The sequence below is a fragment of the Osmerus eperlanus genome, chromosome 1 (genome assembly GCF_963692335.1).
Source record: "Osmerus eperlanus chromosome 1, fOsmEpe2.1, whole genome shotgun sequence".
Lineage (NCBI taxonomy): Eukaryota > Metazoa > Chordata > Actinopteri > Osmeriformes > Osmeridae > Osmerus > Osmerus eperlanus.
In genome coordinates, this window is record NC_085018.1 from 2,795,158 (window position 1) to 3,060,528 (window position 265,371).

Here is a 265,371-nt window from a genome sequence, read left to right on the forward strand (position 1 = left end):
TCTAAGTATACTTCTTACAAAAGTGAACTATTTTCAAAGCATACTTAAAAGTATATCAAAAGTGAACTATTTTCTAAGTATACTTCTTAAAATTATATCAAAAGTGAACTAAAAGTGTACTATCCATATTTTAGGATACTTATAGTATACTTTAATATACTTATTTTTTGTAAGGGAAACCATCACAAACTCATCACAACATTAGCCTACTGTTTTTTGCGGTGGATGGATCACTGCCTTCTCCATAATGTTGCTACTGAACACAGTCACGGGGCGAATACTACTGCGTCATGGCAACAAAAGTCTTTTAATGTTCCCATCACCATTACCTCCAGGTTTAAACAGATCCGTAGCAAGCCTGAGAACTTCGGGGTAATTTGGAATCTTCTGCAGGGAGGGGCACTTCACTTCCCGTATTTTTCGAATGGATACCAGACCTCACCAGACCAGAGGGAGAAATGACACAGACTTGACGGGCAGTTTTTGCCTTAACTGAAGAGAGGGAGCTCTGATTAAATTACCAGCTGGTAAGAAACGAAACTTGTTGGAGAAGATAATAAAGATGCATTCATCCTCTATAAGAATGATACATTTATCGGAATTGTGGGGTAGGATGAATTGCCTACGACGTTGACGCCTGGCAGATGTTTACTTTTTATTCTAAACAAAGTAAACTATTCTCTGACTCGTCGTAAACTCATTTCGCCGACATATCTTTAAGGTTAAGTTTCACGAACAACTTTCCCTCGTCTAGATTTTTGTTTGTTTTAGAGAGATTTAGAGTCATCCTTACTCTTTAAAGTTCGAATACCTCCGTAGTAACAAAGACTGTTCCCTGCCAGGCTATTTTCGAGTGGTCCCTGGAATTGTTGGACGACGTATCCCTTCAAAAGCATACTCTCTTTGAACGAAAGTAGGATCTAATCTCGCGTGTAAACATTTAATACACGTGTATGAAACGAATCGTTACCTATAGGCTATATGTACTTCCTGTTTGGTATATCTGATGGATTTGTAATATAATGCTTACTCTGTAGCCCATTCAAATATGACTCAACAACTCCACTGGTCGACAATTACCTGTGTTTATTTGTTGTTTCTCCTGTGTTTTTTTGTTTTCTCTCATAATAGCCATTGTAAACAAGTTTTGTTTTGAAAACACACCTTTTTAAAGAATGAATGGGTTAACTTTGGGGTGGACAGTCAGCCAGTGTCAGCTCAGTTAAACAACTGTTTCTTTTACATATTTTTGCCTTTATCATACACTACAGATACACTCTGAATGATCCTACTGTGGCACTGGCTCTCTTCATTTCACTGAATTCAGCTCATTCCCTCCAGCCTCTGATGTGTTCTAAACTTAGGCATAATTGAAGGGACACGAGCTAACATTACTCACCACAAATCATGAGTTCAGTTCTCCAGGAGAAAGTCCCAGAAAATGTGGGTACATTCTCTCTATCTCTGTGTTACCACTAAATAATGGTGGGAACATTTGTGACTCATGCTTAGGTCTTTTCATTGCTTTGTTTGTAGCGGAAAGCTACAACATTCTTCACAGTCTGCTGTCGTATGTCTGTATCACACACACACACGGCGTCTTTCGCCAAGGTAATTCATTAGCTACTTAGAAGAATTTCCACAATTTTGCTCAGTTGTTTTCATCTTGTTTAATCAAGTATTCACAAATAACAGAGGGATTGGGCTAGCAGTTATAGCCAGATAAAGAGTGACTAATACGTAGCTCACATAGCTTGCCCAGGTTACTATAGGTAAAAGCCATGCATAGTCTTCTCAGAGATAACACACACAGACTGTAGACTTAAACACTCGCAATCGGGTGCTACAAGACTCCCAAAATAGATGAGGAAGGTGTGTGAAGGGGGGGGGGGGGGGTAGAAAGATGGGAAAGAGGCTTTATTGGGTGTGCCTGTGTGTGTTTAGGTCAGGTAACCATGGCGACGAGGGGCCATTCCTCCTGCTCCTCCATGAGTAACCACACCAAGGAGAGGGTGACCATGGCTAAGGTGACCCTGGAGAACTTCTACAGCAACCTGATCGCCCAGCACCAAGAGAGGGAGATGAGGTGGGCGTTCATGCATGCACCCCTCACCCCATACCCCCCTCACACACACACACGCATACTGTTCATACCCTCATGTACCCCCCTCAAACATGCACACACTCACACACACATACTGGTCCGTTCTGTGTAGTCTGTGGACTTTAGTTCATGTGGTTAACTCCTTCCAGGCTGGAGTGAGGCCTGCTGATGTTTTGTTTTCATATGAGAAGAAGCTGGTGCATGAGGTCTGTAAAGGAAGTTAGTGCCTTGATAGGAAACAGCCATTCAATGCTTCAACTGACTCCATAAAAGGAAGTCCACACAAATAACTGTGTTTATGCTCTCTCTGCTTGTGTAGAAAGGACAGATATGCACCAGATGGGAATCACTGTTAAAAGATGTATGTGATAGCAAGACCCACACAAGGCTTAAAGAATGTGTCTCATTAAAAAATATATATCTTATGGTTGTGACCATCAAAAATCCCAAACTAAAGTTGGATTCAAATGTTATTTAACATACAATTTGTATGTTAAATACAAATTGTAAACTAAACACAACTTCAAGCATGCCCAACACTCCATCCACACGCTACCAAAGGCACTACATCACTGTTCCCCTGATCTGTGAACAGTAGTTCCTGATCTGTTCCCCTGATCTGTGAATGTAATTTTGTTTCCCATTTGGGGGAGCATGACTTTGTATTCGGGGGGAGGTGAGAAAGTCATCCTATTTGGGGGGAGTTTACTCATATTTGGCGGGAGTGTTTTCATTTGGGCGATGCACTCGTATTAGTGGAGGTCAGATGGCTGAGCACTTAGGGAATCGGGCTATTAATCAGAAGGTTTGCCGGTTCGATTCCCGGCCATGCAAAATGACGTTGTGTCGTTGGGCAAGGCGCTTCACCCTACTTGCCTCGGGGGGAATGTCCCTGTACTTTACTGTAAGTTGCTCTGGATAAGAGTGTCTACTTAATGTAAATGTAGTGGGTGTGTTTTGCACTTCAGGGCCACCGTACCCAACAGTTTACAATGCATGTCAGATCGAAAAGCAAGACATGAAGTCTTAAGGAATTCTCTTCAGAACTCCAAGCTAGTTGGAGAGGATTTGCGTTGAGGCCTAGATATAAGGGAGGGTTAGAACAACAAATGGCCATGAGCTGGATCAAACCCGAACCAGGGAGTTCACCTCCAAGCCAACAGCACGCTAAAGCAGGGGGGGTAGCAGGCTTCAGGAATTAGGAGGCTGGTCAAGACTGAGACCTTGATGACAGTGGTGATCCACCCAAAGTAAAGGGCTCTCTGGACTTTCCAGAGGGGCTGTAGATAACTGACTAAATGACTGTATTCTTTAACCTTGACCTTTGACCCCTTGTTGCCAGGCAGCAGAAGCTGGAGAGGGTGATGGATGAAGAAGGACTGCCAGATGAAGAGGTATGTTTATGGGTCACACACGTACACACACGTACACGCACACCTACGCGCACGCGCACACACGTACACACACACGTACACACACACGTACACACACACACACACACGTACACACACACGTACACACTGGCTCTCTGCTCAGGCACACACACATACTTCCTCCCTGTCTGTGTTGCAGAAGCGTATGAGGAGGTCTCAGCACGCTCGTAAAGAAACAGAGTTCCTCCGACTGAAGAGAACCAGGCTGGGCCTGGACGACTTTGAGTCCCTCAAGGTGATTGGTCGAGGAGCATTCGGAGAGGTAAGATGGATGCACCTGCTACACTCCCATTGGTCATGACCTGGCGGGGCCCAGCTGCACATAGTTTAGCTAAAGTTGACCCCTGCCCTTTGACCTGCAGGTGCGTCTCGTCCAGAAGAAAGACACCGGTCACGTTTACGCCATGAAGATCCTGCGCAAGGCTGACATGCTGGAGAAAGAGCAGGTGTGACGTTTTGTCTTCCTTCATTCCTCTAGCGTTGCTCACACATTGTACATTCCAGCCAGGCCTTTCACATAAGGAACAGTTTCAGCCATGCTGAAACAGAACATGTTTCTCTGTGTTTGCAGTCCAATACATCCTGTCTCTATCTGGCAACTCCTCAAGGGATATTTCGGAATTGTTTGTCTTTCTTAAACTACACCCCTTACCCCATGTTCCTCTAAAGTAAACAATGTAGTTACAACTAATACTAATACCGAAAACAAATAATCTTCCACTTCAATGTTAACTAGTCTAGCACAATCAGCTTGACCTTTTGACAGCACTTCACCCTGAGATCCCCCAGAGAAAGTATTTGTGACTCTGATACAGTGTATGTTGTTTGTGTGTCCAGGTGATACAGAGTGTGTTGTTTGTGTGTCCAGGTGATACAGTGTGTGTTGTCTGTGTCCAGGTGATACAGTGTGTGTTGTCTGTGTGTCTAGGTGATACAGTGTGTGTTGTCTGTGTGTCTAGGTGATACAGTGTGTGTTGTCTGTGTGTCTAGGTGATACAGTGTGTGTTGTCTGTGTCCAGGTGATACAGTGTGTGTTGTCTGTGTGTCTAGGTGATACAGTGTGTGTTGTCTGTGTGTCTAGGTGATACAGTGTGTGTTGTCTGTGTCCAGGTGATACAGTGTGTGTTGTCTGTGTGTCCAGGTGGGCCACATCAAGGCCGAGAGAGACATCCTGGTTCAGGCAGATACCCTGTGGGTGGTGAAGATGTTTTACAGCTTCCAAGACAAGCTCAACCTGTATTTACTCATGGAGTTCCTCCCTGGAGGTGTGTCTTTGTGTGCGTGCGTGTGAGGGAGTGTGTGTATACATGTACCTGTGTGTGTATACGTGTACATGTGTGTGTGTGTACATGTGTCTATGTGTTAGTATGTGTGTGTGTATGTGTGTGTGTGTGTATGTGTGTGTGTGTACGTGTGTGTGTGGTGCTGATACTGTGTGGCGCCCCCTGCAGGTGACATGATGACGTTGCTGATGAAGAAGGACACCCTGACCGAAGAGGAGACTCAGTTCTACATAGCAGAGACTGTCCTGGCCATCGATTCCATCCACCAAATGGGCTTCATCCACAGGGACGTCAAACCTGACAACGTTCTGCTGGACTCCAAGGTCTGCACACACAAAAGTAGAAACACACACACACATGTAGACACACACACTCTCACTGTTATTTCTCTACACAAATGTCAGACGCCCAAATCTCACAAACTATCACAAACAGCGAATGAGTGAAGACCTTATAGTGTTGAGGGACACGTGATACCTGTCACACTTGGAACGTCCTGAGTTTATTATGTACATTTTTCTCTCCTCTACTTTGTATTTGTATTTTTAACAATGACTGTATTCACTTCATAATCCAGTTTGAATTGGTGCCCGTTTTATAACCTGTTTTTAAAGAAAAACGTTTCAAAATTGACGTCCAACCGTCTTTGTGTGGGCGTGTTAGGGCCACGTGAAGCTGTCAGACTTCGGCTTGTGCACAGGACTGAAGAAGGCCCATCGAACAGAGTTCTACAGGAACCTCAACCACAGCCTGTCCAACGACCTCAGTGAGTTCATCATTGATGCAACAGTACTTGTTGATGAAACACACAAACCCTCGAATGGCTGTGTGTCATAACAGTGCCTGTGCTTCCTGCTCAGACTCTCAGAACATGAACTCCAAGAGGAAAGCAGAGACCTGGAAGAGGAACAGGCGGCAGCTGGTGGGTCCTGGATGTCTGGTTGTAGTCCTTGGTCAATATTTACATTTAGCAGACACTCTTATCCAGAGCGACTTACAGTAAGTACAGGGACATTCCCCCCGAGGCAAGTAGGGTGAAGTGCCTTGCCTAAGGCACCTTGCCCAAGGCCCAAGACTCAACGTCATTTGTCACGGCCTGGAATCGAACCGCAAATCTTCTGATTAATAGCCCTATTCCCTAACCGCTCAGCTATCTGACCCCCTATTTCCTAATTTACATTAGGAACTTGATGATGACCTGTAAATTAATCATTATAATTCTTGATTCAGCGTTAATTCTTAAAAAATAAAAAAATCCTCATATCCAGATGTCCCTGGACTGAACCAATCTTAATATTATTTTCAGAAAAAGTACACAAAAAGTCTTATTCTACTCCAACATTTGGACGACGCTCTGGCCTCTCTCCTCAGGCTTTCTCCACAGTGGGAACACCAGACTACATTGCACCTGAAGTATTCATGCAGACAGGATACAACAAGCTCTGTGACTGGTGGAGCCTAGGGGTTATCATGTATGAGATGCTGATTGGTGCGTATGTTGGTGCCATAGGTTGCTTGGGGCATTTGTTTCTTTTTTTTTCATACAAATTCATAAATTGGCAATATAAGCTAGAGGCTGTGTTTACAATGTTCTCTCCTCAGGCTATCCTCCATTTTGTTCGGAGACACCTCAGGAGACGTATAAGAAGGTGATGAACTGGAAGGAGACTCTTGTCTTTCCACCCGAGGTGCCCATTTCAGAGAGAGCTAAAGACCTCATCCTCAGGTCTGAATATACAGTATTATAACTAACCACAGTGTCAGAAAGACTCATTTAGTTACATATTCTAAAGTAGAGGATGTTCAATGCATATGTGGTGAGTTGCTCTTAATGGCATTTAATGAACATAACTTCCCATATGTAGTTTCCATGTAGAAGGTTTGTGGTTCAGATTTCTCCTGTATTCTCCTGTGTTCTCAGCAGATGTCCAACAAGAGGCTGTGTGTTTCTCAAGAGACTGTGTGTTTCTCCTGCCAGGTTCTGCTGTGAGGGTGACCATCGGATAGGTGCGTCAGGAGTGGAGGAGATCAAGAGGAACCACTTCTTCGAGGGAGTGGATTATGACCACATCAGGTAAGACCTACAGTCAAAGGTCATGACTTACATTTACAATTAGTCATTTAGCAGACGCTCTTATCCAGAGCGACTTACAGTAAGTACAGGGACATTCTCCCCGAGGCAAGTAGGGTGAAGTGCCTTGCCCAAGGACACAACGTCAGTTGGCACGGCCGGGAATCGAACTGGCAACCTTCGGATTACTAGCCCGCTTCCCTCACCGCTCGGCCACCTGACTCCCTGACTTGAACCTAAAACATTTTGTGAGATAATGTTCTTGCACACTAGCAAGTGTAACAGGAACAGTTGTAGTCGCTCTGCTCGTCAGTATTGCTTCCTTCAGATCTTCCCCTTACTGGGATTCAAACTCAGAATAAAATACCATTTTGATAAAAAATGGCAAAAAAATAGTGAATCGATTTTTAATCGAATCGTCACCCCAAGAATCGATTTTAATCGTGAGGTACCAAAAGATTCCCACCCCTAGTAGTTATACTGAGGAGTGAGTTTAACCAATTCAATTTGGTTACACAAGGGACAGCAAAATATGAGGGTTATTACTATTTTTTGCTTGCCCTATAGGAGATCTGTAAAAACCAAAGGTATTGATGAAACATTCTTTTCTTTGTTGTTGTCCAAACAGGGAGAGACCTGCAGCGATCCCCATAGAGATTAAAAGCATCGACGACACGTCAAACTTCGACGAGTTTCCAGAGTCAGACATTCTCCAACCCTCCGGTGAGAAAACAAAGATGTATTGAGAACCATCCAGAGGAGGCTGCTGAACACTGCTGGCAGTCCAGCAGAAATAACTGTTTACATGCTTGTTGGCAGCATTCTAAAGCAAAACAAGTGTAATGACATTCAAGGCAGTAGAGATAATAACGTTGTTTTACCCCAGATTAACATTACATTTTCTGTATTGTTCTTACTGCAAGAATCTAGTCCGACCTGAATCTGTTGGTCTGTCTTCTCTGTTCCCCAGTGCCAGCAGCAGCCAGCAGCCATGTGGAGGTAGACTACAAGAACAAGGACTGGGTCTTCATCAACTACACCTACAAGCGCTTTGAGGGCCTCACAGCCAGAGGAGCCATTCCTTCCTACATGAAAGGAGGCAAGAGATGAGCTCTGAATTCCCAGACCCACAGCTCTGCACCAGTACAGGTCCTAGTACAGACCCACAGCTCTGCACCAGTACAGGTCCTAGTACAGACCCACAGCTCTGCACCAGTACAGGTCCTAGTACAGACCCACAGCTCTGCACCAGTACAGGTCCTAGTACAGGCCCACAGCTCTTCCCTAGTACAGACTCTAGTACAGACCCACAGCTCTTCTCTAGTACAGACCCTAGTACAGACCCACAGCTCTGCTCTAGTACAGACCCTAGTACAGACCCACAGCTCTTCTCTAGTACAGACCCTAGTACAGACCCACAGCTCTGCTCTAGTACAGACCCTAGTACCGATCCTAATACAGACCATAGTACAGATCCTAGTACAGACCCTAGTACAGACCCACAGCTCTGCTCTAATACAGACCCTAGTACCGATCCTAATACAGACCCTAGTACAGATCCTAGTACAGACCCTAGTACAGATCCTAATACAGACCCTAGTACAGACCCTAGTACCGATCCTAGTACAGACCCTAGTACAGATCCTAATACAGACCCTAGTACAGACCCTAGTACCGATCCTAGTACAGACCCTAGTACAGACCCCAGTACAGTTCCATAGCTCTGCTCTAGTAGACCCTGGGACAGACGTACTACAGCTCTGCCCTAGTACAGACCCACAGCCCTTCCCTAGAACAGATCCTAGTACAAATCCTAGTACAGACCGTAGTACATACCCACAGCTCTGCCCTAGTACAGATCCTAGTACAGACCCCTAGAACTGTGGGAGATGAAGCTCAGAAGGCCTTTCTAGAAAAACTGGATGCGTAGTTCTGGGCTCCTGATTCAGTATCGATGGAGCTTCTGAAAAAAGTTTTATTTTTTGAAAGCTCTAAAGAGTCAGTTCCAACCTATTTTTATTCAAAACTGTATACCACTGTGTATTAAAATACTATAGATGTTAAATACATTTAAAGATTTGTTGTTCAATGCTAAGCATATGTCACCTATATTTCCATATGAAAACACTTCCTGCATTGGGATGTTATCTGAACCTAAAAAGTGTCCTTACTTCATCATGATATACTTAGCCAAGAATATTGCCTGTGTCTGACAGTGCTTTTTTTTCCAATTCAAGTTGTTTTGTTTTTGTTGTTTTTAAGCAAAGATGGTCAGCTCAATATCTTTCTTGTGTGTCAACTTTATTATGAGTTAACTGTCTAAGAGTGGCCAAACCTTCATTATGAACATAGAGTTGGGTCTACCCCTTTGACAATCAATATGGAGCTTCTTGATTTTAGACTGTATTTATTATTCCATCTTTGTATTGCTATTACATCTATTGACAATCTGCAGCAAACTATCCAATAGTTCTGTGTGATAATTGACTGAATGACGTTGGATTCCTTTGAACTGGAAACACCTGTTGATTTCTTTTCATTGTTGTATTCACTTGAGTGCTTTCAAGGTTCAAGTTAAGAGTTTGGGGGAGGATGGCTGTGTCTTCCGAGGCTGCGACCAAACGAAGCTTTCTGTCCGTTTTCTGCCTTTGTCCCTTGTTTGTTGAATGTTATGACCACAGAGAATCAAAAAGACTTACAGACTGCCCCTTTAGGGCCTCCCTGTTGCTGTAGTGCCTTCTGTGTGCACATATTTTATATTCTGTGCTGAGGTTAGAATAGTGTTCTTCTAAAAGGTACAAATGTCACAAATAAGAAAAGGCGGTACATTTGTTGTATTTATGCTGACATAATATGCTGTTCATTTAAGAAGGAAAAATATGAATTTGTATAAATGCCTACAGATAACTGGACATATTATATCTAAGTTGTAAGAAAAACATTTTCAGTGCTGAAAATACTACTCCCATATACAAAATACAAAGCACAGACACATTTACTCAGCCATTCTGTATAAAAGCTCAGAGTTGTAAATGAACGGGAGGTCAAATAAATATTTGATAGCCTATTGTGTAGACCCCTCACCTCACTGTCGCGAACACAAGGGGAAGCTGGTGGGTAGATCCAGCGCTCAGCGGATTGAGACTGTCATCTAAATTACAGTGTGAAAGCCTAAGTCTTTAGTTCCTTCAAGAGGTTTGATGCAACTCTCAGTGTAACAATAAGAAGAAGAAGAAAAATGAAAATAATAAAGAAGTCATTCCCCTCAGCAGTGGTCAGGGGGAGGGACCAGAGGTTGTGGGCGGGGCTCTGGGCTCAGGAGCCTATCCAGTTCATCCACCTGTGGGGTGGGTGGGGCCGGAGGTCGGGACAGCCCCTCCCCCACAGAGGCCATCAGGTTGGGGACACTCTTGCTGCGGACACACTGGAAGTCAACATGGCGGCTCTTGCCCTCCTCCTTCTCCCAGGAGAGCTGGATGAAGGGCCGCTGGACGTAGTTGTAGATGACCTCAGACTTCCCCCCCGGACGCCTCTTCACCTTCTCCTTACAGGTGGGGTACCCTGGTTACAGGACACAGCATAAAGGTGGAGTACCCTGGGTACAGGACACAGCATAAAGGTGGGGTACCCTGGGTACAGGACACTGCATACAGGTGGGGTACACCTTCGATCCCTATCCTGATGTTCTTTAGAGGAAGCAGAGGTTAGGCAGGGTAGGGGAGGTTGAGGATTGGGTTTGGCTGCTCACCTTCGATCCCTATCCTGATGTTCTTCAGGCCCCGCTCCTTCAGCAAGGCTTTGGCCACGTCACGGTTCTCAATGTACTTGAAGAAGCGGTACAGCTTGGTGCTGTACACAACTGGAGGACAGGCAACAGACCCAAACTTCAGGACAGTGACACACAAGTCATTTTGTTCTTCCAGTACTTGGGATTTGACAAAGATTGAGGTGCAGACATTTTGCTTTAATTCATGCGATTTTTCCTATATGTTTTTTTAGCGCATGCAGTAGAGCTATCGAGCTCTAATGTTGGTTCTCGGATTTGCATTTGCCATTGGAGGGTTGTTGCAACAACATGAGTCGTGTTCCCTCTCCCTCACTTTGAGAACACTCCTCTCCCAGGGGAGGGGGGTGGTCGTGGTCCCAGTCCACCAGGTCGTCGTCCGTCAGGACCACCATGTGACACTCCCTCTCCCCTTCCTGTGCACTGGCCACCATCACCGGGACAACCAGCTCCTCCAGGAAGTCCTCGAACTGGCGTCGTGCCCCATCATTGGACAGCTCGTGCAACAACGCACCTGGAAACCCACATGAGGACGCTCAGGGTTAGAACCAGCAGCTTCTAGAACAATGGTTCTCAACCCTGGTCCTCAGGGACCCACTCTGCCTTGCATACTCTAGATGTTTCCCTCCTTCAACACACCTGATTTAAATGAATGGGTTGTAATCTAGCTCAGCTGAAGCATGACCATTCATTTGATTCATGTGTGTTGGAAGAGGGAAACATCTAAAACATGCAGGACAGCAAGTCCCTGAGGACCAGGGTTGAGAACCACTGTTCAAGCTCATCTACGGGTGGGTGAGAATAATTAACTTCCCTCTGAATGAAGTGTGCTGTATATTTTGGTCTGCAACCTCACAAAATGATACTTCATGCTCCTAAGATCCTAGATCCTGCTCCTGGAGGCAACATTTATTGTTTTACTGATTTACTATGAATTGCAGTTCTTGTGAAGTTTGTATAACTGAACAAGAACTGTAACTTAGTGGAAGTGTTGAATGGGCCCTGACACATAGGGATGGGACTCACTGAGGTCTCCGCACCTCACGGTGCTGTAGTCAAAGTTGATGCAGAGGTAATCACACGCCTCTCTCAGCTCCGACACCGACACCCCATCTGGACACTGCAGGGTGCCCCCTCGGTAGTAGTCCTGATGTACAGAGGATAAACAGTAGAGGGAGGAAGAGACATATCGAGGAAAAGAAAGTGACTAGAGACAAGCAATTGGTTGACTGATAAAATTATAGAAAAAAAATATACATTTAATCTTAGTAATTAAAATGAATCAAGATTTTCAGGAGCTAAACATTTTGATGAACTCCTTGATGACAGAAAATCCTTTACCAGGACAACTCTGAAGATGTTAGCCCCAATTCCCTCCACAATCTCGTACTCTCCTTTGGGACGTGTAAAGTTGTGATGCCAAGCTGGACCAAACATCCTGAAATTGATCAGTGAATAAATATACGAGTGTAAGGGAATATCCATCTGAAAATCTGCTTAAAAAAAATCTTTGACTCATCTTCAAAGAGTTCAACTGCGTTGGTGAGAAATGGTTGTGCAGGTGTTGGGGCTACATGCTGTAGCATCTTATAACTTTTCATCATGTTAGCCCAGAGCAACACAAATGGACCAGGGCTAAGCTGGCTAAACTGAATTGTTTGACAATTCAATCAAAACGATTTGCTGATCCCTAGATAAGATGACAAATCTAAAGTGCAGCAGGCCATCAACACCGGTTGAGCGAGAACAGTGGATTAAAATGCTACAAACATAGATCCGCAGTGTGGATGATTCAGGACAGCTACTAAACACAGCTGGAAGGGGAAAGCTGAGTGGTTTCAACATATATGGAGGCAGGCCTGGCATCTTCTGTTTTATTATTCTCTATTATTCTTTTATTATTCTTATTGATAACTTTTGGATATGCCAAAGTAACTGTGAGCCTGTGCACCTCTCTACCTGGTGTCAGGTGATGTTTGACAGGAACCAGACTCTTACCTCCCCAGCATGGTGTCAGGGTACGCCGTAAAGAGGGTGGGGTCCACCACGAAGTGTGTTCCGTCCACCACTAGGGTGACCCTCCCAGAGGCAGGCTGAGAGGCAGGGCGAGGCAGGTCAGAGGGCTGAGGGGCAGGGCGAGGCAGGTCAGAGGGCTGAGGGGCAAGGCGAGGCAGGTCAGAGTGTTGAGGGGCAGGGCGAGGCAGGTCAGAGGGTTGAGGGGCAGGGCGAGGCAGGTCAGAGGGTTGAGGGGCAGGGCGAGGCAGGTCAGAGGGTTGAGGGGCAGGGCGAGGCAGGTCACCCCTGCCCTCCATCCTGGAGCTCGGCTCAAGGACCACACTCACGGATCACCATGGGGACCAGAAGAATAACTTTAAAGAAACCCTGTTAGAGTGGATCTCTTCCCCGGACATAGGCCTAAACAACAAAGAAAACAAGCAACTGTGAGTCAATATAAGAATCGTGAGCAATTCCACTCATTTGGAAACTATCATTAACAATAAACTTACCTTTCAGATCAATGCCGACTACATGTTATAACAAGGCAAGGCAGCGGTTCTCTCTCCTCAAGAAACTGAGGAGCTTTAATGGCAGCAAACATACCCTGATCATGATTAAGCCATTCTAAAATACCCCCTTCCCAGCACAGGCCCCGTGGTGGCCTGTGCTGGGAGAGGGGGAAACATCACAGATGGGGAAAGTGTGTGGGGAGAGTTCAGAGTTCATAACCTACACACACTTCCTTTAGTAATGTGTCTCCTCACTTTCGGTGGTGATAAGAAGCGGCATGATTAAATTCAATTGTTGTAATGAACTGATACATGAAAATAGCAGAAAACAAGGAAAATTATAATCCACTAGTCATTTTTACATTTTAACTATGGAAGCATTTATTGGATATGTGTGTTAACTCCTCTGTTTTACACCTAAAAAAAGTATTGGGCTAGTTTTCAGGCATTTTGGGCTGGTTTTGAGCACTCATTGAGCTGGAAATTGTTTCTGTACCTGGCAACCCTGGTGAGACTCACGCATTTCAACCATTTCTTACGCTGAGAATAAAGGGATAACTTGTTCCACTATACAATTAATGGAGAAGGTGCAGGCATACTGTGGGAAGATGTCTTCCGAGATGATAGTTGTCTCGAGTTGTACAGAGTTGCCAATCAAAAAACATCACAAGCACTGCGTTCATGTTAGCTGCCCTGCGCTGCTACACAGTAAAAAGCACTTCTCTGCTGGGAGAGTTTGTGTCTGCTGACCAGGGGCCAAATGAATCAAACTCTGTCTAAATTCATCCAGGGTGAGGTCAATGTAACCATATTTGCCTTACACTGTTGTTGAAACGCCCATATTTTGTCAGGTTTCTAAATAAACTTCTCAATTAACCCTATTGTGCAACAATTAACAATTAATGGCTTAATTAGAAATGGCTAAGGCAACTAAAAAAGCTGTGAAAAAGGTCACAAAAAGATCACATTTGGCACAACTCATTAGTGGCCCAAATTCCCACGTTTTCTTTCTGGCTAAATAGGCTAAAGCGAGATCATTGGCATAATTTGTAGATATCCTATACAATTTACTCCCATTGTAGATCAAGTAAAACTGTCATTTGTTATGCATGCACTTTCTCTTTGCCTTTTGGTCACTCTGTGTTGCCGTATCACATCTTAAAACATGGCGTAGGCGTACGCATCGTATCACATCTCAAACCATGGCGTAGGCCTATGCACAGTTTCTAAAGTGCACAGGAGGTTTGCAGATTCTCCCGCCACATGTTTTTTCATAGATTTGAAACTCTGTAGAAACACCCGTACACATGTTTACACGCCTTCGTATTTTTCGCCCCAGGAGACTGAACTGTCTGCCCAGTAGCTAGTCTGCTCATTTCCCTGAGTGAGCTTATTAGACTGGTCCCGTCTGCTCCAGGGCACCATAAGCCCTGCAGGAGGATTACCACAGGGAGTTCTCCATCTCACCATCTGCTCTCCCTGACCAGGTAGCCCCACAACTCCACTGGGTGACTAGCTACCACCGGGGGAAGCTATAGTTAGCTACTCTGGGCTGTGGTTGGTGTAGTAAACAACATGGACTGTACAGTTAAGTGTCACATTTGTTGACTAATTGTTGTCATGTTGTTTCTTGTATATTTTTGTTATGTAATATTTAGTCTAAAACAAATATTTTTCCCAAGAGCAAGTGATTGTGTAGTGAAGTAATGACCAACCCAGTTTGTTTTGGGTGGGAGGTGAGGGAAGCTGTAATCGGGGTGGTGAGCTTCAGTCTCACTCCAGAGGAGCTCCGCAGGCTCGTCTCCTGAACACAGCACAACCAAACCTTTAAACTGCATCTACGCTCTTTTTAACACATGTACTGTATTTATCCAGACCAAAATGCTGGACATGTAGATAATAGTACATTTGATTGATAAAAGTTGATGAATACATGGATTAAGGTTTCAGGTGCCTCGGGGCTGTCTTGTGTACTCAATTCAGTGCACAACATTGTAAAAGAATAATATAAATATCAAAATGATTTACCAGAGCCTCAGGATGATGGTGGCGTTTCGTTGGTAATGTGCCGTTGAGGGAGTCGCTTTGTCAGGAAAGTAAAAAACTGGCAATCTTGAAGCAACATTCAGTGCGTAGCCTAACTGGGATTAGCACCTATCACATACGGTGACACTGGATCAGTGAATGTCAATCCAATTAGGCGTAGAAATGGAGAGACTCGCATGAGAGAAAACTATGAAACGTCTACACCAGTTACCTGGACAATAGGCTACATCCTGGACCTGCTAAATTCACTAACATGAAGCAGGACTTCTTGGTATCTCTCTTTATTTTGGGGGTGATTTGCATATCTGTTGGACAAGTGCAAATAATCTCAATATGGTGACAATGATTATTTTGCGTGCATAATCAATTACACTCGGTCATTTATTCATACTAATACAATTTATCACCTTTGAGCGTTACATGCTACTGGTGTTTTATAATTAATTTTAAAATGTAATTAATTTGACAGAACAGTCATATTTCAACTGAATATTTTTACGACAAAAATAGCATTGTTGCCACAGACAAGTGACAATGATGCCTATGGTGGATCTATAAAAGGTTTCTTTACATTAGAATTCTCATAAAGTACTACATTTGTAATTCCAAGCCTCTTCTTGACATTTACATTACCAACAAAGAAACAGTGTCTCAACCACTACCTTTTCAGAAGACAATCTAGTTTCTTAAAAGTGCACTTCACCAGCACTTCTACATTCTGTTGCCCTTGTGGCTTGATCTCTACAACAAAGCTGTGAATGGCACATTCAATAAATGGTCTTAAACTTGAACAAAAACCCAAATTAAATAAATTTTCATTTCAAGAAAAACAGACCAGAGATTGTTGGGTCTGCAAAATAATGAAAAAGCATAAATAGTTTTAGAGGAAAAGGGCCTTGACCATGCTGTCCCTGATTGTGTAAAAAATTATTAAGAATTATTCCGATCAACCACAACCAGAGTACTGATCCTGGGATACTTAAAGTCAACATTAGCTTCTGTTATCTGCTATGATGTCATAATCCTAAGAGTATCCAAACATGGCGCTCTGGCACAATAATGGACATGGGTCATTTGTGTAACTTTGGATTACTATTACTAAAATGCACCTGGGTCCTTAAAGACAAAGGTCTTGTCCAATTAGACATTACTCACAATACAAAAATATGGTTTTCAAGGATGTCAATCATGGCCAACATGTCATGCCAGCAAAACATCAACATGTCAAAAGTCAACATCATGTTCAACTGGAACAATAAGACGTTTACCTGAACATTACACATCATTTATACAGTTATCTGTACTGTGAATAAAATGTTTTTAATAAAAAAATGTAATCTCTCTGTTTACTTTCTCCCTCTCTCTCTCTACCACTGTCTCTATTCCTCTCTAGACGATGAGTCACTGTAATAAAGCAGGAAAGGTTCTTTCTAATAAAATCATTCAACAAACATCCAGTAGTACAGTAACATAGGTGTCTCAGCATCGGCTCAACCAATCGGACATCCTCCCATGTCTCAGGACACCCAATCAGGACTGTCCAATTTGTAAAAGATTCAGCAGCTGTCAGTAGCTGTGGCCTATTAGTCTACACTAGGTTGTTGGGTGTAGCTGATTGGTTGAGTTGGCTCGGTGCTGATGTGGGGAGAGGAGGGATAGGTCGTCTCTTCCGTTTGGCCTTTCCTCTGGGACCACTCAGAAGCTGTGAGGCCGAGGTCTCCATGTCCTTGGGGTCAAAGTTCATGGCTTCGGCCATTTCCTGCTTTGTGAGGGACAGGAAGCTAGGGTCGTCAGCCAAGACGGCCAGACCTCTGTGTATCAGTGCCTAAAACACAGAGGAGGACGCATTACTCTACCAGCACACTCCTCTCAACTAAAATGTTTTGACCGTGCTGTTGTGTTAAGTCATATAAGTTTTATTTAACAAAGATCAAAATATGTCACAGTGTAGCATTTAGTCAGTGGCGTTTCTGGCCATTCTGGATCACGTGTCGAAATCTTCAATAAATAAAAAAGTGTTTTTGAAGGGCAGGTGGGGGTCCACCTAGCTTGTCTATAACTACAAACACCCCTGGTAGTGCCCGGATGGCTCTACAGATGAGCACACCAAATGATAGATTCCCCCTGTGCTCTCACCTCCTGGATCACCTGGTCTACGGCACTGTGTGGGCCCGGCCCCTGGGCCAGCGGGGCCCCAGGGCCCACCGGCTGCTGCGAGGGGCTGCTCTGGAGCTGGAGCTCAGACAGAGAGGAACACCTGCTGGCTCCTGAGATCACATACACCTGGACGGGACCTTCTCCCTCGTAGAGCAGGCTGCAGAGCACAGGAGACTTTCACATCCTCATCCACCGGCTTGAGCATTCAGGAAGAGCTGGCACACGATATACTGGTGCGCACACACACCTGCACACGCAAACCCCCGTACCTTTGCCTGGCGTTGTTGTTGTTGATGTTGTTGGGCACCGGCTCTCCATCGGAAAACTGCAGAGGGCGCTGGCTGGTCACTTGGGCATTCTGGTTTCCGTGCTCTGAGAAGGGGTCGACATGGTTCCCAAATAGACCGCCTGCCCTCTGAATGGTCAACACAGACAGCGTGAGAGAGAGTGAGCGAGAGAGGAAGGGATAGAAAGAGACAGAGAAGATGTGAGACAATTTCCTTATCAGAATGTCCTGCCTTCTGCACCATCTCCCTGATGCACTCAAGTACATTTCCCCCCTGGCTTTCCATCTAGTTCTGTTGCTCTCTCTGTGTCTCTAGGGCTCTGTTTCTCCTTTCCTCTCCTCTCGTCCTCCTCCTCTCCTCTCACCCTGAAGATGCCTTCCTCTGCCGCCTCATCCATGGCTCTGTCCATCTCCTCATCGTTCATCAGGTCTCCTGAGATGGCCCTCTGTAGCTCCGGGGCCACCTCCTCTTCTATGCTCCGCAGACCGGCCTGGGGGGGAGGGGGGGAGATGGCCTTGTCAGAAATTCATGATAATGTGTCTTCTTCCCCTGTGTCCCTTAAGCCTCAAAATCTTAATAATAGCTCTAAACAATAATCTCTGAATAACATATTCACCCGAATATCCATTGTATCTTCATATTACTGTTTTGTTATCCCTAAATATATAATTTAAATTATTATAATAATCTAAATTATAATTTACATATTACTTTATCAATGATCTTGTATTGCAGTCTTGTACGTCTGTCTATGTTTTACCCAGTGTGTGTTCCCTGTCAGGACTCAAAGTGGAAGGCAAGTGTAAATCAAACTTGTATTCATACTTTGTGCATGAGATCTCATTGGTTACACAACTCTGGGTCTTTCTCTGTATGGGTGGTGTCTGTTGTTGAGAGGACAGCCCACCTGGATTTCTGTGGTGTTTTTCTTATTGGGCCGGTAGCCATAGTACTCCTCTTGTCTCTTCTTGAACTTCCTGAAGTAATCTTGAATAAGGAACGTGGCATAGAACTTTCCCACGGTCACCTCGTCATCTGTCACATCAATGCCCACAGTTTCACAATCAGACAACACCAAATGTCTTTGGGGATTTTTTTGGGGGGAGAGTCAGACTGTTCCAGATTCTGATTGTGTGGTGCATATACGTTCTCCTCACCCCCTATTGGTGGGATGACCTGGTCCAGCAGCTTCATACTGGTTCTCTTCCAGATCTTCTTGATGATGGCTCTCAGCTCCTCATTGGCTTGTTCAAAATTACCTGACCAATAGTAGCACAGTTATCAGTTTTCAAATCCTAAATTACTGTCTTCTTTACGCCCTCTCCCCTTTGTCATACACACACGCATGCAAATGAGACACCAAGACCGTGCGTTCACTAGACACCTTCAGTCTTGATCTTCAGTGCAGTCCTGACCAAAGAAAACAGGGTTGCGTTGAAGGTGACGGTACCATCGCTGTTGAGGGGCATGTTCATGGACACAAGCCTCTACAGACACAGAAACACAAACTAAAAGTTAGCATTTGGCCCCAAAACACAAATGAGAAACAATTTCCTTTGCTATGCTAGCACTGCTAACATAGTTGGTGTGGTTGTCACCTTGCAGGCCACTCTGTGAGGGCAGAACTTGCCGAAGCCCAGTGGAGGAGGTATCCTACGGAGCAGAGTCACCACGTCCAGATGCTTGATCCGCCCCCTGCATGTCAGGATGCGCACTATCATTACTGTCACTACTGTCACTGTCACACTGTCATTACTGTCACATTGTCACACTGTCATTACTGTCACTACTGTTACTGTCACTGTCACACTGTCATTACTGTCGTTACTGTCACTACTGTCACTATCACACTGACATTCCTATCCTTACTGTCACTGTCACACTGTCACACTCATTACTGTCACTGTCACACTCATTACTGTCACACTTTCACACTGTCACACTCATTACTGTCACACTGTCAAACTCATTACTGTCACTGTCACGCTGTCACACTCATTACTGTCACTCTTTCACACTGTCACACTCATTACTGTCACTGTCACACTGTCATGATCGATTGTAGTTGTGACCGTGTAGCCTGTTTCATTTCACTGCTCTCCCGGCCACAACAACATCAGCCTGTACTCTGTTCCAAAATAAACTCCAGCATCTCTTCTCCTCCCTCCACCTTCTCCTCTCTCCTCCCGCCTCCCTCCTCCACTTCATCTCTGACTGCTGGTGACCGCAGGGTCCTTTTCAGACACCAGGTGAGCTCAGCGACCAGCTACCTTCTGGATACTGGAGGACTCTGAAGAGGACCATCTCCTCACAGCCCACTCCCTGCCCCCTGGATCCCCTCCAGCCCTCTGCTCTCCTCTGGTCCTCATCCAGTGACATCCTCCTGGATCCCCTCCAGCCCTCTGCTCTCCTCTGGTCCTCATCCAGTGACATCCCCCTGGATCCCCTCCAGCCCTCTGCTCTCCTCTGGTCCTCATCCAGTGACATCCTCCTGGGTCTGTCCCCAGGCATCAACACCTCTTCACCTCTGGCAGTGTCCACTAAGACTGGCTCAAGTCACCACCTCACCAACTTCTGGTATCTCTCCAATCATCTGTCCAAAAGTCTGGAACAGTAACAACCTACTGGACGTGCACCAATCTGAACTGAAGGTAAGACACTCAACATAAAGAGATGGCTCTTCTGTTTCTGTTTTGTTAAATTACATGTTTATGTGAATAAACACACACACACACACACACACGTACGTGGCCTCAGGATCGTACTCGGCCCAGATCTTCTTAAACTCGTCCAGGTGATGGGGGCCAAGGATTGACCAATCACGGGTTAGGTAGTCAAAATTGTCCATAATGACAGCCACAAAAAGGTTGATGATCTGTGGAGGACAGAAATCAATAATGTCTGTATGTGTTTGTTCTGAATAATGGTAAAATCCTGTGCAAATTACAAATACAAACTGATACAATGAGCCTGTAAAATTACCTGCATTTCCATATACCTTATCTTATATATCTATTGTTTTTACTCTAACTCTATCTACTATCTAGCTATCTTCACCTTTATGTTGTGATGCATTGTGGGAAATGTAACTTTTCTTAAATTTAATTAATTTAATGAAAACATTATGTAACTGATTATCTATTTATTTACTTGTGTAGTGTTTTTTTTTACATTGTGGGTTTGTTCTTATATATATATATAGATGATATATATTTGCATGTGTGGGTAGATGTTTACCAGGAAGGCACATAGCATATAGAAGCTCATAAAGTAGACTATGGAGAAGCCAGCTCCACAGGTGTACTCCTCCCCGGGCAGGAAGTCAGACTTGGGGTCACACTTCTTCCCGTACAAGCAGGCCAGCATCACTTCCTGCCACGCCTCCCCCGTAGCACACCTGCACAGGAAATGGAAACCCTAGTCCTCATTCAAAACAAAAACATTCAATGTTTCTCTGAAAAGTGTAAAAAAAGGTGATTTAGTGAAACACCACCCAGAAACAGCACACCCACCTAAAGAGTACCAGCACAGCTTGAGGGAATGTCTGAAAGTTGTTATTCCTGTTGATGTACGTTCCGTCCACCAAGGCTATTTTACCAAAGATCTACAATGAGAAGACAAAGGCTAAGTGGTTAGAGGAAGGTGTATTTTCAGGTTGAATGTGTCATGTAGACAACTACACTTTCAAAAAATAGAAGTTTGGACTTCATGGAACCAGCGATCACTCATCACCTATAGCAACAGTACCCTAAAGTAGCCAAAAGCTAATGGTAGCTAACTTTTGCTCTGTAGAACACACAAAATTGTCATACAATCTTAAAACTGGATTATCACATAGTCAAACTCGAGCTGGAGGAAAGAATGGACATTCAGACAAGAATTGGGGGCTCTGTTTCAAATGTATTTGAATTTATTTGATAATGATACCTATTGCAGGTTTAATCTAGTTAATGTATACATGACAAGAACCATCTATGTGGATGTCATTTCAGTCAGAGGCAACATTTGGTTAGTCTTCCATTGTGATGTATTCAGTTAGCTAAAGCTAGTCCCATGTCGGGTGTATGAGTAATTTACTTCTGCAAAATAGGTAAAGGGTCATGGGTAATCAATAAATCTTTTATATACTGATCCTAGGTTTGTGTGTGTGTTTGATAACAAACCTGCATCCCAACAACAGCATAGATGAAGAACAGCATGAGGATGAGAAGGGCGACATAGGGTAGAGCCTGCAAAACAACCAATCACAACATCAGACAGACACACGGTAAGAAATCTATTCTAACAAACTCAGATTGACACCTGGCTGCCAATCACAACTTTCATCTAACAAGGACGTAGATGATAGACCTGAAAAGACTTGATGAAGGTCCAGAGGAGGTTCCGTATTCCCTCAGATCGATTCAGCAATTTCACCAGACGCATGACGCGGAAAAGTCGGAAGAATGTGATCGACACACTCATATTTTCAGATGCCTTTACAGAAAAAAAACATTGAAGTGAGTATACTTTATGTAAATTACCAATTGCTATAGTTTGATCATTTCCTTATGAGGGGTGGATGCGACAAAAATGGAGGTAATGAAAAGGCTTGTGAATTTTTTGAATTAATTTAAAATTTTTGATAAATTGTCAATTGATTTGGGAAACTTGATTGTTTACAGCAAGCAATCTTTCATACTTCCACCAATGTATTGTTTACATCTGCTGCAAACGATTAATGGGTGGAAGTGACCTGATAATTCATCATTCTATTTTTTTCCGCAAAGCATTTTGACAAGCACCTCCATCTTTGTCAAAACATTTCTGTGACTTCCATCCCTCATATTTCCTTGAGGTATCACTCATCTGAAATCTTTGTACAATATGAAGACATGGAAACATGGATAACTGCACATACCGCAATGGCCTGCATGGGGTTCACCTCCTGAAAGAGCAAAGGCACCAATGTTATAGAGAGATTACTTCATGTTTTGCCACTGGCCAGCCTAGTTCTCAGTCTTGGTAACAGAGTTGGCCACTGGCAGTCTCCTACACAGTTACGCAGGCAAAACACACCATCAAAATGACACTTACTCAAAAGGCACACTCAAAAGGATCCAGGTATTTAAAGATCATCACCGTGTTATGGTGTTAACCCTTGCATGAATAATAATAGTTAGCGCACAGAAAATGCTAAATGTTACATCAACAGATGGTGGTGTGATAGACATCAAAACAATGATTAGTAATGGCTATTGAGAAGTTCCATTGAACAGCTTGTGCAATGTTAGGAAAATCTCGTGCAGCACTCATTTGAACAACGTTTCGGCAAGCTTCAAGTGAGGTCAAAGCAACACTGAAAAAGTTGAAGCATGTGAATAATTACAGCGCAGCCGTGGAGACAGTACAGCCCTCCAGAAGAGGTCAAAGCTGCCTGAGAGAGGAAAGACAAGGGAGATCACAGGAGGCAGAACAAGGAGAGGGAAGCCAGCCATGGAGATGGACGTGGAGGGTCGAGAGGGCAGAATGTGAGGAAAAAAGAGGTAAGAACCAAAAGAGAAAAAGAGAGAAAACCAGTAGAACCCAGACGACAGGACAACAAACACAAGAGGATAGACACACTGCCCCAAGGGTGCTTTGGAACATGGATTGAAGGATCTTCTGAAGGTTTACTGCAATGGCAATTTGAAGTATATTGTGTTATTGTTACGAACATAACTTAATTTCCTGAAACAAATACTGTACAGTAGATGTTAATTGCTACAGTAATATAGAGCATGGCAGGGAAAAAAACATTTGAGCAGTAAAGGATGACTTTAATAATTACAGTTTGTTTTTTCTTTCCTGTATTCGGTAGGTCAATTTGATTAGATGGTTTGACTGTTTTTACGAACATATTTCCATGGGCGGTGGGACTCCGGGTAACATTTTCAAACTCACTTTGAGTGAAAATTGTTTTGATATCCAACACCTTTCAACGTTCAAAATCAAACCATCTGATTCCCTTTATCCTGGGGTGGACCATCCCTTGAACTGACTTCTACCATCCATCTACCATTTACGTGGAAATTACAGTAAAATCACAGAAGGATATCACTCACAGTTCCTCGACAAATGATTGACAGAGAGACACATGATGGTGAAGCAAAGTGCCACAAGTTATTTTCTGCCCCAAACAACTACATTGATCTAGAATTACATCTCCAATCTCCAGTTCCATATGGGAGCTACATGACGCGGCAGGTCTGGGACCAGCTGTAAAGGGCAGAAAGTAAGGAGCATCAAGACTGTGGTGTTCAAGGCATGGCAGATGTAGCTTCAGGGTGGCATGACACACGGCCCTGTTCAAACACCAGATGCCTTTCCTCCTCCCTTCATCATCTACGTACTCAAACTGAGTCAAAATGGCACTGAGCAGCAACTCTGTTTAGTCCAAGATTTATCAACATCAAATTTCAAATAAAGTTTGGTTGATACTTTGTCTTTTGGAAATTCTATGTATTTTATTCCCTCATGAGCTGATGGGGTGTTTCTGTATGTCGGTTAGTTGAACATCAGATCATCAAACTAAACGCTGTTGCAACGACCTTGTTTAGAAGGAGAGGAAGGGAGGCTTTAGTTCAGGTATTGGAAGAGGGCCTGGAGCTGGAGAGGATCGGAAGGTGTGGCTCAGGGCAGGTGTGCAGCAGGGGAACAGGTGGCAGTGGAGGTGAGGGAGTGAGGGGCATCCAGAGGGTGAGGAGGTGGAATACTAACCGCATCCTCAGAGCTAATGCTGCTGTCGAAGACTGGTAGGGGGGTCTGGACAGTATGTCTCTGAGTAAGTGAGTGGGTGGAGCATCAGGATAGACACACAGTCAACAGACAATACCAGGTGTTTTGTGAGTACTACCAGTACTAGTACTAGTACTACTAATACTGTACTGTAGAGTGAGCATGTCGTTTAAGTTATCTCGAACAGTAAAGAGGAATTCTTACCGCTGACCAGGAAAAACAATCAGAAGTTATACAAAGTTATACAATGTCAAACAGATAAATGTGCCAACCTCATTTTGTGTTCTACATCAGTAAATACAAGCCATGGAATGTAAAATACAAAGCATATATATATTTTATCATGTATTATTTAAAAGTGAGTAAACTGTATTCCAAAAAGTGTCGTTACTAACACTCTATTTAAAAACATAAATAATTGTTTCACTATTCTATTGGTCATCGTGAACAATGTGTGTTTGTGTGTGTCCATTGGGCGTTGTTTGTGTGCGTGGTACTTACATCTATCTCACTCAAGATGACATCAACCACACTGCCGATGACGATGACGAAGTCAAACACGTTCCACGGATCTCCAAAATAACCCTGTGGGTGAGAAGACTTTCATCGTCAAAGTGTGTGTTTATGAGTTTGTGTTTTTATAACAAAGGAAGGACAGTTTAATACACAGATTATTGTGATTATACAGTATGTATGTGAAATGAGGAAAAAAAGACTATATACAGTATATATAGGTAATAACTACTTCACTTTATGTTTTATAATTAAATTAGTGTCAGTCTTGTGACCTGTTTGAGGAAGATCGTATCTTCAGAGTGACTGACCTTAGCTTTGAAAGCCATGAGCTTGAGGAGCATCTCCACGGTGAAGAGAACCGTGAAGATTACGTTCAACATGTCTGACAGGTGGGTCACATGCTCTGACTGGTTACAGTGCTAGAATACAGGGCAGCAGAACAAACCACAGCACCATGTCAATCCTAACACCTTTTTTTTAACCAAAGCATTTGACTAATTTTATCTCAGAAGGGTTTTATTACTTGTACTATATAAATAAAGTCTTATTATTATTATTATAACACGCTTTTCAGCATATGTACGAAAAAAAAATACTAGACCAGAAAAAGGAAAATAGGCAAATGTTCAAAAACAGATTAAACTAGAGAGGGTACAATTTCTGGGGAAATTGTAGGGTGTGCTTGCTTGCGTCAGTTGCACAGGGGTCCGTTTTTTAATTACATTTTTACAACTGATATTTCTGTATATTTTATATAAAAATGCATAGGGCCTACTTATTATTTATAAAGATGACATAGATTTAAAAGCATCTTTTTTTTGCTGCTCATTTAGCCTACAACTCAAAATACGAGTGAAGTGTAGAATGAAATATGATATCTTCTCATTTCCCCTGCAAGAGGCAGCCTCATAGCTGAATCAAAACTAATACATTTGGCAGACCGGTGTAAAAATGGACCTAATCTCTATGACTTAAACGTCCTTTTAAGTTTTCCCTTCTCGTGATATTTTCAGGGATTTAGCCTACTCATATTGCATTCATTCATTAATAAAGAACCCCCTTTGAAGATTATTCTACGACGTTACCGGCAGTAGAAGATGGAATCGTGATTCAAACAGTACCATCTGCTAACTGAAAATATGCCCCCCAAAACGTAAATAAGCTTGACATTTATTTAGTGGAAAATCGCTCATTCATAAAAAGCTCACTGGTAGCGATCATTGTCAGTAACAACGCAAAATGCGATATAGCCCTGTGTGGAGAAGCTGCCCCGGTAAATTGTACTACTACGGTACAGTACTAGACTACTGCTGTGTTCGTCTTGGTAGCGATTGCGTTGGTTGAATTGTATTTAACGTTCCGTTGTATGGTTTAAGCTGAAATTAATTATTTTCATGAACAGATTGACAACGTTTAGGCTGTGGCAATGAAGTTCAGGTTAGTAGTTAGATAGACTTTTGATTTAAGTAAGGGGAGTGCCGAACATGTTCTGTCGCCGTTTGACTTCCTAAACAGCTGTGTACTGTAGATGTTTTTGTAGTGTGTCTCGCGTAAGCTACAGCGTTGCAGTGAGCTACACTGGTTTGAAACCACAGGTAATGGTAATTTCACCAACAAATCGTTTACTAATGTCAGAATAAATCCTACAACGAAAATGTATATGTGAGGAATGTTTATTTTAACGATTGAAAACAGATAACGCTACATCATAGACCACTGTAGTATGTGTTGCCCGGGCAACACAGGCTAATGTCATGATGCTAATACTTCAGTGAAATAGTAGACTACTGTTTCCGAAAGTAGATGTACTTCCTTAATAATATCAGCTTATACTGTACATTACACATCACAATTGTGTGTCATATCACAAAGTAAAATGAGTAAATAGTTATCACCCTGGCCTCTTTGCTTGTGGCGTTTCTGCAGCTGCCTTGCAGTAAAGCTATAGTTAGCCTAGCTATCCCCCAAGTTAACAGATGCGAAACGAATGTTCTGCCAAAGGTAGTCACGCGTGTTTTCGTGACGTTAGTGACGTAGTGACGTTAGTAACGTCAGTGACTGTGGCTAGCAAATTAGCCACCGTTAGCTTCACTTTTCGCCACAAAAACTTAACTTCAGCCTAAACCATGCAACGGAACGTAAATTCCAATAGAAGCAACTCAATCGCTACCAAGACGAAACTTTTGACACCTAGGTTGTCTATGTAGGCCAAATATTGACAAAGATTTAGGGGGGCAAAAATAAATAATAATAAATATATATGTGAGAGAACAAAGGTTGTGCTCTCGCCGAAGGCTTGAGCACACCCAATAATAATATATATGTGAGAGAACAAAGGTTGTGCCCTTGCCGAAGGCAAAGCACACCCAATTAATTTCACTACACCCAATGTTTGGAGCATTTCACCAACAGTTCAGTACATGTATTTTTACTATGGTAATATATTTACAGTCAATCTCTACAGTGTACAGAGAGAATTGCCACTCAATCTATACCTAATATTTATCTATTTTGGGTGATTCCTAAAGTGTAATTTGCCCAAAACAGACAAATACTTAGTTTTGTTCTCAACACTTAACGTGTTCAACACCTGCAACTGTTAGCAGCGTACCTGCATCCCCAGACACATGGTATTGAGCATGATGAGCAGGAACATGAGGTACTCGAAGTAGCAGGAGGTGACGATGTACCACACCTGGTACTGGTACGGGTTCTTGGGGATGTAGCAGCGGAGGGGCCGTGCTTTCAGGGCGTACTGGACACACTGGCGCTGGGATGGTTCAAGGCGCAACAACAGGCTTCAGATTCTCTGCATGTCCACACACACACACACACACACTGACCCCCCACACACACACTAACCCCCCACACACTGACCCCACACACACACACACACTAACACCCCCACACACATACTTACGCCACACGTACTAACCACCCCCCACAAACACTGACCCCCCACACACACTCACCCCCCCACACACATACTTACTCCACACACACTAACCCCCCCCACACACTAACTCCACACACACTGACCCCAGACACACTACCCCCCCCCCACACACACACACACATTACCCCCCCACACACACACATTGACTCCACACACACTGACCCCACATACATACTAACCCACCACAAACACTCCCCCACACACACACACTAACCCCACACACAGACTGACCACACACACCAACTCCGAACACACACATGGTTCTTATCCAGCTCACAGTCCTTGTACTCCTGCTCTCTCCCCCCACACACACACACCTGGTTCTTGTCCAGCTCACAGTCCTTGTACTCCTGCTCTCCCTGCTCCTGGAAGGTGACGATGACGAAGCCCACGAAGATGTTCATCATGAAGAAAGCGATGAGGATGAGGTAGATGATGAAGAACACGGAGATGGCGATGCGGTTGTTGAACACTGGGCCCACGTCCTCCATGTTGGAATCAATGGCTCTGTACAGCAGCCTATACACACAGAAACACACAGTAGCACATTCACGAAACAGTTCTAGTTCCACAGGTAAAGGGATGTTGTGAATGTGCGAGGGTTCTATTAGAGCCCAGAAGAGCGTCGGTATCAAATGCCATCTCACTTGGGCCAGCCCTCGAAGGTGGAGACGGTGAACAGAGCCAGCATGCCGCTGAAGATGTTGTCAAAGTTGAGCTCTGAGTTGATCCACTCTCTTTTATGGACCTGCATCTCATGGAGAGCCCCCTCCTGGTGCTTTATATAGAACCCCCTGGTGGAGGGAGGGCGGGGGGGGAAGGAGGATATACAGTGATGCAAATAAAGAAGGAGGCAGAGGATTCAATGGGAGATGAGCTTGTATGAAATCATACGCATGTGTTCCTACTTGCACTCTGCCTCAGTCATCTTATCAGGGTCTGTGCAGGCGTAGAACGTGCCCTGGAGAGAGAACACGCAAACACCACGGTTCAGTTAGGGTTCTTGGTTGCCATGTTTCTCTTGTGGTAAAGAGAGACTTGTGTTTGAGAGTGCAGGTCACCTTGAAGAGCTGGACTCCGATGCAGGCGAACATAAAGTCCAGCAGCATGGTGACCAGCACAATGTTTCCGATGGTCTTGATGGCCACAAACACACACTGGACCACGTGCTAAACCAACGCAGACGAAACACACACTTTACCAAAGGCAATGTCAGACTTACAAAACACATCAAGTATGAAGAAGGAACATATAATCCCATTCACAGTATAAATATACAGTAACAAAAACCATTAATAAATGTACAGGGTGGCTAAAAGCAGATATAAAAGGTAAAAAGCAGGTAAATGGGATGGATGATGCTCACACCAGCTCACCTTAAGACCCTTGGCCCTGTTGATGGCCCTGAGAGGCCTCAGCACCCTCAACACCCTGAGGATCTTCACCACGGAGATGGCACTGGACCTGGACACAACACACACACAACCCATCACTAAACGCCCCCGAGAGAGAGACAACATGTCTGAGGGCACAATCCATTTTTATGTGACACCCTCTAGCCAAATCCCATGTCCCAGGGACTACTTACTCCATGCCCATGGAGAGGAGGGATACGCTGACAACCACCAGGTCCAGGATGTTAAAGGAGTTCCGGCAGAAGGAGCCAGTGTGTAAGATAGCTCCATACACAGTCATCTGGTTGGGTGGACATCAATGTGGTAAATACAGATGTAAAACTACAGCCAAGTTTATACGATTGAATAGACCAGACATTTTATACTTTCTATACTGCCAAACATATACCCAGACAAAACCATTACATACTGTATTTTATATATTATATAATATATTTTTGACTCACGTTTACTAGACTTATGATGGAACACTCAAAATGAGTGTTCCATCATAAGTGATCACTGCAGTGATTGAATTCATCACACCAGTAGGTGTCAGTACTGTTGTTTCTGTCAGATTTAAATGACTCAACTGAATCACTACTTCTACTAAACAACAGCCTCCCTCAATACAAAAGAAACACAACAATGCATTGACAAACCGATTGATCCCAATTACCTTGAGCACAATTTCAGCCGTGAACACGGAAGTGAAGACGATGTCTGCATATGCCAGCACCTTCAACGAAACAGGAAAAAGGCGTTAGACTTCCATATGAGCAGTCCAACACAATGTCTCATACTGTAGAGATCAGAACACTTGAATATACAAAGAAGGGTTTTAATCTTGACAGTAGCTTGTCCTTTCTTACATGTTTCATTTCATGTCGTAAAATATTAAATAAAACAGCTAGTGACTCTTTCAAATAAAAGAAAATAAAGAATAATATAGTACATGGACAGTTCCTGAAAGGTTAACTGACACAGGCAGATATCTGGGCACCTTGTTCCTGAAGGACACAGGGTCGATAGGGTCCTCAGCGGCAAGAGAGATGCTGGACAAGAGGATGAAGAGGAGGATGATGTTGGTGAAGGTGGTGGCGTTGATGATGCGGTGGCACAGCTTACGGATCCTGGGAGGGGGAACAAACGACAAAAACATTTGTCGTTGGAAACTTTTACCAATTAGAAACTGTCAGAAAGATGTTATTACCATTAAACAAATGAGAAAGGTATATTGTTGAGTGACTCATTTAAAATCATAATGAATCTACACCATAACGTGGTCAACGGTCATCATCATCATCATCAGCCTCATCACCTTCATCATCATCATCCTTATTATCATCATCATCATCCTCATAATCAACATGATCAACATCCTCTTCATCCTCATCATCCTTATCATCATCCTCATCATCTTCATCATAATCCTCATCATCCTCTTCATCGTTACTTGTTCTGAGGACCAAATATGAAGAAGGAGCTGGCCTCTGGCATAGGCACCGCCTCCTCCTTCAGCTGCAGGTCTGCCATTGGCCGAGGCCTCGGGCTCTCAGGGATGTCAGGGTCCTCCTCCTCATCGTCACCTGGGCAACAGAGATGTTCGGTTGTAAACAGAGAAGTAATCTGTAAAGGCCTCTGACATGGAAAAACTGATGACATCAGATATCTTTGAAGAGATATCTGATGTCATAATCCCATGCTCCTCAACACAGATGTTTCTAGTCCAGGTGAGAGATGAGAGAGAATCTATTCACCTGGGAAGTCTGCTGGTGGGAAAGGGTCCTTTATCTCGTTGACGTTGGACTCAAACTCGTCCACTCTAAGCTGTAGGGGAGAACAAACAAACAAATTGTTTATAGATGTTCTATATGTATGTATAGAAGGGGTTTGCAACAACAACAACAAAAATGCTGAAACTTCCCAAAAAGTCGAGTTGGTCATGTGAGTTATACCTATATCCAGTTATCTGTGTGAGTTATACCTATATAAAGTTGGCTGTGTGAGCTATTCCTATTTCCAGTTGGCTGTGTGAGCTGTATCTATTTCCAGTTATACCTTAGCTGTAGTGGGGATGCCGTCAATCTTGGCTCTCTGTTCTGCCAGCTTCTTGGCCAGGAGAGCTTTCTCCTCAGCTGCCTTGTCGGGCATGTTGGCCCTGACGACAGGGAGAGAGAGCAGCTGGTAATAGCATACCCAGGTCTCTCCTGCAGACATACAGCTCCCAAGCTTGACCTGGGACCTTTATTATTAGTCTTCCCTCACCTGAGCAGCTTCTTGCGTTTCTTCTCCTCCGCCTTGTCCTTCTGAGCCGATGTCAGACTCTCGGCCTCCGCCAGGTTGTCCACGGCGATGGCCAGGAAGACGTTCAGCAGGATGTCTGAGGGAGGTCAAAGTTTCCTTCCGAGGACAAATAAACCCTACAACTCTAACCCTACACACCTACACCTCTTCCACCCAAATACACAAGGTCAGAAACGGTGTGGGTACAAACATTCTTATTTTAAAGATGAAAATCCTCAGGCATCAGGACCATGTACGCACAGGTTCAGGGATTCCCTTGTAAGGATACAGTTTCCACAGACGAAGAGGATGATGAAGTAGATGCTAACCAGGATCCCAGGCATGATGGGACCTCCATATGCCATGATGCCGTCATACATGACGGTATTCCAGTCCTCACCTGTTAGGATCTGGCAAAAAGAAGAGCAAAAAAATGTTCAAATACCACCTCATATTACTTGAGTTGGTTTGAGTGAACGTGTGTCAGGGTGTGTTTTGGAGGAACCAAAGAGGAACATCAAACAATACATCCACATTCAGATCTAGTGTGTTTGAAACCCATCTACATGTTGGACATGTTAGGTCTCTACCGGTGACAGTGTTGCTTCCTGAATTGCTACACTTTATCATTTCACTTCATCAATACCATTTCTTATGTTACGACCCGTCACCAGTTATGGAAGTGTTAACTCTTTTTAATTCACGTTGATTCTGCTGTGGACCGACCTGGAACACACTGATGAGGGCTTGAGGGAAGCTGTCAAAGGTGCTTCGAGGTTTGGGCCGGTTGGGGAAGTTAAACTTGCCCCCGAACACCTGCATGCCAAGCAGGGAGAAAATGACGATGAAGAGGAAGAGGAGAAGCAGGAGGCAAGCGATGGAGCGCACCGAGTTGAGGAGGGAGGCCACCAGGTTACTGAGGGACGTCCAGTACCTGACACACACAAACACACACAAACACACACAAACACACACAAACACACACAAACACACACGCCAGGGATTAGTGATTACTCTCTACCTGAGCATATCTCTAACATACTCTCTACCTGAACATATCTCTAACGTACTCTCTACCTGAGCATATCTCTAACGTACTCTCTACCTGAGCATATCTCTAACGTACTCTCTACCTGAGCATATCTCTAACGTACTCTCTACCTGAGCATATCTCTAACGTACTCTCTACCTGAGCATATCTCTAACGTACTCTCTACCTGAGCATATCTCTAACGTACTCTCTACCTGAGCATATCTCTAACGTACTCTCTACCTGAGCATATCTCTAACGTACTCTCTACCTGAACATATCTCTAACGTACTCTCTACCTGAGCATATCTCTAACGTACTCTCTACCTGAGCATATCTCTAACGTACTCTCTACCTGAGCACATCTCTCCCTCTCTACCTGAGAGAGTCTTACTTGGTGACCTTGAGCAGGCGCAGAAGGCGGATGCATCGAAGCACGGAGATCCCCATGACGGACATGATGTCCATGTGCACCAGGATGATCTCCAGCACGCCGGTGGTGACCACGAAGCAGTCGAAGCGGTTGAACAGGGACATGAAGTAGGAGGGAAGCCCCAGCGCGTACATCTTCATCACCATCTCGATGGCAAACATAGACAGCAGGACCTTGTTGGCGACGTCTGGTGATTATGGAAGGGTGGGGGGGGGGGTCAGTTAAGCTGTTTGTTGTGGTCCAGTAATGTTTTCAAATGGTATACAATTTTATATGCGTTCCTTTTTTCTTTTTTTTACCATTATTCTACTTAGACAGTGTCTATGCCAGTGGTTATCAACCCTAGTCCTCATGGACCCCCTGTCCTGCATGTTTGAGCTATTTCTCTCTTACAACACACCTTTTTCAAATGAATGGTTATTACCAGGTTGGATGACCCCGTTCGTTAGAATGGTGGTCAGTGTTGGAGCGGGAAACATGTAAAACATACAGGACAGCAGACCCTGAGGACAGGGAGTGTTCAGGTCCAAAAACTAAGTTTGCTAGGGGGGTTGGAATTAACAGCCACTGTATAGTATCCAACGAAGAGCGACCGTGCACTGGAGCTACTGGTTCTGGATGAATCATGGCGATGAACTACAAGCAGACGACTAGTAAAATTGGTCCCTGCTCTGCCCAGACCTAGTCTAGATTTCATTTGCACCTAGATATGGACTTCCACAATTAATTCTTGCATGCAGAGCGTATTTTTTTTGCATTCATTTGAGTACAAAATACAGTTTTTTAAATCTTTGGCAATGAGTGCAGCACAGTGGAGCGTAAAGCCCGCCCCCCAGCCAACTTCATTGGTCAACTCAATCAAGCAGTCACTTGAGAAGGTTGGTTTTCTGTGTGGCACCAAAGAGTTATTATCAGCCAATTATTTTATGAATTTTAATATACACCTCGGAAAAAAAATACAGAGGTCCGGACCTCGGTGTCTTCAATGGTGGATACGGCCATGGGAGTGTTGCGAGTGCTGACCTTGCCAGTTGGTGAGTCTGTCAGACTGCTGGTGGTGCTCCGTAGCGATGGCCAGCGTGTTCAGGAACACCAGTAGAATGACCCACCAGTAGAAGACACCAGACTTCACCCAGGTCAGACACTTACGCCGGCAGAAACGGTTCAATTTCCGGGCTTTTTTACTGGATGGAAGAACAAATGAGAAGAAGAGACGAGATGAAGAGATGAGAGCAACAGATGAGAAAAAAAATACTGACAAGGAGTTTAGGTGTAGTGTACAGTTCTCACTAGCTGTATGGGCAGGTATACAGTAGTGTACAGTACACTACTGTATACCTGCATACCAAGACCAGTGTACTAATTAGTGGTCTTGATATAGTGTACTAACTAGTGGTCTTGCTGTAGTGTACTCACTAGTAATACAGGATGCGTTGCATGGTGTCCATGTCCCGTAGACTTCCTGTTTCTGATCCTCCATCCTCCAGAGGTAACAGACCTGATCCACAGGGACAACAGACGACAGTCACAAGCTGTTGCATTCTAGTGCATTCTATTCTGTTGTTACAAACATTGGGCAGGAATAAGACAGGTGCCCTCCATGTTCAGCAGCTCTACTCTGCTGCGCCTGGGAGAGTGAGGTCATCACCTTGTCCCTCCTGGTCATTGTCCATGACCTCCGCCTGGGTGATCCACTCCATATAGCCCTTCAGGTCCTCGTCCAGCTGCTGGGTCTCTCGCAGCTTTGTGAACTCTCCGCGGGACTTGGCCTTCTCCCTCTCCTTTGTGAACTCACTGGGGGAGGGAGGCAGTAGAGAGACAGGAAGACGGAGAGAGATCGAGATTAGGAGGATAACGAGGGGAGGAAGATAAAGAGGAATAATAATAATAAAGACAGCAGGATGAATAAGAAATGGTAGAGGAGTGGAGTGGACAAAGAGAAAAGCTGAACTTCAGGAAGGATCCAAGGACAGACTGACAAACAGGACATGAGAACAAGACTCCTACCCACTGAGCACGCCCAGAACCAGGTTGAGAACAAAGAAGGAGCCGACCAGGATGAGAGTAGTGAAGAAGATCCACGGCCACTCCATACCTATAGCATCATTCACCTGGGAAGAGGAGGGAGGGAGCAGGGAGAGGAGAAACAAGGGATGAGGTTCGGAGGGAGGGAAGGTGAAAGGAGGGAGGGCAGTGAGGAGAGAGAGGAGGAGGGAACGGGGGAGGAGGGCAAAGAGGGGGGAGAGGAGGGAGAGAGGGAGATTAGGTGGGAGGAGACAGAGGGAGACAGAGAGAAATAAATTGCATTGTTGCATTGACCGTCTTCATGTTACAAAAAAACAATAAACCTAAGTAAATGTCATCCATAAGGGATCTCTGAAAAAGTAAAAATGGTAAAGTGCAGTGATGCAGTAATAGTAGTATAAAAACCCAGTACCCAGTAAAGGACATCGGTCCAGCCTTGCGTGGTGATGCACTGGTAGACCGTGAGCATGGAGAAGCCCAGGTTGTCAAAGTGTGTGATGCCGTTGTTGGGCCCAGGCCAGCCCGCCCGACAGTCCGTCCCGTTGATGGTGCAGCGACGCCCGTTCCCTGCCTGGGCGCAGGGAGAAGGCTTCTCGTTCTCCACCGTGGCAATGATGTCTGGAGCACAGACAGGGGAGTTAGGGGAAGTGTGTGGGACTGTGTGTGTGCGTTGTTGGTACAGTATGTGTGTCTACCTATTCTTGTGTGAGTAAATATTTACAGCATTCCCTGATCAATCATGAAGAGATCAATAATATTTTTTGTGGCCTTTGAGAGCTATTAAGGATCTGTATGTTTGATTTGACTCAAAGTGTGTGTAGATGTCCAGCAGCCCTACTTGTGCCTGTGTAGTAACAGGTCTTGTGCATCTTGCACTTGAAGAGCTCCAGCCCCATGATGGAGTAGATGGTGACCATGAAGAAGACCAGCAGGGCGATGTGGAACAGAGGCAGCAGGGACTTCAGGATGGAGTTCATCACCACCTGTAGGCCTGGAAGGGAACAGCAGGAAAACAATCAGCCTTTCTCAATACTGGTCCCCAGGATCCGCTGCCTAGCATGCTTTAGATGTTTCCCTGCTCCAACACACCTGGTTCAAATGAATGGGTCGTTATCTTGCTCTGCAAAAGCCTGGTAACGACCCATTCATTTGAATTAGGTGTGTTGAAATAAGGAAATATCTAAAATATGCAGGGTAAGGCGGCACGAGGACCAGGATTGAGAGAGGCTGATCTACAGTTCTAGACAACCCCATTTGGATTCTCCTTAAATGTTCAGTCCCATATGGTTTACCTCAATTTAATCATAGAGTCCTAAAGAATCAAGCCAAAATAAAAAGACAAGCATCAAAGTCAAGTTTGAACAAACTTAGTTGCCCGGAAACCAAATCCACCCCCAACCCCCGAGGTCCGGTTCCTTACTCGGGACTCCTGAGACGAGACGCAGGGGCCGCAGCACCCTGAACGCACGGAGAGCCTTCATGTCGAAGCCTCCGCCCTTCTCCCCCACCTGGGCCTCCACCCCACTGAGGTGGTTGATGGTGTCCAGGGCCACTGTGAATAACCTGCCCCGCGAAGAAGGACAGACTGTCAACAACTAGACCTAAAACTAAACTTGAACTACTGTTTATGCAAAGTTGTGTAGATTGCTTGACCACTACAGTTCAATGTTTCATAGTTTACAATTGTAAATTGGTAATAAATGTGTTTCTTACCCTACAGACACACAGACGAAGTCTAATATGTTCCAACAATTTCGTAAGTATGCGTCTGCGTGAAACAGGAAGCCATAAGACACGATCTTCAGAAAGCACTCTATGGAGAAGATGAGGAGGAAGATGTACTCGAGGCTTTCCTGCAGACCAACCACAACAGGGGGAAGAAAAGAGGGGTTAGTTACCATGGTGATGCTCCAGCGGTGGCTCACCCAGTTCAAACCAAGCTCTCAGCAAAACTGTTTTGACATCTTAACTTGATGTACTCTTATGGTGGATACCAGACTGCAAAAAGACTTTGATGCAATGTATGAGGCGAAGTAACTGATATACAGATATATTCAAGATCAATAAAAGCAATGAAGTATAAAGTTCCGGGAAGATGAACAAACGCAGATATATGAGTCCACTGAGATCAGGTTTTTATACGATGTGAAAACTGAACCCCTGTGACCTGTGACCTCTGGTATGTGGCTCCTCTACCATTTCAGTTCAGAGAAGAGGTTTGCTGACCACCAACAGGCCTTCAGAGGCCCAGGTACCCGAGACACCCTGCTGTACCCAGGTACCATCCCTGCTGTACCCAGGTACCCTCCCTGCTGTACCCTGGTATCATCCCTGCTGTACCCAGGTACCCTCCCTGCTGTACCCAGGTACCCTCCCTGCTGTACCCTGGTATCATCCCTGCTGTACCCAGGTACCCTCCCTGCTGTACCCAGGTACCCTCCCTGCTGTACCCAGGTACCATCCCTGCTGTACCCAGGTACCCTCCCTGCTGTACCCAGGTACCCTCCCTGCTGTACCCAGGTACCATCCCTGCTGTACCCAGGTACCATCCCTGCTGTACCCAGGTACCCTCTCTGCTGTACCCAGGTACCATCCCTGCTGTACCCAGGTACCCTCCCTGCTGTACCCAGGTACCCTCCCTGCTGTACCCAGGTACCCTCCCTGCTGTACCCAGGTATCATCCCTGCTGTACCCAGGTATCATCCCTGCTGTACCCAGGTACCATCCCTGCTGTACCCAGGTACCCTCCCTGCTGTACCCAGGTACCCTCCCTGCTGTACCCAGGTACCCTCCCTGCTGTACCCAGGTATCATCCCTGCTGTACCCAGGTACCCTCCCTGCTCCAGGTACCCTCCCTGCTGTACCCAGGTACCATCCCTGCTGTACCCAGGTACCATCCCTGCCGTACCCAGGTACCATCCCTGCTGTCCCAGTGTTCATTAAAGCCATAACACTACCTTCAAAATACACTCAGGTTCAGCTACACATTTTGACTTTACCTCAAAGGAAACACTGAAGACTACTTGGATGGAAGCGATCAAACAAACTAGGCAAGAACCAATCAATATAGGCGCATTCTTTTACAGGCCCTCATAATGACATTTTCAGTTAGTTCAGTGCAAGATTTTGGCCCTAGAACAGTTAGCTTACTCTTTAAACTTGATCTTGAAATATAACTTAAAGCTGTGTTCTATTTGAGGACTTGTTACTTTATAGGGTCTTAGTATTCAGCATGGGGATAAGTCCATGTGCAAACAGCTTTGGTGTGTAAATAAAGCTCTAATCAATTAGGTTTATGCATCATTATACATATACTCTATATTTATACAGTGCTGCTGTATAAAGAGCTGGCACAGCAGCCCAACATGGACACAGGGTAACATTCACCAGAGGCATTTATAGCACAGCACTGTGTGTATCTTTATCTATATACTTCTTCTGACACAGAGAGGAAGAACATCCCACCACAAACAATTGTCTTTGTCCACACACACACTGACACACTGCACAGTGACCGCCTGAATGTACTTGAAGAAATTTGAGACACAAACATGCATTCACACACACACACACACACACACACACACACACACTCCCACTGCCTGTTCTGTGTACTAGTACCCTGACGAGGGAAGATCTAAATTTAAGTAGTTTACACACTCAGCGTCCATGAGACATGAAGGAAGAGTGTGCATGAGTGTGCGTGTGAGCAACACCTGGCCCTTTCAATCACCCAAGGACACCACGCAGGGACGCCACGAGCCAGCCACTGTCTGTGCGTCTGTGTGTGTCAGTGGGATTGTTTGTCCCCACAAGAACAACAAGAAAATAATTGACATTTTATTGGCCCCACGGAAGTTCAAGTGTTATTTCAGGTTTTTTTAGGAGGTTTATGGTTAGGTTGAATTAGTGTTAGAATTAAATCAGAGTTGGGGTTAGAATTTAGGGGTCGTTCTAGGGGTTAGGGATAGATGCTAGGGTTAGGTTTAGGGTTCAGGTTAGATAAGGTTAGGGAAAAATGAATGCGATTGAATTGTGAATCCCCACAGGAATATGAATCTAAACTTGTGTGTGTGTGTGTAAGGGGACAAGCCCCAGCCTAGTGTTCTGGTGTGACCAGAGCCTTTGTGTATCTGACATCAGTGTATGGGTCAGCTGTCATGGCTGGACTGAACACAGATTCCAGGGTAGAGCACGTACCATATACTTCCTGCATTTAATTCCGAGTTTAATTCAGATTCAGCACAACACATAATCTAACAATGTAGAAAAGACTCTATTATGCTATCAGTACCTAAGATGGGGTTGCTTGTTTTGTACAAAATATTCAAGCACTTTGACAACTCTGTAGTGGTCCTTCAATATACTGACAAATGTAGCTATCCTTTTTTTATAAGGTTCACTTATTATGTATGCGTATGGCAGACACATGGGGATGCTAAGCTACACCAAACCATGTCCTCACAGCCCTTCTTTCAAGACCCCAAATGACACAGGTCAATTATGGGCACAGGACATGGACACCTCTTTGAACCTCTGGCTGAGTGAAATTCTCCCTAGATCAGTGTCTCTCGAAACGTAAGTGTGGACATGTTTGAAGTTCTTGTGGCAGCGATCAGTGGTCCAGCTACAGCCTCTGTGTCTCATATGACCACAGTCCATCAACTGCTTTTATCTGTTACGCTTCTCAGACAATGAGGGCGGAGGGGTTATAGGGGGGAGGGGGAAGGGGAGGGAAGGGGTAGAGAGGGCAGGGGGAGACAGGGAGGGAAGGGGTAGAGGGGGCAGGGGGAGACAGGGAGGGAAGGGGTAGAGGGGGCAGGGGGAGACAGGGAGGGAAGGGGTAGAGGGGGCAGGGGGAGACAGGGAGGGAAGGGGTAGAGGGGGCAGGGGGAGACAGGGAGGGAAGGGGTAGAGGGGGCAGGGGGAGACAGGGAGGGAAGGGGTAGAGGGGGAGACACAGAGCCAAAATGTGTATCCCTGTTTGTTCCTGTCCTCACCCTGTCATAACGCATGCAGGATTTACTAATACAGCCAGCGAGCCGTTCTCTTCATCTGAGCTGGCATCAGTGTCTGTCCCACACAAATACCCACACACACCACAAAACAGCTACATTACAGCACATTTTATTAATTTAGCAGGTGCTTTTAGGTCAATCGTGCATGTAGAAAAAATAGTCCCTAGTAGTAGTGGAACCTAAAGAAGTGTTGTTGTGTGATGAGCCAGTAAAACGTACACTAACTAATAACTTAATTTAGCTTTCCAGCAAGCAGAGCCCCAGAGTATCTTCTCCCATTTTGAAGCATTCAAAAATGAACTGTCCCTCAATATTTTATGTATAAAAAGATGCAAACACCTAAATAACCGGACACTGTAACATCAAGTAGTGCCAGTTGGCTGGCAGCCAAAAACAACGAATGACTGGATCGGATAACTGCTGATGATGTCAAACTGACATACAGCCTAGCGAGCAGACCAGCATGCCCAGCTGAAACATACACCGGTGTCTTCTACATTCTGGCCGCCTGTCTTGCAGAAAACAGGATCTTGGAGCCCTGACCAATCAGAGGGAAGGGAGGGACTGAAGGGGAATATATTTGATTTAGCAAATGCTTTCATCCCAAGCGGAGTACAGGAGGATTTGAACCTGTGATCTCCAGTCAGAAGCTTCACCACTAAGCTAAGGCCACCCACATCTTAGTCCTCTCTACGACCACACTCATATACTCAAATAGGTTGACTTATACACCCTACATGCACACACAGACAAACACACGCTTACCAGGTTGCTGTTGGTGTTGTTGCTGTCCTCCTCAGGCATGGGCAGGTACACGGCCAGTGCCACACAGTTAGCAAAGATGGCCAGAAGGATGATGATCTCAAACGGTCTGGAAGGGAAAACTCAGGAAATACACCGGCAATGGGTCCATAGAGACACCCATAGAGAACCTTCTAGGTGTTAATCAAGCTCAGTTACCAACGCTTTAAAAAAATATATTATTCCCTGAGGACAATGTTTGGACTTTTGGAGTAACAAGCAGCTATATTGTTAACATCCAGAGAAGCTATGAATTTGCACCAGGGTAGATATGCCAACCATGACATCATTATTTCAACGCCTCCACCTAAAATGGGTTTGCTTGTTTTGTATAAAACTACAAGAATCTGCAGAGCTCACTACAGGCCATCTCAGAAATCTAAAGATATCAGCCACACCAATAAAGTAATTCCGGTCTATTTTGGAGTCATTTGCATGTTGAAGCAATCTGCAGCTACATGCAGGACATCCACATATAGCCAACAGGATCTAGAACACTGAGGTAGAACCGGACTCCAACAATGGTTCCGTTACAAGGCAATGACGCTGTTGTGCCAAGTTGAAACTACTATATTAAGCTTGTAACGACTGTTAGGGGATAATATGACACATTTAAACAATCAGTGCTGCCTCAAGTATTGTTGGATAGACTTGTTAGGGATGAAGCTACTTTTTATCATAGACTTAATTCAGATTGCAAGTTCCACATGGTACCAGCAGGGGAGCTGTGACATTGCATTCTCTAGGCTTAGCATGTCTGCTTTTAGCCTGTGACACACTGAGACAGCTGTCTGTCCTCTGGAAATATCATCTCACTGCCTCAACTTAACCCATATTTTAAATGTTATGTCCATCAACGGCATTCATGGATTAGTGCACATTGAAGAATTCCATTACTGTGGATATACTCATTCATATTAGCCTTGCTTAGGGTGCAGGCCTAGGTCTATGCAAGGCTATGTGCAAAAGGACTAAAGTAGTTCTCTTTGAAAGTAAAGCCTTAAAAGTTAGTGCTTTTACTAAGTGTTCTAAATATTTTCTGATTCAAAGTGGAGGATTGCATTTTGTTACTATAAAATACGTTGAGGAACCAACAATCATGTAGTAAACCTTGTTGACTCCATAACTGAATTAACTTAGATCCAGCCACACATCCAGTCATGATCCCACAACCCCTAACCCCGTCAGGATACTTCCACTCCACGATGTTGATGCAGGCCTTCCGGAAGGGGTTCTTCAGGGTGAGGAAGAAGAGCGAGCGGGCTGGCCGAGGGTTGCCCCCCGTGGCCAGCAGCTTCTTCAGCTTCTCCTTCTGCTTCCTCTTTAGAGTTTCCTCGTCCATAATGTAAGACGTCATCGGCGGATCGCTGCCACCCTCCATCTTGGCTCCTAGGTGGTTCTCCGGCTCAAACAGGAGGTTGGAGCTGGGTAAGGCTGTTCTAACGGGCTAGCTTCCGGGCTAAAGCTTCTCTTAGTCCTGTTCTCCAAAATGTGTCTCTTCTTTTATCATTTAGTCCTGTGTATTCCTTTAGTCCTGTTTACCCCTTTAGTCCTGTTTACTCCTTTAGTCCTGTTTACCCCTTTAGTCCTGTTTACTCCTTTAGTCCTGGCCTCTGCCTCTCTCTGCTTTTCTCCATCGGTCGCTCCCTGGTGTCTCTCTTGCTTAGAGTGACTGACACTGTTCTGACTCTTCTCTCCTTTCCCCCCCAGTCTGACATACCTCTCTCTCTCTCCCCCCCCCTCTCTCTCTCCATGATCGTGAGTATTGGTTGGCTGAACAGTTGGTCAGAACAGAGAATATAAATATAGACAATGAGTGTCATTTGTCTAGGGGAGGGGGTGACATGAGGGGACAGGGGCGTGGGTCACACGCAGCAGGGCTGAAAGTTGGTATGGAATGTCAGAGACATAACACTGTTCTACCTCATGAGCACACCAGGCTAACTTCTCTGCAAACATACTGACCTGCACTGAATGCTGTGAACCCTTATCTGTCTTTGTGGGTATAGTGGTATTCTATCGTGGTAACAGTTTTTCCCAAAAATTGGGAAAACCACCCATTTTTCTCAAAACTTTAAACCCAAAACCAAGTCTTCAATGTACATTCACCAAGCCATGAGTCGTCTGGCAAAATCAAACGATTGCCTCAAAAACCTTTTAATCTGTGCTCAAAATCTACCAATGCTTTCAGATCAAACACACAGCCAGTCAATACATCTACACTGAAGAGCATTCATTAAACATTATATAAAAAACTGAGAACACAGTGTCCAGGTTATGTAATTGCAAAAAAATACTTTATTGTATATAGTAAATGCATTTTGCAGAAAAATATATAGTAATCACTTAAGGCCGATTTAGGGTACTCCGTTTTCCAAAAAACGGACACATAGGAACGCCTTTGTCTACGTGGAACGCCCTCTCCGAGCTCTCCGAGAGCCCTCGGACAGCCCCGGAGAGCTCGACGTGCACCTCCTGAATTTCCTAACTATCCGTCCTAATTTCGGATAGTTACGGATACCCCCTTGGCTGTGATTGGTCCGTTAACGACATCATTACCGTTGCCCCACGTACTCTTCTGGCGGTGAATTGTTTTCAGCACCCACAGCCTACGGAGAAACATAAACTAAAAAGAGTCTATCGTATCCGTCCACCCGCCCATCCGTAAACAGAGTCGGAGTAGCATATAAAGGCCTTTAGTATGGTGAAGTATGGTGTAAGTACTGCAAGTCATACAGTATTGCATGTCTGTATATTCAGCACTTGCATACAGTAAGCCCAAAGAACAAAGAAAGCTCTAAATGCACATTACAATACACTAAATAATATTACTACTGCAAAACCAGAGTCATTGAGAGATTCATACTGCCTCAGCATCACGTGTTTGTCTGGGTCAAGAGGACTTGGTCTACGAACCATGATTCATCTCATGTATTCAAGGGGCCTTTCCATGGAAACAAAATCAAACATTCTCTAGTACAAAGATATAAATAAGTAGTAAGTGATACAGAAATAAATCTTCTATAAATCTTGTATATTTACATACCCTACAATATGGTGCAGTTTACAGCAACAGCATAGAACTGTACTATAAGCAAGCGTCTGAGTGTACACATACTTCCACATACTGAAATCAAAGATGTTTGACCCTTTCTGAGTTGCGCTTAAAGGGTAGTCTATACACTTGCAATGCCAATGGTAAAAAGTCTGACACTGAATTACTTCAACGTTTTCATTGGGTTCAACAGCTCTTTGCTGTATTTCATGTAGTCAGATGACATTATTTTGAAGGACCATATCAACATCATTACGAACAAGTGTGAACTATTTTGAGTTTTGAGTGACCATGACTACTGAACTGTAGTCATCGTGTGTAGCCAACTGTTTACCATTTTGTTTGTGCAGCACAGTGCAAAATGTCTTTTAGTGAGAATGAGTTTTGTAAAAACAGTGATCTGTCCTCAGCCACTGGTCAAGCTTTGTGAGTTCTGATTGGCCGTGACAGACATGGTATATTATGCTGTGACTTCATTGGCCACTCGCCAAGTTCCCCTCGCAAATGTCTGGGAGTAGAATTACTGTCATGTAACGGAATGTGTGGTGGTTAAAGTGTGCGTCTGTGACTGAACTATGGCTAAACGTGTATCAACAGTTGTCGCCTCTCACACAAGATGCAAAGCCTATTTACGGGTATCACTTTTTGGTCCTTTAATGTCTTGTGTTTTGTGTTGATACTAGATTCGAGAGGAGAAGACCACCTCACAATGGCTAGTTGCTATTTCAGGTAGCTAATCACATTGTGCCTCATTCATTAATTATGAAATGTTCATGACAAGTGAATACCGGCCAATTTGGTTCTTTCCTCCATGCAGATGTTAATAAATCAGAATAATTCCAAATGAACAGACGGGTACCCGCTCTTTACTATCAGCAGTCAGTTTCCTGTCGCAAATGGCTGATAAGCCGTTCGTCACTCCCGTTAGGTCGGTCTCTGAAGATACACTCTCTCCTGAAGACACGTGTCTAACCCTGTACAGGCTTCCAGCAAAGATATCTTAACACTTATGGGTTTTTTTTAGAATGTTTTAGATACCCTGCATTCCTTTTGATAGGCTACCAACTAACCAATTGGCTACCAATTCACACGTGCAATTTCATTACAAGCCAAGTAAATAGAAACAATGAAAACCAATATGGGCATTCTCACATACTCTAATGTACGCTAGGAGTCAGGGCTTGAGCAAGAAACCGAAAAAGCCTTGTGGTACCAGCTAAGACACTAGTGTAACGCATGCAGAATTACCAGAATTTTATATCTTGCTCACGCAATTAATCTGGGAGTTGGTGACTCCATGGTGTGAGTGGAATAATGGCATGATTGAGGAAGTGAGGTGGCTAATGCTTAAGACCAGTCAGTCGTCTTCCAACACTTCTACATGCGGGGTTGTGTGGGGAAAAATGTAGTTAAAAGTAGTTAAAGGTCCCATGACATGAAAATGACACTTTAGGAGGTTTTTAATCATTCATATGAGTTCCCCTAGCCTGCATTTGGTCCCCCAGTGGCTAGAAATGTTGATAGGTGTAAACCAAGCCCTGGGTATTCTTCTCCACCTTTGAGAAAATGAAAGCTCAAACGCTCCGATTTGAATATGTTCCTCTTATGTCGTCATAAAAGGAAAGGTTACCTCCCCTTTCTCTGCTTGCCCCCCAGAGAATTTGGCCTGCCAATGAGAAAATGAGCTACGACCTGCGAACGCGATATAGTTTTTTCCTCGAGAGACAACATGGCTTGCAAACGACTGAAGCATGGCAGTTAGCCCCGCCTCTCTCCTCCTCATAGCATTTAAAGCTACAGACACAGAAATGGCAAGTCATAAGGAATGCTCATTGTGGGACAGCTCGCAGTGGCTGTAATTCTGCACCAAGGCTGAATTTCGGGAAAGAGACTTCAGATACAGTATTAGTAGTTAGTATTAGGGGACCACTATGGCCTATATAAAAGCATCCAAAAACAGCATGTCATGGGACCTTTAATTACAGACAACCTAAATTCACGAGGCCGACATTCTCGGATTCTCCGACGTAGAGCTACCCGATCGGAAAGGCATTTTCATGCAGCCACCTCTTCTTTCTAATACAACTTGGGACGTTGCCTGCAATGATTGAATACGTATTGTCTCAGAGAGGGACTACATAGTAGATTCCCATACTATCTGTTAACGTTTGGGTAAAAATTCCTGCCGACCGGGGGGTGGGGTGCTGGTGAATTTCTATGAATTGACTCTGTGTAACTTGAGACAACTATCATCTCAGTATTCCTGCGCCTCGTCCATGCATATAGCAGGACAAGTTATCCCTTATTTCTCAGCGTGAGAAATGGTTGATACTTGAGAGCCCTAGGACTATGTAGGCCAACGGTGTGGTGTGTTGGTATTTAAGTAACAATCACAGTTTCCTATCAGTGACCCGTCCAAAGCTTTGCTCTGGTTGTTTACGAATTTTGTAATATCAAAAAGTCCTGTACAGAGCCAAGGTAATATAGGTAGTAGACATGAGTGAATGAACCTGAACCTGTGTTTCAAACAACCTGAACATTCATGCAATTTAAGCCCTTGCGATTTACATGGCACAGGCCTATAGCTCTATAAATATATATAGCCTAAGTGTGCTTGGTTGACTGACTGTTGGCCTTTATTCGAATTGTGGTTTTAGAAATAAATGACAGTCTCTGATAAGAGGCATGTTAGGCTCGAATGCGTTGCTCTTCCTCCCGACACACCCTTTCGACGCCTACTTTGTGGCACTTTTTTGCGGAATCTAAGCAAACGCACTTTAGGTGGCATGAAAAATGTCAAACGCTCTGAGTTGAGTTTTTAATTATGATAACAATTGATGCGGTTGAAAGCCAAGATCAACAATAACATGGTTATTTAATATATTTGGATGGATTAGTAATGGATTAGTAAATTAACGGTTTGAAATGTTGTTGTCCATTAAACCCTTTTTTTTATTAATGCGGTTTTCATAAGCTATACGTTTAGTTGAAAGGTGTCTGTGCACATTTTCTAAGACAGCCAGGCCTTCATAATTTCTGGGTAAGTATGATCTGAGGCAGTTATTAATTTGTGATAATATGACCATTAGATGATCATATAGCCTATAGCATTCCCTCATATATTATTTTCCAATTTTTTTTCATACAACTTTGTTGTTCCTTCATGTAAAACTGATAAACGTACTTTGTTGGTGTGTGTCTTTCCATGCCATTGTATATTTTTTCAGTAAAAAAAATGCTGAGAAAGATGTACTCGTATTTTAATTACAGGTTTTCTCTCCTTGAAAACAATGAGCTACTTGTCAAAATATCATATGAGGAAGTTCAATGTATAAACATCCTTAAATGTAAAGTTATATAGTATGGACATGATTATTGAGTGTATAATTTCTGGTTTTGTTTAAGCTTTATCCTCAAATATATATCCCAACGTATTCATTCATATTAATTCACAACACAACTCTAATGTTCAAATTCATTCACAACACAACTCTAATGTTCAAATGCATTCACAACACAACTCTAATGTTGGGTAGTTACAATGTAGTCAATACAGTGGATGTTAGTGCATACTTCTTTTCATTTTTTTCAGCATTCAAATGCCCATCCACGCAAGCCGTTTCAATGCTTCAACTCCCAGACTGCCGCTCTAACTCCCAGAGCTCTCCGACTCCCCAGAGTCCAGCCCAGAGCAGGATCCTGAGTGGGAGTGGGCTGGTGACTCTCCGTCACTGTGCCTGGAGTCCTGCATCTTTACACTACTGGCACCATGACCCACCTGCCCTTTCCCCTCAACCAGACCTTGTAGATAATGAATGTAACGAATGGCCGCCCTCAAGGTCTCCACTTTGCTCAGACGTTTCTCACTGTTGCCCCCCGGCAGGTGCTCTCGCAACTTGGCGTAGCCCTGGTTCACGCACTTCACCCTCTGCCGCTCTCGTTCGTTCCTTTTTTGGATGAACGCTGGCTCGAAGGGACACTCGTACACCCCCAGGCGCCCATGGGGGAAGGAGGGCAGGTATGGGAGGAGGCCGGGACCGGGGCCCCTTAAGGAGCCCTCGTAGAGGCTGAGGCTGGCCGGGTCCATGCTGGAGGGATAGAGAAGGAAGGGGATGTTGTGGGTGAGTGTGTCTGTCCCTGGGTAGCGGTGGTGGAGGTGGGGAGCCAGTGGACGGTGCTGTGTGCCATCAGGAGGTGACAAGCTGTACGTCAGCCCACTGCTCCTGTTCAGGTAGGGGGGGTGCTGGTCCACGAAGGGGAAGGAGAAGGCAGCACTCATAGTCTCTCTCTGGTCAGGCCTTAACCAAGTCTCTCCGTTGAGAAAGATGTCAGTGGCACTTACTGACTGAATACTGAAAAAGATAAAGTTACAGAGTTCCTTACAGATCCCTGTACAGAAATCTTGATAGCAGATGGACTTGAAATAAAAAAGTACTTGTAACTTGTACTTGTAAAAGTCTTTGCAGTAGAAGAAAGAATCATGGTCCTCGGAAGTTCTCAGTCATGATGAATGAGTTTTGAGAGTTTGTCTGTAGACACCACCATCGCCAGTTGCTACCGACACAGAAAGACTTGTTACATTTCTAAATTTCTTTCAATGTGTTGGACCCAGTTTGATTATCTCATAGCTATTTGGGAACCTCACCGTGAATGCTCATACACATGCATCATTAAAAGCCATGAAAATATACATTAAATCTGCCTATTACACAAAGGGTTAAAATTGCGGGCAGAACTGTTATTTCCCTCAATAATCTTTAAGAACTTCTAATCCCTCTTTTTTCCTTTCTTATTTTACTCCTTCATGAAGATGACATAGCTGGCTTATGCTCAGAGAAAGAGGAGAGGAATTCCCCTTGCATTAAAACAGTCTCAGATTTCCTTAAGAAAGATAAACGGTTGCCAAAACCACTTAAAATGATAAAAGAGTGTGGTTTTATTTTACCAGGCACATTTGACACTGTGTCTCTGAATTAAACAACTGAAGTTTAGCAGCAATAGTCAAAACAGCTGCCTGCAGCATCTAAAACCACTGTAATGTTATTTGCTAAGCCTTAAACACCTCCAAAAAGCATTCAAGAACCAATATCAGAAATATTAAGACTCTCTCCCTCTTACCCTGTCGCATGTGAGACAAGAGAGACTTCACATGGAGCTCCACTCGGTCCACAGGGAGCGGCGGTGGATCTTTGCCCAGCTCAGGATGCTCGTCACCTGGGGTGATTAGCTCTGACAGGTCCCTGTGTGGGGCTTTGTGCTGGTGGAGGTTCTGTAGTGAGGGTGTGTAGAAGAGTGGGACAGGTGGGAGGAGATCCCAGGAGTTACCTGTCCCTTGATGCCCCGCCCCCCAGAAGACAAGCTTGAGGTGATTACTAAAAGTATGACTGGGAAGTTGTACCCTGTCGGTACAAAATGATCATCTCAGAGTTTGACGTTCATACTAGAAAGTCTGTTCTTGGAAATCAAATGTGTTTTTGTAGCCATAAACAGTATTGTGTAAAGGGGCTGAAATCCTGACCCATGTTATCATAAAATATGAACATACATACTGTATACACATATTGTTCATTTTGGTAACAGTTTCTCTGCATAGTCCCCTGTATGTCACCTGTAAACTTATTGAGGAACATTAAGAATGTCAATTCTTATCTATCTATCGGTCTCACTTTCTCTGTGTATATACTGTACATGTACTGTATACATATAATATACTGTATATGTATATATACACAGAAAGACTATAGCCATATATAGTATGGCTATATAAGGATTTCTGTTTAGTAGGAAATATGTTTTTTTTAAATAACTTGCTTTTACATGTCTTCTTTTGAATCCAACTGAAATTACCAACTGAAGGTTAGTTGCAAGGTTTAATAGCAAGGTTTGAGGCATCAAAGACATGCATCACGCAATGACTGTTTGCTGTTTCCTACACATAATCCTCCATTTCCCATTCCAGATTAACTAGTCCTCCTTTTTACTCCCATCGGTATATCCTTCTTCTACAGGAAGCTTGGCCTTTCTCCCTGCCCTTCTAAGCAGTTTCATTAACTTCCAAATAAATACATATGCGTTTGTATTTCCAGTATTATTTACTGTAATATTTTATGTCATATTTAATATGTATTTGTATATTGAGAGCGACATGAAGATGTATTTGTGATCATTTTGATTGTGCTAAATCCAGTTTTCAAGTCTGGACACAATTTTTTGCACCAGCCTACTGTGTTTGAGTATGGGTAAAGATAAGTAAAAAGCCTTCACGTCAAACCAAATAGGATTTCTAGGGTCGCTAAGGGCTTGTCTGGACCTGTGGTCCTGGGGTTTAAACTGGAGATTGATCTGTAGACAGTACAGCAGAAGGATCGAGTTGCAGTAGCGTCTGCCTTCTATACACTCATACACACACGCACACACTCATACATACGCATAAGTGTTCAAACACTTATGCACACCCATGCAAGTGTGCACTTGCGCACGCACATCAAACACACACGAAAGATGTGCATGTTTGTTTTCACGCACACACCTTCTCGCACACTCTAAACACAGATGACAGCCTTAAAAAGAACCCAAACATCAATCATCGCCACGAGGGCTGGTATGGGCTGGAGAGCTTTGCCCCTCAAAACAACACCGATATCCTCAGGCAGCCCCCCCCCCCCCCCCCCCCCCCCTTGGAGGGAAGGATCCCTAACCATGCAGAGTCACTGAAATACTACCACTGCTATTACAAGGACTCATGAAACTCCTGTACTGCCAAATACTTTAGTACCAAAATAACTGCTACAACTTTGAATCTTTGAGCTGTAATGCAACCAGAGCACATTCAGATCATAATGGAAAAAGAAAACAGACTGGAAAAGGATTATATCCCTACAATATGTATATTATTGTAATAATAAAATAACAGATGTATTCATGTATGTTTAAAGTAAGAATTCAAGAATAATTCAAACATAAGGCCAACTGCAAAGTTAATTCAAAAGTCATTTTATCATGATGACCTGTAATTATAAAATACATCAATTTAAAAGCATCCATCTTATTCAATGTTTTGATGCTATAACCAGCTACAGTGTTACATCCTGTCAGTAGGCTAGCCAGTGCTGTGTACAAGTCACATCGACCTCCATCACTGAAGTCCATTACAGTAAACTGCAGATCAAGTACAGGAAATACTGTATTCTGAACCTGACATGAGATCTCTTTCAAATAGACAGAACTATTTCACACTCCCCTAAGAGTGTGTCAGACAGTTCTAACAGCAACCTTCAACCATAACACGGTGGACCTCATGTGTTTTGGATAAATACTCTGAAGGAAGATGGCACTGCAAGCTGAACTGTCTCTCAGCACTAGCGGATGTGAAAACAACGATTCGCTCATCAGAGGAACAAGACTAAACATAATACCATACCTCACAGGGCTCACACACACACTCACACACCACACACACACACACCACACACACACACACACCACACACACACACACACACACACACACACACACACACCACACACACACCACACACACACACACACTCACACACCACACACACTCCACACACACACCACACACACACACTCACCACACACACTCCAATCACACACACACGCATACACACACACACACACATGCACACACACACATGCACACACATGCAAACACACACACCTCTTTGAATTTCTCACTGTCTACCATTACTGTCTTCTCTACTACTTGTGATTACTTATATGAGAGTTTGTATACTTCACAAATTCTAGCTGTACATTCTTTGTCTCTCTGTCTCTCCCCCCCCCTCTCTCTCTCTCTCTCTCTCTCTCTCTCTCTCTCTCTCTCTCTCTCTCTCTCTATCTTCTTTCCTTCCTGTAAAGGAGTTCAGCTCATTGAAATGAGAGAAGATGTAGTGTGGGTGAGAGCAGCCAGAGGGTGAAGTCATCACCTCCATCCCACACACACATCAGGCTGACAGGGTGTCTGTGTGAGAATGACACCGTCTCTCTCTCTCTCTCTCTCTCTCTCTCTCTCTCTCTCTCTCTCTCTCTCTCTCTCTCTCTCTCTCTCTCTCTCTCTCTCTCTGTCTCTCTCCCTCACTCCCTCTCTCTCTCTCTCTCTCTCTCTGTCTCCAGCTCTCTCACTCTCTCTCTCATATACACACACACACACACTCACTGACTCACTCACTGGTGTGAACAAGAGGAGCATTCCCAATGGAAAAGCAAGTATACATCACATCAGATAGTTGATTGAACGCCCATGTTTATGTTTGTTGTTGGCCAACCAAAAACACACAGATTCCTGTTTGGGTATTGACATCTAGCTGTCTGTCAAATACATGATGGAGGATATGAACTGTTTGATCCAACCTACTTTGTGTGTGTGTGTGTGTTGTGGGTGTGTGTGTGTATGAGTGATCCTTCCTGTGCAGGTGTGTGAAACTGGCTGGAAGCAGGGACCAGGTGTGTGTTTTAGAGGAAGTGATGAGTTGCTCCTTGAGTCTCTCTCTCTCCCTCTCTCTCTCTCTCTCTCTCTCTCTCTCTCTCTCTCTCTCTCTCTCTCTCTCTCTCTCTCTCTCTCTCTCTCTCTCTCTCTCCCTCTCTCTCTCTCTCTCTCTCTCTCTCTGTCTCTCTCTCTCTCTCACACACACACACACACACACACACACACACACACTGGACCACAACACTGGGCTGCTGTGACAAGGTGCAGACAGGCAAGGCTACAGAAACTGGCCTCCCAAACAGCAGCCCACCTCCCCACCTCAGGGGAATCTGTCCTCACCCCCACTCCACACCAGACTCACAGGACTGGTCCACACCAGACTCACAGGACTGGTCCACACCAGACTCACAGGACTGGTCCACACCAGACTCACAGGACTGGTCCACACCAGGTCTATACACTCACAGGACTGGTCCACACCAGGTCTATACACTCACAGGACTGGTCCACACCAGACTCACAGGACTGGTCCACACCAGACTCACAGGACTGGTCCACACCAGGTCTATACACTCACAGGACTGGTCCACACCAGGTCTATACACTCACAGGACTGGTCCACACCAGACTCACAGGACTGGTCCACACCAGACTCACAGGACTGGTCCACACCAGGTCTATACACTCACAGGACTGGTCCACACCAGGTCTATACACTCACAGGACTGGTCCACACCAGACTCACAGGACTGGTCCACACCAGACTCACAGGACTGGTCCACACCAGACTCAAAGGACTGGTCCACACCAGGTCTATACACTCACAGGACTGGTCCACACCAGGTCTACACACTCACAGGACTGGTCCACACCAGGTGTACACACTCACAGGACTGGTCCACACCAGGTGTATAGACTCAGAAGACTGGTCCACACCAGGTCTACACACTCACAGGACTGGGTCAAACCAGGTCTACACACTCACAGGACTGGTCCACACCAGGTCTACACACTCACAGGACTGGGTCACACCAGGTCTACACACTCACAGGACTGGTCCACACCAGGTCTACACACTCAGAGGACTGGGTCACACCAGGTCTACACACTCACAGGACTGGGTCAAACCAGGTCTACACACTCACAGGACTGGGTCACACCAGGTCTACACACTCACAGGACTGGGTCACAGAAGAACCTCTCACTCCAGGCTGGATCATAATCATCTGCAGAAAAATCTGGACACTGTTCCTTACTCTGAATAAGTTATTTGGACATCTGACTCCTAAAGTATATTGTGTATGATTATATTTGACTAATGAATGAGAACTTTTATGATAATAAATATGATAAATGATAACAAAATAATGTGGTTTTTATGGTGGTTGACAGCGTACATTGATTAGGAGCACAAAAATCCAGTATGTCGATCTTTTGTCTGGAAATCTGTGCATGTGTGTCTGAGAGAGTGTGTGTGTTTGTGTGTGTGTGTGAGTGCGTATGAGAGTGTGTGTGCATGTTTGTGTGTGAGCTCTTTCATCTAAGGGCGTACTCCCTCGGCCGTGTGCCATGCTTACATGGATCAATCAAGTGTCTCTGCGTGTGTTTAGTGTGTGTTTCTGAGTTTATGTATGTGCTTGTTTACAGTGTGTGTGTGTATGGAGGCCCACAGTAAGTGTTCTTCCGCATGTGTCTGTGTTTATGCATGAACACTTTGTGTTCGTGTGCGTCTTGCTGTGTGAGTGTACGTGCGTGTGTGTGTCTGTACTACAAAAGACACTCAGAACCCTAAGAGGACAAACAAATACATCAAAAGACAAATCCCCTCCATAAATCTCTGTGTAATCCATCTAATAGACAGCCACACAGCAGCCTCTCCACCAATCCCCATCAGTCAGGATCCTGTCTGAATAGCAACCCTGCAGTCACAGCATGCGTGTGTATGCTGACATTAAAGGAAACCACAAAAGAAATGTCTCCTCTACCCCAGTCTACAACAGGTAGAGATTATTTACCACCATTATTTTATTATGGTTTGGTTTACTGGGAGTGTACTGAGAATTGCCTCCATTCTCATTTCAAAGAAATTTAAGCCAAAAATTGCATTATTTTACACCAAACTGGACAATAGAGTTAAAAAAAATCTTTGATAAAGAATGTAATGTGGTAGTGTAATTATTGAGACCCATGGCTGCTGCTTCTGCAACATGCATGAAATGCAACCTGTTTATATAACTATCATAATTGAATGTGTCTAACTTTTTAGGCCTTCCCCACACTCGAAACACAACGCCTTTCTTCTAGAGACACATCAGCTCCTTCCCCCACGCCTCTTTTCAGTGACGACACACTGGAACTTAAAGCTGTGACGTGTCACTACTCTCCGTGTAAAAGCACCGTCAGGCTAGAATATTCATGCTGTGGAAGCTTCTGTTGACATGAAACTATGCACAGTAGCACACAGCCCTCTGGTGGGCGAATCACACAGTCTTGTTAACCCTTGTGTTATCTTCGGGTCATTCTGACCCATCAGTCATTGTGACCCACCGTCGTATTGCGACAAATTTACCTCATACAAAAACAAAGTGAAGCATTTTCTTTTAACTGTCGGGCTGTCTCAGACCCCCCACATTGGAATGGTTAAAAGAAAATTATTTGTATTTGTTTTTGTATTGGGTAAAATTGGGTAAACACAACGATGGTTCGTTATGAACCTTTGGGTCATGTGACCCGAAGGCAGCACGAGGGTTAAGACAGAGGGCGCCACTATACAGCCCAATACAGCCAGAAGCAGGATGTGGAGAGGGTTAACCAAGAAGTCAGAGCGCAGTCGTGAAGCACACACACACACTGACGGCTCAGTAAAATGAGCAGAGCAGAGTGGAGTTGACAGTTCAGACATGGAGTTGCGTGCTGAGCTGTTGAAGTCTATCTGGTACGCCTTCACCTCCCTGGATGTGGAGAAGAGCGGGAAGGTGTCCAAGTCCCAGCTGAAGGTGGGTCAGGGGTCAGGGGGTCAGGGGGTCAGGGCAGGGCTCAAGTTATAGGGAAGAAGATGAGAACTGGCTCCTTATGCCAAAGATTTTGTCTGCCTCTCTGTTTCCATCATTTTCAGATTGTAATCACCTGTGCTTTCTTTCATTGTGATTCATTTTGTTTCTTAAATTGTTGCTTTATTACTTTTGCAGACATTAAGGTTTGTTTTCCCTTGTCCACAAATTGTCAAATTAATTGTCACATTCATAATTTATCAAGAAACAAGGTCAATACATTTTCATTTGGTTCTCATCACTGATCTTTCCTGTCATTTCTTCACACTGCTGTGTGTATGTATGAAAGTGTGGGTGTGCTTCCTGTTTACACAAGAAAGACATCACGGTATATCTAATGTGAAAATGGTTCACCTCAGTCTTTTCAAATCAATTTCAACACATTTATCTGTTGTGCTGTGCCTTATGTGTGTGAAAGAAGTTCCTACAACTTGATATAATGTGTTATTGCTACAGGGTCTTAATCTGGATTGATCTCTTAACTGTTGTGCATTCAGGATCCTCTGGATTAAAACCCACCTCTGGACTATTAAACTGTTTAGCATTGTGGTGGTGATCTGACCTGCTTTTAGAACTGTCCAACACTGTGGTGGTGATCTGACCTGCTTTTAGAACTGTCCAACACTATGTACATACCTTGACTTGGGGAACATTGTCAACACAGTTCAAAATGACAATTTTCAAAATGATTTTCTTCGTGTATGATTCATCTACTCCGGTTAGTAGAGGGTCAGTGTAAAGATTATAATTCATTATTCTCTAAATCATCATACAGTATGCTGTCTATAATATGTCATGATCATCATCATCCATGATCATTGTTGTCATCCAATCTGTGTCTGGTGTGTGGACTGTTGTTGATGTGAGGGCTCCTAAAGGCTTAGCGAGCATTTGGTAGAATCAGGAATAGTCTGGTGAGCTCCAGCACTGTGTTGAGGGAGCAGCCATGGGGGATCTGTGACGTGTCTAATCCCAGTCACACTCCCCGGCTGAGAGGCTGAACCAGGCTCAGCCTGGCTGGGGACTCAGAGACCCAGAAAGCCACAGCTCACACTTAATAAGCTCTGTGTTTGACTTGGGCATCATACCTCATGGCATGTGTTGACATTTTTTTTAAATCTGTGCTGTCTCATAACCTGTGTTACTGTGTTCTGTGTTACTGTGTTAGGTGGTGTCTCATAACCTTTGTTACTGTGTTAGTTGTTGTCTCATAACCTGTGTTCTGTTTTACTGTGTTAGGTGCTGTCTCATAACCTGTGTTACTGTGTTACTGTGTTAGGTGGTGTCTCATAACCTGTGTTACTGTGTTAGTTGTTGTCTCATAACCTGTGTTCTGTTTTACTGTGTTAGGTGCTGTCTCATAACCTGTGTTACTGTGTTACTGTGTTAGTTGTTGTCTCATAACCTGTGTTCTGTTTTACTGTGTTAGGTGCTGTCTCATAACCTGTGTTACTGTGTTACTGTGTTAGGTGGTGTCTCATAACCTGTGTTACTGTGTTCTCTGTTACTGTGTTAGGTGCTGTCTCATAACCTGTGTTACTGTGTTCTGTGTTACTGTGTTACTGTGTTAGTTGTTGTCTCATAACCTGTGTTCTGTTTTACTTTGTTAGGTGCTGTCTCATAACCTGTGTTACTGTGTTCTGTGTTACTGTGTTACTGTGTTAGGTGGTGTCTCATAACCTGTTACTGTGTTACTGTGTTAGGTGGTGTCTCATAACCTGTGTTACTGTGTTAGGTGGTGTCTCATAACCTGTTACTGTGTTACTGTGTTAGGTGCTGTCTCATAAGCTGTGTTCTGTGTTACTGTGTTACTGTGTTACTTGTTGTCTCATAACCAGTCGCGCCCCCAGAAATTTGTCATAGGGGTGGCCAGATGGGGCAAGGGAAAATCTTGGGGTGGCACACCAAAATCAAAACACATAACAGAATTTCAGAATACACTCTCGGTATGATCGGCCCGAATTGCCTAAGTTAGTAATAGGCTTCTCTCTTTCATTTGTCTAAACTAGCTAGCAAGGTAAGACAGTCAGCCCTCCCAAAATACCGAATTTAACTAGCACTAGCTAATTAGACTAACTACTGTAGCTAACCAACGTAAGCTAGGTTGCCAACTGTAAAAAAGGTAATTTAAAATTCAAAACAGTGTATTGAATATTTGTAGGCCTACTTACTTTTTTTCTTGGTATCTGCACTTAGCAGCGTCCAACTGGGCTAGCCTTCATCGACGATAAGCTCCCTCAACTTTTATGTACCGTTAGGCTATAGACTGCACTCTCACCTGGCCCAGTGCAACCTCTTGTGGGGGGAGGGGTGACAGGATCTGAGTGTGGAGATACATGGATTTCTCTGACGAAATGTTTCAATCGTAGACTGTGGTTTGTATAGGATAAAATGTGTTTTAAAATATTTTATTTAGGTTGATTTGTCCGACAGTGAAGTTAAAATCCCGTTTTCCATTAATGAAAAAAAAATATATATCTGGATGATGGACAATATGCGACTCGCGATGGAGGGGCCAGTGGGGGGCCGGCAATTTTCTCAGGGTGGCCATGGCCCCCCTGGTCCCCCCCCTGACGGCGCTACTGCTCATAACCTGTGTTACTGTGTTCTGTGTTACTGTGTTAGGTGGTGTCTCATAACCTGTGTTACTGTGTTACTGTGTTAGGTGCTGTCTCTTAACCTGTGTTCTGTGTTACTGTGTTAGGTGGTGTCTCATAACCTGTGTTACTGTGTTACTGTGTTAGGTGCTGTCTCTTAACCTGTGTTACTGTGTTACTGTGTTAGGTGGTGTCTCATAACCTGTGTTACTGTGTTACTGTGTTAGGTGCTGTCTCATAACCTGTGTTACTGTGTTACTGTGTTAGGTGCTGTCTCTTAACATAACCTGTGTTACTGTGTTACTGTGTTAGGTGCTGTCTCATAACCTGTGTTACTGTGTTACTGTGTTAGGTGCTGTCTCATAACCTGTGTTACTGTGTTACTGTGTTAGGTGCTGTCTCATAACCTGTACACAGTGCTGAATATCCCACACGAGCCAGAGGCATTGGAGGACCACTTCAGAGACGATGATGATGGACCAGTCTCCAACCAGGGCTACATGCCATACCTAAACAAATACATACTGGATAAAGTAATGCACACTCACACTCTCACAAACACACGCACACAGGGATTGGCCAATAGTGTCCCTGCATGAAGTCCTTTGGTGGATTTCTCAAAACATTTGACTGTATGAATGTGTTTTGGTATCATGGATGCAGTGGCACCATTGTATTGCTACACCACTACAAGTACGAGTCAATCTGGCTTCATCACACGCAAGACAACACACTTACAGTCTCAAACACTTACGCAGCTGTACATAATAAATGTGTAGCACACCAGAGCATAACTATACACAGCTAAACTGCTGTTCCTCTGACCCCAGGTGGTTGAGGGAACGTTCGATAAGGAGAAGGTGGATGAGCTGTGTTGGACACTGTGCTCCAATAAAAACTATCATCCCAAAGATGGAGGTATTCTGTCCCATGACGATGCCCTGAGACTCTGGTGCCTCTTCAACTTCCTGTCTGAGGACAAGTACCCACTGGTGCTGGTTCCAGACGAGGTGAGCTCCGTCTTCCTGTCACTTCCTTCCTGTCACTTCCTTTCTGTCTCTCCCTCTCTTCTCTTTCGCCCTGTCAGAATGTGTAGTAACCATGGCTTCCACCTCTGACAAGTACCAACATGAGGAGTGTAAGATAGACTAATAGGAAACACAGATGTAAGGAGAGGAGGAAGGAGAGGAGGAAGGAGAGGAGGTAGGATAGGAGATAGGAGAGGAGGTAAGGTTGGAGGAAGGGTTGGAGGAAGAAAGGGAGGTAGGAGAAGAGGTAGGAGAGGAGCTAAGGTTGGAGGAAGGAGAGGAAGAAGGAGAGGAGGTAGGATAGGAGGTAGGATAGGAGGAAGGAGGTAGGAGAGGAGGTAGGAGAGGAGGAAATAGGAAGGATAGGAGGTAGAATAGAAGGTAGGATAGGAGGTAAGAGAGGAGGAAGGAGGTAGGATAGGAGGTAGGAGAGGAGGTAGGAGGAAAGAAAGGAGGTAGGAGGTAGGATAGGAGGAAGGAGGTAGGATAGGAGGTAGGATAGAAGGTAGGGTAGGAGGTGGGATAGGAGGTAGGAGAGGAGGTAGGAGGAAAGAGAGGATGTAGGATAGGAGGTAAGAGAAGAGAAAAGTGGTAGGATATGGAAGGGAGCACACAGCATCTGGCCAGGTCATACAGTTTGGGGGCCGTTTGTAAAGGAAGGTAATGTAATACAATGTACAAACACTATAGCAAAATAAATACTGGTCAAAAGTTTTAGAACACCCCCATTTTTTCCAGTTTTCATTGAAATTTAAGCCAAGTCCAGTGAATAACCTGAAATGGTACAAAGGAAAGCGGTAAACTGCCAGAGGTTAAAAAAAATAGTTTAGGTTTTTCAATTAACAAAGGAAGATAGACAGACCATTATAACCCTTAAAAGTGTAGGTCTTTCCTTTAGAGAAATTGCAAAGAAAGTCAAGGTGTCAGTGAGTACAGTTTCCTACACCATCAAAAGTCACTTGGAAACTGGAGGAAACTCTGACAGGAAGAGGTCTGGCAGACCCAAAGCCACAACTGAATCAGAAGACAAGACTCAGAGTCAACAGCTTTCGTGATAGGCGGCTCACAGGACAACAGCTTCAAGCACAGCTGAACACTGGTCGAAGTAAGCAAGTCTCAGTTTCAACTGTGAAGAGACTTTGAGCTGCGGGTTTGACAGGTCAAGTGACAGTAAGAAAGCCATTGCTAAAGATGGCCAAATAAGAAAAAGAGGCTTGCCTGGGCCATGAAGCACCGCATGTGGACTACTGAAGACAGGAAGAAGGTCTTATGGACCGATGAATCCAAATCTTGAAATCTTTGGTTCATCACGCAGGGTTTTTGTATGCCGTTGAGTAAGCGAAAGGATGGTTCCTCGGTGTGTGACACCAACTGCCAAACATGGAGGAGGAAGCGTGATGGTCTGGGGCTATTTTTCTGTATCCAGAGTCGGCAGTTTCCACAGAGTGAGTGGCACCCTGAACCAAAACTGCTACCACAGCGTTTTGCAGCGCCATGCAATACCCTTTGGTATACGTCTAGTTGGTCAGGGGTTCATCCTACAGCAAGATAATGACCCAAAACATACCTCCAGGCTATGTCAGAACTACCTTAGAAGAAAAGAACAAGACGGTAGGCTTCAAATCATGGAATGGCCAGCACAGTCTCCAGACTTAAACCCCATCGAGCTGGTTTGGGATGAACTGGACAGAAGGGTGAAAGCAAAGCAACCTACAAGTGCAACACATTTGTGGGAACTTCTGCAACAGTGTTGGGAAGAACTTTCTGAACAATATTTGATTTCCATTGTAAAAAGAATGCCACGAGTGTGTTCGGCTGTTATATCTGCAAAAGGTGGCTACTTTGATGAGTCAAAAATGTAGATTAACTTTTGTTGAACAAAGCGATTCCATGATTTATTTTTTATCTCCAATTGTTTATTTGTTCTATGCTTTAATTTCAGAGTAGATTGAGACATTAAACTGTGTAAATTTCAATAAAAACTGGAAAGATTTAGGTGTTCTAAAACTTTTGACCGGTAGTGTATACGTATTGTTGGTTCTCTACTGGCTCCTGCTGTAGGTGGAATATTTACTCAAGAAGCTGTGCTCAGCCATGAGTGTGGAGCTGAGCTGTGTGGACATGGAGGACTTCTTCTCCCAGGAGGCCGTGCAGCATAACGGCGTCAATGTGTGGCTCTTCCTGGACTTTGTGAACTCTGGAAAGCTGACCAGGGGTGTGGAGCGGGAATCTGTTACCATGGCAATAGAGGAGGTCTACCAGGAAATAGTGGGCAATGTAATCAAAGAGGTCAGCTGGATGTGCTTGTGTGTGTTGTGCATACAACATCTTTGTTTGTGACTGTGTGTCTAGATAGATAGAAATTGTAGTGTTACAGTCAATCTTACAGCACTAAATCATGTGTAAATCGAGCAAAAAATCACTATTAGTGAGTGTGTGTTTGCATAGGAATGAGAGGGTGAGTGAGTGAATGTTTGTGTAGGAGTGAATGAGGGAGAGACTGAATGCCAAACCCTCCATACCCAAAATCAAGGTCCTCAGATTAACCTCCCAGCTGAAATAACCGTGAACTCTGTTTCAACGTGAGCATGTCGTTGTTGTGTGTGTGTGTGTGTGTGCGTGCCCATTCCCAGGGCTACCTGTGGAAGAAGGGCCACCTGAGGAGGAACTGGACGGAGCGCTGGTTCTCCCTGCGTCCCAGCAGCCTGCTGTACTTTGTGAGCGAGGACAGCCATGACTGCAAGGGTCTCATCGAACTGGACCTCAACTGCTGTGTGGAGGTGGCCGCCGCGACAAACATCTCTGAAACCAAAATCTACGTTTTGGTTCTGTCAATTAGACAGACTCCAAAAATGCCTATAGGAGCTAAAGAGCCAAACAGGGGTCCGCTGTATATACAGTAGACGGGCGTTTCCCCAATCAAATGTAGATTTGTTTACATGAGGATCGCTTCATCGACATCCCTGTCATCATCATCACAATCCTGGTCATCCTCCGTGTGTTGCGTTGCCGTTGGCAGGTACTTCCGGAGAGGGAGGGGAAGAGGTGCATGTTCTGTGTGAAGACCCTCACCAAGACCTACGAAATGAGCGCCCCCGACACCAAGCAAAGACAGGAGTGGACCAACGGTTCGTTCGAGAGGAATGTTTAGGAGAACATAAGTTTGATACACAGCTTGAAATGTTGTTTCCTGGGTCTCTGGGCCTGGCTGCCTGCTGTAGATCAGAACAGTGGTGTGGTCATGATGTGATATTTCAGAGCACCATTTTCTAACATGTCCCCCCCTCTTGCTGTGTCTGTCAGCCATCCAGACGGCCATCCGCCTGTGTGCGGAGGGGAAGAGCTCTCTGCATGAGGACCTGAGGCAGCGACGCCGGCAGCAGAGGGAGGAGCGCGAGAGGAGGCGAGTCGGCAAGGAGGAGGAGCTGCAGCGACTGCACCTCCTGCAGGGGGAGAGGGAGAGCAGGCTGGTGGAGCTGGAGCTACTGCAGGTCAGGTAGAGGGTGTCTGGGCAGAGCTGCAGGTCAGGTAGAGGGTGTCTGGGCAGAGCTGCAGGTCAGGTAGAGAGTGTCTGGGCAGAGCTGCAGGTCAGGTAGAGGGTGTCTGGGCCGAGCTGCAGGTCAGGTAGAGGGTGTCTGGGCAGAGCTGCAGGTCAGGTAGAGGGTGTCTGGGCCGAGCTGCAGGTCAGGTAGAGGGTGTCTGGGCAGAGCTGCAGGTCAGGTAGAGGGTGTCTGGGCAGAGCTGCAGGTCAGGTAGAGGGTGTCTGGGCAGAGCTGCAGGTCAGGTAGAGGGTGTCTGGGCAGAGCTGCAGGTCAGGTAGAGGGTGTCTGGGCCGAGCTGCAGGTCAGGTAGAGGGTGTCTGGGCAGAGCTGCAGGTCAGGTAGAGGGTGTCTGGGCAGAGCTGCAGGTCAGGTAGAGGGTGTCTGGGCAGAGCTGCAGGTCAGGTAGAGGGTGTCTGGGCCGAGCTGGCCGTGGTTACATTTACATTTATTCATTTAGCAGACTGGCCTACAGTGTGTGTGTGTCCTCCAAAAATTGAATACTTTATTAATCATCTTTGCCATGGAAACCATCTTCTTTTGGACTGCAATGACCGATCATTTCATGTTTTATGCTAAAGACAGTATTACAGTATGTCTTGAAGAACTACTACAATGTACTGTGGTAACCCACGAATCCAAACAATCAGCAAGTTAACAAAAAAAGGAATCACCCCAATAGCATGTCCGCCTCCCACCTGTAGGAGGCGCAGAGACAGGCACAGACAGCGCTGCACCAGGAGGAGCAGAGGAGGAAACAGCAGCAGGAGGAGCTGCAGAGAGCCCTGCAGGAGCAGGTCCAGGAGGCTGAACAGGTGAGGAGAGAGGGAGGGAGGGAGGTGGAGGAGAGGGAGGGAGGTAGGGAGGGAGGGAGGGAAGAGGGGGGAGGAGAGGGAGGAGAGAGAGGGAGGGAGGAGGAGGGGGAGGAGGAGAGAGCAAGGGAGGAGAAAGAGGGGTGGAGGAGGGGAGAGAGAGAGGGAGGTGCTCACACCCCTCCTCCCCTATAAACACACACACAGAGAAAACAGAAGAGCCCTTCTTCTACACGCTGGGTGTATGTGGGGGGTGTGGAGGTGATGTAGTGCAGTGTAAGAGTGAGGGCTTGTCCTGGGTCAGGCGCGGGCCAGCATGCAGGCAGAGATGGCCCTGAAGGAGGCGGAGGCGGAGCGACAGAGGAGGAGGATCAGAGAGCTGGAGGAGACACAGCTACGCCTGGAGGAGGCGCTGCACCTGGAGATCAGAGCCAGACAGGACGAGGAGGAGCACCGCCACGCACAGGCCACGTATGACACACTCACACACCATGACATACACACACACACATACACACTCACACATGCATACTCACACACACACACACACCTTAAAGACAGACAGACAAGCAGGCAAATGCATGCAGACCAACAGATACTCACTCATTCCCTCTGTCTCACTGTCTTGCGAACACACTGTCTTTGTATTGCCCTGGATGTCTGACACCAGTCAAATCACTCAAGAGCTTCTCAACCTGTTCCTGGGACCACAGTGTGCTGTTGGCCTCAGACCCCCACCCCCCAACCCCCCCACGCCAACTTTTACGGCAACTTTTTGTGCCAACTTTTACGCCAACTTTTACGCCAACTTTTACGCCGACTTTTACGCCAACTTTTACACCAACTTTTACGCTGCACAAGAAATATGTTGTTCCTGGGCCCTACATTTTACTGTCACTGGCAAGTAAATGAAGCAAACCACAACCCTCACACCAAACCTGTTATAAGCTCATCTTAAACTTAGAATAATGATGTGCAAGTACACAGCCACCTCACAAACACACATTCCCCCTTTGTGAGCCTATTTCAATTTCCTGTCACCTCTTTGCAATTTGCTTGTGGTTAAAAAGCCTGTGATCTTGAAGTTCAGCAACACCAGACCACATATGTGAGCTGTGTGTATAAACCTCTTCCCTCCAATCAGAAACCCTCCCTTTGTCAGTGTTCAGTGCAACAATATGTACAACAATTTGTGTCACTTGAGTGGGCCCACTCAAGCTTGTCTAAGTACGATTGATTTTATAGAATGTTCAAGCTAAGCTGGTACATTGTTTTAATATAGAGATTTGCAGGTACAAATATAAGTCAAATTGTAATTACTCTCATGGAATTCAAAATTCAGTGGATTAGTACCGATCTCTCCCATGTCCCCATCCTAGGTTGCTGGCTGAGGAGGAGGAGAAGATGAAGGCGCTACTGGCTCTCCAAGAAGAGCAGGAGGAGTACATCCTGAAGACTCAGAGAGAGAAGCAGGAGCTCAGACAGGAGATGGAAAACAAGTCCCAGGCTCTGGACGAGGCCCAGCTTCAGCTGGAGAGGGTCCGGGCCAGCCGACACAGAGTGGACCAGGACATAGCAGTGAGTTCCACTGTCAGATATGGTTGCTTTGCACTGTGCCTGGTAAATAAAAACTGCTGTCTCTGACCACAAAAGATCCCTTCTAATCCTTGATTACTTTCTGCATGCTCCATTTGTACGTCGCTTTGGCTAAAAGCGTCTGCTAAATGAATACAATTTTAATGTAAAATGCCAATGTAACTTTGTATTCCTGCTGACTTCCTCTTCCTGTTGTTCTTCAGGCTGCTCAGAGGAAGCTTCGCCAGGCCAGCACCAGCGTCAAGCACTGGAACGTCCAGATGAACCGCCTCATGCATCCCATCGGGCCTGGAGGTGGGAGGATGAGTGGCACCATGGTTAACTTGTTAAAAACAAACCCCTGAACATGCAGTCTGTAGCATAATAATAATAATAAACATTAATTTTCTATAGCTCCTTTAAAAGTTGCATCTTAAAGCGTTTAATGAGATGTCAAGCATGAGACGTCAAGTATTGAGCACGAGATGTTTTGAAAAGAATACCACAACGATAACAACAACTATATTGCAGAACGATCACTTTCAAAATATGTTTTTTTTCCAGCTGATGAACTATAAAACACTGAAGACCTATAAGAATCCATCCAAATTTAAAGCGCTTGCACATTTAAAATGGCAGACGACATTTAATCGTGAGGCTGGTGCAGATGCGTAGCCACGGGTTGGCCTGGGTAGGCACAGGCCTACCCAATTTGTTCTAAGGCCTACCCAAAAACAAAAATATCCCCGAAAAATGATGCACCGGGTATCGCAAAGTAATTAAGTAAAAAAACTGAAAAGATGCCTATCCATATTTTTCTAGGCCTACCCAAAAAGATTATTCTGGCTACGCCCCTGAGCTGGTGTGGATGCAAATATAGCTATTGTTGCAGTTATAGTTGTCGTTACCATCCTTGGTGTGAACGGGCTGTTTCTCTGTTTCTCTGTGTCTCTCTACCCCCTCCTCTGTTCTTGCAGACAGAAGACCCTCGTTGGGGGGCTCTGGTGTGCCTGCTGTGTGTGTGCCGACTGGAAGAGACCCTGGCCTGCGCCTGTACCACCAGAGGAGCGAGAGGGAGAGGGAGAGGGGGCTGGAGGGCGGGGGGGACCAGGGGAGCGAGGTGAGAGATGTGGACGCCGGTCGGAAGGTGGATAGGCCTCTGTCTCAGGCGTCTAATGGGGACATGGACTGTGACCAGGAATGACAAATACAAACCCATGTATCGCAGTGACCCGTTTAAAAAATGAATCAAATCTAAATGTCTGAAAGCTACATTAAGACTGAAGGCTGAGTCTGTATGCTTGTAGTGTTTAGAATGAACAATGTTCTACCTTAATAAAGTCTACCATATGTTCTACCTTAATAAAGTCTACCTTATGTTCTACCTTAATAAAGTCACAGGAAATCACCTACTGCACTTTTCCTTGAGCTGTGGTTTTAGTTTTGAAATGGAAGAAATGTTCTCCGAATGGTTACGTCATGATCAGATTGTTCTGCTATAGCTGTAACATGTTCTGCACCAAACGCACTAGCTGATCCCTTTACAAGCAGATGAAATCTGAATCCATCAATAACCTGAAAGTCTGAAGCCTGGTAACAGATAACAAAACAAGTCAGGGGAGTCAGGTGGCTAAGTGGTGAGGGAATCGGGCTAGTAATCCGAAGGTTGCCAGTTCGATTCCCGGTCATGCCGACTGACGTTGTGTCCTTGGGCAAGGCACTTCACCCTACTTGCCTCGGGGGAATGTCCCTGTATTTACTGTAAGTCGCTCTGGATAAGAGCGTCTACTAAATGTAAGTTTAAGTGGCAAGTTTACTGGCTCCACCTAAAACTAAAAAAGCTACTGTATATTACAGATTCCAACAAAGGCCTGAATCATATGTATCCTGTTCAGTCATTTGGCTCAGAAGGACACCTGGTGGCTATATATATATATACACTGTATTGACAGTGTAACTGGAAAGTATTCTCAGCCCTTCACTTTTTCCACATGTTGTTATGTTATAGCCGTATTCAAAAATAGATTCAATTCATTTCCCCCCTCAGAATTCTACACGCCGTACCCCATAATGATAAAGTGAAAATGTATTTTGAAATTTTTGCAAATCTATTAGAATTTATTTTATTTTTTTAATCAATCACATGTACATAAGTATTCACAGCCATTTGCCATGCCACTCAAAATTTAGCTCAGGTGCATCCTGTTTACACTGATCATCCTTGAGATGTTTCTACAATTTGATTGGAGTCCACCCGTGGAAAATTCAGTTGATTGGACATGATTTGGAAATGAGCACACCTGTCCGTATAAGGTCCCACAGTTGACAATGCATGTCACATAAATTGTCTGTAGACTTCAGAGATAGGATTGTATCGAGGCACAGATCTGGGGAAGGGTACAGAAATATTTCTGCAGCATTGAAGGTCCCAATGAGCACAGTGGCCTCCATAATCCATAAATAGAAGTTTGGAACCACCAGGACTCTTCCTAGAGTTGGCCGCCCAGCCAAACTGAGGGATCGGGGGAGAACGGCCTTAGTCAGGGAGATGACAAAGAATCCAATGGTCACTCTGACAGGGCGTTGCTCTGTGAAGAGGAGAACCTTCCAGAAGGACAACGACATCTCTGCAGCACTCCACCAATCAGGCCTGCATGGTAGAGTGGCCAGACAGAAGCCACTCTTCAGTAAAAGGCACATGACAGCCTGCCAGGAGTTTACCAAAAGGCACCTGAAGGACTCTCAAGACCATGAGAAAAAGAATTCTCTGGTCTGATGAAACAAAGATTGTCTGGAGGAAACCAGCCACCACTCACCACCACCTGGCCAATACCATCCCTACAGTGAAACATGGTGGTGGCAGCATCATGCTGTGGGGATGTTTTTCAGCGACAGGAACTGGGAGACTAATCAGGATCGATAGAAAGATGAATGCAGCAATGTACAGAGAGATCCTACAGGAAAACCTGCTCCAGAGCACTCTGGACCTCAGACTAGGGCGAAGGTTTATCTTCCAACAGTACAACAACCCTAAGAACATTGGCAAGGTAACAAAGGAGTGGCTTCGGGACAACTCTGTGAATGTCCTTGAGTTGCCAAGAGCTTAGACTTGAACCCGATTGAACATCTCTGGAGAGATCTAAAAATGGATGTGCACCGACACTCCCTATCCAACCTGATGGAGCTTGAGAGGTCCTGCAAAGAGGAATGAGAGAAACTGCCCAAAAATAGGTGTAGCAAGCTTGTGGCATCATACTCACAAAGACTTAAGGCTGTAATTGCTGTCAAAGGTGCTTCAACAAAGTATTGAGCAAAGGCTGTGAATACTTATGTACATGTACGTACATTTTTGCTAATCTTAGAAAACAATATCAAAAAACTATTCTCACTGTCATTTTGGGGTAGTGTGTGTAGCATTGAAGGATACATTTATTGAATCCATTTTGGAACAAAAATTATTAAATTAAGAGGATGATGAAATTCAGGACTATCAGATTTGGCTACAGTCAAAGTGAACTTAATTGTCAATCAGACCATGCAACCAAGTAATTACAGACGAACAAAATGGTGTTTCACCATACTCCAAATGTGCAATTAATACAACATTTTTACATTTGACATAATAGTGCAAACAGACATCAACAGGTTAAAGACAACATATACGATAAGAACAACATATGAGTAAAGTGCAAGTGCTGAATAGCAGCATGGATACTATATGATATTTTGCATATGAAGTGCATAGTGCAGACATTGAGCTTACAGAATTCACAAAGAAATAATTTTGCGGTCACTTGGTCCTTAGTGGGTGTATGTGGCGCAGGAGCACCTGTTCATGGGACTTTCTTGAGTGTGTTGAGTAGTCTGATGGCCTGTGGGAAAAAGCTGTTGCTGAGTCTGGTAGTCTTGCACCGCATGCTGCGGTAGCGCTTGCCAGATCGGAGGGTGAACAGTTAGTGTGCTGGGTGGGTGGGGTCTATGGTGATGGCTCTCCTGCGGCAGCGGGACATGTACATGTCCTGAATGGATGGTTGGGCTGATCTGGTGATCTTCTCTGCTGTCCTCACCACTCTCTGCAGGGCCTTCTGGTCAGCAGCAGAGCAACTGCCGTACCAGACTGAGAGGCTGCTGGTTAGGAGGCTCTCAATGGCACCTCTGTAAAACATGGTGCGGGCAGAGGGTGGGAGGTCAGCTCTCCTCATCCGGCGAAGGAAGTGGAGGCGTTGCTGTGGCTTCTTGACCAGAGAGGTGGTGTTGGTGGACCATGTCATGTCATCTGTGATATGCACCCCCAGAAACTTGGTGCTTTTCACAGACTCCACAGCACTGCCATTAATAGTAAGTGGAGTGTGTGGCATGTGATTCTTCCTGAAGTCCACAGTTATTTATTTTGTTTTATTGACATTCAGTTGTAGGTTATTGTTGTCACACCAGTCAATAAGTTGATGCACCTCCTCTCTGTAGGCTGAGTCGTCTATCGATGAGGCCCACCACTGTTGTGTCATCTGCCAACTTGATGATATGGTTTAAGTGTTTTTGGCACAGCAGTCATGGGTCATCAGGGTGAACAGCAGAGGGCTCAGCACACAGCCCTGGGGGACCCCAGTGTACATGATGGTGGTCTCTGAAGAGTTTTTACCAATTCTTACTGTCTGTGGTCTATCGGTGAGGACGTCCAGTAACCAGTTGCATAGTGGGGTGCTGATGCCTATTGAGCCGAGTTTATTTACCAGGTATTGGTGGATGACTGTTTTGAAGGAGCTGAAGTCAATAAACAGCATCCGCACGTAACTGTCTTTGTTTTCCAGATGAGCCAGGCATAGGTCGAGTGCTGTTACTTTGGCATCATCAGTGGAGCCTACACATATGGCATCATCACTATAGGCCTACACATTAGAACATTTACATGTATTAATGCACACACTCACTACAAAAAAGCCACTACTATAATACACACTACATTGCAAACTGGAATTTAAAAAAAGTTATATATAAGGTATAAGTAATACCTGCTATGGTAACACTTTATAATAAGTCAACGCTTTTTGGCATTTACAAAGTGTTAACTAATAGTTAGTTAATCCTTTATAAAACATTTTGAAACATGAACAATACATTATTAAATAGTTAATAAGCTTATTATTAAACACTATGTTGATCATTAATAAACACTGTTAAAAATTATGTCTTTTATTCATAATACAATTCATAAGGTGTTTGATAACTGCATTATCATACTTTATAGACAGCTTGTTAATATAGTTGCAAACCAGTAGTTTAAAAGGTGTTAGTGGTACATGAGCTGCTATAGAAAGCATTAGCAAATGGTGAACAAACCATTTACATTACCTTTACAAAGCATGAGTAAATAACTAACAACATATTTACTTATGTCTTTAATTAATGTACGCCAAGTCGAATACATTATGTACACCAATACTTAGCAGATATCTTAACAACTATTTTATAAAGACTTACTAATGATGCAACTTCTGATTAGTAATGCAAGTTATAAAGCATTTACTAACTGTTAGTTAAGGCTGTTGCGTGACCTAATCTAAAGTGTGAACTATCTATGCCTTATTAAACATTTATAAGTTATTTATTAAGGTATTCTTGTCCATTCTCAAACCTTCTCCTTCTCAAAAGGAAACAGACACAACACAATGTGATACACAAAATTACTATTTTATTGAAGTAATGACAGGCATGTGTCTTACTAACTACTTAGCTCTAACGCTACTAGCCGAGAGTGACAGCGGTCGATACGTTAAAACCTCAGTTTGATATTTCCCGGCATGACCGAACGGTCGAGGTTAGTAAGTTGTTTATTATATGGCATTTGTTTTATCCAGGGTTTGCCCCTTGAACACGTACTTTATTGGCGATAAAGTACTGCCTCGAGTACCTTATTGCTTAAATATATATCTATGCGCGTATTGACCTCATCTGCGGTCTGATACGTATTCTTATTGCCCTCCGCTGATGTCATCTTCAAAATGAGCGAGATCGAGGAGTTTTACCATCCAGATGACAATGAAGACATCAACAGTGACGAGGAAATTCTTAACTTTCTAAAAGAGCAGAAAAGTGTGAACACAGAGAGATAAACGACAAGCGCTAGGCAGATTGCTAGGTTTGGTTGCTCAGATTTCAGATTGGTTGCTAGGTGCTAACACCTGAAACACACCGTGAGAAGACTTGAGTAGAGCTGAACAAAACGACATGTTTTAAATGAAAAGAGCTAAAAGTGCCATATAATAAACAACTTACTAACCTCGACCGTTCGGTCATGCCGGGAAATATCAAACTAAGGTTTTAACGTATCGACCGCTGTCACTCTCGGCTAGTAGCGTTAGAGCTAAGTAGTTAGTAAGACACATGCCTGTCATTACTTCAATAAAATAGTAATTTTGTGTATCACATTGTGTTGTGTCTGTTTCCTTTTGAGAAACGTATGTTCAGCCTTTGTGAATGTGAGGTTCGAGAATGGACAAGAATACCTTAATAAATAACTTATAAATGTTTAATAAGGCATAGATAGTTCACACTTTAGATTAGGTCACGCAACAGCCTTAACTAACAGTTAGTAAATGCTTTATAACTTGCATTACTAATCAGAAGTTGCATCATTAGTAAGTCTTTATAAAATAGTTGTTAAGATATCTGCTAAGTATTGGTGTACATAATGTATTCGACTTGGCGTACATTAATTAAAGACATAAGTAAATATGTTGTTAGTTATTTACTCATGCTTTGTAAAGGTAATGTAAATGGTTTGTTCACCATTTGCTAATGCTTTCTATAGCAGCTCATGTACCACTAACACCTTTTAAACTACTGGTTTGCAACTATATTAACAAGCTGTCTATAAAGTATGATAATGCAGTCATCAAACACCTTATGAATTGTATTATGAATAAAATATATAATATTTAACAGTGTTTATTAATGATCAACATAGTGTTTAATAATATTATTAACTATTTAATAATGTATTGTTAATGTTTCAAAATGTTTTATAAAGAATTAACTAACTATTAGTTAACACTTAGTAAATGCCAAAAAGCGTTGACTTATTATAAAGTGTTACCCTTTAATTTTCTCAATCAAAACATGTCCTACTGCACAAGACTAGTATTTCTGACCACACGGTTTGTTAAATTCTTACTCTAAAAGTAAATATTTTGAGGGCGAACTGATAACAGAAGAGATGAACTTTGCTTCGGCGCACAGCGCTGGCCTGTTCATTGAGAAAAGTCCGTAGTGGAGGACAGGACGACACGCTGACGCCGTGAGGACGCGCGGCGCGGCGCACCGCCCAGCGACGCGCACATCGGCTGATGTCACACCGACCGGAGCACAGCTGACAAACTCCCAAAGTTTGGCAATAACAAAACCAAAGCTGCACTTTGCAGACATCAGCATGGATTTATTTGACTCCAGGACATACCATTAAAGACAAAATAGGTGAAACAAATAGATAGTTCCACGTCGGAATACGGAATCCTCTGACTGGTTTTGCTCTAGAACCGGAGATGTCTAAATGAGACGCGCTAGTGTGGTGATGCTGCCTAGTGTCGGCTAGCCCATTTAGCATGCTAGCAAGCTAACTGGAAGTGCATGGCAAGCGAAACAGCGCTAGCCCGATAGCTGGTGACCCACGGACTGCATTACCACATTCTTGTAGGTAATCGTTAGCCACTAACTGGCGACTACGCTACTAGGTTTTCATACGACGGTAAGATTGATTCATTACGTACTGTACTACAAGCTAGCTAGTTCCAGACGAGTTAGCTAGCATTCTTACTTGGCCAGTGAGCTTTCTCCTCTCTAGAATCCTACATTGGCATTCACGGCAGTGTGGTAAATGTGCTAATCACTAACATTATACATTTACAGTTGACGTGCTATTCACCTTCTGTGTTTGTCAACGTTAGTTTGTTGACCAGCTATGGGGGTGTGCGAACAAAGAAGCTGGATTTTGTTGTTGTGGAATCTGACAGCCGTCATGTGAAATTGGAAGCAGATGGACAGTAGCTGATCATATGTCGGCCGTGGTGGCCCGGTGCGATCACGTTCTGAACCCAGTGAACGTTATCTGGCGGAGTCGTTATCAGTAGGTGACTCGCCGGTGCTGTCGTTGGTAGCGATGACATCTAAATATTATCTGAACGATAAAGTGAATGGAAGGGTAAGGAAGTTATAACGTAGTTACCGCTCCCTCTGCGGTTATCTTGTACTGTTTTACAGTTTGATAAGACCATAACCCAAAGTTGTTTCCACCGGTTCTTGGCGCTATCTACGATCAGGGAGAAAGATTCCCCAGGGAGAAAATAGAATAGCAGTGGAAGGAAATTTCAAATTAGGTTTTATTTGAAAAGGTAAAATTCAAAAACAGAAATACATTTGCACACAAAAACTGGACAATTCATACTTTACATTTGTGCCCCATCATCAGCTGGTGCCCTTTTGAGATGTTTCGCCCTTGCCTCTCAGATAGTGTAAGTCCGCCACTGGTAGCACTTGTGTTTCTGCTGGACTTGTTGTTTCAGTTGTTATTGTAGCTGGATAGAGACAGTCCTTACTGGGATAAATTACACTGGGCGCATACTGTAGACCTGATGCTGGGATTATCATCACATATCCTCTTTCTGTTCTTAACCAGGGATTTAATCTAGTCAAATCAAATGTTATTTGTATAGCCCTTTTTACAAGCGCTGTAACAGAGGGCTTCACATAGAATTGGCCCATAACCAACCTAAACCTAAATTTAGGTTGGACATTCACTCATAACCATTCCTTTTCATTTTCTGTGTTGCTTCTTTCCCCTTCCTGCCCCCCCCCCTCCCCCCTTCTCTCTCTCTCGCTTTCTCACACACACACACACACACACACACACTTGGCTTGGTCTTTTTCCTTGGCACCCCAGTGCAGCTTGTTATGGAAGTGGTTAACCCTGCCTGTCTGGTACAGTTCCCTTCCTCCCTGAATGCTCCAGCAGGACCTGTCAACCCTCACTGTCTGTCCGTCTGAACTAACCTGTCTTCTAGTGATGGGCATTCCGGCTCTTTTTCGTGAGCCGGCTCGTATGGCTCAGCTCACCAAAAAGAGCCGTCTCTTTTGGCTCCCGAACGGCTCTTTAACCCTCGTGCTGCCTTCGGGTCACATGACCCAAAGGTTCATAACGAACCATCGTTGTGTTTACCCAATTTTACCCAATACAAAAACAAATAAAAATAATTTTATTTTAACCTTCGCAATGTGGGGGGTCTGAGACAGCCCAACGGTTAAAAGAAAATGCTTCACTTTGTTTTTGTATGCGGTAAAGTTGTCGCAATACGACGGTGGGTCACAATGACTGATGGGTCAGAACGACCCGAAGATAACACAAGGGTTAAAAAATACATGTTTTAACTATGAATTTGACTATGATGGGTGTGAAAACAATTTGAATTAAATTATGAAATGAAATCATACTCGACCGTAACCACATATCTTTAAAAATGCATTGATTTGTCATGGCTCTCCTCCGAGTTTTGACTACTCTCTGACTGTGTGTGAGTTGGCTCGGCCCTCCCTCATGCAGGATTGACAGGAACAGAATGTGAGGATGATCGTGTGCGCCTTTAAGCCTACAATTATTTTTTTGTTCTTTGAATTAGTCAATTATTTTAAATACAATTAAAATTCATAATTTCATAATTTCATTCATTTAGTTTTTATAGGCTGTATTAATCTATTAAAAATAGAGTCGGCTCTTCAGATATGCGAGCCAGCTCCCGATGTTCACCTTCAAGAGCCGGCTCTTAGAGCCGGATCGTTCGCGAACGACCCATCACTACTGCCATCACTACATCATCTTGTCTCTGCTGTCTGTCTGTCAGCAGAACCTGTCTTTCCTCCCCTGTCTGTGGGTCAGCACTGCTGTGCGCCCCAACTTATCTCTTCTTACATATACACACACACACACACACAGCATATACACACACACTCAGCATGAACACACACAGCGCACGCACAGCATACACACAGCGTTATGATAGAAACTTGACCAACAAGCAGCCTCGCTGGGTTAGAGTCGCTGGGAGGTTAGCAGCTCAGAAACAACATGACCGTGTTCCAGAGAACCTACCCAAGCCCAAACCTTAACCTACCCAAGCCCAAACCTTAACCTACCCAAGCCCAAACCTTAACCTACCCAAGCCCAAACCTTAACCTACCCAAGCCCAAACCTTAACCTACCCAAGCCCAAACCTTAACCTACCCAAGCCCAAACCTTAACCTACCCAAGCCCAAACCTTAACCTACCCAAGCCCAAACCTTAACCTACCCAAGCCCAAACCTTAACCTACCCAAGCCCAAACCTTAACTCCAGTCCCCCTAAACTAAAGGCTGATGCCAAGAGACTTTTATTAGAAATAGACCCAAAACAAAAGGGTGGTGTGGATTTTTTTTTACATTGTTTTGCAGAAGTCTGGATGGTAGCATTGGCAAGATGAGTAAGGGGAAACTCAATGCACTACAGGTATAAGCTAATCATAGGATCTTTAAAATCTTAAGCGACTTCGCCATTCGTGCGGCTCTTGAAACTGTCTCCATCGTAAAATATACAATCTCTCTTTAAGTGACAATGTGGCAGGAGGGCAAGTCAACCATTTAAAAAAGCAAGTAAGGTGGAGGTAATGTTTCCTCATCTCACATAATATCCTCTAACATTTATTTGTGGAGGTCTCCTTGTCCAGCAACAGCATTGCGTCAGTGTTAAACAGGGTTTTACGTGGTCTGCAAATAGCATTCTTGATGGACTCAACAACAACAAAGAAGCCTATCCAATCAGATGCCCAATTGAGTCAGTTAGCTTATTCTCGGTTAAGGGGTCGTCAGGAGGGAGTCCTGGGGTTCCGGTTATGTGATCTTTGGTCCTGTGAGAGTGCTCAGGGGAGCAATGACACAGGTTGTTGGTAATCTAGTTAACAGATCATCATTTTAGTTTGAAGCTAATTTGCGTTAGGATTGTTTAAGATTATGCCTACAGGAAACAGGCCCTGTCATGGAGACGTACTCAGAGCAGATGTGGATCTAGGTTAAGCTCGCTCTCTCTGCTGGTAGAACCTGAATGAACCTATGGAGTTGAAAGCCCTGTAGTTACACAGCAGGCTGATGCAATAATGATTAACTGAGACTGTGTGAAAGGCTAGGATCAACAAGACGTGCTGACTCATTCAGGGGAATATTCAGTTAGTTTGATGAAATAATGACCCATACATGTACCCACGTTACTGTGGTGTGTTTGTCATGAAAGCCCCAGGCCAGCATGTGTGTGAGCATGTTTGTTTAAGACACAAATGCCTTTGCCATGGTCGATGTGTTCCAAGGTACAGGTTATAGTTCAAAGCCAGGTTATGCTTTGTGAAAGGTTGTTAGGTTACAGTTCAGACCTTGTTTGGGGTTCATAGCATCGAGTGCAATATCTTGAGGACAACATAATCTAGACACTTGTTTAGCGGTAACCTACAGAATGCTCGTGGGAGAAATGTTCTTGGCTGGTGCCTTTCAAAGGTGTCATCGCAATTTGTGAGTCATGAATTTAACTGTTGTCAGTCACTAAGCTTATTAAGCCTTTTGGACATTTGGGTTAAAACATTATGTACTGTGGCCTGAGATTCAAACCTATAGAATACCAATCCAGACCCAATAAGAAACATCAATTGGTCTTTGAGATTGGCAGGTTTCCATGAACTTTTGTCCTAATAAATAGAAAGATAGAGTATGACTTGTCTTCCCTCAACCTGTTTTACTGGTTTTCAGGATCCAGCTTACTGCACACAAATTATTTACTTTCCTGTTGAGGAAAGAAGAATACTTGTATCTATTTAAGATGTACAGTGGTGGGGGTGGGGGATTAGCCAAATGATAAACTGAGATGATCAGTTGGCTGTCAGCAGTAGGCTGAATTCTGCTGTCCGGCTAATACTATTCCAGTTTTGAATAATGATGAGGTTGGTCGATGTTTCCTGTGCTCAGTTTAACACACTCCTTCTCGTTTTGGACCATGTGTTATTTATTTATTTACCACAGATGTGGGTCAGGGGTCACCCCGCCTTAACAAGCACAGATGCAACAGAGGGCTGGTGTTCACTTTGTTTGCTCATCAGATGAGAAGGACACTAAACTCCCTAGTATCAACAGTTAACCATTACTGAGAAAGTGTTCATATCATATTATCCCACAGCCAACCTGTCAAATCAAGCCTTCTTTGCTTGCTTCGGTTTCATGGTAGGTTGAACTAAGAGAGGGTTGGGTTGGAGGAAGTAATTAAATGGAAACGTATCCAGTCACTTATCCAGTCACTTTCGCCTCAGTGATTACCAGGAGAGGAGGAAGGAAGGAAGGATGGATTTGATTGTGTTTGAACTGGGCCCATGGGACTGTGTGACTGTCCTGACCAACCAACTGACCAACCATGGATACTCAGCTGTCCTGTCACTCACTGACTCTATGGTGTTTCTGTTTGTCAGAGGGTCTCCTAACTAAAATTTGGTTCAACCAAATAGACTTTGAATACGCAGCTATTTAGCCATCTCCACAACGCTATACTTAATGTGGATTTGCTTGATTTGGCCTATAAGAAAAAAAATGCATTAAAATGTAAACAGCTGCCATTTTAAGATGCCCTTAAATATAGTCAACCCTGTAAGACCCGATTTAAAAATTACAACGTCACTTTTAGCTCTCCAAAAAACACATGACCAAATGTTTATTTTAAAATTTTTAAGACCAAATGAGCAATTAGAGAGCTAAAAGTGACATTGTAATTTTACAACCACGGGTCTTACAGGGTTAAAAGGCTTGATTAAGAAATATTTCCGAACTCTTGTTCTTTCCTTAACCTCACTAGTTACCTAACCTTGTGAGACAGCTAGATTTGCAAAATCACGACTACGCAAAAATTAATCTTGCCAGGCTCCAAGTTATTCATTGGTGCTGCTGGCAGCTACGTTTGAAGTTAGCCCGTTATAGATGGTGGTAGACAGATGGTTTATCCTATCACCTGCCAAGTATTTTTTCCAAATACAGTTCTAAAAGGTGACTTCCCAGATGGATATGTGTAACAAACCATCTGGCAAGTCAGGCTACTAGTTACCACATCCTAAATGTACCACATCCCACAACCTCTCTGCAGCTGTCCCTTTCTTTCACAGTCATCTCCTTTAGTCCAGCCCATGGACTAACCCTAACACTAACCCAGCCCATAGATCATCCAATGCCTAACCCTAACCCTGCCCATAGATTATCCCCCTCCAGCCAGCTCTCAGTCCATCCTAATCCACTTTATTCAACCCGGGGAAATGAATGCATTCTTTGGTTTTGTCTCAGTCGCAACAAAGCCAGGGATTGTTGGACAAGATTTAGAACTATGATTGCCTGTTTCTGCATACTTTATGTTTACTGGGCTGGTGTCAAGGATTTTCTACAGTACATTTATGTAATTTTGGCACTATTTGACACTTTGTGTCACTGTTGTGTTGCTTGGTGGATCTACCAGTGACCTTACGTACAGCAGGCTTTACAAATAAAGCAGGTAGTGGTTCATCGGAGCTGGGAATTACGAAGAATGAAGAATCCCTCAGAATGAAATAGCACCTGTCTAAATACAGCCACTTGTTTTGTTCTTTCGTTTCCCCTATTAAATACACAGGGGACAGAGGAACAGTGCACGCTACAAAATTCTAATGGCTGTTTGTCTCCCTGTACATACACACCCTCCATACCTACACACCTACTCATCACACACACACACACCACGCTAAGGCCAGTGGGGGAAAGTGCAGGGCCATGCAGCAGGAAGTGTGGTGAAAGGTCATTGGTGCTGGCTGATCGTCTCAACTGAGGCCTCAGAGCCTTGAGCTCCAACACCAGACACCAGACCACCACAACAACAGGTGTCCGCAAGAAAACACCAGCCCAGCATGTTCTATGGCCTGGAGGCTAGCTGGGTGTGTGGGGGTGTTTCTCTGTGTGTGGTTGTGTGGGTGAACACTGTCCTAAATCTCATCTCACCTCAAACACACACACATGTCAATGCTAACACATCTAAAAGGACTCTCCTGTCTGTGTTAGCGATTACGCAGATATATTACTGGGACTCAGTGGCTAACAGCTGGCTCTCATCTACCGCTCACTAGCTCCAGGAGCCCAGAGCCAGCTGCCCTCTGACCTGGCCTGCATGCTCCAGGTCTGGGAGGACGTTGTCTCCATCTCTCCTGTCTGCCTCCCAGGGTGCTGCTCACTGCCCCACCAGCACAGCTGCCTTGAAACGCCTTTGAATAGAACCAGGTCAAATCCGATGTTTCAAGTGTTTCCAGATGGACTCTATTACACTAATACATGCCGGCCTTTCATCAGCTGAATGTTTTTGATTTGAGGAAAATAGGCAATGTGATGGATACCTGTTTTTGTGACATGTGGTCTTGTTTTGCTGCCAGGTGACTGGTTGTGATGTGGGAATGAATGTCTTGAGTGTTCCTGAGTGGGACCACGTCCTGAGTGGGAACATGTCCTGAGTGGATATATGTCCAGTGATATTTTTAGTGTGTCCTGCAATTGTGTAGGCCTTCTCCAGGACTACTCAAGTAGCGCTTAGCGGTAGTAGTATTATTAATATATATTAGTAGTAATAGTACTAGTAAAGTATTAGTACTAATATACTAGTAGTCTGCACAACATCATGCTAGAAGTGAAGGGCCACTTGCAATTTTTCTGTCGTCAATGAAAATGAATGATATGGTCCTGGACCAGCACCACTGAAGGTCCAGGTTAGAGAAAGCCATGCAACACGCATCCATGGTTCTGACTGCCTTCCCCCTCCTCCCCCCAGCAGAGGGCCCATGTGATGACAGAGGGGGGCTGAGGGCGGGGCTGGAGCAGCCACCCAGCAGCATGGAGGGGCCGGCCGTCCTACCGCCACTCCAGAACAAGGATCCGTGTCGGGAGCGGAAGCGGCGCGGTGGGGAGGTGCAGCGCCTCGGCCGCAGCACGGCCACGGAGCAGCAGGAGGGGAGGCGGGGGGGGACGCCCCCGGAGGACAGGAAGTCTTCCCCGCTGACGGAGCTGGGGGGGGGGGCGGTGGCGCCCGACTCCTGGGACATGGACTCCCATGACGGGGAGGAGCAGGGGGAGAAGGGGAGTCGTAGTACTCCCAGCACGGACAGCCCTGCCCCCTCCAGCAGCTGCACAGGTGAGACACTGGCCTCCTGCCCGGCATGAGGTTAGCCCCTCCTCCGTACAGCTACGGTCGTTTGATGTTTATTTTCAGTGGGATCCTATACCACTACAGCATGACACAACACAGTCTGATCTTAACCCTTTGCCCTCCACCTTCTCAGATGGTGGGACATAGAATGAGTAGTTTGTTTCTTCTGGTAAAATGTACCTCCTGAATGATATGTTTAAACTGTGTCTGTATGTCCTTGAACTAATGAGACTAAAGCTTATGAATGGTACCACCTTTTTAAAATCTCCTTAGAAATGTTTCCACAGTGAATGAAAATGTAAAAAGTCAGTTTAAACCGCTATAAGATGTAACTTTATTAATTCCGAAGGAAATTCCTTTTCCATAGATCGCTCAAAGGTTACAACAATGCTTGAATAGAACTATAATAAGAATAAAAGACAATATCGCAATAAAACTAAACTGTACAAAGTGGTAAGTGCTACGGGAATAATAAATAAAAACTAAAGGTAATAGATTAATTAATTGCACATGAGTGATAAGGATATTGCACATAATATTAAACTAAATGGTCCTATAGTATGTCAGAAGAGGGAGGAGTTTGACAGTTTGATGTCCACTGGGAGGAACATGGGTGTTCTGTGGAGCACCTTGGTGCGCTCAGTCTGTAGCTGAAGGTCTACTGTGCCTCCACTGAGGCAGGGGATGGGAGGTGTAATCCAGAATACTGAGTCGTTTTTTCTCTATAGACTTTCTGCTTGTTCTGCTAGAGCCACAGGCATTTGTTGTGCAGTGAAACTAGAGACTATCTGTCTTAAAAGGAGCCAGCGTAACACTGTCACCCATTTAACGCATAAGTACTTTCTTTTGGGTGGAATTTTCATCATAAAACCTAAGTGATTTTTCACACTGTGGCTGTACTCCTAGGCTCATTCGATCAGAACCGGGCCCTTCATTTTGGCATTTCTCTTACAGAAAGTAATTAGCTTCGAGTTTTAAGTCTCTCTAAAATCTGCAAAACACAAAAACTAATATGAAGAAAAGGAATAATTCAAAACCAGCATTTTTTTGTATGTGGGATCACCAAGAAAAGGTCATCCTGACTCTAACTGAAGCACATCTAGAACTGACAGCATTTTCTGACCTGTGTTAAACACATCCCAGAGAACTCTTCACTAAATGCTTCGATATGTTAGCTACATTTGTGTGGCCTAGTTCTCCACAAGCAGTAAGAAGGGTGAACCTTGTGTCCTTCTGATTGCTCCAAATAATTTTCCTCCAGATACAGACACCCTTTGATAAAGAGCCTCTGTTTGTGTTTGCTTAACGGCTTGCCGGCCTAGCGATGGTTATCTCCACTTCCACCCAGAGCTAGAAGCACACTATCGAGTCCTGAGTAAACAGCAGCCTTCACTGTGTTCCTCCAGGGCTCTGTCTGCCCTGGAGCAGTTAGGCCAACCACAGCCTTCACCCTGTAACAGATGTAACATCCAGTGTGGGATACAACCTTCTTTCATGGCCCTGCCAGCGCTGGGTGAACTGCCACAGCTTGTGTCTGCGGCTCAGCTTAAGCCTGGCGGCTGACGAACGTGCCCTCTCAACCATTTCCCAGCAGTCTTTGATGTTTTCCCCCCAGCAGCCTCACATATACAAGGGAACAGGGGCAAGAGGTTCGAGGGGAAGGGCTTGAGATTGTTCATACTGAAGGAGAATCACCTGCTTGAAGGGTTTTACTATTTCTAACAAATGATTCCTGATAAGTAATATTCAAATGCTTGTAAAATGATGGTCTGTATCCATGTTAGGGTGTATTTGTAGAATAACACTAGATTTCTTCCACTTTTTGTTTTGTTTCCAAGAAAACCAATGGTATGAAAAATATTGTTTCCTGGAAGAAATGGTGTAATAGTGCAAGGATGCTTTTGGCAGCAACTGTACAGTCCATAGTTGCTGGTACTGTCTCACGAAAGTCAGTGTAACTAAACAGTAGGGAAGAATTGGCAGAGGTAAGTCAGAGAAGTGACTTATCAACCAGGTTCTTAAAACGTTAAGTACATGCCACATGGTAAGCGGATACCTCATTATGTTCTTATAGGCTCTGTTTTGATCTCTAACAGCCTTCATCAGGATCCCTCGTCTCCTGCTGCCAGTTCCAGTTTTGTACTTAGTTGAGTGTTTAGTGTGTGTGCCTTGGCAGGTGGATGATTGTACATTTTCATCTGGGGCTTGTGTTGATCACCAGTGTTTGAGTCTAAAGATCAGGACCGTTGAGGTTTTTCGGACATGATTTTATCCCTAAACATCAGGATTTAGTCTTGATTAACATTACATGTAACATTAGGGCTGCACGATTATGGCCAAAATGATAATCACGATTATTTTGATCAATATTGAGATGACTATTAATGATCACAATTATTTGTTGATTTTAACCTAAACAAATGTTATTGTTACATAATATCAACTGCTTTCACATCCATATTGTGCTACATTCCTGCTAATTTACAAATACACTGTGTGCACAATTATTAGGCAAGTTGTATTTTTTAATTCATTTTATTATTTAACAACTACAGTGCTCTCGGTCAATCCAAAATGTCAATAAACCTCAAACCTGACTATTTAAGAAAGTAAAAGTGAGGTTTTGGCTTTCTTACGAGAATATCTATGTGTGCACAATTATTGGGCAACTATTAGTGTGCATAATTATTATGCAACTAAATTAAAAACTCACTTCTTTATTTCCATCTGTTAAATTGAGAATAATAAACAAACTTTTTCAAATAAACATTTCTGACCAATATAGCCACCCTTCTTTTCAATAACAGTAATAAGCCTTCCATTCATGGAGTCTGTCAGTTTCTTGATCTGTTGACGATCAACATTTTGTGCATCAGCAACCACAGCCTCCCTGTTCAGAGAGGTGTGCTGTTTTATTTTACTGTAAATCTCCTGTTTAAGAAGGCTCCATAAGTTCTCAATAAGGTTTAGGTCAGGTGAGGAAGGAAGCCATGTCATTATTCTTTCATCTTTAACCCTTGTGTTATCTTCGGGTCATTCTGACCCATCAGTCATTGTGACCCACCGTCGTATTGCGACAACTTTACCGCATACAAAAACAAAGTGAAGCATTTTCTTTTAACCGTTGGGCTGTCTCAGCCCCCCCACATTGCGAAGGTTAAAAGAAAATTATTTTTATTTGTTTTTGTATTGGGTAAAATTGGGTAAACACAACGATGGTTCGTTATGAACCTTTGGGTCATGTGACCCGAAGGCAGCACGAGGGTTAAGGCCTTTACTGGCTAGCCACGCACTGGAGTACTTAGATGCATGCGATGGAGCATTGTCCTGCATAAAAATCATGGTCTTCTTGAAAGATGACCGCAAAGCAGACAGCACAGCTTTGGAGTGGGTGCGACAGACAAGGTCAGTAATGCCCAAAATAGGCCGTAAGGTGAACCCTGTTATCGTTTCAACCCGCTCCACAGTCTGGCATCTACACAATCTTTAGCTCATAAAAAAGAACGAGTCCTGCTAAGCTACCAAAAAAAAGTTTGTCGATGAAATTCCAGTCGATTGTCGATGTCTATGTTTTATGCAGAACTAGTTTCTTCAGAGCGTAATAGGATTTTGGTGGCACGGTTCGACACGTGATCCTTCTACACCAATAAGGTAGCTGCTTTTTGTCAACATGGATGGATATGGTTGTCAAATAGAGGATGGGACCTTGCACGTTAGTGTTTCCTATGTTTATTTTGCCATGGCGGAACGCCACGACTAAATTTCTGCCGCCATGGTATCAGAAATAGGGCTGTACAAAGTTTTAGGACGTCTATGTGATTGTTAGAGTGCATGTCGGAGAATAGCATGGATACGCGCTTCACACCGCAGTTTAAATTAAGTTAACTGGTGATCTGTATTATTCCCCTGCTAGCTAAATTGCACGTCTGTTGATTCGATAGCGATTGCTGCCTTTGCTTACGTTTGTATTTTCGGTGCATTACTATGCAGAAGTAGTTTTAATTAATAAATAGTGGGTTTATTGTTATTATTTGCTACAGAATGCTTATCCTATCAAGCTCAAATGAAGCAGACAGTGTACATGCTTTCGATTACCTTAATGATAGGCTACTGACCAACGTCAATTACGTCAATTAATAATTGGCAGCATTTATGACATTTAGAACATTAAGTAGCCTAACCTTATTGCTTTAGGGGAAATAGTACGAAAATATGTGCAATATTACATTAGTTATTAAACTAGGCTATTACATTAACCTGGGGGGGGGGGGGGGGGACAGACTTATGTCGTTGTTGTAACATTCATTCATTCTTCCACAAATGAAAACACTGATCAACCATAAAAACAATCGTAATGAAAAATATGAAATATGATATATAAAACTGTACAAAACAGAATAAGGAATAACAGATTAAGGACACTCAGTCCTCACTGTCAGTGTCAGGACAGTTATCTCCCAGTTCCTCAGTTTCTTTTGTGTTGGCACAATTACAACAACGACATAAGTCTGTGCAACACAGTCCTGCAGAAAAACATGAACATCTGCCTGTCTCACACGCACTTTTGCAGCCGCAATGTATCACATGCAAAACACTGTCAGGGGCCGAATTTCTGTTACGTGCAAGGTCCCATCCTCTATTTGCCAAACATATCCATCCATGTTGACAAAAAGCAGCTACCTTATTGGTGTAGAACGATCACGTGTCGAACCGTGCCACCAAAATCCTATTACGCTCTGAAGAAACTAGTTCTGCATAAAACAGACGCAACGATAATCGACTGGAATTTCAGCGACAAACTTTTTTTTGGTAGCTTAGCACGAATCGTTCTTTTTTATGAGCTAAAGATTGTGTAGATGCCAGACTGTGGAGCGGGAATCATTTTCTAAAAGAGTTTTGTGGTTCACCTTGCAGCATAAAACCTCTTCAATTATATTTAATTGTGAAATACTTCAACTCATAACATTAGTCATTGCTGTGTCTGCACCTGACTGTGTAACAGACAGTTGGCACAGCAGAACCTAGCTAACCATGAGGAAGACCCCAGTGAGCCTGCTACTGGTGGAGCTCTCCTCAGGACTCACCCAGCCCACCTCCCTCTCCCCACCCAGCCGGCCCACCTCCCTCTCCCCACCCAGCCCACCTCCCTCTCCCCACCCAGCCCACCTCCTTCTCCCCTCCCACCCGGCCCACCTCCCTCTCCCCACCTAGCCCACCTGCCCCTCCCAGCCCACCTCCTTCTCCCAGCCCACCTCCTCCCCACCCAGCCAGCCCACCTCCCTCTCCCCTCCCACCCAGAGCAGTCCAACTCCCTGACTCATCCTGGAGCAGCGGGGCTTAGCCTCGTAGCAGCTTAGCCTGAAGAGGTGGAGTAACTAGTGAGCCCTCACAGTTTGGGAGTTATCGTCGCTGGCTGTGTGTCCCTCCACTGATTGCTAACCTGTCCCTAAAATGTCCACTTGTGTTGATTTTGGCTTAAATTCTGAAAAGACAGAGCAGATTTAGTACTTTTCTAGACTATTAATGCAGTAAGTGCAGTTTTGTATCATAGTTTTTTTGTTCACATGTTCATGAGAAATACTCCCCTGACTCTGTCCCCTACACCTGAACATCCCCACCTCATCATCCTCATCCGGCCTTACCACAGTAGGCTCCCCGTTGTCATGGACATGTGCACATATTTGAACTGGGGGCCTACCCCTAGACACGCGGACGACAGCAGCGAACCTTCTCTGGGGGTCTCCAGCCTCTTGCATTCCTAGCATACCTCCAGAGCTGCGCTGGGAGAGGACCTCAGGAAGAGAGGCCCTTAGGAGGCGGGCTGGAGCCACGGACCCCCAGGACGAGAGCTGTGAGAAGCGTGCCAGTGCTGGACAGCTGGAAAGATTCCTAAAGTGTTACACTTTATGGCCAGCGTGTATACTGTGTTCACACACACGCATGCAGTACACACTGTCTGTACGGCATATGGTGCATACACACACATTTATACATAGACACAAACTCTCTGCTCTTCCAAAACAGGGGCGACATGATTTTCACGTGCACAGCAAGTTGCGTAAGTTCTCTGAAATGTATTTATAACACAAGTCAGTCACACGCTCTATGGTACTGTCTGTGCTGGACTTGACCGGTAATGTTCTTAGAACAGAGGAGGGCAACAAGTGCCACCATCTTTACTTGAGACTGGATCTAGATGTCTGGAACGTCATCAGAAGTCTCCCGAGCCAACGGGATTGGTGCCAGACGGGCTGGTCTGAGTATTTCAGAAACTGCTGATCTACTGGGATTTTCACACACAACCATCTCAAGGGTTTACAGATAATGGTCCGAAAAAGAGAACATGTCCAGTGAACGGCAGTTGTGTGGACGAAAATGCCTTGTTGATGTCAGAGAAGAATGGGCAGACTGGTTTGAGATGATAGAAAGGCAACAGTAACTCAAACTAGAGAGGGTACAATTTCTGGGGAAATTGTAGGGTGTGCTTGCTTGCGTCGGTTGCACAGGGGTCCGTTTTTGAATGACATTTTTACAACTGATATTTCTGTATACTTTATATAAAAATGCATACTTATTATTTATAAAGATTACATAGATTAAAAGCATTTTTTTTGCTGCTCATTTACAACTGAAAATACTAGTGAAGTGTAGAATGAAATACATGTCTTATTTCACCTGCAAGAGGCAGCCTCATCGTTGAATCAAAACGAATACATTTGGCAGACCGGTGTAAAAATTGACCTAATCTCTATGACTTAAACGTCGTTTTAAGTTTTCCCTTCCCATTCATAAAAAGCTCACTGGTAGCGATCAGTCAGTAACAACGCAAAATGCGATATAGCCCTGTGTGGAGAAGCTGCCCCGGTAAATTCTACTACTACAGTACAGTACTAGACTACTGCTGTGTTCGTCTTGGTAGCGATTGCGTTGGTTGAATTGGATTTAACGTTCCGTTGTACGGTTTAGGCTGAAATTAATTATTTTCATGAACAGATTGACAAAGTTTAGGCTGTGGCAATGAAGTTAAGGTTAGTAGTTAGATAGATTTTTGATTTAAGTAAGGAGAGTGCCGAACATGTTCTGTCGCCGTTTGACTTCCTAAACAGCTGTGTACTGTAGATGTTTTTGTAGTGTGTCTCGCGTAAGCTACAGCGTTGCAGTGAGCTAGCTACACTGGTTTGAAACCACAGGTAATGGTAATTTCACCAACAAATCGTTTACTAATGTCAGAATAAATCCTACAACGAAAATGTATATGTGAGGAATGTTTATTTTAACGATTGAAAACAGATATATCATAGACCACTGTAGTATTTGTTGGCCGGGCAACACAGGCTAATGTCATGATGCTAATACTTCAGTGAAATAGTAGACTACTGTTTCCGAAAGTAGATGTACTTCCTTAATAATATCAGCTTATATTGTACATTACACATCACAATTGTGTGTCATATCACAAAGTAAAATGAGTAAATAGTTATCACCCTGGCCTCTTTGCTTGTGGCGTTTCTGCAGCTGCCTTGCAGTAAAGCTATAGTTAGCCTAGCTATCCCCCAAGTTAACAGATGCGAAATGAATGTTCTGCCAAAGGTAGTCACGCGTGTTTTCGTGACGTTAGTGACGTAGTGACGTTAGTAACGTCAGTGACTGTGGCTAACAAATTAGCCACCGTTAGCTTCACTTTTCGCCACAAAAACTTAACTGCAGCCTAAACCATGCAACGGAACGTAAATAAAAATACAAGCAACTCAATCGCTACCAAGACGAAACTTTTGACACCTAGGTTGTCTATGTAGGCCAAATATTGACAAAGATTTAGGGGGGCAAAAATAAATAATAATAAATATATATGTGAGAGAACAAAGGTTGTGCTCTCGCCGAAGGCTTGAGCACACCCAATAACCACTCGATACAACCAATGTATGCAGAATACCATCTCTGAATGCACAACACGTCGAACCTTGGAGTAGATGGGCTACAGGAGCAGGAGACCACAAAGGGTGCCACTCCTGTCAGCTAAGAACAGGAAACTGAGGCTACAATTCGCACAGGCTCACCAAAATTGGACAATAGAGGATTGGAAAAACGTTGCCTGGTCTGATGAGTCTCGATTTCAGCTGCGACATTCATATGGTAGGGTCAGAATTTGGCGTAAACAACATGAAAGCATGGATCCATCCTGCCTTGTATCAACGTTTCAGGCTGGTGGTGGTGGTGCAATGGTGTGGGGGATATTTCTGGGCACACTTTGAGCCCCTTAGTACCAATAGTGCATCGTTTAAACGCAACAGCCTACCTGAGTATTGTTGCTGACCATGTCCATCCCTCTATGACCACAGTGTACCCATCTTCTGATGGCTACTTCCAGCAGGATAATGCACCATGTCACAAAGCTCAAATCATCTCAAACTGGTTTCTGAACATGACAATGAGTTCACTGTACTCCAATGGCCTCCACAGTCACCAGATCTCAATCCAAGAGAGCACCTTTGGGTTGTGGTAGAACAGGAGATTCGCATCATGGATGTGCAGCCAACAAATCTGCAGCAACTGCGTGATGCTATCATGTCAAAATGGAGTAATGTTTTCCACACCTTGTTGAAAGTATGCCATGAAGAATTAAAGCAGTTCTGAGGGCAAAAGGGGGTCCAACCCGGTATTAGCAAAGTGTACCTAATACAGTGAGTGTATATCTTATAGCTGACTCTCACCCTCCCTCTCTCTCCCTCTTTTGTTCCCTCTCTTCTCTCTCTCTCTCTCTCTCTCTCTCTCTCTCTCTCTCTCTCTCTCTCTCTCTCTCTCTCTCTCTCTCTCTCTCTCTCTCTCCCACTCTTTGTCTCTCCCTCCCTTTCTCTTCCTCTCTCTCTCTCTCTCTCTCTCTCTCTCTCTCTCTCTCTCTCTCTCTCTCTCTCTCTCTCTCTCTCTCTCCAGATCTGTCCCAGACATCTCCCCCGTCTCTCAGTGACCATCTGCAGCTGGGGAGGGAGGAGGGAGCGGGGGCAGGGATCAACGTGGAGTGTCGTATATGCGGGGACAAGGCCTCGGGGTTCCACTACGGCGTGCACGCCTGCGAGGGCTGCAAGGTAAACACGGGAGGAGGAATCCTCAGCTGCAGCAGCAACTGAGGGTTTTCAAATGACTGTTCTCCCTTCCTTAATCCATCCCTACTGATCTCTTCCCCTGGCTGTCCCCCTCCCCCCCTGGCTGTATTCCTCCCGTCTCCCCTTGTCTGTCCTCCTGCTCTCCCTCCCTCCTCCTCCTCTCTCCTTCCCACCTCCTACTCCTGCAGGGGTTCTTCAGGAGAACCATCCGTATGAAGCTGGAGTACGAGCGCTGTGAGCGCAGCTGTAAGATCCAGAAGAAGAGCAGGAACAAGTGTCAGTACTGTCGCTTCCAGAAGTGTCTGCTGCTGGGCATGTCCCACGACGGTGAGACACACACACATCTATGGACCTGCACACACACACATCTATGGACCTGCACACACACACATCTATGAACCTGCACACACACACACATCTATGAACCTGCACACACACACACACACACACATCTATGGACCTGCACACACACACACACATCTATGAACCTGCACACACACAACTATGGACCTGCACACACACACACATCTATGAACCTGCACACACACACACATCTATGAACTTGCACACACACACATTGCACACACTCGCTCACAGTCAAAAGTCATTTTATTGATCAAATATAGAGAGTGAAAATGTTATCTGGATGATGAAATGCTTGAGACAAGGCTCCAGTTAACAACATAACACACTGTCACACATTAACCTTGTTAAATGGACATTATAACAAACATGTTATACAGACACTACACTGCCTATCATCACAATCCAGGCCATTTTCATACTGGCAGATCAGGCACATCATCAGTTAGCTTACATACTGTACTGTCATAGTGACTCGGTCCATATTCCCTGGTACTGTTGACGAGATGCTCTCGGTATAGTAAGAAGAAGGGGAAGTCCAACGTGTGCCTTTCTCTCTGGTTGTGGTAGCTATCCGGTACGGGCGCATGCCGGAGGCAGAGAAGAGGAAGCTGGTGGCGGGGCTGCTGGCCGGGGAGGAGGGCGGAGGGAACAGCCCCGCGGGCTCCGACCTCAAGACAGTGGCCAAGAGGGTCAACGACGCTTACCTGAAGAACCTCAACATGACCAAGAAGAAGGCTCGGGGCATCCTGACGGGGAAGACCAGCTCCAACCCTGTTCAGTTTGTACAGAACGTAAACATGCTGTTACCTTCATGCTGTTGTCTGTCAGCGCGTGGGTGACTGGATGAGTGAGTGACTGGATGAGTGACTAGATGAGTGACTGGATGAATGACTGAATGAGTGAGTGACTCGTTGACCGAGTGGAGTGAGTGACTGGATGAGTGACCGAGGATCTTCATTAATTGTGTTCTTACTTCCATTACATGACACTCACCTACAACCTTTATACAGTTTTCTCAGATCAGAAAACATTTAAGGAATGTCACCTCTACTTAGTCTCACCTCACCTAGGGTGAGGGTTTGTCTGGCCTGGTCTTGGTGTGAAAAGCCCTGGAGAGTAGTGTTATCAGTGTTTTGTCTCAGTGACGAGGGCATGGGAAGGGGCCCAGACCCTTGTAGACGAGGTTGTCTCATACGAGGAAGTGTAAAGGCCGAATTATACAACTCTGTTTTCCAAAAAACGGACACATGGGAACGCCCTCATCTACGTGGAACGCCCTCGGAGAAACCCCCGAAGAGCTCGACTTGCACCTCCTGAATTTCCTAACTATCCGTCGTAATTTCGGATAGTTACGGATACCCCCTTGGCTGTGATTGGTCAGTATTAAGAACCGCTTGCGTCAGGGGCGGGGGCGGGGTTGCCGTGATCAACAAGACGAACAGAATCCTTTGACCACCATTGCTGTAAGTTTTTACAATTCATATTTCAGCTAAACAGTACATGTAAATCAGCATCTGAATTAAAATGTGACGAGAAATGGGCAGTGTAGTTGCTGAAAATGTGATTATTTTATTGATGAAACAACTAATTTGTAAATTTGCTCCGATTTTTCGATAACCTAGCTAGCATCGCAGTGCAGCGCCACCCACTCTTCTGGCGGTGAATTGCTTTCAGCACCCACAGCCTACGGAGAACCATAAATGAAGTCTATCCGTCCGTATCCGTCCGTGTCCGCCCGCCCATCCGTAAACGGAGTCGGAGTAGCATATTTCGGCCTTTACAATCTGTCTGGACAGGCTGTGGGCATGCAGGGGATGCACTGCTTGTCATCTGCAAAGTCATTATCGGTGAACTCTATAGAGTTCACCGATAATAGAGATATAGAGATATAGAGAGCAATAGAGATATAGAGAGCAATAGAGATTTTACAATTTAATGTAACACAACTTGTTCTTGTTCTTCGAGGATGGACAATTTCTCTTTGGCATCACATTCCAATGAAGAAGATCCCATACACAGACAGTAGCCTACATTCTCCATTCATTCTAAACATTCTAAACCTAAAAGGGTGTTAGTAATTCACTCCCAGCCTCCCTCCTCTCCCCTCTCCTCCCTCCTCTCCCCTCTTCCTCCCCTCACTCCCTCCTCTCTCTCCCCCTAGCCCTTTGTGATCCATGACATGGACACGCTGTGGCAGGCGGAGAACGGGCTGGTGTGGAACCAGATGGTCAATGGCGCTCCACCCAACAGGGAGATTGGCGTGCACGTGTTCTATCGCTGCCAGTGCACCACGGTGGAGACTGTCCGTGAGCTCACCGAGTTCGCCAAGAGCATCCCTGGCTTTGTCGACCTCTTCCTGAACGACCAGGTACAGATGAAGAAATATGCACACTGTGTTTCGTTTAGAAAGCCACTTTGAGCTGGATCACTGACACGTGAACCATCGTAAACTGAAATTCAGTGGTTGTCAACCCTGGATCTCAGGGACCCCTGTCACACATGTCCTAGATGTTTCTCTGCTCCAACACACCTGATTCGGGTGAATGGGTCGTTATCTAGCTTGTTCATTTGAATCAGGTGTGTTGGAAGAGGGAAACTTCTAAAGCATGCAGGACAGGGGGTCCCTGAGGACCAATTGAATGCTTCAGATAAATAGTGACGTAAAAATAAATAATGACTTGTTGATCACTACTTCTGGTTGTATCATGAACCCACACAAAGTAAACCTCCCATGTCTTAAACATGACTGCCCTTCTCCCTCTGGGAACCAGGTGACGCTCCTCAAGTACGGCGTCCATGAGGCCATCTTCGCCATGCTGCCCTCACTCATGAACAAGGACGGCCTGCTTGTGGCCAATGGGAAGGGCTTCGTCACCCGCGAGTTCCTGCGGAGCCTGCGGAGACCCTTCAGCGAGATCATGGAGCCCAAATTCGAGTTTGCCGTCAAGTTCAACGCCCTGGAGCTGGATGACAGCGACCTGGCCCTCTTTGTGGCCGCCATAATTCTGTGTGGAGGTACGGCAGCTCACGAGAGACCGAGAGCGGCGATGTTGGGTCCCAAACCGAGGGTCAAAAATGTTAGCCGACTGTTGAAAACGTTTCTCCTGTTTCCATGTATTGGGAGAGGTTATTTGGCTTAGCCGAGCAAGCAATAGGCCTACTTTCTGCCTGAATCACTCACTTTGCTTGAGTGCGAAACATTAATAGTAAAATATGAAGATAAGAAATTGTGATGCTGTGAACTCTAACCCCCCTCTCCCCCCTCCTGTCCTGCTTTCCCCTCCAGACCGACCAGGCCTGATGAACGTGAAGCAGGTGGAGGACATGCAGGACAGCATCCTGCAGGCCCTGGACCAGCACCTGCAGGCCAACCACACCGACTCCACCTACCTCTTCCCCAAGCTGCTGCAGAAGATGGCCGACCTCCGGCAGCTGGTCACCGAGAACGCCCAGCTGGTCCAGAAGATCAAGAAAACCGAGTCGGAGACGTCGCTGCATCCTCTCCTCCAGGAGATCTACAAAGACATGTACTGACTTGTACCAGAAGGAGATCTACAAAGCCATGTACCGACTCGTACCAGAAGGAACCAGGCTTGGCTTGGCCAGGAGCCTGTTGGGTCGGAATTGAACTGAAGGCTGTTTCTGACCTTGACTGGACAGGACTGGGTTGTGGTGTGAGGTTCTGACCTGTACTATGTCAGGTACTGTGTCTTTTTCTGATTGGGAATCAGAGAGAGAGAAATGGTGCAAAACTGCTATGAAACCGAAAAGGCGGAGGAAGGTATTAGCGCGCAAGCTTACTTGCTGTTGATACACGTGTCCGTGTTTGGGTCAGTGTGCAAGTCCATAGCACTTTCAGTGAAAAGTAACGCTTTGGAATTCACTTCACAAATATTGTGAATCCTAACTGGCCTATCAGAGACCATGTCAGAGCTTTAACCACGTGGGAAATAAACCAACAGATGTTTTAAGTCTAAGTGCCCTAAGGAGATACAGTGCACAATTTGCCATGCTCGTACACGGCAGACTGCATGGGGCAGGGTGGGTGTTTTGAATCAATAAGTTGTTACACAACCAAGCATAGATACACGTGTGTACCATGCTTTCCTCTGTTAATGGACAGAAAAAAGGCTGTGCGAGCTGTAGCCTCACAAGTAGTATTCCAGGTGAATACCTTCACGGCACACCCAAAAACTACATCAACCAGACTGACTGGCTTCTATTTTTGACATGGATAAATCAACATCACTATTTTTATAAAAGAGGATTTTTTAGTCTCTCTTTACCCTCACAATGTGTGAGTTTTGTATAATGGATCATTCTTTACCCTTAGTTGAAGCGTTAACTTTAGCTATCAGCCTTTGTTACCAGCTGTTGATGGGTCAGAAGGAAGTTGATTGAGGTGATGTTACAAAGTTTCTACAACCAGTCAAAGCATTTCTGGTACCTTGTTGAACTTAAGTGTGCTTCAGTGCTAACGGGAAGCAAACATCATGGGTTAATAATGTCCCAGTTCACCTCTCACCACAAGGATGCATCTCCACCCTGTACCCGTCAGTGTCCTCGCAAGCTGCTCCCTTCATGTGCACTCGACCGCATGCCCCGTGACCTCACCACACTTATCAGCCAATGAAAGATAAGGAGACAAAATCACCCCCCCCTCTACATCACTGAGTTTGGATCTCTTCCTGTCTGACAGGAAGCACCAGTGCGACATCACATCTCAGTATTTATCAATGGACATGTTTATAGATTATTACAACTTCCTCACCTCAAACCTCTTATAATGTTTTTTTTTCCTCTTTGTATACAACTGTTGGGTTTAAAACATGGGAAAACAACTTCTAATAATACTGTGAAAGATATCTATATATACCTGATCACAGGGTTTTGTGTATGATGTTTCATTGCTTGATTTTACCTAAAATGTGTACCCAAGATTTACCCAAGATTTATCACTTCTGTTGATTGAAGAAGTTTTATTGATATTTTATAGTTTTCTGCAACCATTTTTCTGTCAGGTTTATCAACCACAGATTTTGGGCCTATGTGAACTACCACTTTTTCCTCTGCAGTCTCTGTTTAACATTCATCATTTGGCTTTGGTGTGATGGTTTCGAAAATATCTTTAAGGGGTTCAAAAGAAGAAGTCAAAGTTTTTTACCCCACGACAACCTTCTGCAACCTTAATTAGTAATCAGTTTCTAGTGCGGAGCATTAGAGTACTCAGAAAGACCAATGGTTGAAAAAGCAGTGATTATGAATTACATGCCTTAAATCTGTGGTGTTAGTCAAACAATCGGAATTTGGGGATTTGGGAAATTCAAAGAAATAGGGACAATGAGTGATATGTCAGTCAAAGAAATGGTAATTCTCAGTATTTAGGTCAAACTATTGCAGTGTATCTCTGCAATACAGCACTTCCTTGGCAAAAAAATGACAATTTTATGCAAAAAAAATTCAAATCAATGTGTCTTTCTATTTGAACCATTTTAAATCAACTAAAACATTTGTATTTTAGCTCAAAATAGACTTGTATTACTACCTGCCTATTAAAATGGCATGAGAAAGTGCCAAATATTTACCTTAATTAATACCCTGCTATACCTCTAAAAAGCACTTCGAAGACCACTTTCTTATAATAACTAATTGTCTATATTTAGGCACAACTTACTAGTTGCATCAAAATGTCTAATATTTTGTTTTTAACATTTATTCTATCAGTTATGGATTTGATCTTGAACATAACTGATATTTCAGATGAAAATGATCTGTATCAATCATTATAAAGTGAAGTGGCTTATTTCTTTCTCGATTAATTTAAGATATATTTTGTTCTCCATTCTTTTCAAGTCCTGACAATTTCTTTTGCTTCTCAAATAATGTGACAGTGGCTGAACGTACTGAATTCCAATAAAGCTAGCAGCACTGCAACTTAATTTGAGAAGAAATCTATTGAGTTTAAATTGTTACATAGGGTCACTAAACAGTCTACAGTTGCCATGTAATGGCAGCAAAGTGTACACAGTGTTAGTACATTGCACAAAAACTATCAACGGTTGTTAAGTATTTTACCTACAGCAGAAAAACAGTTACCTTGTTTGGTATGGATGGAATTTCTACATGTTCCCCCAAATTGTCAATAAAGTACTTTGGGTTGTTTTGATGTGCCTCCTCCTTTAAACTTTGTTCGTCTTAATTTCAGTGATTTAAGATTCACAAATGGACATGAACATTATCATTGTGACTGCAGAATCATCTAATACATGACGTAACTTAACCCTTGTACTGCCTTCGGGTCACATGACACAAAGGTTCATAACGAACCATCGTTGTGTTTACCCAATTTTACCCAATACAAAAACAAATAAAATGTTCTTTTAACCTTTGCAATGTGGGGGGTCTGAGACAGCCCAACGGTTAAAAGAAAATGCTTCACTTTGTTTTTGTATGCGGTATAGTTGTCGCAATACGATGGTGGGTCACAATGACTGATGGGTCAGAATGACCTGAAGATAACACAAGGGCTATCATTGACTATTTACCACACTGGATGTTGATTCCATGCTTGACCTCATGGAGGCTTGAATGCATACAGATTGCCCCTTGACATAATTTGTCCTCATGTAAATAGTCCCCAAGCTCTATTAGGTAAACTGCTATCTGCACGTGTGTGAAGGAATGTGAAGGAGACAGAATGTTATGTTCCTTTGTCATATATGTGTGATGGATAAACAAAACTAACACCCAGATGGAGGTACAACTGTTTAGCCACAGAGTATGTCCTTGTTTCAGAGTTTCTGGGTTTGTTGTTAATTGTGTGTGGGTTATCTGAAGTGGAATGAGGGGTGTGTTTCAGGTGTTTGATGGCTTGGCTGGCCCCTGGTTTCCTTCCTTAGACAGTGTTTCCTTTGTTGAGGCTCCCTGTGTGCGTGTGTGTGTGCCTGCCTGTGTGAACTGCACGTGAACCCAGCTAGATAATGCATTCTGCAGATGTGTGCAAACACAATGAATCCCCAGAGACCTTGATGACCCCTACAGCTATTGTTTTTCAGGTCCAGGTCTCAGGTTAGGGTCCAGTTCCCAACGAGGGGACTGTGTCTGCTGGAAGGTTCACATCCAGGTTTCCGTGCCTCTCCCTGGGAACATGAACTATGAGGTGTGTCTGGACCACCTCCGCTGGGTCCCCTGCTGTCTTTGAATGAAGAGAGAACTGTTTATGTTTCCAAGCATTAGGTTGACAGTTGGGGTGTACATGTGGTTGTTCTCTGACTTTGGACTTATGGAGGTTTTTAGTTATATTGATTTCTACAGGATTGTTGGTGAAATCAAGCATCAAGATTCAGATCAGGAACGTTAACGCTACGTTATCGGCTTTGCGCAGGTCTAAAGACATATTTTGTACAGCTTTTGACGCTTTGACAATGCCGACAAACTACAAAAATGGCCGCACAAATGGTGTGTGAGGACGTCACGGAAGTACGTTTAAAAACCGAGACCGGCTTCCGTTCTGCCTTTCTTTCAGTTGTCTGTCGCGTGCGGACAGAGCCGTCAAAATGAGGTGAGAATAATTTCCATTAGATTATTTGCTATGCTGTTTAAAAACAAAGAAATGGAAGGCATTAGTGTTACATGCATGAAACACATCAGCTTCAGTGATGAGTTTAATTTTTAAATGTAGAATCTAGTGAACGTATCGATACGAAATGGTAGGGCTAGGCTATCTGGTTAGCATGGACTTCAGTAGAATGGCAAGCAAATCTATGTCCATCCTACATTTTCCCCGAAATTATTCACATCGGATTATAACAAATGTAAAACAACGCACATAAGGAATAATGAAGTACAAGTATTGAGATTGGATGAATATTCTAGGTGGACCTAGACAGTCGATATGTCGAGGGTTGTACACTGATGTTCCGTTTGGCCGCAGTTGGCTTGTTCAAAGGTAGCTTGGTAACAAATGTGTTGATGAATATTTACATATGTTTAATATGGATGCAATCAGTAACGGTTTTGAACGTTTTGTGTCAACAGTAAGATTTCCAGGGACATGCTGTATGAGGTGGTGAAGGAGGTGCAGGCGGGAGCGCTGGCCAAGCCTCGCAAGTAAGGAAGTTTTCCATGTTTTACCTAGTTGGAACAATGCAAATTTCCCTCTTAAACCTTGTAGACTGGAAAGGGGGTTTATAATTTGTTTGTTATAGGCTGAGAGTTACACACTGGAGTTTTTTTGACATTCTGACTAAAATACAATGCCATACATGATTGTAGCTCCACGAGTTGTTGTTTATCAAAACCTTTTTGTACTGGCAGTGTTGAATAGACACTAGGACCATTATGAGGCACTAGGCATATATTAGAAGATGCTAAGTTGTTTCCTGTGTCCCTGAAGGTTTACAGAGTCGGTTGAGCTCCAGATCAGCTTGAAGAACTACGACCCCCAGAAGGACAAGCGTTTCTCTGGCACCGTCAGGTTGGGCCCCTTTCCCGTTCAAACCCAGGCTTCTGTCAGCGTGCCCCGCCCCATCCTGACCAGGACCTGTTAGATAGTACAGCCTAGTTTGGCGTGAATATTTCCTCAAGTGTCTCTGAACTTGTGGGTTCTGTCAGAACTGCGGAGTGGGCCACGCTGTGCAGAAGTGTCTTGGGTAGTCTGACTGGAACCCCTCCGGGGGCTAGCAGACGGACCCCTACCCTGGGTCTTAAAACATGAGGGGAGGCAAAGGAGGGGCCCTTGTGCCCCTCCTGAGCCGACCATTTTAATCTAACAAAATGGTGTTGCTGGCGGAGTTCCTGAAGAGAAGCCAGTGGAGAGGTTCGGGTAAGACCCCAGAGTTGAGCTTTCGGCGGTCTGTATCTGTTCAGTTTTGGTTCGTCATATACAGTTAATGTGTTTACCATCATACATTCACTGATGCTCCCATTTATTATTGTTTTCTAACTGAAGTGACTTCAGTTTAGACAGTCACAAATGTTACTTTATGATAAGCAGTCTTGACTAAGTCAATTTCTGCTGCCACTGCTCCCTTCAACTCGACGTGGTTACCACTATACACGCACTAGTACACTTACTGCCCTAGTCATGTTATTCACTTGGATGTTAGCCTTTTTTGCGTTGGAGGTGTGATGTTGGTGTCCCTCCCCCAGACTGAAGACCACCCCCAGGCCCAAGTTCTCGGTGTGCGTCCTCGGAGACCAGCAGCACTGTGACGAGGCCAAGGCTGCCGAGATGCCCCACATGGACATCGAGGCCCTCAAGAAGCTCAACAAGAACAAGAAAATGGTCAAGAAGCTTGGTGAGCCGGCCCCTCCATCCTGAACTGCATGTTTTACACTTCCCACCAGTCAGTCTGGGCTTGTCATGGTCTTTTAACAAGTTTGTGTAACCTCTGCTCCTTTAGAAGGATGTATTGGGCAGTATTGCGTGACCTGCCTTAGAGTTCCAGCTCGTCTAATGTGTTTTAACAGAAGTCATCTCTCTCTCTCCCCAAGCCAAGAAGTATGATGCCTTCCTGGCTTCCGAGTCTCTGATCAAGCAGATCCCTCGTATCCTGGGCCCTGGACTCAACAAGGCGGGCAAGTTCCCCTCCCTGCTCACCCACAATGAGAACCTCAACACCAAGGTGGACGAGGTCAAGTCCACCATCAAGTTCCAGATGAAGAAGGTAGGAAGCTGTCTGGGGAAGGACATCTCAAACCCTAGAGAACATGTACCTTTTTCATATGCAGTTGAGGGGAATGTGTTTCCACAGTTCAGGACAGAATTGTGAAATCCAATACTTAATAAAGCAGAGCAAGTTGGCCAGAAGGTCACAAGCCTCCAGAGAACTTTAAAACAGTCAAATGTCTCCACTCATGTATGATGCAGTACTAGGATCCAGCAGGTGGAGGATGAGCGTGTTCTGATCCCCACCCCGGTGTCTCTCTCCAGGTCCTGTGTCTGGCGGTGGCTGTGGGCCACGTCAAGATGACCGAGGAGGAGCTGGTCTACAACATCCACCTGGCTGTCAACTTCCTGGTGTCTCTGCTCAAGAAGAACTGGCAGAACGTACGCGCTCTCTATGTGAAGAGCACCATGGGCAAGCCCCAGCGCCTGTACTAGTGGTCTGCTTTTATCCACTATAAAATTAAAAAAACTGGAAAATGAACCATGTTGTCTTGTCTGTCCCAAAGCTGTTTTGAGTTTTAATATACATTTTTAGATCTGCAATTGTTGGTCAGTTCATACCTGCCAATTACATTTAGTCATTTAGCAGATGCTCTTATCCAGAGCAACTTACAGTAAGTAAAGGGACATTCTCCCTGTGGCAAGTAGGGTGAAGTGACTTGCCCAAGGACACAACGTAATTTGGCACGGCTGGGAATCGAACTGGCAACCTTATGATTAATAGCCCGATTCCCTAACCGCTCAGCCATCTGACTCCCAAATGAGGGGAAATTTAAAATGTTCATTAGTATTAAATTAAGAATGGTTATTTAGCTAATATTTGCTCTTTTGATTATGTAGGATGGTTATAGGTTAGTGGCAGAATTCACTGTCACAAGGTCTAAGATTACATTAAAGGTTTGGATAAAAGCATCTGACAGTTCTCTGCAAAGGATCTTGCTGTTAATTCTGGTTGTTACTTGGGATAATTCTCTTAGTTGCTCAATTTAGTCCATAAATGAGCTATATTATAAAATTTCAGAGGCAAAGGGTAGGTGATAAAACTTAATTGGACTACCTGCTACATCAAGAGTCCAGAGATACTGGTGTGACACAAAGTGTAAAAAGAAATAAAAACTGATTAGGTGGAGAAAGTGTCTGCTGTTACGAAATCCAAGAAGGAAGAACGAAAGGCTGGCTGTAAAAGTTATACAGATTCTGGTTGCCTCATTGGGTAGTTTCATAGTGAGTTGTCATGATGAGTATTTAGTGTACAGGGCGACTTGTATATGATGAAGCACAAGTTTCCTTCTAGGGCTCAGTATGAAGTACACAGTGATCATAATCTGGTTTTGTAGGATAAGTAGGCTGTGTCATTACCCATACAGTCCCAAGTCTTACAATTGGAGGCCCCACGTGCAGTATATAGACTGACATCTGCAAGATGACCTATGAATTTCGCTCAACAAGTGGTAGCCTAGGAAACAGCTATCACTGCCATACAGGTGTATTACATGATGCAACAAAGACTGATGCACATTCCAGAGTTCAGTGCTGCCTAAGCCATAAACGCTGATTTGATTATTGTATAAAAACAGCCATACGGTAACAGGTAGTCAGGTGGCTGAGCGGTGAGGGAATCGGGATAGTAATCCGAAGGTTGCCAGTTCGATTCCTGGTCATGCCAACTGACGTTGTGTCCTTGGGCAAGGCACTTCACCCTACTTGCCTCGGGGGAATGTCCCTGTACTTACTGTAAGTTGCTCTGGATAAGAGCGTCTGCTAAATGACTAAATGTAAAATGTAAATGTAACATTCATTCTCCATCACCATATTCTTAACACATGGGTGACACATGGGTGACTGCATACTGTATTTGGCACCAAGGTAGTGGGACAGGCCTGCATGCTAGAGCCTACAGGATCACTGCAAATCCAAACTAAATGATTGTTAGTGATCTCCACCCGTTCGGTGATGAAACACTTCTGTCCTGAAGGGGAGCGGTCTCTTCCAGGGGGATAGTGCACCTGTCCACAGGACCCATGGGGTTACTGAATGGTAGATCTTAAAGTGATGCAAATCTGGCTGTGGCATTTGCAGTCTCAAAACACAGATGTATCCATTACATTTAGACATTTAGTTATTTAGCAGACGCTCTTATCCAGAGCGACTTACAGTAAGTACAGGGACATTCTCCCCGAGGCAAGTATGGTGAAGTGCCTTGCCCAAGGACACAACGTCATTTGGCACAGCGTGGAATCGAACCTGTAACCTTCAGATTACTAGCCCAACTCCCTAACCGCTCAGCCACCTGACTCCCCATTAGTGTATGTTTAATGTCTACATAGAATTTAGTGGCAGTAAAACTGCTGTAAACTGATATTTTACATTTACAGAGCTCTAACACATATTAGATTTGGTTTGGGGAATCAGGTTGGAGGTTGCTTTTTCAACTCACACAAGGTCATGGATCGACTACAGTTTTTCTTATGTAATCCTAAATCCCAACATTTTTATAAAACAAGCAAACTTACATGGAAGAACTAAAGCACCAATCGACTGGTTTGTGCCTGTTGACTGGGGTCACGTCTTTAATCTGAGACAGGAGGCGAGACGGGTACTGAGCTGCCATGACACTTAATGAGATTATCTCTCTTCAGCAGGAGCAGGAGACGACAAGAGTCAGGGCTAGAATGACCTTGGCTCCATAATTTTCATATTTCTGTGTTCCTTTGGGGGAACTAAAGTTTTTGGTAGACATAATATTGGCCTAGGCTACACAGGCTTTTTTCACAGTGTGTGTCTACTGTGGGGTGTTCTTGCATCCGTTACAGGACCTTAGGGTTGTGTAAGCTGCTACTGGTGTGTGTGTGTTTGACATGGAAAGAGACGATATCAGTATGACGAGGCACAGCTTGTGGGAACTCTAACAGATGTCTGGGGAACTGTGAGGACGGGTGAAACTCTTCATCTCCATGGCGTCTCTCCTACAGAGATGAACAGATCTCAATTTTACAGACTGTCAAATCCTTTCATCAAATCAGGTAAAGTCATTTTTGAGGTCAAGACTGTATTGGCTTTTTGGGGATTTTGTGAACTATGTTCTAAATCGTTCTTTTTTCATACCATTGTTTGCTATGGTTTACAGTTTTACGTTCTCAGGAAATGTGTTATAGCTCATTTTGGATCTGAAACTGGACTATTCAGATGGTGGCATGCCCGTCCATGTAAAGTGCCTTGTATTAAGTTTTTTTGTGGTAAGTGTGTCTGCTTTTCACAGGTAGAGTGATTATGGCTCTGTCCTCTTGATAGATTTGCTCCTGTTTGTTCAGGTTGGTTGGACAACATTTTGTCAATGAGATTAAGATCAGGACTTTGACTGGGTCGCTAGGAGATACGTTTTTTGTTGTCCTTGGCCACTCCAATGACGTCCTTGGGATCGTTGTCCTGCTGAAAGGTGCATTTTCTCCAAAGGTTTGTTTAGGAGCCTGAAGCCCTGATGGTGAGAAGCCCAGCATGATGCTGCCACTGGGACGGTTTGCCCAGAGCCAGGGTTTACACCAGTGTTAGGTTACCGTCACACACACACCAGTGTTAGGTTACCGTCACACACACACCAGTGTTAGGTTAATGTCACACACCAGTGTTAGGTTAACGTCACACCATGTTAGGTTAGTGTCACACCAGTGTTAGGTTAGCGTCACACACCAGTGTTAGGTTAGTGTCACACCAGTGTTAGGTTAGCGTCACACACACACCAGTGTTAGGTTAATGTCACACACCAGTGTTAGGTTAATGTCACAGACCAGTGTTAGGTTAACGTCACACCAGTGTTAGTGTAACAGACGTGGCCGCACCCCCTTTGGAGGTACACTCGGTTGATGTTTGCCTGCACTTGGGAACAAACCCGCCACCTCCGACATCTCAAGTGCGACCACTACCAGCTACGCCAACTAAAAGCTACTGATTCGCTGGTACGGGTGGCCTGTATACATACCTGAGGAGTGAGTTTAACTGATCTACACCGGTTAAATTAGGTTAGCACCACATACACCAATGTTACATTATTTATAGGTTCTGTAGAATTTGGAACAGTAAGTGAATGTTGTGGCCTACAAGCATTGTCAAACCAAACTGAACATCTCTGCCAAGAATCACTCCAATTTTGTGCAAAGATGGTACTGAAGGAACATACTTAAAAATGGTATTGCAGCAATAGGTGACTGTACCAATTATTTATTTGTGGGGCTGAATACTTGCAATGCAAGCAGCATTGTTAAATATGTTCACATTTCCCAGCATAAAAACAATGTTGCCTTGCTACAGTTGATTTCAAATTTAAAGCAGATTACGATTTAAGCAGTGTTTATAAAAAACTGCAATTCAGTTTCAAGAGAGAATTGTCAGGGGGTTGAATACTTTTGCAAGTCACTGTATTGGACAGAATCATTTAGTACTGCTGGTCTGTCACAACTCTTTATATGAATTTTTCGCACTTTTGTGGTTTCTGTATAAAGAGGGAGAAAACAGCAGTTGACCGTGTTACAGCTTCTGAAGAGACATCTTGTTGAAGCTGCCATTTTCATGGTTGATGTGATGAGCAGTCTCTAAAAAAACATGACGGTATGTTACTATGTTCTAAAATAAAAAAAGGCTTATTATAGCTTGAAGTAATGTGTGCTGATTATGAATGTCAATGTCATTGTTTTAGAGCTACTGTTTTGAAAAGCATGTGCTTATTTTATTGTGACGTGTTCTGTTAGTCCCTCTTAGGTGCCTGTCCATTCATAAGCTTTCTATTTATCACTCCTCCTCTGCTACACACACACACACACACACACTCCCACATCGCTTTGTCTCCTCTGTGGGTAAAACTGCATTTTCAGTACAACTGTTCATCTTCCTCCGTCCATCTGTTGAATGATGCCCGCCCGTCTCTCACTGTCCACTGCAGATGTATTTAGCTGTGACAAGTCCTTTGTCTCTCTCACACTGAAAAGCGCACAAACAAACTGGCGACAGTGCAGGTGAAAATAGACGTTCATCTTACCTACTGTGCCTCCGTGTGAAGACGGGATCATGAGTGCTCAGGTAAGTTGCAGTGCTGTCAAATCACACATTCAATAGGAGTTTTTTTTTACTGAGGTGGGGAGTAGACTGACAGCTGACCACTACTCAATGTCTCCAGCTCCCTCACGAGAGCGCCCAGTGCGAATATGCTGGAATACTGGGAGACAGCGACGACAGCGATGAAGGTAGGCTGTCTCATTGGCTCACTGTGGGTATAAGGAAGTACTTGAACCTATGAGAACCGCGAGTTGTTTAGTCAGACTTGTTTGGCTGCAGGTTCAAATGAGCTGCTTCCTTCCTCCCTCTCCTCTTCTCTCCTCAGAACCTTGTCCTAGTGACAAGTTGGCTGTGGCCTGGGACGACCTACCTATACTGGAGAGACTTGGACTCACCAGGTAAAAACACTTTCTGATTTCTGTTTGCAATGTGTAATTTGAATGTTCTCCAAATTATTTACTTAACACAGCCCCTCATCCCTCTCCTCTGCACCATTCATTGCGTCCCTCCCTCACTTCTCTTCCCCCTTCTTCTTTCACTCCCCCCCACCCCCAAATGCTTGCAGTGGGGCAGATATGACTGAAGAGGAAGTGGAGGTGATTCCTGTTACTAAGTATACTCACAGGGTTGTACGTAGAGACATGTTACAATCATAGTTTGAGGGCAAATTGCACCTAACACACACAGTTATTGAGCCTCTTAAAGAAACAATACAAGTGTCACAGTATTATCTCTGCCAACATTCCACATTCATCCAGACATACCTTCGACCGCCCTCTCTTTCCCCCTCCTCCCTCCCCCCTTGCCCTCCCTCCCTCCCCCCGCCCCCCTCCCCCCCAGAGCGAGTTCTCGAAGCTGGCGATGGCGTTCCGCTGTGACCAGTACACTCTGAGCCAGCGGCTGCAGGCTGAGGAGCATGACCGCGTCATAGCCCAGGAGAACCTCACCCTGGAACTGCAGCGCGCCAGGGACTCTCTGGAGGTCAGCCTGGGGGAGGAGGGGGGGGAGGAGGGGGGGGAGGAGGGGGGGAGGAGGGGGGAGGAGGGGGGAGGAGGGGGGCCAGTGTGCATGTTGGGGTTGAGGGGGGGTATATGTGAGTGGGTAGGGTGTGTGGAATGCCAGTTTATGTTTGTATGAGTGTGGGTGGTATATGGTGCTTTGACAATGTTTGCCGTAATCGTTTTGATGGTCATGCAGGTGTGTTACCATGTCCCCCGTCTCCCCTGCAGGCTCTGAGAGGCAGGTGTGCTGACAGTGAGAGGTCCCACATGCTGAGCTGTATTGACACTAGTCTTGACACGGTGCTGGGCAGCATGGAGGACATCATCAGCACTGCTGAGATGCTGGGGGCCGTGCACCAGGTCAGCCCACAACGTCCACGGGAAGCACCTGGCTGGGATGTATCATGTTTCATGACCTCACGCAGTACAACTGGGTCTTCATATTGTATGTATCACATTGTATGAACTGAATGGATGGAGGGATTCAAAGGTGTGTTGGGCTGGAAGGATGGAGGGATTGAGATCTGAGTTGGGCTGGAAGGATGGAGGGATTGACAGGTGTGTTGGTTCCCCAGGAGGCTCGTGTGAGCTGCTCTGTAGAGCTCATGCAGACCCACATGCAGCACCTGAGACTGCGTCACTCCGCCCACAACGTTCAGCTGCAGGAGACCAGGAAGCTGCTGCACCGCTGCCGAGGAAGGATCCACAGTGACTCAGCAGGTAACTGGTAACCTGACTCGCCAGGTAATTTGTTACACACAACCATCTGGGAAACTTTCCCTGGAAACGGTTTGACAAAAAGCAGGCACTATTCCCCCAAAATTTGCTAGGTGATTGGATCTGTCTGTTACTGACTAACTTCAATCACGCCCGTAGCTGCCAGTAGTTCATCACAAGACGCTGATTGGTCCGACCACTGGGGCACAAACAAATTGGGATTGGCAAGATAGATTCTTGTGTAGCCGTGATCTTGCGAATTCAGCTGTCGAGGTTAGATAAATGATGACTCGGCAGGTAAATTGTGGCCAGCTTTACCTACATTTGCTGACAGCATGGGTAGGAAACTTCGTTGATGTTCACAGTTTTTGTTGTTGTTGGCTGTTGTTTCTATTGACTCTGTCTTGTTGTCCCTTTCAGAGGATGGAGATGTCCGACAGTTGTTTGTACGACAGGGGTCCCAGCAGGTAGCTCCCTGTCATTCTACATGTATGAGTTACATACTCCATGCCTGTGATTTAAATTCACAAGTAGACTTTTTAGTTGCATTTAAATGGGTGTGTTGACATTAATAACTCAATTGGTCCCTCCCTTTCCAACACTTAATTATTTCACCGACAGACAGTTGTAAGTGTTACATGAAGTGGTGTTGCTACAGTAGATGACGCCAAGTTGTTAAGACAAACAACTTAATATGTATTTATTATATTACATTTAATAATACATTTATGTAGCTTCAGTTCTATGAGTAGAGCAGTTTGCCTCCAGTTTTCCAATGGCAGTGTGAGAAGAAAACAGCTCTCTGCACTGGGCCAGCCAGCCATGTGGGCGACCCACCCAGCAGGGAACATTTGTATTCTCCTATTCTTTGATGCCACTCAAAATTGATTAATACACTGGTGTCATAATACTGAGGTAACACTGGCTCCTGTAGTCATCTCTACAAGTTACACATACTGAGGTAACACTGGCTCCTGTAGTCATCTCTACAAGGTACACATGCTGAGGTAACACTGGCTCCTGTAGTCATCTCTACAAGTTACACATACTGAGGTAACACTGGCTCCTGTAGTCATCTCTACAAGTTACACATACTGAGGTAACACTGGCTCCTGTAGTCATCTTTACAAGGTACACATACTGAGGTAACACTGGCTCCTGTAGTCATCTCTACAAGTTACACATACTGAGGTAACACTGGCTCCTGTAGTCATCTCTACAAGGTACACATACTGAGGTAACACTGGCTCCTGTAGTCATCTCTACAAGTTACACATACTGAGGTAACACTGGCTCCTGTAGTCATCTCTACAAGGTACACATACTGAGGTAACACTGGCTCCTGTAGTCATCTTTACAAGGTACACAGACTGAGGTACAAATGGAATGAAAGATCGATCTGATTGGCCTGATGTGCACCTCTGTTTTCTTCTCAAGCTGCGTTACCGTTGGCAACATGGGTGTATTACTAGAAGTGAAGCGGAGCCAAGCTTCACAGAATAGGACTATAATGACACCAGTGTATTATGCCTTAGCTTGTTTCTTATTCCTGCACCTCTGACCCTGACTCATCCCCTCTTATCCAGCACCTCATGAGAAGGAGAGTCAGTGTTACACTTCTACCGACACAAGCACAGGTAACCACTCATTATCTATCTCCACTTGTGTATGCACCGCAAAATGGAACTGAATGTGATGACATTGTTTAATATGTTACAAGATTTTAATCAAAATAATAATAATATTTATATTAATCATGTTTAAAATACATGTTACATTTACGATCATCGGAGGAAGTGTGACTGGTGTACATATATGTATTACTATGGTCTATCACGTCCCTGAAGCTGGTCTCTTCTCTGCTCCAGCTCAGTGACCTGGAGGTCAGGTTCATGGAGGGCTGCAGGGCCGGTGGAGACACAGACAGCCAGGGGCCAACAGAGGACGCTGTCTCACACACCACCAGGTAACGTCACCAAGCAAAGGAGTTAGAATGTTGCATCTCCGACATTTCAGTTTTTGTATGTGTATTTAAAAAGTGTTTTAAATCTATACATAGATTAGTAAATATATAACTCCTGGGCTGGCTTTAGACTCCTTAGATAAAACAGTGAGAGCACCACAACACACCCAAACCACCCTGTATTAAAGGAGTATAATACATAACATACATAATTGTATTTGGCCGTGATATACTCACTAAACACACTATGACTTAACATTACAACATTCGTCACACACCTCCCTTGGCATGAGAAATATCAAATGATGGGAGCGTAAGCTTTTTGTTGGCTGAAATGAAAAGAACGCTAGCAAGATAAACCATCTATTGTGATTAAAGTCAATGATCACAGTAGAGTATAGTACAGTACACAGTAGAGTACAGTACAGTACACTGTAGAGTATAGTACAGTACACAGTACAGTACAGTACAGTACACAGTAGAGTACAGTACAGTACACTGTAGAGTATAGTACAGTGCATAGTACAGTACACAGTAGAGGACATTCAGAATAGTTGAACAGTTGTAAAGATCGGTGCCATCGACTCTCACCAATGTCTGAGATTTGTCATTTGTCTATTTGTGCTGACGGTAATGGTACATAGCCTACACATGTCAAAACTTTAGACAGACTACTATTCTTTTATTATCATACTTTATTCTCTGCCATCATATCAAAACAGTTCATGTCAGGGACTAGCAAACCACACCAAGTCCTTGGCCTTAGTTGAATGTTTGTTCTTCCACGTATGTGTATAAATGGGTTTAGATTAGTAATCTGTGATGTATGTTTTGCTTCTACAGTTTCTAGGACAACAGTGTTTCATTCTGTGTTTAAAGCCCCAGTCCCTCCCACTCCCCAGCAGAGCGCTCCTTTCTCCTCAGACAGAACTCCTCCCAGAGCACCCAGAGCCTGGAGGACGACAACGACCCCAGGTAGCCCACCTCTCACCTCTCCTTCTGCGCGAACAAAGACCAATTCTGCCCTCTTCAATAAAAATGTAACAGTACTGGATTCATTTGGCAGACACTTGTATCCAAAGCAACTTACTTAGGGGGTATTTGAACCTACCACCTCTTCACATGCAATCAAATGCTTCACCACTAAACAGCTCCCATCCTTAATATTCAGTTATCCTGAAAGCATTGTTGTATAGTCATGTGTTGGTGTGTTCTATACATTGTCAGGTTCATCCATGTTTGTGTGTGCACGTCTACCTATTTCATGGGCTCTGACCAGCAAATTAGAACTACACACTTTTGATGCTTGATTTTCTGCTGCTTCTATATACACTAATTGTATGTTGCTCGGTGCCCAAAAAAAGAAAATCAAAAATGTCAAACCTGTGTGTCCATGACAGTTCTCGGCCCATGGCTCTCCGTCACAGGCGGAAGTCAGCGATCCAGGAGTGGGAGGGGAGCACAGAGGAGGCAGAGGTCAAGGAGTCGACCACCAGGTCACCACCACGGCCAGGGGCAAGAAGCACGGAGGAGCTCAGCCAGCTCAGCTCATCTGACTCTGTCTCTGTGGACCAGTGAGTCTTGGTAGTCTGTCAACATTGTTGTCCCTTCATTTAACACAAGTCTCAGTGGCTGCACACCCACTTTACAACATGGCACGAAGATCACTCCATGGTAAGTGTGCACTTTGCTGTTGCTGCCTGCCACAGTCAAAATGTACTCTTCTGCGCAAGCAACGACTAACAAGCCAACAAGTGCAGTCTGTGTCCCAAGACAGTACAACCACATACTGTACACATCTCAAATACAGCATACACAAAAAGGTGAATTTTATAGATATCTTAATATGTAATGTAAAGATAAGTGCTGTGTACGGCGACCGTAGATCAAGTCATTAGTTGAGGAAGGCTGTTAGAAGGTGCATTTTTGGAATTAATGAAGGTCAGGGTCAAGGGTTTGACCTCAGTGGGGGCGTGGTCTGTGAGAACCAGGAAGGAAGGTTGGGCAGATGGACAACTGCACCCTGGATGAGCTGGTGAGAAGGGAGAAGTTGAGATGAGTGAGCGCCGTGGCCTGGATGAACAGCTGGGTGGAAAACCTGGTCAGGAACAGTTGGATTGTGATGTTTCTCTGTGGTGTGATTTATAATCCTGTCTTGTATTTCTGTATTAAAGAGTTAAGGACATTGTCATATGGAGAGGACTATATTGATGTTACAGTTGCAAGGAATGTCAATGATGTTCTAGGTCTCAGACTCTCTCCCACCCTCTCTCTCTCTCCCTCCAGGTCGGTTATACCAACACAACAACGCCCTCTACAGTCTTGGCTGTCCCTTCTATGCTGTATTCTATTGGTCCTGGCCTTCTTCCTCCTCTGTTTCCTGTGGATTGTTTTGTCTCTTCATTGGGGATTTGCATATTCCCACCGGAATGGACACACTGCCATCTGAGAGCTACGTTCAACACTTCTGTGAGATACTAAGGATGGAGAGACTTCACATGGTCCCATGGGATACAACACTGGCTGTAGAACTACTACTGTTATCACTTAAATCCTAATTACTCAGAGGTGGCTGCTGGTTTTGACTAGTACAATGTGGTCTCCTAAAAACACAGCCTGCTTGAATGGAATGAGTGGGGTGATATGTAACTGAAGCTGATGAATGGCTTAGTGAAGATTTTGTCAGTTCTAATGTGCTTGGCCTGATCTGGTTGGGTAAGGCTCATTAAACTAACAAGTGATGAACCCATATGGTGTTTGTCAAAGACATTCATAGATGGACATTGTTACAGATGTCATGTTTGGCTGTATGAAAATTTCATTTTTCTTCTGCATTTTCCTGTCATAAAAATTGACTGTCTTCACGAGTTAAGTAATAACTTGGTCTGATAATAAACATGGATAATAATAATAATAACAATTAAAATAACAATTAAAAAAATACACAACTGTAGGGGGGTTTAATATTGGCCAAACAGCCCAAACTATACTGCGTGTGTATTATATTTGGTATTAACCAAATATGCTGGAATTACAGTTATTTTAGTCTATTGGTTACATCAGAGCATGAATGGTCAAAGTAAAGTTAAATGAAATAGATATTAATAACATTGCAAATGAATGAAATCAATTACATGGCAAACGTGTTACAAAATGAAGGTTTTGACTCTTACCTACTCTACCATGATTATTGTAAATCAGAGAGAGAAGAGGTGAGTAAGTAGAATGAGTAGAAGAAGCCAGAGCTGAGGAGAAGCCCTCAAGAATCCACAGAACAATGCTTCACAATTCTCTTGTCCAAATGTCCAACTATTGTCTGTAGAACAACCAATCAGACCACATCTTGACATCTTTACTTATCAACATATAACAATAAGTTACACAATGAGGTGTGAGACCCATCAAGTAGAGACTCTATCCAACAGCATATGAGAGGTGGGGTGACACCCAGCCTTACACAATGTATTTTCTAACATAACAATAAAAAAAAAACATTTCAAATTTAACCTTGAAAGGTGGTAGCCTTTGCTTTGTTGAAATGAGTGCATCACACAGATTTCCTGGTGCTATTGTAACAGACATGGTCTTGCAAGCTCCGTCAGAGGCATACGGGCAACTGTCCGCTCCGACCAGGAGTCGAAACTACCACCTCTGACTTCCCAAGCACCACCACTACCAACTACGCCAACGAAAAGCTAGTAATTCTTTGTCGCGGGTGGCCTGTTACATACTTGAGGAGTGAGTTTCACCACACACCGGCTACACTATCATGCTAAAGATGTAAGAGGTCCTCAAAACAAAACTTTGGGAATACATTTGTAGGATTTGGTCCATAGTGCACTTCAAGAAATAGCTTTTTAAGAAAGAAATCCAAATGAGTATTTGAAGAAATAGCTATGTAGTTCATGGCATATCATTTTCAAGATTGTTTCAGGACAGAATCAACATGTGATTATACAGGTGTAAACAAGCTTTGGCAATTATCATAATGACAGTTTATAAATGATACAAGCTACATTATTCATAGACACAATGATAAGAGGGCATACAAAATGTTTCTCCCCTACAGTAAGTCTGGTAATACAAGGACAAGGTTTAAGGTTTTCACGATTTCACTATTTCGCACAAACCAGGAAAAATGCAATAATATGTCAGTAAAACTGTAGGCCTATATTCACAGTATTATGAATGAATTGTGGTTTATTTGGTAGTATTTCGTAGTGTGTCCGATTTTACTAATTGCATTATTTAGGGTGACCAGATTTGAGTTTGTGAAAAAGAGGACACAGAGAAACACAAATATCCGACGAGTCAAAATCCCGGGTAAAAGAGGACATCTGGTCACCCTACATTACTGTACAAAGTTAGAGGTGCGCTATTAGATAGATTCCCCGTTCCCCCCGTATACCTCAGGCTTCAAGTGGGGAGACCTGAGGCCAACCTATCCCTGCCCCCTCCCCATCTCGTACTTCTGAGTGGGAGACCTGCAGGCAGCCTGCCTAACTTCCAAAAGTAGAATCAGGGCGTCCACCTCGACCAGGTGAATTGACCCCACAGTTCCACACGGTGACATTATATCATTGACGTGACGTGCAAATGAGCGAAAGAAAACTGTTTGCGCAAATTTGACCATTCTGATTTTTTGGTGGGGTGCGGGCCCCTGCATTCCTAAATCCCATGTCGCCTATGCCTAAATCCGCCACTGCTTAGGGACATGATCCTCTTGTTTGAAGTGCCAAAAGCGGAACAAAAGGAAAGAACAAGCTTCTTTTTACTCTGGTCAGACAGACCACCTTGTCCCACTAACCAGTCTGCAAGGTGAATTACAATAGGGAGAATGGCTCTGATTTAAATTGCTCTGATTACCCCTATAGCTCTTGCTATAGGGGGAAGAGAGGAGCAATGGCTGGAAGAGAGGAGATGACATTTATATATTTAGTGTCTTATTTAATTTGTGATTTGTGATTTATTTATTTATGGTGTCAATAAAGCATTGAATTATATAGCTACATAAATTATGTAATTATGTATGTATTTATATAGGCTATTTAGTTTTGACCTCCATAATGTAGGACTATTTTCTCCTGTCTTCGGAAAAATAGGGTGAAGTTAATAAGTGTTTATTTTATATTATATATTTTTTTATTGTTTTTTTTGTGTGTGTGTGTGTGTGTGTGGGGGGGGGGGGGTTGTATTGAGACAACGTATTTCACCGGCCTCACACTCCTAAACAATAGGTGGCGATGATGCACTTCATGAATGTTGGTTGCCATCTGCCATGAAGAGCAAAACAAGAAGCAGCGTGACGTTAGCAGAGAACGCGCAAAAATTGAAAACTGACCGGAAGAAGACAATCAGGAAAGTTTCATCTAACGACACATTTATGTACATTTTGAAAAACATGAAAGCGTATACGCTTGATTTTCAAATTAACTAGACATTTTGACGTGAAAGGGTGCATGACCATTTGGTAAGTGAGACGTCTTCTCGAAAAGGAAAGAACAAAATACTGTCAATTAAATTTAAGTGTTAGGCTATGTTCGTGGCTTTCAGCGGGGCTACATTGCTTATATTATACAGCTACTGTACATTTGCAAGATAAACACTAACCATTTACAGTACTGTACATTTGAGCTAGTTAACTGACTAGCTAACGCTACTAGCTGAGTTTAGATGACATGGACGTCTTTACATTGAATAAGTATTTTTCGTATATGATGTCCACATTGTCCGTAGTATAAAAAAGTAATGGACACGGAGCGTTTGAGGAATTTGGTATAACATTTTTATATATCTTGTTGAAGCTTGTATGTAGCACTTTATGACTTTCTGTTATTGACTCCGCTAGCCAGCTATTAAGAGAAGCACTACGTCATCCACATCAAAATATGAACGAGTATATTCATAGTCTCTCAATTCAAAAGCCGTCAATAAAAGCTGTCATTTAGTGTAAGATAGTGACACAATCTGACTCGAGAGAAAACACTTTTGGACGTTGTTCAGAGCACCTCTTTCGTCTTTATACTGATCGTTTGTTATTCATTGGAAATTCAGACTGTTGCTATATTTTTATGTTACCAACATAGACCCTGCATCCTAAATGCAATTGCAAGCTACATCCATCTCCCTCTCGATGTCTGGTTCCTGGTCATCTTGGGGCACATCCCTGGCTCCAGAGGATGCCTAAGAGAGCCTCCATCTGACCACATCTACTCACCTACTGCTGTGATTGTTTTGTTTTTCCAGGGTATCAGCTCTCAAGAAATCAAAATGCTGAAATTCAAACATGTGAGTCAAGGAACCATGAGAACACAGTCCCCCTCTGTGGATCCCATCACCAGTCGAAGCTCCCGCCTGAATCATCTGCTGCAGGTGAATATAGTCTACTGATGAGATCACGCCTCGCATGTATTCAATTTACTATTTCACCAAAAAGATGTAGACACAGAAATTATACAAGCACACAATGTTAATCTTAATATTATGCAATCTATTTTTGTTCCACATCATCTCTATCGTGTTTGTTGCGAAGAGGAAATTTTATTTTCTGGAGAGGGAGTTTTCAGAGTCTTTGGTTAAACTGATGCTGTGTTTATGCCACAAATGGCCTAGCCTCTAATGTTTAAAGATCATGCTCCCTGTTCCCTGTCTCGCCAATGTAGTGATGTGCATGATAAACAATTTGGCACAGAGGCGGATCATATGGAGGGATAGATAATAATTCATTATTGGCACTGAACCTAAAGGTATTGTAGAGCCCTGTAAAATTGTCATTGTATTATTTCACGATTCTTTTAAACATTTCTAGTTTCCCCCCCATAAAATAAAAGTGGTAAGGTGATATAATAAAAATAAAAAATGCTGTCTTTATCTAAGATCTCAGATTTAATGTCTGGATTCCGCAATTCAGTCTGCATTCTTGGCATTGCTGAATTTATAGGACCGTAATATTGTAAAATGTATTATTGGTCTTTGAACCTGGATGTTTTGAATTAAGTTACATGAGAATAACACACAGACAAAAGTATTACTTGTGACATGCACCAATGCACGCTGTGTTGAAATGGTGTAGCTTTGGTGGCTGATGCTGTCTCACAAGGCTGATGGACCCTTACAGCTGGAGGGTCTGGGAGGCCAATATTGGCCACTGAGGGACACCAGAATGTTTGCCAAGTTAAACTTATGAACAGTGGCTCTGCTTTGGCCAAGTTTTCAAAGGTGTGAAATGCCCAAAAGCACAATGTCAGTGAGTTGATGGAAATACGTTTTATGTTCCCTTTAGGGCAAAACCAGCTTACAGCGGCAGCATGGAGGAAGTGTTGGACGGGAGGAGCTGTTGGACGCTCTGGTTCTACTGTTCCAGGAGTGCACGTCCTCGGAACTAATGAAGATAGAACATGTCGCCAACTTTGTCAAAAAGTGTAAGCATTTGTAATGACACTAGATCTTAATCATATATGGAGGCAGTGGCCTGTAGTCTGTAATCATGGCCGTCTAGCAATCCTAAGTATAAGCCACATAACATCGTTATGTGGCTTTGTTTTTATTTACTTTTGATTTAAGGGAATCTAAAAGCCTAAAAATACTACATAAGACGTGCGTTTCAATGCGTTTACAGACGTAGCTAATCAGTATAGAGCTTATCAGTGAAGAGCTAATCAGGAAGGGGGAAATACTTATTCATTTCTGCAAAAGGTTTTTGCTAACTTTGTGTGTGTTTTTGTGCATTTCTGACCTCCAGTCTCAGAGGTTGTGTCAGAGTTACAGGAGTTGCAACCCAGACTGCAAGATTTTCACGTTTGTGGGCTGGTGGGTCGTGGACGCTATGGTGAAGTGAAGGTTGTCCGGGAAAATTCCACAGGGGAGGTGTGTGCCCTGAAAGTCATGGACAAGGATTCTCTGAGGACCCAGGGAAATGTAAGTAAATTGCCCTAATTTGTACACATAAATATATAATTCATGCTACATCTGACGTTGTGGCTGTGTATGGTGTGCAAGAATGCAAAAACAAGTCTTTTTCCTAAATATTAAAAAATCTTGCCAGAACGGACTGCACCTCCACCATTTTTGATGTTGCACTTGAGATTTGGTGTTGTCCTATTTGCAGAATTATGCAGCGGTATAGTTGAGATTTTGTTATTGTTGCACTGTGTCTTGTCAGAATTCACAACTGTGGACTTCTGGTTTCTTGATTATCTGCTGCTCTTACAATTTTCACTATTTGTATGTCGCTTTGTATAAAGTGTGTGCTAAATGGATACATGTAAACAATGGGTATCCTTTTTAGAAACAAAGACATTGATCAAATGGGAATTTGTAATACCTTAACAGTTCTGCCAAAAGTTTGACAACAGGAGTTTTAAATAGAGAGTTCAGCCACTTGCTGCTATGGGGGCGCTATTGTACTGTGAACACTTTTTTTCTGGGTGACCTGCAGACAGAGTTTGAACTAACTGGCATCTACATAGTAAGCAGAATGGATGAAAGGGCTGTCTACCATAATCCAGTTGTATCTTGGTGGGTCTGGCTGGAAGAAGAATAGTGATTGTTTTGAAAGGTCTTCTTGAGCTAGAAAAGGCCTAATTCCTAGAAAAGACGTGAACAAGTGAATTGACTTAAATTTATTGGTGTGCTAATTGCACTTTTCAACGTTAACACTTGGAAATTATGAGTTTCCATTAGCCTTTTTTTCCATACATTTAAATATTTCAGTTCAAGTACAACGTAAAAAATACTTTTTAACATGGTTCTTGGGTACCCTATAGCGCCAGCATTTACAGGAAGAGTATTTGGCCCACGGCTCTATTTAGGTGGATGACTGAATTTTACAACTCACATTTTGATTCATTCACATAACTGAAAAGGGAAGTCATGTTTTCCTATTTAATTGATAAGCTGTGAATCTGAAGCATCATCCCTCTTCAGGTTGTGTTCTTTGAGGAGGAGCGGAGGATCCTGGCGCTGAACAGCAGTCCATGGATCCCACAGCTCTTCTATGCCTTTCAGGATCAGGACAGTGTTTATCTGGTAAGTCATCCGTCTCCTCTGCAAGTGTTCTGGAAGCGATCTAAATGATCTTAACATGAGTTGAACCATAGTCTTAGTAACTGAAGTAAATAAGGATATCATATAAAAACAATTACATTTTGGAAGAAAAAAATCTTATTGTAGTAATTTAACTATAGACTGAATTGTTTTTATGAAGATAATATATGCATATTATAAGATATTGTGAATTATAACAAGTTGGTAAGCTAGACAAAGATAAACACAAAATAAGTGCGTTAGTGTGACTAAACTTGCAAAGACTGACTTCTGTTGCTTTTTAAATGCAGGCACAAACCTGCATTTAAGGTACAAAACTGCATAAAAAAGTGGACAATAGTCCACTACTGTGGACAATAGTTTATGCCTTAACCGCATGTGACAGTTAAATGACAACCGTCTAAAACTTTGTTTTGCTATTGTTTTCTAAGGATGGGTAGTTCTCATTGCAACAGAATGCTAACGATGTCTCATTTGATGTGTGATCTTTTGCGATTCTGTGTAGGTTTAAAGTGCCTAATTTTTAAATGTATTGGATATGAACTGTTTTCTTATCCCTGAGTACATATTGTTAGGCCAGCACTAGTTGTTAGTGATTTCACTGCCGTATCTGTAATGGAAACACTAAGAAGATGTTATACATGGTCTACAGTGTCTGGTCTCTGAACGAGTCTTTCTTCGTATTTGATAGTGTCTGATTGACAGTGTCTGACAACGTAATTGACTTGACCTTCCTCTCTTGGTAAAAATAAGCACGGTGACATGTAGCTGTTTCAACCTATTCTTACATCTACAATGAACTTGTTTGACAATTAATGTATTGACTTACAACCAGGGTGGGTTTCCCATTAGCAAGCAAGAAGTGTGATGTGATTTTATCCCCCACAAATATTTCTTAATATTTCAGAGTATTTTCTCTAAATGAATACATGCTCAAGCAAGTATTCCAGGGGTAGTGAAACACTGCACACACTATTATACTACACACTGCTATTATATATATAATCTGCTCATAAATAGATTCTATGTTCTCTATATAATCTATGACCAACTTTACCGTCTCAAATAGGTGGGAAATATGTTTAAAGTCTGCTCAGGCTCCCCTATCTCCCCCAGGCTGCCGTTCTGAACTGTGAAAATACAGAGAATCCATCTTTGTTCAAGTGTCAGACTAGAATCTCCCAGTACCCTGTTGCTAGGTTACGTGTCTAGAAGGCTGCTGTTCATTCAGACTGCCTGTCCATTCATGTGCTGGAGATGTGTGCTTGGCTGCCAGAAAACTTACAACACCCAATCTGACGTCTGAGGCCCTTGCTTCCTGTTAAAAATGAGAAGGAATTAAAACATTGGGACATTTTAAATGCACATTCTGTAAAAGATGGGTGATTTATCAAATATATCGGATGTTGATGTTTCATTTTCTACCAGCTTGAGATGTACAAGCTGACCTGTTTTACATTGGCAAACCCAGTTGAGGAATTCATGTAATAGTGGGCCAAAAATTACCATCAACCTTGTCCGCATGATTGCTGAATTGACTCTAAATGCACTCTACAAGACAGGAGTCTAGTTAATCATAGCACCATAATGTATGAAAATGTTATGGTTTGAGGCATGTGCTTCCTCAAGTCATAACTTCCATAATGGTCATTTAAAAGAAAGACATGAATAAAACATGCGGGGTGGATTACGTCAATTATAATCTGTGGCATAAATAAATGTAGATGTAATTTAAGATTCCCTCATTAGTATTTTATGTGTTAATGTGTAGGCGATGGAGTACCTTCCAGGTGGAGACCTCATGGCCCTGATGAACCGGTTTGATTACCATTTTGATGAAGCCATGAGCCAGTTCTACTTAGCAGAACTGGTGGAAGCCATTCATGCTGTGCATCAGATGGGTTATGCCCATAGGTGACGTCTTTATGATTGAATGCTTGTTATAGATGCACAAATGTATACATTTATGATTTTAAAGTGCATTTTATACAGACCTGATGATCAGTGACATTAGTTGTATTACAGGATAATGGTTCAACTGTTGACTTGTTTAGGTTGGGGGAGGGGGTCAAGCGGTTAAACAGACAGGCTTTTAAACAGATGAATGTTTGATTGCAGGAAAGGTGTGTAAATCGGAAAATAGCAACAATACTGTAGATGTTGTCAAAGTTTAAAATGACAATTGCAATTTTATTGATAGGATCATATTAAATGGCTTCTTTTCACAATCTCTGTTGGTAAAAGAGTATATTTGTTCTTTAATGTGATGGGCCTTTCTGAAAGCATCAAATACAGGCCTATAGATCATGTGTTATGTTTCATTATCTTACTAGCATGTTGCACTCAATGACATGTATTATAAGACATGCATCATTCCTGTTCCCAAACTACGCCTTTCCTATTCCATTTTCTGACATCTGTCCATTCTTACTCTTCCAGAGACATTAAACCAGAGAATGTACTCATTGACCGCACTGGACACATCAAGTTGGCAGATTTTGGTTCGGCAGCCAAACTCACAACTGATAAAAAGGTAAACGACATCCCAGTGTACTAGAATTTATTTTAGTAAATTAGTTATTATTTTAGGAGAATAATAAGTGAAAAATATTCCTTTAATTGTTTCTCAGCCAAACATGACAAAATTCTATATATTTTCTCTTATAGAATGCCCAGTTAGCATCGATATCTAAAAAGCTAAATCAAAAGGAGATAGTGCCCTCTGCTGTCTGAATCGTTACAAATTTGTAATGCGATTTAATCGTCTCAAGAAGTATCGTTACATTCCCACTGCAGACAATACTAAATATACTTTACTTTTCTAAAAATACTACAATACTTTTTTTTGTCACCCTAAATGTGCATATTTGACTATGTTACAGGTTGTAGCTCCTGCAGTGCCTGTTCAAACCCCAGACTTCCTTTCCCCTGAGATTCTGGCAGCCATGAATGGGGGGTCTCAAGATGGATACGGATCTGAGTGTGACTGGTGGTCGTTGGGTGTCATTGCTTATGAGATGATCTACATGAAATTACCTTTTACTGATAGCACCTCCTGCAAGACCATGCACAACATTAGGAACTTCCAGGTAGTGTCTCCCAAATGTGTAAATAATCATAATTTATGGTTATTTATAATATATAATATATTTTATTAGTTCAACACTTGTCTGTTGTGCAGGGGGCTAGCTCTGTATGGCGTTGGTAATAATAAACTGTGTGGGCTCAGTGACATTTCCCACAAAGTATTTTTATCTATTTAAGGGGGTGTCAAAACAAAGTGTCTTTTGGAGTTGCGGCCTAAGCACTGTTTTTATGTCCATGAACACACTGAATAATCTATATTATATGTTGTTATATATAATCTACAAATGTTTAACGTGCAAATGATATTTTTTTACTAATTTCTTTTTAAACCTAAATATAAAACCTGTTTCATTTGTAAACAGTATCTATGCTAAAAATTGTATAGAACTGTCCTTTCTGATATTTAACTATTTTGTGCCTTTGGTTTCCCTTGCAGTCTTCCCTGAAGTTTTCAGAGGAACCAAAATCTTCTAAACAGTTTGTAAATCTAGTGCAAAGTTTACTATGTGCGACACGAGAGCGGCTGGGATTCGAGGGACTTCGGTGTCACCCTTTCTTCTCTAGTGTGGACTGGAACAATTTAAGACAAGGTATGCCCCTCCTAGCTGATCTTTATATGCAAGCTTACCTGAACATGTAGATCCAACAATTTTCTTTAATTTACCTTGACAGTCGTAGACTCCTTCTATGTTAACTTGAATTTAATAGCAAAAAGTGCACCTATAAGTTTATATATTCACTTTTCTTTATTTTCATGTTTTAAGCCAAATCCAGAGGTATTAGTCAGTGAGCACCTCAGGGAGATTGGATTTTGTAACATTTTATTTGAATTATAACTAATGTTCCTAAAATATTTCACATCTTCCTCCTCATGTCAAAGTCCCAAAGTGTTTGAGGCCTTGAACTGAGTCTACTAAGCTGCCTGGAAGTGCACAAGGTTGTACGACAACCTTTTGGGAGAATGTGAGCGTTCCGTAAATGATCAAATGTTTTATGACACATTAGACTGATGTACTGTCATTCTAAAACCTGTCTGTCTTAACCAAAGCTCAACTGATCATTTCTTTTAAAGCTAACAAATGTAAAAAATAAATTTAAAAAAGTATCTCGCACCGCATAGCACATACATGCACATACATATAGCAAACACAATAAGTGCTGGCAAAATTCTAATAATATATTTTAGTGGTCTAATAAGTGATATTCCAAATTGTTCCATTCTGACTGCTTACAATAATGTTGAGGAATGGGCAAAGCCTTTTGGCAAATAAATCATTAGATCCTGATTTGTTAGGACAATTGATAGTTCTCACTCTCTCTTTCTCTCTCTCTCTCTCTCACACACACACACACACACACACGCGCGCATAGTGGAGGTGTTGGTGGTGAGATACTGAGATGCAGTGTGTCTAGCATGCAGCTAGCAGTTCCCAGGAAGGGTAGGAGTGTGTCAGACAAGGTCTTCACATGATCTTGATTGCTCAATCCCAGACACGACCAGTGAGATACTAGCTCCCAGTCTGTACCTGCATTGACAGATGTTATGGACACATTTAGAAATTATTTTTGTGACATATTTACAGCAATATATCAAAAAGCCATCACACTGATAAAGAATACCAACTGCTTGTGTCCTTCACATTTACACTAATGAATGTTTTGGACCAAAGTTAAGCCATCTAACCACTTCAACTGTGGTTATTTTACGAAGACGATTATTGAATTTTTTTTGCCATTCAAGATTCAGCAGATAATCAATGTGCTATGAGAACAATATGCTTGAAATCCAAGATGCTGTTTGTTTGGTATATTGATGGATTACGTGCTGTTGACAGTTGTGCAGATGGTTCTGACTCCAGCTGATTAGCCAGGGCTGCTGCAGTGAGGGGGAGGGAGGGAGAGAGGGAGGGAGAGAGGGGGAATAGAGTGTGTGTGTGTGTGTGTGAAAGAGAGAGAGAGAGAGAGAGAGAGAGAGAAGGCACAAGCACAAGAGAGGGAGCGAGGGACAGGCAGAGGCAGTGAGAGCTTGAGAGTGTGTGTGCTCGAGTTACCGCACTATAGCCTTACCGCCTCCTCCCCCCCCCCACACGCCTCCCTTTCTCTTTCCTTCCCCCCATTTTCCACTGCCTCATTTGATGCACATTGACTCTGTTGCTCCCAATCCCCTTCTCCTGCAGTTCTCCCTCCTTTCGTCCCCACGCTCCGCGCAGAGGATGACACCTCCAATTTTGAGGAGCCGGAGAAACCCGCGCCCCGGCCAGCAAAAGCCCAACAAGGATCCCTGCCGTTGGGCTTCCAGGGCCAGGACCTGCCCTTTCTAGGCTGGTTCTTCAGCAGGACTTTAACAGCGCTGGCCAAGTCTGAGTAAGTACCCCCTCGCATTGCCAGTTGATGGTACCAACATGCCTCCTATAACCCGACGCTAAGCTTCGTCAGAAACAGGTGGTGGCAGTGAGCATGAGCCAGAGCAATCGCCACGGCAACAGTCTCAAGGCATCCAATCACTACATGCTGTATGCTGCGCTTTGTAGAAAGCTGTATGGAGGTGCTTGCTTTGCCCATTGCCTCCAGTGGGCTGGGCAGTTCCCTGTGTCAGACAGAGGTGGGGATCTCCCTTTATATAACACTGCTTATCACTGACTGGTCTTCTCCACCATTGTAAACATGTCTCTAATCTCCTGGTTTCGTTGTAGGGAAAGGAGGGGTTTGGAATGAGTCATTCTGTGTGTTTACCTGACTAGGAGATCAGACAGACCAGTGGGCTGGCATGAGAAGGTGCCTTGTGTTGTGTTGCCATTAGAGATGGTTGGTATTCTAGTGAGTGTGTCAGCGGTGTGTTTGCTGGGAAGGGGGGGGACACCCCCCCGGTCTCTTTCTTCTCATTTCTGTGCTTGTGAAGCGGTGTAACTAAGGTTTTCCAAGCTGGTTTTGATCACCATTGATCTGTGCAGCATTTAGTTTACCATCTCCTGTGGGGTCTATTGTCCTCACCTATAGCACTGTTTTTAAGATGGTTCATTGTGCTTTTGCAATGAGGATGCAGACAGCAGCAGCAGGAGGAGAATGTCTAAATGCGCTACAAGATTAGTCAGAGAATGGATGGCCCTAGATTGGGGAAGAGAATGTATTTCTATGGTAACCAGGATGTTTTTTAGTCCCCACCCCCACCTCGCTGCTTTTCCCACCCCTCTGGTTTTTCTTCCCTTTCTGCTGCTCTTTCATTTCTCCAGCCCACACCACTGCACAGCTCTCCTCCATCCCCACAGTCGTCTGGTGGTGTGAATGAAAACGGGAGAGCAATCAGTCCGTGTTCTCTTCTGCATGTTCAAAACAAGGCGATGGAAACCCACTTCACGAGACCTAATAGGGATTCCTCAGAAGCAGAAAACACTGAGCCGTAATGGAACCCAGGGGAACCTTTCTAGGGTTTCTTATGCTTGTGTTTTTGTAGTTTCCAACAAGAAAATATAGAAAGTTTAAGGAGGTTTATAAAATATAAAAAAACTGAATAAACTTGGTTGGACAAGTATCCACCCTGGTGAGGGTTAACCAACTGCATTCACAGTCATACAATTCATTCAGTCATGTAATTCATTCATCAGAGTGAATTGCTGTGAATTCAGGATACGTTCATCAGATTCTGTAGGTTTCTAATTTTCAGAGCAAAAGACTCAACCATAAGCACCAGATGTGTTGTCCAGATACATTCATTGAGTTCAGATGAGTCAGCTTTCTTGACAAAGGTAATTAACTCTGTAGGTAAAGCTGATAGGTTACTTACTAAACAGGTAATCAGTTTTTTGAAAGCTTAGCATCTTGGGGGAGACTGATTAGCAATGATTTTGCCAGCAAGTAACATTCCCATAGATACATAATAATCAGAAGAGGTAGGTACTATTGACACCACCCAGTTACATTTATATTTTCACTTTATGGCAAAACATATTTATCAGGATTTCCTGTAAGATTTCACCTTTTTGCACAGGACCATTGTTTTCATAAGTTCATTTTTGTGTCACTTTTTCAATATTTTTTGCTCTTAGGTTAGCTGCTGCTGGCTTCAACTCCCCGGCCAAGACGAACTCCATGGAAAAAAAGCTTCACATCAAAAGCAAAGAACTACAGGAAACTCAAGACAAATGTCACAAGGTTGGTGCTGCTGCTGGACCCCTTAAATGAAAGGGCATTCTTGAATCTATCCAAGTTTCACCTTGTGAAACGTGTCAATCATCAAATTCAACTGAAACAACATGCTTTTTCCTACCTGGCTAAACACAACACCTCATATTGGTATAAATGAATTGTTTAAAAAAAAAAACGTTATTAAAAGATTGATTGTAGTATCAAGCATAAAACAGGACTACATTATTGCAGTTGGCTGAATCCATAATTTTTTTCAGAAAGTATTTTGCAAATTTATATCTTTGTCCTAAGTCTTTTGTTTTGGTTATTTCAATGGAAATATATGTTGCAAGTGTACACCGATAAGCCATAACATTAATACCACTGACAGGTGAAGTGAATAACACTGACGATCTCGTTATCATGGCACCTGTCAGTGGATGGGATATATTAGGCATGAAAGTAAACATTTTCTCCTCAAAGTTGACGTGTTAGAAGCAGGAAAAATGGGCAAGCGTAAGGATTTGAGCAACTTTGAGGACAAATTGTGTGTAACGTCTTGCTGCCAGATACAGCACACCTTCAGAGAGGGGGGGGGGGGGGCAGTGCCCCTATGACAACATGCTTGGACCTCCTTGTGACCCCCCTAAATGTAGAGTGTGAATAATTATAAACATGGTATTTTGCCAGTGAAGAAAACTATACGACAGCAATAATGTTTAATGTAACTGGTCCCTCTAATGGTACAGCTGGCCCTAGCTTGGCTCCCCAGTTCAAATGGTCTACAACCTCTCCTGGTCCATGCCTTGATGGGTCAGGGCTGTTTTGGCAGCAAAAGATTGATGGCTGGGTAACTTGGCCTCTTGCAGTTGAGGTGGAGGCTGCTGTCAGTGCTACAGTAGTGTTCAGCCGGATGATGCACCCACAAACAGTGGTAGATCACAAACAGATCACAAAACTCAAGGTTCTGATTGCGGTTTTGAGGCATGCATCTCATAATCTTTTGGATAAGCAAAAAAGGAGACACAATTTTACTTTCATTTGAATATTATCATTAATAATCATTAGACTTCAAGAATGTGGAAGGCTTTTCAAGTTGTTCCGCTCCTCAGCTAGCCATGACTGTCACAGCGGTTTTTATTTTGTTTATTTTTTGGGGTGAAACACGGCAGGTTCATAAACTAAATTGTAATTTTTTTTATGCGACTAGCTCGCGCTGTTGGCTGGTTCTCAAAAATTCCATGCGTCTAAGGCTTACTATAGGTAGTCACAGCTAATTTGTGTTTGTTAATGATCAAATTAACCTTTAGAACTTCAGAGTAAAACACAGCACGCATCTGTCTAGTCCATTTTTTCACTATAATTTTGTATCAAGATTCATGGGATCCATACGGATCACAGAACTACGGCCTGCAAACTGCAGAATACTTTGGCTATCGGCAATTTGGCTATTGAACTCCCACATATATCTCAGTTTTTTGTTAATTTTGTATTATTATATATTTTTTTAAACTTTTGCCAGAAAAGGGATATTGTGTCTAGACACAGGGAAATAACCCATTCAATTAATTTTGATAAAGTGGTTGGAAGTGAATAGTTTGAAGTGTGTCTTTGCCAGGCATCATCATAAAAGTGCTCCATGTGTTGTGTGATTGAGAAGATGGAGCAGGAGATCTCCAGGTTTCAGCGTAAGATGACAGACCTGGAGTCGGTGCTCCAGCAGAAGGATGTGGAGCTGAAGGCCTCTGAGACCCAGAGGAGCATCCTGGAGCAGGACCTCGCCACCTACATCACAGAGTGCAGTGTGAGTAATCAATGATGCTTGCTTTTACGTCAGTTAGTTTGATACAACCCCCACCATTCTACCTAACCCCTTCTCCACACTCATTGAGTAATTTACATTTACATTTAGTCATTTAGCAGACGCTCAACTATAGGGATGCAAACTCATCAGGGGTGAAAAAGGTGACAGATTCATACAAGTAGGCTGTCCCTAGAACGTGCAGCAGCCTCTGCAGCAGCCTCCACCAGGTCCTAGAATCCACCCGGCAAGTAGTTTAAGATGCGATGGAACGGTTGACGAAAAACAAAATCACCGATAAAATAATATATATTGACTGATTTACTGAATAATTTATTCTATCCGCTACATACGTAACTACGTACAGCTAGCTAGGAAGCTAGTTACGTTCATTCGCTGTTAGCGTTCTTGTTTGGTGGTGGTTTGAAGGGTGGTGATGGCTAAGCATTAGGTGGCTACTACGTTGATTGGTGTTTCTATATGGTTTACGTGGTTGGTTGACGTGCCGCAGCATCACTAAAAAGTTTAAAATATTCCAGCTTTTTTAATGCTGGAATCTGCTGCCCCATGGCTCCTCCCCCAGTCCTGATTGTTTTTATTGACCTTGTCTTGCAACTCGCTGCCTCGCTACTCCATTATGTTAATGCAAATTGGTAGACAGACCCCTTTTTGCTGTGTTAAAGATGGCATTTAAAATATATTCAACCATTTATTCCCATTAATCTACACAATATTGAATTGAAATAGTAAACAAGTACAGGTTAGCAAAATGTAAAATAAAATATATAATTTAAATAATCAGGAAATACAAAATCATGCAGTTGGTTGAGACTGCAGTCAATTCCATTGACTTGGATGCGACTTTGAAAGTAACTAAACACCAAAAATAAGTCCCTGTAAAGTGATTTTTTAGCTTTTTGTCTAAACATGTATTGCTTAAACACATTACAAAGACTGTGAACTATGTAGTACTGAATTGTGGAGTTAGACCGTTAAACAGTTTTTCAAAAATAAAATGTTCAGGATTTTTGGGGCGGGGCTGAAACCATGCCTCCTCCCCTAACACTAGTAACTAAAGCGCATAAGCTGTTATTAAAATGAATAAACTTATTTATTGATAGACTAACGTTATTTGGCTATGTTATGCTAGTTACATATCGATAACATGCTACTCTAGTTTGCTAACTTGCGTTAAAAGGGAGAACAATTACCATTCGGTTTCAGACCGAGAAGGACGAGACTGACCGGTCAATGTCCTCTGAATTTGATTCTGGCTCGTGAGGCTCAAACTTATATGGCTGTGTAAAGCCAATCCTGCAAGGAGCATCTATTTTTGTTGTAGAGTTTTTGTTGTGGAGTCTAACCCTTTTGTTGTAGCGGTATTTGACAGTTGAGAGAGAAGTTTTCTTGCGAGTGGGCGTGGTTTCAGCGACCTCAGCGGAGTTTGACATCTGAAACTTTTTTTCAAGAGAAATAGCCGTGTTCATTTATCACTTCGAGTGCTTAATGAATATAGCCCTAAAATGAATATTCATGAAAAATTCCCACTCACAACTTTTCACCAGAAGGCATTTAAATAAAAACTGAAGGGATAAGGCTGAAATTGTGTTGTTACTCTTTAAGATACTAATACTAAGCGGATGCTAGTGATAGTCATACCGTCGTATAACTGTCAGGTTTAGCATTAGGTGAAGAAAGTTCTAGCAGTTTTGTATGCTAAGGAGGGTAGCCTATGTCAAGTGTCATTACAATAGCTAGCTAATAAAACTTAAGCAAGCTTGTCTTGGTCAGTAACTGCCAAGCAAGCACAATGTCAAATCATGTACTTGTATTAGATGGTGTTTAGATCTTTTAGTTTTCACCCTTTATTCAAAGTTGTACCACAATACGCTACTAACCAGCAGGGTTGAGGAATCTAGTCAGCTAGCAGCACTAACACCTAACAGAAGCTGGAGCTGGAGCAATATGCTGAGAGAGGAGTGGCTTTACTCTGCATCTAGCTTGTTTTCGCCATCTGCTGGTAGCTTGGAGTAGTTGAATAATTTAATTTTCTTTTTATGTTTTCAGTTGCCATGCTGGCTAACTAACTTACTACATTCAGAGGAATGTTTGAGTAGGGGAAAATATACACTAGCATTCTGACAAAATGCCGCTGTCGAAATGATTATAGTATAAAGACTTTAAATGTTAAAAAGTTGATATGTAAACAGTGATTTACCCTCATTCTATATAACGGCCCACTTTGGGAGTTAACTGTCCACTAATATCTCTAATTATCTGGTGATGGACCATGCTTATTTAACATATAGTCTAGCGTCAGACACAAATACTGAAAAGCTGCAGACTGAACCAAAGCCAAATGGGGAAAATGATAATTTACATAATAAAACTCATTTTATTATGTTACGACCCTCTCTTTGGTTCCTCCCTGTCTAGAGAGAGAGAGAGAGAGAGAGAGAGAGAGAGAGAGAGAGAGAGAGAGAGAGAGAGAGAGAGAGAGAGAGAGAGAGAGAGAGAGAGAGGCCTGATACATAAATAAAATTAACTTGGAGGGTGTACCTTGCACAGAAATGAATGGCACAATGTTCAAATACAAAAAATGATATGAATTACTCAACAAACGCCACAGGGGAACACGGGAACAAAGAAACTTCATAAATAAGAGTGTCCTATCTAACCAAAACAGCACTATATTAAACACATGGGGTGGCACCCTTTCCTTACCTAGTGATTATTAAGAAAGGTTTGCTGTGTGATGAGGTGTATGCCCATGGGCAGTTTACCTATTCCAAAGCCCCTGTGCGAATGAACCAAAAACCATCAAAAAGCCTAAACGAAATACCACGTATTGGCAAAAAACGCAAATTTAAACACAAAATTAGATGATTGAAAAAAATATATTTTAAAATATAAATTTTTGCCTCTCTTAACTTCTTCCATAAAAACAGATTCCAAATCTATTAATAAAGACTTTGAAGGCCTATTCATTATTTTCTAATCACTTAAGTCACCTTGTGATAAGTTGGTACTACGTCATTGATTCTATATACACTTAAAATGAGCAGTTAGAATTATCTATATTTTATCAATTAAATTGATGCAACAGTTGAACTCATATTTTGTATTGCATAGATAGCCAGTGACATTGACATCTCGAGAGTAAATAATATTTGTGATAATTTAAATTGTTGGGTGTGATGGTACACAGCGATATACATTTTCACATTTGCATGATAGACAAGTTGACAAGATACACAAGCCTGTGATTCTGAAATGCTGGTATGGAATCTGACATCACACACGAGTTGGCATTATGCCGGCTTTGTTTGGTTCAGTGTAAACAAGCAGAGCTGGCATAATGACGGGTCTTTGTTAAGGCAACATGTGGGATCTCTGTGTAAATAGGTCCTTAATGAAGTTAATACTGGGACTGGAGGGGCACACAGACAAATCACAAATACAATATTTAACAGACAGACAGTAGTGGCAAGAAAACTGAAAAGTTCTGTTTTCTGTTTCCTTATTACTCCAAATAAACAGCTATGGGAAAATGTGTCTAAACTTTTGACTGGGACTGTATGTAGCTGTTTGTCATGTTTGGGAATCTAGACACAACAAGTTGTCCATATTGGAGATTCTGGGTTTACCACTTTACGTTGCTGGCTTTGTTACCAAGTTGGTGTAACTTGGTCGGTTCACCCCTCAAAGAGGCCACTCCAACCATGACAGTTAAGAGCGTGTAGAAGCCCTGAAAAGCTCAGGTTTGCTGAGGATATTAAGTTACCACGATATCCTGAATGACGATTTTACAGCTATTCTCCCTTTTCCCTTTGTCACATATGCAAGTGTTCATCTGTGAAGACTCCCTATGTTTCTTAAAAATAAGGATCGTCGGATAGGAGCAGAGATGAGATGTTGATAGTTTTCATGTGTTTATGAGACACAATTTAGAAAATGTGATTGTTTTCTGTCTCCTACAGAGCTTGAAGCGGAGTTTGGAGCAAGCGCGTGTTGAGGTTTCTCAGGAAGATGACAAAGCATTGCAGCTTCTGCATGATATCCGGGAGCAAAGCAGCAAGCTCCAGGAGATCAAGGAGCAGGTAATGTTTTCCAAAATTCAAAACATTCTGTTCACAGGACTTACTTTTCCAGTTGTTGGCACTAGAACATGATTTGGTCTCACAATTCTTTTGTGGTAATTATCCCATTGGGATTTCTGGGATACTTGGTAGACAAAGCTGTAAGTAAAGATGTATTCAAATTGGATCCCTTGGGCCTTATATGCCAATTTCTTTTACAGATTTTAGCCAAGCCACATTTAGGTAGCAACCTCTCATCCAAATTGTGTATCAATTCCCATGTTTAGCACTGAGAAAGGTAGTGACTGAAGCCAATGTAATTTACAGGGATATGGAATTGAATTGAGAATTGCAAGTAGAATTTTAACAGTATTTCAGTCTGACTGCACCACTGCTTCACACCCCTTCCTGACTCCACGTTCTCTGTGGCAGGAGTACCATGCCCAGTTGGAGGAGATGCAGGTGACAATCAGGCAGCTTGAAGAGGACCTCTCTGCTGCGCGTCGGAGAAGTGATCTCTACGAGTCTGAACTCCGAGATTCGAGGCAGACCGCCGAGGAGCTGAAACGCAAGGCAGCGGACTACCAACAGAGAATCCAGAAGGTGCGTTTCTGTTGGCAGTGGAAACCAGAGGATAGGGTGTTCACTTTTGCAAGAACAGATATAGCCTGTGTTGTTACATGGGTGTATTCACTCACTGTTAATGCTCAACATTAAAAGCAGAGTATCGAATGTGTTTGAGAAGCACTTTTTGTCATATTTGCCTAAATAAAATTCACATCTTGATAGCAACCAATACATCTACAGGTTTGAGGGTAATATGAAATCAATCCGACATCTGTGGGCGTTGTAAGACTGTAATAAACACAGCAAATCATTAGGCCGTACCCTGACTAATGATTGGACGGGCTACCTGTCTGTCTACCCACCTACGTGCGCGCACTTTGCCCCTGCACTCAATGCCCGTTACTGTAGTTTTGTGGGAGTGGGTTTGAAGGGAGGGGGTGGGATATTTTGGGTTGAATTGTGTCAAACAGAAGCTGAAATTCTTAACTTTATAAAAGAGCAGAAAAGTGTTAACACTGAGAGAAAAACGACAAGCGACCTGAAAACATTTAAACTAGTGCTGCAGTTAAGCGTGTTATTAACGGCGTTAACGCAAACCCATTTTAACGGCGTCGCGAGATTAACGTTCTTTTTGGCCTAGCAAACTTTGTCGTTTTTTTCACATGCTGTTGCAACAACTACTGACGTTAGAAAAACACCACACCGGATCTAGCTACCGTATTTTATGGAAAATAAGCCGCGGCTTGTACTCCGATTTTACAGTTTTCTTGTGCTTGTGCGTCTTATATTTCGAAGCGGTTTATAGTCCGGTTTTAGAACAAAAAAGTGTCTTCTCTCAAGATCTCTACAGACCGTGCAGCTAATTTTATGCTCAACACTTGAACGGGGGCTTATTACTTGAAAGAAGAATTATTTACTGTGTTGTCTCAGTTACACTATCAGGGCTTGGAAATACAGTGACTTGCTAAAGTAGGCAAATGGCTAGTAGAACATAACATTTCATAATAATTTCAGTTAATCAAACAGCTGCAAGACCCAGTGAAATGTTATAGGCTAGGCTAGCTAGCAAAATAACGCTAGCATCGCTAACAACATTACTAATTCAACTTTGGTAGTCTAACCAAGCTCTTTGTAAGTTTGTTTTAGATATAATTGTATATGATCGTGTGGACAATAAAACACGAGCGCGGTCTCTTTTCATAACTTGTATTTTACCACTGCTCTTCTTGACATCGCCATTCGAACAGCCCTCATTGATTTCACGTAATGCTTTCAGCATCAAGCCTACGGCAACTCCCGAGGGACAAAACACCCATGTCCATTGTCACATAGAACGGTCTGCTCAGTAGGCTATCCTCAGGATTTGCAAGCTACCTAAACTTATAATATATCTAAAATAATTTTGTAGACATAACAATGGATTCTGCCACTAAATGAGTGACTTGGCTTTATTTCTGGACATAGTATCCACAACCAAAGTGTGTAACAGACAGTTACACAATGCTGTAAGATCGCCTATACTCGTGCATTGCTCTTGGTACCCAGAATGCCCTGCGGCAAGCTGAAAAGCTACTAAATTAAGGGCATTAGCTTAGTTAAATAAGCATTGTTTGGAGTTCTATTGTTGTGTTCGTTCTGTTTTGATAATGTGTAATGCTATGGTCTATAGTTTAGGCAATTTGAGTGTTCACCCTGATTGGGAATGTTGTCTAGTTAGATCGATATCCAAGCTGTCCGCAGCTGCAGCATGAATGTGCAAGTAATCATTTGTGAGCATTGGTCCGCGCAACGGCTACGTTGTTTGCTTATAAAGTGCGGCTTGTATTCCGGTGCGGCTTATACTCAAATTTACAAACGCAAAGTGCTCATTCTGGGGGGGTGCGGATTGTACACGTCTTATTTTACGTAAAATACGGTAGACCGGAAACAAAACGGGCATGCCGCACACACTTGTTTGGGCTTGCGAGCCTGATAAAGAGTAGTAGGCTAACGTTACGTTTTGAGTGGATGGCGAGTGCGAGACGCCGAAATGAATGCCAATAAGATTATGAATGGAAAGTTTACTTTAAAAAAGTTGCCAAATGGTTCCATTGACAAGACCAAAGTGATCAGTGTGTTTTGTCGTTGTGAACTGAGCTATCATCGCAGCACGTCCAGTCTGAAATACCACTTGATGGCCAAGCACACAGCTGATGCGAATTCTCTGCCCCCTTGTCAAAGCCAGGCGATTGCAATGTTGTTTTCAATTTAAAAAAAACATTTGCACTAAGCAATCCGATCCACTTTTCCATGTTGATAAGAGCATTAAAATTAGAAAAAATATTGTGACAAAAAGAAATCAAGGGACATTTTAGAATAGATAAAAATGTGCGATTAATTGCGATTAATCACGAGTTAACTATGACATTAATGCAATTAATCGCGATTAAATATTTTAATCGTTTGACAGCACTAGTTGGAATTAAAGCCATTTTAGCAGAACCGTGTTGTCTGCTTTCTATCAAAAGTAATTGGTTGCTAGGCAACACCTGAAACACACCGTGAGAAGACTTGAGAGCTAGCTACAATTAGCCGACCATTTATTTTCATTTACAAAATGAAAAGAGCTAAAAATGCCATATAATAAACAACTTACTAACCTTGACCGTCCGTATCAAACTCGCTATCGCTCGGTCGATATGTTCAAGCCTCAGTTTGATATTTCCCGGCATGACCTCACTCGGTTAGTAAGTAGTTAGTAACAGGTGGTCATTTTGGACTGGAACACAGAATTCACATGAAACAAACCCAACAGGAGGGTCAAAGGCTGTGAGAAATATTGTATTTGACCAAAAACCCTCTTATCATAGGTTTTGTCCCAGTTTCTGCATCTTAATGTTAATAAAACAGATGGGATCCTATCCTTACAAAGAGTTTATAATAAAAAAACAAAACAATTATTTACTATATTTTATGACATTTTAAGACTTTAAGACCGGCTTGCGCAGGTACGCAGTCATGCACCAGAGAGCTGGGGTAGGATTTTTCCCAGGAATGCTGGCATGTTGTAGGTGCATTATGGGGGGTGTGTGTGTGTGTGTGGGGGGGGGGGGGTACAGCTCAGTGGTTGACTATTTGACTGCAGACCAACAGGTCGCAGGTTCAATTCCGCCTTTTCTCTACTGTACATGGCACTGTATAAAGGCGTCTGCGAACACATTATCTTCTGTAATTGGTGTTCTTCTGTATGTAGCCTAATGATGTGTGCATAATGATAATGATGACGATAAAGACCAAGGGCACATGACATGAGATAACCGTCAAGCTATGTTGGTTGTGTCTAATGGGGGCAACTTATGACAAGGTGGCCCAGGTAGAGCATCTAATTTGGCTGACAATGACCTAATGTAAATAAAAAACACCACACATGACACAAGTTTGCATTAAGAACATGCCATATCCAGCAGAAATATTAAATCCAGCACACCTTGATGTTAAGCAATCAAATGTGCTAATCATAAAGGTTTCAATTTGAATTTTGTATACTGCATTCCACTTATTCCAAGAACAACCATAAATGGTTCCATCCAAGCATACAGACATGGGTGTCGGTGTTGATGTTGTGTTTGTGTTGAAGGCTAAGGAACAGGGGAAGATTGAGGTGGAGGAACTGCTTGCCAAGCTTGAGAAGGTACATTGCATCTTAACAACATGTCTTGTGTGGTCATGAAATGTGCTTGTGTGTTGAGTTGAAGCTGAAAGCAAATACTTTTTAAAAATACATTTCTAACTGATTTCTGAGATACTGTAGTAAGTCTGTAAACATAAGTATAGGTCAATGTTTGCTTTGCTATTTATCTACACATTCAAATTGTATACTCTGATTTGTAGACCAATGCTGAGCAGCAGGCCAAGATCCAGGAGCTACAGGATAAACTATCAAAGGTGACATTTTACAATTTTCATCAATAATAAATAATAGATCTATAGATCCAAATGCATAGTCGGTTAACTTTTTAGATTTACGGTTGTAACAACATATGCAACAGATTGTTCAGTGTCTTCAGAACAGAAATATGTCACTTATTATATTCAAGCACAGCATATTCAAGACCCAGTATGGTTTGATCTAACTTAGAAAAATGTATTTGATTATATTCAAGACCTGTTATGGTCTGGTTTTAGACAGATAAATCGGATTATTTCCAGAATGTTCTGTCAGAATTGTCCTCTTTTTACTTGAGTGGTATCTGTCTTAGAAACCAGTGTTCAATGTTCGTTGCATAGGCCTTTAATAAGCATTTTGTGTCTGCAGGCCACATATTTGAAAGGGCATTCGTAAGTATTGAGGAATCATGTACAGAAGGCACTTTGTAGGTCACTGAGGCCTTTCCACTAAGCAATCCCTCAGGGATTTTCCTGTCCAGTAATTACTGTTGAATGCCGTGATAATCGACAGACCAGAGCCACTGAAACCGCTCGATAGTTGTCATCTTTGTGTCTCGAGTGCTAATATCGCAAGACTTTCTATCTGACTTTCCAGGGCTTTTCGAGTTTTCCTTGTTTCTGTCTATCCTACCAACTAATAAGTAAATCCTGGTCAATCTATTAAGAGGGATTGACAATGATCCTGGAATGTAAACTACACCTTGTGTTTGTTGGGGAATCATTTCTGACTTGACTATCTTGTTGGCTGATAGGTAAACCGACGCAAGGTTTGGTGAAAACACCACAGTGCGTGCCCCAGACTGCCACCACAATGCCAAGACCAGTCTGGTCTTGGTATTTACAACACAAACTTGCCTTGGAACTAGGGCTGGGCAATGTATTGACTGTTAGCGTTAATATTGCAATAATTTTTACGACAATGTAAAATTTGAAAATATTGTGAATATCGAATATTTCAAATTCAACCATACTTTCCCAAAGAACATGACGAACGTCCAATATTACGTCCCCTTTTCGTCTTGTCGCATATTCACACGCAAGAGACGTGAGGTGGGGGAGGGTCTTTTTTTAACTGCTTAAATTTGCATAAACAATAGCTGTTCTATCTAAATTGTTTTTGTCGTTTTCTAATGGGGGCAAAAGAAAATCATGTTTTTTTACTGTTTAAAAGCAAATGCAAACATATTGAGATATATATCGTAAAAAGTTAGACAATATTGAGTTATATTTTTTTTGTATATATTGCCCAGCCCTACTTGGAACATCCTGCTTTTTTCCACGTTTAGATGGTTCCACAAGCTGTTGTCCTTGTTGACAATATTGTCATTGTCCCAGACAAGGGGACAAATGTCAACCTTAAACTCTGTTATCCAGTCAGGTGTAATTCTTAGAATCTGTAAATCGTACAAAAGCCTTGTCTTGTGTCCTTCAGGCAGTGAAAGCCAGCACTGAAGCCACTGAGCTGCTGCAGAATATCCGTCAGGCTAAAGAGCGTCTGGAGCGAGAGCTGGAGCGACTACGCTGCAAGACCGACCCCAGTGACACACTCCGGAGACACCTGAGGGAGACGGAGGTACAGGCACTTTCACACGGCCATAGACCCCCCCCCCCCCCATTACTGTACATATTCACACTGCCATACTCCCTCCCAGTACTGTACATATTTACACTGTCATAGTTTGGGTTGGGTACCGAAACCAGGTTCCACTACGGTTCCTACGCAACCGGTAGGAATCGGACCGGAACACACAATTCGGTTCCACTTAATGTGTTGACTGAAATATTTTCCCTCTGTCGCTCTAAAACGGACGTGAAAATATCACACTTTCTCTGTAGTCTACCGTTAGCTAGCTACTGTAAATGTAGGCTACTTTTATAATGCCACATCAGGGCTGCCAACTCTTACGCATTGGCCGTGAGACACACGCATTTTAACCAGTTCACACGCTCTCACGCCACACCTTGTATTTCTCACACTGAGAAGGCAACGAAACCAAGTAGTCCTGCTAACGTTGGAAACAGTGATGGTCGAGGCGCATGCACACGGAGTGAAGCAACATAGACACGTGAAAGCTCGTCTCAGGGGGGGCAAACACACGTGAAAGCTCGTCTCAGGGGGGGAAAACACGTGAAAGCTCGTCTCAGGGGGGGCAAACACACGTGAAAGCTCGTCTCAGGGGGGGCAAACACACGTGAAATGACGTTTCGGGGGGGCAAACACACGTGAAAGCTCGTCTCAGGGGGGGCAAACACACGTGAAAGCTCGTCTCAGGGGGGGCAAACACACGTGAAAGCTCGTCTCAGGGGGGGAAAACACGTGAAAGCTCGTCTCAGGGGGGGCAAACACACGTGAAAGCTCGTCTCAGGGGGGGCAAACACACGTGAAATGACGTTTCGGGGGGGCAAACACACGTGAAAGCTCGTCTCAGGGGGGGCAAACACACGTGAAAGCTCGTCTCAGGGGGGGCAAACACACGTGAAAGCTCGTCTCAGGGGGGGCAAACACGTGTAAGCTCGTCTCAGGGGGGGCAAACACGTGAAAGCTCGTCTCAGGGGGGGCAAACACACGTGAAATGTCGTCTCAGGGGGGGCAAACACACGTGAAAGCTCGTCTCAGGGGGGGCAAACACACGTGAAAGCTCGTCTCAGGGGGGGCAAACACACGTGAAATGTCGTCTCAGGGGGGGCAAACACACGTGAAATGTCGTCTCAGGGGGGGCAAACACGTGAAAGCTCGTCTCAGGGGGGGCAAACACACGTGAAATGTCGTCTCAGGGGGGGCAAACACACGTGAAATGTCGTCTCGGGAGGAGTGCTTTGTACGCAGCAAAATTTTGGTTGGCTCCACCAAATCTCACTCCAAGGTTTTTTTAAAAGTTAGCAGCCCTGCCATATTTTCCTAGCCTGACGTTGTCATACTCATAATTCTAGTCAGAATATGAGTCTGAGAACTCTCCGTTGGGCTGTGACTATGGGGCGTGTTTCAAACGAACCTGGAAAACAAATGCCTCTTCGCTCAATTGGATAGATCTACAACCAATCAGAGCAACGTAGTATGTTAACTTTGACCGAATCCCGTAGGAAGGACGGCAAGAACATATTTTCCATCGACAAATGCCTTGATTGCGTTTCTCTGTTCCTCTTTCAAAATTAATGCGCTGACGATGTCTTCTAAAACAGACTCGATGGCAGAATCATAACATCCCAGATCTCCAGCGGTAGCCATGTTTGTTCAAAACGAATTCAACTTAAGCGCTCTTTTGTGACGTGGGTGATTACGTTACTGTTGATCATCTGTCCATCATCGTATAAAGCCCGCCCTGGCAATTTCATTGGTCCGCCCAGATTCTGGTTTTCTGTAGTTGTCCCCAATACGAGACCCTCCAGACCCAACTTCCCGACCAAATTTTTTTGTGGGCGGGACGAAGTTGGGCTGGCAGCCAGGCTAATATTTTCCCTCTGGGCTCACCAAAACGGATGTAAAAGTATAATAACCATTCACTGCACGTGATCGCTAGTAAACATACTACATTTGCTCTGCTAGTCTATCGTTAGCTAGCTTTTAGTGCATTTAAAATGCCTAAAGCGAAGCGGTCAAAGTGTCAAAGTGTATTTCACAGCCAAGGATTCCGACATTGCAAAATGCAACAAATGTTTCATAACGATTACGTGGGGGGGAAGCACGTTGCATTTATTGAAACATGCAGCGACACACGAGATACTTCTTAAAGCAGAGGGATGCACCGTGTTCGACAGCTTGCGGACATCAGTCCCTGGTCCCGGGACAGCCTCCCCAATTTGTCTGCCCTTTCAAACTCATACCTGTGTGTACAGGCCTCTTTGACACCATCTGAGAGAGTTTTCTCCTGTGCAGGACATGCCATAAGTCAGGAGAGATGTCGTATCTTGCCAGAGAATGCAAATATGGTCATTTTTTTGTAAAAGAACTGCTAAAGTTTGAAGCTGGTTTAGTTTGCATACCAACTCAACATTTATTAAGTTGTTACTTGTTAATAGTGTAACTGTTATTTATTGTTCAATTATTGTAGTTGTGTGTTAGGTGACTTAGGTTTACTTATTATATATTTAAGTAGGCTACTTTAAAACGTTGATATATTGTTCAATTTAAATAATTTTCAGGTGGTCTTTCTTTGATGTCGTTTTTCAAGAATTGGAATAGTTTAGGAATTGTTTTAAAATTACCGGTTCGGCATCAGAATTGTAAAAATCCAAACAATACCCAACCCTAGCCGTAGTCCCCCCCCCCCCTCCATCCTTAGGCCATCAAGAAAAGGACAGGAGTAGATTACCTGTTTTTACCTGTGTGTGTGTGCGCGCTCACGCGTGTGTGTGTGTGGACAGGAGGGCAGGAAGACCCTGGAGAACCAGGTGAAGAGACTGGAGATGGTGGAACGACGGGAGAACAAGCTTAAGGACGACATACAGACCAAATCCCAGCAGATTCAGCAGATGGCTGACAAGATCCTGGTGAGACACAAAGCCCACTAAGACACCTCCCTGCCCTCCTCTCTCCCTCTCAGCCTCCTTTCCTCTACTGCTGACACACACGCCTCATTCGGGGTTCCCCTCCTGCGCTACAGTCAGGGCTTCTGGAGAACATAGCACGTCCTCTGGCCTTCACATGCTCCCTTGCCTGTCTGACAGCATGAACGGGCAGCGCTACCGGAGACTTCTGGACCCGGAGATCTTCAGAGCAAGTTTACACCTGCTGTCACGGACTGACAGTTTATTCTGTGTTTTGCCTGTCTTGTTGTAGTAGTTTTCCTGTTATGTGGTACCCAGTGGGCTGGGTGAAAGCCCTGTGTGTGTAAAGACGTGTGTGTGTAAGGACGTGTGTGTGTGTAAGGATGTGTGTGTTGTTTTGTTGTGCAGGAGCTTGAGGAGAACTTGAGGGAGACCCAAGCCACAGCACAGAGGATGGAGACCCACCTGGTACAGAAAGAAAGACTTTACGAGGACAAGATTAAGGTAATGAGTTAGCCATTACAAATAATATAGTTGAGGGAGTGGTGGGTGTTTAAGTATTGTCTAAAATGTCTATTTCAATTACAGTGTTATGTTAGTGAATTTTTTTCCTGACACTTTTACTCAAAGCAACATCAAAATAGCGGGTATGTAAAAGTACAGCAGAAAATCCAAACGTGTGTACGATTATTGCCTACACGGACGTGGTGTTGTGCACCAGGTGCTTGAAGCCCAGATGAAGGAGGACATGGCCGACAAGGAGAGCCTGGAGTCCAAACGGGCCCAGCACCAGGAGGAGGCTCGGGAGAAATGCAAACTCATCAGTGAACAGAAAGCAGTGAGGCTACAATCCATCATGACTATCTGCTTTCCTATTGTTACTCGTGCAAACATCTAGCGGACAAACATTAATTTTTATACCGTTTCTAGGGGGAAATCAGTTCTTACAGTATGGTTGTAGAAAAAAAGATTGTGGATACATTTGTTTCATTCTGTTTGTTTACTCTGTGCGTGGCTATTTGTTACTAAATTCTTAATCCTGTAAGAATAAATGCCTCTGATTAATTCAGGGTATTCTTCAACATAGGCTGCACTATTAATCCAGGTTTAGTAGTCTGTTTAATGCGATAGGCTTCAGTTAACTAATAGGCTTTAGGGCATGTCACTGAACAGTGATGGAAGAGTTGTAGACCAACTGCATCATTTATTTCCCCCTTAGAAATGTTTTTCAACTGTTTAGTTTCATGTGTGTTATCTATTTTTCTAGGTGGTGTAATCCAATTATTTGGTTCCAAAAACAACACAATTATATATTATAATTAAATGTAAATTGCTAGGAAAAGCCGGATCCCCTTGGTACACTGAGACTCTCTAAGAGAAGTGTCTTTACTTAGTGAGATATGTTTTCATGTCCAGTGACATGTTAAAGAATAATCCAATGGTTTGGAATCCTCCATTTCCAATGACTGGAACTTGATTTCTTTCAACAAATTGAATATAAACTAGTCACGCTGGCTTGTTTGTTAAGTTAGATATATTTTCAAACTAACCCTGGCTTCAAAGGGGAACACAGAACTAAATGTATCCAATGACACAGTAGAGGCTTTTTTAAAATACATTTACTAAATGGTCTGTATTTATTTAGCATGAATGATTTAAAATATATTTATTAAAAGTCAGGTATTGTCGCAGGTGGGACACAGGTTTTCATTAACTGTAAATGTAAAAGGGGTGAAGATATGGGCGTGATACTTGTCCTTGTCTCTAGACCATCAACGCCATGGACTCCAAGATGAAGAACCTGGAGCAGCGCATCTCAGAGCTTTCAGAAGCCAACAAGCTCGCTGCCAACAGCAGCATCTACACCCAGCAGAACATGTGAGTATGGTTGTCATGCTTGGGGGCACAAAGTCTAATACTATGGAAGAAATGACGGGACACTTTGTGAAAAGACAAATCAATGAGTATCTGTTAAGATTATACAAGATCTTCAGGGGAGGAAGAGAAAGTAGAAGCGTGCCAAAGAAAAGAAAACAGGAAAACGACTGTATGAACTACCTAACTAGATAATGCCTCAGTAATTACACAGCACAAACAACAAAGACCTCTTGAACAGAGGGCAAGTGGGGTTTAAATGGGGAGATGGATGCATCCGATGGGTTGGGACCAAGGAGGCATCTGATTGGTCAAGACCGAGGAGGCATCTGATTGGTCGAGACCGAGGAGGCATCTGATTGAACCAGAGAGGGGAGGGTTGAACGGGTTGAACGGCCAATGAGTTGAATGACAGGCAAGGACCAATCAGATGATGATCACGAATACCTACGAGACCATAACCACCACATCCCAAAGCTACAGTTAGGTCCATAAATATTTGGACATTGACACAATTTTCATCATTTTGGCTCTGTATACCACCACAATGGATTTGAAATTAAACAATCAAGATGTGCTTTAAGTGCAGACTTTCAGCTTTAATTTCAGGGTATTTACATCCAAATCAGGTGAACGGTGTAGGAATTACAATACATTTTATATGTGCCCCTCCCCCTTTTTAAGGGACCAAAAGTAATTGGACAATTGGCTGCTCAGCTGTTCCATGGCCAGGTGTATGTTATTCCCTCATGGGAGTTCGTTATTTCATTGACAAGGAGCAGATAAAAGGTCTAGAGTTCATTTCAAGTATGGTATTTGTGTTTGGAATCTGTTGCTGTCAACTCTCAATATGAAGTCCAAACAGCTGTCACCATCAGTGAAGCAAGCCATCGTTAGGCTGAAAAATCAAAACAAACCTATCAGAGAGATAGCAAAAACATTAGGTGTGGCCAAATCAACTGTTTGGTACATTCTTAAAAAGAAAGAACGCACTGGTGAGCTCAGCAACACCAAAAGACCTGGAAGACCACGGAAAACAACTGTGGTGGATGACAGAAGAATTCTTTCCCTGGTGAAGAAAAACCCCTTCACAACAGTTGGCCAGATCAAGAACACTCTCCAGGAGGTAGGCGTATCTGTGTCAAAGTCAAAAATTAAGAGAAGACTTCACCAGAGTAAATACAGAGGGTTCACCACAAGATGTGAACCATTGGTGAGTCTCAAAAACAGGAAGACCAGATTAGAGTTTGCCAAAAAACATCTAAAAGACCCTGTACAGTTCTGGAACAACATCCTATGGACAGGTGAGACCAAGATCAACTTGTACCAGAATGATGGGAAGAGAAGAGTATGGAGAAGGGAAGGAACTGCTCATGATCCAAAGCATACCACCTCATCAGTGAAGCATGGTGGAGGTAGTGTTATGGCGTGGGCATGTATGGCTGCCAATGGAACTGGTTCCCTTGTATTTATCGATGATGTGACTGCTGACAAAAGCAGTAGGATGAATTCTGAAGTGTTTCTGGCAATATTATCTGCTCAGATTCAGCCAAATGCTTCAGAACTCATAGGACGGCGCTTCACAGTGCAGATGGACAATGACCCGATGCATACTGCGAAAGCAACCAAAGAGTTTTTTAAGGCAAAGAAGTGGAATGTTCTGCAATGGCCAAGTCAATCACCTGACCTAAATCCAATTGAGCATGCATTTCACTTGCTAAAGACAAAACTGAAGGGAAAATGCCCCAAGAACAAGCAGAAACTGAAGACAGTTGCAGTAGAGGCCTGGCAGAGCATCACCAGGGACGAAACCCAGCGTCTGGTGATGTCTATGGGTTCCAGACTTCAGGCTGTCATTGACTGCAAAGGATTTGCAACCAAGTATTAAAAGTGACAATTAGATTTATGATTATGTTAGTTTGTCCAATTATTTTTGGTCCCTTAAAAAGGGGGGGGGGCACATATAAAATGTGTTGTAATTCCTACACCGTTCACCTGATTTGGATGTAAATACCCTGAAATTAAAGCTGAAAGTCTGCACTTAAAGCACATCTTGATTGTTTAATTTCAAATCCATTGTGGTGGTATACAGAGCCAAAATGATGAAAATTGTGTCAATGTCCAAATATTTATGGACCTAACTGTATATACATATGTCTCCAGGGAGTTTCCAGGGAGTCAGGTGGTTGAGCGGTGAGGGAATCGGGCTAGTAATCCGAAGGTTGCCAGTTCGATTCCCGGTCATGCCAACTGACGTTGTGTCCTTGGGCAAGGCACTTCACCCTACTTGCCTCGGGGGAATGTCCCTGTACTTACTGTAAGTCGCTCTGGATAAGAGCGTCTGCTAAATGTAAATGTGTCTACTGGGTGGTGCCTGAACAACAGTCCACAAAGAGAGTATGGAGCTCATCCCCTTCCTACTGTGTCATCCTCCATTACACCATGTCCTTTTGTGCTAGATCTAGTCAGACAAAGACATGGTTTCATTTAATCCCTGGATTTTTTTTTTAAACTAAACGTTTTCTTATGCTGAATTCACTTTATCTGATCAGACTGTCGCTCTACCCATCCTGTTGCCATAACTACCATGAATACTGGTCATTTTCACAAGCTGGTTAAATCCTTGAGTTTGACAGGATCGCTGACAACCCAAAAGGCATTTCATGTGCTTGGTGCGCCCGTTGACCGAAATTATGGCTGAGATTAAGCATGGTGAAAGCTATGCTGCATGTTGTTAAAAGGAAGTGTTATGGAATTTTTTTTTTTTTTACATTTTTATAGAGCTACCTATACCTGGAGAGAGAAAGACCAACCTATTTTTGTGAACTTTCTGAGATACCGGATTCCTGTAGAGTGCATAAACAGGCAATTTACATCAAGGAAATTAAGAAAAAAGCAGACACCTGATATCCTATTGCCGTTTGAGTTCATGGACTCCGTGTTGTTTGGTGTACAGTAGAATGGATGTATAGTAATACATGATTCATCGTAAATGCATCCATCCAATATTAGTGAATTGCTGGCCTATTTATATATTTGAGATCAACAAGAAGCATTTAAAACCAAACAAAATACAACAGAGATCTACCGGGTCAAAAGTAAGATGATACTTTGAACTTCCATGTTTTTCAAAAGTTCCATGAGTAATTGTCGCCTCCCTCCCCCCCCCTAGTCTTCCTGCTCCCCCCTGTGTTGTTACCGAGCCGTGTGTTGTGTGTGTGTGTGTGTGTGTGACCCTGGCAGGAAGGCCCAGGAGGAGATGATCTCGGAGCTGAGGCAGCAGAAGTTCTACCTGGAGTCGCAAGCGGGGAAGCTGGAGGCCCAGAACGCCAAGCTGGAGGAGCACCTTGAGAAGATGAGCGTGCAGGAGCAGAGCAAGAGGAGCCGCCTGCAGGAGCTGGAGACCAGGCTGAGAGAGGTGAGGGGGCGGAGCTAGACACCAGGCTGAGAGGTGAGGGGGCGGAATTAGACACCAGGCTGAGAGAGGTGAGGGGGCGGAGCTAGAAACCAGGCTGAGAGAGGTGAGGGGGCGGAGCCAGAGACCAGGCTGAGAGAGGTGAGGGGGCGGAGTTAGACACCAGGCTGAGAGAGGTGAGGGGGCGGAATTAGACACCAGGCTGAGAGAGGTGAGGGGGCAGAGCTAGATACCAGGCTGAGAGAGGTGAGGTGGCGGAGCCAGAGACCAGGCTGAGAGGTGAGGGGGCGGAGCCAGAGACCAGGCTGAGAGGTGAGGGGGCGGAGTTAGACACCAGGTTGAGAGAGATGAGGGGGCCGAGCTAGATACCAGGCTGAGAGAGGTGAGGGGGCGGAGCTAAAAACCAGGCTGAGAGGTGAGGGGGCGGAGTTAGACACCAGGCTCAGAGAGATGAGGGGGCGGAGCTAGATACCAGGCTGAGAGAGGTGAGGGGGCGGAGCTAGACACCAGACAGAGGTGAGGGGGCGGAGCCAGAGACCAGGCTGAGAGAGATGAGGGGGCGGAGCTAGAGACCAGGCTGAGAGAGGTGAGGGGGTGGAGCTAGAGACTGCTAACAAAGACAACAGTCGATCGAAGGGCTGAACAATCTACAAGCCAGACAGCCACAAAGTAGGTTTAACAGACAAAAAGACAAAAGCAATTGAGCTAAAAGCCAGGGAATGAGGATGTATCTAAAGAGGAGGGAGTCAGTTGGCTGAGCGGTGAGGGAATCGGGCTAGTAATCCGAAGGTTGCCAGTTCGATTCCCGGTCATGCCAACTGACGTTGTGTCCTTGGGCAAGGCACTTCACCCTACTTGCCTCGGGGGAATGTCCCTGTACTTACTGTAAGTCGCTCGGGATAAGAGCGTCTGCTAAATGACTAAATGTAAATGTAAAGAGGGGATTTCAAAACAAATGGTGTTTTGTTCCCGAGCCTGGAGGCTGTGACAGCAAAGGGACGATCTCCCCAGTGCTTGTACCTTAGTAAATGTTCAACAGCAGTGTTCACTCTAAGTTTTAAACTTCATATAAAGACTTTGGGTAGTTGATTCTACCCTAGCATAAGCAGTGCTTGTCAGACCCGTGTACTTCCCTCAACAGTCATGGAACACTTTACCACAAGGCTGGCACTTCCACTGCTCACAGATCACCTTCAAACCTTCTCAGGCTGAATTATATTAAATGGCTCCTTCCTCCCAAACCCACCCCTGGATGCATGCCTGGGTTCAGTTTTTGCCCTAATTCAGTGTAATACATGCTGTAATGTATACAACAGCTAGTTCCAAACAAGTCATTTGATTGGACAAGAGGCATTCCATGAGGGCTGATATTTAGTATAACAGGTCATTAGTGTGCAGGAAAATCTTTCAGTGTTTCTTGGCAACAGTCCAGTCCCAGTTCAGTTGTGGAACTATTTGTGTTGGCGGAGCCAGTAAATAATGAACAACAAACAATCTGTCGTCGCTTATTAATGTTAACTAATAAGTGGCAGTTGTAGGACTGTGGTATAATATAAATTTCACACTCAAGGGTTGTGCTGTTATACTGAATATCCGCACAGCGGGGAATATTTTCACCTCCCGGCCTTTGGCTGTTATTGAGCTCTCATGTGATACTGAAATGCGTGTGTCCTGCTGGGGCGTGAGCGTGTTGTGATGTCCACCAGATGGGCCTGGAGCACGAAGAGCAGAAGCTGGAGATCAAGCGGCAGGTGTCGGAGCTGACCCTGTCGCTGCAGGAGCGCGAGTCCCAGATCAGCGGGCTGCAGGCGGCGCGCCACGCCCTGGAGAGCCAGCTGCAGCAGGCCAAGACGGAGCTGGAGGACACCACGGCCGAGGCTGAGGAGGAGATCACCGCCCTCAGGGTGAGACACGCTCACTCACACACACACACACACACGCTCACAGACACACACACGCTCACAGACACACACACTCACAGACACACACACACGCTCACAGACACACACACGCTCACAGACACACACACGCTCACACAGACACACACGCTCACACACACGCTCACACACACGCTCACACACACACAGACACACACACGCTCACAGACACACACACGCTCACAGACACACGCTCACAGACACACACACGCTCACACAGACACACACGCTCACACACACGCTCACAGACACACACACGCTCACACACACGCTCACAGACACACACACGCTCACAGACACACACACGCTCACACACACACGCTCACACACACACGCTCACACACACACGCTCACAGACACACACGCTCACAGACACACACACGCTCACAGACACACACACACACTCACACAGACACACACACAGACACACACCCACTCATACAAACTCATCATCCAGCCATCATCAGCTTGGCACAGTTAAATTAGTCTCTTGAGTGTATAGGACTGGCTTCACAACAGAGGTGTATTCCACAACAGGATATTCTCCAGCTGTACCTGTAAACTTCACACACAGTGTTGTTTGCATCCAGTGCAGACAGTCATGTAGCTAATATCTACACTGCCTCTACAACACCCTTCTCAAGCGTCAAGTGGCAAACTGATACTCGATTTTAGTCACCCGTGTTAGAAGTGTAAGTGATTGTGCTCACCCAGTGATGTTTTTTCTGTGGTGATGATCCTCCTTCACTTTTGTTTCCTTTCAGACTCACAGAGATGAAATTCAGCACAAGTTCGACGCATTGAGAGACAGCTGCTCGGTACTTGAATCCCTCAAACGTCGCTCAGTGACATCACCCAGTGTCATCAATGACGTCACCCAGTGTCATCAGTGACATCACCCAGTGTCATCAGTGACATCACCCAGTGTCATCAGTGACATCACCCAGTGTCATCAGTGACGTCACCCAGTGTCATCAGTGATGTCATTCCTCCTTTTCCGTCTGGAGCCATTTGGTTGCAGAGCAAAACACAAACCTTTTATCTTTTTTGTTGTTGTCAAATCTAGCGCCTCTTTTTCAGATACTAATTCCAATAAAAATTCAAATAAATATATATTTTTTTTTTAATAAACTCTCGATTTTACATTCGCTGCCAAGGCTGTGTTAACAAGGGTGTACGGTTTGATCACACATTCACACATCAGAGTTCATCCAATCAACGTGTATTGTACAAAGTTTAATGTTGTGTGTGTGTCTGTGACATGTCTGTGACGTGTGTGTCTATGACGTGTGTGTGTGTGTGACTGACGTGTGTGTCTGTGACGTGTGTGTGTGTGTGTGTGACTGACGTGTGTGTCTGTGACGTGTGTGTGACTGACTGACGTGTCTGACATGTCTGTGACGTGTGTCTCTCCAGGTGATCACAGACCTGGAGGAGCAGCTGACCCAGCTGAGCCAGGAGAACGCTGAGCTGAACCGGCAGAACTTCTACCTGTCCAAGCAGCTGGACGAGGCCTCAGACGAGAGCGATGACCGCCTGCAGCTCAGCCAGGACCTGGACCGCCTGCGGAGAGAGGTGGCCGACCGCGAGATGCACCTCAACAACCAGAAACAGGTACGACTGACACCTCAACAACCACAAGCAGGTACGACAAATATGAACAAAACAAACTGACATGCTCAGGAATATCGTTGGTGGAAGTGTTTACATTCAGGTAGTTTTTAAGTAGTTTGTCATTTTCTGTATTCTGTTGAAACACATTATCACTGCACTACTCTGTCCATTCAGCCTTCTGTCCCTAAAATGACCATACTGTTTGCATTTGCAAAGTCAAAAAAACAACAAGCAGGAGTTGAAGGTAGCCATGACTATGTAAACCACACATGCTGAGGTGGAGGTTGGGGCTTGCTGAAGGCCGTGCTGGTATGTTGCTGTAGAACATGGAGACCCTGAAGACCACGTGCTCCATGCTGGAGGAGCAGGTGGTGGAGCTGGAGTCCCTGAACGACGAGCTGCTGGAGAAGGAGCGCCAGTGGGAGGCCTGGAGGGGAGCGCTGGAGGACGAGAAGAGCCAGGCCGAGAGGAGGACCAGGGACGTGCAGAGGCTGCTGGACAACGAGAAGCAGAACAGGTACGGGCTGTAGAGAGACCCTGCTAACACACACACATTGGAGGGGAGGGCGAGGGATACAGACTTTAAAACAAGTAACAAACAAGCGCTAATTCTTTATAGCTGCAACCACGTACGCAATATATTTGTGGACCCACAGAGCGAGATATAGAGCCGCTGGTCACATCTAAAGAACACTTCAATAGTTGAAACTAGTCATGTTACTCATCCAATTCCCAAATGTTTCTTCACGAAGGCTGCGTGCGGATCAGCGCAGTTCCGAATCCCGCCAAGCGGTGGAGCTAGCGGTCAGGGAGCACAAGGCTGAGATTGTGGCCCTACAGCAGGCCCTGAAGGAACAGAGGCTCAAGGCTGAGAGTCTCTCTGACACAGTGAGTCTGCTCTTTCCTACTCTCAACCATTCCTCATTCATGCCTCATCCATGCCTCATCCATACCTCATCCATCTCCACGGTCCTTCCACTACAGCAGGGGTGTTCAATCATGGTCCTCAGGGTCCCCTGCTCCAACACGCCTAATTCAAATGAATGGGTTGTTATCAAGCTCTGTGGAAGCCAGGTAACAACCATTCATTTGAATCAGGTGTGCTGGAGCAGGGAGCAGCATCTAAAACATGCAGGGCAGTGGACCCTGAGGACCACGATTGAAGACCCCTGCACTACATTTTTGTCTTCACGCTTCATCTGTTTTTGGAAACCGCCCTCAATCCCTAAGGATTTTTTTTAACTTGTCTTGATCCGTGAGATAACTGCTCTTGAGAGCAGTGATGTGGTGGTGAAGCGGTGATGGTGAGCGTTGTGTTTGCAGCTGAATGACCTGGAGAAGAAGCACGCCATGCTGGAGATGAACGCTCGCAGCCTGCAACAGAAGCTGGAGATGGAGAGAGAGCTGAAACAGAGGCTGATGGACGAGGTAGAGACACACACACACCTAAGACACACAGACTAACATTCATTCACAGACTCACATACACACACACACATACACTCACGCACGTGCGAACACACTCAGTCACTCACACACACACAGAATTATTTTTGTTATAAATGTGTGGTTAACAAGAAACCACAACAATTGACCAGTCTGATACAGGTTCAAGTATGATTCATATTAAGCTTGAACAGCTGTGTCAAGGTTTCTGTCGAGGGCATGGGCACTGTCGGGTTGGGGTAAGTTGTCATGATACTTTGCTTATCAAATACCGAAAATAATACTTAAAACACATGTTAAGTAAAAAAGTTAACTAAAACCTACAAACTTACATTACTACAATAACATTACATACATAATTAACAAGATAGTGCTTTGCAATATTATACAATGATATTACATTGTGTTTGTCGAACCCAGAGCTACTTCCATTTACCTAACCTCAGAATTAAAATAGTGAGTTTTGCAATTAAATTATATACATTTCTCACTGGAAAATCAAGTCACCTGCAATCAATAGTATGCATCTTCCGCACATTTATATTTATGAAACAGTACACTGTAATGATACAATACGTATCACGATATTTTGAACAATGTTAAATGAAACTGAAATTCAATTAACAGATAAACATAAACAATTTTCAATAACTTTCTTTGTTGTACATACAACTTTGTTAATTCAGTTCAAGTGATTTCTGTGAATGCTTGTGTGACACAGGTGCAGAGTAGGCCAAGGGCTTGTAGCTCAACCAATAGGATCAAATGGACTTCATATTGTAAAATATTGCCATCTCTACGATACATATTGTAACATTTTTGAATTGCGAGATATTGTGCCACGGTATAACCTGCGGTTTCTAAGCGGCATCCAGGGCATGTGCCTTCTATCTCCCGCCTAATCACTGACGATAGGCTTGGAATATCTGGCCAGAGTTTAAAGAGTGAGACTGCATGTATCAGATGCCTGACATTCATTCATTTCATGCAGAAAAACAGGTGTACATACAGTGCAGTACTCAATCATGTACAGAACATCAGTTATTGTAATGCTTAACGGAAAGTTGAGCTATTGTAGGCAAATTGAAGACATTGGTCTCTCACATTTACATGCATTCATTTAGCAGACTTTGTACAAATAGTGCGCCTAGTAGGTGCAGCAGATAATGAAGGACAAGAAGAGCACAGTTACATTTAGTCATTTAGCAGACGCTCTTATCCAGAGCGACTTACAGTAAGTACAGAGACATTTAAAAGTATTACAGTGGTTAGTGCCAAGAATGGTCTGTAGAACTCTTCTGTCTAACAACTGCATCAACAGTGCATGGCTGGTAAAGTTGTTACAGTGCCGGACACGCATCCTTGTTAAGCCTTTCAAGAACACAGAATCCAAACACAGAGCTATGACTCCGAGATGCACAATTAACACCACAATATAGCGGGCTTGAGATTCTCATAAAAAGCATTTTATATCAGGTGTCTGTATAGTAGCCATATTTATTAATTGCACTTTTTTGTGCTTTGCCTTGGAATTAAAACCATTAGTGGAGGACAGGGTGTTGAAAATCATGATATATATTATACTACACTATTTATATCACCATATATACTGTATATTTGAACTGCGAGGACCTTGATGGAGTCCATGTGTTGCTCCTGCAGCAAGGCAAGCTACAGCAGCAGATGGACCTGCAGAAAACACACATCTTCAGGCTGACCCAGGGGCTGCAGGACGCCCTGGACCAGACCGACCTGCTCAAGACCGAGAGGACCGATCTGGAGTACCAGCTGGAGAACATCCAGGTACGCATGCTGCGCCTCGCTGGGGCATTCTGCTGGTTTTGATATTTAGACTTGTTTACATTTCTCTGGTACATCATGCCGCGCAGTTGTCCAAAGCCGCCACTGTTTCTCTGGATACTTCCTGTTGGTTTTGCTGGTTTTCCCTTTTAACACTTTATTTCAATATCACATTTTGCTGAAAGTATGGAAGCTCTAGTCGGTGCAGGGGGTGTTTTCAAATTGTTGTGTGAATAAACAACACCGTTTTTGTTTACTGATGGAAATAATGTTTCTTTTGCTCTCACCCCAGGCTGTGTATTCTCACGAGAAGGTTAAGATGGAGGGCACCATCTCCCAGCAGACCAAACTCATCGACTTCCTCCAGGCGAAAATGGACCAGCCAGCCAAGAAAAAGAAGGTAGCGTAAGACTCGATGCACGTTAGCCGCTCGGAGATGTCAAATCCTGCCGCAGGTCTTGAACCAACAACCTGGAATTTGAAACATTACCACTAGACCACTTTCAGACCAGACCAGGCTCCTTTCCCGGCTTCTAGTATGGTTTTTCCATCGTGTTTGCAGGGTATATTCGGCCGGCGGCGCGAGGATGTGGGCACCAATGTGAGCGCGGTGGGAGGCCCCTCGGGGCCGCTGGCGGCGCCGCTGCAGTACAGCGACATGAAGCTGGCCCTGGAGAAGGAGCGCTCGCGCTGTGCTGAGCTGGAAGACGCCCTGCAGAAGATGAGGATGGAGCTGCGCTCCCTCAGGGACGAGAGTAGGTGTCACCCCAACCAGCCTGCTCTTCTGTTAGAACCGGCTGGACAGCTATGGTTGTGTTCTTTTGGCTGATACTGCAAACAAAAAAAACTCAAACAGCAGGACACTTTTTTTTTCTCAAAGTCAACTTACACACTGAATATTATTTGGGTGGGGTCTGATGTCACTCCTCCACTATTGGGTGTGCTGGGTTTAACTCTGAGCGCGCCCCAGCATGGCTGTGACAAGCATCCGACTTAAACAGCTGTGACAAGGGGAGCCATGCAGCATAGAAATTGTACACCATGAGCATACTTTATTTGAGGGCATGCTGTACTTAGTCCAAAGGTTTCATTTAGATATTCAAACACTGTTGGTCACCCGCACCTCTCTTGTCCGTTCAGCGGCCCACTTCAAGGCGCAGGAGCACGCGCTCCCCTCCACCCCCGCCGCTGCCCGCCAGCAGATCCTCATGTCTGCCATCGTCAAGTCCCCCGAGCACCAGCCCAACCCCAGCAGCCTCCTGGCCCCCTCCGGTTCCGCCCGCTGCAAAGACACCTCCACACCAGAAGGTGAGACTCTCTCTCTCTCTCTCTCTCCTGACACAGCGGTTCTCCTCAAGTTCACCGCCGTGACCTGCTGTGGTCTCTCAGGTCAGCACTTCTCTCTCGAGCCCTCAGCTTGGCGGTCCTCTGCTCCTTCTGTGCTTGGTTGTCCTTTCACCGTAGCTACCTTAGACCCCTCTCTCTCTCCTCTCTTTCTCCTGCTCCTCACAGAGAAAAGGAGGGTCACTTTTGAAAGTAAGTTCGGAAACTTTGACATCCACCTCTTCCATTCCATCTGTCTGAGCGGCCCTTATCTCGACTGCCTCATGGGACGTTTGCAACCAGGCTCAGAAGCCAAAGTTCACACGTTGAGCTTTGTATTTACCCGGGTTAGTTTGAGGCTTGGCACAGGGAATAGGTAGATCGATTTTGCAACTCCATCACTTATCTGTTAACTTGTTGCATGTCTGAATCAGGTAGCATGTCCTGATAATGAAGCATTCATGCTCCTGGAGCAAACAACATGCTAACTAACTACCATTATGGGGAGATATTAAACATGTTGTTCCTTATCAGTATGTCCAGAAAGTTTGAATATTACGTTTTTCACTTTCATCCATCTCCTGGTGAGTCATAAACTGTACAATGTATGCACAAAACATACTGTCATTGGCATGATTCTTCTTGGAGCTTTGAATTATTCTACCCAGCAGTGAAGAAGAAATACATGTGTACAGTATCAGTAACATTTCTTATACGACTTAATCATGCTCACTGTCTCCAAAGACATGCAATGCAGTAAGGTAACTTAGGAAGTATAGTGAAGTATAGTCTTCTGTTTGGAAATGCTGCTTGTACCCTGTGTACACGGACAGATAAAGAGTCGACCTGTCCTACGAGTGGTACTGCAACACCAGCCTTCACCAGCAGAGGGAGCGCTGTCTACGTGGCTAGTCTAGTTACTGACCTTGTCTATGTTGCTGGTCTAGTTGCTCACCCAGTCTATGATACTGGTTTCGTTACTAGTCTAGTTACTGACCCTGTCTATCATACTGGTCTAGTTACTGGCCCTGGGCCTTAGCGATTCCTACTACTATTAGTGTTGATCCAGCTGTCTCTCCATACTGTGCTGGGACAAAAAAGGATTTGAATCTTGCCCAAATTGATGTCAGTCTGAGAACGCCAATGTAAACATCAGAAATGTCTATTTTCAGAATGGAGGAAGCAACCACAGCCATTTTATACATATTTAGTATTTTGGGAAATGAGCACCCTCTAAAACCACTAGACCATTCAGTATGAATGTGGCTGTTGGACAACCCTTAGCCGAATGACTTGTGGTGAAGACATGTTGTTGGAAGTACAGTTGACAGTTGTAGGTTTGCAGTGTCTCATTATTAGAAGGGAAAAATAATATTAAATTTTATGTAATGTACATGTAATGTATGTAACTGGTGACAGCTTACTGACCCCACACAAGGTACTATGTATTCTTTTTTTGAATCTCCTTTGTTGATTCCTCCTTTGCCCCCTGTCTGTTGTGTGTAGAGTTTGGTCGTCGTGTGAAGGAGAGGATGCACCACAACATTCCTCACCGCTTCACTGTGGGGCTCAACATGAGGGCGGCCAAGTGCTCCGTCTGCCTGGACACGGTGCACTTCGGACGGCAGGCGGCCACCTGCCTAGGTCTGCAGGGACACCAGCCCCACGCTACACCTGCACTGTCGTTTAGCACCCCATCTCGGCCACATCCAGATACTGCCTGTCGAAAATACATCTGAAGATTAAGGATTAGAAGGGCATAGCTCGAACACAATGTCGGTGGTCAGAGTCAAGGATCGGTCTGTATTTACCAGACACGGCGCAAAGTTAGCACATCTTAGCCACATCCACAAAGATATTAGCATCATCAACAAATCATCTTTAGGGGGCAAAAACGGAGAGAATGATAAAAGAATACCTAACAGTTTTCAAAGTTTGTTGTGTTTCATCACAGGTACACCTGATATTCCTTTGACAGTTGTTTTTTACTTCTCTGGGTGTGGCTGCAGAGTGCCACACCCTGTGCCACCCCAAGTGTTCTCCCTGCCTCCCGGCCACCTGCGGCCTGCCTGCCGAGTATGCCGCCCACTTCTCCGAGGTCCTGTGCCGGGACAAGGCCAGCTCCCCCGCCCTGCAGCCCCGAGAGGCCAGCGGACACGTACGCTTGGAGGGCTGGATGAAGCAGCCCAGGTAGCACGTCTGAAACTAACGGCATTTAGCCTCTTTAGCATGTCATCAAAGACTGAAATGAACGTCCTGTAAAAGGGCGTTGATTTAGTGAATATTTTAGCCAAAATCTTGAGTCTCTTTGCCTTTTCATGTGTGTGTCTGTGGATGTGCGTGTCTGTGGATGTGCGTGTCTGTGGATGTTTGTGCTGCATGTCTGCAGGAATGCGAAGCGCGGCCAGCAGGGCTGGGAGCAGAAGTATGTGGTGTTAGATGGGACCAAGGTGTCCATCTACGAGACGGAGCCTAGAGAAGGTCAGTCGGGCCCCACACCATCCTAGCTCGCTCCCCTGCCGGATATCTGTGGGGGTTTTTGGTTCTAAACTGCGTGTTTTCTTCTTGGTTTGGTTTGAAGACTCTATGAAGCCAGACGATGAGTTTGAGTTGTGTCTTCCGGATGGCGACGTGACTGTCCATGGTGCCGTCGGAGCCTCTGAACTGATCAACACAGCCAAGTCAGGTGAGGCCTGCCTAATGGCACTTATTGCTATCTTCTTTGACTGTTTGGCTAGTTGACCTCGATACAAAAGCAGAGGGTTGAATTGTGGGTCTGTCAAGCTGTTTTTATAATGTCCAGTGGCTAATCGCCAGCTAGTTTGCCAAAATGTATAAGATTAAGATAAACTTTATTTTCCCTAAAGGGAAATTTGTCTTGACTTCCATGCTGCAGTTAATAAACACAAATCATGACACAATCTACACAACAACACAAATCATGACACCATCTACACAATAACATTACATGGCTCTCAAGTTTTATAAAAAAGAGTGAGATTACATCTGTTAGGGGAGGTGCCATTCCAATATTTGCAGCAGTCCCCCCTCCGTTTTCAGAAGTACTTTTCGCACTCCAACTGCAGTGCCCTTGCACTCACAGTTTGCCTGTAACATCAAGGAATCATGATATTAGGAGGGTCTTCTTCTAGTACTACAGATCATGTTCTCTGATCAGCTGGGGTGTGAAGCCACAGCATGGGATCTTCCTATGGGCCCTTGACCCTCGTTAAAGAGCATATGTACCGTGTTGTGATGCTGTGTTGTGATGCTGTGTTGTGATGCTGTGTTGTGATGCTGTGTTGTGATGCTGTGTTGTGATGCCGTGTTGTGATGCCGTGTTGTGATGCCGTGTTGTGATGCCGTGTTGTGATGCCGTGTTGTGATGCCGTGTTGTGATGCCGTGTTGTGATGCCGTGTTGTGATGCCGTGTTCTTCTGCAGATATCCCATACATCCTGAAGCTGGAGTCTCACCCATACACCACCTGCTGGCCGGGCCAGTCTCTCTTCTTCATGGCCCCCAGTTTCCCAGACAAGCAGCGCTGGGTGGCCGTCCTGGAGTCAGTGGTGGCTGGCAGCCGTGGCTCCAAGGAGAAGGTTGATGCTGATGCGGTGAGTAGATTCTGCAGCATGGACACTCTATACTGATGTGGTGAGTTGATACTGCAGTATGGACACTATATACAGTGCCTGTCACCTACACCATTAAGAAAGACACAAAAGAAAAAGCTGCTTCATGTCCTGAATTCAAAGTGCTTTCAGCATCATTGTTTTCGCCCTCTTCACCATACCAAACAAGGAACAATGTGATAGAATGCTTCGTATATTTATTGAAAATGAAATCCACAAATACATGGGTATGGTGAATATAACATCACCTCAGACTACTAGTCATTGAGGGTCCGCGATAGTGACACTACTGTGCTGCTAGTCATGTTTGGAGAGAGGAGCAGCCAAGAGTCCAGAGTCCCGGCACCCCAGTCTGCAGACATCAGGAACCCCAGATAAAGACTGTCTCATTCTGCCCTCACAACATAATAGTCTCTCTCTCTTTTCTCTATCCCTACTTTTTTCCCTTTGCATGTTCTGCCCATCTTTATTCTATGTTGTTGTTTTCGGTTTCTTTGTATGATTGTGTGTGTGTGTGTGTTTGAGTGTGTCTACTTGTCTATGTTTGAATGGTGTGTGTGTGTGTCAACCCATATTCTTGTATTGTATGAATCATATTGTAGGGAGGTGTTCCTAAAAGACAGAAGAATCTTTCTCCTCTGGTCCAGGTAAATAGCTGCACAAGCCTAATGCTTGGGCACTTTGGACTAAGCATGCTGTTTTACGTGCACACACACCCCCCCCCCCCCCCCAACTAATACAGATGCAATATATTACAATATTTGGAATACAAATTGAATACAAGTTTTTTTTCTTGCTACATCACACATACAGTTTACTGAGATGTCTTAGGGTCAGAAAACACTGGTGTAGCGATGAGCAAGAATATACTTTTATCAAGAATAATTGTAATAAAATGTTATTGTCACTTTGTTAACCAACCTTCTGGGCTGTAACCCCTACTGTGTACTGTACATACATACTTGCTTAACAGTACAATACAGAACTGTAGCTTTCCTGACCTGACCTGTGCTGCTTATCACTAATGCAGACACACCCACACACACCAGTGTTACGGTACACAGACACACACACACACACCAGTGTTACGGTACACAGACACACACACACACACCAGTGTTACGGTACACAGACACACACACACACACCAGTGTTACGGTACACAGACACACACACCAGTGTTACGGTACACAGACACACACACCAATGTTACGGTACACAGACACACACACACACACCAGTGTTACGTTACACACACACACACACACACCAGTGTTACGGTACACAGACACACACACACACCAGTGTTACGGTACACAGACACACACACACACACACCAGTGTTACGGTACACAGACACACACACACACACACACACCAGTGTTACGGTACACAGACACACACACACACCAGTGTTACGGTACACACACACACACACACACACACCAGTGTTACGGTACACAGCTGTGCAGCCCAAGCCAGATGTAGTAATGGAGCTGCTGTGACTGTGACCCCTCACCCCATCCACACCAGCCCATGTTATCCATCTGAAATGCATATTTGCCACTAGCGGCACATCCATCCATCCATCCATACGCTGTTGGATTTGTCATGTTTGTTCCAACACTCTGTGTGAACTACTTGACTACTACAAGCCACAGTTTTAACTGCTAAATACATTGACGGGTGGCAAAACCTACCCATGTACTTCCTCAGGGGGTGTTGGATTTGTCAAGCTTGTTTTCTTCATGTTTCATCGTGGATATAGTACCATGAAGTGTTTTTCCAGCAGTGGTCTTCAGGGGCTAGGACTGCATCATGGGGTGATGGTAGTAATGCTGCAGAGAAGAGAGAGGAAAGACACTGTTGTTACCCTGCACACTTGTTTGCATTTAAGCTGTATTCGGTTCCAACTCTGTTTGATCATATTGTCCTATTGAAGGACTTGTCAGCTGGCTATGTGATTGCAACCTCTTTAACATCTCATAACTTGAATAGTCATGAATGCAGTCATGAATGCAGTTGTGTGTTTTTGAATACTTGCTTGTGTCCGAAGAAGTTCCGCCCAGCAAGTTTGTTGAGTGTGCTGTGGAAACATCATGAAGTAGAAAGTAATACCTGGGTGGTTTATCGACTTGGTTATGATACAGGTGTCATCTAATGCAGGTTAAGACCATAAGTCATAGGCCTACTGGTTTAACATTTAGTCATTTTTAGTCATTTAGCAGACGCTCTTATCCACAGCGACTTACATGGTAATCGAACTGGCAACCTTCTGATTACTAGCCCGCTTCCCTAACCGCTCAGCCACCTGACTCCCACATTAACAAGTCCTGTTATGCCCAGTTCATTTCTAAATAGTGAACTGGGAATAGTACATTCACTAGTGAATAGTGAATGAACACTGTCTTGTATTTGTCAATTTTTGGCTAAGAAGTTGTAGGACTTCTTAGCCATTTAGCAAGAGCCCTCCTAGTTGACCTGGTGCAGTCAGCATTCGGTGTTTCTAGAGTTGTATAGTGCTTTTCCCCTCCTCTATAGTAAACCTGAATGACTGCACGATGACGATAATCTTCGATTATTTGGACCAAATTCTTGTTCTAGTATTTTGGGGTGGAGTGGGTGGAGGTTGTATAGTTGCAAATCATATTTTTTCAAACAAGGTATTGGCGGTGCATAAACAATGTACTGGCAAAGGAGGAAAGGCTGGATTTGAAGTTACTTCTTGAGTAAAGGTGGATGAACACTGGAGGCCTTAAGGATTCCAGTTGCCACCATCAATAGCATTTTAGTGTGTGAAATATATATTATTTATATTATGGAGTCCATAAAAAGGAGTCAGGAGTATGTGGTGGTGCTTTGCTACGGGACAGAATGACAAAGGATTAACTCCAGGGCCATATTTAGCTGATCTATTTAAATGGGGATGCTGGAGTTCAGGGGTTAGTTTCAGCACACCAGTGTTTTCAAGGTGGGGGGGGGGGGGGGGGGGGGGGGGGTTTGGTTGCTGTCATCCAATGAGACGAGTTTCTTGCAGGGATGCACTGTTACCTGCACTGATATTTCTTAACTATGTACCTCAGTCTAAGTGAAATGTTTACACCTCCTAGCCTCTTTATGATTCACTGTCCCTTCCTTTGTCAGAAACTGCTGGGCAACTCTCTGTTGAAGCTGGAGGGAGACGATCGTCTGGACATCAACTGTACTCTCCCCCTCACCGACCAGGTAGGCAGTCACAGTAAGCTGTTCCCTGTTCTGCCACGAGTGGAGTCAAAAACCAAGCTTTGCCGTTTTCAAGGGAAACTTTAGATCATACACAACGGTACAAACATATACCTGGGAAAGCCACATACCGTCGATTCAAGTATTAACACGGATGGTCATTTAGGACCACTTTTTAACATGAAGACCAACGTCTGTACTTGTGTGATGGTACTGTAGATCTAAGACCTATCTATGCCCCTCCTAGATAGTGCTGGTGGGCTCAGAGGAGGGCCTGTACGCGCTGAACGTCATTAAGAACTCTCTGACTCACATCCCGGGGCTGGCGTCCGTCTTCCAGATCCAGATCCTGAACGAGCACGAAAAGCTGCTGATGATCACTGGTCAGTAGAGGGCTGCCTTGGTACATGTCATCACTAGGAACGCCCTGGTCTCAGGTGCTCCTCAAAACCAAGTGTGCCATGGGTTTGTGCTGTCTGTATGAGACTGTCATCCGTTTCATTTCCTCCTGGCTATTTATTTCAGAAGATCATCTCAAATGCATTTTTGTTTCAATGTTTTTTGGTCTTTCTCAAACGGATTGATAGGTCAGTCTGAGGTTCTTTGTCTAGGGAGTGAGTAGATTTCAGGCCCTCTGGGGTCGACCATGCGTGGAGCTCCCGGACCTGACGTCGTTCTGTGTTCCCCTTCAGGAGAGGAGCGGGCGCTGTGTCTGGTGGAGATCAAGAAGGTGAAGCAGTCGCTGTCCCAGTCGCATCTCCCCGCCCAGCCTGAACTCAGCCCCTACATCTTTGAGACGGTCAAGGGATGCCACCTGTTCTCCTCTGGGAAGGTGAGGGATGCTGTACTCACCGTTTCATCTCAACATGCTGCACAGCTGCCACAAGGAATTGCCACTGTAGTTATTTTTTTTGCCACTGTAGTTTAAGACTTGATTGTACAAAGCTGGCCTCAGTCCTACTGGAATTTAGCCATGCACCTGCAATTCGCAATTGAATAATGGAGTTTAATATTTAATTAAAGTACAAATTCAGTTTGTATTTAATGATGGTTATATTGTTAATTTTGTTTCTATGATTAGCAAAATATAATATATACAGTTAGGTCCATAAATATTTGGACATTGACACAATTTTCATCATTTTGGCTCTGTATACCACCACAATGGATTTGAAATGAAACAATCAAGATGTGCTTTAAGTGCAGACTTTCAGCTTTAATTTCAGGGTATTTACATCTAAATCAGGTGAACGGTGTAGGAATTACAATACCTTTTATATGTGGCCCCCCCCTTTTTAAGGGACCAAAAGTAATTGGACAATTGGCTGCTCAGCTGTTCCATGGCCAGGTGTATGTTATTCCCTCATGGGAGTTCGTTATTTCATTGACAAGGAGCAGATAAAAGGTCTAGAGTTCATTTCAAGTATGGTATTTGGAATCTGTTGCTGTCAACTCTCAATATGAAGTCCAAAGAGCTGTCACCATCAGTGAAGCAAGCCATCGTTAGGCTGAAAAATCAAAACAAACCTATCAGAAAGATAGCAAAAACATTAGGTGTGGCTCAATCAACTGTTTGGTACATTCTTAAAAAGAAAGAACGCATTGGTGAGCTCAGCAACACCAAAAGACCCGGAAGACCACGGAAAACAACTGTGGTGGATGAGAAGAATTCTTTCCCTGGTGAAGAAAAACCCCTTCACAACAGTTGGCCAGATCAAGAACACTCTCCAGGAGGTAGGCGTATCTGTGTCAAAGTCAAAAATTAAGAGAAGACTTCACCAGAGTAAATACAGAGGGTTCACCACAAGATGTAAACCATTGGTGAGTCTCAAAAACAGGAAGACCAGATTAGAGTTTGCCAAAAAACATCTAAAAGACCCTGTACAGTTCTGGAACAACATCCTATGGACAGATGAGACCAAGATCAACTTGTACCAGAATGATGGGAAGAGAAGAGTATGGAGAAGGGAAGGAACTGCTCATGATCCAAAGCATACCACCTCATCAGTGAAGCATGGTGGAGGTAGTGTTATGGCGTGGGCATGTATGGCTGCCAATGGAACTGGTTCCCTTGTATTTATCGATGATGTGACTGCTGACAAAAGCAGTAGGATGAATTCTGAAGTGTTTCTGGCAATATTATCTGCTCAGATTCAGCCAAATGCTTCAGAACTCATAGGACGGCGCTTCACAGTGCAGATGGACAATGACCCGAAGCATAATGCGAAAGCAACCAAAGAGTTTTTTAAGGCAAAGAAGTGGAATGTTCTGCAATGGCCAAGTCAATCACCTGACCTAAATCCAATTGAGCATGCATTTCACTTGCTAAAGACAAAACTGAAGGGAAAATGCCCCAAGAACAAGCAGGAACTGAAGACAGTTGCAGTAGAGGCCTGGCAGAGCATCACCAGGGACGAAACCCAGCGTCTGTTGATGTCTATGGGTTCCAGACTTCAGGCTGTCATTGACTGCAAAGGATTTGCAACCAAGTATTAAAAGTGACAATTAGATTTATGATTATGTTAGTTTGTCCAATTATTTTTGGTCCCTTAAAAAGGGGGGGGGCACATATAAAATGTGTTGTAATTCCTACACCGTTCACCTGATTTGGATGTAAATACCCTGAAATTAAAGCTGAAAGTCTGCACTTAAAGCACATCTTGATTGTTTCATTTCAAATCCATTGTGGTGGTATACAGAGCCAAAATGATGAAAATTGTGTCAATGTCCAAATATTTATGGACCTAACTGTATATAGATCAATGACACACTGTGTTACCCAGTTCATTGATGACTTATAATTGATCACATTCATGATGGGATGTCATGATTTGAATTAGTGATGGGTCGTGAGCGAACGATCCGGCTCTAAGAGCCGGCTCTTGAAGGTGAACGTCGGGAGCTGGCTCGCATATCTGAAGAGCCGACTCTATTTTTAATATATTAATACAGCCTATAAAAACTAAATGATTATGAAATAATGAATTTTAATTGTATTTAAAATAATTGACTAATTCAAAGAACATCAAAAAAATACTTGTAGGCTTAAAGGCTCACACGATCATCCTCACATTCTGTTCCTGTCAATCCTGCATGAGGGAGGGCCGAGCCAACTCACACAGTCAGAGAGTAGTCAAAACTCGGAGGAGAGCCGTGACAAATCAATGCATTTTTAAAGATATGTGGTTACGGTCGAGTATAATTTCATTTAATAATTTAATTCAAATTGTTTTCACACCTATCATAGTCAAATTCATAGTTAAAACATGTATTTTTTAAAGAGCCGTTCGGGAGCCAAAAGAGCCGGCTCTTTTTAGTGAGCTGAGCCATACGAGCCGGCTCACGAAAAAGAGCCGGAATGCCCATCACTAATTTGAATGACGTGGTGAATGTGATGTGTCCTGATGCTGTTTTCTCTCTGTTCCAGATTGACAATGGGACGTGTATCTGTGCTGCGATGCCCAACAAGATCACCATCCTACGCTATAATGACAGCCTCAATAAATTTTGCATCAGAAAGGTTAGTTTTGACTGCACAAAAAGAAGTCCTTAAGCAGTATCTAGGCATTGATATGCACAATTCTGCTTGAATCCTTTTGATCATTTTTCCCATAAACCTAATAATAAGTTCTATTTACGGCTCAGGATGATTGGAGCTGAGATTATCTGTATGATTGATACAGTATTTGCACTCACTTTGTCATAAAATGCTTTAACTGTAGCAAGATTTGAGATGCAAAAATGCTTCTGGAACATAATCTCAGCTCATTTTTATTTAAAGAGATAAACCTGTGAAAATAAAGTTAATTATTTTTGCCTGTCATTCCAATTTAGCTCAAATGACAAGTGTTGTAAAAGCTTCACAGTAGGCTCTTAGTACATTGGAGTCATATTCACTTAGACTCCAACCCATTTTATGAATCACTTCATTTAATCTTTCATATGTTCTTTGTTGTTGTAGGAGATTGAGACGTCAGAGCCTTGCAGCTGTATCCACTTCACAGGTTACAGCATTATCATTGGCACCAACAAGTTTTACGAGATTGAGATGAAACAGTATGTACTGGAAGGTAAGACAGCACGTAGTGCAGTTAATCATTAATTCTGACATTTCACATTTCACAAAATTCATTTCATATGCTGAAAACAATGTAAGCCAATGCTTTTACATTTTGGGGATCAGGGATCAGGCTTTACACTTGCCTTTGTTACAGTGTGGTGATAGTGTGCTAATAAATGTGTCTGACAGGTTGTCTTTCAGCTGTGTTACTGATCATCAAACATGTCTGTATTTACTGCAGGTAGTCGTGTAACAATTTACAAAATCATCAGCAGAGTGTGTCATTGACCTATTTGGGAGTATAGATGGGGGCAATTTAAAAGGTCCTTAGGGTTTTAGTTAATCAATATTGTAAAGTGTGTCAAATCTGGGTAGTGGAGAATGATACAAGGTTAAATACCGGACCAAGTTATTTGTAGTTTATTATAATGATGCAATCACAAGAATACACAAAGAATACATCACACCAGGATGTTCTTAGTCTAGAGCAGTAAAACCAGTCGATGATGTCATGCAGCTTCACAGAGCAAAGAGTTACAGAGTAGATGATAACGAAGGCCTTCGTGAGAAAGTGGTCGTGACAGAGATCAGAGAGAGTTCTGCCCAGTCCAAGACCTGTCTCACTGTCCTCGGGAGACAGGTCTTGTACCCCCCAGAGAGGGAGGTGTTTGTCAGGTGATTGGTCCGAAAACCATAAGGCGGGAGCGTAAGTGTCCAATTAGGTATCCAGGGCGTGAGTATGATGTTCCGTAAAGGGGGGGGAAAGGGACAGACAAGACCCACAGGCCTGGTGATGGGCAAAGAGGGGGGGTTTCCAGGATAGGGAGTCTCAAGGTCCAAATGATGTATGGGTGGTGGGAGCTGCGTCTCCAGGGAAAGAAGGGGGGAGGCTGTGTCTCCAGGAGAAGGGGGGTTTCAGACCACTCCAAGATATGATGAGCACAGGGGCGGTTGGGGCAGGGTCTCCAAGGGGGGAAGGGGCGTCCGACGAGGAAGGGGGGGCAGGGTCTCCAAGGGGGAAGGGGCATCCGACGAGGAAGGGGGGGCAGGGTCTCCAAGGGGGGAAGGGGCATCCGACGAGGAAGGGGGGGCAGGGTCTCCAAGGGGGAAGGGGCATCCGACGAGGAAGGGGGGGGGGCAGGGTCTCCAAGGGGGGAAGGGGCATCCGACGAGGAAGGGGGGGGGGGCAGGGTCTCCAAGGGGGGAAGGGGCATCCGACGAGGAAGGGGGGGCAGGGTCTCCAAGGGGGGAAGGGGCATCCGACGAGGAAGGGGGGGGGGGCAGGGTCTCCAAGGGGGGAAGGGGCATCCGACGAGGAAGGGGGGGCAGGGTCTCCAAGGGGGAAGGGGCATCCGACGAGGAAGGGGGGGCAGGGTCTCCAAGGGGGAAGGGGCATCCGACGAGGAAGGGGGGGGGGGGCAGGGTCTCCAAGGGGGGAAGGGGCATCCGACGAGGAAGGGGGGGCAGGGTCTCCAAGGGGGGAAGGGGCATCCGACGAGGAAGGGGGGGGGGGCAGGGTCTCCAAGGGGGGAAGGGGCATCCGACGAGGAAGGGGGGGGGGGCAGGGTCTCCAAGGGGGGAAGGGGCATCCGACGAGGAAGGGGGGGCAGGGTCTCCAAGGGGGAAGGGGCATCCGACGAGGAAGGGGGGGCAGGGTCTCCAAGGGGGAAGGGGCATCCGACGAGGAAGGGGGGGGGGCAGGGTCTCCAAGGGGGGAAGGGGCATCCGACGAGGAAGGGGGGGCAGGGTCTCCAAGGGGGGAAGGGGCATCCGACGAGGAAGGGGGGGCAGGGTCTCCAAGGGGGAAGGGGCATCCGACGAGGAAGGGGGGGCAGGGTCTCCAAGGGGGAAGGGGCATCCGACGAGGAAGGGGGGGGGGGGCAGGGTCTCCAAGGGGGGAAGGGGCATCCGACGAGGAAGGGGGGGCAGGGTCTCCAAGGGGGGAAGGGGCGTCCGACGAGGAAGGGGGGGCAGGGTCTCCAAGGGGGAAGGGGCATCCGACGAGGAAGGGGGGGGGGCAGGGTCTCCAAGGGGGGAAGGGGCATCCGACGAGGAAGGGGGGGCAGGGTCTCCAAGGGGGGAAGGGGCATCCGACGAGGAAGGGGGGGCAGGGTCTCCAAGGGGGGAAGGGGCATCCGACGAGGAAGGGGGGGGGGGCAGGGTCTCCAAAGGGGATTTGAGAGTGTCGTAAATCCAAAGGTGTATCAGACCAGATGGTCTGACTCGTTCTGCATGAGCAAAAAAGATACATTCTCCACTCACCTTATCTCTCAGGCCGACACTTTTACTCAGAGGTCCTCTGTGCTCCACCAGTCCCTGAGCGTCACAAACTTGCCTCCCAAGTCAGTTTGCCTGACCTCGGCATTCTTACACACACACACACCAAAGCTACATTTCAGCACGACCCAAGCTGCCACACAGACCCAGAAACCTCCTGTTGCATAATCCCATCTGTTCTTTATTAAATCAATTTATCACAATTGGATATATGTTTTAGTATTAAGCATTACACATTTTATATACTTGAGGTAGTGATAGCAGCACTGATTAGCAGTATAGTTAGCATTCCCTTCACAATATCTGCACTGATTGGCAGTTTGTGTTACAGTATATATATAAACAAATATTTTCTTGCAGTTTACTAAACTGCAAGAAAAACAATACATTTCAAGGTTTTGATGCAGTGGGATTTTTTTCGTCAACACTTAACTGCCTATCACAGTCAAATAGAAACAAGTAACACTGAAGAGCAAACTGGAATCAAATGTAAGCATATATTGAATCGAAATTTGATTACAAATTTCAAAAATCGTGAATCGAAAAAATAATGCCTGTCTTGCTTGTTCTGGTTCTTGATCTTCTGCTGTACTTTCTATGTGCACTATCTGGTGTATTTAATGTGACGTACAGTGAATTAAATATAATGTAATGTCCTCAGACAGGTCTTTCCAAAGCATAGGGGTGTTAATGGTAAAATCCTTAACAATCCTTCAGTATTGACACAATTATAGGTGTTCATCAGAACAACTAAGTATTGTATTCCTTAAGTACAGATACAGTTTCAAGAACAACCTGCATGACCCTCAACAGCTCTTGTAGTTAAAACAATAACAAACCAACCAATCTTACTCAACAAATGGGTGAAACACACAGGCACTCTAAAGGGCTGCAGAGATGAAATTACAGAAATGAAAACTGAAATTAATATTGAGCACCTTGATGGGTTTCTTATGAAATTACAGCTTCCCCTCCATTGTTACAGGGGTAAAGTATCTTCCCTGCGTCCTGTCATGTTGGACTGTAGATCTGGTGTTACTGCATGTGCTGTCCCAGGAGGTGCAGGCCAGTAGTTCTTCCAGCTGTGGGTCATACAGAAGTTCCCTCAGGACAGGACTTCACCCCCTTGGTTTTTCTATCATAGATAATGCAACTCTTCATTTGTGGGCTGCGTAGGGCTTCTCTCCAGTGTGGGACATGCGGTGACGTCTGAGATTGCCAGAGTGGCAAAAGGTTTTATCACAGAGGTCACAGCTGTAGGGCTTCTCTCCAGTGTGGATCCTGCTATGAGCTCTGAAATGGCCAGCCTGGCTAAAGGTTTGACCACAGAGGTCACAGCTGTAGGGCTTCTCTCCAGTGTGGATCCTGCGGTGATGTCTGAGATTGCTAGCGTGGCTAAAGCTTTTACCACAGAGGTCACAGCTGTAGGGCTTCTCTCCAGTGTGGATTCTGCAGTGAATTGTGAAACTGCTATACCTGCTAAAGGTTTGACCACATAGGTCACAGCTGTAGGGCTTCTCTCCAGTGTGGATTCTGCAGTGAACTGTGAAACTGCTATACCTGCTATAGGTTTGACCACATAGGTCACAGCTGTAGGGCTTCTCTCCAGTGTGGATTCTGCGGTGAACTGTCAATTCCCCAGTCTGTTTAAAGGTTTTACCACAGAGGCCACAGCTGTAGGGCTTCTCTCCAGTGTGGATTCTGCAGTGAACTGTGAAACTGCTATACCTGCTAAAGGTTTGACCACATAGGTCACAGCTGTAGGGCTTCTCTCCAGTGTGGATTCTGCAGTGAACTGTGAAACTGCTATACCTGCTAAAGGTTTGACCACATAGGTCACAGCTGTAGGGCTTCTCTCCAGTGTGGATTCTGCAGTGAACTGTCAATTCCCCAGTCTGTTTAAAGGTTTGACCACATAGGTCACAGCTGTAGGGCTTCTCTCCAGTGTGGATCCTGCGGTGATGTCTGAGATTGCTAGCGTGGCTAAAGCTTTTACCACAGAGGTCACAGCTGTAGGGCTTCTCTCTAGTGTGGATCCTGCAGTGAGCTCTGAATGTGCCAGCATGGCTAAAGGTTTTACCACAGAGGTCACAGCTGTAGGGCTTCTCTCCAGTGTGGATTCTGCAGTGAACTGTGAAACTGCTATACCTGCTAAAGGTTTGACCACATAGGTCACAGCTGTAGGGCTTCTCTCCAGTGTGGATTATGCTGTGATTTCTCAAAGTGGAAGCCTGGCTAAAGGTTTTACCACAGAGGTCACAACTGTATGGCTTCTCTCCAGTGTGGATCCTGCAGGGAGATCTGAAATTGCCAGCCTGGCTAAACGTTTTACCACAGAGGTCACAGCTGTAGGGCTTCTCTCCAGTGTGGATCCTGCAGTGAACTGTGAAACTTTTAGCCTGTCTAAAGGTTTTACCACAGAGGTCACAGCTGTAGGGCTTCTCTCCAGTGTGGATTCTGCAGTGAGCTGTCAATTCCCCAGTCTGTTTAAAGGTTTTACCACAGAGGTCACAGCTGTAGGGCTTCTCTCCAGTGTGGATCTTCATGTGCTTCTTGAGGCTACTGGATGAGGAATGGCTCTTCCCACATGTATCACAGTGATTTGTCTCCATAACTCAGCTCTCTTGGTTCTCTGTCTGGTCTCTCTGGATCATGTATCTAGTCTCTGGAAGCTTGTTTCTCTCTGGTTGATCTTCTGTCTGGTTACTGCTGTTTATGGTTGAGTCTCTCTATGGTTGAGTCTCTCTGCAGTCTCTCTGGTTGAGTCTCTGTAGTCTCTCTGGAGCCTTAAGGTGTCTCCTTTGTCTAGTCTCTGCCCATGATCAAGTATGATTGGCCAGTAGGGGATCTGGAAGAAACAGTTCCAAGTTAATGAGACCTCAGCTTTCACATATAAAATCTTATCATATAAGCTCTATCATAATGTCCACTTTGCATATGTAATGTTATTTTTACTGGAGAAACACACAACACTGTGAGAAAAAAAATATTGTTTTCTTCAAAATAATAATAGCCTATATGATTAATGACTACACAATAAGCATTACATGTAAATTAACAATAAAATGACTGGATTGGAATTGCAAAGTTTGAAATAAAATCATATTAATATACTGGGTCTTATACTCTGTGTCTCATTTTCTATTAAAAAAAGATAGTTACAACATAGAAAATAAATTAAGGAATGTTTATAAGCACTCAACTCATATTGGCTCCACTGCAGCAATACAGAATACAGCACACTATCTATATTCTGCTCAACACCTCATAGTAATTAGGCTATTATTATTTTGAAGAAAAAACTGTGATTAAAGGAAGGGTAGACAAGTTTTGTGAAGATGGCTATTATAAATTCTGTTTGACAGGATTCAAACCAAAATATCCCACCTCCTCCCTTCAAAGCCACTCCCACAAAACTACAGTAACGAGCAATTGAGTGGAGGGGCAGAATGCGCGTGTAGCCGATGTATCGGTTAAACTCACTCAAGTATATAACAGGCCACCCGCGTCAACGAATAGTATGGCGTGAAATTAGTGCCAGGAGAGCGAGCTCTGTAAAAACTTGCAAAAAAGATTTGTGTCTCTGTAGAAAATGATGTGTACTTGCAAAAAAAAGTTTTGTGTCTCCGTAGAAGAAGGCAAGATTTGTGTACTTGCATAAAAGATTTGTAACTTGCAAAAAAGATTTGTGTACTTGTAAAAAAAAGTTGTGTCTCCGTAGAAGAAAAAGATTTGTGTACTTGTAAAAAAAAAAGTTTTGTGTCTCCATAGAAGAAAAAGATTTGTGTACTTGTAAAAAAAAGTTTTTACTTCTACGGAGACACAAAACTTTTTTTTACAAGTACACAAATCTTTTTTGCAAGTTACAAATCTTTTTTGCAAGTACACAAATCTTGCCTTCTTCTACGGAGACACAAAACTTTGTTTTGCAAGTACACAAATCATTTTCTACAGAGACACAAATCTTTTTTGCGAGTTACAAATCTTTTTTACAGAGCTTGCTCTCCTGGCACTAATTTCACGCCATAGAATAGCTAGCTTTTCGTTGGCGTAGCTGGTAGTGGTCACGCTTGGGAAGTCAGAGGTGGCATGTTTGACCCCAGTGAGGGGCGAACATCGTCCCGTATACCTCTGATGGAGCAAGACCACGTCTGTTACACGCGCAGGTAGGTAGGTAGACATACAGGTAGCCCGTCCAATCACTAGTCAGTGTACCCCTTAAAGATCGGTCGGGTTTATTACAGTATTGCGACACCCACAGATGTCGGAATTACTTCATATTACCGTCAAACCTTTAGATATATTGGTTGCTATTAAGACTATTAAGTGAAGTTACTTTCGGCAAATATTACAAAAAGTGCTTCTGAACAACATAGCCTACCCTGCCTTTAATTACTACACTGTAATCATTACAAGTGCATTAACAATAAAAGGACTTTGGATTGGAATTGCTAAGTTTTGAATCCAATAATATTAATATACTCTATTGCATGTGTCTCATTTTATATTTAAAAACTGATAGTTACAACATAGAAAATAAATCACGGAATGTTTATGAGCACTCAATTTATATTGGCTTCACTGCAGCAATAAAGAACACAGCACACTATCTTTACGCTGCTCACCAGGGCGGTCAAATTAAAGTTCACAAAACTGGAGTACCGGTACGTACCTTGAGACTCACAACACTGTCTACATCTAAATAACATAAATAATATTACATATACTTTTCACAACGTACTAACATATCCCCATTTATAAAGACAAACACTGAATCTAGCTAACAACATAATCGAAGTAAAGCTAGCTAGCTAGCACCGAAATGAGTTTAACCCTTGTGTTATCTTCGGGTCATTCTGACCCATCAGTCATTGTGACCCACCGTCGTATTGCGACAAATTTACCGCATACAAAGACAAAGTGAAGCATTTTCTTTTAACAGCTAGGCTGTCTCAGACCCCCCACATTGCAAAGGTTAAAAGAAAATTATTTTAATTTGTTTTTGTATTGGGTAAAATTGGGTAAACACAACGATGGTTCGTTATGAACCTTTGAGTCATGTGACCCGAAGGCAGCACGAGGGTTAAAACCAAGCACAAAGTATCAAATCCTGGATACGTCAAAAGCAACACATATAAGCACTTAGTGCTACCTTCATAGCTGTTACAGAACTGCGACAGAGCTTTGATCTTTAAATACATTAGGTATCAAAATAAATGTTAAAACGTTCCTTTTACGTATCTCCATGATAAACTACATTGATTTAGAGCTCACGTAACCGTGGATACAAACCAATGACTGTAAAAAGTTAATGATACAAACACTCGAGATGCAGTTGCACATTTGAAACACCAGATGGCACCAGCACGGTAGAAAGGCTACAATGAAAGGCATGCATACATCATCATATTTTCATTAATTTTCGTAAATCGTACACTTGAACTGTGTAGACCATATTGAAGATAAATTCTATAAATGTATGCGTGGTTATTTAAAGAAAATCATCCTTTATCATGAAGATTTCAAACAGCTATTTTTACAATAATCTTCTCCGCCCGTAAAACATTTCAACCACTTTTATTATAAGATAGAGGAAAACTTACAGCATATGAAACATACATAGGCTAATTATGTGGGCAATGTAGAACAGCAGACTAGTTAGCGCTATCTAGCATAATACTCCTCTCCATAACAAAAAAGGTTTGACTTTTTTCCAGAATCAAATGACCAAAACAAGTAATAGATATTTAGCTTAAAGGGTACTTAGCAAGTTTCACAGAAATCTGCAAAAAACGAGGCTATAGAGCAGGGGCGATTCTAGGATTAGACCTTTAGGGGGGCTCAGCCCCCAATGAGAATGTGACATGGATACAGTGCCTTGCAAAAGTGTTAAACCCCCTTGCTAATAAATCACTAATTTCAATTAATAATAACAATAGCAATAATAACAATTAATACATTTATTTTAGGGGTAGGGGAAAAAATCGATTCACATTTGTCTTCTAGCGATTCACATCGATTCTCAAATGTTTTTATTTTTGTAATGTTAATTTTTGGGATTAAAAACCGCAAAAAAACGTGAATCGATTTATTGATTTGTGACCCAGAAAAACGATTTGAATCGTGAGGTACCAAAAGATTCCCACTCCTAATAGCCAGAGGCTAACACGACTTTCTAAACTCGTTATAGATTCAGATCAAACTGACTGGCTAGTTTGTCCTGCAGTCTACTCGCTACTAGCACTGCACTGTCTTGGCCGTCAGAGGAAATGTCTTGGCTGTAAATGATCATCTCAATCAAAATTGCAATATTAATACAAATTATAAAAATGAACACTCAAGCCTTAGATGAAGTCTGTTCTTCAAAATGAAATACAATCATGCCTCAGCACAAAAAAAGAAAAGGAAAAAAGCTACAATCAAAACACACATCTAGTTCCTTGGTAATTGTGATATTCATTGGCTTGGTCTCCCACCTGCTTCCAGAGTTCCTGGACAAGAACGACGTGACTCTGGCCTCGGCTGTGTTCGCTGCGTCCTCCCACAGCTTCCCCATCTCCATCATCCAGGTCACCAGAGCCCCGCAGAAGGAGGAGTTCCTGCTCTGCTTCCATGGTGAGACTCCCTGGCCCAGCGGATGCCTGGACTGCTGGCTAAGAAACTACCGGTACACGTTAGAAGAACTTTATTTACAAAAATGTAAACAATAACTTTTTCTCCAGAATTTGGCGTGTTTGTTGACTCATATGGCCGAAGAAGTCGGAGTGAAGACATCAAATGGAGTCGTCTGCCTCTGTCATTTGGTTTGTAATCAGTTTGATTAACTTTTTTGTTGTTATGACTGTTTCCTTATGGAAACAAAGTGTGAACAACACTAGCATCTTCTGTTAATACCTTATTTCTTCGAATAAACGCTGCAGCGTTTATTACACAATGATAATTTTTGGTGCGGCGTTCATTCGATCGTGGCGTTTATTTGGGGGCGGCGTTTAATTAGTAAGACAGATTTAGAGAATTGCAGCTGCAGTGCGGCCATAGACAAACAAAGAATAGACAAGGAGGTCAAACACAAAGCCTGGTGTAAAATTGAAGCTGCGCGTGTGTCTACATTGTGTAGAAATCTGAAGCAGCATGAAGAAACGTTCTTACGCTTCAGCTGTCAAACAGAAAGCTGTGCAGAAAGCACTCACCAGCAGCAACAGATCTGTAGCACGAGAACTTGGGGTTGATGAAAGGCGAATTTGCCAGTGGTGAAGTCAGCTACCTCGCTATATTGTAGGCTACATGTAATTGTCGCAATTACATTATTGTAATGTTTTATTTCTTTTCAACCAATGTCATAATTTAGAATTATATAATTGCATTCAGTATTATTAAGTGACTTTATTTGGTAAGAGTACAGTGCCTTTATTTTTAAGGCCTTTTGGAACGCTCGTGAGTGAGAGAGTCGACAAGCTAACAGCAAGCGAAGCACGGACAATTTAATGCTCCGATAAAAGTTTAAGGTTGTTATCGGATATTAGCAATCTAAGGAAACCTTTATTCCCTTGTGTAGCCTACAGCATGCAGCCAACGAAGTATGTTGTTTTGTGTCTGTATTTTACTTTGGTGAACGTTATTTACGTGCTGCGCGTGTATGTTCATATTAAGCTAATGTGGTCTTTAATTTCTCATTATACTGTGGGTTTAGTTTTCACGGTGGATTTGGAGAAGCTTCAAATAAACCTGCTGCAAGAAAGCCACTTGTGTCTGCCAGTGCTTCGGGGGAATTATAATACACTTGTGATTTACTTGTGTAATAAATACTGTGTTTTAATTTAACCAATTAAATAACCGTTTTCTGATTGTTTTTGGTGCAGCGTTTAATCGATGGCGGCGTTTATTACACAATGTTCATTTTTGGTGCAGCGTTTATTCGAGGGCGGCGTTTAATCGAAGAAATGTGGGAGTCAGGTGGCTGAGCGGTTAGGGAATCAGGCTAGTGATCTGAAGGTTGCCAGTTTGATTCCCGGCCGTGCCAAATGACGTTGTGTCCTTGGGCAAGGCACTTCACCCTACTTGCCTCGGGGGAATGTCCCTGTACTTACTGTAAGTCGCTCTGGATAAGAGCGTCTGCTAAAATGACTAAATGTAGAAATACGGTATTCGGTATCTTCTGTAAGTTGGATTTTGCATATAAAAACTAACAAAGCAAAACCTTTTTTTCTCTTCAGCCTACAGAGAGCCCTACTTATTTGTAACCTATTTTAACTCTTTGGATGTGATCGAGATCCAGGGCCATGCTGCTCTAGGGTAAGACCAGAGAGCTTTTACGTTCTCTGTTGTGATTGCAGATACCAGAAATTGGAACAAAACATAAACAATAATTTTGTGGACTGGAAAATTTAAGTTGAATGTTGAATATCAAGTTAAGAAAGCTTACCTGCACAGTAACTTGAAACACAGTCAATGCTGAAACACACTAGGAATTTTACAACCCTGTGCATCACATGCAACATAACAAAAACAAACAGTTTATTTAGGTGTCAGTGAGTTGAGGGGTTGTGTGTGTGTTGTACAGGCCCCACTCGTACGCCCACCTGGACATCCCCAGCCCGCGCTACCTGGGCCCAGCCATCTCCTCCGGGGCCGTGTACCTGGCCTCCTCCTACCAGAACAAGTTGAGGGTCATCTGCTGCAAGGGCAACCTGGCCCAGAGCCAGGACACCGGAGACCTGCAGAGGACCGGCTCTGGACGCAGGTAAGCCCTCCCTCCCTCTCTCTCTGTCTCTCTCTGTCTCTGTGTCACTCCCTCCTTCCCTTTCCCTCCCTCTCTACACACTACTTCTCTTAGACTCTGTTCACTTTCCCTCTCCTTTCTTGGTGGTCAGCAGTCAGGAAGACTCAGTAGGAGTTGTGTTTGTGGAGGATCAGACAGGACGGGGGGACTATGCACTCAGGGAGGCACACAGGAGTTCTCTAGTAGTGGTACTCTAGTAAGTCATAAAGGAATGTCACTCTAAATGGGAAAGACTGTTAAATAAGTATAAGGGTGGCACTCTGTGGTGACTATACCTACTGTATTTCTTGTTTTCTTTATCAAAGTTTGCTTGGCATGAAGGGGAAAACATGATTCTCCTTAGTGCCACTGGGGACAGGTTTATACAATGTTATTTATAAATATTTAAACACTGACCATATTTGATTATTCTAATGTGATTTAAAACTATTTAAACTCCAACCATATTAGATGATTATAATGTGATTTCTATAGCTAACAAGGATATAATGAAGTATTTCTTCAGCGTGCTTTTTTAAATATAAAATGACATTTCAGAGAAAAAGATTATTAATCATACTCAAAGCTTCCAGTTACATTTTTACCAAATTACTTTCTGATGATTTAGTAATGAGCCATTTGGAAAAATCAGCAATAAAGCCTCATAAACCTAAACCTTCATCTTTTCAAATTATTAGCGACCATTAAATAATCAAGAAGTGATTTGGTTCCAATTATATTTGAGGTTGTGACGATTAGCAAACCATGCACAAGTATATAAAATACCAGTACATTTAAATTTACATAAGGATACTTGTGAGATTCTTGTAGCTCATTTGCAATCCAGTAGTTCCAAACCCCAGGCATGTCTCCCTCATTACCTTATGCCATGTGTATGGTATATGCCTCTGAAATGGTGCAGTAACATTACTGATGTTTCTTCCTTGCAGGAGGAAGAGCACGTTTTTCATTTGTAATAAATCCTGAGGCTTTTTACTGTATTCAAACACCTAAATTGCATATTATATTATTATACTTATAAGATGTCCCTGTTTTAAAGTTAAAAAAAAGAATAAAACATGGTTCCTTTCTATTCTTTCTGACTTCTGATGGAATTATTAAACCTTCCTATCTATGAAGCTCAAATGGTTACTCACTTCAGGAATCATTTAGTTGCAAATGCAGCTCTGAATTTTGCCTTTTTCCAAATGGCCGCGGCCAAAGTTGGTGATAGCGAAACTCACAAGTAGGTGGCGTGTTCGTACCATGCAGCTCCCTGAGGAGGGAGGCCCAGCCTGGGATTAGCCACACTAGCACTCTACACAGGGCGTTCAGATGCCCAACTACTGCCTGATGGCTGACAAACTATATGGACACACAAGACATTTTCTGTAGTTACAATCTAAAAATGCTTTAATAAATGTGTTCCAACTGGAAGGGCGCCACAAAATAATATATATCAAATCAATGTTAACTTGAGTACTGGTCAGGTTAAGGTAAATATCAAAGTTCTGATGCAGTATACAGACAGTTTGTCAGGTGCCACTCCACTGGGCAGTGGGATTAGATGTACTTATTTAACCTGGAGCAAAGCCCAAGCCAAGGATGGTCTTTCAGCCATGATGTATTTCACCATACACTGTATGTGAAGTGCCAGAGACTCCCAGTCATGCTGACATGTATAAACCAAGAGCAGTCTTACCATAGTTGTCGACCATAAAGTCTGTGTGAAGCTTAGACTGTATCAGAGAATGTCTAATATGGGGAAAAGTGCCACTCTCTGGAAACTTCCGGCTTCTGAACTGGTTGCAATTCCACTGTAGTTCCATATGAGGGCGTTAACGGTCGAGTGCAGAATGAATGGAGGTCTATGGAGCTATACCCCTCAAAATCCACTTTTCTCAGGATATATTTTTTTGTCTAGTAATTTGAATGTTGAATTCAAAAGGGGAGGCCAAAAAAATACACACTGCTGGGTGTTCTGATTTTTTTTACGTTGCCTTTTTGTTATAAAAAAATGTTTTTCTCGAAGCATCGACAACACAGCTGACAGATTAGGCTCTCCCTGTCAATACACGTGCTAGAAAGAGTTTTGGTTTGCTAATGTTGTTGCTAATTTTGCTAATGCTCTGACATTCTGGTTCCGCTTCGGATGCCATCAAGCGGGATCTCTGTTCGTAGTCAGTCCTTCACTAACCAATCAGCATCTATTAGCAGAATGCTAGCGTGTTATGGGAACATAAGTACTCTTTCATTCAACCTTCAACCTATAATCCATGTTGAACTTGCAAAAACTACAATCAAATCTGAGGTTTCTCCACGACAATCAAGCGAAAGAGACTAATTTAGCTGTCTAGCCCCATAGACTCCCATTCATTTTGCACTCGCCCCGATCACCCCCAGTAGAACTCTGGTGGAACTGCAACCAAATTCGGTACAATGGGACTTATAGGGAGTGGACAGGCTCTCCGTAGACGGGCTCTGACTGTATAGATGCTGCTTGGGTGTGGTCTGGCCAGTAAGATGTTTGAAGAGACACTTTGTGAAGGAAAACTGTAGACAGTTTTCTCCATGAGAGGCAGGGAGGAGTTCAGATGTCCACAGCTCACAGGTGTTAGGACTGACTGGATTTACATTTGGTGTAGTCATATATTCTTCCACAACTTCAATGTGTAAAACATGAATGCAGTGGTAACCTGTCATAGTTAATTAAGTGGACTTCATTTATTTTTCCTCTCAGTTTCTCATGTCACTCCATCGTATTCCATGGTAACAGCCAGTAAAAATAAGAAAGTTCTTATTCTGTACCCAACAAACTTTAACCCATGCTTTGGATAAATCGATGTACCTACTTGTTCCATCTGAATTTGAATATTGTAACATTGCATGAACATAATGTTTCCATCTCATTCTGTTCAGTACGGCTCTCAAGCTCACAAAATGAACCATAGCAGCAGTAGAAGACTTCCTGCACATTTCTCCACCTCATTGAGCACTCCCACATTTGACCTGTGGCCCCTGTCCCTCTCCTGGCCTCCTCCCTCTCCTGGCCCCTGTCCCTCTCCTGGCCTCCCTCCCCTGTCCCTCCCCTGTCCCTCCCCTGCCCACCCCCCTTCCCCCAACCTCCCCCTCCACCCCTCCTCCCCCCACAGCCCTAACAAGCGCGGCCCCCCCTCCTACAATGAGCACATCTCCAAGCGTCTGGCGGCCAGTCCCGTGGTGCCGGACAGCCTGCTGGACCCCGGAACGCCCCACCGCTACCGGGAGGCCCGCACCGAGTTCCGGAGGGACAGGTCCCCTGGCCGCCTGGACAGGGACAAGTCCCCCGGCAGGATGCTGGCCGGCTGGCTGGTGGGCTCCCCCGCCAGGAACATGGACCCCCGGCTGGAGAGATCTCCCGGGAGGGCCATGGACCCCCGGCTGGACTGCTCCCCTGGCCGGCTGGGGGACGTGAGGAGGGAGAGGTCCCCTGGCCGGGGGGTGGAAGAACGGCAGAGACTCCACACCAACTCTGGGCGCACACCCATCAATCCTGTTAACAAGGTAGCGTATTCAGGTAGAACATTTCATCTGACAATTTTCAGACTTTCAACTGAACTCCTGTGTCTAATAATTTTTTTTTTACTTACAGGTATGGGACCAATCATCTGTTTGAGTGGAATTCAGTCAGAGTGACACTCTGGGGGAAGGGAACGGTCAGAATGCCATGATGCTAATAACCCAACAGCAGAGATCACCTTGATAGCTGTGACTTGCATCTGTAAACTGACTTCCTAAAAACTCACTGTTTATTTTGAATGTCAGGTCCAAATCTTTTTAGTAGCAGAAACGTTGAGTTCGAAAGTCCAGCAACTGCAGCACCAGTTATATTTTTTACAAAGGCTGATAAAAAAAAATATATGTCTGGAAATGTATCCCTTTCCTGAATGAGCTGAAGCTATTGAGAAGAGCACACAATTCCTCACTGTCACAACCATTGTATCATCTCACTCTGCACAGTAGCTAGAGCAGGGTCTGGCCTGTTCAGTTGTATCACACTGTTCTAGCCCTGCAGAGACACACTTCACACATCAGCAGGAACTAATCATAATCATTAACAGTTAATCATAGTCTTCCATTTAGACAGTTAGTTTGTCAAACCCTTGATGGGAAGAAAGTCTGCACACTTTGTATCCCTCTACAAGTTGCCCAACAGTGAGAAGGTTGACATTATTAAACGTATCTTATTTTTACGTATCCTATTTTTTTTCTGAATGGAAATGGAACTTTATAATTCATCAGAATGCCATCTTAACTGTAAATAGGCAGACCTACTTTTATACATATATACCAAGAGGGAATTTCAAGGCTGGAAATGCCATGTCTATTTTTGTTAGAGAAAAAGTCAGTGTCCTCTTGAATGTCAAATTAATGTTATTTTAATATGTCCCAAATGTCCTTTATGAAGTGTAAATTTTACATCTAGCTTGTGTATGTACTTAATATTTTATTGGCAAACTTACATGGCTAAAAAAGACCACCAAGCTTCAAACATAGTACTTGAAATCCCTTTTTTTTTTTTTTTAACCAGTGTCCCTTATATTGTACTATTCTAGAATGTTGTTCATTATTAATTGAGGATGAAAATATTTGTTAATTTCCTCATTTGAAAATGGCATGGATAAATGGTAAAAATGAAAAAGCATATATTACCTTTCTGTGACTGCCTCATCTTTGTAGCTATATTTTTACTCCAGTGATCTGAAACGTGTGGGAACTGAACCTGTATGAGAACCCTATATTTTATAGTTGTCTAATTGGGGTAACTAAATACTGTAACAATATACATTAGCAAAATCGTTAACATGAAATAGTGTTACACCCAAAACAATGACTAATTATATTAAATTCAGAATTCTTACCAAGATTACTAATTGTTGCTAATGTTCAGTGTTAGTAAGTAGCAATTTCACTGACTTTCAAAAGGACAGCAGTGATACAACTGCAAAATAAAGGGTTATCCATTTTAAGTTGCAGTATTTTATCTTCTGCTATAATGTTATGCTTGATATGTTTTACACCTGCAAAAAAATTGAAATAATGCTAACTGTAGATTTTATGGCACAGAATATTAAACATATGTCTTTATCCATCTAAACTGACTTAAGTTCATTTTGTATGTGTGGGCATTAAGTGTGTGTGTGTGCGTGCATAGCGCCATCTCTGTGTTTGTGAATGTGTGCCCTGTGCCTGTGCCAACTTCTTACTTAAGATATTTATAGTTGTCTGACTCTTCCTACTTGTTTAGATATTAATAGTGGTCTGACTACTGACTGGTTAATTCATCTGCCGTTCAACTGTGACAACTGATTCTGGACGTTGTGACATGCAAAATAGCAGTGTCTATTTGTATCTGAAATTGAGGAGGACTGAAGATGAGGAACAGCTGTCTGAGAACAGTAGCTAGTGGATGAAGGAGATTGTGCTCTGTGTAGAATGCCTTCATTCTTGCTTTCTTGGTTTAACAAACAGTGAAACACGCATAGTTGATGGAATACTGTTGTTTGTAAAATTGAGATGGATGACATTCATGAGGTGGATCAAGATTTCTAGCATGTCAAGGCTTGATATAGTTGATTGATGTTAGTTTCAGACTTAGCAGGTAGCCCCGGGGGGTGTTTCAAGGACCCAGATCTCATGTAATGAGAAACTTGAAAGAGAGAGGCTGCGGTTGACAGCTGTAGCAGTATTATTATTGTTTTAAGCCATCCCTCAAAAAATCGTTAACATTTAGAGACACTGGAAAGCACACTCCAAAAGCATATAATCATGGTGCTAATTAGACAGGAGTTTAAAGAGCCACAAACAGCCATGACAACTTAACAGCTGATATACATAAAGCATTTTAGAGATGTTATTCTGCTGGCAACCGTACACGCTTGACAGGTCAATAAATACCAACATACTGTATAGTATCAGTGACAGGTCAATAAATACCAACATACTGTATAGTATCAGTGACAGGTCAATGAATACCAACATACTGTATAGTACTTTTCAATGACACATCAGTTACTCATGTTCAGGGGGAAGCCTGACGCAGCTGTAGGGTTTGTGTTTAGTTTTTTTGTCAATTAAGTTCAGAATTATGGTTGATATATTTATTTTGTATTTAATGTCACAGGCTAGTAGCAAACAATTATGAGAGCTATTTCCAAACTGATAAATTGCTAGCTAGCTCAATCTAATTTTAGATACTGTTTGTTGTCCCAAGCCCAACACGCCATCAATGCAACAAGCTTGCTAACAGTTAGTGTACAGCATCTAGCAGTAGGGCTGAATTAGGGTGGACACTCTTTCACAACAACTGAGATGTTGCTCAATTTACAAATAATTGGCTGTATCGACGCATTCGTTTTGGAAGATGAACTGACAAACACTGAAATCAATTTGAGAAAAAGCCAATGGATAATGCTGCTTATTGTCTTTTTTTAAATAATGTCCATATTATGTGATGTTCCCCCACTTGGTGGGGGTCTCAAAAGTGTCCGTAGGGGTTTAAGGGAAAGACTTGTTTAGTTTAGCATATCGTCTCCTGTATGTTTGGCACACAGCCTTCATTTTGTCTTTCTGAATTTGTCTGCGTTAAAAGTGTGATCAATGATACACAGAACCAGTCAAATGTACACTTCATGTGATAGTCACATAAATGAACAGATGTGCCTTTTTTATTTATTTAGTGGAATCATTTTCCTTAATTTGTTTGATCTGTTGTGGGTTGGTATATTAAATGTTGGGTCATCAGTTAATACATGATATAGAGTGTTGCTAAAACAAGTTTATATAACCTAGAATTATTATACATAGTTATTATATGAAATGTAGAGATGTGTATAAGGAAAACCACGTAGGAATGCAGAGAGAAGTTAGCCAGAGGCCTTAGAGGGAGTAGTTTTTCTCTTCACATAAATCATGGAGGAACCAGACTATGTTGCGTATATACATTGATACAATTACATTGATCTGTAATTAATTATTGTATTAGTAATGTATTTTAAGTACAGCTTTCAGAATATTTTAAGAAATAAATGCAAATAAACACATTTTGTATAATCAGAATGTTTTAATAAAATGTCCAAAGTTACTGAACACAAAAAAAGCAAAATAGTGAAATAAAAAATACAAAAAGAAAATGTACCTTGGACACAATTATTGGCACCATTTTGATTAGTTCAAATTAGTTCCTCAAACAAAATAAAAAACGAATAAGACTCACCTGTGCTTAATTTTCAGCGTTCATGTGACCTCAATTAACCAATAAACGATGGTTTTACTGCATAAAAAGGGGCTGTTTGTTTTGCAGTTGCTTATTCACAATGACGAAGAGAAGAGAGCTATCTGAGGGTATCAGAAATGCTATTATCCAAAAGGAGGAAACCACTATTAAAAGAAAGGCACAAAAAAGCAAGACTAATGTTTGCAAAAACGTTAATAAATAAGCCACGTCTTTCTGGGATAATGTTCTGTGATCTGATGAAACCAAAATAGAGCTCTTTGGGAATGCAGTGCAGCAGTTTGTTTATAGGCGACGAAATGAAGCCCATAAGGAAAAGAACACCCTACCTACAGTAAAACATGGTGGAGGTTCCATCATGCTGTGCGTCTGTTTTGCTGCCTCTGGTACCGGAGGCATTGAATTCATCAAAGGAATAATTAAATAAAAGGATTACCAAGGCATCTTATGTCTTACCCAGTGTCAGACTCAAACTAGGTTTGAGTCAAAGGTCTTGGGTCTCTCAGCAGGACAATGACCCAAAGCACACATCCAACAGCAGAAAAGAATGGTTGAAAAGGAAAAGATGGACAGTTTGGCCAGAAATGAGTCCTGACCTAAATCTCATAGAAAACATTTTGGAGAGAACTGAAATCTGCCTTTTCAAAGAGGAATGCTATAAACTTGAGCTTGAACACATCGCAATGGAAGAGTGGCTGAAACTACCAGCAGACAGGTGCAAGAAGCTTCTTGATGGCTACAAAAAGCGTTTAAGGCTGTCATTGTTGGCAAAGGTTCTGCAACCAAATATTAGTGAGGGTTGCCAATAATTGTGTCCGGGGTAAATTTTATTTTTTGTATTTTTTATTTCACTATTATGCAAGCTTTGTGTGTATGTGTGTTCAGAAACTTTGGACATCTCATTAAAATATTCTGATGATACAAAATTGGTAATTTGCATTTATTTCTTACGATATTCTGTACTTAAAATTTAGGGGTGCCAATCATTTTATAGTTTTTATTTTGGGGTGAACTGTCCCTTTAACACTTTTGTGTCTGGGAGTTGTTGCAATGTTCTGTAACTCATATCATTACTGACACATTAATTCAGCATTCAGAAATGTATTTTAGTTTGGCAAAATAACATGTTCTGCATTAATTGTAATGACTGCATGGTTTAACTGTGGTAAATGAAAATGTTGTGAATTATGAAAACTTCAAAACAGTGTTTCCGTACAGATGAGCATAAAGAGGGAGTTCTGGTGAGCTGAGTAATGAATGCCACCTGATTATAAAGTATGTGAACATATAGACTGTGTTGTTTTTGGTCCCAAACATTTTATTAACATATGTTATAATTTTAGGTTGGATTTGTTTTTCTCAAAATGAATACCTTTGTTGCACCTAACAGGAATTGTATAACTCAGTCAGTCTCATCTATCAGCATTGTCATTGCACAGGAAAGAATCTGTTGTCTTTTTAAAGGGAACAGAGATGACAGTAGATTCTTGTAACCTTCAGCAAGTAAAGTCCTGTTATTCTAAACCACTGTGGGGGATGTCACTTACCTGTCACTTCCTAAAGAAGGCATGGTTTATTAATATCATCCAGTAGAAATGAGATCTCTGGGTACATAAGCCACCCAGTCACTTTCCATTGTTCACTGGCATTTTGGAGTTTGTCATTGTTCTGGACACCTCCCTCCTGTGACTATGGTAAGTTCCTGGTAAACTGTTTTATATTCTTGTGGTTGTGAACTTGAATGAACAGTGAACAGGAATAGTGTTTAGAATTCTGAACTAAACATGCTCTCTTTTATTCAGTGAGATAGTTTGAACGGTTGATATGAAAAAGTGAAACACAGTTAAATACGCATGCATGGACAGATGACTATCTGAAATACTAAAATGAGAAAACATTTGGTCCACTCACTATGAAATACAAAGTTGTGAATATATACTGTATGCTAATTCCCCTCATGTAGATAGATGACTGGCCAATCCTTGTCATGAGACAGCGAGCAAAGCTAAAGTTGAGTTTCAGTGTAGCTGTTGGGATGCTCTCTGTTCTTCCGGTCCCTAAAGGCGCCTAAGAAGGCCAAGAAGAGGTCGGCGGATGGGGCCAACTCCAACGTGTTCTCCATATTTGAGCAGGCTCAGATCCAGGAGTTCAAGGAGGTGAGACGCCCCCTCTCCGCTTATCATCTACAGATGAGACACAGTATACAGGCTACTACACAGACGCACCTTACAAAAGCATCTTGACATGAAATGATCTTCATGAGAATCTCAAGCCCGATATATTGTGTTGTTAATTGTGCATCTCGGAGTCATAGCTCTGTGTTTGGATTCTGTGTTCTTGAAAGGCTTAACCAGGATGCGTGTCCGTCACTGTAACAACTTTACCAGCCATGCACTGTTGATGCAGTTGTTAGACAGAAGAGTTCTACAGACCATTCTTGGCACTAACCACTGTAATACTTTTAGCTGTGCTCTTCTTGTCCTTCATTATCTGCTGCACCTACTAGACGCACTATTTGTACAAAGTCTGCTAAATGAATGCATGTAAATGTGAGAGACCAACGTCTTCAATTTGCCTACAATAGCTCAACTTTCCGTTAAGCATTACAATAACTGATGTTCTGTACATGATTGAGTACTGTACTGTATGTACACCTGTTTTTCTGCATGAAATGAATGAATGTCAGGCATCTGATACATGCAGTCTCACTCTTTAAACTCTGTCCAGATATTCCAAGCCTATCGTCAGTGATTAGGCGGGAGATAGAAGGCACATGCCCTGGATGCCGCTTAGAAACCGCAGGGAGCAGCGAGTTAAAAATATATTCCTAGCAACAATGCTTTAAACTAGAGAGGGAAACGTTGTAGTTGGTGAATCCTGTGACATGTGAATAGAAGTCATTCTATTCACATCATTTTCATTTTTGTGCGTAAAAAATATGCACACTATTAATTGCATGTGACAATCAGTGCCGCTGCTAGCCATTTTGGTGCCCTAAGCATAATTCCTTTATGATGCCCCCCCCCCCCCCCTAAAAAAACCCGATTGTTTTTGCCAGTTTAACTGTTTATTACCAAACATATAACTCAATACCAATAGCCTAACACAACAGCAGCATCACAATGTAACACCTATTGAGAGGTGGTGGTTCTCTGCTGTGTATCTGTCCCTAAACAGCTGGTTGAGGGTGGTTGATCAGGGCTTGGCAGGGACGGACTGGGAGTAAAAATAGGCCCTGGACTTTGATCCAGACCGGCCCACCAGAACCGGCCCCCGTATACGCCACCACAGCTGCCCTGCCAATGCATCCAGATTCTGTGTCTGATGTGATGCTAGTTACGGAGTTCCCAACGTAATGCGAGCGCGAGCGAACATTTTAGGCCTTTATTTGAGCGCAAAATAGTTTTTGAGCTTCGTGTAAAATAAACAGCCGTTTTTCAATTGGTAAAACCTTGTCTAGTGAAGGTGTTGTATTTTTGTCTCTTAATGTTTCAGCCCCACCCTTACGTTTCTTAGCCTGGTTTTCCAAATTATAAACATTTAAAACTGAAAGCATGCAGCCAAGGAGCTCTCCACCTTTATTACTATGGAAGCAAATCGTTACCAAAATTCAAATGCAAATGCATTTCCAGAAATGCATTTGCATTTTAAGAATGTGGCTGCATTATTTGACTCATAAATGAAATTAGTAATCAATCATCCTATTTGCATTTTAATTTTCTTCTTCAAGAGGGCTCAATCTTTCACTTAATTAAAATGAAAAAGAAATAGACATTTGAGATTTAATTTTCAAAACATGCCCCAGCAAATAGATACCAAAATTCAATTTGAAATGTAAAATTTGAAAATTTAAATGCATTTCCAGAAATGCATTTTCATTTTAAGAACGTGGCTGCAAAATCGTGACCACAATTCAAATTCAAATGCATTTCCAGAAATGCATTTTCATTTTAAGAACGTGGCTGCAAAATCGTGACCACAATTCAAATTCAAATGCATTTCCAGAAATGCATTTTCATTTTAAGAACGTGGCTGCAAAATCGTGACCACAATTCAAATTCAAATGCATTTCCAGAAATGCATTTTCATTTTAAGAACGTGGCTGTAAAATCGTGACCACAATTCAAATTCAAATGCATTTGCAGAAATGCAAAATGAACTTAAAAGCATTCTGAGCGGCGCAGCAGAGTGACGTCAGTAGCCGCTCTTCTTCAGCTCCCTGCTGACCGAGCTACCCATCTTGTTCGGTAGGGAGCGGTGTGCACATCTGCATTGCATTACATTACAAATGTGCCGGGAAATTGATTGAATTGCCGGGTCTTTAGAGGACACATCACAGACTGAGCAACTTGATGTCAAACAATGAATAAAACAGTGGCAGAGCTACTATTAATGTGTAAATATGTGACGTATGAGTCTGCAGCCAAGCTCTCTATGACTTGTTCTACTCGGTCACGGGCATCAGACTCAGATATATTATTAGATTCTACCTGTTCAGCTAATTCTAACAGTGTTTGCACAATTTGAGGGAGCGCCATGGTCTGTGATGCGTCCTCTAAAGCAGCGGTCCCCAACCTTTTTTGCGCCACGGACCGCTTTCATGTAAGACATATTTTCACGGACCGGCAGAACGGACTGGGAGGAAAGATAGGCCCTGGACAGCTGCGCTGCTAATGCATGTACATTCTGGGTTTGATGTGATCCTAGTTAGTGACTTCCACACCTAATGCGAGCGCGCGAGAAAAATAGTTTAGCTGATTTGAGCGAAAAATAGTTTTTGAGTTTTATGTAAAATAAACAGCCGTTTTTTCAATTGACCCATCTTTAAGTTTCTTAGCCTGGTTTTCCGTCGTTATATTGTTACTAGCTAGCTTTCGATGTGTCAGTCCCACTGTTGTGTGTGACTATAAGCTACGACAGTGACACCCGAAGTGCGTTCCTTATATCCAGTTCAGGCCTATATCCAAAATTTTGTTTGATTGCTGTCACGGCAGAAAATCCCGCTTGATGTTGGAAATGGAAGCAGGGTTTTCAGTGCTTTAGTGGCGATCTCAGGATAGCCTTCATCCAAAACACCGATAGAGTTGTTGTCTCAAACAGGCTTCATTGAGTGGTAACTATCACTTGCCATGTGTCAAGAGGAAGAGACGCGCATGATACCGTTCAATAAAGCCCACAAACTTGCTAAAAAATGAGGAAACACACGTCTTTGCAGAGCTTTTTTGCTCAGGGGAAAAGGCCCACGGAGAAGGAGAGAATCAGGTCATTTTTCAGAATAAAACGTCTTTCAGACTCTGATAATCAATTAAAAGGAAATAATGTTATTAATTCTTTTTTGTGCGGCCCGGTACGAAATGACCCACGGACCGGTACCGGTCCGCGGACCGGTGGGCACCGGTTGGGTAACGCTGCTCTAAAGACCCGGCAATTCAATCAATTTCCCGGCACATTTGCAATGTAATGCAATGCATATGTGCACACCGCCCCCTACCGAACAAGATGGATAGCTCGGTCAGCAGGGAGCTGAAGAAGAGCGGCTACTGACGTCACTCTGCTGCGCCGCTCAGAATGCTTTTTCGTTCATTTAGCATTTCTGCAAATGCATTTGAATTTGAATTGTGGTCACGATTTTACAGCCACGTTCTTAAAATGAAAATGCATTTCTGGAAATGCATTTGATTTTGAATTGTGGTCACGATTTTGCAGCCACGTTCTTAAAATGAAAATGCATTTCTGGAAATGCATTTGAATTTGAATTGTGGTCACGATTTTGCAGCCACGTTCTTAAAATGAAAATGCATTTCTGGAAATGCATTTGAATTTGAATTGTGGTCACGATTTTGCAGCCACTTCTTAAAATGAAAATGCATTTCTGGAAATGCATTTTAATTTTCAAATTTTACATTTCAAATTGAATTTTGGTATCTATTTGCTGGGGCATGTTTTGAAAATTAAATCTCAAATGTCTATTTCTTTTTCATTTTAATTAAGTGAAAGATTGAGCACTCTTGAAGAAGAAAATTAAAATGCAAATAGGATGATTGATTACTAATTTCATTTATGAGTCAAATAATGCAGCCACATTCTTAAAATGCAAATGCATTTCTGGAAATGCATTTTCATTTGAATTTTGGTAACAATTTGCTTCCATAAGCTGGCGTCAGTTACTTGTAAAATGCATAGATAATGTTTAACAGTAAAATCTCAATTTAGCTTGCACCTAACATATTTGAGTGTGCTAACATTAGCAATAACGTCAGCTAGCGTTAGTTCGAGGTGTATACATAGGCTAACCATTAAATTAGCAGCACATTTCCCGTATTTAACAATGAGTAAACATGGACTTACCTGAAAGTGATGCACGGGCATCATTTCACCATCGTAACTTTTTTTGAGTAATTAAATATATCTCTTGTTCTGCCTGTTTTGTGATATACATGCCTAAAAGGTGCCTAATATTTATATACTGATATAACATCGGCATTATAATTATTAGTACTATGATGATTTTTGAGTTGGCAATTTTTTGGTGCCCCCTCAGGACTTGGTGCCCTACGCACAGCGCGTAGTGCGCGTTATGGGAGCGGCGGTACTGGTGACAATTATATGGCGACAATAAGCGTGCCTGCCTTCTTTATGTATCTAGCTGCTCCAGAACAGGGAGTTGTACCTCAGATAGAACCCCTCTGCCTGGGCCAAAACGTATTTGCCATTACCAGGAAAGGGTTACATTTATGTGTAAGCATTCTCACTTAAATGTATGTCAAATAAGGTCTGAACAAACACTGAATGTAATATCATTGTATAATATTGCAAAGCACTATCTTGTTAATTATGTATGTAACGTTATTCTAGTAATGTAGTTAGTTTGTAGGTTTTTTACTTAACTTGAGTTTGAAGTATTATTTTCGGTATTTGATAAGCAAAGTATCGTGACAACTTACCCCAACCCGACAGTGCCCATGCCCTCGACACAAACCTTGAAACAGCTGTTCTTTTTGACCACACATTTATTTAAAAAAAATACTTGAAATTTAGGTGGGAAATATACATAATTTCACAATGTTTGACTTAGATTCTTCTAACCAACATAGACAGACTCTAATCACAAAAGAAAACAATTATCTAATTTGACATTTGACACTAAACCTTACACTTTTACAAAATTCTTTAGTAACAACCACGGTGACAACTTGCATTGGTCAGACATTACATGTATACCTCCATTCTGGCAGGCCTTCACCATTATGGACCAGAACAGGGATGGATTCATAGACAAAAATGACCTCAGGGACACCTTTGCTGCACTGGGTTGGTTACATTTTACTGTCCTTTATTTCTCAGTAGCCTATAGAGTATTGAGATGTTAATCAACCTGGCATAGTGTTGTTTAATATAGATAAAGTTGAATAGATAATCACACCTTATAAAATAATGATTGCATAATATGAAAGAAGACTTTTGCAGTACTACAATACATTATTTGTGTTAGGGCAACTACCACTGCCCATGCTTGTTGTGTTTGTTAATGGTAAGTTCACCATTTCTCTATGATTGTCATATTGTTTGGTCTATTGTCTTCTAGGGCATACAAAAATACATATTTTAATCATGTGCATGTAATAGGTCGTCTTAACGTGAAGCAGGAGGAGATTGATGAAATGCTTAAGGAGGCTCCTGGCCCCATCAACTTTACCGTATTCCTCACAATGTTTGGGGAGAAACTTAAAGGTAAGATATGTCAAACATTTTGAAGTGAATTACTAAAAGACAATAAAAGGTGAAACACATTTTCCATGACCTGCAAGCCATTTCCATTTGTTGCTAAATATGTGAAATTGAAATTTCAGGCAATTTTCATCAAACAAAGATATTTAACAAAACATTATAAACAGATTAAAATGTAATTTACTGACAGCTTCAAAAATCCTGGCTTCCTACCAGGGACGGGCTCAAAATGTCAACCTGACAAATCTTCAGTTGAATGAAGTCATACTTTTTGTGTAATTGTACGATGTGAAATGATAACTGAATCATTGTTGAATCAGATATCTCTATGTCCTTAAAGGAGCTTTGATAAGCAGCTGTGTCTCCCCAGGTGCTGACCCAGAAGACACTATCCTCAACGCTTTTAAAGTATTTGACCCAGAGGGAAAAGGTGTCTTGCGGAAGGATTAGTAAGTATATATATAATATATACATATATATACAATATTTTTTTTAACATTTTGACTGTACAAAGGGGTCTGTAAAGCATATCTGATTTTACGAATGCAGCATGAGAATAGCCATTCCTGCAATATACTGTTGTGTCCTTTTTCATGACTAGCCCATGAACAAATTTAAGTTAGACAGTATAATCAAATAATACTGCCTCTCTCTCCAACTCAGCGTGACACAGATGCTGACAACACAAGCTGACAGATTCTCACCTGAAGAGGTTAGAAACCTAGCCACCGTGCCCTACATAGTCAGAATGCTGTGCTCACTTTTGTGAAATGAGTTGCCGAACGTTTAACATGTTACACAATGTTCTTGATTGTCTCCTAGATGGAGCAGATGTTTGCGGCCTTCCCTCCAGATGTGGCTGGAAATCTGGACTACAAAAACTTGGTGCACGTCATCACACACGGAGAGGAGAAGGACCAGGACTGAATCCACCCACATTGTTGAGCAGTCTAGCACATGCCCACTTCTGAAATCAGAAATAGAGAGGTGGATCAAAGACAAGGTCAAGGATTGTTATTTGCTTACTTTGCTGTCAATCATATTAGCAAATCCTTTCTTCCCTCCCCAGTATTTTATCCTCAGGCCAGAAGAGTACACTGGTGACCATGTTAGGCTAATTGGGGTCTAATAATATGGACTTCTGAGTTTTTCAGATGAGCAGTGAAAAACTGCTAATGAACTTGTTGAAGTCAAGAAAGATTTCCTAATTCAATAATGTGCAGCCGTTCTTAATTATTTTCTTTTGTGCAAGCAAATAAATTGTAACTTGGATGTCAAAGTATTTAATTGTTTACTGTACTGTACTTCAATTGAGACCCTTTTTACGAAATGTTGTTGACACACCAAATTGTTAAACTGGAACCTTCCATTGTATAATGGGAAGTATATCTCAACCAATCTAGTAGGGAGTTTCATGTGGTGTGGATGCTGACAAAGGTGTGATTGGTCTCTGGCCTGTAACCCATGAGAAAGGTGAACGTTCACTGTCCCTGTTCACTGCAGATAAAATATGGGCACCATCATTTTTAAACAATAGTTGAACAAACATTTAGCTTTTAGGTTTAACAACACATACATAAACAATAAACAAGTTAAAGCAAAGTAATCAAAAACAATTTTACAAACGATAAACAACTAAAAGTTAATAAACAAGTTCAATATGAATTAAAGTTATAATAGATGGTATGAATTCAAGAGGAATCTTTACTCAGAAAGTGTAACATAAAAAAAGGAAAAAGGCTCCTTTGCTGTCTGTTCTATAATAAAGTATTCGTTTTGCAAACTCTTTTATCCAAACAACATTTATGGGGGGATTTGAACATCAAACCTTTTGATATGCAGTAGAAGGAGAAAAACCCCTTCCCACCTTAGGAAAGCACTTTATCCGGCGCACCTCAGGGGAGGTTGGGAGAGGTAACGCTGCCAGCATCTTCTGTGGTCTGTTCAGAGAGAGCTAGTTCTCTCTCTCTGTTTACACTTGCTGACTATGGCTTGTTGTCTGCTATTCTAGGACACCTAGCATATAAGGGTGAGCTGCAATGAGGAGCAGATTTTGTCTGTTTCACACAAAGTTCTAAAACTCAAAAGTGAATGTGAACTATGGTATTTTGACTGGACAGCTAATACCATTTTAATAGACACAAAACATTTAGATATGATCCCAATATCAACCTACCACTAGACAACGCTGATTCTTCGGACAGATTTAGGAAAGGGGGGCAGTGTTCAAGAAATACAGCTCATGACTGCTGCTTGGGAGACATTTACATTTTAGTCATTTAGCAGACGCTCTTATCCAGAGCGACTTACAGTAAGTACAGGGACATTCCCCGAGGCAAGTAGGGTGAAGTGCCTTGCCCAAGGACACAACATCATTTGGCATGGCTGGGAATCGAACTGGCAACCTTCAGATTACTAGCCCGACTCCCTCACCGCTCAGCCATCTGACTCCACAATATGAGACATCATGTCTTGATTATTCTGTGATTGACATGTCTTGGATTGTCCAGATTGGCTGCTTTGTTTGATGAAGGTGAATTCTGTCATGTAGAAGTTGGTGACGGGTCAAGACCTGAAGTAGGGTACAGCTGGAAGCACTCACTGAAAAGAAAGAAGGAGGCGGGGGTTTCTGCAGGTGGAGTTTATGTAAGGATGTGGAACATCATATTGTTTGCTTCTTCGTATGTCTGATCAACAGTGTGGCCTCTCTCAGGAATTCTGCAGTAGAATACATTTCAACGTCCCAATGCATTCACATGAATGCAACCCAGGGCTGCGTCCTTTCCCCTCTGCTCTTCTCCATGTACACCAACAGCTGCACCTCCAGTCATCCGTCTGTCAAACTTCTGAAGTTTGCGGACAACACCATTGGGCTCATCTCTGACGGGGACGAGTCTGATTACAGGTGGGAAGCTGACAACCTGGTGACCTGGTGTAGCCAGAACAACCTAGAGCTCAATGCTCTTAAGACAGTGGAGATGGTTGTGGACTTTAGAAAGAATACAGCCCCACTCACCCCCATCACTCTGTGCGACTCCCCAGTCAACACTGTGGAGTCCTTCCGCTTCCTGGGCACCATCCTCTCCCAGGACCTCAAGTGGGAACTGAACATCAGTTCCCTCACCAAAAAAGCACAACAGAGGATGTACTTCCTACGGCAGCTGAAGAAATTCAACCTGCCAAAGACAATGATGGTGCACTTCTACACAGCCATCATTGAGTCCATCCTCACCTCTTACATCACCGTCTGGTACGCTGCTGCCACTGCCAAGGACAAGAGCAGACTGCAGCGTATCATCCACACTGCTGAGAAGGTGATTGGCTGCAATCTGCCTACCCTCGAGGACTTGCACACCTCGAGGACCCTGAGGCGAGCGAGGAAGATTGTGTCCGACCCCTCCTATCCTGGACACTCCCTGTTCCAGCTACTCCCTTCCGGCAGAAGGCTGCGGTCCATCAGGACCAAAACCTCACGCCATAAGAACAGTTTCTTTCCATCTGCTACTGGCCTCTTCAACAAGGCCAAGGACTCCCACTGCGTTCATTCATTTATTTAACTATTATATGTCCATCTAATGGCAATTACACTATGCACAAGCCACCTTATCTCAGTATCTGATTGCACTATGTTGACCACTTATGCTGCTCATTCTTATTCTTATTTTTATATATATTTTATATTTAAATTGTTTTATTCTTAGATTGTTTAGTTCTTAGAAATAGTTAAACTTTTGTACTTTTACTTAATTTAAGATTCGTATATGTTTATTGTTTGCACCTCTCTGCCACAGTAAATTCTGTGTTTGTATAACATACATGGCGAATAAACCGAATTCTGATTCTAATTCTGATTTACTCCCCCTAGAGACTGAAATGTGAAGGCGCGGCATGGCCCCAGTCGAAAAACTAGTTACATTACAGGAAATCTTTGGTAGATTAAATATGAAACATCTATACATATTTTGACACAACGTCTTGTATACATGTCCGTAGGTATGAAAATTGTGTCTGATAATACAGTGATAGCAGGATGATCCTGCACAAGCAGACTGAAGTGCTCTCCAGTGAAGAAGAACAGAATAAACCGTGTCTGGAGGAGGGGATTCCTCACTGAATTGCTCCTCCCAAGGTTTCTTCAATTATTTCTCAATGAGTTTTACTGGGAGTTTTTCCTTGTCTTCCTTGAGGGTTTAGGTTCGTTGAGGGGCAGTTCTATGGGCATATGTGAAGCCCTCTGTGACATTGCTTGTAAAAAGGATGAGGATCACAATGACTCTTGCTCAGAGACTTGTTGCTCTTGTGGTTAGTGGTAACTGATTTAAATTTTTTGTACTCGCTGTGATATATTGTTTTTATTATTGTTGCTTGTTTTTTTTCCCACAGGTACACTTGCACTTATGTTGTTTAATTGTAACTTCTTTAACTACATGCTCTTATGGTTCTTCCCTTTGGCACTTACTTTGGTTGTTCACAATGTGTGCTTCATGTTTTGGCTACTCGCAATGTTTTGTGGCTATCTTGTTGTTATGATCAGTGACCTATGCACTTTGTAAAGCTCTCTCTTGGAAGTCGCTTTGGATAAAAGCGTCTGCTAAATGAATAAATGTAAATGTAAAAAGGGCTGTACAAATAAAAAGGGCTGTACAAATAAAAAGGGCTGTACAAATAAAAAGGGCTGTACAAATAAAAAGGGCTATACAAATAAAAAGGGCTATACCAATGAAATTAGATTTTGAAGAAAGGAATACACTTCCAAGTGTATGTGAGGATGAAGAGAGGCAGAAATGGTTGTCTTCTGAGGTCACACACTGATTCTGACCAACAGGTGTAGGGGCTTCAAGAATCGAGGTGGGCTAATCCCCCTACAGTCCAAACAGGGGGTCTGGAGAGACAAAGTGTTATTTTAGTGCATGTGATGATGTGAAGAGGGTAACATTACATGTGGAGAAGCAGACAGCAGGATGCCAGTGAGTGATCCCCTCAAGCTGTTAACCCACTGAGCTGGTTCTACCCGGAGACCTTGGGCACAGAGATGAGAGCCTTGTTTGGCACAGCTAGGACACCACCAGGGAAGCACTTCAAGCCCTTGATGGCACTGTGATTGTATGCAGAGGGCTTTGTTTAGACAGTTTCACCAAATCAAACTCTCCAAAGTTTTCAGCCATAGGTTTTAGATCACAACGTCATGCTATTAGTTCAGCATAAATAACAGTGTAGCTCTCACTACACTGTTATTTATTTACAAAAAGAAACTTTCCTGTTCTTTGTATAAAAACATTGTTGTGCAAGAACATTGTTGTGCAAATTGTTGTGTTTTACATTTTGCTGACTTTTTGAATTATAATTAAGAATTAACTGACCCATGTGTATTTTGCAGTTCATGAAATCCTTGGTCTGGTAGGGGTGACACAAACTATAGGGTCCCACAACAATTTCACCATACTGTATTTCTACAGCTCTGTCACCAGGTAGGTGTGGTACAATAGTCTCGGTTACTATCGAGCCATGCTGATAGGCTACTGTCCAGGAATTTTTAAACAAGAAGAGAAGAAAGAACAACTTTAGTGTTTAGTGTACATAACAACTCTGTGTTATGTATGGAAAAATACCACCACATCAATTTAGGAAATGTAGAGGCTCAAATGCACAAATAAAGATTGCATTTAAATACACCGCAAAGTCAGTAGAAATATGTTGTAGTGATAGCGTAGCAAAATGGAGGACTAAATGTCGATGACACAAAAATGCCTCAATTTAAAATACTAGGCATTTCAATTATTGAAATATGACTGTACAAAGCAACTAATGCTATATTGTTTTATTATGACTATGGTCGTCTCACAGATATCAGGCACAAATGATAACGACTGATAATGAGTACGATGTGAGCTGCAGCTCTTTAGGCGGACTTTGGGTTGAAGCCTGTCATCTTCTTCTTCCCTCGAAGCTGTGCAGAAGGTGCTCTGGGGGATTTGCCCTGCTCGGTGCGCATCACACAGGAAAGAACTCGCTCACGCAGACTCTGGAAATCCAGCAGCACTTCACTGCCTGTAACACATTTTTTACAGGGACAAACTGAACTTGCATCTTGCATTATGGAGTTTAGGTCAATCGAAAAAGTTATAGATCTGTTCTCCAGAATGGTGTGTGTCGGCACTGACCCAGGCCCAGCAGGGAGTCTGTGGAGGTGTCGTCCATGGCGGAGGAACACGGAGCTTCGATGGTGGAGTGGGTCACACCAGGCAGCAGGTCACAACTGGCCAACAGTGGGTTTAGAGGAAGAACCTCCATCTTCTCTGCGTACGTGAAGCTGCACAGGGCCAGAACCATCAGGAGCTCATGCATCCGCTCCTCCAGGATACCTGGGCAGCATAGGAACACAAAACCCAAGTTAACATGTACCTAACAAAGTGCCTTTCACTCTTTGACAGATTTTTACATTATTCAGTCGCCTGTCTTTGGTCTAAAAAGTGATATTGGAAACATTAAGTGTGGACAAGTGTAATTTCTTCTTCTCATGGTCAGTTTTTGAAGGACACCCTTTAGGAGGTTTTTAAAGAACATAAATCCCTCTTTAGGGAGTCCTTACAAGTGAAGTTGAAGACTTAATGAGCAGTCAATTTACTGTACATTTGCATGCATGTTGCACCATGCCTGGTAGTTTAGATGGTAACTCTAAACTATGACTGGTAAATGCAGACTGTTCCATAACTCTAACCCCTGAAATACTGCAATTTTCTGCTGTCCTTTCTACATGCACTATTTACTGATAAAAGCACTCGCTAAATGAATAAAATGTAAATATTTATATAATCGTCAGAACCTAGCCTTTCAATGAGAGGCTCAGCTGAGCATGGTTCTCACACCTACCAATGAACTGGACCACGTTGTCATTGGTGACCTCAGCGCTGCAACCTAGCTTCACCGTGATAGGGGAGGGATCACACTTCATCTTAGCAAACAGGTTACCGATAGCACTTTTATACTCATCCAGGAACTTGAGTACAGCCATGTGCTGGCCCTCTAGAGTGTTGGCCAGCGCACACTTCTGTTTCAGCTCTCCCTGTCAGACACACAGACAAGACAGAGAATTATATAGCAATTTGCAAATTAATAGAAGGCTTAAATCAAATGTATTCTATAGAATGGGTGTCAAGTAAACAAATCCAAATGGCCTAAAGTTGCTTGAGATTGGCTACCGTTTTCTTCACCTAATGTAACGTTTTATTGACGACAATTGTCCTTGCGAACAATAAGCGTACTGAAAACAGAGGTCTCTTGGATTACATAAAATATATGTGAGAGTATGTTTGGAATAATATTGATCTGGGTGTAAGACAAGATAACCACTGGGCCATACATGTGCTTTGTGAGTACTGATAGAATCAAACTTAATATGGATGGACAGAAAAAAAGCAGCACATACAAATCTGTGAAGGGAAAATACCTTCAGACTACCATTAACATGTTTAAATAAAAATGGTTAAACTCAAATCATTTCACGCTAGGCATTCTTTGTGCAGGCTTCTCACCTCCAGTTGTTTGATCTGTCCATACCACAGCTCAACACACTGTTTATTGTCCAGCTCAATGTACAGGATGTCACTCTGTAGAAACACAAGTATCACAAGCCACAGCATTGCATGTCAGGAAACTCACTATTAGATGCTCGTCTGGTCACACACACTGACTCCCAATTCCTTCTGTGTGTGAAATACTATGAACTGTGTATGAGTGTGACCTTGACCTTGAGCTTGTTAATGCGGTCATTAAGCATGGTGCTCTTGTTGTTCAACTCGTTGATGAAGTTGAAGTAGGCAAAGCTCTTCCCTTCGTTTTCAACAAAGGCCTTGCCAATCTGTCGCAGGTCGTTCTCTCCGGCCACCTCCACAATCAGCCGGTGCACGGTCTGGTAGGTCTCCAGGCTCTCGCCCCCCATTCGCTCCCGCTGAACCTGCTCTAATTCTGGGACAATTAAAAAACTACTATGAAGTAACCAGAGGTTCAAGATATGGAATATGTCATCAGACTCATAGTTCATACTTTTCTTTTTGGCCTCATCATCCTTGCCCATATGCAGAGCGTCTTGGAACTTCTTGACCATGAAGCTGCGGAGCTTGATCTCGTGGTCAATGACCCTCTTGAGGTCAGTCATCTCTGTGTGGCAGAGGGATGTGTCCTTCTTGCTGTGTTCCCTCACAGCGAGCATCCGAGCCAACGCCTCAGACCTGGAACCAGAAAATCAGTGCTCATCTGACACAACGATATCAATGCAAAAGAATCACAGGCACGTTTTCACTACTTCAAACAACAAAACATAGAAACGCGCACACACACACAGTCCCATAACCTGACCTTTGGTCATATGCCAGGACAGACTTCTCCACCAGATCTTCCATGGTGTTATTCTGGTGCTCAAGTTCTCTCTTCAGTTGCAGGTATATCTTAGTAAAATTGTTTTTCTGGAGACGCAGATGGTCAATTTCATCGCGTAACACCTGGTTTCTAGAAAGCAGCTTGTCAAACTTGGTGGTTGCCTGCAAAATCACACAGTGTTAAAATATTTGACAGTTATCTAAACTAGGCAAGCAAATACAGGCAAAAACTAATAGAATTTGTGTCTCATATGGGTCAAGTGATGGATTAATGGATTGTACTGATTTCAAATACTCCCTGGGATGACAAAATAGGACCTGGATGGGAACCTAACCTCTTCGTCACAAGATCTGTCTACAGTTTTTAACCACTAGGGGCAAAAGAATCTGAGCAATTTGCAAAAACTCGTCTGTCAAGACCAGGATGGATAAATTTACTTTTAAAAACAGGAGTTTTAGAAGAAGAAAAAAAGTTGCTTTGGTGTTTGGTTACTTAATGGTATATTTGGGAGCATGACAAGATTCTAAATTACACATCTCAATTAGATAAACATAGTACCTGTTTAACGCGATCCTCCATTATGCTAATCTGTTTGCACTGAAGAAGGGGTCGTCTCTGGGTCTGGATCCTGTCCCCTACATTTTTCTTTTCATCCAACACTTCAGACTGAATGTCTTTCATCTTAGGAAAAAAGAACTAGCCTAAGAACAGTGCAGTCATTTTGTATCTCACCAAGTCCCTTGATAAAAATGTAGCATTATCATTTTATAGGCAATCTATCTTATCTATTTTCTTAACGAAGATAAGCTATTTTTAATAGTATGCTAATAAAAACAAACAATATGATTTAACACATTCATCCCTACCTTCACGTCCACAGAAGCCAGTTTTTCTCTGTAGTTATGAATAAGGGTGAGATATTGCTCACTGTCTGCCAGGATGCGCTGATATTCATCTTTAAGTTTTTCTGGTTTCATGTTATCCAGTAGGTCTTTATTGGAATGTGAGAAATTTCAGATTACATTTTTTTTAATCTATTTTTTAAACTAAAACATTGATATATTACTTAAATATGTAGGCCTACTGCAGGTATATTCAGAACACAAAAAATGGTTTCAATTGGAATATGTAGTTGGTTTGTAGGATAAATACCATAGAAATACATGCATTGAATCCCTTAGAAAAAAAGTCCAACACAAATGAAGAACATGCATACTTGTAGATTAACTTTAGAATGTTATACTGTTGCATTAACATTCCGGATTGTTTTGTCATAATCGCTCAGAATTCTGCTTTGATTGGCGCGTAGTAGCCATAGACAGGGTAGCACCCAAGCCCCCACCCCTCGCTCCTCGGCTTGAGGCAACTGTCCCGGTGTATCTTAGTGGTATTGCATTAGGTACCCGACTCGTTCCGGCGAATATATTCTATTAACTCAAGTCAACATATCCAAAACGATCAATATAACCACCGGGGCCTTTGCCTCAAGCCGAGGAGCGAGGGATGGGGGCTTGGACTAGTTAGTTGGTAGCACCAAAGCGCCAATGTTTTTATAAAAGTGACTGCGTGACTGCCCTCTAGAGTTTAGGCCCTAAAGGGCAAAATCAATAGGTCTCTAGACATCGCTTTTGATCGAAGCTTCAGCTAAATGAAAAAAAAAAATGAAGGCTAATATTTAAAAATAATGTAAATGGTGTGACGGAGGTACTTTCCTTTCCCAAATAAATGTATAATACATCAGTCCAATATGGGCACAGGAGAGAGCCAATAAACATTTAGTTTATTCGTATTCTGAGGGTGGGGAGATGTTGTGGTGCATTGATCGGCGGCAGAACCATTTGGGTCTGATTGACGGTACTTCGTCGTAAAGAGCATATGCTATATAGCAACGTCTAAACATGTGAACTTTAAAGGTATTTACTTTTACTCTCGCCCTGTAATTAATCCCTGACAGGTTGTGTTCACCCAAATGTTCTGGGCTGCTCCAGTTTGGTTGGAGTGAAGTAAGGAGGTAAGGGTTATCAATACGAATAATTTGACTAGGCTATATTTATGCGACGCGTTAAAAGCTTGCTGTTGAATGCACATCGTTTTAATAACTGTCAGTAAATTTGATTGTCTATGCGTAAATACCCTGGCTAGTTCATTTCCTGGCTACGTCCTTTAAAATGGGATAAGTTGTGTTAGTTGAGTGAAGGCGTGCAGTGGCGAAAATCTGCTATCAATTTTGGGGGGGACAATTATATTACATTTTCTCAAGAGCAATTCCTGAGGGGGACACCAAAATTACTGCTGTAACACATAGCCTACATTGTAATATGTTAAATGTATATTATTAATATTATTTAAATGTCCTTATGTTTACAGTGATTTATTGGGGGGGACAAATCAACATTTTCCCAGGATGGGGGGGTCGTGTCCCCCCTGCCCCCCCCCCGGGATTTCCGCCTATGAAGGCGTGTAAGTCCTGTCTGTGCCTGGTAGCCTACTCCAGACACCAATAGCTGTTGGTATTGGTGTGGTAAATAAATGTCACGCTGGGCTTGCTTTTCGAAAGTCCTGTGTTGAGTCCACACTAAGCCAACCTACAGTGGCCACCCAAGACGTTTTACGACCCAGTAGACACAGTTTCTTGCCTGCATAAGATTGCAGAACAGCTTATCACATTGTCAACTCAAACTGCTGTTTATTTTTCTCAACAATTGTTATTCTTTGTATTTATGAATTACTGTAGGCTACTGTTTGACTACACTTTTAAGTGTTTTGTAGTTGTTTGTCCCTGTTTCTATCTCTTCCAAGTGTGTGTGTCGGTGTGAGTGTGTGTGTTCTATTGCTGGGACTCTACCCAGATGCTGTGTCATCATCATTCATCGTTGTTCGTCTGTTCAGATCGTCAATAGACATTAGTGGATGACTCGGCTCTACCTGTGTCGCCACATAATTATAGTAATATTGATTATTTATCATCATATTAATGATTCATAATAATAATTAATATCGATTTGTTATTGTTTCCTTTCGTTGGCTGCTCATTATCTTTAGACCATACTTCCACATAGGAATTTTCATAAGACAATAAACTACATTTTACATTTAGTAGACGCTCTTATCCAGAGCGACTTGAAGTTAGTTAATTTCATTAGTCCTATTATTTGTCCTGCAAAAAATAAAATACTAATTTGAACAAAAGGTGGGACTGCTGCTGTGTAAAAAAATAAAATCTTTATTATGGTTTAGAATCATTACATTTCTAGTTTTAATTACATTCTTTCTGCAGGGGCGCAATGCATTCAATCATGTTTGCAAATTCTGTGTATAAGAGTGCACTGTGTGTGTGACAATAGCACTAGCATGATTGTGCTGTTGTATATGGTGGTACTACAAAGTGCAGGTGTGTTTAGCAGGGGCCTGGGGTTCTGCAGTAGATGGTGGTACTACAAGGTGCAGGTGTGTTTAGCAGGAGCCTGGGGTTCTGCAGTAGATGGTGGTACTACAAGGTGCAGGTGTGTTTAGCAGGGGCCTGGGGTTCTGCAGTAGATGGTGGTACTACAAGGTGCAGGTGTGTTTAGCAGGGGCCTGGGGTTCTGCAGTAGATGGTGGTACTACAAGGTGCAGGTGTGTTTAGCAGGGGCCTGGGGTTCTGCAGTAGATGGTGGTACTACAAGGTGCAGGTGTGTTTAGCAGGGGCCTGGGGTTCTGCAGTAGATGGTGGTACTACAAGGTGCAGGTGTGTTTAGGAGGTGCTGCAGTAGGCTGCAGCCACAGTTATTGTGGGCTGGTCTGGGTCAATGTCCTGGAGCATTTCTTCATCGCAGCCCTGCGTACAATAGTATGTTTTTTGTTGTTGTTTTTTTGGCTCTTGTTGGTTGGCTTTAAGTGATATAAATGTGATGGTAAAAACAATCAGATGTAAGTTTTACATTGTACTGAGAATCTTATTAAAATGATGGCAGTCAACTGAAATCATTAACCCTTGTGTTATCTTCGGGTCATTCTGACCCATCAGTCATTGTGACCCACCGTCGTATTGCGACAAATTTACCGCATACAAAGACAAAGTGAAGCATTTTCTTTTAACAGCTAGGCTGTCTCAGACCCCCCACATTGCAAAGGTTAAAAGAAAATTATTTTAATTTGTTTTTGTATTGGGTAAAATTGGGTAAACACAACGATGGTTCGTTATGAACCTTTGGGTCATGTGACCCGAAGGCAGCACGAGGGTTAAGGAAGTAGTATGGAACAATGTACATGAGATGAATTCAGAGATAAAGAGAAAAGAGGCCAAACTGTAGATCTGGAAATTCCAATGGTCGCACATTTGACTACTTGGGAGAACGAGTGAATCTGTCTTCATCTTTTGAATGATTGAACTGCAGTACACGGTTTCACCCAGGTTTTCACACAGTATTGATTGCACCCATCCTTCTGTAATTTGGATAAGAGTGGTCTGAAATGAAGAGGGCCTTCCTGCATTCTAAAATTATAAATGCAAACTGATTGCTTTCATTACAGGGGATTTATTTACTTTGGACAACCTTACAATTCATGCTAATGTATAAAGTTTTTGAACATCACCTCAACTGCTGCCTCTTATTATTGAATAAACAAATGTATACATTTATTTCAAGGAATTTCTGATCAAATCACAATTTATTTTTGTGATTTTTACAACGTTACAGAGGGCATCACATCTGCCCATCGAACTGCACCTAAACATTAGATATCTGCTTCATGCTCGGATGAAGGCTGACTACACGAAAAGTTAAGTTAGTTTTATGGTCAAAATAAATAAGTGAAACTGAGGCACTGTCTGAATTTGGTGTCCATCCTTAAAGTTGGTGAGTGATAACCTAGCCTACATCTTTGGATGTTGTTGAAGTATAGCCCATGTGTCTTGGGTTTTACCACCACAGTTAGATCTTCTCTGGGAAGGAACGTCCAACTCAGTAGGCCTATGTTGCAGTACATCACTCTTTCAAGATAATACTCCATCACAATTTACTTAGCCTACATGATAATTCAGCTCTGGGACAGACTTTTCTCTAAATTACTCTGAGACTGTATGGCATAGCCTACTTGGTAGACTGCGGCAGCAAAGCTGTTCCTGTTGATCATCCACTAGATGTCACTTTGATGTCATCTTTATTGATAGAAATAATCTTTTTGACGAGTTCTGGACTGGTCAATTTGGAGGCTCCTCCAGGTGGGGGCGAGCTACGTGTCCCAAAGAAGTGTTCTATGCTCTCTTACAGTATCATGTAGCTAAAAAACTACTGTAGGACCAGCTAGATAATTACTTACGCCACTTGAAAACTTCTAGCCTGCATTCTGCGCTAAGATCTGTGTCCGACTAAGGCTTATTGGTAACTAACGTTACCCAACCGTAAGAGCCGTTTTGATTCGTGTATTCCTGGCATTATGGAAGATCTCGGTAAGTTCAGATCATTACATTTGCATTAATAAGCGTATGAACATATTGTCAGATCGTATTCAATAATTAAATGAGATGAGTCAGTCTGAATCTTGTCCATTCATATAAACAGCTGCTGCCTGACCAACTATACTGCCTCGCTACAGTGTAGCAGCAGAGTGGCCATGCTAGCCAATGTATACCTCATCACACTGTGCAGGCTACTGTGCATAGATCTGACAAGTTAAGTGATGGCCGCCGTCGCCACCTTCATACAGTTGCCAACTTGAATAGTCTTTGCTCCGGAGATTCCTAGTAGATGGTTATGCAAATAACACTAGGCTACTACAGTAATAGAATAGCTGTGCTAGTTACTGTAGCCACCTGGATGGACTATGCTATAAGAGCCAATTTCCACGTTAAAAGCGAATGTCAACAATACATTTTCACCACACACCACCCAATATTTGTGTTAAATAGCTTGGAAAATGAATTGATGCAAATCAACAACGCTGTTTGCCAACAGTCCCTTCTCTCGTCCGAATAGTGAATTAGCTTGCTTCTGAGCTGGCTAACTAGCTAGCAAGCAAGCACCAAGTCGATGCATCACATTGGCTTGAGAATGATGTTGCCTGGGGGCGTCGCTACTGTTCAGAGCTCTGGTGATATGTTTGAGCAAATCTTAAATTACAATTTTTATTCGTGCCATAATAAAATGATAGCTACATTTGAAGCCACTTGACTTCCCTCTGCTCCTTTTGTAGTCTTGCATGCGACTTGGCCAGCGAATTTATGACTACTGATTATTTTCCTTTGATTTACACTTTTGGGATTGTGAAAACCATATAGCTAGATTTATGAAAATGCACAGAGGACATAAATCAATCAAATTAAAACAGCGTTATATAAGAAAACGATTGTAGGCTACTCCCAACTTCTTGACCACAGACTTTTTGAAGTGACGTACAGTAAACTATAAATGCCCAGTTAAGATGCATGGGTTTGTTAATTGTGGATTTAAGAATAATTTGCTCCAAGCCGATAGTCCCCCAGTGAGTCCCCCGATAGTCCCCCAGTGAAACCATTCACCCAGTGAATGGTTTCTGTTCCAATAGTTGTGGGGACAATATGGATACTTATTGTTTTATCACAGTCAGCATTTGACTACAGGTTTAGTCCTCTCCCATGTCGCAAAGACAAAACAGTAGCCTACTAACAAAGGTGCATATTTAAACTCTCTGCACTCAAAGAAACCCATATTACGAATACACTCAAACCAAGATTATTTAACAACTTCTCAACTTAACTAAGGTTTCTAACAGTTTTTTTTTTGTCAGAGGCAAAAATGTAGATTGGCCCAGTTATTCAGGTGTGACACCTTTATGAAAGTGGTGCATATAGGCTGTGGGGGAGGGGTTATCACTAACTCCTCCAGAAGTCTTTGTGTAGCTGAATATAGTTTCCACTACCTTGGAAAACAGAGTACCTTGCTGTTGTCTGGGCAGTAGATTAACAAAGACATTATCTTGAGGGAGTGGCAGTGAAGTGTATAACACAAGACCATGCCTAGCAAGATGGATCCCGACACTCCAGCAGTCTGTCTCTTCAGTCCATTACAGGAGAGGTGCTTAAACCTGCGTACAGCTGGGAATGGGTACAGCTCAGTGGCAGAGCGTTTCACTACAGATCAAGAGTTTGCAGGTTCAAATCCCCTTAAACATCACTTTGGATAAAATTGTCTGCTAAACTAATACATTATTACATTATATTGTTATTCTGGAAATCGCCCAAGCTTATTGATCCATAAGCATTGGAAGATCCGTCAAGATGAAGACAGAGGGGTAGACCAGGTTGGATAGGGTTCAAGGACACAGTTTTTGTCATTGCTGTCATGTCTTCCCTCTGGAGGGGCTTCTAAGAATACTGTAGGCATTAGAGTCTACAGCTTATACTCTACATTAGTCTACAGCTTATACTCTACATTAGTCTACAGCTTATACTCTACATTAGTCTACAGCTTATACTCTACATTAGTCTACAGCTTATACTCTACATTAGTCTACAGCTTATACTCTACATTAGTCTACAGCTTATACTCTACATTAGTCTACAGCTTATACTCTACCGTACTTGACTACTCTATTGGACAACATTTTACATTTCTATGCACACATGCCCAAATAGGCCCCTGGGATATGCTCTGTGTATTACAATAGAGTTTAAGAGCCAAATAATAATAATAATTCCACTCTGCTAGCAGATGTGTTATAGTTACAAATCAAGGCAAAGAGAAATGTGGACACACAAGCAGACAGTTAATACAGTGATGACAAGGGTCATCTATCCCCCACAGTTGTGAGGAACGGTCTCTTCCCATGACATGGAGATTTGGTGTATTATTATAAGGCCTAGTTTGTTGGAGGATGGATTATAATTTATTGAGTTTGTTGGCCATTCCAAGCATGGGTGTTGTTGAGTTATTTTTACGGTGCATTGGTGTTTGATGAGGGTCATATTTGGTTGTAACAGATGCTGTCTGTGGAGCTCAAGACAAATGACATTCAACCTCTAGATTTAAGAAGGTTTTGTCCAAAACAATAAGACAACAAAATAAGGGAATGGACACGGTTTCATTATACAATTACCGGTAGTTAGACTATACAATTCCATGGAAGTACTAGCCTTACTGTAAAGGCAGGAATATATCTGTGTGTGTGTGTGTGTGTCTGTCGGTCTGTGGCTTGATTATCTCAAGAACCGGGCGTTGTATTAAGTTTAAATTTGGCAAGTGTATTGCTCAGGATCCAAGGATGTGCAATGCAAGTGTGAAGTTGTTTGAATGAGCGGTTCGCAAGAAATATACGATTCAACATTTTCGGTGCCATGTTGAACTGCACTAACGTGATAGAGCCATAGATCACTTCAATATGGTGTCCTTTCGTGTGGCAGGATACACTCGGAGAGGAGACCCACCCCTTTTTACAGATCATACTTTTTCTTTCAAAGGAGCACTGCTCTAGTAGACTAGTAGACTCTAATCAGATTAATTCTGATACTGGCCTGGCCAGAGATTTTATAATTGTCTACTTCTAAAATGTGTCTAACAGTTTGCTTTTGACAAATTAGCATTAATAGTGAGTATACCATCCAGATCTCCTCAAGTTATGTACAATATGATAGGTTATATTCATATATTTAAGGTATCTCATTGTGCTTGTGGTGGAAAGATAAACAGTGAACTTGAATCTAGATAAGCAGCTAGTTGCATCATGCATGCATGTGCTCAGTTTGCCTCAAGCTGATAGCTGTAAACATGCAATTTGTGGGAGGGAACCCATCTATTTTACAGAGGTAAAATACTTATTTACAGTACTTTCAAAGAGGTGCATATAAAGACATTGTTAAATTGGAAGAGGTAGGCTAGCAGTTCAAGTAAGATGCATTTAAATATTTTCTGAGAAAATGCTGTCATCTACCAATGATAAGAAACTTCAACTTCGAGTGTCTCAAGAACTGTCAAGTGAATTGAAAAACTATGAAATCGCTGGTGCAAAAGGGTTAGGTGAAAGATGTGTGAGAAGATGTAAGCTTCAAACCTTGCTTCAAGAGGAGGTGGCTGAGGTGTGATCATTTGCATGGAAAAGATAGAAAGAGTTTTCTTGTGTCATTGGTGGAACAGATTCCAGAATATTCTGATCATATCATGAGGTCACATAAGGTTGTTTTACTTTGCCTTAAGTCCAGAAAAGTGCTTAAAAGGTATTTTTTTCAAGAAATGTCATAGAATGACATAGAATGTCATAGAATGACATTCTACCTTACCTTCAGCTGTATAAAGTCAGTTTTGTGTGACACTGTGCTACTGGTTTGTAGTGGTGATGAGGCATCTGTAAATGCTGTAAGTGAACAGCTGTAACCACTGATGCACTTACAATTCATCATTTAGAAAAAACCCTACACAAACCATCTGCTGCTCACCACTGACTCAATGGGTGTGTCTATTGTATTATTTTCATGGCTTTTTTGTCTTAGTAAAGCCAGTCCTTGCTTCTCCTACACTTTATTTTCACCCTGCTGTTTATACATTGTAAGTATCCATCTTGTTTAACCTCTCTTCCCTCCCTTTATCTGTCATTGTCTCTTCCCCCTATCTTTCTCTTCTTCACTTGTTCCTTTTCTGTGATGTTTTTGGAAGTGGGCAGGCGCAGGCATGTCAGGAATTTAGCTCATCTTTCTGCCCATCAGATAAGACGATGAAGGGATGAAGTCAAAAGGGCTTACAAGAGAGGATTGAAGGGACATGCAGTTATTAAACACATTTTCATTTATACCCTCTCTGGATAAATCCCTTCTCTAATTAATTCATGTTCTCTGTGGCGTGTCCTGCAAGTGTATATTTCTTACTAATCAATGTCAATCAAACGATGTCCATCCTGAAAAACAGGATACAGTGATCAGTCCCCATAGGGATCAGAATTGGGCGTCCTATTCAACGCCTCCACCCCCCCTTCTCTGTCACACTCATAGTGACCCAATCCTGACGCTACCAGTGGCTCCCTGCTCTCTGCTCCTCTTCTCAGAACAACATGGACTCTACAGTATTTAGTGCCTTCAGACTTTTTTGTTGTGTCAGACATTTTGTTATGTTATAGACTCAAATGTAAACCAATGTTTGACATCAGTCTGCATACCATGCCCCAAAATAATAATAATAAACAATTTATCTTAAAAGGATGAAAACACCTAAGGTTATACAATGTTCACAAAAACTGTGGAACTAATAAACATAAAATTAATTCAAAATAGTGGTTCTCTGAGAAGCACAGTGTCACATTACATCATTGTGAAGTGCTATGTAAGTTTGGCTAAATATTTCAGTTTTTTTAAACAAGCTTCACTGTGTCAAAACATGTTTTCAATTCATCAGAATGAGACATTGTGTCTAAATTGATGCAAAACAATTTAATAATTAGAATTTAAACCGCCAAGTCTACAATGCAACGACATGTGGAAAAGGTAAGGGGTTTGAAAACAATGTAAATGTGTAATTTATCTATTTCCTTTTGACGACCCTACTACCCAAAACCCTGAAGTGAAGTCTTTGTGGCTGACAGCAGCATCATTAGAAAAGGAAGAGAGTCTCCTCAATAATACCAACCATGTTTTTGCAACCAAGCAGGATTTACCTACAGTGTCTATACGTTATGGCTCTCATTCCCTGAGCTCTCTCTCTTGCTCGCTCGCTCGCTCCCTTAATATCTCAGTCATTTACATCTTCTAGTTTTCACACTTACACTATCATTTGAAAACGACATAAACAATGTATTTGGATATTACATATCTTTCCATAGATGTTGTCTCAGGTTTTTTGTGACATGAGCATGAGAGCAACTAGAACTTTTATGGTCGCTGATCCTGCAGTTTGGTGGTGAACATGACACAAACACATTAAGCTGTGCAGGATAGATGGGTGGAGGGGGAGTGTGTGTTAGATTTAGGGCTTTAGGTTTCTTATTTTAGCTAAGAGGTCTGCACCACCCCCCAGTCTCAAGTCTCTCCCCTCCTGCTGTTTGCTGGAAGATCATGTCAGACACATTTCTCAAGAGAACAATTTGGATTATTAGTGAGTTTGATGGCTTGGCTTATATAAAGTCCATCATTGCACTCAGTTAGCCTACCTTACAGCTACAGTAGTTCGGATCTATGATTATTTATCTACAGCATGTGGTAATGGTTGAAATTGTTTTCAGGTTTGTTCTAGTTCATGTTCAAACATTAATTTCAAAGTTGTGAACGATACTTTCAAGGAAATAAGACAACAGGTTACAATTTACTCGATTAGTGTGTGGTTTCAACTGCATTCTGTGTAGTTCAAGACAACAGTCTGAACAACACAATTGACTGTTGATCGTCTGTTGTGAAATCCACACAGTTGTGCATATTTAGCCTACAGTAGCCTGTAGGTATAGAAACTGTCCATACAGTCCACACCCATGCCTTATGGTGTGTTCATTCAGCTCTTAAGCATACACTACATACTAGCCAAATGATTCAGGGTGGGTTTGGCTGAGTCTGAGCTTGTTTGACTTTGATACACAATGTAAGTTCAGCTTTGCCTAAAGCTGCTTGAAAAGCAGGACAAAACAAAAACATAATCAGCCTATTACAAGTGCACAAATGAATCAGTGAAGAGTGGGTCACACCACAGAATTACACCTGTCTCCGAGACAGTAACATACCATCTGTACTGGAAAAGGAGAGAGACCAAATGAGAGAGCCATGGATGTGGTCGGGTAAACTAGCTATACTGTATCCATAACCAAGCCCAGTGGAATGTGTCTAAGCATGCTAACGATGCTGGCACCAACTCCTGCTAAACAACAGGTTGCCCAGTTCTCCACGCAGTGTTGTCCAAGCATTATAACATTGTTGTATTAAATAACAGTGGTATAAAATCATGTTTATGATGAGTTAAATATAAATTCTAACATATCCACAAAAATGATATACTGTATAATACTATACCACCACAGAGACTAGAGACTATGCAACAAAATGGTTGGATTTGATCATGGCTGAAGCCAGCACACAAACAGACAGACTAATCACGCCTTTTCTGAATGCTGCTCTCACACCCCTCTGATAAGTGCTCGTTTTCTTCCCCCCTCTTTCGCAACCTGTGGCTTCCTGCAGGAGACTTCGAGCTCTGAATACCAACACTCACTTAGACTTTTTTTCTCCTCATCTGTCGTTTGCGTGAGTAGACACCACAGGACTGAAACTGCATATCAGGTGTAGGGTGTGTGTGTGTGTTTTTGGGGGGGGTAAACTTTAGCAGTCGTCACGAAGATGACCCTTCCGTCCTAACCCCTCCGTTCTCAGTTTCTTGTTACCCTCTGTTGCTGGGACAGTTCAGGCGAGCGGTTCCAGTCTGGCTGGTCTATTTGGGTGTCTCTCTTCCCCTGCTGTCCTCTCTCTCTAGTAGTCTCTCTCCTTCTGTCTCTCGTCCCAGGTAGGTTTCACACCCTGTCTCTTTCCTGGGATGGGAGGATCTGGATACCGGTAGTTTCATTGCCTCTGTCGGATTTTCTTCGTGTTTTAGCAGTTTGCAGTTGGCTTTAAATTTTAAAGAGACAGAGGTGACTGTCTATCAAGTCTAATGCTAAAAGTTGTTTAGATTGATAGCTATTTAATATCTGTATTAGTGTTGTACAGTGTACTGTATAACTGTATCATGTCTCATGATTTAGGTTAATGCTTAACAAGTTTGCAGTTTGGTAGAAATTTAACATGGCTTTTGAGGCTTTTAATGGGTGTAACCTTAAACGGTAGCTCCAGAGCGCCATAGGAAAGACTTAATGAAGCAGGTCGATATCAGGGCAAGGTGCCGGATCAGAGAGTAGTTTGCTACATTTCAGTACGTATCCTGTGCATGGCTTTGTTGGCCTGGGCAGTAAACTGAAACAGGCTTAATTGAGCAGGCGGTCGCTAAGTGGAAAGGTGACACCTTTTATGCTTGCATATCACTTTCTGACAATTTACATAGGCGAGTTTCAAATTCAGAGCAGTACAATGTTAATAAGTGACCGTAGGAGTGGCGATGACAATGCATGACTCAACTCTGCTCCTGAACCTGTTACCATCTGCAAACCAGGAAATCGCCACACCTGCTTTCTGCAAATAATTTACCAGGATTTAACACAACACTTGCCTTTCTAGAATACCCCATGACAACCTATGGAATAAACTTTCAACCTTTTCAACTTCAAACTGTCATTTAAAGTAAAAGCTTTAGAATTGTCTTGCTAGTGTTAAGTTCTGTTTGGATCACGATGAAGTGGATTGATTATGCTCTCTATGTGGCTACGGTTAAGGTTCACTTTGGTATTCTGTGTCCTGTGTGTGTGTAGATGCTTTGCTGGCAGATTTGGAGTCTACCACCTCCCACATCTCCAAGCGGCCCGTATTTCTCCCAGACGAGACCCCCTACTCCTACCCCACAGGAGGACACGCCCCCCAGGTGCTCCTCTCCCCTCCCCCTGCAGTGTCTCTCTCAGACGAGAGCCTGAACGGAACGGTCTTGGACACACTTCACTGCTCCTCACAGGTACCGGCACCATGTATGCACCCGTACACACCACCATACACATTTACAACATTGTAAATGGGGAAAAACGATGCCCTTTAACCATTCCCCTCAAGACAAAAAAACAGGCCTACATCCACATTTTGTCAAAAACTGATGAACTTAAACATATCGCTCTATTTTCAACATTGGATTAACTGGTATTCAAAACACCGCCCCAGAAATAAACGCACAACAGTGCATGTATTTGAGTTGGCTCATCTTACAATAAATCCCAAAGAAGTGAAGCAATGTCTCCTTATTGGATGTTTTCCAGAGTTTTGGAGTTACTCAACCATCACACAGGCACAGGGGATGTTTATCTGTCCTCAACGTCTCTGGGAAGTTCAGAGTCAAATGTGATAGATGTGTCATATGTGATGTGTCATAGCAGGAGCCACAGGCTCAGTTCTCCATCTGATGAGTCAAGTGAAAAGTTTTTTTTAGTTTGAACATGTTTCCATGTTGCTGCATAACTGGCCATATCTCACCCAGGGTGTGCAGGGTGTAGTTTGTCTATGTTGGATCTTGATATCTGTTTCAGAGTAAATACAGAGCTGGTGTAACATCGGATGCCCCTCTTTGTGAAATTACCTAATTGTATTTGTCGCTGTGGATAAATTAAGCATCCTTAGCAAGTGGTGACAGAGTCTTCAGATACTCAGTATCTGCTGCATGATTCTCATAGGCATAAAAACATAAATGTACTACCTTTTTATATTGTTGATCAGATAATTCAATAGACGTTTTAATTGATATTATTTGCTGATTGCATTGTCTTTGCGTCTTTGACTTTTTAACAACCAATAAAAGATATTGCAGTTTGCAATAGCTAAAATCATAACATTCCATTCCACCGAACAACAGCAGGCATTTGTCCATCTTGTTCTATCACAACTTCTTCAGTACTCATGTCCCACACATAGAAATGACAGTTTGTTTCTACTGCGCTGTCCTTTAACTTTGCCCAGAAAAGTGCCTTATCCAGCAGCCCCCCTCCCCAGCAGAGTGAAGAGGATCACATCTACAGGTATTGCCTTGTTCCTAATATGCATTTATGTGCACTTATTTATTTGTTTTTTTCTGTCCTAAAATCCCCAAATCTCTAATTATTTTGATTTCTGACACAGTTATGAAAATAGCACACAGCAATCAGGATCACATTTTCCTCATTTAAAACAACTTCAATGACAGCTTCAGTCGATATTAAATGACGGACAAAGTTGTTAGATCTCAATGTCAGTAATCTTTGTTTGGGTCTGTAAATTTAAACAACACTCAAATCTTCTTGACAAATGCATAGCGATCCATATCTTTAGCTCGCCACAAACATTGTTATCCTTCTGGCAGTTTCCTAAACAAGCCGAAGAGCACCAACGTAATGGCTTCAGACATGAGCTCCTCCTTGGGCAACAACCTGTCTGAACTGGACCGCCTGCTTCTGGAGCTCAATGCTGTCCAGCATGTCTCTCCTTCCTTCCCCACAGAAGGTACAGCACATCACTAGCTCTTAATACCTCTGACAGCACCCTAATTAGGGACCAGGAAATGTGTCCCCTCACTTTGACTCTGCAAGTCCCATTTGCCTCTCTCCTTCCCGCCCCACATAGTCATGCATGCCTGACAAGATGGATCATTCCAATAATGTGGATAGCAGCTGTTTGGGCTGTGTGTATTTAAGAAAATATACCAAGTTACGGAAAATGCCTGGAGGTGGTCAATATTGCATTTCTAAATTGTTTATCAAAAATGCAGTAATTTACGTTTGTGACAGCCTACTGTAAAGTAGCTCAACAGCAGCCATCTACTTTTCCTATTAACATTGTTCATGGTCTCAGACAGTCCCCCACCATACAGCACCAGACACAGTCATCCCTCCCCTGTTTTGGTTGTGTTTTGCATTGGTATATTTTGGAAATATTTTATTTCCCTGTTGTTGTAGAGGAGACTGCTCCACCCCTGCCCTCCAGCAGCACCACCAGCTATGTGCAGAGGAACGGGGTTTCACCTCCAGAAAAGGTGCCTCACCCCACAATAGAGAAGCCCAAGAGAAGTGGACCTGTCAAGGTGGTTCAGGATGTGCGCCCCAGTGTGGACAGCCTCCTAGATGAACTAGAATGTTCTGTGTCCACTAAGTAAGTTAATGTTTTAACCAAATATAATTGTGTGCACATAAACATTTGTGACGCGCTCCAATGAAAAGGGGCTCTTGTCGTCATTCCATATTGTCCGCTAGAGCCGAAATATTTTCTTCCGTTTTATTACAGTTTTCATTTTCTTTTTGCAGTCATTGGTTTGCCCTGGTAAACCGTGAATACATCTTTCAGGCTGTTTTCGGAAGATGCGATTTGCATCAACAAGTTAACACATAACTTGAACCATAATCGGGCCAGGTACAGTGCAATGTAGTCAGAACAAAGATACTTGGTGTTAAAACACACATCTGGGATAAATCAAGAAAGCAGGATCCTGGGATTTTGATCTAATGATTAACAAAAAACAATCACACCTCTCTTAAAACCTGAAAAGGTCTAAAATGTTTGAAGCCAAATATCTGGGCTAGAGCTTTCCTGGTTTATCAACATTCAGATATGCATATCTTCTTCAACTATTTTCAGATTTCAATGTATGACACATCATTTGAAAGCTTACAATATGCACATTCACAATCTTTAAAAATTGAGAAATGAGTTGGCCCACAACTGCCCTTTTTCATTGGGGCATGTCACATTTTTGGTAACACTTTACATTAAGGTTACATTAACTACCATGTAACTACATAGCAATACCTATGGTAACAACATCGTAGTTACATATCAACTGCTACATAGTTACAGTGAATTACAGTTTAGCGGTACTAGTTATTACACGTAGAATGGGGGAGGTTGGGCTTCCAGGGGTGAGTGGATGTTAACATTGATCTTGTTTTGGTAGCACAACCTTCAACTGCCCCTTTACAACATTCACTTACCCCTTACATCCCTCCCCCATAATGTGCCATCTTGCACTTAACCGAGACAACACTTTACACAATTTAATTACATAGCCATTCCTATGTACCTACAATGTTTTTACTGTAACTTTAATGTAAAGCGTTGTCACATTGGGTTTGCCTATATTATGTTGGGGTGGGGGGGAGAAGTTATTATTTGATGCATCACTATTCACTCTTTAACAATTATAGATTGATGCAGAAAACTCAATAATTACAGAAAACTACATTCTTGTCATTTTAATTGCATGTAAAAATGTTGTACGTGCCTTTTGGCTGAAACAGTTGGATTGTGAAAGTACCGGAGGTAAAAGTGCGTTGTGCTTACGTTCTGAGCTACATGCGAGTCAGGCGAACAAGCCGCCTAGAAAGAACATTGCACACAAATCTTTCCACCGTGTCACTGAGCCACAACCTCTCCGGCATCTTGTTGATATGCTGTATCTCCACTCCTCCTGTGTGCTGTCATCCGTTCCTAGCTATCAAACTTACGTTGCCAGCTATAGCTATTAAAAAGTCAAAGTAAATGCTAATCCCAATCATACATGTGTCTCATGGTGAATGCGTGAGATTTAAGAGCCCTGTGTCTAGTGTGCGCTATGATTTGGGGTGTCAATCTTGTATGTCGGCCCTATAGCAGACCACACCCTATAGCAGGGGCAGAAAAATGTGACTTTTGATAACCAGAACAGGTTGTTAACCCTTAGCTGTTTCTGTCTCAACCCTACACTCAGATTGTGTGGCTTCTCGCTTTTTTTCATCAACTATAACAGGTTGCCCTCACAGATTGGAGATCACTCCCGTTTCCATATTTTAGTTAGAAACTGACAAAGACTACATTATCCATACAGAAAAATTATTTATCTGACGATCAGATAATTGAGTACATTATAATGTCGGGAAAAATTGTTTACTAACTAGCTATCCTAGCTAATGTTACTGATCAAATTAGTTTGATACCCTTACTGTGTGAGTTAAGATAAACCTTACCTTCGTACTTGTCGATGTAGCGTGAAACGTTGGCTACAATTTGAACTCTGCTCCTGAACCTGTTACTACCTTTTCCTCTTGCTTGAAGGGCAGCATCGTAACTGCTAGCAACCAGAAGTTGTTGACCTGGTTTATGCAATACGCGGAAGTAATGTGTGCAGATAGTGAATTCAGTGGGGGAGTTTAACTATTGGATCTGCCCAGAGCCACTATTGGATCTGCCCAGAGCCACTATTGGATCTGCCATAACCAATTGCTAGCGTTCGCCTTAGCCAATTCCTTCACCACTACTGTAACAGAGCTATCTGTCGTAGCTGGAAAATCAAACTGTTCCCGAACCCCGTGGGGAGGAGGGCCACAACATCATGGCCACCAACAAAACTCAGCAAAACATGTTCTTGCTCTGGCTTTAGCTTATGGATATTCGGCAGCGTTGCCACAACAGACCGAATGGCTTAGCTCGCATCTTTCTCCGCCGCCATTACGGAACTACAACACAAACTAGCGCACGACTGCCACTCACTCTTTTCGCTGATTGGCCGGTAGAAAATTAACTGGAGACATCTGACTTACTTACCTCATGGCCAGACCTAGTACAGAAGCAAAATCAAAATTGAGCGGAAGTACGTAGGAGGGCAGAGCCAGGCAAGGAGTGAGCCTGATCATGGCTCAAACGTAGCCACCGTTGCAATGGTTAGCTAACTAGCTCTTATTAAAGCACCAGCTACAGTTTACACCTAGTTAGGCATTTAACGTAAACTATTATCATATAGTGCTGTCAGTTAAACGCGTTATTAATGGTGTTAACGCAAACCCATTTTTACGGCGTCAATTTATTTATTGCGAGATTAACGTTATTTTTGGCCTTGCAAACTTTTTAGTTTTTTTCACATGCTGTTGCAACAACTAGTGACGTTAGAAGAACTACAACACCACACCGGATCTAGCTAGACCGGAAACAAAACAACAGGCAAGCCGCACACACTTGTTTGGGCTTGCCAGCCGGCTAAAGAGTAGTAGGCTAACGTTACGTTTTGAGTGGATGGCGAGCGCGAGACGCCGAAATGGTGAATGGAAAGTTTACTTTTAGTAAGTTAAGTTTACTTTTAGTAAGTTGCCAAATGGTTCCATTGACAAGACCAAAGTGATCTGTGTGTTTTGTCGTTGTGTACTGAGCTATCATCGCAGCACATCCAGTCTGAAATACCACTTGATGGCCAAGCACACAGCTGGCCAAGCACACACCCCCTCCCTCAAAGCCAGGCGATTGCAATGTTGTTTTCAATTTAAAAAAAACATTTGCACTAAGCAAGCCAATCCACTTTTCCATGTTGATAAGACCATTAAAATTAGAAAAAATTATGGGACAAAAAGAAATCAAGGGACATTTAGAATAGATAAAAATTTGCGATTAATTGCGAGTTAACTATGACATTAATGCGATTAATCGCGATTAAATATTTTAATCGTTTGACATATATATATATGTCTACTGTATATAAATAACTTTGTGAGTACAGAAAAATAACAGTCAACATATTTGATTCCCCATAATTCAATTAATTTAATCTTACTTGCTGCTACTGTAATCTAAATTCTGACTGTCCTTGATGAACCGCTCATGAGTGAATAACGTTAAAATTAACTCCCGACAGAGGCGAGTGAGTAAGTTTGAGTCCAGGTTGTTGATTGGATATTGTGGATAGCTTGCTGATTTTGATGCAGCTATCAACCAGACCTACTTTTGCAACAGACATTCACAACAACTTACTTTGTTTCGTAAGTTGTGAATTATATTTCTAAAAAACATTTTTTTGTAATGCTGGGAATTATGGGAATACAAAAATTACAGTGACCGCAAGGGTGAGCGCACACCAAAAATGACAACTCAAATTTGTACCTACAAGATTCAGGGCTTTTGAGAAAACATTCAGGGCTCAAGCCCCAGAAGCCACCACCCTCCCCCCCCTCCCCGCTCCGCCTATACCCTATAGCTAATAAACAAAGTACTGACACTCACTGCGGGCAGGATAAAGGCATATTTGTCTTTCGACTCCTCTTTGAAAGTTAGATTTTCTGCATCGACTTTCCTAACTTTTGCGCGCCATACTACAACTTCTCTCGCTTCAGCTTTTGCTTCTCCTGCAGTCTCTCTCCTAACATGCATTGTAAACTTTCACTTTTATTGTCTAAGTTTCGTGAAGTGATTTAACCCTTGTGTTATCTTCGGGTCATTCTGACCCATCAGTCATTGTGACCCACCGTCGTATTGCGACAGATTTACTGCATACAAAGACAAAGTGAAGCATTTTCTTTTAACAGCTAGGCTGTCTCAGACCCCCCACATTGCAAAGGTTAAAAGAAAATTATTTTAATTTGTTTTTGTATTGGGTAAAATTGGGTAAACACAACGATGGTTCATTATGAACCTTTGGGTCATGTGACCCGAAGGCAGCACGAGGGTTAAATAGCGCACGTGATTGGACAACACATGGTAGTATGGAGCGCTGTCTGGGACTTTCCCAGGTGCACTGAGCCAGCGCAGTATGTGATCATTTAAAATAACAGTTGCTTCATCAGTATTTAATTATTATTATTTAATTATTTATGAGAAACGTATCCAGGTCCATATTGAACTAGAGAGTAGTTGTATTGCTTGAATTCGTCTGGTTCACTCGCCGGCACCTCTTTGCTTAAAAGCTAGCATGTTAAAGCATTTAGTCTTTTTTGAAGGGACAAGAGCCACACTGTAGGCAAGTTGTGTCCAGCACACAAAATAAAACATTTGGGGAACGCAAAAAATATGAGAAACCACATTTCACATTTTCACCCGGAGTTGGAGGAGGTAAAAGTAGTCACACAATGAGAAAGATAAATCATGTATTGATTTTTGTTGTTGTTGATGTATCAGTAATCGTTTCATAATCAAATCGTAGCCCTCTGAATCGTAATCAAATCGTAAGGTACCTGGTGATTCCCACCCGTAATATCAAGGGCTAAAGAAATGTTCTGGATGAGGAATAGCTGTGATCCTTAACGAGTCACGTTCTCTCCCCAGGCCCACAGCTTTAGTGGTGTCAGAGCCGCTGATGGATGAACATGAGACGTCAGGGCAGCATCAGGCACGGATGTCCGCCTCATCTGCCACACGGGAACTCGACGAGCTCATGGCCTCGCTGTCTGACTTTAAGGTCCAGAGCAACGTGAGTGTTTCAGAGACAGCTTCTTATAAGACGAGTGATGAGGCCCGTAATATAACATTAACGGGTACTTTATTACCCCTCGTTTTCTTTATTGTGCTGGTATTGCTTTTTATGCTTCATTTAGGACATAATTGTCTATTATTCTATTCTTGTTATAATGTTCTGCCAATTTGTCAACTTCCCTTTTCTAGACCCCTTTTTTCCATCTCCTTCTCCTTCTTCTCCTCCTTACTGTTTTTCCTTACTTGTTTTCTGTTTATGCGATGTCTGTCATCCAGTCAGGGTCTCAGTTGTCTATCAGTATGGAAGCCCAGCCTGATCCAGTCCCAGAGCCCCTCTTGTTGAATGATTCACCTGCAGTCCCAGGAGCCTGCGCCCCATCCCTTGATTTACCCCTGCCCTCTGTCATCACCACCTCTCCCAGTGCCTCTCTCCCTCTAAAACTACACATATATGAAGAGGCCTGCTCCTCTCATTCATCTGTCTCAACCTCAGAACCTCTGACGGCATCATCCAGGAGCATCCTGTCTTCCCAGATCCACACGAAGATAACGGGAAAGAGTACAGAGTCTGGTGTGAGCAGCGTAACTGTGCTGACCTCTCATACAGAAACCCTCACTGTGCTTTCCAGCACCTCAGGACCTGTCACACTGGAAGCACAGGAGCTACAGGTAGCCTCTGAAGACCCTAGTCCACTAGCAGACCACAAAACTTGCTACCTTGTACCAGTCGCCAAAACCCCCAGTCCTGTACCAGTCGCCAAGACCCCCAGTCCTGTACCAGTCGCCAAGACTCCCAGTCCAGTAGCAGACCACAAGACCTCCAGTCCAGTACCAGTCACCAAGACCCCCAGTCCTGTACCAGTCACCAAGACCCCCAGTCCTGTACCAGTCACCAAGACCCCCAGTCCTGTACCAGTCACCAAGACCCCCAGTCCTGTACCAGTCACCAAGACCCCCAGTCCTGTACCAGTCACCAAGACCCCCAGTCCAGTACCAGTCACCAAGACCCCCAGTCCAGTACCAGTCACCAAGACCCCCAGTCCTGTACCAGTCACCAAGACCCCCAGTCCAGTACCAGTCACCAAGACCCCCAGTCCTGTACCAGTCACCAAGACCCCCAGTCCAGTTGCCCGTAGTCTCAGTCCAATTTTAGTTGCTAAGAGCCATAGTCCTGTAACAGTTACTACGAAACCCAGTCCAGTCTCAATTGCATCCAAGAAGAGTCCATGCTCCTCCCCTGTGCCAATACCAATTGTTCTATCAGCTTCCAGAGCTGCAGGTGCCCCATCTTCAGTAGCATATGCAGATGTTTCAGAGCATCACTCAGTTCAAGACCTAGGGATAACTCTACCATGCTGTGAGCCTTTATTGGAGGATGCCCTTGATAAACTACTGTCCCTCCACACCACAAAACCAGAGGGATCGGGGGAGCGTGCAAAGGAGAAGCAGAAGCCTGATGAAGATGAGCTTGCACCCTCCCCTGTCTTGAACAGAGGACATGCCATGTCAGGAGAGGAGCAGAGGACTTGGAGGGAGGAAGAAGAAGGGATTTACCCTGGCCAAAGCACACCCCTGTCTGGACGAGAGGGAACTTTGACCCCCCTCACAGAGGCAAGCTGGATGGATGACTCCTTGGCCACCCCCTGTACCTGCCCTGGGACCCCTGATGGCACTCTGGATGTGCCCCTCCTACAGCCCTCCGCTGTGGAGAGGTTGTCAACATCAGGACAAGTAGGATGTGGCTCCTGTCTCTCTCGCTCATGCTCTCTCGAAATAAGCTAGCGCGATAGTTGGACGGCTTCAAGCCACAATATGGATGTTCCCTTTATAAGGCCATGTTGAAGCACCAAACCTTACTCTGGCAAATTCAGTCTTTACTCCACGATCAAAGTAAAGCATTAACAGAGTTTAGTTTAACAGACAGTTCATTGGCTCTTATTTTGAGAGAACAACATGTCAAATGGGTACTCGTGTAAAACACAATCTTCAAAGCATCTTGATCATGCAGCCATGTTTCTGTTTTAGGTGTGATGCATGAAGTTCTGTTGCACGTTGGGGGCAACATAGAAATGGCTTTGAGGACCGCTATTGGGACCAACATTGGATTGGCATTTTAATTAGTTGGATGTTGAATGCATGTGGGTGCCCTCACTTGCTCCTGGAAGTGTGTGCATAGTTTGGTGAATCATCTTCTGGCCCTGGCTTGCCTATTTCACAATTCCAGCAGCGTAATCCTAATTGTCATCCCAAACAATTTTTTTCTAATTAATTCTTGACAAGGTGAGACAAGTTTTGGAACTATGTTTGTTCGGCTGCAGGCAGTAAATCTGATGCATGCTCTTTAAATCCAGAGAAAAGCAGTGACTCATAAGAACAACAGACACAAAATCTTGGCTTGCCCTGCTTTCTGTGATGGATGACATCTAGGAGTGAGAGTTCCAGAGGTACCAGTACATCCACAGCAACCCAGCAGGTTAGATCCCAAATGGACTGCTAGAGAATGGAATGACCTGAGTTGAATGACTGCTGTTTTCCTTTGTCAAAGAGCCTGCACTGTGGCCTAAAGGATTCCGCTTCCCAGTCAAACGCACTTTTAGAGCAAGACGTAACATCATGTGGCCTTTCTGCCCCTCTCACCTGTGGCCTCTGCTCTGTAGCTCAAATCGGTTATCCGGCGCACTAAAGAGACTCCCAACGTTCATCCCATGTTCCGGGACGGACAGCTACGCCTCAAGCTGGGACCTGTCATCTTCCACAACAACAGCTCTCAGGACAGACTCATTGAGGAGCTGCAGGGAAAGCTTGGGATCGGGCACACGGAACGCCGACGTAAGCAGCCAGATGATTGGCTCACAGAGGGAGTCGTCGTCATGTCCAATCCCCAGCGTACTCGGGAAGAGGGTGCCTTACCAGCCGTGGATAAGGTAGAAGGATGTGAGGCTTTGGCAGCAGTGTTTTAATATAGTCTACTGGAATTACTGGGGTGTTTCAATACAGTCTACTGGACTTACTGGAATATGTTCTAGAACCAGAAACTGATAAAGGCTTCCAATTATTTATAAATGCTGATTATTTTTATGTTCGATTGTGAGTATAGCCCGTGTGTAATCCACATTAAACATTAATTTGAGGAAAAGTTTTTTTTACATAAACTATTTATGTAACTATTTATTTATCATTGTGTTTAGTGGCAACAGCTGAGACATGTGAATTGGTAGTGCACTTTCTAAGTGTTTCTTTCTCTTCAGTCTAATTCTTCCTTCATGTTTCTCTCTTCTTTTGTACTTTTTGTTCTTCACTCCTCAGATCATCATTCCTCCCACCTCGCCTGTCCCCTCCAGAAAAGTCCTCCCCACGCAGCAGCCCCCACCGGCCCCCAAACAGTTGCCCCTGCCCCCCCCGACTCCTCTGCCCCCACCCACCCCCACCCCACCTCCTGTGGAGCCGCCACGCCCCACCCCTACTCCCACCCCGCCCCCTCGAGAGCCCTCCCCGCCCCCCAGGGAGCCAAGCCCTCCCCCCGTTCAGGCTCTGCCTCCATCCTCTCCCAGCCCCCCACCCCCTGTCACTCCACCCCCACCCCCCAAGGTTTATGTATCTGTGGGATGTCAGACAGAGTATGACCCCATCTTCCCTCCGATGCAGGCATGGATAATGTCTGTCGATCTCTCCCTACTCATCTGTCTTCCTTTTTGTCAATTTCTCCCTTCCTCTCTATATCTCTTACTCACTCACTCACTCACTCACTCTCTCTCTGTTGCTAAACTTCTTTTCATTTCCTGGCTCATTTTATGTCTTGTTTAAAAGCAGAATTTTACGTTTTTATTTGGTACATACGTATATGATGTGAGACCTGGATCCAGATCCAGTGTAGGCAGTGCTGTAGGCAGGTCTATCTTAGGCCATGGTCTCTGGTCATGCTACAGGACAGCAGGATCTGCAGACTGGGAGCTCTTTAAAGCTTTGTGTAAAATCTGTTCTGTCAAAATGACAAGGGTTTTTTTTAGAATGAAGGCTGTTGGTGCCAAGGTCTGTGTCTTATAAGGTGTAACAGGATCCCACAATGAATTATTTATGTTTAACCCCCACAATAAAAAATGCCACTGTTTTGTCAGGAGACACTAGTCCCCCTTCCCTAGTTTTGGTATTCTACTCTACTTATCAGGCCAAAGGAAATGTGGCAAGTAAAGCAAAAAAAAAAAAACAGGTCTTGCTTGGTATAAACAGCTAGGGAGGCCTGTATAAAAACAAATCTGACCTTTCTAAGTGAAAGGTCAGTATTTCACCATCTTTTTCTTTGACTGGCATGAGTTATTACTGTGTGTGAATGTTTTCATTAAAGCATTCATATGGGTGTGTGTGTGTGCGTGTGTGTGCAGGTTTATACTGTATGCGTGTGTATGTCAAAGGATCCATGTTCCACACAGAGGCTATTTTTCCCCTCTGGTATGTGACTGGGTCAGGGAGCTCCAATGACCTCATCATTTGAGAAGTGTTATGCCCCCGTAGTTTAACAAACACAGGCAAATGTGGAAACACATGCATCAGTGTTTGGTCTCAGAGAGTTGTTGATAACCACATCGTTTATCTTTACTGAATGTTTTTAATAATCTGGGATGACTCAAAACATGTTCATTCTAGTCACTGCGTTCCATGAGCTCCTTCGTTGTGGCTCATGAGAGGAGCTGTTTCTGTGCCACGTCTGCCCCTGGGGAAAGAGCTCCAAGTAAAATTACTGCTCTGTCTGCAGAGACAGGAGTTCACATGTAATCAGCAGTAACACTAATTAACGATGTAATTACATTTTTTTCTCTCCCAAACTTAGTAAACTACTTTAGATTCTGTTCTTAGTTACACAGATACCCTTGTGGAAGGTAAGAGTTAGACATATGAATGTGTTGCAGACCCAACAATGGTCAGAATGTTCTCCTGCAGTTAAGAAGCTACATTCAATGGTCAACTTAACCTTCTGGCAACATAGCCTCTGTATTCGTTTTTGCACCCTGTGTGTGTCATGTCAAAGATATTTTGGACTTGTTGACCTACTGTGGATTGTTTCATTTTTCCCAGATCATAGCACAGGAGAAAGAGTCTCCTAAAGCCCACCCCAAGCAGAACAACAAGCTGGACAACATGCTGGGCAGCCTGCAGTCAGACCTCAACCGCCTGGGGGTTCAGACCGTGGCCAAAGGCCTGTGTGGGGCCTGCAAGAAGCCCATTGTTGGACAGGTGATCAAACAGTGGAGGAAAACCACTAACATCATTACATCTGGAGTACATAACTATGCATTCATCACAGACAACAGCTGACCCACTAAACCATACCACATCTCTTTGAGGTTTCCTCTGAATGTACTGACCAGTTGATATCAACTGGATGCATGGGTGCATTAGATAGATTGTGTCCCGAGTCATTGACAGTCTGTAGAATTAATAATGTGATCTTCACTGATTTGTGAGGTTCAGTCAAGAAGAGTCCATGCTCTTCCCCTGTACCAATCCCAGTCGTTCTATAAACTTCCAGAGCTGCAGGTGCCCCATCTTCAGTAGCACCTTGAGAGGTTCTGTAGAATACACCACCTGCATTCTTGCATTTCAGTAACCGCTATATTAATATATTATTTATCAATAAATAACCCTATTTTGAGAAAGGATTGAAGCCAGAGTGAGGATGCAACTCTAGTACCAACCGATGACTTGAAGCCTTTACACCTTCTATGGTACCTTGTCTGCTTCTACAGTATATCAGCCCTTTACATTTCTGGACTACCTACCATGTAACTCCAGTGAAATGGCTATACAAGAAGATGCAACGAGATCAACATTTACATCCACTTACGCCTGGAAGCCCAACCTCCCCCTTACCAAGTTTCACTTGTGTAATAACATATCCCCAAACCATGGGACTGCAATGTTGTTACTATGGGTATTATTATGTAGTTACATGGTAGTTAATGTAGCCTGAATGGGAAAGTGTTGCCCATCACTGTATATTGTGTGGTCAGCAAACAACCTCTTGTGCCTCCTGTCCCCAGGTGGTGACAGCCATGGGGCGCACATGGCACCCGGAGCACTTCGTCTGCACCCACTGTCTGGAGGAGATCGGCTCCAGAAACTTCTTTGAGCGTGATGGCCAGCCTTACTGTGAGAAGGACTACCACAACCTGTTCTCCCCGCGCTGCCACTACTGTAACGGACCTATACTAGACGTCAGTATTTTATACACAGTCACACACTCTATACAGACCCACACTAGACCTTAGTATTTTATACACAGTCACACACTCTATACAGACCCACACTAGACCTTAGTATTTTATACACAGTCACACACTTTATACAGACCCACACTAGACCTTAGTATTTTATACACAGTCACACACTCTATACAGACCCACACTAGACCTTAGTATTTTATACACAGTCACACACTTTATACAGACCCACACTAGACCTTAGTATTTTATACACAGTCACACACTCTATACAGACCCACACTAGACCTTAGTATTTTATACACAGTCACACACTCTATACAGACCCACACTAGACCTTAGTATTTCATACACAGTCACACACTCTATACAGACCCACTCTAGACCTTAGTATTTCATACACAGTCACACACTATACAGACCCACACTAGACCTTAGTATTTTATACACAGTCACACACTATACAGACCCACACTAGACCTTAGTATTTTATACACAGTCACACACTCTATACAGACCCACACTAGACCTTAGTATTTTATACACAGTCACACACTCTATACAGACCCACACTAGACCTTAGTATTTTATACACAGTCACACACTTTATACAGACCCACACTAGACCTTAGTATTTTATACACAGTCACACACTCTATACAGACCCACACTAGACCTTAGTATTTTATACACAGTCACACACTCTATACAGACCCACACTAGACCTTAGTATTTTATACACAGCCACACACTCTATACAGACCCACACTAGACCTTAGTATTTTATACACAGCCACACACTCTATACAGACCCACACTAGACCTTAGTATTTTATACACAGTCACACACTATACAGACCCACACTAGACCTTAGTATTTTATACACAGTCACACACTCTATACAGACCCACACTAGACCTTAGTATTTTATACACAGTCACACACTCTATACAGACCCACACTAGACCTTAGTATTTTATACACAGTCACACACTCTATACAGACCCACACTAGACCTTAGTATTTTATACACAGTCACACACTCTATACAGACCCACACTAGACCTTAGTATTTTATACACAGTCACACACTCTATACAGACACACACTAGACCTTAGTATTTTATACACAGTCACACACTCTATACAGACCCACTCTAGACCTTAGTATTTTATACACAGTCACACACTCTATACAGACCCACGCTAGACCTTATTATTTTATACACAGTCACACACTCTATACAGACCCACACTAGACCTTAGTATTTTATACACAGTCACACACTCTATACAGACCCACACTAGACCTTAGTATTTTATACACAGTCACACACTCTATACAGACCCACACTAGACCTTAGTATTTTATACACAGTCACACACTTTATACAGACCCACACTAGACCTTAGTATTTTATACACAGTCACACACTCTATACAGACCCACACTAGACCTTAGTATTTCATACACAGTCACACACTATACAGACCCACACTAGACCTTAGTATTTTATACACAGTCACACACTCTATACAGACCCACACTAGACCTTAGTATTTTATACACAGTCACACACTCTATACAGACCCACACTAGACCTTAGTATTTTATACACAGTCACACACTCTATACAGACCCACACTAGACCTTAGTATTTTATACACAGTCACACACTTTATACAGACCCACACTAGACCTTAGTATTTTATACACAGTCACACACTCTATACAGACCCACACTAGACCTTAGTATTTCATACACAGTCACACACTATACAGACCCACACTAGACCTTAGTATTTTATACACAGTCACACACTATACAGACCCACACTAGACCTTAGTATTTTATACACAGTCACACACTCTATACAGACCCACACTAGACCTTAGTATTTTATACACAGTCACACACTCTATACAGACCCACACTAGACCTTAGTATTTTATACACAGCCACACACTCTATACAGACCCACACTAGACCTTAGTATTTTATACACAGCCACACACTCTATACAGACCCACACTAGACCTTAGTATTTTATACACAGTCACACACTCTATACAGACCCACACTAGACCTTAGTATTTTATACACAGTCACACACTCTATACAGACCCACACTAGACCTTAGTATTTTATACACAGTCACACACTCTATACAGACCCACACTAGACCTTAGTATTTTATACACAGTCACACACTCTATACAGACCCACACTAGACCTTAGTATTTTATACACAGTCACACACTCTATACAGACCCACACTAGACCTTAGTATTTTATACACAGTCACACACTTTATACAGACCCACACTAGACCTTAGTATTTTATACACAGTCACACACTCTATACAGACCCACACTAGACCTTAGTATTTCATACACAGTCACACACTATACAGACCCACACTAGACCTTAGTATTTTATACACAGTCACACACTATACAGACCCACACTAGACCTTAGTATTTTATACACAGTCACACACTCTATACAGACCCACACTAGACCTTAGTATTTTATACACAGTCACACACTCTATACAGACCCACACTAGACCTTAGTATTTTATACACAGCCACACACTCTATACAGACCCACACTAGACCTTAGTATTTTATACACAGCCACACACTCTATACAGACCCACACTAGACCTTAGTATTTTATACACAGTCACACACTCTATACAGACCCACACTAGACCTTAGTATTTTATACACAGTCACACACTCTATACAGACCCACACTAGACCTTAGTATTTTATACACAGTCACACACTCTATACAGACCCACACTAGACCTTAGTATTTTATACACAGTCACACACTCTATACAGACCCACACTAGACCTTAGTATTTTATACACAGTCACACACTCTATACAGACCCACACTAGACCTTAGTATTTTATACACAGTCACACACTTTATACAGACCCACACTAGACCTTAGTATTTTATACACAGTCACACACTCTATACAGACCCACACTAGACCTTAGTATTTTATACACAGTCACACACTTTATACAGACCCACACTAGACCTTAGTATTTTATACACAGTCACACACTCTATACAGACCCACACTAGACCTTAGTATTTTATACACAGTCACACACTCTATACAGACCCACACTAGACCTTAGTATTTCATACACAGTCACACACTCTATACAGACCCACTCTAGACCTTAGTATTTCATACACAGTCACACACTATACAGACCCACACTAGACCTTAGTATTTTATACACAGTCACACACTATACAGACCCACACTAGACCTTAGTATTTTATACACAGTCACACACTCTATACAGACCCACACTAGACCTTAGTATTTTATACACAGTCACACACTCTATACAGACCCACACTAGACCTTAGTATTTTATACACAGTCACACACTTTATACAGACCCACACTAGACCTTAGTATTTTATACACAGTCACACACTCTATACAGACCCACACTAGACCTTAGTATTTTATACACAGTCACACACTCTATACAGACCCACACTAGACCTTAGTATTTTATACACAGCCACACACTCTATACAGACCCACACTAGACCTTAGTATTTTATACACAGCCACACACTCTATACAGACCCACACTAGACCTTAGTATTTTATACACAGTCACACACTATACAGACCCACACTAGACCTTAGTATTTTATACACAGTCACACACTCTATACAGACCCACACTAGACCTTAGTATTTTATACACAGTCACACACTCTATACAGACCCACACTAGACCTTAGTATTTTATACACAGTCACACACTCTATACAGACCCACACTAGACCTTAGTATTTTATACACAGTCACACACTCTATACAGACCCACACTAGACCTTAGTATTTTATACACAGTCACACACTCTATACAGACACACACTAGACCTTAGTATTTTATACACAGTCACACACTCTATACAGACCCACTCTAGACCTTAGTATTTTATACACAGTCACACACTCTATACAGACCCACGCTAGACCTTATTATTTTATACACAGTCACACACTCTATACAGACCCACACTAGACCTTAGTATTTTATACACAGTCACACACTCTATACAGACCCACACTAGACCTTAGTATTTTATACACAGTCACACACTCTATACAGACCCACACTAGACCTTAGTATTTTATACACAGTCACACACTTTATACAGACCCACACTAGACCTTAGTATTTTATACACAGTCACACACTCTATACAGACCCACACTAGACCTTAGTATTTCATACACAGTCACACACTATACAGACCCACACTAGACCTTAGTATTTTATACACAGTCACACACTCTATACAGACCCACACTAGACCTTAGTATTTTATACACAGTCACACACTCTATACAGACCCACACTAGACCTTAGTATTTTATACACAGTCACACACTCTATACAGACCCACACTAGACCTTAGTATTTTATACACAGTCACACACTTTATACAGACCCACACTAGACCTTAGTATTTTATACACAGTCACACACTCTATACAGACCCACACTAGACCTTAGTATTTCATACACAGTCACACACTATACAGACCCACACTAGACCTTAGTATTTTATACACAGTCACACACTATACAGACCCACACTAGACCTTAGTATTTTATACACAGTCACACACTCTATACAGACCCACACTAGACCTTAGTATTTTATACACAGTCACACACTCTATACAGACCCACACTAGACCTTAGTATTTTATACACAGCCACACACTCTATACAGACCCACACTAGACCTTAGTATTTTATACACAGCCACACACTCTATACAGACCCACACTAGACCTTAGTATTTTATACACAGTCACACACTCTATACAGACCCACACTAGACCTTAGTATTTTATACACAGTCACACACTCTATACAGACCCACACTAGACCTTAGTATTTTATACACAGTCACACACTCTATACAGACCCACACTAGACCTTAGTATTTTATACACAGTCACACACTCTATACAGACCCACACTAGACCTTAGTATTTTATACACAGTCACACACTCTATACAGACCCACACTAGACCTTAGTATTTTATACACAGTCACACACTTTATACAGACCCACACTAGACCTTAGTATTTTATACACAGTCACACACTCTATACAGACCCACACTAGACCTTAGTATTTCATACACAGTCACACACTATACAGACCCACACTAGACCTTAGTATTTTATACACAGTCACACACTATACAGACCCACACTAGACCTTCGTATTTTATACACAGTCACACACTCTATACAGACCCACACTAGACCTTAGTATTTTATACACAGTCACACACTCTATACAGACCCACACTAGACCTTAGTATTTTATACACAGCCACACACTCTATACAGACCCACACTAGACCTTAGTATTTTATACACAGCCACACACTCTATACAGACCCACACTAGACCTTAGTATTTTATACACAGTCACACACTCTATACAGACCCACACTAGACCTTAGTATTTTATACACAGTCACACACTCTATACAGACCCACACTAGACCTTAGTATTTTATACACAGTCACACACTCTATACAGACCCACACTAGACCTTAGTATTTTATACACAGTCACACACTCTATACAGACCCACACTAGACCTTAGTATTTTATACACAGTCACACACTCTATACAGACCCACACTAGACCTTAGTATTTTATACACAGTCACACACTCTATACAGACCCACACTAGACCTTAGTATTTTATACACAGTCACACACTTTATACAGACCCACACTAGACCTTAGTATTTCATACACAGTCACACACTATACAGACCCACACTAGACCTTAGTATTTTATACACAGTCACACACTATACAGACCCACACTAGACCTTAGTATTTTAAACACAGTCACACACTCTATACAGACCCACACTAGACCTTAGTATTTTATACACAGTCACACACTCTATACAGACCCACACTAGACCTTAGTATTTTATACACAGCCACACACTCTATACAGACCCGCACTAGACCTTAGTATTTTATACACAGCCACACACTCTATACAGACCCACACTAGACCTTAGTATTTTATACACAGTCACACACTCTATACAGACCCACACTAGACCTTAGTATTTTATACACAGTCACACACTCTATACAGACCCACACTAGACCTTAGTATTTTATACACAGTCACACACTCTATACAGACCCACACTAGACCTTAGTATTTTATACACAGTCACACACTCTATACAGACCCACACTAGACCTTAGTATTTTATACACAGTCACACACTCTATACAGACCCACACTAGACCTTAGTATTTTATACACAGTCACACACTCTATACAGACACACACTAGACCTTAGTATTTTATACACAGTCACACACTCTATACAGACCCACTCTAGACCTTAGTATTTTATACACAGTCACACACTCTATACAGACCCACGCTAGACCTTATTATTTTATACACAGTCACACACTCTATACAGACCCACGCTAGACCTTAGTATTTTATACACAGTCACACACTCTATACAGACCCACGCTAGACCTTAGTATTTTATACACAGTCACACACTCTACACAGACCCACGCTATACCTTAGTATTTTATACACAGTCACACACTCTATACAGACCCACGCTAGACCTTAGTATTTTATACACAGTCACACACTCTATACAGACCCACGCTAGACTTTAGTATTTTATACACAGTCACACACTCTATACAGACCCACGCTAGACCTTAGTATTTTATACACAGTCACACACTCTATACAGACCCACGCTAGACCTTAGTATTTTATACACAGTCACACACTCTATACAGACCCACGCTAGACCTTAGTATTTTATACACAGTCACACACTCTATACAGACCCACGCTAGACCTTAGTATTTTATACACAGTCACACACTCTATACAGACCCACGCTAGACCTTAGTATTTTATACACAGTCACACACTCTATACAGACCCACGCTAGACCTTAGTATTTTATACACAGTCACACACTCTATACAGACCCACGCTAGACCTTAGTATTTTATACACAGTCACACACTCTATACAGACCCACGCTAGACCTTAGTATTTTATACACAGTCACACACTCTATACAGACCCACACTAGACCTTAGTATTTTATACACAGTCACACACTCTATACAGACCCACACTAGACCTTAGTAGTTTATACACAGTCACACACTCTATACAGACCCACACTAGACCTTAGTATTTTATACACAGTCACACACTCTATACAGACCCACACTAGACCTTAGTATTTTATACACAGTCACACACTCTATACAGACCCACACTAGACCTTAGTATTTTATACACAGTCACACACTCTATACAGAAAATATACACTAGATTGACTGTAACCAAACAAGTTCCATCTCACTGGTCCACTCCCTTCTTTCTCAGCTCTTCTCTTTGTTACATTTTGTTTCATTCAATATATCACCAATAATATCTGCTTTAATATTCATTGATGTCTGCTGTGAAATCCAACTCATATTGCTTAGGCCAGTTTGAAAACATGTTAAATTAAGAACAAGTATCTGTGCTAACTGCGTAAGCTATTCAGCAACATTATCAGTCCTGGAAAACCTGAGTTAACAGTCCCAGTACTGTGCTTCTCTCCAGCCAAGTGCTGCCCTCTAGTGTTTACAGATAGAAAACAAGGACGTTGCTGCATTGATTTGTATTTTGATGGCTGGCATAACCAAACAATGTGAATTTAATATTTTTTTATGTTGATTAATTACTATACAGTTTATAGGGTGATTAAGCTAGCCCATTTATGCTGGCAGGAAGTAGGCCATCCAACAAACATCGCAACATTTAAGATACAGGGCAACATGCTACATTAAGGTTGCATAAACTGCTATGTAACTACACAGCAATACCCAGAGTAAAACATTGTAGGTACATAGTGTTACAAACTGTCTCAAGGTTTGCAAACAAAAGGGAAACATAGGCGCAACTAAAGGTTTTAACAAAAGTTATTTAATTTACAAAACATAGGGTTTAACCCAACATAATACGTAACAGCCAATGTTATTGAGTGTCAGTGTGTAAGCATGCATGGATGTGTATGTGCAGCATGAGTGTTGTAAAGTGTAAAGCAAAGACAAGGCCGCTTCAGTAAGACGGTCAGCTCATTTACATTTAGTCATTTAGCAGACGCTCTTATCCAGAGCGACTTACAGTAAGTACAGAGACATTCCCCCCGAGGCAAGTAGGGTGAAGTGCCTTGCCCAAGGACACAACGTAATTTGGCACGGCCGAAAATCAAACCAACAACCTTCTGATTAATAGCCCAACTCCCTAACCGCTCAGCCATCTGACCCCCAGGGTCAGCTCAGAAGGGCAGAGACCACAGACTCCTGGAGCAGGTAGGGTCAGCTCAGAAGGGCAGAGACCACAGACTCCTGGAGCAGGTAGGGTCAGCTCAGAAGGGCAGAGACCACAGACTCCTGGAGCAGGTAACTTGAAGCCTGAGACGCACTGCGCCCAGGTGTGTCCATTTAGCCCTGACGAGCGACCTAAGCCACGCCCACCAGTCCTGGGTAGCAGTCGCAAGCTCAAGCAGAGGGGAGGGCGGTCACAATAGACATTGCGATTGAATCATTATTGAGTGCGGTATAACTAACAGACTTAAGAAGGCACAGTATGAGGGAGGGGTGTAAGGGCTAAGTGGATGTTGTACAGGGGCAGGTGAAGGTTTCATTATTAAAACAGGATCAATGTTAACATTCACACACATCTTGAAAGCCTAACCTCCTCCATGCCAAATTTCACTTGTGTAACAACTTGTAAAACAGCTGTAATTAGCATAGCCATTTCTACGTAAGCACAATATTGTTACTATAAGTATTGCTATGTAATTACATGGTAGTTCATCCCATCATAAAGAAATGTGTTGCCTGATACAGAATCAGTCATCATTTTTTCATAAACACCTTTCTCTGTTGCAGAAAGTTGTTACTGCGTTGGACAAGACCTGGCACCCAGACCACTTCTTCTGTGCTCAGTGTGGAGAATTCTTTGGTCCAGATGGTAAGATGCCCTCCACACTCTGACTAGATAAAACACTTTCAGGATAGACCGTGCAACACCACTTATACATTCCTGACTAAAACGATTTGTGTGAACAAATGTGTCAAAATAAAACTAAACATGAGGTTTGCATTGATTTTGAAACATCCAGTTTTGGTTTGGAAGCAGAAATCAGTGTGGTGCTGCTCTGGCCCTCCCAGGTTTCCATGAGAAGGACGGGAAGGCCTTCTGCAAGAAGGACTACTTCAACATGTTTGCCCCCAAGTGTGGTGCCTGTGCTCATGCCATCCTGGAGAACTACATATCAGCCCTCAACTCCCTCTGGCATCCGGAGTGCTTTGTCTGCAGGGTAAGTGTGTGTTTGTGTGTGTGTTAGTGTAAGTGTGTAGGTAGTTGAGCTGGGATTGAACCCCTCGCCCATCTCATTTGGAATCCTCATATCACTTGGCCAAACACACGTCTTTTTGATCTTTTTAAGTTGCTGGTAGGGTGCTGCTTCAAGGTATTCAGATGGAACATGTGCATCTTCACAATACTATCTCATCTGTAGCCTGTCCTCCAGAACATGCGTAAAGTGACAACTGTAATATCAACCAGCCTAATCTAACATTCCTGTTGCTTTTCCACGGAACACCAGGTGCATGTTAAGGAAGGTATTTGGTTTCTACTCAGGGCCCAGGAGCTACTGTACTGTAGCAGTGGGGAGATGATCTAGTTGCACTAGCTAGAGTGAAGGTGTTCTTAGGGAACACATTCCTCATGTTACTAACTTATTTTTGTGCTGCTGGCCACAAAACGACGATGTTGATGCTGGAATTCTCAAAGTTAATATATTTAAATTTGATGAATTTGGCAAATACTTTTATCCAAAGCAATACACAACGTATAGTGCATATAGAAGGTATACAGAATATCAAGGATCAGAAGTGCATAGTTCGGCCAGTATTTTGGTGGTCAAAGTCAAGGAACGGTCTATGTGATGTTGGTCTGGAGAGGAGGAGACTCGGGACCCCCCAGGGGTCGTCACAAACAATGAGTCTAAAATAAAAAAAAATATTAAAGAGTAATAGATAAACAGTTCAAAAAGTCCAACTTTTTATGCAACTTCATAATTTGACAGTAAATGTGCATATGCTACTTCTCAAATATAATTTCCCCACGTGTACTTTCTCCCTCTCATCTGTCCAGGAGTGTTTCACCCCCTTTGTGAACGGGAGCTTCTTTGAGCACGAGGGCCAGCCCTACTGTGAGGCCCACTACCACGAGCACAGAGGCTCGCTCTGCTCCGGCTGTCAGAAGCCCATCACCGGCCGCTGCATCACCGCCATGGCCAAGAAGTTCCACCCTGAGCACTTTGTCTGTGCTTTCTGCCTCAAGCAACTCAACAAGGGCACTTTCAAGGAGCAGAATGACAAGCCTTACTGCCAGGGCTGCTTCATCAAGTTGTTCAGCTAAGTGACCGAATGTAGGTGTTTGTGTGCATAACCAGAACCTGTATGCAACCCTGTGTGTGTGTGTGTGTGTGTGTGTCAGCATTGATCGTTAGATTGACACTCACACTCTGGGACGTCGAAGCAGAGGACAAATAGTGGCGTTCCACAATGTCACCTACAGACGCTTGACACTTCAACCAGCTGGGTTTTGGAGTTTGATTGAGAATGAGCTTCTAACAAAGCCCAAAGAAACGCTTTAAATACTAAAGAGTCGTCACTTTATGCAAAACAACTGTGTCAAGTTATGTATGAGAGATTTTCATGTCTAATGTTGAGCCATTGTCTTGTTTATCTTTTGGCCCAATCTTTGGTCAGGTTATGTGTGCATGACAGACCAGTGCTTAGCTAATGGGTATTGGAATCAGTAAATATGTAATATTTTTCTAGAAAATCCAAAACACAATAAGGTGCCACTGCAAACCCAGACAAGCAGACACAACCTCTTCTCTTCAAACCCAGACAAGCAGACACAACCTCTTCTCTTCAAACCCAGACAAGCAGATGGAAAACACTCGGTTTTTGTGTTTATCCGTCATCCCCTTGGTTTCACTTCAGTTTAAACTGTACTGTGAAATCCTATTATTTCTCTCTTTTTCTCTTTCTCTAAATCCCTTAAAGGTGCATTGTGTAACTTGGTATGGTCGCTATATCAGGATACTATTTTTGTACAATTTTCCTGTGGAAATTTACATTCAAGAAGGACCGCAGCATATTGTGGATAAACAAATCTAGGCATGTAGTTCTTTCCTTGTAGGTGTAAGTTTTTCCCATGGAATCACATAATTTATAAATACAAACACTCTCACACTTCAAACAAAGATGACAGTATCAAACTCACAAATGTCTTATACAAAAGAAACTACTTGTTTTCTTTTTTCCTGTAAGGTACTATAGATCCATATGACACTATAGATACTGCTTTTATTAGCAGATCAAATATTATTGTCTTACTTAAGGTCCTTTTGTTTTCTTCTCCCCATCTGCACTGACATTTGAAACACAGAGAACTAGCATGTACTACACCAATGTGCCAAGAAATCTTGTTTGAATTGAAATTATGTAATATCTGACCTGATTGGAAAAAATAATTACTAATTTTCTCTAAATACATTTCTGACACATTTTATAAAGGATTGGTAACTTTCTGATATATATATTTTTTTGTGTGATAATTAACATCAACGAGCCTGGTACCATATAGATAAGCAGGAATAAGGAACCTTTGGAAATTATGCAGAACAGATAAGACTGAACAAAAAGCTTAGTCTAGGAAAGACTAATTTGCATTTGGATTTGCTGCTTGTGTTTGCCAACAGATTTACAGTACCAAAGTCTTACACTAATAGAGAATATATGAATATATGCTTGTTTCCAATATTTTTCTTTATAGGAACTACAGCATCTGCAATGATAATACTTTGTTCTTCAAACTTCTTCATTACTTTCAAAAATAAGTATTACAGAGATTCAGAGTAATATGGGTGCATGTATCAACATAATGATTCCATGCGCCATTAATGTTGTTCATCTATTCCAATGTGCTGTTTAGTCATAATTTGCTGTCAGTTTCTGTATCAATCAAATGTTGTAATACATTACATGGCATTGTGAGATGGCTTAGTGTTGTCACTTTATAAAGAAAATATTTGAGCTCTGGAGATGACACTGATATGCAGCTGGCTCTGAGGACATATAAAAACTATGGACATAAAACACACATATACTGACTGGCAAGCTACACCAGCACCAGTTTTGATTGAAAACCGCTTTGAAATGCCTCCATGCTACTGTAGTTCTTAATACTAACTTTTTCTATGTCCAAAAAGTTGATTGGTTGGCTTGTTGCCTACCTTGAGTAGCTTGTTAGTTAACTTGTTTTTAATACATGTTATATTGATTGAATCATGTTTTAAATATTAAATATCAAGCACTGTTTGTGCACTTGTTACTCCTCATTGAAACCTGAAGAGGTGTCACTGGTGAACCCTGTCACACCCCATCTGTCCAGAGTTTGCTTGCTTCACAAATAGTCTCATATTTAACATTTTATATTGCTTGAGAAAATGTAAATGTATCAATAACACCAAATTAAAGTAATTACTTAGTCAGTAGCCACGCTGTTAACAAATGTTGCTTACTTGTAGAGGTATAAAAGTGGGTGAAGCAACCACAATCTACATTTTACACCTCTGCTCACTTGGTGGGTTATTTTATCATATGTAGTGGCATATATGTAGTATTATTTATAAAGATTTCTCTAATAAAATACAAAGCACTATTTGTGTGATTCTCAGTTTTGCCAAACCAGAATCAGAGGCATTGGACAGATGAGAGGGGGCAGGGTTGGAGAGTGACCTGTTGGGAATGACCTCCTGGTTACTGACGCCTCACCAGAGTACAAAATGCCAACGGCATTGCTGGTCTTGTTGACCAGCAAGGGGGTCTTCAGGGACAGGTTGTAAAACACTGGTACATTAAACCATATTTGAGCCTTTAAAGTATCTTATGTATGCAACTGATTTATGAATGTTCTTTCAATTTACCTTGAAATGTTGATTTATTCTTTTAGATTTTTTTGTGGCTACGTTTGTTTTTCATGACGTTTCAATTTATTCAAAATGATTGTTTATCACTATAACTATACTCAATACTCGCTATACTGCAGTTTCAGTTATTTTATATTCTTGAATGAATATAGATTTGTGCTTGTGCCAAATTTCAACGCTATGTCTAAAACACTGTGGAGCTGATGTGAGTTTCAGCGTGTTGTCAGATTGACAGTGATAGCTGGTGTGGAAATGTTTTCATCATTATAAAATTTGGTTAAGTAGGTTAGGTTGTACTTCTTTCAAAGTATTTTTATATTTAGATTGATGTAAGTGTGAGCTTTATCTTCAAAAGGCCTGTATGACTGATTTGATTTTCATTTTCTCATGCCCCTTTTAGCCCTAAATGGGAGTCTAGTTTTTGGGGAGGGAAATATGGCTACTGATTTTAAATGCATTTATTGATTATTTAATTACTGTGATTGCTGTCATTAAAAACTATTTTTTGTTTGATAGTTGTCATTTTTGTCTAAACATAATTAAAAACATGACACATACCTCTGGACAAGTCCTCTTTTTTCCGCATGTTAGTGGAGTAACAATTACACAGTGTCTTCCACATTTGAAATTATTTTTTGGGCCAGGCAGCATTGACACTGATAGAGGGAATATTGAGATCACTACTGGAATTTATTGTGAGAATGGAACACCAAGTTAGGCTTACAATGTCCATGTATATAATTCAATGGTGGATGTGGTCAGTGTCCAAAAATAAACCTCATCAATATTTACTATTCATTTTTTTAAATAATTTGATTTAGATAAAATCAAATCCAAATGTATTTGTTTAGCCATGTTTACAAGCAATGTCACAGAGGGCTTCACATACACCCACAAAACTGGCCCTCAACCAACCTAAACACTCAAGGAAGACAAGGAAAAACTCCCAGGAAAACTCATTGAGAAGAAAGGAGGATTAGAGAATGCAAGGGTGAGGTCCCACTGGTCAAGTATGAACTGGAGAAGCAGTTCAGTCATAAGAAAAAAATATTTAGATGCTCACATATTACTTTACCATAATGCATTTCAATACATGAAAGTTGTGGTACCAGAACAAGATCGATCTATCATCCAATTGTGGAGGAAAATGTGATTGATGGGATGTGTACTATGTTATTCCCTAATCAATAGAACTAGTCATTGGAATCTAGTTAGTAAGTTCTCATGTGAGTTAGCTATTGATAAGAGTAGATTGTGTCTATGTGTCAGGTTGAATGTTCAGGGTCAGGAGAAAGTACTGGGTAAACGTCCCTTGTAATGACTATGGGAAGAGCTCCACCTATGATCTTTCTCTGCCCTGAGAGTGGTCATGGGCTGGGAGTGGTGAATATTATTTTCTGTGACTGTTGTAACACCATTACTGCCTGACTGTCACTCTTTACATTCTTGTGCCCTACAAAAGATGGTCCTTCGGCCTTCAGAGATGAGAGAGACATGATTGAGACCTAAACCTGGTGTTGTGTTGTCATTTATTGTCAGAGGTCTGGTTTTCTCTCCCAATATGCAGATTGATAATGCTGATAACAAAAATTCAGAAATCAACTGAATTTAGTCAGTCCGATAATTCTACTCGTTTCGTAGAGAACGCCTCTTTGTGGGGTTCTGTCAACACCCACCATGACATATAGCAGGGTCCCACAAGCTGAACCACACACGTTGTTGGACCATCACTAGCTACAATACGTTGTTCTTTTTGCTTCGTGTTTTTGATTTGACTGCTTACTAACGCAATCTCACTTTAACGCAAAAAAAACAGGGTTCTCGCGGGGTCTTAAAAAGTCTAAAATTCGGAACTTTAAATTTAAGGCCTTAAAACGGCTTAAAAACTGCCAGATTTTCATCCGAGGTCTTAAATTTCATTTAGTCAGATCTAAAAAAAAGGTTTTACCCTCGTTCATTTCCAGAACCGCTGGCCGCAGAAAGTTATGACAAAGTAGCAAAAAAGTATTGAGTCGCAGCCTACAAAGCGGAGCTCTACAAACAAAACCAGCAGAACGCTGCCCTCAGAACGTTGGTTCGGTGTGTTGTAGTTCTTTCTGGGGGATATTGGTGTTGGTATGTACACGGTGATAAAACTACAAATCCTGTTATAAATGGAATACCTGCCCGCGAAATACGTCTGCGCTTCCACAGAGTTTGTTAAAGTTCGGCTACGTGTGGAAAATGGGAAAGTGTACTTTCAACGAGACATGGCTAGATCACAGCGATTTCCGCTGTTGGTTACAAGCGGTACCCAGCTCCAGGTACAAGGCTCGCTGCAAACTTTGCCCAAAAAATATTCAAAAATTACTAATGTGAAATTTGACTAACTGAAACCTGCAAGAACCCTGAAAAAAAATTGTGCCATTAACACAGGTTTCTTTTTGACCCTGGGAATCACCTGTCGTCACATGACTTTGACTCCCGACGGTAGCCGAATGATGGAGAGAGGGCTTTTAGATGGGAAGTAGTGATGGGAAGTTCGGATCATTTTACCGATTTGGTTCTTTGAATCTCGTTCAGTAAAATGAACAAATCTTTTTTCGAGTCATTCGTTCATTTCAACGGGGGGGGGGGGGGGGCTGAAATTAATTATTTTCATGAACAGATTGACAAAGTTTAGGCTGTGGCAATGAAGTTCAGGTTAGTAGTCAGATAGTTTCACCTATTGAAAGACTTTTGATTTAAGTAAGGGGAGTGCCGAACATGTTCTGTCGCCGATTGACTTCCTAAACAGCTGTGTAGATGTTTTTGTAGTGTGTCTCACGTAGGCTACAGCGTTGCAGTGAGCAATAGTGATGAGAAGTTCGGATCATTTTACTGATTCGGTTCTTTGAATCTCGTTCAGTAAAATGAACAAATCTGCATGTGCACCAGCAGATAATGTATCTAAACTAATAATATTAATGTCACTAAACTGTAAGTGTAAATGTAAAGTGAAAATAACAAAACCAGTCAGTATGATGACTTTAGCGAATATCATTCACGTCTTACTAAAACAGCGGCCACGCGAAAGGGAATGAGGAAACTGTTTCCTCTACTAAAAAATACAATGCGGGTCACGTGAAAAAAGGATCCAAAGACTCGTAGAAACACCGAGTCGGGAAATGAACGAATCGTTTGTTTCCTCCAGTACAGAGCCTATGCAGGTCATGTGAAAAATGATCCAAAGACTCGTAGAAAGACCCGAGTCGGGAAATGAACGAATCGTTCGTTTCCTCTAGCTAGCAGTACAGAGCCTATGCAGGTCACGTGAAAAATGATCCAAAGACTTGTGGAAAGACCCGAGTCGGGAAATGAACGAATCGTTCGTTTCCTCTAGCTAGCAGTACAGAGCCTATGCAGGTCACGTGAAAAATGATCCAAAGACTCGTAGAAAGCCAGAGTCGGGAAATTAACCTTTTCATGTTCCTGTTAAATTTGCCTGAAAACGCCTAAACAGCATACCCAAAGTAAATTGGAAGCTGTTCTTGAACCATTTGGAGTACATGCATGTAAATGATCTCTTTTGAAAGCTGACACTCTGAAGTTATGTCCCCTGTTGTCAGGACCCCTGTCAGTCCTTCTAGTGTTGAGTAATAGAAGCTTGAACACAAGGAAAGTGAAAATTTCTATTTCCGCCTAGATTTTGTTTTGAAAACAGAGGCCTGAATAGGCCTAGAGGTGGTAGGTATTATCTGGAAGACTAAATTGGACCACAGGTTGAAGCCTTACCCAATTCAAATCAAAAGTCAAACATAATACCACAATATATTCATATTTGACACATGTTTTTATAAGAGTACATCCAGGAATTTTCTAAAAGGGTCTTTTGGAGACTCCAAAATGACCCTTTGTAACCAAGGTCAAGGTCAAATAAAAAGGTATTATTTTTCATAATTGTTATCTCTGGCCCATCTCTGGTACTTAGAAATATCATATATAATAGCTAAATCCCTAATTAGTAATACTGAAACACAAAAACTGAAGCATGAACACATTGGAGTGCTTTATCTGATTCCAAGGATTGGCGCACAAAGAACACTGATTCTGTCAACCATATTGCGCAATCGACTGTTATTTTGAAGGCTCCACAGACGCATACAAATGAGGTATTGGCATTTTCAGCTAGCTGTCAGCTACAAGGCTAACGAGCTAATTTCAGAGCCAGTCGAAGCCAGTTCGAGAAATTTGTTTAGAACCAGTGTGGGGGGGGGGGGGGGGCGGGGGGCAGGACGCACAGACCTAGTTGGCTTTAGAGGGCTGTCAACGGGGCATGGAAGCTCCTATTGGGTCGAACAAGGTGTCAATCAAAAGGGGAGGGTTCAACGGACATTTTGAGACCTTCATTTTGTAAATACTCCGTTGATAAATCGGAGAAAATAACACTTTTATGTGAACAAGTTGTTTCTTCCGTCGGCTAACTTGCATAATGAAACAAAGGATAATGGCTATTCATGAACGTAAAACATTGTATTTGGACGAATTACTTTACATGGTTAGATACTTTGAACCCTTGGGACTTACGCAGATCAAGTTTTGATGGCATGATTTGCACACCTGGACCTATTTGAACAACTTAGGGTGAGTACAACTTTTTTCTTTGGCATTGTTGAAGGAATGTTCACCGGAAAAAGACGTTGACTTTGCTTGCTATTGCGACTTGATCTTGAATTGGTTTATTTCAATGGAAGCACAAGAATCGTAGCTTTCCAACGATGTATAACATGTGTAGCGTCTAAAAAATATATTTTTTAGAATTTAGTGCGTCGTAACTGAGGAAGGGGGAGGCAGCATTTTTGTCTCGCGGGCGAAACAGGAGCGTAAACAGGTTAACGAATCGTTTGTTTCCTCTAGCTACCACTACAGAGCCTATGCAGGTCACGTGAAAAATTATCCACAGACTCGTACCCGAAGACCGAGTCGGGAAATGAACGAATCATTTCTGTTTACTTGGACGAGCCTATGCAACAGTCCCGATGCGCGGCCACGAGAAAATGAACGAATCATTCTTTCAGAGGACTCGTTACTCCCGAGTCCTTGTAAGGATTCGTTCAAAATGAACGAATCGTTCACAAACGACACATCACTAATGGGAAGTTCCATTTCAAAAAGTTGCGAGACGGCTCGGTTGACAAAACTAAGGCTGTGTGTACTGATTGTCAGGCTGAGTTTAGTTATCACCGGAGTACTTCCAGCCTAAACTATCACATGCAAGCAAAGCACACAGCTAGCAGCAGCAGCAGCATTAGCAGCGTTAGTGGTAGCAGCAGCAGCAGCGTTCGCTCCGGTAATATATGGCAGACAACACTTGAAGAAGCGAGCAGCTGACTGGGTTCAACAAAATAGAAACTGTATTGTTCAATATTAATGTCAATATGTGGTTGCTGTATCTGAAGTATGTTTGAGTGAGATTTGAATATTATGGAGCAGGGTATCGTAGTAGGCTATGAGACAACATGTCTTAAATGTATTTTATACTCCAGAACAAGTCTAATTTTGTGGATGTTTATTATACAGCAGTATAGTTTGCGAGTGAATAAAATTCCCTCACAATTTAAGTTGTGTTCCATCCGAACTTGTTTTATAGACATTATCATCCAGTTAGGCCTATCGGAAGTTTTTAAGTACACCCTTCTAATGTTATTTCCACAAAAAAATCATTTATTGGGGTAAAATTTTAACAGATTAAATAGATTGAATAATATTGCGATTAATCATATGAAATAATGCGATTAATCACGATTAAATATTTTAATCGCTTGACAGCCCTAATTTAAAATAATTCACTAATTCAAAGAACAACAACAAAATAATTATATAGGCCTAAAAGCGCATACACATTCGTTCTGATCAGCCTCACATTCTGTTCCTGTCAACCAATTATACTGCATGAGGGAGGGCCGAGCCAACTCACACACACTCAGTTAGATGAGTAGTCGAAGCTCAGAGGAGAGCCATAACAAATCAATGCATTTTTAAAAACATTGTGGTTGAGGTAGAGTATGATTTAATTTAATAATTTAGTTAGAATTGTTTTCACACCTATCATAGTCAAAGTAATAGTTAAAACATTACTTTTTTAAAGAGCCGTTTAGGAGCCAAAAGAGCCGTCTCTTTTCAGTGAGCTGAGTCAAACGAGCCTCGAGGCTCACGAAAAAGAGCTGGAATGCTAATGTCGTAATTTTCGGCAAATATTACAATATAAGTCTAACGTAATGTTTATAATACATAAAGCTCAAAAAATTATTTTGCAGTCACATTAATGCTAAATGTTTTCGCTTGTGCGCTTGCATTGATGTGGGAGTTCAGATTTCACATCACACCTTGACTAGGTCCTAAATTAAGCCCCAAATATTTTCAATGTACTGCTCTGCACCTGGTGGAGCGTGGGCTGGTTTTGGCCGTTAGACTGCCAGGCTGAAAATGAGTCCCACTCCGGCCCTGCATTTCACGTAAGAAATAACAATATTTTGTCAGTCCTTGTCGTTATTTGTTTCAGAATGAGTATTCCTGCTGCGTTCCTTTTTGAAAGTTAAGTCTTTTTATTGTTTTACCTGATCCTGCCTGCTTGTCTCCTTGCTCCTGGGTCCTCACATAAAGTGCCTATTTGACATGCTGTGTTATTTAGAAATCAGTTTTATATGTTTTAGATGCTCTATATTGTATCTATATATCTCTATATTTTACAAAACATTTGATTCAATAGTGAAGACTGTGGTTTCAAATAAACAATTTCACAATAAACGTCTTTAAAAGCGATTTTCTCTAAATTAGTTTTTCTCAAACATTGAGCCAGAAATATCCACTTCAGTACTAAACATTCAGTTTTATTCCTGTTTATATCCTGAAGGTTTTTGAAGTGGGGTGTTTTTAGACATCCTTCATAGTCTAACATTTAGTTCTTAAAAAAAGTGATATACTCTTTTTAGTTTTATTTAGCTGTTGACTCAGTGATAAAAACCCTTCACTCTAATATGTCAACAAAGTGAATTTTGAACCTGGCTCAGATTTCTGTTCTGTAAATGTTTGAAAATAAATGCATATTTAATTAGATGGTGCCTCACTCGCTGATTAATTGAAAGTTTAAAAAAATAATTCCATTATGAAAACAAATGGTCTTAGTTTTAGTAATCAACTGGGGAAGTATCATGGTGAGATCTATTAGTTAACATGTTTACCATATGTACCTTTAGCATCTGACAACAAACATACATATTGGTATTCCAATTTCACTTATTCAGTAACAAAAATAAAGACATTAGAATAGAGAAAGTTGGGAAAGTGTCAGTAGAAATTGCCATTTACTTTGCTTTGGATGCTAGTAGACTGGTGCTGAATGATGTGTCCAGACTCTTGGGAGACATTAAGAAGGAAACATTCATGAACGGACTTATATGAGTTACAATGTTATCACCTGTTTGCCTGTTCTACTGTATCCATTTGCTGACCATGCTTGACCATGTAAGGAAACGGTTCTATGCATCCTATATTTGATATATAAGTACATGTGGGAGACATCTTTGCCCCACTCATGTCGATCACTCCGTCGTGGAAGGTCACATGATCCGAGCTTGTCTAATAAACGCAGTCAACCCTTTTCCGGTGTCGTGCAAGTCTTTCCGGCCTCCAACAGACAGATTTAATCCTATTATCTCCTTTGGTTTCACTTCTATAGACAGTGAAACCATTGCTTTCAATTAGTGCCTGCAGGCCACAAGCATCATCTACACCAGTGGTTCTCAAACTATGGTACGTGTACCACTGCCCCCTTCTAGTGGTACGTGGAGGAATCTCAGATACTTAAATACCTTAACCATGATATAATTGAAATGTAATTTAAAATAAGTTTACTGTGTTTGCTGTGGAGAAGTCTGTTGTTTACCCTTTTGACTGACTATAGGGGGTGTTCCTGAATACTGAACATGCAGGGTGATCAAAATGTAGGCCCTTTTCCTTATTGTTATTTTACAACTGTAAAAAAGAATACCTTGCTTAAAATATGAAAGAAATGTGTCATGATCTTTAACTTTATGCCTTTAGGAAATCAGTAATCTTTTACTTGCTTAGCTATTCACAGCAACATAAATTTTGACCAAGGGTGCCCAATCTGTTGCTATTCCACTGTAACTGCCACTATATTAGAACGGAGGCTAACCCCCTTAACATTAAGTACAAGTACATCCCATTGAGAGTCATGTTTTTTGGTTGTTTGATTGTTTTTTGACACTGTGTACACCCATAGTGTACACTCTGGTACACTGAGCTGCCATACCATAATAAACGGTTATCATTGTCAAAAGACATAGCACTCAAGAGTATGTCAGCCTCAATCAGTCCTAGTTGGGTTATTAAAGATTGAGACGAATTTGGAAACAAATAAAAAACGACTATTTCTCTCTCTGTGTCATGAAACCGACATTATCCACATAACCAAACAAAATAGGTTATAGTTTCAAGTAGGGACATTTCTCTGTTTTTTATATTTTCTTTTTATCAGATTTTTTGTGCTGCTAAAACTCCTTATGTACCCTTATGTGTGTACCCTTATGTGTGTATTCTTATGTGTGTACTCTTATGTGTGTACTCTTATGTGTGTACTCTTATGTGTGTATCCTTATGTGTGTACTCTTGTGTGTACTCTTATGTGTGTATCCTTATGTGTGTACTCTTATGTGTGTACTCTTATGTGTGTACCCTTATGTGTGTACTCTTATGTGTGTACTCTCATGTGTGTACCCTTATGTGTGTACCCTTATGTGTGTACCCTTATGTGTGTACTCTTGTGTGTATCCTTATGTGTGTACCCTTATGTGTGTACTCTTATGTGTGTACCCTTATGTGTGTACTCTTATGTGTGTACTCTTATGTGTGTATCCTTATGTGTGTACTCTTATGTGTGTACTCTTATGTGTGTACCCATACTGCACCACCTGACCCAACATGGCCCACACCACCTGACTTCCACCACCATTGATTTCTCTAGTATAATTTACTGTTACTGCTAAAACTCTTGCTTGAGGATTTGTGTGTACCCTTATGTGTGTACTAACCCTTAACTATCAGTGCTGCAGACTGGGGTCAGATGTTTATATTAAGATAGGATATATTTGATTGTTTGTAAATCACCTAGATTATTGTGAAAACATATCTATTATACTAAAGAATGCAAAATTATGTCTGTTTGTGCAATAACTTTTATGTATCTTTCTGTCTATCTTTCCTTTTAGTCACTGCTGCAAGACAAACTATAGTGATCTTTCTCTTTGTCTCTCTTTGCTTTAAGTCACTGCTGCAATTAAAAAAAAGGTTTTCTTGATACCGGTTTCCTTTACTACTTTGTCAGACCACTCTGAGACAGAGGCTCTGTCTGGGGCTAATATTTCACCATGCACACTCTCTTTTCCACATCAATTGTAGCCCTCTCTTGGATCCAGTTTAGCGCTCTCTTATTAGAGGATCTAGTTTAGCCCTCTCTCATTAGAGGATCCAGTTTAGAGCTCTCTTATAAGAGGATCTAGTTTAGCGCTCTCTTATTAGAGGATACAGTTTAGCGCTCTCTTATTAGAGGATCCAGTTTAGCCCTCTCTTATTAGAGGATCCAGTTTAGCTCTCTCTTATAAGAGGATCCAGTTTAGCGCTCTCTTATTAGATGATCCAGTTTAGCTCTCTCTTATAAGAGGATCCAGTTTAGCGCTCTCTTATTAGAGGATCCAGTTTAGCGCTCTCTTATTAGAGGATCCAGTTTAGAGCTCTCTTATAAGAGGATCTAGTTTAGCGCTCTCTTATAAGAAGATCCAGTTTAGCGCTCTCTTATAAGAGGATCCAGTTTAGCGCTCTCTTATTAGAGGATCCAGTTTAGCGCTCTCTTATTAGAGGATCCAGTTTAGAGCTCTCTTATAAGAGGATCTAGTTTAGCGCTCTCTTATTAGAGGATCCAGTTTCTCTTATTTGAGGAGCATGACATGGCAGAATCAACCACATCACTGGACATTCCTGAGATTCCTGAAACAACCTTTAGCACCACATTGTACTTACAATACTGTAATATTCTCTTTAAATGAGACTTTGTTTACAGTGGTCTGTAGTCTCTTTCCCAGACTGCAGCTGAACCGCTCTGACTCACCAGAGACCCTTTACACTGAGGTCAAACAGGGGGCCTACATCACAGGTAACACACCTGAAGGCTATTTGACTAATAATAGATGATAAAGAGAAGGAGCTTACCTCCCAAGCTTCGGTCAGGAAGCTTGATCTCTCTTGTTGTCCCTCTGTCTGTCCTTCTGTCTGCAGTAGATTGGAAGATGGTTCACCCTGAGCTCAACCTCCAACACTTTTTTAAAGTGTGAAAACAGTGAAACATTATTCTCCTCTCTCTCTCTCTCTCTCTCTCTCTCTCTCTCTCTCTCTCTCTCTGTCTAAGAGGTCAAATCAAATGGTCTGAAAAATGTATAAATTGTTACAAAGTTGATAGTGTCTTTTGTTCTGGTACAGCATTGTGTGGGTCTGTGTGTGTAAACTGGCTTCATGGAACAGGCCTCAGGGTGTGTGCACACAGAGAACAGAAGCAGTCCTGATGATGCCCAGCCCATTATGAAAACAAATGTTCTTACTTTTAGTAATCAACTGGTGAAGTATCATGGTGAGATCAATTAGTTAACATTTTTACCATGTTTACCTTTAGCATCTGACCACAAACATACATATTTGTATTCCAATTTCAATTATTCAGTAAGAAAAATAAAGACATTAGAAAAGAGAAAGTTGAGAAAGTGTCAGTAGAAATTGCCACTTACTGTGCTTTGGATCCAAGAAGACTGGTGCTGAATGATGGTAACATACACAGTATATATACCACACTATAAACCACACCTCTTATATCTAACTTACTTATATCTAAGGTCTCACAGGTATGCCTAAGGTGCGTTTTTCTATATTTTATTGACGTTTGGTTTTTACTTTGTGCTATGAGGTGCAATAAAATAGTCTTGTATTTTTTGTACAAAGCATTGTAAACCAAATCCCTGTTGTCTATATATAGGCTAAACCATAGTGTGTAGTTTACTCTGCATCAACTTTGTGCTAATAATCAAGATTTGTGGGTCCCATGACATGTAAATGTAAGATTTAAATACAGTAGATTCTGTTTGATTTTCAACTACTTTAGGGGGTGGAGATACATTCATTTAGAAAAAGAATGATATGGACAGACAGAAGGATGGATGACAAAGTAAGAGAGAGAGGTGGGGGAGAGAGAGAGGTGGGGGATAGAGAGAGGTGGGGGATAGAGAGGTGGGGGGGAGAGAGAGGTGGGGGAGAGAGGTAGGGGGGAGAAAGAGAGGGGGAAGAGAGAGAGGTGGGGGAGAGAGAGGTGGGGGAGAGAGAGGTGGGGGAGAGAGGTGGGGGGAGAGAGAGGTGGGGGAGAGAGAGGTGGGGGAGAGAGAGAGGTGGGGGAGATAGAGGTGGGTGGGAGAGAGAGGTGGGGGAGAGAGAGAGGAGGAGGGTGTGGATAGAGTGACGGGGGTAGAGGAGACGATTTCAAGTGCGCTTGTAAGTCTGTTTCAAAGGGAACCCAGAAGTCATTGTAAAAAGAAGACAGAGTTTACTTTTAACCTAATACCTCAGTACGTTTGTATCTTTAGATTTGAAGAAAAAAACAAGACGTATAAATTGTTAAGTTTAACGCCAAAAGCGCAGAGCGTCAGTCATTTGACCACTGTGAAGATGGGAAGGAGAGAGAGAGAAGGAGGGGGACACAGAGAGAGGAGGATGGAGAAAGAGAAAAAAGGGGAGTGTGAGAGGACAGAGAACCAGTAGGGGGGAAGAGAGAAAGGAAGGACACAATTCATATAGGGAGAGAAAGAGGGGGGAGACAGAAGGAGAGAGTAGTAGAAAAAGAGAGACGGCGAGAGAGAGAAGGATGACAGAGAGATACGAGAAACACACAAAGAGAGAGGAGAAGTGGGGAGAGAGGCAGATAGAGAAAGGGATTGAGAAAAGGGGGACAGAGAACGTAAAAGAGAGAAACAAATAGGAGGGAGGGAAGGAAGGAGAAATAATAGTACAAGAGAGTGAGGGAGGTAGAGAGAGCATGAGAGAGAAAGAGGGACCGGAAAAGGGGGACAGAGAGATGATTAAAGACGTGACATTCATTGTTAGCTTCTGCAGAAAGTAGAAAGACTTGGACTTCCTATTTCAATTATTAAAAGTTTACAAAAGTATTCTAATTTCTTTGTTGTAACTGATAGAATGTATTATTTATATAGAAAACTCATATGAATCTCTTCATTCTGATTACCAGCCACTTACTCCTCAACTGTACACACCCTTCCTGCCCATGTCTGATGTCTTTCTGTCTGTCAGCCTCTGTTCTGTAGAAACCATGTCAGGAATGAGGAAATGCAGTTGTTGTGAACTTGTCACTTGACTGGTTCATGTGTGTGTGTGACCCCGCCCATCTCCCCCTGGCCTCCTCCAGGTAGATGGAGCCCAGGTGCAGGTAGATGGGATGTGTGTCTGAGGCGTCCACCACTAAGTCCAGGGTCCTCTCATAGCCCTCCTGAGCCTTCCTGTGCTCCCCAGTCTGGTAGTGCAGGTGACCGTACAGAGCCACACGTCTGGGTCCTGCAGAGAGGGGAACCATCAGGAGAGAGATTACACATCAACATCTGATTGATTTGGTTAACACATGCGTGGTGTGCTTGCAAGTACTGAATGGACACCTCCCTACAATCTCTGGTGAGTCTAGGTTCACTTCAAATGATTATTATTCATTTCTACAACAAAGAGCCCATAATGATGTGTCAGTAGATGCTCCTGGTCTGTAGGTTGTTTGAGGCACCTGGAAGCTGTGGTTGAGCGCCTCCTGCAGGCTGAGCTGGGCACTGCTGTACTCTGCCCTCAGCAGCTGCAGCCTGGCCATGGCCCCCCTCTGGACACAGCAGCTCCTGGATCAGAGCCCGCTGAGCCATCTGCACAAACACACACATGCACACACACACACACACACACACACACACACATACAGTACACCGTTCCATCACTAGACATCATGTCTCTAGTTCTGGGGGGTGTTCCATCAACGTCGATTAAGGAAAAGCGAGACTTATTTCGCCAAGTCTCACTTACTTTAGCGAGAGTTCCGTTCCATTAGGATGGCTTATTTTAGTTCTAGCTACGTTACCAAGGTTACTTATACTTCGGAACTAGCCTGATCCGTGTCAGGCTAAAAGTCAAGCTAAACTAAAATGTGTTGCAAATAATTTAAAACAGGCGGAAACAGAATCTCAAAAGACAGTTCCTGCGCGCTAAACACTTTAGTCCGTGTTCGGAAACGTAAATTCAGACTTTTTGAAGTGCAGACATGAATGATTTAAAATGTATTTTATTATCTCCAAAACATATATTAATTTAAATAAACAAGTACATAAAATAAGGCCTTAGAAACTAAGCAGAGCGTCTAGACAAGTTACAATCAATTATGGCGTATCCGTACTTTGACAACCTTGTGGATGAAGGTGCTCAGATTATACAAGAGCGTTGATCCCACCAGCGCCAAGGGTCTTCAGAGACAGAAGTAATGCCGGTATATGTAGGAAGAAGTATAGGTTCAGCAGGCCCAGCATAGTTTATCTTGATATATTTAATTGTCATTCTTAAAAAAATAAATACATATATATATATATATATATATATATATATATATATATATAAAATAACACTTTAGCAACTCTTAAGGATGACAATGAACACATAAGAGCAGCCTATCATCCTTAGTAGAAAGTAATAGAAAGGAGAGTAGTAGACTATAATAGTAGAAAGGAGGGTAGTAGACTGCAGTCTATGTAGGTAGGCCTAGACTATGTAGTCTGCTGGAATCACACACAAGGAAGCAAACCCACTGTAGCCAAGCCTTGACACTGTTCAGTCTGTCTGCATCTCTGTGTGTCTTTGCATGTGGGACATTCTTGAACGGGCAACTATGCCAGGAAATATGAAGGGTATACCTTGCTCCAAAGCAGTACCTGAATATTATCATCAGTTTTTCAGGTCATCTTGAAACACAAAGAATCAAGGAGACTTTTTATTCAATTGTATAAAGTATTTTCATTGTTTAAAGTAGCCTATATGTTGACAAGCTTCTATATTACCTCTCCTTCTGGCTTCCCCAATATTATAGGTGCAATATACTGTCCCCATGGGTGTATCCAGGCCCACTGGAAGACTCAGGGGGTGACTGCCTGGAAGTCTCGCAGTCAGGTTTCAGGAAATGTCACAGTACTGAAACTGCTCTCACCAAAATAATTAGCGACCTCAGACTAAACTCTGATGCAAATAAAGTCTCTATCCTTATCCTGTTAGATCTCAGTGCAGCATTTGATACCATTGATCACGACATCCTAATCAATAGACTGGAAAAGCTTATTGGGTTCATGGATAGTGTATTGAACTGGATGAAATCATATATCACAGGAAGGAAGTTTTATGTTTAGGAGACCATAGGTCCAAGAAACATGAGAACTGCTACGGGGTTGCTCAAGGAAGCTGCTTAGGTCCATTACTTTTTTCTCTTTATATGTTACCACTCGGCGACATAATCAGAGAACATAACATAGATTTCCATAGCTATGCGGATGACACACAACTATATATATCCACTGAACCCAACGATGCAACGGCCATCAATTCCATTACCAACTGCCTGTTGGCAATAAACAAATGGATGAATCAGAACTTTCTTAAATTAAATGAAGACAAAACCGAAGTCCTACGATGTCGCCCCAAATCCAAAAGAGAGATGCTTACTAAGAATCTAGAAGGCTTAACCCCCTGTCTTAAACCAGAGGTGACGAGTCTCGGTGTAATCCTGGACTCAGATTTGAGTTTCAACTCTCACATTAATAAAGTGACCAAAACAGCTTTCTTTCACCTGAGGAATATAGCAAAGGTACGACCATTCATAAAACAAAATGATGCAGAGAAGTTAATTCATGATTTTATATCCAGCCGGCTGGACTACTGTAACGCACTTTTCACTGGTCTTCCCAAGAAAACCACTGAAAGACTACAGCTCATTCAAAATTCTGCAGCTAGATTATTAACCAAAACTAAAAGGAGAGAACACATTAGTCCTGTCCTAGCTACTTTACACTGGCTCCCTGTTACCTTCAGAATTGACTTTAAGGTCCTTTTCCTCACATACAAAGCTCTACACGGACAAGGACCTAGCTACATTGCTAACTCCTTTATAAACTACACACATTACATACATTTTTTTACATTTAGTCATTTAGCAGACGCTATTATCCAGAGCGACTTACAGTAAGTACAGGGACATTCCCCCCGAGGCAAGTAGGGTGGATTCGTTCAAAATGAACGAATCGTTCAAAAACGACACATCACTAAAGGGAACCTTATAGGGTACTGCACATTTTCTCTACTATAAAGGAACTCATTAAGACATGTTTTTACATGTATAGAGGGCACACTGTCATTTATTGCATGGGGCATCCTGTGCACTATTTCACAATGTGAATGGCAGAGAGTAGGGCACTCTCATTTCTGCCACTCTAGAGGGCATTTTAGAAACACTTTTTCAACCCTGGGAGCACCAGGCAGTAAGTAAGTAAGACTTTATTTATATAGCACATTTCATACAAGAATTGTAGCTCAAGGTGCTTTACATAAAATCAATAAAAACAATAATACAAGTGATAAAAGTAATAATTAAAATAGCAAATCTATAAAAACAATAATATAACTAAATGAAGTAGTAAACCCCTTCTGAGATACAATTACTTAAATGCTTCGGTAAAAAGGTAGGTTTTAAGATGTCTTTTAAAAATGTCTAGCGTGTTTGCTTCCCTAATATTTATGGGTAATTTGTTCCATAGTTTTGGGGCGTAATTGACAAAGGCCGAATCACCAATCTTCTTATGACTGCTTCTGGTGACCTCTAATAGGCCTGCATTTGATGATCGCAGTGTTCTAGCTGGTGTGTGAGTCAGGTGGCTGAGCGGATAGGGAATCGGGCTGGTAATCTGAAGGTTGCCAGTTCGATTCCTGGCCGTGCCGAATGACGTTGTGTCCTTGGGCAAGGCACTTCACCCTACTTGCCTCGGGGGAATGTCCCTGTACTTAGTCGCTCTGGATAAGAGCGTCTGCTAAATGACTAAATGTAAATGCGTAATATAATTTTCATATTCATATTTCAATAACAATTTTCAATTGCTGCCACGTTCTTTTTTGGGCTATTATTCTCAATCTCCTGATGAGAATATCAGCCATAGAGTAGTCTACTTTCAGAACGGTTTCAGACAGCTCATCAAATTACGCTAATTATCAGTAGGCCTAACTGCATATAGTTATGTTAAGTAGATTTGGTAGGTCTACAATTTACACATTTTCACGGTCGTAATGGTTTGACAAGTTGTCTCCCTTGTCATGTTAATTGCGGCAACATTGCCCTTTTTGGGGAAAAAAAAAAAAAAAAAAGATTACGCTGCTGAAACAACACCACTACTGGTTTACGCTTTGCTTTTTGCGACATAACTCCTCTTTTCGACGATCGCCTGATCTGGGCTGCATAGTCAAAGCTTATTGAGGTCTAGCTTGAATTAGCGTTGCCTTTTAGTGGAATGGAACGTTAGTGGAACGGCTTGAGGCTTAAGTCTAAGTTGACGTTTACCCAAGTGAGACTTATTCGTGTTAGCGCGACTTGCGTTAGGGACGTTGATGGAACACCCCCCCGGCCATGTAGTTACATGTAAAGACAACTTTGTTTATGTATACACAGTAAATTATTTTACATAGCAATAAACAAAATGGATTTTAGATTTTGAAACACTGGATTTTGGTGTTTCAACACCCATTGACACTTTCCTGATGTATGACTATGTTTAGCCTGTGTTCTGCACCTCTGTTTCACTACCATAACCATCTCTGGAGGAGGGGATCCCTCACTGAATTGCTCATCCCAAGGTTTCTTCCAGTTTATCCTTGTCTTCCTTGAGGGTTGAGGTTGGCTGAGGGGCAGTTCTATGGGCGTATATGAAGCCCTCTGTGACATTGCTTGTAAAAGGGGCTATACAAATACTGTACATTTGATTTGAAAATATTACAGTAACCATCACAACTTAGTACTGTCAACAAAGAACAAAGAAAAATGGGGTAAAAACCCTCTGGTGTGCTGGATCCAGCCTTGAAAACACTCCACACCTATGTCACCACAGGCCAATTCCATTGCCTGTAGGAGATTTACCCTGGTATACGAGTTTCGGTCATACTAATATAGGGGGAGGAGAGGAGGAAGAGAGGGGATGAGAGGAGGAGAAATAGGGGGAGGTGAGTAGAGGGGGTGGAGAGAGGAGGGAAGGTGGAGCGAAGAAAGACAGGTGAAAAGGGGGCAGAAAGGGGGAGGAGAAATAGGGGAAGGTGAGAAGGGTGAGAGGGGGAGGAGAGGAGAGAGGGGGAGGAACAAATACCAGGCACTGAGATAAACAATTCAAATTGAAAGAGATAGAGAGAAGGTGAGAGGAAGGAAGAGAGAAATAGAAAGAGGTTGAGAGGAAAGGAGAGAGAGAAGGGGTGAGAGTGTGGTGGAAAATCTGAAGACACTGTGTACTTGAATAGTCAGGATGCCGGATGAATACAAATGATTCATTCTGTACCGTACATTACCTAACAGAGCGCTCTGTGATCGACCTACTGCAGGACACGTATTGCTAGTGTCATCCAGCCGAGTGATACCGACTCAAATACACACCCAGTCTTATATAGACTCACAACATCTGGTCACTCTAAACAACTGATAATTAATACAAACAATGAACTCACCTTGGGACAATGAAACTTAGGTCAAACAACCCTGTCCTACAGGGTGGTTCAGTACTCACCCCCTCAGGGTCTACTGTCCTACAGGGTGGTTCAGTACTCACCCCCTCAGGGTCTACTGTCCTACAGGGTGGTTCAGTACTCACCCCCTCAGGGTCTACTGTCCTACAGGGTGGTTCAGTACTCAACCCCCTCAGGGTCTACTGTCCTACAGGGTGGTTCAGCACCTTAGGTCAAACAAGCATTCCCTTTCATCCTGCCCCTGTTGCCCCAAATCATTTCTGCAAAGTCTTAGGACGTTCCTTAACAATAGACATGAAAAACCAAGTCAAATTACTCTCGAACCCACATCAATTCTTTTACAAGAGGACAGAAGAGAGATAGAGAAGGGGTGAGGAAGGGAGAGAGATAGAGAGGAGGTAAGAGGAAGGAAGAGATTGTGTTCCATTGTTGACTGTGTGTGGTTGTTGTGTGGTAGTGGGGTGAACACAGACACACACAAACAGGAGGTCCAGACAAGTGGTTCACAATGCAGCCATGTCCAATTGCTGCCCCATAGTGGTGCTACAGGACACTTGTCTCATTGGAACAACAATGTCAAAGTGTTACAAGAGTTTAGGTCCTCAATGTGTTTATTCTGGTATTAATCACCTCTTCAGGGGCCCTAGCAGTAGACCAGCTGGAAACACAGAGATTGTCTGAGACCACAGTGAGAAGGGGGTGAAGTCTGAGAAATCCCATCGCCGAGCAGATCGGAGAACCGATAAGCAAGGGTCAGAGTGAGTGCACGGGCATCTGCCAGGGTCACGGGCTACAACACAAAGAGACAGGGGCTAGGCCCCTCCAGGAACCCATAAGGAAACCCAGGCTACAACACAAAGAGACAGGGGCTAGGCCCCTCCAGGAACCCATAAGGAAACCCAGGCTGTAACACAAAGAGACAGGGGCTAGGCCCCTCCAGGAACCCATAAGGAAACCCAGGCTGTAACCAGGGTTCTAAATTAACTTTTTTGATCACCAGCCAATTTGGCTGGTAACTTTCTAAAGTTACCAGCCAATCAGAATTTCCACTAGCCAAATTCTTTCCGGTGAAAATAAGAACAATTATGAGTTTCCCTGAATGCATTTGATAATTTTATTAACATTGTTGGCATGAAAAACACAGAAAATGAAGAAAAATGAAGCACATAAGTATGATGCAAGGGTATGTGAAATCACCAATACGTAAGGCCACGATTTATTGTAAATGGCTAAAACGTCCATTCGCGTCATGAGATTGACTCCTGCCCATGCATTTACAGAAACGTTTTGTCCTAAGCAGGCATTAATTAAACTGACCTAATATACTCTTTATTAAGAACAGTGTATTTACATTACACTAGACTGTGTCAGTAAGCAACATAATTTTTCTTATGCGTAGACTACATGCGGCAATCCTTACAAAACATGACAACATTTTCATTGTCAAACACAAGCCATTCCCGACCTGTCGGCCATTTGGCATTACATTTTCTTTTCTTCGTTTCTCTAGTGCTATCAATTCCTCATCCCCTGCCTCGTTCCTCTTCTCGCCCCTAGAAGTTTGTCCTAACCACCGCCGCATTAAGTTAACTTAATTAACTTTACTACTCTAGCTCTTATTACCTCCTATGATCCGCTATGCTTCGTTTTACTTCTTCCTTGTGTTTTCTGGTGGACGCTCCGTTCGTTTCCACGGTTTCTCGCGCCGGTTTCACTTCAACTGCGCGCAGCCAATGGATGTATAAAACGTTATCACGTAGCATTACGGCACAGTGTTCATGGGAAACTTAGGAAGTACTGCCAGGGGGATAAATGACCGAGAACCATGCCGAGGACAGAGCCTTATGTATCATTCATCTAATGCCTCATGTATCACCGGCCAAACTGGCTAGTGAGTTTTTATTAACACCCGCCAAAATGAATTTTAACCCACATTTGGCGGGTTGGCGGGTGTTAATTTAGAACCTTGGCTGTAACACAAAGAGACAGGGGCTAGGCCCCTCCAGGAACCCATAAGGAAACCCAGGCTACAACACAAAGAGACAGGGTTAGGGCCGTCCAGGAACCTGTAAGGAAACCCAGGCTGTAACACAAAGAGACAGGGGCTAGGCCCCTCCAGGAACCTGTAAGGAAACCCAGGCCGCGTGTCCAGTGGCACGCAAGCCACCCGACCTCCGGAGTGGAGGAACACTCAGAGGGACAAAAGGAGACAGAGGTCGGGCACATGGATAACAATCTCCGTATCCACCTAGGCACGCCAGTGAGACAGGGTCAAAGCTCAGTGGGGGGGGGCGGGGGGGGGTTTGAGGAGAGGATAATTACCGTAGAGGAGGAGGCGCAGACAGGGGAGGCCTCGGGGGGGGGCTCAGGGAGGTAGATGGGGGGCGTTGCACTTAGCCGCGGAGGCAGACGCTGGCATAAGTGGGTCGTGGAGTGTAGAGTCCAAGGCCTGCACCTCCCAGGGGCGGTGTCGGAGGGGGCATCGGAACCCCTGCCGGCAGCCATGGGGATGGCGATGGCTGGGAGTGAGGGTGAGGGTGGGGGAGGAGAGATGGGGTGGGACGGGCTGGGAGTGTGGGTGGGGGTGGGGGAGGAGAGATGGGGTGGGACGGGCTGGGAGTGTGGGTGGGGGTGGGGGAGGAGAGATGGGGTGGGACGGGCTGGGAGTGAGGGTGGGGGAGGAGAGATGGGGTGGGACGGGCTGGGAGTGTGGGTGGGGGTGGGGGAGGAGAGATGGGGTGGGACGGGCTGGGAGTGAGGGTGAGGGTGGGGGAGGAGAGATGGGGTGGGACGGGCTGGGAGTGAGGGTGAGGGTGGGGGAGGAGAGATGGGGTGGGACGGGCTGGGAGTGAGGGTGAGGGTGGGGGAGGAGAGATGGGGTGGGACGGGCTGGGAGTGAGGGTGAGGGTGGGGGAGGAGAGATGGGGTGGGACGGGCTGGGAGTGTGGGTGGGGGTGGGGGAGGAGAGATGGGGTGGGACGGGCTGGGAGTGTGGGTGGGGGTGGGGGAGGAGAGATGGGGTGGGACGGGCTGGGAGTGAGGGTGAGGGTGGGGGAGGAGAGATGGGGTGGGACGGGCTGGGAGTGTGGGTGGGGGTGGGGGAGGAGAGATGGGGTGGGACGGGCTGGGAGTGAGGGTGAGGGTGGGGGAGGAGAGATGGGGTGGGACGGGCTGGGAGTGAGGGTGAGGGTGGGGGAGGAGAGATGGGGTGGGACGGGCTGGGAGTGAGGGTGGGGGAGGAGAGATGGGGTGGGACGGGCTGGGAGTGTGGGTGGGGGTTGGGTTTCCCAGTCCGTAACGTGGTCCGCCAGGATGGCGTCGTCGCTGGCCCCTGTGAGATCAGGGTCGGCGGTAATGGAGTGCTGGGAGGTGGAGGCGGCCGTAGGGAAGTGTGATGACGTGGAGGTAGGAGTGGTGGATGGGGCCTGGGAAGTCATCGCTGTGGAGGCAGGGGGGACTGCATTCCATATCCGACTCCCGGTCCACAGCGTGGACCAGGGCGGTAATGGTGTGCGTGGTGGGGGGTGGGAGGGAAGGTGGCTGTGGGATAGTGGGTGGGGCCTGGGGGAGGGTGGGATTGGGGAGGTGGCCTGCCCCCGGAGGCGGGGGGGCCGGGGTGGAGGAGGGGAGGGGGCAGAGAGGGTATGGGGATAGCAGGGGGCAGAGAGGGTATGGGGATAGCAGGGGGCAGAGAGGGTATGGGGATCAGCTCGGGGCTCCACTAGGCGTCGGTGGTACTCGGTGCGGGCGGGACGGAGAGTGGGAGGGAAGAGTGGAGCCACCCAGGGGAGTGGGCAGTGTTCAGGGGGATGGAGCCTCCCAGGGGAGTGGGCAGTGTTCAGGGGGAAGAGTGGAGCCACCCAGGGGAGTGGGCAGTGTTCAGGGGGAAGAGTGGAGCCACCCAGGGGAGTGGGCAGTGTTCAGGGGGAAGAGTGGAGCCACCCAGGGGAGTGGGCAGTGTTCAGGGGGAAGAGTGGAGCCACCCAGGGGAGTGGGCAGTGTTCAGGGGGAAGAGTGGAGCCACCCAGGGGAGTGGGCAGTGGGCCGGCCTACGGCTAGAGATCAACAGAGGCAGCCTGGGGAACGCAGATGATGCAAAAAGGAAAAAAGAGAAACCGCATCACTGGTCTCCCAGGGTGCCTCAGGTGATCCACCAAGAGCCGTAACAGAATTGACATGGTCTAGGGAAAAGATGGAAGGGAGAGAGGGAGAGGGAGAGAAGAGACATGTGGGTGTGTACGGGCGTGTGAGAGGAGCCGGACGACCCAGGGAGGGGGCTGGGCCTTGCTGTTCTGGAAGGAAAGCAAAACAGTTAGAGTGTAGATGACATGGGAGGGAATAGGGTGAGAGGCAGGGAGGAGGGAGAGAGGAGAAGAAGAGAGAGAGAGAGAGAGAGAGAGAAAAGGGGGAGAGAGAGAGAGAGTGTGTGTGTGAGAGGGTGTGTGTGTGTGTGTTTGTGTGTGGTGTGGAGCAGAAGGAGGGTGAGGAGGGTGAGAGGTGAGAGCAGACAGGGTTAGAATGAGTTGAAGGACCAGAGAATGGAGCAGACATACACAGGAACGGTTGGGTTTAGGCAAGGGGGGGCGGGGTTGGAGTTAGGCTGAGCTAAAGGGTTAGAGAGTAGAGTAGAAATGTGAAAGGGGTGGTTGGGTTCAGGCAAGGGGGTGGGTTAGGGTTAGGGGGAGATAAAAGGCTAGAACAGTGGTTCCCAAAGTGGGGGGAGCCATTGCAGGGGGGGCGCGGGGCGCGGATGGAATGAATCAATCAATAAATTACACTACAAACATAACATGGACAAGTTTTTGACGGGGCTCCCACGTAAACGCAAAGCAGAGGATGAAGCATCGCCAAATGTGCTTCCAAAAGCAATTTCCTTCCAAGGCAAAGACTAGAAAAAATGACACCACATATCTTGTCTTTGGCTTCACCACAGACACAAACATTTACATGTATTCATTTAGCAGACGCTTTTATCCAAAGCGACTTCCAAGAGAGAGCTTTACAAAGTGCATAGGTCACTGATCATAACAACAAGATAGCCACAAAACATTGCGAGTAGCCAAAACATGAAGCACACATTGTGAACAACCAAAGTAAGTGCCAAAGGGAAGAACCATAAGAGCATGTAGTTAAACAAGTTACAATTAAACAACATGAACTGCTATAAGTGCAAGTGTACCTGTGGAAAAAACAAGCAACAATAATAAAAACAATATATCACAGCGAGTACAAAAAATGTAAATCAGTTACCACTAACCACAAGAGCAACAAGTCTCTGAGCAAGAGTCATTGTGATCCTTGAGGAAACTAACATCGGGTCAAGCGAACCATTCCTAAGTACCGTTGTACTCCCGGAACAAGTGCGTCTTGAGCCTTTTCTTGAAGGTGGAGAGACAGTCAGTGTCTCTGATGGAGGTGGGGAGTTGATTCCACCACTGGGGGGCCAGACAGGAGAAGAGCTTGTGTTGGGACCGGGCGGTCTTGAGCAGTGGGACCACCAGGCGGTTGTCTGAAGAAGACCGTAGGTGAAGGGTGGAGGTGTAAGGCTGCAGGAGAGACTTGATGTAGACGGGTGCAGTCCCGTTCACTGCTCGGAAGGTCAATACCAGGGTCTTGAATCTGATACGGGCCATGATAGGTAGCCAGTGGAGAGAGATGAGGAGTGGGGTAAGATGGGAGCGTCTGGGTAGATTGTAGACCAGGCGGGCCAAACAAATCCCGAGTGCAGAATTCCGAAGAAAACCCGCGAAATTTCAGATACAATGCATTGGTCTGAGGCAAAATTTAAATAAACTTGTCAACTCATATTACGTCCCTATTCTTTCAAAATATTTAACCTGTAAACAGAGCCAATTGCCACCATTGCAGGTTGGTCTGTGCTAGCAATTGAAGGAAATCTGTCAAACCTGAAACTGATACAGTAAAGTTCACGTTTGACTAAGCCAAAAATGCAGAAATTCAGCCCTGAAGAACTGACACGGAAACACTTATCAACCAAAATTACAGCAATAGACAGGGCCAGGGATTTTTCAGCCGAGCTTTATGAGGATAGATCAATACTTTTTTGCAAAGTCTGTGAACATTCAATCGACCATATTCAGCGTCAAACTATTGTGCAATATCTTCGGTCGCTCTGACATAAGAACAGGAAGGCAGATTTGAAATGTTCTTATGTACCAAAGGGGGGGCCAGCACAGAAAGTCTGGGAACCACTGGGCCAGAAATTAGAGTAAACATGCAAAAGGGATAATTGGGTTTAGGCAAGAGAGGTGGAGTGAGGGGGGAAAAAATGAGTAGGGAAAAGGAAATAGGCACATGTGAGAGGTGAGATGGGATAGAAAGATGTGAGAGTAGCCAGGTGGGAGAGGTGAGGTGGGAGAGACAGATTGTGAGAGTAGAGCAAGGGGTGAGAGTCCAGGTGGAGGAGAGGCAGAGAGGGTGAGAGGCAGGGAGGAGGACGAGAGAATAGATGAGACTAAAGAGAGCGGAGTGAGAGGACTAGGTGGGAGGTAGGCCCAAATAGTCTGCATGTGTGTGCAGAACAGGGGTAGGAGGTCAGAGGGGATAGAGAGGTGTGAGAGCAGACAGGTGTGAGAGGTCAGATAGGAGAGATAGATGGTGAGTGGAGTTGGGGGTGAGAGGTCAGACAAGGGAGGATCTGGGTGCAAGTGAGAGAGTAGAGTGGAGAAGGGATGCGAGGGGAGGAGTGTTGTGTGTAGGTCTAAAGGGACTGGAATGAGATGACTAGGTGGGAGGTAGGCCCAACTAGTCTACATGTGTGTGAGTGGGATAAGGTGTGTGTATATACATGTGTGTGAGAGAGCAGAGGAGGAGAGGATGGGGAGAGGAGAGCAGGGGTGAGGGGTCAGATGGGAGAGAGACCGGTGACTGCTTTCACCGGTCTCTCTCCCATCTGACCGCCTGCCTCTCATTGCATTATTAGGGGTAATTGCATTACCCCTAATAATGCAATAAGGCTCAGAGAAATCCAAGCCAACATTATTGGTGACCATGCCATTTTCCATTATGTCAATCAGGTCTCTCTTTCTACACTGGCATGCATCCTGACCAAAAATCAGGTTATGATGAAACAGATTTATCGAGTGCCTTTTGAGCGTAACTCAGAGAGGGTCAAACAGCTGCAGCATGAGTATGTGGAGGTGTGTATTGTTCACTTTAGCACTCTAATGTTGCATACCTTTTTACATGTAAATGTACTGTATACTAAATCTATGCTGAACTACAAAATATTGTCTTTAACTGTATTTCAGAGAGAGAGTTTTACAGATGGATGCTGAGGCAATCCCTCAGGAATTTATATATATAGATGAGGCAGGGTCCAACCTCACAAAAGTTAGAAGGAGAGGCAGAAATATCATCGGCCACAGGGCTATCATCAATGTCCCGGGGCAACGTGGGGGTAACATCACCCTTTGTGCTGCCATCACCTCCAATGGGGTCCACCACTGGGGGACCAGACAGGAGAAGAGCTTGTGTTGGGATAAACAATGAGAGGTGGATCAAGTTGGACTCTAAAGGTTCCACTTTTCCCACGATACAAGCACTATGTGTTGGCCTTATATGATGTTATTGGGCAAAGGTCTAGTGAAAGTGCAAACAGGACCAACTACAACACCAATTCAATAAGTCAAGTTTCTAAGTGTAACAATCAGGGTGTGGAGGTTTCAGACACACTCTGGATTCTAGAACATCACCTGGCCCCTCCGTCTGTCACTTCAATCATGTGGACTCTGAGTTCATATATTAACATGTGATGAATTTGGCAGACATTTGTATCCAAAGCGACACATAAAGTACAGTGCGTATAGAGAGTATACAGTATATGAGAGGCCGTATAGGCCTTAATTCATACTTGATCTCACATACACGCCATGACCTCACATATATACCATTATACTCTCACATATATACCATTATACTCTCACGTATATACCATTATACTCTCACATATATACCATTATACTCTCACATATATACCATTATACTCTCACGTATATACCATTATACTCTCACGTATATACCATTATACTCTCACATATATACCATTATACTCTCACATATATACCATTATACTCTCACGTATATACCATTATACTCTCACATATATACCATTATACTCTCACATATACACCATTATACTCTCACGTATATACCATTATACTCTCACATATATACCATTATACTCTCACATATACACCATTATACTCTCACATACACGCCATGACCTCACATATATACCATTATACTCTCACATATACACCATTATACTCTCACATATACACTATTATACTCTCACATATACACCATTATACTCTCACATATACACCATTATACTCTCACATATACACTATTATACTCTCACATATACACCATTATACTCTTGCACATAAACTGGCATACTCTCTTACACACACAAAAATACCGTCTTATATGCACCATCATACTAAAGTATGACAATATATGTAAGAGACAAATAGTATGTGTGAAACAGAATGTTACTATATGTAAGAGAATAACAGGATGTGTAAGAGAGAATACTTATCTATGTGAGAGAGAATACTTGTCTATGTGAGAGAGAATACTTGTCTATGTGAGAGAGAATACTTGTCTATGTGAGGGAGAATACTTGTCTATGTGAGAGAGTATACTTGTCTATGTGAGAGAGAATACTTGTCTATATGAGAGAGAATACTTGTCTATGTGAGAGAGTTTGATTGAAACGGAAGGCAGTTTGATTGAAAAGGAAGTAGTACTGAATTCTCAGTTCCTGATTGGCTTACACATGAAGAAGAAGGATTTGGGGTAGATGTAGCTAACGCCCACCTTCCCTATCAAGACGAGACTGAGTGACATGGCAAGATGGCAGAGAGTGGGCGGCTTAATGAAGCCATTGGACTTATTAATAACATTTTGAATACTCCAAATGCTGCGGCGTTAATGTTGGGAGGTTCAGACCCGTTCCTGAAATACGTTTTTACAGTTATTCCTGGAGACATTATGGAATTAAATTACATATCAACTATACTAAAATACTTGTGCACAATAATATTGGCTAAATGTCGACGTTTTTAAAGGTTTTTAATTTTATCTCGAAGCTTTTTGTGAAAATGAGGCTAGTTTCACGACAGCGACTTTGGATGTAGACTAGGCTACTTTAACATGTTAGCTGATTAGCCAGTATGAGTGAGATATGTATACAGTCACATTAACAAACCTCTTCTTTGTAAACTATTTCGTCTTAAATACGATGGGAACACATCACATTAACAATTCCAAAACGCACCACACGCCAAACACATTTTTTGTCAAGGCGTCTCAGCTCAGATTCCGAGTCGGATCCATGAAGCTATTTCATGAATGGGTGCGGGCACTCATCGGGCATAGGGGCCTACACTC

General features: G+C 43.1%; 13 protein-coding genes across 30 annotated transcripts; 8 read left to right on the top strand and 5 right to left on the bottom strand.

Annotated features, from left to right (window-relative positions):
• Positions 1–338: 338 nt before the first annotated feature.
• On the top strand, positions 339–9,534 carry stk38b (serine/threonine kinase 38b). 3 transcript variants are annotated; one of them, XR_009927978.1, is made up of 15 exons: positions 339–527; positions 1,945–2,086; positions 3,447–3,498; positions 3,677–3,799; positions 3,900–3,983; positions 4,679–4,802; positions 4,989–5,143; positions 5,484–5,586; positions 5,681–5,742; positions 6,192–6,309; positions 6,423–6,546; positions 6,799–6,894; positions 7,520–7,614; positions 7,862–8,076; positions 8,221–9,534. XR_009927978.1 is itself a non-coding variant. In XM_062445986.1 (15 exons), the coding sequence occupies exons 2-14, from the start codon at positions 1,956–1,958 to the stop codon at positions 7,999–8,001; spliced, it is 1,407 nt and encodes a 468-aa protein (XP_062301970.1). In that variant the 5' UTR covers positions 339–527; positions 1,945–1,955; the 3' UTR covers positions 8,002–8,040; positions 8,113–9,534. The 3 variants fall into 3 exon arrangements, 2 of the variants coding, with proteins under 2 accessions (XP_062301970.1, XP_062301844.1); XM_062445986.1 differs by having other exon boundaries at positions 7,862–8,040; positions 8,113–9,534; XM_062445860.1 differs by having other exon boundaries at positions 7,862–9,534.
• Positions 9,535–9,656: 122 nt separating this feature from the next.
• Positions 9,657–15,377, bottom strand: LOC134007970 (BTB/POZ domain-containing protein KCTD20-like). Its single transcript, XM_062447763.1, has 7 exons — positions 15,211–15,377; positions 12,674–13,023; positions 12,017–12,113; positions 11,702–11,822; positions 10,992–11,189; positions 10,640–10,750; positions 9,657–10,452 (listed from the first exon to the last, which is right to left on the bottom strand). The coding sequence occupies exons 2-7, from the start codon at positions 12,985–12,987 to the stop codon at positions 10,157–10,159; spliced, it is 1,137 nt and encodes a 378-aa protein (XP_062303747.1). The 5' UTR covers positions 12,988–13,023; positions 15,211–15,377; the 3' UTR covers positions 9,657–10,156.
• Positions 15,378–15,493: 116 nt separating this feature from the next.
• Positions 15,494–42,574, bottom strand: cacna1sa (calcium channel, voltage-dependent, L type, alpha 1S subunit, a). 3 transcript variants are annotated; one of them, XM_062483376.1, is made up of 43 exons: positions 42,081–42,574; positions 40,852–40,957; positions 36,782–36,921; positions 36,489–36,631; positions 35,907–36,059; positions 35,481–35,686; positions 35,051–35,154; positions 34,692–34,837; positions 34,460–34,541; positions 34,067–34,227; positions 33,005–33,230; positions 32,307–32,514; positions 31,870–31,990; positions 31,563–31,677; positions 31,356–31,455; positions 31,055–31,124; positions 30,751–30,883; positions 30,298–30,427; positions 29,974–30,033; positions 29,489–29,595; positions 29,277–29,364; positions 28,962–29,069; positions 28,809–28,861; positions 28,548–28,694; positions 28,218–28,419; positions 27,556–27,714; positions 25,253–25,363; positions 24,930–25,013; positions 23,041–23,088; positions 22,573–22,599; positions 22,023–22,148; positions 21,836–21,901; positions 21,185–21,276; positions 20,910–21,069; positions 20,420–20,547; positions 19,271–19,367; positions 19,057–19,159; positions 18,830–18,931; positions 18,580–18,707; positions 18,037–18,162; positions 17,655–17,800; positions 17,365–17,542; positions 15,494–17,053 (listed from the first exon to the last, which is right to left on the bottom strand). In XM_062483376.1, exons 1-43 carry the CDS (start codon positions 42,266–42,268, stop codon positions 16,817–16,819), a joined length of 5,415 nt encoding a protein of 1,804 aa, XP_062339360.1. In that variant the 5' UTR covers positions 42,269–42,574; the 3' UTR covers positions 15,494–16,816. The 3 variants fall into 3 exon arrangements, 2 of the variants coding, with proteins under 2 accessions (XP_062339360.1, XP_062339282.1); XM_062483298.1 differs by lacking the exon at positions 23,041–23,088 and adding an exon at positions 24,411–24,470; XR_009932597.1 differs by lacking the exons at positions 15,494–17,053; positions 23,041–23,088 and adding an exon at positions 24,411–24,470 and having other exon boundaries at positions 17,404–17,542; positions 17,655–17,793.
• Positions 42,575–47,200: 4,626 nt separating this feature from the next.
• Positions 47,201–49,209, bottom strand: LOC134009979 (achaete-scute homolog 5-like). Its single transcript, XM_062449826.1, has 3 exons — positions 49,061–49,209; positions 48,391–48,496; positions 47,201–48,294 (listed from the first exon to the last, which is right to left on the bottom strand). Exon 3 carries the CDS (start codon positions 48,219–48,221, stop codon positions 47,592–47,594), a length of 630 nt encoding a protein of 209 aa, XP_062305810.1. The 5' UTR covers positions 48,222–48,294; positions 48,391–48,496; positions 49,061–49,209; the 3' UTR covers positions 47,201–47,591.
• A 6,031-nt stretch (positions 49,210–55,240) lies between these two features.
• On the top strand, positions 55,241–66,394 carry LOC134039021 (differentially expressed in FDCP 6 homolog). Its single transcript, XM_062484795.1, has 12 exons — positions 55,241–55,386; positions 58,430–58,570; positions 58,868–59,047; positions 61,127–61,354; positions 61,699–61,845; positions 62,085–62,193; positions 62,369–62,556; positions 63,309–63,419; positions 63,721–63,887; positions 64,796–64,994; positions 65,216–65,306; positions 65,969–66,394. Exons 1-12 carry the CDS (start codon positions 55,291–55,293, stop codon positions 66,193–66,195), a joined length of 1,884 nt encoding a protein of 627 aa, XP_062340779.1. The 5' UTR covers positions 55,241–55,290; the 3' UTR covers positions 66,196–66,394.
• Positions 66,395–72,306: 5,912 nt separating this feature from the next.
• Positions 72,307–93,388, top strand: pparda (peroxisome proliferator-activated receptor delta a). Its single transcript, XM_062486690.1, has 8 exons — positions 72,307–72,732; positions 79,876–80,232; positions 89,179–89,330; positions 89,537–89,675; positions 90,282–90,505; positions 91,876–92,082; positions 92,486–92,729; positions 93,001–93,388. Exons 2-8 carry the CDS (start codon positions 79,935–79,937, stop codon positions 93,246–93,248), a joined length of 1,512 nt encoding a protein of 503 aa, XP_062342674.1. The 5' UTR covers positions 72,307–72,732; positions 79,876–79,934; the 3' UTR covers positions 93,249–93,388.
• Positions 93,389–97,144: 3,756 nt separating this feature from the next.
• rpl10a (ribosomal protein L10a) lies at positions 97,145–99,865 on the top strand. Its single transcript, XM_062449707.1, has 6 exons — positions 97,145–97,275; positions 97,752–97,823; positions 98,110–98,190; positions 98,865–99,013; positions 99,210–99,382; positions 99,649–99,865. Exons 1-6 carry the CDS (start codon positions 97,271–97,273, stop codon positions 99,817–99,819), a joined length of 651 nt encoding a protein of 216 aa, XP_062305691.1. The 5' UTR covers positions 97,145–97,270; the 3' UTR covers positions 99,820–99,865.
• Positions 99,866–102,039: 2,174 nt separating this feature from the next.
• Positions 102,040–110,978, top strand: si:ch73-352p18.4 (inositol 1,4,5-triphosphate receptor associated 2). Of its 13 annotated transcripts, none has more exons than XM_062447029.1 (15): positions 102,042–102,407; positions 103,881–103,986; positions 104,391–104,454; positions 104,552–104,618; positions 104,756–104,828; positions 104,996–105,026; positions 105,271–105,411; positions 105,660–105,791; positions 106,007–106,151; positions 106,569–106,615; positions 107,735–107,785; positions 108,017–108,114; positions 109,014–109,086; positions 109,512–109,685; positions 110,398–110,533. In XM_062447029.1, the coding sequence occupies exons 3-14, from the start codon at positions 104,443–104,445 to the stop codon at positions 109,665–109,667; spliced, it is 1,026 nt and encodes a 341-aa protein (XP_062303013.1). In that variant the 5' UTR covers positions 102,042–102,407; positions 103,881–103,986; positions 104,391–104,442; the 3' UTR covers positions 109,668–109,685; positions 110,398–110,533. The 13 variants fall into 13 exon arrangements, 11 of the variants coding, with proteins under 11 accessions (XP_062303169.1, XP_062303248.1, XP_062303093.1 ...); XM_062446707.1 differs by having other exon boundaries at positions 102,043–102,407; positions 108,991–109,086; positions 109,539–109,685; positions 110,398–110,978; XM_062446873.1 differs by having other exon boundaries at positions 102,043–102,407; positions 109,036–109,086; positions 109,539–109,685; positions 110,398–110,978.
• A 2,475-nt stretch (positions 110,979–113,453) lies between these two features.
• On the top strand, positions 113,454–179,713 carry cita (citron rho-interacting serine/threonine kinase a). 2 transcript variants are annotated; one of them, XM_062483099.1, is made up of 50 exons: positions 113,454–113,581; positions 114,358–114,483; positions 115,394–115,532; positions 115,853–116,028; positions 117,037–117,138; positions 118,928–119,070; positions 119,596–119,689; positions 120,039–120,245; positions 120,680–120,833; positions 122,421–122,607; positions 124,287–124,392; positions 126,026–126,169; positions 130,147–130,266; positions 130,678–130,848; positions 134,429–134,482; positions 134,683–134,736; positions 136,172–136,312; positions 139,102–139,227; positions 139,633–139,728; positions 139,946–140,062; positions 140,993–141,102; positions 144,343–144,517; positions 146,221–146,418; positions 147,216–147,269; positions 147,868–148,065; positions 148,389–148,582; positions 148,818–148,953; positions 149,389–149,493; positions 151,174–151,314; positions 151,604–151,711; positions 151,874–152,066; positions 152,452–152,619; positions 152,824–152,847; positions 154,141–154,278; positions 154,644–154,824; positions 155,024–155,115; positions 155,216–155,320; positions 156,078–156,247; positions 156,868–156,912; positions 159,410–159,490; positions 159,735–159,870; positions 160,180–160,319; positions 162,915–163,007; positions 163,449–163,557; positions 172,311–172,439; positions 172,547–172,627; positions 174,038–174,116; positions 174,385–174,564; positions 177,735–178,125; positions 178,214–179,713. In XM_062483099.1, exons 2-50 carry the CDS (start codon positions 114,382–114,384, stop codon positions 178,235–178,237), a joined length of 6,411 nt encoding a protein of 2,136 aa, XP_062339083.1. In that variant the 5' UTR covers positions 113,454–113,581; positions 114,358–114,381; the 3' UTR covers positions 178,238–179,713. The 2 variants fall into 2 exon arrangements, with proteins under 2 accessions (XP_062339083.1, XP_062339164.1); XM_062483180.1 differs by lacking the exons at positions 152,824–152,847; positions 156,868–156,912.
• LOC134036051 (zinc finger protein 836-like) lies at positions 166,954–168,436 on the bottom strand. The gene has a single exon (XM_062480821.1). The coding sequence runs from the start codon at positions 168,434–168,436 to the stop codon at positions 166,982–166,984; it is 1,455 nt and encodes a 484-aa protein (XP_062336805.1). The 3' UTR covers positions 166,954–166,981.
• Positions 179,714–183,509: 3,796 nt separating the features above from the next.
• Positions 183,510–190,855, top strand: LOC134010870 (myosin regulatory light chain 2, ventricular/cardiac muscle isoform). The gene is made up of 7 exons (XM_062450204.1): positions 183,510–183,549; positions 183,919–184,011; positions 189,091–189,166; positions 189,482–189,586; positions 189,954–190,032; positions 190,247–190,295; positions 190,406–190,855. Exons 1-7 carry the CDS (start codon positions 183,547–183,549, stop codon positions 190,508–190,510), a joined length of 510 nt encoding a protein of 169 aa, XP_062306188.1. The 5' UTR covers positions 183,510–183,546; the 3' UTR covers positions 190,511–190,855.
• A 4,546-nt stretch (positions 190,856–195,401) lies between these two features.
• On the bottom strand, positions 195,402–198,940 carry LOC134040999 (coiled-coil domain-containing protein 63-like). The gene is made up of 9 exons (XM_062487263.1): positions 198,826–198,940; positions 198,518–198,640; positions 197,939–198,120; positions 197,627–197,811; positions 197,331–197,548; positions 197,116–197,190; positions 196,454–196,646; positions 195,745–195,945; positions 195,402–195,631 (listed from the first exon to the last, which is right to left on the bottom strand). The coding sequence occupies exons 1-9, from the start codon at positions 198,934–198,936 to the stop codon at positions 195,483–195,485; spliced, it is 1,437 nt and encodes a 478-aa protein (XP_062343247.1). The 5' UTR covers positions 198,937–198,940; the 3' UTR covers positions 195,402–195,482.
• A 4,206-nt stretch (positions 198,941–203,146) lies between these two features.
• Positions 203,147–238,593, top strand: LOC134006663 (mucin-2-like). The gene is made up of 14 exons (XM_062458729.1): positions 203,147–203,390; positions 211,280–211,476; positions 212,466–212,524; positions 212,845–212,984; positions 213,437–213,629; positions 218,535–218,679; positions 218,958–220,412; positions 221,339–221,605; positions 221,988–222,203; positions 223,752–223,910; positions 224,717–224,890; positions 233,963–234,044; positions 234,245–234,393; positions 235,233–238,593. The coding sequence occupies exons 1-14, from the start codon at positions 203,378–203,380 to the stop codon at positions 235,497–235,499; spliced, it is 3,516 nt and encodes a 1,171-aa protein (XP_062314713.1). The 5' UTR covers positions 203,147–203,377; the 3' UTR covers positions 235,500–238,593.
• The last annotated feature ends 26,778 nt before the right edge of the window (positions 238,594–265,371 follow it).

What these genes read in the sequence shown, in the direction of transcription:
- stk38b (XM_062445860.1), top strand. Translation starts at nt 1,956, where the DNA reads ATGGCGACGAGGGGCCATTCCTCCTGCTCCTCCATGAGTAACCACACC. An exon ending in ACATGCTGGAGAAAGAGCAG is followed by an intron (nt 3,984 to 4,678) that starts GTGTGACGTTTT and finishes CTGTGTGTCCAG; the next exon opens with GTGGGCCACATCAAGGCCGA. An exon ending in AGACATTCTCCAACCCTCCG is followed by an intron (nt 7,615 to 7,861) that starts GTGAGAAAACAA and finishes TCTGTTCCCCAG; the next exon opens with TGCCAGCAGCAGCCAGCAGC.
- LOC134007970 (XM_062447763.1), bottom strand. Translation starts at nt 12,987, where the DNA reads ATGGAGGGCAGGGGTGACCTGCCTCGCCCTGCCCCTCAACCCTCTGAC. An exon ending in CGTGAGGTGCGGAGACCTCA is followed by an intron (nt 11,190 to 11,701) that starts GTGAGTCCCATC and finishes GTGGGTTTCCAG; the next exon opens with GTGCGTTGTTGCACGAGCTG. An exon ending in CATCAGGATAGGGATCGAAG is followed by an intron (nt 10,453 to 10,639) that starts GTGAGCAGCCAA and finishes TCCTGTAACCAG; the next exon opens with GGTACCCCACCTGTAAGGAG.
- cacna1sa (XM_062483298.1), bottom strand. Translation starts at nt 42,268, where the DNA reads ATGGAGGGTGGCAGCGATCCGCCGATGACGTCTTACATTATGGACGAG. An exon ending in CCCTCATCAGTGTGTTCCAG is followed by an intron (nt 31,991 to 32,306) that starts GTCGGTCCACAG and finishes TCTTTTTGCCAG; the next exon opens with ATCCTAACAGGTGAGGACTG. An exon ending in GCTGTGCTGGTACTCTTTAG is followed by an intron (nt 21,070 to 21,184) that starts GTGGGTGTGCTG and finishes TTTCCTGTGCAG; the next exon opens with GTGTGCTACGGGGGAGGCGT.
- LOC134009979 (XM_062449826.1), bottom strand. Translation starts at nt 48,221, where the DNA reads ATGAGTGCTGCCTTCTCCTTCCCCTTCGTGGACCAGCACCCCCCCTAC.
- LOC134039021 (XM_062484795.1), top strand. Translation starts at nt 55,291, where the DNA reads ATGGAGTTGCGTGCTGAGCTGTTGAAGTCTATCTGGTACGCCTTCACC. An exon ending in TGGGCAATGTAATCAAAGAG is followed by an intron (nt 61,355 to 61,698) that starts GTCAGCTGGATG and finishes GCCCATTCCCAG; the next exon opens with GGCTACCTGTGGAAGAAGGG. An exon ending in GCATCCCATCGGGCCTGGAG is followed by an intron (nt 65,307 to 65,968) that starts GTGGGAGGATGA and finishes CTGTTCTTGCAG; the next exon opens with ACAGAAGACCCTCGTTGGGG.
- pparda (XM_062486690.1), top strand. Translation starts at nt 79,935, where the DNA reads ATGGAGGGGCCGGCCGTCCTACCGCCACTCCAGAACAAGGATCCGTGT. An exon ending in CCCCTCCAGCAGCTGCACAG is followed by an intron (nt 80,233 to 89,178) that starts GTGAGACACTGG and finishes CTCTCTCTCCAG; the next exon opens with ATCTGTCCCAGACATCTCCC. An exon ending in GCTGGGCATGTCCCACGACG is followed by an intron (nt 89,676 to 90,281) that starts GTGAGACACACA and finishes TGGTTGTGGTAG; the next exon opens with CTATCCGGTACGGGCGCATG.
- rpl10a (XM_062449707.1), top strand. An exon ending in CGTTTCTCTGGCACCGTCAG is followed by an intron (nt 98,191 to 98,864) that starts GTTGGGCCCCTT and finishes TCCCTCCCCCAG; the next exon opens with ACTGAAGACCACCCCCAGGC. An exon ending in TCAAGTTCCAGATGAAGAAG is followed by an intron (nt 99,383 to 99,648) that starts GTAGGAAGCTGT and finishes GTCTCTCTCCAG; the next exon opens with GTCCTGTGTCTGGCGGTGGC.
- si:ch73-352p18.4 (XM_062446443.1), top strand. An exon ending in TGACTGAAGAGGAAGTGGAG is followed by an intron (nt 105,027 to 105,270) that starts GTGATTCCTGTT and finishes CCTCCCCCCCAG; the next exon opens with AGCGAGTTCTCGAAGCTGGC. An exon ending in GCGCCAGGGACTCTCTGGAG is followed by an intron (nt 105,412 to 105,659) that starts GTCAGCCTGGGG and finishes TCTCCCCTGCAG; the next exon opens with GCTCTGAGAGGCAGGTGTGC.
- cita (XM_062483099.1), top strand. Translation starts at nt 114,382, where the DNA reads ATGCTGAAATTCAAACATGTGAGTCAAGGAACCATGAGAACACAGTCC. An exon ending in GCCTGAATCATCTGCTGCAG is followed by an intron (nt 114,484 to 115,393) that starts GTGAATATAGTC and finishes TGTTCCCTTTAG; the next exon opens with GGCAAAACCAGCTTACAGCG. An exon ending in AGAAGGTTGATGCTGATGCG is followed by an intron (nt 156,248 to 156,867) that starts GTGAGTAGATTC and finishes ATCATATTGTAG; the next exon opens with GGAGGTGTTCCTAAAAGACA.
- LOC134036051 (XM_062480821.1), bottom strand. Translation starts at nt 168,436, where the DNA reads ATGGAGACAAATCACTGTGATACATGTGGGAAGAGCCATTCCTCATCC.
- LOC134010870 (XM_062450204.1), top strand. An exon ending in GGACACCTTTGCTGCACTGG is followed by an intron (nt 189,167 to 189,481) that starts GTTGGTTACATT and finishes TGCATGTAATAG; the next exon opens with GTCGTCTTAACGTGAAGCAG. An exon ending in ACAGATTCTCACCTGAAGAG is followed by an intron (nt 190,296 to 190,405) that starts GTTAGAAACCTA and finishes ATTGTCTCCTAG; the next exon opens with ATGGAGCAGATGTTTGCGGC.
- LOC134040999 (XM_062487263.1), bottom strand. Translation starts at nt 198,936, where the DNA reads ATGAAACCAGAAAAACTTAAAGATGAATATCAGCGCATCCTGGCAGAC. An exon ending in ACCGCATTAACAAGCTCAAG is followed by an intron (nt 197,191 to 197,330) that starts GTCAAGGTCACA and finishes GTGTTTCTACAG; the next exon opens with AGTGACATCCTGTACATTGA. An exon ending in GACAGATCAAACAACTGGAG is followed by an intron (nt 196,647 to 197,115) that starts GTGAGAAGCCTG and finishes TGTGTCTGACAG; the next exon opens with GGAGAGCTGAAACAGAAGTG.
- LOC134006663 (XM_062458729.1), top strand. An exon ending in TCCTTCCTTCCCCACAGAAG is followed by an intron (nt 212,985 to 213,436) that starts GTACAGCACATC and finishes CTGTTGTTGTAG; the next exon opens with AGGAGACTGCTCCACCCCTG. An exon ending in ACTTTAAGGTCCAGAGCAAC is followed by an intron (nt 218,680 to 218,957) that starts GTGAGTGTTTCA and finishes TCTGTCATCCAG; the next exon opens with TCAGGGTCTCAGTTGTCTAT.